The 288,358-nt window shown below is 37.7% G+C and overlaps 3 protein-coding genes and 1 long non-coding RNA gene across 5 annotated transcripts in view; 3 read left to right on the top strand and 1 right to left on the bottom strand.

Annotated features, from left to right (window-relative positions):
* The first annotated feature begins 676 nt into the window (after positions 1-676).
* Positions 677-12,034, top strand: LOC134159878 (uncharacterized). Its single transcript, XR_009963340.1, has 2 exons — positions 677-783; positions 11,703-12,034. It is a non-coding gene; the product is annotated as an uncharacterized LOC134159878 (long non-coding RNA).
* A 6,726-nt stretch (positions 12,035-18,760) lies between these two features.
* ELK3 (ETS transcription factor ELK3) lies at positions 18,761-58,899 on the top strand. Its single transcript, XM_062611325.1, has 5 exons — positions 18,761-19,229; positions 36,572-36,780; positions 46,552-47,346; positions 52,134-52,256; positions 55,955-58,899. Exons 2-5 carry the CDS (start codon positions 36,574-36,576, stop codon positions 56,051-56,053), a joined length of 1,224 nt encoding a protein of 407 aa, XP_062467309.1. The 5' UTR covers positions 18,761-19,229; positions 36,572-36,573; the 3' UTR covers positions 56,054-58,899.
* A 2,680-nt stretch (positions 58,900-61,579) lies between these two features.
* CDK17 (cyclin dependent kinase 17) lies at positions 61,580-154,071 on the bottom strand. 2 transcript variants are annotated; one of them, XM_062611327.1, is made up of 18 exons: positions 153,604-154,071; positions 117,236-117,384; positions 112,702-112,740; positions 102,972-103,136; positions 96,211-96,344; positions 80,215-80,340; positions 76,295-76,351; positions 73,945-74,059; positions 73,336-73,430; positions 72,852-72,914; positions 69,633-69,756; positions 68,550-68,670; positions 67,924-68,021; positions 67,580-67,685; positions 66,760-66,802; positions 65,472-65,562; positions 65,174-65,251; positions 61,580-64,787 (listed from the first exon to the last, which is right to left on the bottom strand). In XM_062611327.1, the coding sequence occupies exons 2-18, from the start codon at positions 117,351-117,353 to the stop codon at positions 64,750-64,752; spliced, it is 1,611 nt and encodes a 536-aa protein (XP_062467311.1). In that variant the 5' UTR covers positions 117,354-117,384; positions 153,604-154,071; the 3' UTR covers positions 61,580-64,749. The 2 variants fall into 2 exon arrangements, with proteins under 2 accessions (XP_062467311.1, XP_062467312.1); XM_062611328.1 differs by lacking the exon at positions 112,702-112,740 and having other exon boundaries at positions 153,604-154,066.
* A 23,933-nt stretch (positions 154,072-178,004) lies between these two features.
* Positions 178,005-288,358, top strand: part of CFAP54 (cilia and flagella associated protein 54) — a 114,487-nt gene continuing 4,133 nt past the window's right edge. Inside the window, exons 1-67 of the mRNA XM_062611329.1 lie at positions 178,005-178,262; positions 183,458-183,563; positions 187,840-187,986; positions 190,103-190,274; positions 192,069-192,127; positions 192,970-193,113; positions 194,875-194,988; positions 195,088-195,189; positions 201,110-201,308; positions 202,393-202,476; positions 203,640-203,752; positions 203,924-204,092; positions 204,739-204,824; positions 206,815-206,949; positions 207,959-208,109; positions 209,998-210,056; positions 211,887-212,015; positions 212,697-212,844; positions 213,538-213,615; positions 213,699-213,820; positions 215,581-215,754; positions 219,147-219,239; positions 221,641-221,826; positions 222,830-222,972; positions 225,415-225,562; positions 226,942-227,097; positions 228,683-228,805; positions 230,940-231,080; positions 232,389-232,485; positions 235,507-235,596; positions 236,692-236,818; positions 237,687-237,756; positions 238,873-238,997; positions 240,729-240,959; positions 241,360-241,493; positions 243,168-243,346; positions 244,053-244,280; positions 245,642-245,865; positions 245,963-246,098; positions 247,794-247,908; positions 248,964-249,113; positions 249,619-249,816; positions 250,771-250,858; positions 251,314-251,520; positions 252,437-252,503; positions 254,125-254,307; positions 256,485-256,571; positions 257,588-257,710; positions 260,144-260,197; positions 261,520-261,730; positions 262,074-262,180; positions 262,959-263,128; positions 267,940-268,042; positions 269,502-269,640; positions 270,599-270,756; positions 270,958-271,140; positions 272,374-272,500; positions 273,928-274,083; positions 274,638-274,746; positions 276,516-276,621; positions 277,375-277,467; positions 277,988-278,129; positions 279,752-279,952; positions 281,181-281,389; positions 284,298-284,447; positions 286,138-286,244; positions 287,033-287,222. Of these exons, the coding sequence (XP_062467313.1) occupies positions 178,102-178,262; positions 183,458-183,563; positions 187,840-187,986; positions 190,103-190,274; positions 192,069-192,127; positions 192,970-193,113; positions 194,875-194,988; positions 195,088-195,189; positions 201,110-201,308; positions 202,393-202,476; positions 203,640-203,752; positions 203,924-204,092; positions 204,739-204,824; positions 206,815-206,949; positions 207,959-208,109; positions 209,998-210,056; positions 211,887-212,015; positions 212,697-212,844; positions 213,538-213,615; positions 213,699-213,820; positions 215,581-215,754; positions 219,147-219,239; positions 221,641-221,826; positions 222,830-222,972; positions 225,415-225,562; positions 226,942-227,097; positions 228,683-228,805; positions 230,940-231,080; positions 232,389-232,485; positions 235,507-235,596; positions 236,692-236,818; positions 237,687-237,756; positions 238,873-238,997; positions 240,729-240,959; positions 241,360-241,493; positions 243,168-243,346; positions 244,053-244,280; positions 245,642-245,865; positions 245,963-246,098; positions 247,794-247,908; positions 248,964-249,113; positions 249,619-249,816; positions 250,771-250,858; positions 251,314-251,520; positions 252,437-252,503; positions 254,125-254,307; positions 256,485-256,571; positions 257,588-257,710; positions 260,144-260,197; positions 261,520-261,730; positions 262,074-262,180; positions 262,959-263,128; positions 267,940-268,042; positions 269,502-269,640; positions 270,599-270,756; positions 270,958-271,140; positions 272,374-272,500; positions 273,928-274,083; positions 274,638-274,746; positions 276,516-276,621; positions 277,375-277,467; positions 277,988-278,129; positions 279,752-279,952; positions 281,181-281,389; positions 284,298-284,447; positions 286,138-286,244; positions 287,033-287,222 (9,216 nt within the window). The 5' untranslated portion in view covers positions 178,005-178,101. The remainder of the gene's footprint in view (positions 178,263-183,457; positions 183,564-187,839; positions 187,987-190,102; positions 190,275-192,068; positions 192,128-192,969; positions 193,114-194,874; positions 194,989-195,087; positions 195,190-201,109; positions 201,309-202,392; positions 202,477-203,639; positions 203,753-203,923; positions 204,093-204,738; positions 204,825-206,814; positions 206,950-207,958; positions 208,110-209,997; positions 210,057-211,886; positions 212,016-212,696; positions 212,845-213,537; positions 213,616-213,698; positions 213,821-215,580; positions 215,755-219,146; positions 219,240-221,640; positions 221,827-222,829; positions 222,973-225,414; positions 225,563-226,941; positions 227,098-228,682; positions 228,806-230,939; positions 231,081-232,388; positions 232,486-235,506; positions 235,597-236,691; positions 236,819-237,686; positions 237,757-238,872; positions 238,998-240,728; positions 240,960-241,359; positions 241,494-243,167; positions 243,347-244,052; positions 244,281-245,641; positions 245,866-245,962; positions 246,099-247,793; positions 247,909-248,963; positions 249,114-249,618; positions 249,817-250,770; positions 250,859-251,313; positions 251,521-252,436; positions 252,504-254,124; positions 254,308-256,484; positions 256,572-257,587; positions 257,711-260,143; positions 260,198-261,519; positions 261,731-262,073; positions 262,181-262,958; positions 263,129-267,939; positions 268,043-269,501; positions 269,641-270,598; positions 270,757-270,957; positions 271,141-272,373; positions 272,501-273,927; positions 274,084-274,637; positions 274,747-276,515; positions 276,622-277,374; positions 277,468-277,987; positions 278,130-279,751; positions 279,953-281,180; positions 281,390-284,297; positions 284,448-286,137; positions 286,245-287,032; positions 287,223-288,358) is intronic.

The raw sequence follows: 288,358 nt of genomic DNA on the forward strand, positions 1-288,358 counted from the left end.
TAAAAAACTCCTGGTGCTTTCAATGGGCTTTGTTTGGGTCAGGAGCAAAGTAAGTGATGGGCATCTACGGGGTCTTTGCTCCCTGTCTACCTCTACCACAGGGGTCCCAAATGCCCCCCACCAACTAATTTATGGCTTATGCCTCAGTTTCCCTACTTCTCTGAGTCTTCTGAAGTGCCTACCCAAAGGCATAATCAGGCTTAATGGCTCATAATGTGATTGAAAAAATCTTAGAAAGTGCTATAGGACTGCAAGGTATTCCTGGTACCCAGCAAATATTTTCTTTTATGGCTGGTTAAACACTTAATGTTTAAGATATGGGGGGGTGGGGGGGTGGGGGGTGGTGAACACAAGTGTTAATAGCAGGTTCCTGTAGATTAGGTTTTCTGCTGTGGGTCTACTTTGAACTTCATTCCCATGTTTATTTAGCTGTGTGTATGTGTGCGCATGGCCCTGCATGCAGCAAAAGGCCAGGAGGCCCCAGCCCCTCCCTGAGGAAGCTCGGACAGAGGATCTGTGCAAATGTGCTTCCTCTTCCTTTCACTCCCCAGCCCTAAGGTCAAAGGATCTGGAAAATCCTCCTCCACCCTGTGACTTGATCTGACGATTGTAAGAGAACCTCGGTTCCCCCCGCGCCTTCCGCTCCCCACCCTTCCCTCTTGCAGCCCAGTAACCCTTTAAAGCCTTCTCCAGATTGATGCCTGTCAATCCTGTCCTCTGAGGATAGACACGGCGGTGCTGGTGCTTGTGTTTTTACAAGCTGAGCAGCCCTGGGTTTCCCAGGTGGTAGGCTTTCTGTGACCCTCATGGGCCAAGGCAACATGTGAAAACACTGCCTCAAAGATTTTTCAGGAGCATTGCTTCCTGCTCCCAGCCAGACAAGAGTCAAGACTGGAAAACGCATCAATTATTAACTCAGTTGAAAAGAGTTAACTGCTTTTTTATTTATTTCTTTTTTTTTTTTTTTTTTTTTTTCATTCTTAATCTCAGTTGTTTGGACTCAGGTCAGCCAAGTCAGGAATTCCTGCCTTTAGCTTCCAGCTCAGCTGCGGTGTAAGGGGCCCCCATGGCTGCTGGCGGCACCGTGGCTGGTGCTGGTGGCCAGCAGAGGCAGGACCACTGGGGCTGTGAGGAGGCTGGATCAGGGGTGCTGATTTGGATGGAGCTCTCCCACTGGGGTGCTTTCCCACAGTTGCTGGTACTACCCTGAAACAACCACTTTGAGGGCTCTTAGAAAAGCCCTCGGGGACCTCCAGGTGGAAATCACAGGGAAAGGGACAGTTGGCCAGAGGAGTGTCTCCATGCCCACAGCGTGTGTCCAAGATGGATGCCAGGCAAAACCATGAGCAGCCTCTGCACCTTTTTACCACCTGCATCTCTGTCCACTGCCCCTCTGCTGCAGTGCAAAGGGGGTGGCAGCTGCATTTCAGCTCAGGGAATCACAGAATCATAGAATAGTTAGGGTTGGAAAGGACCTTAAGATCATCAAGTTCCACCCCCCCTGCCATGGGCAGGGACACCTCACACTAAACCATGTCACCCAAGGCTCTGTGCAGCCTGGCCTTGAACACCGTCAGAGATGGAGCATTTGCCACTTCTTTGGGCAACCCATTCCAATGCCTCACCACCCTCACAGTAAAGAATTTCTGCCTTATATCTAATCTAAACTTCCTCTGTTTATGTTTGAATCCATTACCCTTTGTCTTAGCACTACAGTCCCTGGTGAAGACAAGGTGAAAGCCCTTTTGCCCCATGCTATGCAGCCACAGCATGGCCCACCCCACCTTGGAGGAATCATGCATTAGCCTTCTTTGGGCTGGAGATGTCTGAGGGAAACCCACTTCCCCCTGCCAAATCAACTGTAATTTGAGTTGTTCTCATATGCTTGCTGGCTCCTGAGCCTTTTAGTCACATTGGGATCTAGAAAGTGACTTTTTCCTTTCAATGAAAAGCACAATTTCCACAAAGAAGAGCTGAGGTGCTGGGACAGACACCCCAGCCATCAGTAGACAGTACAAGCATGGACACAAAACACGTCCCAGCCCAGAGGCCTGCACTGTGGTTCAAGATGGTGACTGCCCGCCTCAAACTGTGGCCGTAGGCTCGCTGAGGAGAGTGAGGCTGATTCACAGCCCAGCATGCCCATTCCTGCCACCCAAAGCTCTGAGTGCCATGGGGCTTTTGGACTGCAAATACCCCAGTGCTTGTCCTTGGCTGCCATTTTCAATGTAATTCCAGTAGAATAGGTTGCCCAGCTTCCTGGTGGAGGGAAACACACAGGAGCCCCACTCACACTGCAGCCTGCAGGGCCTCGCCTCCTTCCCCCTGTCCTCTGGAGATGTGGCCTCACATCCCTTCTCACAGCTGCCTGCCTGCAGGAAGAGACCTCGCAGCAGCAACATGATCACTGGCTACTGGTTAAGGTCACAGATTCACCCCTGTCACCTGGATAGCCAGGGCAGCTCTGCCTGCCCTTGAAGCAGCCAGGATTGCAGGAGGGATGCTGGAGACAGGATGGCATGGTGTGCCTCCAATGACAGCCTTTGTGCCTTCTTGGCTCCTTTCAGTGAGCAGAGGACCATACCCCTCTAGGATGTGACAAGGAAGGTGGCAGTGTCCCACCTCCTACTCGTGGGTGGACAGTTGACCCAGCATTTCCCAGTGATGCTAAATGCTCTTCCAGACTGAAAGTACACCCTCAAACCTGATTATTTCATATTAATCTAAATGATTTTTAATCCAAATGATTTTTAAGGAATCGTTTATTAACATTTGTTGCTTTTGTACACTTGGCCTCCTTAAAAGGAGCGGAAGGTACTCCCCAAAGACCAAATGCAATGTGCACCTCCATTTCTCCACTCAGTCTAGACAGAGCAAACATTTTAGGTTCTATCAGTGTTTGTGGTCTGCAATTAGAGCAGCTGAGACAGATACAGGTTAGTCTAGTTCTTCTGTAGAGTGATTTATTATGGACAGGCAGGCCAGGGGCTGCACACTGCAGCAATACATCTGACACACAGAATAAGTGTTTTCTAATATTAGCATTGACCCAGGCAAATTACACAGAGATGCCTGCATAATTATGCCTCTTTGAAAGGCCTTTCAGTAAACATATATACATATAAAGTGTCTCTCAGTTACAGAACTCAGTGTTTAGGGCCTTACTCCACTCCATTTACACTAAGGTGCTATTACTCTTCTGTGGAAGTGAAACTATACAGCAATTCAGCCCGGGGAAAACCACAGGTGTTTGTGTCCTGCAACAAACATTTCTGGGTGCTACACTGGCGTTTGTAGAGGTAAGCACAAAATGAGTTACCATGGGGCCACAAACCTAGCTATAAATATATGCACAAATTTCATGTTTCCTGAAGCAGGAACTGCTATTTATTGTGTACAGCACCTGACAGACACAATGTAGTCTTGACCTGGTTAGGGTTCCTGTGCTGTCCTGCAGTGAAGTGGTACATAAAATAGCAATCATGATATTTTCTCCTTCTGCTCAGTGTTATTCCTAGGGTATTTTTGTTTAGAGGGTCTAATTAGCTAACTTGCTACTGAATGAAGAGGCTTTAGGAGAAGGCATGGTTTTGCCATTTTGTGAATCCTATCTACTTCAAAACAGGGCATGGGTTTCTTGAAATTCTGTGAGAAACAAACCCGTGTTTTCTACAATAGTAATGAATTCTGCACAGTGTAAAAGGTCATGTAAAAAGCAGCAGGAGGACAGGATGCTGGGACAAAACACTGAGCAGATTGACTCCCTAAATTAACTTTTTTTTCTCCCTTTTTTTTTACTTTCCCTGGGACTTTGTGGAATAACAGCATCTTGTGCTAGACAAAGGAAACAAAAGAGCATTAAGCACAGGTATGCTGCAAACACAGTAGGCAAAATACTGGGACATTTCTAAAGAAACCAAAGAACCTAATGATGAATAAAGATTTAAGTGGAAACATACAATTCACCTTATCAGCAGCTTTACATTTTATTCATTGTCAAATATATTGGGAAGATATTAAGTGGGCAATTATATGTAAAAGCTGTCAAATATGGTCAACAAGAATGAAGTCACATGAGAAGCTTGTATGCGTCTATCCACGCAAGTATGAAGTAAGGTTATTATAGCTGCCTATATATTTCCGTATTCTGAAGAGACTGGATTAAATTCTTCTCTGCCACAATTTCATCACAATCTTCAGACATTTATTAAGCTCATGTTTGCCTGGAGTAAGTGCCTGAAAATTGAAGCTCCAATAACACTTCAATCCATGTATGAAAGATGTATGAAAGTTTGATTTAATAAATATAAGGGTAACAAATTCAAATGTCTGAGATGCTTGGAGAAAGTTTTAATTAAAGACAAGTTTAACTCACTGCAGCAGATAATTATTTGCACCAGGTGCTTGACTCACTAAGAAAAATCTATGGCAAGGCATAAGATGTCATGACATAGACTTTGAAAACCTTACTGAGTTTATGAGAAAGGCCTATATGCAATTTGTTGCTTTGCTTTACTAGCTGGGCACTTCTGCCTCTGCACTCAGCTGTCCCAGGCCAGAAGGAGCACTGGGACAGCTGGCAGTGAGACTTCCTCCCCAGGTCCTTGTCCGCTCAGTGGTGGGAGTAACTTACCTTACTGTCTAGCTGTACCTTCTGGCCAATGCAAGCGAGGCTCAGAGCCATTCCTTGCCTTTCCTTATCGTTCCACACACCAAGGAGATGTGTAAAGCATCCCTGATACCCCTGTCCATTCTTCTCTGTTAACCTCCTACTCCACAGGACTATTTCTAATTTCTTGCCTTGCTGTCACACTTGCTGTGCACACCCATTCATCCTCAGGTTCCTATGGGATAAAAGGAGGATTAAGTTACCTGATTTCTATTTCAGGCAAGAGTTTCAGAGCCCTTCCCTCTCCCGAGTCCCCAGAATCCTGCAGGGCTCTCCAAGGATAAGCCTTTTCAGAAGAGTGGAAGCAGAGAAGACTCCCATAGCAACAGCCCTCCTTCCTTCTATCTTTTTGTACCTCTTTGCATGAACCCTCTGGATTTTCATCTGCAGAATGGCAAAAAGATAAGCTTTGTCCCTTTCCTTTCCAACAGGCATTGGAAGGTTACCAAGAGGGCTGGGAGGCGTAAAAAGAATAAACACAAAGGAAAAAGAGAGAAAGCTGCAAGATAGAGAAATATATATAAAAGGAAGAAAATGATGAAATGATTAAGAGTGAAGAAGAAGAAGGTCCAGAAAGGAATCATGATCTTAAGTATCTGTGTATCTGAGGCTTCTACTTCCATGCTAATGTGCACTTCCTAGACTGACATAATTGTTCAGGAGCATTTAGTGCATAGAAACACTAATTCCAACCAGAACCCGTTGAAAGGATCACAGAACCCTCACCTTTTATGAAATGTGCTGAAATAGCTATATCCAAACTGTGGTTCCAGGGAACAAGGAGAAAAAGTCAGAACAGCGCGGTGGACTAGAACATGCTTCCACATTCTGCATTCTGCTTGGGATTGCTCCCCAAATACCTCCTACTGGGATAATTTAAAACTTTAAAGATCTATGACCAGTACATGCAAATCATGCCCTCCTTTGCTTTATCATCTTCCTCCCAACCTTCCTCTTAGCTCCTTGGGTCAAAAGGGCATAACTTCCTGTCTGCCTCCTAAAACCATAGTCTTATTTATTTTGAAACAAGAATGAGCTGAAAATGGATTTTATTTTTCAGATAGCTGAACATGAATTTGAATTAAACAGGAACAGAATTTGAGTGCTTTCATTAAAAAAAAAAGAAGGCAAGCAAAGTGCAGTATTCCCTCAGAATACTTGCAAAAAAGAAACAGATGTGAAGGAAATCTAAACGTGAATATAAAATAAAATCCAGACCTGTAAAACTTTTTTTTTTTTTTTGGCAAAGGAAGCCAGATTTATTGATATGTGCTCAAAATATGAAAACAACATATCTTAAAAAGTGAAAAATAAGGTGAAAATACAGCATCATAGGCATGAAAAAATCAATAAAAAGAACAAAGTGAGCAAGGATTTGCAGAAGCCATTTTTCACTGACATGACTTGAAGAGAGCAAACAAAATAATCCTAACTAGCCAAAGGAAATCTCTGAATCATATGTGAAAAAAAAACTAGAGGTGACTTCGAAAGATGACCTTTTATCTTCATCAAGAATTCGCTTGCTGAATTCTGGCCCTAACGAGGCTGTAGTATTATCTGCAGCTGATCATCATGCTGCTTAAAAGGTTGTTTGTTTATTTTTTATGAATCAGAGAATAAGGCTACTTTGAAGTTTCCAGATATTAACATCACATACACCCTACCACAGTGTGTGGGTTGTTTCCAAGCTTAAAGGTTTAGAAAATTGTACAACTGATCTGCTAAACATAAGATTCATCCCAATGAGATCTGTAAGTCAATCAATTTAACAAGTATAACATAAACTGTTTTTTTCTCACTATTTTAAGGAATAACAAAATAAAAGCCACACCTGAAAACCCACACAGAAAAAAAGTGGGGTTAGAAGCTTCATCCTTATCTGTTGAACACTTAGCACACACAGCTACAGTTCTTACTCCCAGTAGCAAATTAATCTTTATTCTCAGTGAACTTTGATGTTCAAAATACAGGCTCCCTCAAAAAATACCAAGTATGTCTCTGACTACAACCAGGGGTTTGGTTGTTACCCATTTTTCTTCTTCAGAATTTTAAGACATGTAAAATGTTACACACACAGGTACGGATTCTAATTCTTCAATGAATTTGGCACATCAGTACAGGGTCTTTCTGAAGCTTCTTAGGCAATGATGACAGGTCAAAGCAGCCATTTCTAAGTTTTTCCAGGTCCTACCTAACAGACCAATAATTCTCTGCATCCTCTAATGTTGGACCCAGTAGTGTACTGTATTCTCATACAGCAACACAATAAGTACAGAACAACCCTGTGCATAAGCATTAATGTTAGAGAACACACAATTTCTGTTGGGTGTATAAGCTCACAAACAGCTACATTTGAGGGTATAACTGCTGATTTGGGATATTAGTGTGTATATGGTGTAAGCTGTTAGATATAGCAGAACACAGTTCAAATCCTCTCCTCTCCTCTCCTCTCCTCTCCTCTCCTCTCCTCTCCTCTCCTCTCCTCTCCTCTCCTCTCCTCTCCTCACTTCTTCTTTAATGAATGTGCTCTTTGCTCTACAGCTCTTCAGTGTAGAACTTGTTCATGCTGCATACAAAAAAAAACAGAAATAACAGACTTAAATTATTTTTGCATCCTTTCCATCTTTGATATTTTCTCTTCTATACTCTGGAAGAATCCCATTCTTAGGTCACAAACAGCTGACTCTTTGTCATCTCCAGACAGTGTGAGTCTTGCTTGAAGTCACTCAAATAGCATATACCTGTTACAGTGACAGGATGATTGATATCTTACCAGCAGAGATTGCCCTACCCTTTCTAAGCAATTTAATTGAAAAGTTTAGCAGGTAATGCCAGAAGCCTGAACTTTGACACCTGAGTTTCCACTCCTTCCTCATGTAAGTACAAAAACATATTTTCCAGGCAAATGACCCCCCTTTTTCTCCGGACCTGAGAAAGGTGACAATTCAGTAATTTGCAGATCACTGAAAGATAATGTTCTCTTAAAGGTATAAAATATTCTCCTAGTTCAGCAAAGATCTTGGAACAGTTAAGTAAGTTCTCCATTCCTGAAGCAAAGAACCATTATCAATAACTGCTCATCACTTCACTTCCTGGCACCCTTGCCATGGCACCCATAACATCTCAGTTCCCTCTTTCACCCTACACAACAGTTACACAGAACTTTAAAGAAAAGTGATGAAACAACATGCATCTTGGAAAAAAGGCACAAACTTTGTTTTGATAGAGCTCCACGGAAATTAAGTTGTTTTGTGAGCAGAACAACTTATTAAAAAGGACTGAAATGCTACAATTCCAGATTTCCTTTTTGCCTAGAGGTCTCTAAGCTGGCAGACCTACCTTAAAAGAAGCTGGCAAAGCTGCAGTGAGGCAAGTCAGAGGTGATTAATGCTGGGAGAAAGACAGGCATCATAAAAGTTGCTGTTTCTTCTACTATACCACACATCCTCAAGGGCATCTGTTTCTAGATTATTAAATTAATCTTTAGCCTGTGATTCATTTTTGTTTCTTCACAAACTCCCTTGACAGCTGTTCTGCTCAACTGAGGAAAGCATTAGTCCCCAAAGGAACGTTTTTGCATGTGGGAGAGAAATGGAAGTGGGGACTGTGGAACCTGGAAAGGCAGATGCAGCCCTGTTCTAAATACAGCTTACTGCCATGTTTTAGTGATGTGGCTCTTGAGTGCATGGAGGTCTTGCAGACCATGATAATTGGGGAAGTACAGGGAAGAGAAAGGAAACCCTTTCAGCACCATGGTAAATGCCCAACTTGGTTACCTCCCACAGGAGACACAAGTCATGATCTGGCTTCACTGTTTTCAGAATTACGCAGAGCACTCATCTTTTTGCTGTGCTTTTACATCAATCAAATCCTCACAGAAACACTCATGTAGATTTTTTTTTTTTTTAATCTAATCAAATTATGAAACAGTTTTTCTGGGATGAAGAAATAATTGTTTGGAGTTGCTTGCAATGAGGTTTAAGTGAACAAAGACATCTGAAAATGAAGGCTCTGAAAGAGTTGCTAAACATTTAAGAAGTTGTTCTTTACCTTCAGTAAAAAGTCTTCCACTAGAGCATCCCCTGTTCACTGGCAGGAAGGTTGGAACTAGATGATCTTTAAGGTCCCTTCCAACCAAACCATTCTATGATTCTATGAAAAATGCACTAATGTAAGCATTAAATGAAACCAACCACCTGCATGTCTCGTATCTCTATTTTAACTAATGCTGGTTTGGGTACATAAAGGTTTCTGCTTGTCCTAGAGGAAAGTTTACAGTCCTAAAGGAGAGTTTACAGCCTTATGCATACATGTAATTGGGGAAACTAGTTCAGAAAGCCACTGGTTCAAAACTAACTGTCTGGCTGTGCAATGAGAGAACCCTCTAGAGACTGAAGCAAGCTCTTCACCAAGATGCTTGTTTATATTTTTTCCTCTATAAAACTCAGCTAAGACTGTCTTATGTAATATAGCTGATCAGAAATGTAACTGATAAATTAGGCTAAAGTACACATTTCTTTTGTTTTCATTGAGTTTTCACCTTGGTTTTAATAAATGTTGTTTTTGTTAAGATCACTAGCACACTCAATTTTACAATGATGCTCTCAAGGAGACTCCTGTAAGCTATGGGGGAAGATATTTTAAAAGTTTGCACTGCTTTTGAAGTTAATTCAGAGATCAGAACACAGTTATCTATACCTTCTGAAATGTGGTTTCATGAGGCTCTGATAGGTAAACCAAGATTATCAAGAGAACCAGGACCAAAGAAGAAAGATATAACCACACAGAAGCAGGTTGAAGACTATTATCTGTAACTGGTGTAACACTGACCTGCAAGACAGTCCAATCTTTCCTAGTAGCATCTTGTGTGTGTTGGACAAGAAGAGAAGAGTTTATATCTCTGTGAAGCTGTGGAAAATAATTTGTTCCAGAAAGGAAGAGATAATAAAGTCTGGCTTCATAATGGTTTTACATATTTTGGCTATGTTTTTTGGTGCCTGATAAGAGCAAACTCCAGTTGACTCTAATCACATAATTAAGGTATTTATCACCATGTGGACTCACTTGTGTCCATGGCTTGTGGAGCTCAATTACCCTTCCTCCTGATGTAGCACTAACATTCCAAGAGCTGATTTTCCCAGAATTTTCATAGAACCTACAATAATGTTGGTTGGACTTTTGAGAGTATTTCTGTCAATTTGGCTGAAATGGGAAAGCTGGGTTACCTGCTATCAGGGAGAACTGGCAGACACCACACAAACACATCAAAGTGTGTAAGTACATCTACAGTCGCACAGATAAAGGTTCTCTCACCTCCGCTCACATAGTGTGGGATGACAAGACTCATTTCTGTAAAAAATGGGCTAAAGATTTTTCTGCCTCTTTGAAATTGGGAAGCCAATGTTTATTTCTGAAACATCAACAAGTGTCTGAAATTGTCCATAATTAACCCAGTAAAAGTTCAGAGGAACACCAATGGTTTGACTACAGTTCTGTTAATTTAGACATGAGAGAGCCTGGTCAGAACTGGAATTGGAGTCAAATCCATTGCCACAAAAGCAAAATGCTCTAACACAATCATAAATGTTTGTTACATGCAAAAGTGTATTTACCACTGCTAACTGTGATCTTGGAATTTGCCTAAAAAAGTGCACTCTCATCTCAATTTTCAGCATCATTGTAGCAGCTTTAAACACAGGGGATTTTCTTAGGGACCATTCTTTGTCTTGCGTTAGCCTTGTGCTAAGTTACTTATTATTAAAGAAATAATTTTTATAGAATTAAAGTCAGGCAAGAACATTACAATATAAATAGGTATGATAAAATGAAAGTTAAATTGACATATAATTCTTAATAAGTTTAGTAATCAGCAAAGGCACAAATTTTAAATAATGAATTTTGCTGGCTACATCCTTATTTTGTTCTTTATGCTATTTATTTCCTACAAGTCAGAACATTTCCCCTTATTCTGTTTGTCTGTTATATTTAGCACAAGAAGAAAGATATACAAGCCAATAAAATATATACCTTGTCAGAAAAGGTGAGGGGAAAATAAAAGGCTGATAACTCTAAGAAACTTTTAACTCAGCAGATCTCACTCTCACAGAGGGAGGAGTTTTGTTCTGTAAATGTAAATTTTAAATCATCTACTTCATATTATTTGGTAAGTATTTCAACAAATTGTCTGAAACGTGCATATTTTTATGTCTCTGCATTTTTGCATTATTTCAATTTCACATCCCTGTGGATAACTTACTATTTGACATACAGAGACCTCATTTGAAATGAATAATCAGTTTGTTTTCTGACCTCCCTGTCTACCAGACTACAGAATAATGCTCTTCCGTTTTGACCACCATCATGCCTTATTGCTATTGCTGAGGAAGAACTGTTAAATGTTCTGAATGAGAAACATACATATATACGTTTGTATTTAGATGTGTGTAGGCTTCCAACATACAGAGTTAAGTACAATGGTAAAAGCTCACACTGACTTCTCAGGAGAATGGTCCATTAACATTAACTAAGCTTTTAAAGACCTGTTCCTTTATTTTATTGTAAGTATTGGCTTTTAGAATGAATTAAAGCTGGAATTCAGATCAAAGGCCCTAACCGATTTCCTTATTTATTACTGGGAGTTAAGAAATTCCCTTACAATTCCCACAAGGATGCAGACAGAGTCTGGACAGACAGACAAGTGAAAAGTGGGAGCTAATGAATATTGCTCTAGTGTCAGACAGGTAAAGCACTCCCCTTTTCCTGTTAATTCAGTCGAAACAATGAAGAGAAAAACCCAACCCACTCTTGTCTTGTTTGGCTTAGACATGAACCCTTGATAAGACTCTGGAAAACAAGAAACTTTATGGTAGATTTTAGCTACTTTGGCTGAGAAACTTGTATATCATAAAAATGTAAAAATGGTGTACTCCTGCAACCAATGTAGTCAGCTTGATATGTTGTAGATAACAGAAAATTACTGAGATAAAGAATAATATTTTAAATTGAATATTACATGCTTTTCATTTCTCTACAGAAAGGATATCCCAGCAGGAAGGAGAAAGGTGGAGCACAATCCCTGTAGCATTTCTTGTTCTGCATTGTACAAAACTTTGTAGGGACACAGGAAGAGGATACGGAAGTTTCTACAGGAAAACGGAGATAAGTTCAAACGTAAATAACATCCAAAAAATTTACCATCAGCTTATAACATTTCCTTTTAAAAAGTTTAAAGACACTTATGTTACAGCATAGTTCGCTACACATTATTATGTGTACGTAGTTTTGCATCTTCTCTAGCAATAATATCTCAAAGCCATTTTTAACATGAATTATGCAAGCTATATTACATGGAGCAATGTAAGAAATAATCTATTTGGCATAGCATCCTCCTTTTAACAGAATGAGCAAGTATCAGACTAGCAAGTTGATACTGCAATCTGTGTAGGTCTTTGATGGAACTTGCTATTTAACCAAAGACTCCCTGAAAACCAGTTCCACAATAAATCCCTGATTGAAATCCACTGAAGTCGAAAGAAACTTGTCATAACCTCAACACTTTTACATAAGGGTGTAAGATCTTGCTTCAGCAAAGCTTAGGAATGTACTTAAATCTCGTGTTGCATGCAGCTGAACTGTGGATGAGAGGGTGATAGGCCAAAACTTCTCCTCACACATGGAGCAGCCATGCCTCACTGCATGATGTCAGTGGTGCGATACAGCCATGTTAGCTATTTCTATAGGTTTGTGGTTGCTGAATTTATTTTGTGTTAAGCACAACGTAAGAGCACATTGCTAACTTTTAAGAACTTGTTTAGTAAGTATGGACTTACTTAGGCTTGTTTTCATAGTCTTTTGCTAAGTCTGGTTATCCATAACCAGAGCCTAATTCTGGTTGTGAAGGAGCCTACAGTTTGTACAAAAAAAAGCTTTCAATGTAAATATGGCATCTCTTGATAACACCCAGTCAAGAGTGAACAACAGCCAATGCAATATACATATTACTGTAGTTTTGGCTGCACATCAGCAGTCTTCTTAGAACTGTAACTGTCACTAGTATGTGATAAAAAGGTATCAGGTGGGCAAATAGGTATCAGCTTTTCAACACGTATATTTAAGGCACAGGCAGGACACCATTCCTGATGCTGATAAAGCAAACCACTATATGAAAGATGAAATGGGAATTTTTGGAGTAACAAGATCAAGTTTGCATTGCAAGCCTATGTTACTTGATTTTTTTAGAGGGATCAAATGTTGTCACTTTTAAATGACTTAGATGTATCTCCTGAAAGCTTTTCATACTTGTAGTTTAAATGTACAGTGAAAAAAAACCCCTTTCATAGACGGTTGAAAACTGATTCCCCATTTCAGCTGTACTGAAGGCAGAATATAGATCTGAGGGATATCTGTGTCTTTAACATTAAGCACATAATCTGGGCAGTTGAGTTAGCTGAGGAGGCTTTCCAGGATCCCTGCGTAGTCAGCAGAGAGAAGTGGGCACCTCTGGATCACTCATTCCAGGGTCCTAACTTACATGCTTTGAATTGTTTTCTGAAGTCTCTCTCTGCTACCATTCACCAAGAAAAATGAGTGTATGTGCACATGTAAGGCAAAGGCATTATGACATATTCATTTTTCAACTTTTTTGTGTAATGTGAAATGCGACTTAGAAAAAGGATTTTCTAGCAAGCAGAAGGCAGCTACAATTATGCTGACAGAAGTAATTTCCCATGAGAAACACATAACACATGTACTTTCTGGTCTGCACCAGTCATTGGTTAATGGGTTAGTTTTGACTTTTAAAATGTAAAGATATTTTTAAGATTTACTTGATTTTCAAAAGTGCCTTTTATATGAGGTTTATAATCAAGGCTATAGAGGGTGAGAATAGGGGGGGCTTTAAGAAAACATAATATATATATAATATATGCATAATATAATATGATTTTATTAAAAAACACACATCAAGAACATGCATAATTAATTTGCAACTACAAACATGATAATACAATCATTGGAACATCATAATCAAATACATGGTAATCAGAAGAGAAAGGAATATTGTCATTTACACTTAACTGAAAATTGTTAAGTAGAAATGTGTCCTAAAGTTTGTGTCATACTGGGAAATATAAAAGCTATAAAGTCACATGTTGAAAATAAGATCATTCATCATTCAAAAATGTGAGAATTAGTGTGGGCTGAATAGAAGTGGCAGTGAGCTGTGCTCCATTTGACCAAAAGCACTTGAGAACAGTAAAAGTCGTTTAATTACGTTCAGATGCTACAGTGATATTTCGCAGTAGAAACACCTTAGTTAAGTTATATTTAGAGATTAGGTTAGAATAAAGTAGACAGATGGGAGACAGGGCAAAAAAAAAGAGAGACCAATAAAATGTAATTAAAGTTCTAGCTCAGACCTTTAATTAATTAGCTTGGAAAAGAAATTGCAGTAAAACTGATTGATGGATTTCAGAGAAGCACAGTGACCTCTGAAATAGTTAATCTTTCCAGTTAACTTAGTCCTCACAGTTATGCAAAGGTTCTTGGAATCCTCTTTCCCTGTTTTCATGGGCTGCTCATTTAGGTGCTACAGGCTCCTTCAACACACAGCAACACAGCATTCCTTAAATGACAAAAAATCATCGGCAATTACACTGCACACAGAAGGTAATTCCTTATAAATCTTTCATTAAGAATGCAAACCTAATGAAATTGTACACACAAGTGATGCTTTTACTTCCAACATGTTGGGTCATGTGCTTTCTTCCACAACATACAGGGAAAGCAAAACATTCCGGAAAGCAAAAATGCGCCAGAGGAAGAGGAGTGCAAAAGCAGTAATTTCCCCCAAACACTCCTTCCTGATCAAACACCACAGCCTTCCGGGGGTGGGTAGGGGAGAGGAAGAAATCCTTGAGGTCTCCAAAACATCATTCCCTTAAGACTGAGGGAAGATTTCTAATTGCAGCCCAGCAGTAATTCTCATTCACAGCCTGTCACAAGGGACTGCAACATGGTCCTGGAGGAAGACAGAAGTTCCTGGGAGGATGGAAGAGGCTCCCGCTTTCTTGCCAAGGTCATACCATCTGCACAGGATACTTGTTTCATGGTGTGAAGAAACACCCTTCTCCTGCTTCTAACAGAAAATAGTTGAGGTTAAAACTTGCAGAATTTCTTTGTTCCAGAAAGTGTGGCATGAGGTTTTGAACCTTCTGATGATGACATGCAATTGTTTTACTGACTCATCTGATCCAACTTTGAACAAGAGGTTTCTCAACATCAAACACAGTTCTGTTGATGTCTTCCATCTAAAAATTTTTCTAAAGCTCACAATTTTACTCCAGATAGCTCAGCAAAAACCCCAGGAAGAAATAATGCTTGTCAGGGAACAATGCGCAGTCGAGTTTCCGTGGGCTTACAGTCAGTGCTACACCCTGGAGGTAGCACTTTACAGTACTGCAGACAGCACTTTTCTTGCCAGTGGAGCTGGCTGTGAGATGAGATAAAACTGAGGACCTGACCACTTTGTGAGCAGTATGGATCCCCTGGGATTTTTTGCAATAATGAAGTTGTTGGCTCTGAAGCCCATGTTTGTCCAGCTACAGGAAAGTGTGAAAGAGAAAAGCCAAACCTGCTAAAGGAATATTCATCAATAGTGATGCAACATTTGCAAGGCATTTAAATAGTATGTTGTGAAGGGCAACCAAGAATCCTACGTGAATTAGGCCATCATTCCTACTTCTGTAATTAGTTTCTATATACCCACTTTCCAAAATCCCCTGGAAATCCCCCTGTAGCCTGGCAGGTGGTTATTCAAGCTAGAATTAGTAGAAAATAAGAGAGAAGAATGGTTACGAGTGATTCTCCCACAGGATCCATTGTGTTGGTTGTCATAAAGGCAGACACAAATCTGAAGCCTCTTTACTGCAGCGCCTGTCGTCTAGAAAGAAATACAAAGTGTTTAGAGAGGGTGAGACAATGTATACATTCATTAAATAGATTCATAATTAAAATATTAAATAAAACAACAATTATTTCCAACTGCTTTCAACTTTGTTCTTGATAATTACACATAATTATAAACATCTATGTACGTTTAAGGAAAACTGTGTGCTACAGAGTGACATTACAATTATTTAATTTAATTTAATAACTTAATTACAGTGGGACTCAAGGCTCAGGGTGAAATTACACAAAAACCTACACCAACACAGATATGAGCCTCAGCCTGAAGAGCTTAAACAGATCTCTGGAGCACAGCAAATTTGCCTTCATTTTTTTGTTTCCTTCTTTTAGAGTGGTTAATTACAGCAGCACATGAGATTTATGAACAATTTAAAAATATGGTAGAAACAATCTGAAAGGACAGACAAAGCCTGGTTTCTTAATTGATGTAATCTAATAAAAATTAGCCAGAATTACAGTCACTAAGCTCGGGAATGCTTTAGGGTGATTTTTTTCAACAGAAGGACAGGTTTATAAATACAGGCTCTTCTACAAACTCTACTATCCTTAGATAAACAGGACACAGGGACATCCTGGGTGCATATGTTTGTTCAAGGATTGCCTGAACCCACCGGATTAGGTCTTTCAGCAGCGGTAACCTGCCTTACTTGTTGAAGGGGAGCTGTCTCTAGTTACACTTAGTCCTTCATGAGTGCAACAGCTGTTGTCTGGACCAACTCTGAGCAATGAACAACAATTTCCAAAGTTAAAACCCCAAGTCTTCACAGCTTGGGGACAGGACTAGGGCTTTAGAAATAACAGTTTTAATGATAATATGTGCTGATGAATGGATGTGAATTGAGACACAGACATTGACTCTACCAACAAAATAACTAGCATTTTTATGACTATGTTAACAAACAGGTTTTCTGAGTGAAACTGCTTTTGCAGAAGAAAAAGGCTCTTATGCAATGCAAACCTGCAGTTTTCTTTACTCATCCTTTTGTACTTTTGTGTAAAATAATCCGTAAGGATAACTGTAAGTCTACATTAAATTAGCCAGGCAGATACCGCAGATGAGAGTTTCAGTAACCATTCTGTTAAGTACAGTGCTGTTATAAAGAACATGGATGTAATTTCAAAAAGTATTTTCCCAATGACATCCATAGTGCTAGAATCAGTAGCCCTGGCCAAGAGCTCCCATTTTCTTCCACATTCATCAGAGCTTTTGGAATTCCTCAGCATATCCTGATGGCTGTATTCCATTAAACAAGTTCTGCACTTTCTTCTCCAGCATCTATAAGGTAATATGAAGAGCTCTCATCTAGTGGTCATCCAGCCTCCAGCAGCTTGGTTTAGGTTTCTACCTCACTATCTAGACAAAAGTAAGGCTGGTGCTGTCAAAGAAATTCCAGTGCTGTCAACCAAGTTACAGCATAATAAATATCAGAAACATTTCAAGCTTTAAACACCTCTTTAAAGTGTTGTTTACTTTTTGTAAAAGAAAAGAAGTTATACTGTTTTTGAGAGTTTGTTCTCAGATCTCCACACCCACCAATAACCATTCAAGGCAACTCTGGAGTATCTCTGCTTCATCTCTTGTTCACAAAATCAATGAACATTAAACGTGAAAGACCAATGCTGGTACCCCCAGCTGTCAGTCAAACGTGGTATATCAGCGCCATAAGAGCTCCTCTGTCTGCCCTAGTTTTGCAAATCTGGGTCTTCAGTTGTAGTTCACAAACAAAGATTGATTCCTGTGTCCTAACACTTCCAGCAAGGACTTTGTCCACTGTGTTTTGATCTAGGAAATACACTGTCTCAAATTAAGCATTTTAATGATTCTGTATTTGGGAAACACAAAATGAGGATTTAGCAGACCTCACATCTACATTCTAAAATTCAGAGTGACTTCTAAAAGGAATTATTTCAGGAAAGTTACAAAGTTACTGCACCAGTACCGTATTCTTGCTCCTTCATGTTAGAAAGCAAGAAGGAAGAACCCTGATGGACTTCCACAAGGGACCTGCAATTTGCTCACCACCAGCTGTTCAGATGCTACTGACTAATGCTCAGGGGCCAACTGTGACGACCTTTTTAATTCCATCAGAGCATGCTTTCATTCCCAGTGACACCGTAAGCAAAATCCCAATGGAGTGATGAAAAAAAAATCATTGCTTCTGTGCCAATGCATGTCAAGAACATCCTGAACTGCAGTTATTGGGCTGGATTGATAAATCTTGTGACTGTTAAATAGCTGTGCAGTAACGACTTTAAATCGTTATGCATTGAACATCACTGATGCATTGGTCAGAGAGAAGATAATGTCACTCACTCTGAGAATTTCCAAATGAAGTTAGAAATAGTACAATGCAGATCTATGAGACACAAGTGAAGACACAAAGGATGCAAACTCAAAATACTGGAAATGTGTGCCCTTCAATAAATCCAAACCAACACTTTTATTCTGAGGTCTACAACTTGAGGGTCAGAACCTAAATCCCAATTATCCAGCTGGCACTGCCTGGTCTGTCTCTGAGGTATGATGTGAAGCTGGATGACCTGGCTTGAATTTGATTATTTGAGAACCCCTTGACTTTCAATCTATGTTGTGCAATGGGGCACTGTTTCTGTATTTAGCCACCTGCATGAGGTGCAGCTCCGGAAGGTGGCCAGCGCATCCAGCAAGATCCCACACACCACCAGCCCTTCAACCTCCACTGACCTGAAGTGGAGGCACCCAACACCTTGCTTCACCAGCATCTGAGCCCCCAGCGTGGTGGCACAAGAACAGACACCTTTACCAAGGCCAATGCCTCCCTGAGGCCCCTCCTGATGCTCTGGGAGGACAAAGCACTGCTTGTAAGCATCTCATACCCATATCCCAGCTGTCACCTGGGGATAAAATGCGTGGTAGATGTGCCAACCCTGGAGACATCCAAGGCCAGGCTGGACGTGGTTCTGAGCAACCTGATCTAGTTGAAGACATCCCTGCTCACTGCAGGGGAGTTCGACTAGAGGACCTTTGAAGGTACCTTCTAACCCAAGCTATTCCATGATTCTACGCTTTTGGGAAAGCACTGGGACGAGCGGGAAGGCGAGACGCACCGGTGGGCCAAGCGCTGGTCTGTCGGGAAGCTCCTCCCCAGGGGTGTAGCACAGGAAGAGGTGGAGGTCGGGGGAGCCGGCGGAGCTCCCTGAGAGCCTGTGGAGTTACCGTTACCCGTTTTACTATGTGTGTGTCTTATATTACAGCCATGCTGCACATCAGTGGCCAGAGCGAGGGGAGAGGGGAGGAAAAGCCTGTTTACACAGACTGCAAACCGCCTGGGGAATAATGCAGGAAAGGAAGTGAGCCGGCTCTCTGTCTGACTGCTCTGACTTCCTGCTCGCTCTCTCACACGGGCACACACGCACACACACACACACACACACACCCGGCCGAAGGGAAAAAAAAGGAGAAAAAAAAAAAAGGAGGAAAAAAAAAGTAAAATCAGGATCTCATTACAAGAGCAACAAAGCGTTTGCAGAAGACTGTCAGCATGGAGAACCGGGGGATTTTACCCGGCTCCCTCTAAACTACCAGGAGAGAGCGGAGAAGTCCCTCAGCCGCTGGGTAGGTACAAGTGCTGCTGCGCCTGCCCCGACTCCCGCGAAGTTTCGGGGTCTGCGGGGAGGGGAGTGAAGGGGAGGCCGGCGGCTGCCGCGGGGTTCGGTGCACCCCTCGACGGCGGGGAAGCGGTGCTGGCGGTGAGCAGCGCCGAGGGGCAGCGTGGAGCCCCACACTGGGCCGGGGGTCCCGGGGGTCCTGCCCTGGGGTCGGGCCCGGCCAGCGCTGCCGTGGTGGGGGCAGGGGGTGGCGGTCAGGGAGCGGCGGGTGGAGGGCGCTGGAAGGGGGGGTTCTGCTGCCTCAGGGGGCCCCGCCAGCCCCCGGGAGCGGCGGGTGTAGGTGAGAAGACGGAGCGTGTGTTGGGGAGCAGGCACGGGAGGGGTCGGGGTGTGAGGAGAGGCTGGGGGGGGGGTGGGTGTGTGCAGCCTGACAGGGAGCAGCGAGTCGGGGGGAGCCCCGGGACCCCCGCCGCCCGCAGCTCCCTCAGCGGTGCCGGGTCGTGTCCGGCTGCCGGGGCCGCGCGGGCCTGCCCGGAGCGAGCAGCTTCGTGATAGCGGCGTTTGGGGCGGCGGGGGCCGCCCGGGTGCCGGTCAGGACTGCGGGAGCGCCGTGGGGTCCCCGGCGCCGAGTGGGGCTGGGGGGAATGGAGAAAGGGGAGGGAGGGAGGGTAATGTTCCTGCAGAAACTGCAGAAGGGGCTTTAAAAAAAAAGGGGGGGGGGGGGAGGGAAGTGTCGGGAGAGTTTCTGGCTTGTCTGGAAACAGCAAGACTAATTGCCATGCGCTTCCGGTTTGAAACTGGCAGCAGACAACATCTTGAAAATGAGTCACTGCAGCTCACAAAGAAACTCTGTGGTTTTCTCCCTCTCAGGTTTATGTATTTGCTCCTTTTTACAGTTTCCTTTGTAGTCTTCTGCATTCTGCCCGGCCCTCCCCCTCCCCGCTTTTCTTAGCCAGCCCCTGCCCCAAGACCCCTTGGCCGATGTGGAGAGTTTCCACGAATAACCGAAAAAAAACACTAAAAATGTTTGTAAGGAAAGGAAAAAAAAAAAAAGAAAAAAGAGCTAGAGAAAGGGAGAGAAAGTGGAGTTGTTTTTGGATCCAGCTTTGCTGAAGGTTAGAGGGACTCTGATGCTGCAGGGGGAAAAAGTTCCCTGAATTTTCCACTGGCTGCAGGAAGAGAGCCCATTTAGTCATGGCTAAGTAATGTCTGCACACACACCAACTAATCTCATTAGGAGTTTCCGTTCCCTAACACAGGAGGGTTTTGTGAAGCCCTGTCAGCCTTTCTAACATTGCAGTTGAAAGGGAGACAAGTTACATCTTTATTTACTTAGGGGTATAGTGCTAACATAAGTTTATGCAATGCAGCATCTTTTGGGTCATGACTCCAAAAGTCAGGTTTCATTTAATTTCAAGCAGAAAGTCGTGGTTCATCTCCTATTTTGCTCATTCAGACTTTTCAATTATTTCTGATAAGGTAGTAGTTTATGCATAAATAGAGTGAAGTGCAGAAAGGAGGTGCACAGAAAACTACTGTAAGCATATTCTGTGCATCTGTGACAGTTGCATGTAATTGCATGATTAAAAAGCTTGTCCCAAGATACAGAGGTGATGGGCATGTTTGAAAAGTATATTCACTTGTGTAACCTTCCTGTATTGGTGCTTTTGCGTATCTGATTTTCAGGTGATTTTGTAAACACCATTTTTGACTTGGTGGTTTGTGTATTATTTCGTGATGATTTATTTTCATAGTGGTCACAAAAGAAGTCTGTGTTCTGAGACAAGGAGGCACAAAAGTACAACATGTAATCAGTTCTAAGTAACGTTAAGTTTGATGGCTTTGTAACGGAAAATAACTGCGATGCTTGGAGGTAGTTGACATAGTTTCAGGGCCTCAGAGCCTCAGTACAAAATGTGTGAGAAAAGCAGAATAGAAGGACAGGACCTGGGGATGGGGAGTATCCCGGACTAGCAGATGTCCAGGATGAGAGCAGTTAAACTAACTGATAAGTAGAAGGCCAGGATGATTGCTATGTTATTAATTATTATTATTAATGTTAATTAAGCTTGTTGGGAAAAGTAAGCGACCTTTAAAGACCACCACATTTTTGTATGCATGCCGGAAACCTTTTGGAAAATGATGTAATATGCTCAGTAACCATATAAGGATGACCTGTATAGCAATTCGGGGACACACGTTAGAAGGAGCTATCCCCCGTGTCTCCCAGTGCTGCAATAAAGAATACCTGCTTGTCAACTTGAAACTGTTGGCAAGTTTGTTCCTGGAGTTTTCTCCAAACCAGTTCAGAATGAGAAAGATTTTTGTCATGCACCACTGATCTTTAAATTTAAATTAGAAGTTAACAATTTTTTGCAAACAAAAAAGTCTGGACCAAACAAAGAAAAGGGAGTCTTGCTTATTAAGTGGGTTTTATCTTAAGGAAATGTCAAAAAATGGGCATAAAATTGCATGTAATAGGAAGTAGCACTTAGCTACTTACTTGAATTATAATGTGGTAACATTAAACTAGCAAATACTATGAAGAAAAGTAGTACTTGGATGGAGAACTAATTGCAGTGTACCACGTGTATGCCTTTGAGGATCTTCAGTGTTTCCCGTACTTCGTATGTCCAAGCTGCGCAGAAAAGTTCATTAACGTCACTTTACAGAGGATGTTTACTAGTGGATCAGTGACACAATCTCCAGACACAGATACCTCTTGATTTCCTAGTTAGATGGAGAAGAATTTTTAGAACAATGCGTAAACCAGAAAATGCTTAAGTTCTGTTTCAATCAAATGCGGTCATTGGGTAGTGAGAGCCATTTTCCGGTTCTGAAGTTTTATTTCTTTTGTCAAATTCTAAATTTTAGAGAGGTTTCTAATTGGGTGTGATGTTCAGAAATGTGCTGAGTGTGTTATGGAATAGTGTGGCGTACAACACCAAAACTCTCAGTGAAGAGCCCTTCCTAGCTCATGTTATCTCTCTTAGAAATACGGACATAAATTGCCCACTTATTGCATTAAATATTGCTGGAATTTTGGTGTGCCGTCTACCGAATCACTGTAGGTGAAGCACACACTTTCACACACACAGTTATATGTATGGTCTATCTACACTACATAAATTTCATATATTGCATTCACTCAGCATAAGTAAAACCATCTTGATGTCCTCATAGAAAAAAAGATGATGTAGTAATGTACTGCTTGTGTGTTCTGTATATTCGAAAAAGTGCATGAGAAGCAATCCATAGATATGTTAAAAATGCAACATTTCTGTTTGAAACAAAAAGAAAAAAAAATCCAGATATCAAGTAGTGCATGATGTTTCCACTCAGATAATAAAAGTGTCTTAAAGGTGTTTCCACCGTAAGTATGATTTTGTTCTTTTAACTGCTTTAATTTAAAAAAATACAATAGTGTGTGAGAAGAATACATAGTATCTGCTAAGGGATGAGATATTATCATAATTGCCTCTATCTCAGTTTTCCAAATCGCTTCCGTGAGTTGTTCCTAAAAAGAAAAAACCTACAGACGTAGAGCCTTTCTGATACCACCTAGATGCAACAGCTGAAATAAGCAACACATCTCAGCTGCAGCCTACTTTGTAACTCTTTATAAACCACTCAGCATATGTATGTTTTTATATGTAGAAACACAAATCTCTTGTTTTATTCACTAGCAGTTCTTACTGCTTACTGATTCAGAGTGGTTCTTTGAGGTGAGAGCCTTGCTTTGTTTTCATGATTTAAGTTTAATGAAATAATATTAAGCAACGGGAGCAAAGACTGACGTATTCCCCTTTGTTGTGCATGAAGACCATTTATGTAAACCTTGCCTTCTCATTGTAATGCCTTTCTTGGGATAGAGGCTTCTTATGATAGAGGTATTCTCATGGGAAGTTATTACTGATCAAGTGACTTAATACAAATGAAGCTGAAAACTGCCTTAGTTAAAAAATCTGTTCTGGAGAACTTAGCAGAAAATGAAAGTAATTTTGCAGGTTCACCAAGGTGCATGGAGCTTGTTGCTTGCTCTGAGGGCTGCATATTTATATGTAGAAAGATAGGTATACATAATATGGACATGGAGATCCATCAGCTGTACAGAAAATACGAATCTTAGCCTTGGGAATGGAATTGTGTAACAACATGTTGCCAAAATAAACAGACATTTGGCTACTAAAGATAAGGAAGAGTGTGATAAGGGTGGGAGAATCAACACACAGTTATTTGGGATGCATGTATTTATAAAAAAAAATATTTTAGCAAGTGTATCTTGGTGATGTCACAGTTTGTATGGTCCTGTAGTTACCGTTATCTCTGTGAGTGGATCTCTGTCACAATGCTAAATAATCTAAGGTAGCGAAGAACTGATAAATTAGCTCATACTTCCTGCAAAGATGTGGTGGGTTGGACTATTTTTGTGCAATTCAGACAATTTATCAGTCCATGGTTTTCTTCTGGCGGTGGTGGTTCCAGTGTGCAGCATGCCTCGATACTGCTGCTGGAATCCACCTGAGAGCCATGATACTCATTACTGGATGCTGTCAGCCTAGGCCCGTTTCAAAGGGTGCTTACTGTTGGTTTTGAGCTGCTGCGTATCTTTTGTAACCACACCCAATGGTTCATGCAGCAGGCTGTCACTGATGGGCCTGTGTTGCACTGTGTATCCCTGGATTGATTCACCATGGCTTTTTCCTGGTGTTTCCCACAATAGGGAATCTCACAGTCTTGAATCATTAGACAGATGTTTACTTCATCTGTGGCTTGTTAAATGAATCAACTAATATTCTGGAGGCTGCTGAGAGCTCATGAAAGACTGAATATGTCTGTTCTCGTGTTGGAGTATTTTGTTGAATAATGAATGATGAAAGAATTAGTCACGATTTTGAGGAGAACATTAAGGTGTAGGCGCAGGAAGTCCAGCTCACTGCACTGTAAAACACAAGGCTGCATGTATGGAAGCAAAGCAGATGAAGCACAAAGTACCTCACCTGTGCACTTCACAAAACCAAAATTCATCTTTGCCCTTGAAACTTTCTTTAACTAATTGTAGGTTTATATGCCAGTAATTTATAGGCCAGGTTGGATGGGGCTTTGAGCAACCTGCTCTAGTGGGAGGTGTCCCTGCCCATGGCAGAGGTTTGGAAATGGATGATCTTTAAGGTCCCTTCCAACTCAACCCATTCTATGACTTTAGAATTATATTAGAATTCGCATTCTTAAGGGTTTGCTGTTTAGAGTGGATTTAAATTTAAAAGCTCTTTGGAGGAGAATTGCTGCTTTTCTGTAAACAAAACATAAAGAAAATACCTGCCATCAGTATTAATATGAAAATATGACTAAGGAACTACCTGCCAGCTAATTCAATGCAAATTAGTAACTGTATAGTCATTCTGCATTTTTAATTTTGTATGTATACTGTGGTAGTTTTGCAGTACCAAAAAGTACCCTGGAACTGTTGATCTGCTTAATCAGCTGATGCGGTGCTGTGTTTTTGACTTTCAGCCTGGGAACAGCGCTGATAACACTGATGTTTTTAGTTGTTGCTAAGTGATGTTTACGCCAACCAAGGACTTTTTGAGTCTCATGCTCTGTCAGGGAGGAGGGGAAGCCAGGAGGAAGCAGAGAGAGGACACTTGACCCAAATTAACCAAAGAGGTATTCCAGTACCACAGCACGTCATGCCTGGTACAGAAACTGGGGGAAGTTTCTCCTATGCTACTATTACTGTAGTAGTACTGTGGTATTTTTGCCTCTCCTTCAGGAGGAATCCACTGCCCCCTGCATGCATGGGTACATGCTGTAGTCTGCTCACCTGTATGATGACACCTATGAACTTTTAGGAAAAATATCAATTATGTAAAGAGAAGTTTGTTTCTAAAGACTGTACATGTGCTCTGTCTACATCTGAACGGTTAGGCACAGCTCAGGGTCTTCAGAGGAAGAATTTCTGTAGGAAGCCACAAACTTCCTTTGTTTTGATCTTTTCAGGCACTTAGGCATGTATTTATTTTTGTGTGTGTCGGCACTTCTGTTAATGCACTGAGACAAACTGCATGTTGCAGACATTTAAATGGTAGCTAAGGCATTGGAGTAGCTCTTGCTTGCTTTGTGCAGGTGTCCTCCTGGTCTTCCATAGCTCTCAATTTTGTAGTGTCAGGATGTGCTGAATGTGTGAAGGTTATCGCCCATTCTATGGCTTCCCTCAGATACATTTCAGAGAGTCGTTCCAGTCATGCCCATGTCTCTGCTTGCCAATTTACTAGACATTTGAAGATTCAGGGTATAGCTTGGATAATCTTTGCAAATACCAATTATTACACTAATGTATTTTGGCTCGCATGCAAACAACCCTGTCTTCATTTCTTCTGCTTTAAAGTGTACAGTTTTTTTAATCTTGTTGATCCTAACTTGAAGACCTACGGAGGTAGTAGGAGAGCAAAATTTGCATCTTACACATTGTCTTTAGTTTGAGCTGTCGTTAAATTATGTAATGGATCATTTGGTTGTAAATTGTGTGATTCTCAAGCATTCAAAATTGATAAAAGATTTCTAAGCACTAACCCAAGTATTAAGTACTGTTAATGTAATTTTACAAAATGTGTATTTCTCTGAAAGAGAGGTTTGTGTAAAATATGCTTTCACAGTTGTACCAAAAAGAGTAGGCTTGGATTATGTACTTCATCTAAAGAATCTAAATGTTTTCAATCAAATGTCCTCCTATAAGTTTCCCATCCTCATTTTGCAAAACAGCTGAGAGTTCATCTGGAAAACAGATTTCTGTTACACATCCATTTGCCTTTAATGTGGTGTCAGCACCTCTTTACTGTATCTCTGTGTATTTCTTCATGTCTTTTGTTTGTTTGTTTGTTTGTTATGTAGAAAATTGATCAGATATATTTCAGTTTAAGCTTTTTGGGAAGGATACTAATGAACGTTATTGCTTTTAAATGTTTATATTGTGGTAATGTTGAGTGGCCTCTCTATCAAGTCACAGTACAGCACAAACAAGAAGTTTATAGACTCAATTGCCACTATTATCTCTTCCCAGCAATTAAGAGTAATTCATGAGAAGAAGCAATCTTTAGAAAGCATTTAAAAAGTAGAAACAAATTCCTGTTGCAGATCTGTTAGTGAAATCTGGAGAAAGTTGACTACCTTCAGAGAATTTCTTCCATATTATGCTAATATAGCTGAGATGGGTATGTGAGTTTAGATTCTAGATATAGACCTCTCTGAAGTCTGGTGACTCAGAGCAGACTCAGAGCAGCTGGTGTGTGTGGTTAGTTTAGCAAACTGTAAGTGTGGAATAGGGCTGGTGTAGAAAGTATGACTGTAACATTCCTTCAGTACTGCTGCTTTTGATACTGAAGCTCTGCAATGCAAATGCTTCCAAAGCAGAGCAGTGTCAAGGCTGGGTTGGTTCCCTGGGAGCAGGGCACAATAAAACTGACTCTGCAGTGTCATCCAAGTTGAGGAGAGGTAGTAGATTCTTTATGTTTTATTTAAACATGAGGTTTTATCCAGGATTCAGCATACAAGTTGAAATAGTGGCTGCTGGGCATCCTGAGCAGCAGACACTAACAAACACTTAGTATACAGCAAAGTTTGCTGCAGTGATTGAAATAGTATGCCATTTGTCTCACCTTCATAATTTGCAGCAGCCACAGGAAATAGTTTAAGCACAAAAGACACACAGACAGTCCAGGAGAGTAACAACCAGATCTTCTCTTGGTTGAAATTTCATATATTATATGATACATTCTGTTGGGTATTCCAGTGTTTAATGAACAATGTTAGGGGAAACATGTAGGTGTGACCTTAAGTTCTTGTTTGTGTAATAGACAAGTGAATAATATCAGAAGATAAGAATCTTTTAATCTGGTTTCAGTTTAGTTTAGCTCATGATAAGCATGCATATCAGAACTTTGATTAGTATTGAGAAAGCAGGAGAATAGAAAAGTTTTGAGACTTTGACATGTAAGAATGACAATTTAGGTTTTTATTATGAGACAATTGCGCACAGAAATAATAGCATTTAAAGTGAAATACAGACCTCCACTAGAGTTGTGACTAGTTGCTCGTTTTTTATGACTAAGGAACTTCCACCCTGGCTCATGCTGCAAGACCTACTGTGATAGCACTAATGTTTTGGGAAGAAACTGTTGGGGTAAAACATCTCCATATGCGCATAGGTTACTACCTGCTGAATTGTGTTACACTGTTTTCCGCACAATGCTGCGACTGACTCCCTTTGCTATATGAAAATATACAGGCAAACCTGTATGTTATTTAATAGTTTAAAGGCTCATTTTGCTAATCCATCAAATTCTGAAAATTCAGCATGCACAGGGAGGTGAGCTCTGACTCTGTGTAAGCTGTGATGATCCTGCTGTGCTTTAGGTCTCGCAGAAATTACCAGCCACCTTGGTTTGCCTGAACAGAACTCCCAGGACTATGTTTCCTGCCCTTTGGCCGGGTTTCTCTCTGCTCAAAGTGTTAAAAAGACCTGCTTGTTTATCTAAGTTTGCAGTCAAGGAAAAATCAGTCAGGAGGGAAAGATTAGTTTAAAAAAATTGAATATGAAATGTATTAAAAGTAACATTTGAGGCAGTTGACGGTATTAATACACAATTTAAAATAGTAGGACCACTAGTATCAGTTACAAAGCATTTGGTCTGCTAGTTTAAGAAGGGAGTATAGATAAGGAAAAAGCATGTACATTTGGGAATAATTATTGCTTGGTATGTCAAGTAAACTTTCAGAAAAGCCACTGTTGCTGAAGACTTGATCCTCTGCCCTCCTTAGCTATCTTTTTGTTTTCATACATATTTTCTCTGAATTTATCAAAAGGACTATCAGAAATTTTAGATAGGACAGTCAATCATGATCTGTGTCCTACTGATGCTGACAAAAATGTAAGAGGAAGTCATATGGGAAAAATAAACATATAGGGCTGGCTTTGAAAGCGCAAGTCCCTGGGATTACAGTGTAGCATATTGCCAGCATGCCACAGATGTGCACCACATGAGCAGACAGAAAGCGGTGTGAGGAGTCTGCGTTCATTTTATGTCTGTCCCAAAGTGAATGGTTGGAGCCATTATGGATTTATGTAGTTTTGTTTATGGCTAGCTTGAGAAAGAGTTGAGCAGGTTATTTTTTTAAGGCTTTCTGAGGGAGGCAACTAACGATGTTCCCTCCTGCTAAAGGCTTTAACTCCAGTCAGTTTAAACCTGTTTCTTGAATTGCATCCTCTGGAGAATCTGAAAACACTGGTGTTTTAGAGGCGATGTCATCACACCTCTGCTTGGCAGACGACCAGTCCTTTATTGTATTAATTTGGAGTTTACAGAACTTTCCTCCTTGGGACACCTGCCTCTGCCTTTCTTTGACTTAGTTAAAAGAATTAAAAGCTCCAAATATTGTATTACCAAACATGCCTACTGGAGGCGTTACTGGACATGTATATTAGTGCTTTCTTTTCTGCAGTGGAACTTCATGTTATCCTATAATATTTTGCTAGATCTTGCTGCTATCTCTTTAATGTTGCTCTTAACAACGGGACTCTGTTTATTTTTTTAAATGTGCCGGGCCAGAACAGTGGGTAATCTTGCTTGAGAAGGAGACCTAAATTATTACTGTAAATAAGCTTTTAAGTTAGAATATAAAGTTAAGACTGTTATGCTCGGCCAGCAGAATAGGCATGCCTCATGTGACTCCGTTAAGGATATCAGCCAGCAAAACCCTCTGTGCTTTTTTGGCACATCCTTGAACCAGCCTGGATTTGTGTGGCAGCATTACTGTAGTTCTGCAGCAAGTCGGAACTTGTGCGCCAGGCACCCTGTAACTTTTTCTAATGTTTCCACTGGGTGGTGCTGCAGGAATTCCTATTTTTTTTTTTTTTTTTTTTTCACTTGAATCTGCATTTCCCAGAAAGACGCCTCTGAAATATAATAGGAGGAAGTCCTGATTTAGAAAGTTTTTGCAGTTTCAACACAATGGAAGAGCTTGGAGGATGCTCTGGCAGGAAATGTCCTGGTTGCTGGATGTGGAAAAATTACCAGCATTCTGTATCATACAGTTCCCTAAAGTGCCCCGAGTATGGATTGCAGCCTTAATTTGAGTTATTAACTTTACCAGAGAAAGTTCTGCGTCAAGTTAAAACAGGTATATTTACACACTTGGTTGTGAGATTAATTTTTCAAGGCCAATTAAATCAGCGGTGAGTTCTTCTGATGAGTACTTGAAAACTTTCTGAGTAAACAAACTGATATTTGATTTTCCTCCTTTCTGGCAGAATCACTAACTTCTCACCAACCACATCCTATTTATCACCCTTGAAGCATCTCTGTTGAGAAATAAAAGTGTGAGGACTGAGTCAGACTTTTGCCTTGTTCTTTGAAATGTTTCTGAGCAAGCATTGGGGCACATTTGGCAGTTGTCTGTAACCTCTCATGATATAATAACTGTTACACGGATGAATTTTCAGTGGAAAATGTTACAGCTGACTGAGGTTTTGATTATTGTAGGGAGGTTTCATTTCTGCACCAGCACCCTTTTGCTTCTGTAATCAAATATGAAACAAGTGTGCTTCAATTTTTTATAGAAAGTGAAATGTGAAAGAAAAACTGGCCTAAAGGATTTGTAAGCTGTTCAACTTTCCGTGCAGATGCTCACTTTAGAACTATGTTAAAAATTTATATAGCTAAAACAGCTAGAGACTGCCTTATTCTGTATTTTTCTCTCTTTAATGTTTGTCGTTATGGAATGGGCTTGTTTTGGTAGTTTCCAACAAAAGGTTTTAAGAACTCACATAACTGTAAGTATTAATATACTTAAAAAAAAAGTCAGTACGGTTTAGCAAAATCTCAATTTCTAGTATTGAGAAACAGTGTTTAAAAAAAGAGTAATGACAAACCAGCCATGTTCTTTCATGTGTTATTGCAGCAGTCATGTCAAGGGTTAAAATGAACCTGAGACACTTAGAAAAATAAAACCAGAGCTGCTGTTACAAACTGGGACAGATGTAGGAGGCCAGGTTTCCTGTGGCTCATTTTCCAGTTTCCTGGCTGCAACCTGCAGAAATAAAGGAAGCTGAATGCTAACGTGAATGAGAAGCTAACAATGCCCCACATCACGCTGCTCGGAGAAACGTGCTGCTGGCCAGAATTAGGATACAAAAGCAGTAAATGGATGTACAAAAAATATACACACGTTTTCCAGAGGAGTTGAAAAAGGGGGTTGGGGGTGGGGGGGTGGGGGTGTGTGTATGTGGAAAAAAAGGCATATGTTACAGGGGAGTGCTGTGTGCTTGCAGAAACACACGCTTGCCTGTAAGGGAAATGGAAGTGGAGGTGTGCGCCTGCTGTGGTGGGGCATAAGAAAAGGAGCTGAATCTTTTGCAGCTGCTTTGGCTAGAGAAGGAAACATCAGTTTCTTCATACACTAAGGGAAATGAATTTCCCTGCCCTGACTCTCCCTCTTAATCTTTTTCATGTACATGTCTGATTGCCATCTCTGTGACTACCTATAGTGCATAATGCTGGCTAACACTTTTTATGTCTTCCTGATTTAATTGATCTCCAGCTGATTTTCTCAGCTTTTAGGCTCTCCAGCCAGTCTGTCCCACTCAGCTGTCCCTCCTCTGCCCCAAGTCCCACAATAGCTCAGAGCCCCAGATGTACACCCTCTAAAACAGCAAAAGGCTGGTTTTGATTCTAATATCTGGAGGGATTCTTAGTTTTAGCCTTCAGAACTTGTTCATGTTGATTGTTCAGGATCAGCAGTATATCTCTATTTTATAAAGGGTGCTTGGGAGCTAACATGGAGTGGGGAGAAAGAATCTAGGTAGGAAACCTGGAGTATGTGGGAGAATGGAAAATAAGAACACAGCTGTAATGTAGTTGTATGAAAGCTAAGGTCCTCTGCAGAGGTCCTGAATGCTACAGAGCTGCTTTCCAGCTTTCTGCCTTTTTCTTCTAAGTTTTTCTGTGCAGAGTCCTACAAAACTTAATGCCCAAAAGAGTATCCTACTTAACTCACAGTTTATGTCATAAATCTTTCTGATGCTGAGCTTTGTATTTAGCTAGCTTTGTCTCTGAACCCCCTGGTTTTCTACTGCTTGGATTTAAAATGGCTTTCTTATTTGGTTTCTTTTCCCCAGCAGGTCAATGACTTTCTTTTGGACCTGAATACCACTTTACTGACATTTTGTCCTATGGAATTTTGTATGTATTGTCTTGATTAAAAAAAAAAAAAAAGAAGGTAATGCAGTCACCAGCATGTGTATTCATATGTCTTAACTTTTCTAGTGTAACTTACATGATGTTTTCATAATGCTTGCTCCTTCCTGTAGAAGTCAGTCTCCATACATTAGGGGGAAAGCCAGTGTTTGGCCTGTGGGCCTCTCATCTAAGTGAGGAATTCGGGCACCTCAAAATTCCAGGAATTTACAGGAAAATAACCTCTTAAATGGGATGCTTTGCGTGTGGATGTGTCTGTCCTTTTCTCTTATTCTCTTCTGGGAGAGTTTTCAGTGTTGACTTTGCTGCTCCGAGGTCAGGCATTTCCGGTAGTCCCTTGATTTGGTTGAAATGAATAGGGGCAGTATTATCAGCACAGATACTCTGTGTTGTGTCCTTCCCACATCAGTTCTGAACTTAAAATGTGATGTGTGGAGATCACATTGTACCACACTGACCATGCAGTTGGTAGGCTTTGTATGGGGGGGATGTGCTTTTGAAGGGGGCGTAAATGGGTAACACAGAGGGTGTTAGTGTAGTTACTTGTCACAGCTGCCTGAGAAATGGACTTTCAGAAAACTTGGTTCTGAAACATCCTTTTGCTGTCTAACATAGCGTTTCCAAGTATAATTCCTTCTAGCTATGCCAGTGATAATTTGTATCAGTGGTAGTGGAACTGATCACAAAGTAAAATTACTAGGCTATTTAGGTCAGGTCAACCTAGCTATTTCTATTTCATGGCTTAGAAGATATCTTTGACTCTCAAATGCATTGTATAAATGTTTAAAGAATGGTATGATGAGAAAACCACATGTGTTAAGGTTAAGGGATGAAAAAATTAATGGCCTTTTTTGTGTATATGAAATTTTGACTAGGCTTTCTGTCAGGGTCCAATTGGAGAAAACCCCAGTGTTGGACCCTGTTATGTTCGTTATCCCACAAGTGGAATTAAGACGCAAACAAGGTCAAGTACCATAATTGATCAATTGGTTTATTATGAAAAGACAGTTATTATAAAAAAGGGAAACTATTGTAATAAAAGGGATAATAATAGGACAGATTGGAAAAAAGGCAGAAAATGAAGCAAGAATTCAGGGTGCAGAGAGGGAGTCACCACCGTGGATCCAGTGGTGTCCTGAGGATCTGTTGTTTTTGGTGGTGGGAGTTCTCCAGTGTTTGTAGTTGGTATCGGAGCAGAGTGTCCCCTAAAGGTCCATAGTAGTCGTTGGAGGTGGGTGTCCTCATGAAGGTGTCCTTCTGGAGTTGTCCCCTTGAAGGTACACTGTGGACTGTGTCTCAGGGAGTTGTCCTTACGGCAATGTCTCGTGGAGGGTGTCCATCAGGGTCCGTAGTGGTCATCGGTGGAGAATGTCCTCATGGAGGTGTCCTTCTGGAGTCATCCTCATGGCAGTGGCTCCTTCTTGTGATTACTTTTTCCCCCTTTTATAATGAGTTGGAGGGAGTACCTCTGTTCTTCATGTCATGTATTACATGGTCCTGATGGACCAGTTTCCCTGGTCTTGCAGCAGTTCTTGGGATAATGGATAGCAATTCCTCACACCAATCCTCGAAGTAATGGATGGAAGAGCCTTAGCTCTTTCCTACTCATCCCTCAGGCAATGGATGGTGGAGTACCAGTTCAGCTCCTCATACCCTTCTCCCAGGCAATGGATATTGGAGTCTTATCTCAACTTCTCCCACCCATCTCTGAGAAAAAAGATAGGTGGAATTCCATCTCAGCTTCTCATACCAATCCTTGAGACAATGGACAGTGAAGTCTGATTTCAGATCAGTCTCTCACACTTTCCATGACACAGAATGCATGTTTCTTACATAGGTTGCCTGTCTCATTCTGTAACATAGATGGATGTCATTATCTAAATAAGTGATTTTTTGTCCAATCCATGTAATTTAGTATGTGGCTCCATGTATAATTTATTGTCCAGCATTCAGATCCTCTATTGAGCACAGAAGTGATGGGAATATTTATTATTTCTATTTAATATTAACAAAGAGTTGAATGAAATGTGAAATATATGCCTGGTAGGAAGTGACCATATCCTAGCATCCAATTCTGTTAAATCAAGGCAAGACACTGAATTCCCTTTGAGTCAGTAAAAATTCAAAAGAATTAGAAAAGGCATAGATGCAGTACAATCTTTTCTGAAGATTTGTGACTCCTCCCACTCATAATTCATAATAACTTTTAATACAGGTACCACATTTTTGGTTAAATTATATTTGAACCACTTTGAAAAAGGTGGCAGTAACCTTTTGTGTAATAACTTGATGGAAGTCACCTCTCCTTAGTCACTGGGGCATACAGTATGGAATGGGTACTCCTATAGGTTGTTCTCACCCAGGCTTGTACTGTTCATGCATTTTGCGTTATGCCTATGGCTGAGTCACCATGAGACCCAGTAGGTAAAAATGGAATCCAAAACTGTTTACATTTTACAAATGATAAGCATCAGAAAACAGGTTCGTAGTAGAAAATGTAGTGCAATGTTAGCTGTAGGTTACCCTGTGAGTGTTGGGCAGAGGTGAATGGGAGTGGAGGAGACTGCAGCAAAATGCACTTCACTGTGAGTTCCGTTGCAGCTGAACTCTGGGAAGAGGCATTATTGCTCTGAAGGAGAATGTAATTTAAGGTCTGATAGAATTGCATCTCTGAAGTGTTGTACTGCTTTGGCTAATGTCATGGTGGTAAACTTTATATTAGTACTTCTATGGCTCTCTTCCACCTTTAATTTCTTCAGCTGAAGTTCTACTGACAGGTCTTTTGTAGTGTGGGACACCTGTACACATTGTAAGACAATTTTAAAGGAAGATATTTAGAAGTTGCTTCTAATTTTCCAGAGCAAAAAAAGTTCTGTTTGTGATTTTTTGTTTGGAAGAGTTGTATGATACAAGCTGAAATTATGCAGAGTATTGCTGTATGTGATGAATGGAAACTAAGATTATTTTAAAGAGTATGACTGTATATACCTACACATGTTTAGTGAAATTGCAAAATTTATGAATATTAATTAAAAAGTGTGTATATATGTTGCCACTTTAATAGGGATGCTTTGTTAGCTATTATATAGATGAATAATCCATTAAAGATGTTAATACTTGCACAGTTGGTGTAGTTTAAAGGAACTTTTTAAAGACTGTAAAGCAAGTGTATAACTTTCAGATATATTTAAGTGGAAAAGAATTTGTATAAAGTAATAAAACATGCAATGAAGCAAATGTAAACTTTTGAAAGCACCAGATCGTTTATATAGGCGGTTCTGTTTCAGGGATACCTAACAGTGCTCGGAGCCTCTACCCTCTCTTGAAGGTGCTGCATAGTTCCTGTTTTACACAACTGGGTGTCAGGGATAGGTACTTTTGTCCTTGTCATTCAGACTGGATTCTCGGTTAAAGAAATGAGGCTTCTGCCGGGACAAGAAAACCATCATTAATTCTGCAAACCCTTGTTCGGCCACTGTTGAAATTATTTGGACCAAAATAGAGCTCCAAATTCTGCTTTTCTGTAATACTATTGACGACATTCTCTAGTGTCTTTTAGTTGCTTTTACACTATCTTCTGCGATTTATTTTCCTTTATACTAGTGGAGTTTATGCAGCATGATTTCCTTATTGCTAGTGACTTGAAGAGGCCAATTTTCCTTCAGCTGTCTGCTGTACTGTTCCCTGCGGAAGACAGAAATTTTGTGCCCTCTTGTGGTCAACACACCAAGGAAAGCGTCAGGCAGTAAATGGCATGTTACGGCCCTGTTATCTGCTGGGAAGCAAACAGTAAAATATTAAGGATCAAGGAAGTTAAAAAACATAAGCTTGTTTAAAGACAAAAATATCCATTGTTACACGTACAAAGATAAGTCAAATAATAACACCATTAACATCATAGTCAGGTAACTCAGTAACACTGGCATCTTTAAACCTGCATTAGTTACACATAACATGTCCTAATTAACTATCAGAAGAGGCCAGGAAAAACATTGTTTGATACAGTGGTAACATACTGAGACTTGGAATGTTTTTGAAAGTGGGGGGCAACCTCATTTTTAGCTACATCTTCATTTCATTAATAAACTGTCTTCAGTGGTAATGCTCCCAAGTTTTGTGTGTATTATGTCTTGTGCTGAATTGGAATATACTAACTCTTAAGTTTGTCTAATTATTTTGAATGCAGTGCCTGAAAAAGAGGTTTATTTAGGGAGGGTTCAGTAGCACAGCCAGTTAGCAGAGACAAAAGTATTTAAGCACCCTTTAGCAGAGACAAAAAATATATTCAATCACCCTTAGAAGTTAGACTCAGGCACTGTTAAAAATATTCCTAGTTCTCAGTCATACGTATGATAACGAGAAATCCTTGTTAGAGAAAGGTTCAGGGTAAACAACACTTACTTTTCTGTGCTTAAGTGTACTGAACTTTCAGCATTTCTGCAACATAGATAACATCTTCTGAGCTACTTGAAATGGCAAACAGAAGCAGCAAAGAGGCATTTCAGACCCTGGAAGAAACAAAATAGGCAAAGGCCATATGATACCAGCAAGGCAGGTACCTGTGGTGAGGAGGAAAGAGTTTGGTTTCTGGTCCTCTAACCAAAGGCAACTGCTCTGGTCTTTCCTTTTCCTCCCCTTCTACACAGTGACATACCTGAAAGAGTTCAGTATGCTCCTCATGACAGTAAATAGCAGTTTTTCCAGCTCATTTCACCAGATAGTTACATCAAGTACTTTCTTCTCTCCCTTCACCTCACCTCCCCCATATGTTCCTTTGAAGAGTGGTTGCATACACTGAATTGAAGATACTAACTGGAGATGACTATACCGTATGAACTATGTGGGCAGTGCTTTTCTAACTACTTACTGTTTTATGTATCCCTTCAGAAAATAGCTGTGGAAAAAAATACTGAAACGGCAGTGCGAGACCTGTAGGTCTGGAGGATGTTTGGTTGTAAATGATACAGAGGCTTCCTTTGCTCAGTTATGTAGGATGATTCTGCAAGTTCTACACAGAACTTGTTACTGAAAAAAGCATTGAGTGGACCGCCTGCTTCTGAATGTTTTTCACACTGTTGCTCTCCTTTGTCCCTTGTAGGTATGGAGAGTGCAATCACACTGTGGCAGTTCCTTTTGCAGTTGCTGCTAGACCAGAAACATGAGCACCTGATTTGCTGGACGTCTAATGATGGCGAGTTCAAGCTACTCAAGGCAGAAGAAGTGGCTAAGCTGTGGGGACTCAGAAAAAACAAAACTAATATGAATTATGACAAGCTGAGCCGGGCGCTCAGATACTATTATGACAAGGTAAATTTTGTTATTCTCGTGCAGACTAAGAAAATACAAACACTAGTATCTCACCTCTATGTGGAAACAATTCAAAACTTCCTCTAACTAGCTTTTACAACAGACAACAGTACTGAAGGCAATCACAGTGGAGGTAAGAGGGCAGCTGAAAGGTGCACAGGAAAACACTGCACATCCCACTGCCTGAGGAGGGGAGGTTTTGACCTAGGTTTACACTTACTGATGCTTTCATGTGTTTATGCGTTTGGCTACCCAATATTTTCTGTAGCTTTTGACAACAATAAAATAACTGTTGATAACAGAGAACTGTTTGATTATTACAGCCTGCTAGGATCTTCTGTAATGCAGGGAGGTGGTAGACAGCAGTAATAACTGCAGTGCAGCAGTCAGAGTGTGGCAGCTTTACCAGCGGGTATCACCCGTGTCAGAACAAGGAAAAGACAAACAACTAACTCAGCAGCATAGAGGGTGGGGTTGAGGTTTCACAGTTTTCATGGGAAACATATTTTGGAACATAGATCCTGTTGGCCAGTGTTTTAGCTAGTCTTTCGTGAGCTTTCTGATAAATCATTTTGACAACTGTATCAGATCCTAATTTATTAGCTGGAAATACAGTGCTGAAACATTCCTACAGTTATGACTGCAGTATTACCTCAGCAGGATCTCACTGTAACTATTCCTTTGTTAATGCTCAGTGTTTCCAAGAGTTTGGACATTTTCCACTATGTCATTTTAGGACAAAGTCTGTGTTAGTTTCACCAGCAGTCCAGGTTTTATGTTGCTATCACTTAATCAGCAGCGATATGTATAAGAGAGCACTAATGTCGTATCTTACTGCATGAAAGTGCAGAATAAGGGTAGCAAGCAGAGGGAAAAGAAGCAGATCAGATGGTGGGCGTCAGAGCAGGGATGTATTTGGGTCCATTTGTCAAGGCAGTAGTCTCGTGCAGAGTTCATCTTACGTGAAGACTGTATTTGCTGTCGAATTTTAAATTTACTACCACTTAGAAACTTACCCTCTGGGTATCTCAGGTTAAAATAATGAAACGTGCTTTTTTGGGGGTTTCTTCATCCAGTTTTTCTGCCCTTGCAAGACCTACTACATTTTGCTCCTTCTTCACAGGTACATCTGTTGAGCTTTGATAGAAATAATAAGACCCAAGAAATCAGCACAGTTTAGGCAGCCAACTTATATCTAACAAGCTGTGGTTATTTGTGTATTCTCAGAAGCTGGTTACAGGCAGATAGCGTAGGCATACACTTAGCACAGTAGGGCTGTTGGCTGCTGAGAGCTCCACTTTCAGCCTTTTTATTTAAAACTGAAATCTGAAATAATAACATATTGAATACAGTAATCTGTAATTTTTTTAGATCCCTCAATTTGCTTCTGATTTGCAGCCATCATGAGCATGCCCACAATCTAGAAGAGGTCAGTAGAGGTTACTTACAGGTAGCTCCTCTGGAAATAAAACTTCTGCAGTGTAGTGGGTGTACATAAGATCACTGTCACTCTCATGAAGCCATACTTCACTTTGGCATTTAGTCCTTGGTCTTATTCTTCATCAGGAAGCAAGGTGGCAACAGTACAACAGAGAATGCAAAAACAAGAACAGTGAATAACCAGGTTATGTGTTAGATTGTTGGAAGAGACAGATATTTGAAGGAAATCTTTCAGACCTGTCCAGGTGCTAGAAGGAAAAGAATGCAGAGCACACATATGGAGGTGCTAAAGATTTTGCATATTCACCTTTCTCTATTTTTGACTTCAACAGGTTCAAGGAGTTTCCAAATTGTTTTGCCACCCTTTTTTGGATTAACATTGTATTTTGTTTATTGATTAATATTAAATCTGTTCAGGATTATTTCCCCTTAATTGGAGTTTAAAAAATAACATGTCTAAATTATGTCTAAGTTTTACTATTTTCTATATTCTTGAAGATTAAATATGGAAAAGAAGGACTGTTATAGATTTTGTATACTAAAAAGGAAAACTTCATAGCCATGCTTACTGGTCTGTTCTCGGTTTCTCAGAAGAGGCAGCGAGATGAGATTATGCAGTGGGTAACACCAGTGTTTGGCATGATTATGGCATGTTTGCTGCGTGCACAAGGCAGAGGAAACTAGATACTACTGCTGAACTCAGCTTGGTGTACTGTTGTCATGTATTATTTAGTGCACTAAATGTATTAATTATTGCACTAATATATGCAATGTATTAATTATTGCACTATACTATATAGTGTATTAATTACTGTGCTGTATGCATCTTGTATTAATTAGTGCACTAATTCGGGAAGGGCAGAGTGGAGCTGGGCACTATGCAGCCAGTCTAACACAGCAGTCAAATCCCATGCTGATTGCAAATTATCCGTGCACAATTGGATGGTTAGACTTTTCACTACTCACATTGGAATTTGGAAGAGCTCCTCCTGTTAATTTCAGGTTTAAAGCGTTAAGTTTTGCAGTGAAATGTTTTTAGTATTTTGTCAATTAGAAGTCAGGTTTTCCCAGTTAACAAGTTCAAAGGAGGCCTGACTGAGAAGCACAAAAGGATTCAGGGAGGACAGTGCAATGGCTGTTCCAAGCAGTTGGTGTGATGAATTCCCCTTCACTAAGTGCTAAAAAGGCTTCTGCTCAGCATGGGGAAGCTCGCTTCATTATATGACTATAACCCCTCCGATTATAAACTTGACTGGGATCAATGGAGACAGAGTGCCTGTTGGTGAGTGAACAGCATATCCAGGCAGAGCCCAAATACACAGTGACCGGATATTGCTTAAAAACAAGGTACGAGAGATTTGTAGCACTTGTCCTTTGAGCTCTCTCTGATCTCTTCAAGCATAACAGCTCCTAGAGGCTCCCTTTCTCCTTTTATTCCTTAACCCTTACTTTCTTAACCCTTACACTGTTTTCAGTTGCCCCCCCAGCGCACAAACACCTCAGTCATCTGTGTTGTCTCTGCTCATGCAGCATCTGCCAGAGGAGTGCCTCCACAGTTTCTCTGTCACCAGGGTGACAGAGTCAGCAGGGCTCTGGCTGAGGTGATTGCTTGGTGTTCTTACACCTGCTTTCTTGGACTGTGTGCTCTCTTCTGTCTGCAGATTCCATCTAGGTCTGGCACAAGGATTTGGGCTGTTTTTCCAGGAGTTCTGCAGCCCAGTGGAGGTCATAGCTCCTGTGGAGAGAAGGATAAGCTCCTTCTTCCTTCTGTATTGTGACCCCAAGCCAAAACCATAGCTATTGCTATTTAAATTGAAGGAATAACTCCTTTAGCAGAAAACAGTGAGAGCTTCTTGCTCTCTGGGTGTGGAGTGTTGGGTCCTGTTGGCTCCCAAGCAGTGGAGAAAGGCAGATTGTTAGCAGAGTGCAGAGGGACAAAGAACTTCCAGCAGGTTTTGAAGTGTGAGAGATAGTGACATAAGATAGCAGATGATGAATCCTAGTAGTCTGGCAGGGAGTGCTCAGCAGTGCGTTCAGTCCTAAATGCTTCCTATGCCTTCAGTTCAGTCTGTGCTTCATGGCACAGAAAGGGAAGAAGGTGATGAAGGAAGGAAAGGCTACTTGGCATTCTTGTTTCTCTTCTGAGGACATAAGGGGAAGGCCTGGTGAGGTGACTTTTGTTCTCCTCTCCCCTGGACCATTCACCATTTTGTGGGGTAAACCAAGAGCAATCTAGACCTTGAGGTAGCCTTAAAGAACCTTCTGAGATCCTTGTCCCTTCCCTAGCTATTGGCAGTGATGGATGCATTGGCAGCTGGATGTGCTGGGGCAAATGGGATGCACACTGAGCAAATGGATAAACATTGTGCTGCAGGCTGGGGAGTGGCAGTGGGGAAGACAAGAGGCAGAAATCTGGAGAAGACTCCATTTGGGTCATGGAATGATCAACAGGGACTTCTTTACCTATAACCCAAATGGTGAGGCAGCATGTGAGTTTGAGGCAAGGGGCAGTGATCTTGTGGAGATCATGGTGGCGCATGGGATGGGCCTTCCTTTCTTGGGCTGCCCTCTGCTGCTGCTGCATAGAGCTGACACAGAGCTACTGCTTCACGGTTTGTCTTTGAAATTATTCACCATGGAGAAGCAGAAACTGATCACTGGATAAATGCGGGTTTATGAGCTCTGCCTTTTGCTTGGGGGGAACACTGGCTTGTTAAAATTCATCATCTGGTTCAGCTGAACTTAAAAGTAAATTAATTCCAGTACTGGGGAAGAATAACAGAATTAGGACATGTTCTTAGCCAGGCTTTGAAAGCAAGTGTGACGTGTTGTTGAGGCTGATGGCTAGATTTGTGTTAAATTAACACATAAAGCACCCCAGGAAATGTAGTGTGGCACGTCTTGATTGTAATTTGCTACCATGATTCTGGTTGCTGAAGGTTTGTAGATAATCTGAAGACTTTCCATTTCCTGTTTCGTTTGTTACGTGAATTTGTCTCCCCCCTTCTTATTTAATGCATTACCCCTGTTGCCTCAACAGAGCAGCAGAACAGCTAACAGCGCTGAGGAAAGGCACCCTCCACTCTCTACCTACAGCTCGAGTAGCATGTCACACACTTCTGCTGTTCAGAAATCTCTTGTAATGCTTTCAGGAAACACTTCACATCTATTCCCACACAGCGCACTTTAGCTTCACATGTAGAACTAAAATATAAGTAGGATTAGTAGGTTTCTTTCTGTTGGAGTTGCTTAGTTGCTTTGTTTTATGGTAGCTGTAATGACAGGTATCTTTTAGAAGCCTCTGGAGGTTTCAAGACTACTAAAGCTCTCCATGAATATTTCAAGATGACATCACAAGAGGGAAGCTGGTGAGTTTTCCCCATTAGGTTTTTAGAGGGAAGGAGGGCAAATCCAGGAAATTCCATGCCGATACAGACATTAATAGGATGTAACAGTTGTGGAATCAAGCCCTCAGAAGTTAGGAAATGCAAGAATCGCAGTTCCCTGGGTAACCTTAGTGTTTGCATGAGTTATGCTGCATCTTTAATTACACAGACACATACTGTTGCGATGAGCAGCTATTCAATATTTTTGCATCCTCTCTAGCAGTATGTGGCCCCAGGCCTTGCTCAGTGAGTGCTATTCAGTCTGTCTTCTAAAGACAGAATAAATCATTCTAGTTTTGGTTAACGGCTGCCCACTTATACAGATAGGTTGGCAGTATGATGTATAGAATATAAATAATACCAGCTTCTTTGTGCTTGTTGCAGTGCTCAGGGGACAGAGCTTCTCATGCTCTTAGGGTTCAGAGGAGCCCATGGCATTCCCTTCTTTAACAAGTCAGACCCAGTAGCTTGGTCACTTGTCCTATTTTTAATGCCCAAGTGTGGGTGGCAGTGTGGAATAATTGTTTTGGGAAGAGGGGCCTTGCTTGGTCTGCTTAGAGAACTTCAGGGTATAAATGAATAAAGAAAACTTTTATTTTACTTTTGGGAAGGTCTTCTCTTGAGTTATGTCAGGGAAAAAGAACATTACAATAAAAGAACAGGGGTATGATGGTGCTAGAGTAGCAGCTCTACATTTTGTAGTGGTACAGGTAGGAGATGTTATAAGGAGATACTTGAAGGAGCATTAGAAAATAGCTTTATTGAGAAGTGGAAGGAGCTTTGTTCAAAAACAGTGTGCGGAAGTCAAGAAAGTGCTTGTGTGAAATGGCATAGAAGTGGTTATTGAGTGCTGTCCTTATGGAAAGATGGGAGTAAAGAATCTGATACTCAGTAAGGTGATGGTAGAGGAGAAAACCCAAGAGCTTCTCTGAAAGGAGTGACAAATAGCTCATGTCTGATGTGAGAGGAAAGGGACTTACAGTGAACTGCAGCAGTGAAAGCAGGGAACCTGACCAAAGGTGCCAGCCAGAGGAATGGCCTTTGTCTTCCAGATGGAGGTGGGTAAGGAAAGACAGAAATCCAGCTAAATGAGCGCCTTGTGCTTCCAAAGCTCAGCATAGCTGCACAAGCACAGTCCTTCTCCTTCTTTCCCAAGCAGGGATGTTTGATACCTGCAGACAAGTTTATCCTGTTCTGATGAGTTTGAGTTCTCAGGTCAGTTCCTGGGAGGAGGAAAAAAGTCCCCGTCTGGTCTTCCAGCCCCTGAGGCCCCACATTAGTCTGACGTTCAACTAGGAACTGGGTCCCATTTCCCAGCTCAGTCTCCCAAGTGGCTCCTGCAGCCAGAAAACTTGCTAGCTAGCAGGTTTGAGCCAAGCCACTAAAATCCCTGTGTCACACTGGTCATATAGTTATACCTTAGCTCTAGATGGCTCAAACAGGAAGTAAGAGTCAGAGCTGATGAAAATAAAACGCAAAAAAATGATAGTGGAAATGAAGTCTGAGTTGTACCAATGCACAGGGAAACTTTGGGAGCAAAGAAAAAAGTGGAAAGAAACTCAGAGGTCATATGCTGTTGAGACGGGCAAACGGCTCCTGTGTATTTTGGGAAGGCTTCCTAAAGTAGTAGTGCTCCAACCACATTATAGCCTGGTTTAAGCTGCAGGGGGAACCAGGCCACTGAGCCTTTGGCATCTAGCTCAGCCAGCTAGTCTGTGGAGAAGGACAGGGAGAGAGCCCTATCCCTCCGATTGATTTACAGCACTTGGGTAAGGCTGGGTTTGGAGGTGCATGAACTGAGGGTCTGAAGTGATGTGGTGTGAGTAAGTCTGAGCTCCCTAACGGCTGCTGTGCTAGAGCAGACATCAGGCAGTGCTGTACTATTTGTATTGGCAGCTTTCAAACACTTAGCAGTGGCAGGTACTTACATTTGCTGTCATCAGTTTTACAGACTGGGGACAGAAGAGGGGAAGTGTAAAGCATTCAAGTGAGGACCAGTCAAGAAGCCAAGGGAAGGGTGGCATTCCCAGCTCCTGCCCTCTTTCTGGATGCCAGAGAGTTCTGTCTCTTGATAAGATTTACCCTTTTTTAAGCTGTTGGACTGGAGCCCTGCTCCTGCTGCCCAGTTCTCCTCCCCAGCAGCTGCACTGCCCCAGCAGTCACCATCCCTGCCAGCGCAGACACCAGCACTCACTGCAGGCCTGCGCACGAGGGACCTACCTAGGAAACGCAAATAACAAACAGGCTAAACGTGCACATACACTTACTGTATGTCCTGCTACCGAGCACGTGGTTTACCAGCCCTGCAAACACAGTCTTTAGACAAGGAAAACATCTTTGCCCTTTCAAACTGAGGGTGGTGGAACCCCTGCTTGTCATGATGCCTGTCACTGTCTTCTGCGGTTTGAACCATCGTCCACAGCTCAGGATGGTTCTGACAGATCACTGAGGTGATGGTAAAAATCAGCTGCTCTTTACCTTCAATTATTTGTCAAAAAATTCAGGGAAGTCAGTGGCATTTTGGAGGCACTTACTTAATTTGCGTCCTTATTTTCTCTTACATGCAGATGGAGATTCCCTCAGGCTCCACATTTAAGAGAAGCCTGCAAAGTGCTTGTGGGATCTGCACTAGAATCCTTTTAATCTCCAGGCATCATTAAGTGGGCCTTTGCTGCAGGCTTAGGGGGTCAGAGGAGCTGTACTGAGACCTTCTAAAAATACCACTATATTTAATAATAACAGAGGAAGTATAAACTCACCAGCCCGTTCAGTTGCTTTTTATAGCAATGTTTCTGTGTTTCAAGCCTGCACTGGTATAGAAGTGCCACCCTCAAATACATTTAATCTTTTGCTGCTTGATCACATTTTCCAAGTAAGATCTCTGTTGGCACTGCTTGATGTAACAATAACTCAAAGCTGCCAGGAGCAGAAGGGAGGTTTTATCTTAAATAATAATTTAAAGAAAAAGAGAGAGATAGTTAAAAAAGAAAACCAGACCCTGTTGGGATGTTTGTTTGGGTATGTGAATAGTTTGGAGGTTTTGCCTTTTTCAAGAAGAATGTAACGTTGGGTGCAGAAGAACCGTGTCCATCCAATGTTTCACCTACTTTGCATGAAAAAAATGTATCTAGGCCAAAACTGTCTAACCCCTGGGAATTACAGCTCATGCAGACAGATCCTGCAGGCTGACTGAACTTTTAGAGGGCAAAAGTAGGCATTGCAGGATCCATCAGGTGGGTAGATGTTCATTTTGGCATGGAAGAGAGCAGCTTTGTACCTTTAGTCTGAACTTGCTGTATTTGATTCTCCTCCTTGCTACAGATCCCTGTTATCAACTTGGGAAACAACTTTCTGCATTTGTGCCGTAGCTCCTGACCTGTGAAGCAAAGCTACATCCCAGGGCTCTTTGTAGCATTAGTTTCGTATTCAGGAAGGTGCCTGGATGAAATGTCAGGACATACAGATAGATGAATTACAGAGTGCAGCAGCTCGGCTGAAAGACAGAAAAGGTTCCAGTACTCAAGTGCAGACTTTTGTTTCCCAAACTGAGCCTTGCTTTTGTGACAAAGAGGTGTAGTGTGGGCACTGCAAGCACTGGGTACTACCCATATATAAATAGGGGTGATTTTGTATTGATTTTTCTTTTTATTTTCAATCAGTTTAACAAATCTTTCCTCTTCTGGTCTCAGGATCTGTGATAGAATGAAAAACAAATTAGACTTTTAGGAATCCTGTAGGTATTTACATTCCCATATGTACAGCAAAGCAGATGTCTGTTTGCAGAGTGTAACCTGGAGGTGCAGCAGATGTGCTGCACTAAAGGGAAGCTTCTTGGAAAAGGGTTTTTCACAGGTGGCTTAAAGACACGCTCTCCATCAAGACCTTCGAGAAGAGAGAAATCACTATGGAAATCTCAGGAAATACTGCCTCTTATCTGCCACAGCACTTGGCTTAGGGTGGGAAATGTTCCAGGCCCATTCTTAGGCTAAGCCAGCACCTGGTGCCATAAAGTGTCTCTCTGGAGGAGCTCACATCATGTCCTTGGGGATACCATGCATTGTGCTAGAGCAGGCAGTGTACCCAGGTTTGCAGGAAGAGAGCTAGGAGTGGGAAAAGGGCCCTCATGAGAGATTCCAATTTCAAAGAGAATCAGTTCTTTCCATAAAGGGACAGTTTTATTGTGATAAATATGAAGAAAAATTAAATAGTTCTATAAACCCTTGGGTGGTTTGGTTTTTTTTTTTGTTTAATAATTAATTTCAGTGGCCACTTTAGACTGATGAAAAGCACCTGTCTGCACCAGTGATCATCCTCACCCTCATTCAAACCTGGAGACAGCACAGGGCATACAGTACATTTCCAACCCGTGCAAGTGATTGCATTTGTCAGAGACATTGTTCTTGACTCTTGAAAGGAGGAGGTCACTGTCAGCCTAGGTCAGTCCCTCTGCATGAGGTCAGGAAGAGGGGCAAAATGACTGGAGCATGGAAGCTGAAGTGGTTTTGTCCTTTTGAGATATTTCACACTCAGGGTAGTTGGTGTCATTTCTGGGAGGCACAGATGAGGAAATTTGCCTTCATTGTGAAACTCAAATGGTGGCATGTCTTGAGCCTTCAAGGTGGCAGGATTGTTTCTATTGGAAAGAAAACATTCCCAAGCTACCTCAGCAGAAGTGGGGGGGGGGGGGGGGAAGAGCCCACCAGTAGGTCTGTATCATGCAGTAATGGTGATTTTGTTAGGCACCATGTGGAGCAGAGGTGGTTTCTCTGGCTGAGCAGAGGTATGGGAATGAGCCAAGGATGAACAGTGTTAGGAGTCCCATGGAATGACCTGCTCAGCTTGAGAAGGGAGCAGTGCCCCCCTGCTCTTGTGAGCTCCCTTATGTTTGCTGTACTTGGTGCCTCTAAAATGCTGATCTTTCTAGCATCTGCTTTTGTGTTTGCAGAACATCATCAAGAAAGTGATTGGACAAAAATTTGTGTACAAGTTTGTCTCCTTTCCTGAGATTTTAAAAATGGATCCACATGCTGTGGAAATCAGCAGAGAGAGCCTTTTGCTGCAGGACAGCGATTGTAAGATGCCTTCCGAGAGCAGGGATCAGCACAAGCACAGCTTGTCAGCACTGAAAAGCACAAGCCGTAATGAATATATCCACTCTGGCCTGTACTCCTCTTTCACTATCAACTCTCTGCAGAACCAGCCAGACCCTTACAAGCCAATCAAAACAGAAAAACTGGAGGAGAAGTCAGAAGGGAACACACCAGTGGAAGAGGTTCGGACTGTCATCAGATTTGTGACAAACAAAACAGACAAACAAGTGATGAGGTCCATGGTGTCATTGCCTTCCACTTCCGAAACAGCAGCTGCCTCTGCTTTTCTCAGCTCATCAGTATCAGCTAAAATATCTTCCTTAATGCTACCCAACAGTGCCAGCATTTCATCTCCATCGTCATCTTCCTCCCGGTCACCGTCTCTGTCTCCCACCTCACCTCTCCCGGCAGATCACAGGAGCCTCTTCCTTGATTCCAGTTGCCACGACTCAGATTCCCTTGAGCCTTTGAACCTCTCCTCAGGCTCCAAGGCAAAATCTCAATCTCTTCCCCCAAAGGCTAAAAAACCCAAAGGCTTGGAAATCTCTGCCCCACCTATGGTCCTTTCCAGCACCGACATCGGTTCCATCGCCCTCAACAGCCCTGCACTTCCTTCAGGATCCCTGACTCCAGCTTTCTTCACTGCACAGGTGAGACCTGCCTGTCTCCTGTACTCTTGCTATAGCCAGGTATTCCCTCCGTGTGGCCAGGAGTGTTACCTCTTTGCGCCTATCCACCTGGTGGGACAAAAACCAGCATACGGGGAAGAGGGCAACATGGCAGAGGTCTGAAAAAAGAGTGGAAAGTAGGTTCTTCCTGGGGTTCCTATGTGAGTGTGGGAAAAGCTGTCACAGTTCACAGACTGCCTGGAAGGATAACAAGATGGGCAGCCATTAGTGAGCATGAGTGAATCGCTTGTCAGTTCAAACCAGGTCTACAAAACAAGCAGGAAAAATCCAACAAGAAAAACACAAGGGTTTTGTAGGTCATGACTTGAGCATGTGCCCTGTGGGATGCTTGGTTGGGTTTCAGACAGTGCGACCTTTTCATTAGCTTTTGAATACAGAGTAAATTAAGTACTTTCTAAGGCAGGCTCGTAAGCCAGTTCCAATTTCCAAAGTTTTGTGCATCCACAGAGGCCTTGCCAGAGCTTCCTTTCAGCACAGGCCTGCTGAATAACCAGGAGGTTATTTTGTTCTCTTTAATCACATTTGTGCAATCACAATGGCACATTTTCAAGCAAGTCTAGGAAAAAAAATGTAGGAGGTCAGAGGAGAAGAGGAAAATCACATAGGCAATGGCCTGGTGTGTGCATTGGTGAGCTGCTACCGCTGCAAAATGAGACCAAAACACCCAAGAGTGAAATTATCCCACTGAGGAACACTCCCAGTGTCTCTCCCATCCTCCCCAATAAAAATGCAAATACTGGCATTGAATGCAACAAACTGAAAGTAAATAAATAAACACAAAGGGGTGGTGGTGGTGGTGTGTTACAAGCTGTCATTTACTTGCAGTTCACACACCTGTAAGCCACCAAGATACCAAGGTTGTGTGGCAGAGGATTCTGTGGGCCGTTATCTGTCATTTTTGACACTCTGAAGCCTTGAAGTGAAGTTATGCTTGGCAGGAAGAATGGAAGTGTGGCAAGCCAAAATTGGGGTGCATTGACAGACTCTCATGACCTCTAACTGTGGTATAACCACAGTATTTTGCTCGTAGGGAGCAAATCTGACAAATCACATCAGATGCCAACCAGACACAATGACTGACAACATGAGTTATTACAAACTGGTTTTAATTTATTGCTGCCCCCAAACTCAGTATGAACAGAGATTCATTTCCTCATTTTGTAATGATTTCTTTGAATGTTTTGTTTTCTCATTCATCTATAAACTGGTGTACTTACTACCCCTGAAAGACGTAGAAGGGAAGTAGATAGATGATTGTGGCTGTAATACCATAATGCAAAATAACTAAAGCCATAATTTAGGCTGGAAATCTGCAGTCTATCCCATTATCCTAGGAAGAGCATGCATCATTTCTTAGACGATCTCTGAGGTAGGTAGGTAGGCACCTACAAGGGCAGGGGCAGGTGCAGAACAGGATGTCAGACACCAGCTCCTGCTCCAGGAGTGATGTAGGCTCAGGAAAGGTCCTGTTGCCTCAGAGGATGTTTCAGGTGGCTTTTCATTGTACCTGCTGGTCATGAGGAATACCCTTGTGAAAGGGCACGTAATACACACAACCAATTTCAGAACAGCAAAGTGGGTTTGAAGATGTCAGTGCATACAGTACCATAGTTCGGTAGAGAAATGCCAGCTTTCTATTTGGTTAGCTTCAAAGAGAGATATTTAGACTTGGTTCAGTACTTGCTTCTTTTACAGATTACTTTTGCTTGTTACTTTGTTGGCTCTCCCTTGGCCCATGTGGATATGTAATTTTGACTTACTCTTTTTCTTCAGGCTGCTACTTTAGTGTTTGTAACTTTTACAACATGCTGTTTCCTTATGGACAAAGTAGCGTGCCTGCAGCCAGCACGTGCATGGTCTGTGTTGTATCCACATACACCATCCAGGCTCCAGCACGTGCCTAATGACCTGGGAAGTAACGTATGCGTGACAGCACTTGTCTGTTACCTGACAGCTAGAAGAAAGATTGTACTTAGGTGCATTCTTTGTCAGAGAAGTCAGGAGCCATGAGCATTGTTACTTAACGTAATCCTCTCTGTGCGATGAATTATTTCTATTTAAGCTGTTCCTTAGATTATAATGATGTTTTTTAAGCAGGAACTTCCCATTGGGTTCCACACGGAGTACCAGACGTACAGCTGCGTGAGGGCACAAAACAAAGCGACACTTCAATTTCCGTGTGTAATTTCAGGATAGCCTGTGCTCTGGTGGTGTTTACACTTACTTTTCCTGTGGTGGTTTGGATGCTTGACTGGTGGCAATACTGAGAACAAGCCTGGGAGGCTCTGTGCTCTTTTTGCATTAAATATTAAAGAGATTTGGAGACTTGCTTTGGCCAGCTCTTGGCTCTGGCAGAACTTGCAGACATTAGCACTCTGATCATCAGAGGACATGAACTCTTGCTTAGCACTGTTGTTAGGCATGTTAATGTGCTTCCAGAGGTGAATGGAGGACAGCTCAGTTTCAAACCTCCTGTCTCTCTGAAGACCTGCTCTGACTGTATCTAGGTAGGAATAAACACCTCAGGTTTTATTCATTACTTTCAGAAGACGCTCTCAAGAACTGCATTTTTAGTTGTGGATATCTGCAACTTCTCAGAGACAAATAACCGAGGCATAGCTTGCCAGAGCTCTTAATACAGTTGGCACAATACTGTGTCCTTAGTCAGCTGTTGTTGGGTCGTGCTGCTTACCTCGTCTAAGGTTAGTAGGCTCTTCTGTAAGTAGATCTCTTGAGTATTTATCCTGACCTAATTCAGTGTGTTCTTTGTCAGTCTTGTAAATCTCCATCAACAGCTGTCTGCCTGTGGAGATCGGCTTGTCATGTGGCACAGGAAGGGTGCTCTCACTGGCACTGCTCTTTTCTTGCTCCATGAAAACACAGTGGTCCTGGAAGAAGATGTTTGTGAGGGAGCTGATCACAAGGGCTTGCTTGTCAAGTATTTTGCTGAGATACCTTGAGCAGACCTGTCACTTTACGAGACCAAGACAGAAGTTTTCTCCTTGCCAGGCCACTCTTTGCCCCTTTTGATGTCATCCAAACGCAGAATCATAGAAAAGTTAGGGTTGGAAAGGACCTTAAGATCCTCTAGTTGCGGTTTCAAACCCTGACCTTATTGGTACTCCTGTGACCACCATACCTGCTGTTCTAGTGCATGGCATCTTCTGCTTTCCCAGCAATACCACATGTTTATTAATCCTTGGGACATAACTGTGGTTTCTTCCATGGGGTTTGGTGGTTCTGATCCACCTTCCTCAGCACAAGGGAGATGGCAGTGTCCTTTCCCATCACATTTCTCCGTAAACCCTGCTTCGAGATTCCTTAAGAGAAACCGTTCCCTTCAAGAGCAGCCAAGCTCTTTGTATTAAACACCCTTTCAGACACCTTATGACAGCATCACTGGAGGACCTTAATTTGCCACTCCTTGTCTTTCCCATCTCTTCTGCTGGTGTTAAATTAATTGCTTGACCCTCCAGTGAACTCCAGTGCAAGCACGTCAGAGCAGGTTTGTACTCCTGTACATTTGCATAGAGCCTCCAACACCACAGCCAGTCCTCAGGCACTGCTTTCCAAGGGATATGTCTGTCATACCTGAAAATCTCCATGACCCATGGTACCTGCCTTCCTGAGCCTGCTGACCACAGAGTCCTGGCAACGGGATGTAACAGCCCATGGTGTGAGCAGTTAACTAAGACCCCTGGTACCAATTGCTGTATGTAGGAGTTTGTATTTCTGGCCTGGTGGGAAGCTAGCAGGTACCAGGATGCACGACATGCTGGCTACTAGGGGGACATACTCCTTATCCTCCGTCTTCTAGCTTCTCGTTACGTATCTTAAGCTCTGGACAAACTGATGCCCCAGTTCAGCAGAGCACTGAGGGACTTGTCCTACACAGTGAAACACGTACTTACTTGCTAAGCATGCACTCAAATTCCATTAAGTGCTGTGCTAAATAGGACTGATTTGATAATTGGCATCAAGCTCATTGGTGAGATTAACTCATTATGCCAAATTCTTTGTTCAGAACTGTCACATCACTTTCATGTTCTTTTTTGGAAAGATAAAAGTTACTCTGGATACAGAATAATTGCTACAATTCTTCCTTTGAGTGGAGCTTTGCATGTGCTTTAACTCTTCCCCCCTCGTAGTGCTTTAGGAGTGCTGGGAGCATTCCCAGTGATCCTTGTGCACCACGGCACTGGAAGGAGGCACCTCCACATTGGGAAAAGCTTTGGATTCTTACTTCTTGCCATTTTGGTTCTTTTCAAGCAATGAGCTGTGCCCTCCGCTAGCACCCAGACCAGTTCCTTCAGACTTCTTCAGTTTGAGCAGGCGCCATCAGAGGAGGTAACTTCAAAGGCTGGCAGCAGCTCTCTTGGCTCCATGTGCAAATGCTTCAAAAGCTGCAGCCAGTTCAAGCAGCTGCTGCTCTTCAAAGGTAAAATGTGGCTCTGAAGGAGATTAGGCTGTGTTCAGAGACAGGGGGTGTTTTATATGGTCACATGAGCACGGTTCACATAAACAGTAACTGCTTCTCCTTCAGCAAATCGCAATAGAAATTAAGTCAACATGAAGGAAGATGACATGTGCAGGTATCCAGTACTGACCTCTGTGGGGACAGGATGCAGGGCTGGATGGCCGTGCTCTGTGTCTGAACTCATAGGCAAAAGAGCCAGTTGGTGAAGTGTAAGACTTTTGGGTTTGTAACTCCTGAGGTTTGCATCATAGGGTGTTCTTTTGTGTTTCAGACCCCAAATGGATTATTGCTGACCCCAAGCCCGCTGCTGTCTAGCATTCATTTCTGGAGCAGCCTCAGCCCTGTTGCTCCTCTGAGTCCTGCCAGGCTGCAGGGACCAAACACTCTGTTCCAGGTAGGTCTTGCCAATGCACAGGTTTCATTTCTGAAAGTGCATGTGTGGTAGGGACACCAGGGAAACATCTCACATCGGTCTGGAGCTTTGGAAACAGTTAAAGAAAATAGAGGAGTTAATAGGCAGTTTGAAAGAGAGGCTTTCTTACTTGTACCCCCTTTGAATGCCTTGCACCCCAGTCAGAACCTACAAGGCAATCTCCACCACAAGCACACATGTATTGTATGAAGGAAACAGAAATCAATGTTAGACCCCACTAAGAGCTCTCAGAGCTTCAGGAAGAGAGTGTAGACCAGCCAGAGATCAGCCGGGAGAGTGGTGGATCATGGACTCAGAGAAAAGCAAGACCAGTCTGGGGTCTCACACACAGTAAGGTGTGTGTAGATTAACCATTCTGCCTGAATGAGCTACCTCTCACTCAGAAAGGCAGGATTTACAGACTGCATTGACAGTAACGGCAGTCTGGACCTGAAGCCTCCATTTTCAATTCTTCTGCGAATTATCTATGAGTCCTCAACCAAGTTACTTCATACCTCTGAGCACGACCTCTCCTTATGTAATGGGAACGGCAGCACTGCCCCCTCTTGCTCATGGGTATTGGGAGAGTAAAAATGTCAAAAGTTAGATAGAGATGTAGTAAATAAAAAAGTTACGAAGTAAACCGTGGTGGCCACAGCATGCAGCTGCATTTGCTCGAGGCTTAGGAAGAGTATGGCGGGGATGGTATTAGCTCCAGCTGCTGCATAACAGCTGATTCAGTAATTCACAGGAGGAATGATGCTGATCGGCTGGTGGCCATGCAAACAGCTGAAGAATGCAGGTTCACCTCTGGAATGAACTCTCTGACCACTGCGGAGGACCAACACTAACAAAGGAGGGGGCTAGGCAGGGACCCTGGGTTGGTCTCTGAACCTTCAGGGAGTCTTGACAGCCCAGCTCTGGGGCTGGTGCTGGGCAGTCAGACTCAAGTGATCTGCTCAGGTGCGGTTCTCACTGGGGTAGTAAGTCCTCCTACCTCCATCAGGACAGAGCCATGGGGCTCTTGTTTGTGTTTCAGATGAACTTATTTATCCTGGGACCTTATTTTTACACACATGGTTATAAGCAGCCAGACATTTCATTCAGGAGGGAAGTGCCTGCGCCATGGCCTGGAATGAGCTTGTATGAACATACATTGGCCACGCCCGTGGGAACTGAAGAGTGGCCTTGGCTTTCTGCCTCCTGAGACACCCAAAGGGCCTTATCAGTGATCCTTGATTCAGGCAAAGGCCACAATCACAAGTGTGCAGAGCACAAAGCTTTGTTTTAACAGCAGGTAGGAAATGACAAACGCAGCTGAAGCATAGCCAAGCCCACAAGAGCTACTGGGTCGACCTACATAGGCATCAGGGCAGAGCTCTCTGTGTGCTGCCTGCACAAGCCAGCCCGTGCTTCATGCACCTGGTCAAGGAACAGAGGAAAGAGCTGGAGCTCAGGTCGCTTTCACATGGTCATTCGCACCAGCAGCTGAAAGAGCATTTGGTGGTTGTTGAAGGAATCAGAATCCTGCCAGGAGCTAGAGGCTGGGGCAACTCTGCAGTGCCTGCCTGCCCCTGCACCCTTGTCTGCTGGCGTGCGTGGAGCATAGGTTGGGTTCCTGCATTTCTTTTTCTTTCAGGTGCGTGCTGCTTTTCAAGGTGCTTGACACTGCCTGCTGTTCTTTAGTGCTGTAGTCTTTGTGTAGTGCAAGGACCAGGGTGGGAGCCATCCGTGTCCCGGTCCTGCTAAACCCAGACTATGCCTATGGGAAAGTACAGTTCCTCCTTTAACGAACCAGGAGGAGCCTGTTCTGTCCAACTATGTGCATACTCCCCCACAGAGCACATAGAGGCTTATTAACCAGTAAAAACTCTTCTTCAGTATTTATAAGGTGAAAGCAACTCCATAAACAAGGCCTGTGCACCCTTGCAGCCCACGTAGAGCATCACTAAAATCTGCGGTCTCCTTCCACACAGTTTACCTTGATACAATGACCTACCTGGAAGGTCTTCCCTCTGAAGCCACACTGCTGTGTAATTAAGCTTGTTTTGATGTTTTGCCATTAGTGTGAAATGACTGTATAACTGGAGTCACAAGAGTCTTGCACAGAACTGGTTAATTCAAGAAAATGCAGTCATATGTAAGGATTGCCAAGTTAGCTTAGATTAAGTGCTAACTAAATGAAGTGTATTTTCTTTGTTGCTGCTGAATAGATGGTGGCACTGAGTGGGCACAGTGAAGTCCCAGATACCGACAGAGATGTACAAATAAAAGGCATCGTCAGAGCTCCAGGGGCTCTAGCAGGAAGAAGAACAAGAGCTGGGCTGGGCTGGTAGACCAGGGGAAGGATGTTAGCATCGTTTGCATCTCAGGCCATAGTGCCAGCATGCCACCTGCCTCAACAGACACCAGATATCACACAGCCCTCTTTCTGTTAGCTTTAGAAATCACATGAAACACATTGCAATTTACATGTCTGGCTTTGGAAGCCAAGACAAGAACAGCAAGAGCTCGCAATCAAGCTCTGTGTTTTAATTAACCTTGGCAGGAGCAATGGAAACATTTCTCGAGGTTTGGCTTGGTTCAGCCAGAGGTACCAGCCAATCCTGGCCGCACCAGGAGTGTGGAGCCAGACCCCTGCGGGCCCCTGCACTGCTCAGCAGTGGTTTTCAGCTGAAGGTTGGAAGAGAGCTATCATTAACCTGGATCTTAGTGGAAGAGTAAAGCTGTTACAAGCAGATTACGTGCCCATGTAGAGGTTGATTACAACACAGTTGGCTTTTGAAGGACTGATCTGATCAGGGGTAAAACTACAGCAGACACTTGGAAGTTGAGAGCTGTTATTCCGCTCTGCCTCTCTCAAGCCAACAGAAAGCCAGCGGCAGCTCATGGAGCTGGGCCTTGAGGCCAGATCAGTATCTACTGCTGGGATAATTCCCACCTCATGCTGCAGCAGGTTTATTCTGCCTACTTGCTTTGGTGCTTCTCAGGTCAGATGTTAAGAACTAGTCAATACACATCACTGCAGGCAAGTTACAGTCAGGCTGCTGTCATGAACTGGGAGTATACAGCTTCTGTGTTGAACAAGTATTTTTTGCACAGTATTTCAGAAGCAGAAGCTTAATACTAAATGTCAATCTGTTCTGCTTCACATACTGAATGATCTGGTGTAGGTAGTTTATGGTTTCTTAGTGAATACAGGGAGAAACTGTAATTACTTGAGAGTAATTTTCTCCATGCTTTATATTCACAGGTGTGCTTTTTCTGCCCTAAATCTACACCTCGACTAACTTTTTTTTTCCTATGTAGCTTTTACTAAGGGCAGATGCAAAGGATGTATTATAATTAATATTTTGTAGACTGAAAAACATTTCTGGAAGCAGAATGGGTGGGAAAGATCTCTCTATAGTATTCACTTTCCCAGGGTGATGATAAACGTGTTGTTACGTTGCTATATAAAATATAGCCAGTAACAGATCCCTGTGCATTTACAAGTTATTCAGGTTTTGTCCTCTATTTCACATTCCTAATGGCTGATGCAGACATTTGGTACACATCTTAGCGTGTAGGACTCAGAAGTCCTGAAATCATCTGGAGTCAGTTCCTAATGCAAAATCCACGTGCTTCGGGGCTGAATGCTTTGAGATAAGGAGTAATTTTTACGTTTTGGCCTCTTGCAGTTTCCAACTCTGCTGAACGGTCACATACCAGTGCCGCTCCCCAGCCTGGACGGAGCCTCTTCTCCAGTGCTGCTTTCCCCTAACGCCCAGAAATCCTGATGACGCCTCATCTCGCCAAGGACTTATTGGTGGATTTAACACTTCATTCCTATGGGCTAGGTTTTTTATCATCTCCTGTGTCATGAGAAGGACATTGTGAAAACCCTCTATTACCTTGGTTTGCACTTTTCATTACATGGATAATCTACTTTTATTATGTTAGCATTTTAAACAGTGTTTATATATAAAAGTATATATAAATCTGTTTTGCATTAAATGAATTATAATTTTTTTATATCGTAGCTCTCAAGTGTTGAACACTTCTGTTGTTGATGAAGTACTTTTCCTAATGGACTGCAACAATGTATCTAATAAGGATGTGAAGCTTCTTTTTAATCCTTTTTCCTGCATATTATGCGTTGTGCTTGTATAAACTATAACCGGCTGTGCCTTCTTTTGCATAATGTCATGTAAATGATTTATATATTTTCTAGTATTAAGATAAAAAGATGAAAGAAAAAAAACTAGTATTGAACAGCCCTATGGTAGTATTTCAGTATTTCTCCACGGATAGGCCGTAAGAAGCAGTGTATTCATGTACCTTTGTATTAAGTGCTTTCAAATTGTATAAAAAATAGCCTTATAATTTTTCTTTGCTGAAGTGGAAAACATAACCAACATTACAGTCACGAGATGCACTGAGGAGTAACAAAGCCACACTTCCACCTTTACGCCCAAGTTCTTCTGTCGCGTTGCAACAGGGAGGAACTGGGCTGTGTATTTTCACCAGAGATTTCCAGCACTGGAGAATACTTCTGTAGAACAGGAGAATTTATTTGGCCCATACTTCTTATGAACTGTCAGCATTACAGCTGGAAAGACAAGAGGTAACCTCTCTTCTCCCAGGGAATGAGGATCATTCCTGACAGAGAATTTCCAGGTGCTTTGTTCAGTCGTGCCAAGTGCCTTCTATTTCCCTGGAAAGATTATTCTAGCTACTAGAGCTCAGAAGGTTGCATCTCCCCTTCCCCCAAAGCTGGAAAAGTTACAGGACTGTAAATGAATGCCTGGTGCTTGTAAAGAGGCATACTGTACATGTGGGATGTTTATGTATAAACATCTGAATTCTGGATTAAAAACCAGCACTGCGTTACTATATGCTCACAACTTGAATTCACTGGGTTTGTCCTCTACCTTGAGGTAATGGTTTAGTCATCTAAATGTCAGGTTAGGATTAGGCTAGACTCCCTGGCACCACAGATTCTAATCTTGGCAGGGCTGATGCAAATCTTCAGCTCTCTGAGGTGGCTAAATTGGGTTGAATGCAGCTTTACCGTGTAGGTAGGTTTTCCAGATGAGACCTTCAAAACCGAAACCAGTATCAGATCCTGTTTGCTGCAGGTCACTGGCGCTTCTACTTTGCTTTTTGGCCAAGCGGCTGGCCAGAAGTCCATTCTCTCTGGAATTTACACAGTGAGTTGTCTGCTGATTTTCTGCTTGGATGCATTTCAGTGCTGATGTGTGTAGTTAACTGTAAATTGCTTTTGGATCCTTCAACCTGAAAGGTGCTAAATAAACATTTTATTAATGCAGCTCTGATGTTGAAAAGCCATTTTTGGGGCAGAGGTTATCTGACAAAAGACAGCAGGAATTTTCCTCAGGCTACTGGGTTGCACAACCAAAAATGAGCTTCCCTCTCAGTAATTAATGGGATAAAACCCTGCTGTATCTGTATAAAGTACCAGTGCTGATAAACAGAGCAATTAGGTGCAAGACACAAGGAAAAAGAATGAAGTGCCTGGGAAGCCATTTGCTCGATTCAGCATTTTAAGAGCTCCAGGAGGTACCACCCTGAGGAGTCAAAACCAGAAGACGAACCTATGCAAAACCTATGAGTGGAGAGAAATATTTTATACAAAGTCAAATCGGAGCAGACTGGAAGAGAAGGCAGCGTGTAACTGAAGGGACTGACTAGACCAGTGGAGATAAATCACAGGGCTCACAGATCAAACATTCCTCTTTCAATGGATTCCTCCCAGGTACACGGAATGTTTTCATTGACTAAGTTGAGAGGCAATTACTCACACTCCAGAGCCGACTCTCGTCTCGTTTTAAAAAGGCATAAATGCCTACTTCAGGAGAGTCTCACCTTGTACACGCCGATACAGCTAATGGGAGAACAAGGCATACAGATGAGCTGTTTCTCTCTAGTTTAAAAAGTAAGAATAGACACTCATGAAAATTTGGTCTTTGACTTAGTAAGAATTGTTGAGTAATAACACTGCAAAACCCCCAGTTGAACACGAGAAGAGGGAGCGTGTGACAGAGAAGTGATGCTTAAAAAGCATCCCAATTCTCATGGTTTTGTTTCTTCCAAGGTTCTACTATGAGTAAGGCAGATGTTTTTCTTTTCAAGGCTCAGCACACCCACACCTCCCCTCCCACCCTCCTGCCCTGTCAGTGACTTTTAAAGATAGCAGAAAATATCAATTCTGGGACAAAAACCTATTTCAACAAACTACTGTAAAGGATTTGAAAGAATCCAGGAAAACTTCAGGGAAGACACCCAGAAACAGGAAGTAAATAGTGCTGTCTTCTCATCCTCAAGAGGGTAAAAGGCAGCAACAGAATGCATCATCTTCTGCTACCTGTTTTTTCAATTAAAAAAAAATAGGATGTCAAAATGAAATCTGCCTTCCAAGTGGTCAATAATGTGGAACAAACATTCTTCTTACTGGTAAGGATGTATATAGAGAAAGTCCAGCCTCTCAAGTCACACCCAAAACACAAGATTGTTACACCTTGTGCTTCAGAGAAAATACTCTATTGGTAATTTTCTACTGAATTTTATTAACAGGCATCTTTTAACGGTAGAGAAAAATCAAATAAATGTTTTTTAAAATAAATACTGTGAAAGCGGTGGTATTTCTGTGGCATGGAGAGCTCCAGCCAGCAGTCCTGGGGAACAAAACAGGAGTTACTCTCTCTTCTTGGTAGTATTGCAGTTTGATACTTGAGGGATTTTTGGACAAATTACACTTTATGCATGCTTCAGCAATACACAAAATGTTTTCTATACAGGCTGGGTGCACAATCAGGCTATTTCTGCCTTATCTTTACATTGCTTTCTCAGAAAAGCAGTATCCACCAGCAGGGTTACAGCAGCTACTGGGTAGCTTTGCCAAGAGATCGCACGCATCTTCTGCCCCAGCACAGGTAAGAGGCTCCAGTTCTACAGAAAACTTTCAAGGTGGGGAAACCAGTGATGGGTGGTAACAAACTTCAGAAAAGGAAAGACTTGACATGTGTCCGTTACATCAGCAGTTTGGTTTGAGTAAAACTTGGCTCCTCAGACAGGCACTTGCCAATCTGGAGGTACCTACCAAAGAAATAATGAACTGTCAACGAGATGGTAAGTGTTTAAAGGGAGATGGTCCTTTAAAACAGACCGTGGCGTTTCATTTTTACAGAGCAAGGCTGCATTAAGAGGCTGTGTGATGTTGTGCCTACAGGAAGCATCTTCAGAAGCCATCACAACCACCAAATGTGTTCAGAAAAGGCACAGCAACTACGGGTATTCTTTAACATAAGGGAATTACTGCTCCCTTCTGATCTTGAGACAGTCTCTATATCCTGTAGGATAAACAAACATGGGTCATGCAGGTTTAAGCACATCTCTACGAAGTTGTTAAAAAATCACAACTATTGAAATCCATTTTAGCCCCAAACTGTAACTGCTCCTCCTGATTAACGTGAGCGCTCTGTCTGCACAGGTGTAGTACAAACCCATTTCTTAAGGGCAAAGAGACTGACAGCATTAGTCAGGAGAAGTGTAAACTTAAATGAATAAAGGAGAACAAACCCCAGGCAAGGACTCTGGAGCAATGAGCATCACAGCCTGCCTTGAGCACAGGGGCATAGTTGTAGAAAAGCATCCCTGAGGAGAGCACTACAGGATATGTTGTGTTACTTTTCTTGAAAGATTGCCATCAGTTAGTGTTCACTCTGAAGAAGCGCAAATGAGTAAATGTAACCTTAATGATTCCTAACAGGGCTCCAGGCCAGCTGCCTCCTCTTGCAAAGCAAAGAAAGGGACATGGAATGGGGGTAAAACAAAGTCTTGGAAAAAAGAAGCCTGGGGTGTGAAAGGGGAGGAGCAGGCAGCACTGGCGCTGCCATGCAGGGCATGGAGGGAGGCTCTCTGCAAGAGTATGTTGCAGCAAGGATAGGGAAGAGCATTCTCGGTTTGCAATATGCAGTGATGGCAATTCCATCAGCAGGAAGATCCCACTGCAACAAACAGAGGAACTTCATAGCTCTCTAGGGAAAAATGTGTTTCAACGTATGGCATCTGAGCTGAACGAGACTCGTATTTCATTAGGAGGACCATAAAAGCCATCTGCTCGGGCAGGCCCACTTCTTAAGTGATTTTGGAGGATGCAGCCAGGACAATAAATTAAGCAGTTATTTACAACAGTATGTGCATATGTGTGCACTCACAATTTCAGTTGGCTCAAAAATAACAGGACTTAAATGAGTTGAGGGATTTTTGGAAACGTGAGAAGAGTGGAAAATTGTAATGTACACATTTTTCCACTGACATCAATCTTTTTCTTTCACTTAACAAGAGAGGCACAGTAGAGCCCACTGAGAACCACACACAAAAGATTAAGACAAATAGATCTGGAATAGCTAAACTCTAATCCCAGTTCTGACAACACAGATTTCCACTGTGGCCTAGAACACAAGTGTGATTTCTGTGCAGCTGAACCCCACAGATGAAAAGGCTGCATGGTACAAAGTACAAAGCCCATGTATATCAACTGGGCTTTTACACTTGTTAAAATCATCCAAACTGTACAGTCAGAGCTTATTTTACCATTTAGCAATTAGCTCAACACTTGTACAGTGCTTCCTTTAGGTTTTATTAGCTATACCTGTTATCTCTTAAATTGGTCTGACACGGATGTTGGTGAGATACTTGGATGTTGCTGACCCACACACAAGCCGAACAGTAGCATTTAATCTCTAAAAGCCCTGCCTCTAAAATGACAAACACAAACAATCTGTAGAAAAGAAGTACTCGAGTTCCTCCCTGGAATTAAGAAATTTCACAGAAAGGTTGCATTTGTTTCAAAGCCAAACTTTACTAAGGAGAAAAAGGTACCAAAATGTGGTAAGGAGGTGCACGAATTATTTCAGCTCTGCCTGTTAGTGACCAGACAAAACTATCACGTCTGTGACCACACATTCTCACAGACAAGGAAAATCCCGATATTTCTTCAGTGTCTCTATGTGCTATAGCTGTGCATTTCCATACCTTCATTTGGATTTCGTTCAAGTCTGACCTTAGTTCTGGGTAGTTCCTGGCTTTATAATACTTGGCTTGCGGATGTTTACAATATACCTTTCATACATTTGTGCTCAATAACTGAATGTATTTTTAACCTTAATTCCATTTTAACATTGCAAAACAGAAACAACGTACCTTTATTACACTGGAAAACCCATGCACAAACAACAAGCAAGCAGCCCAAAGAACGCTACCTTGCAGTGTTTTCAAATGATTTGCAAATACAAAGTATGTTGGTTCTTCAACAACTGTTTATTTTAACTTTTATTGCCCAATTCAGGGATACACTCTGGCTACTTAATGCTGTGGTAAAGCAGCACAAAAATAACACAGCTGTGTTGAGATGCATGTTCCACTAGAGCACTGCTGAGCAGCTGGTTTGCCCCTTCCATCTCCCACTCTGCCCTGTCCCACCCTCTCTCCCGTTCAACCTTCCCCTGCATGTGCTTGCAACCTCATCACCACCTGCCTCCTTCCTGTCTTCAAGCCCACCTTGCTCCTACACAAACCTATCCATGCACCTTGGCATTCCAACCCTGGGGTAGAAGGAATACACCAGGTATCTTAGAAAAATAGCTACTTAAAATCAGCAACAACTTGCAGGCCATCTCATTAACCAATCACTCATCTTCAAGCAAAGGTGTCATACCAAATCTCGGAAGTCATTCATTTTCAGCCACTATCTGCTTGGTTTTGTCATGGTTGAGGTCTTCTCCAAAAGGCCAACACTCCCTACAGTTCCTGGGGACAGTGACACCAAGTTTGCAGTGCCTGATGCTGTCAGGCAGGAGGCAGAACACTGAATCGCATGAGAAGGATGTCAAAGAGAAATGCCCAGCAATTTCATAGTCACTGACTATCGCCTCAAACAGGCAGCTGTCACAGAACTGTCTCTGCTGATGCAGGAATTTCAATTATAGACAATTAAACCAAAAGAAACTGGCTTGACCATGGATGCCAAGCTCTTATGGAAACATCCTTCTGTCAGCTGCAGCTGATCCCTTTCTAAATATATTAATGCACTTCATTTGACCAGTTAAACCTTTAAGTCCTTTACTTATTAGTGTCACATTATTACTTGTTCTTTTATAACCTATATTACTGTTCTAGAAATGCTAAACCTCACATTTATCCACAGTGAACATTTACTCTGTATCTTCACTACTTCTGTAAAAAAAAGAGGTTTTTCTGATACTTCTTCTTTCAACACCACCACACCTACAAAGTTAATCAGTATAAAATCTAGATCAGATCCATAGCAACTATAAAAAAATATATAACAACTATTTCAGGACAAAGGTTTTTCATCAGTGCCAAATCTGCCTCTGATACACACAGAACAATCCCACTGGAATCAGTGGGAGACCCACACTTGTATCCAAGACATGTATCACGCTCCTAGACCTTGGCAAGACTTCTGATACTGTGTGACATGCAGGACTCACGTGCCAATGGTTAGGCTGTGGACCATGCTGATGCTAAGATCCTGAACTGCCTCAGTCATGGATAAGCCACATTACTTTTCACTGCCACTACCTCTGCACTGCATGGATCATTAAGCAGCCAAAGTTGAAACTGGTGACTCCCACAACACACAGACCTAGCTAAATGTTTCCAACAACGGCCCAAGAACCGCAAGTTCACTTAGTCTGTATTTTTAACAACATAGGGCCTTTGTTGTTATAAATTTAAAAACAAAACCAAAGAATTCCACATAATATTTATACTTTCAAAAGTACAATATTAATACAGGTCGGTCAGTTAGAAATAACAGCAGTTTGTTAGGTCTACAAGATTTAACGTAAAACCAGTTTACAAATGCTGAAAAGCAGTAGTGGTCCAATAGTCACCATTACACATGAATTTCTCTCTTCCAGAAAATAATAATAATAATAATAAAAAAACCCAATTCAAATTTACCAGTTTCAATGAAATATTAATAAAACACCCCCAAACATGCCACAATCACTATTCACAAATAAAGTTAAAATGAAATATACAAAAATTCACTTAATACTGTTAAATAACAATAAACTACAAGATTTCCTGAACAGAAATGGTAGGACCCCTGAACGTTTTACAGTGAATGTCAGGAAAAAATTAAGTTACCTATGACTATTTTCTTGATATACCAGCCAAAGATTTACATGACCATTTCAAAATATACCAATAAAGATTTACAGTCTCTTTAAGATGCACTAAACAAATAGGTTCATAAAGGTGAACACAAATGCTTAAAAATACTGTAACCATCACCAAGGGTGTACTTATGATACTCACTGAGATGCATAAGCATAGTAGTAACATGTTTACTATCTCTGGTAAACAGATAACATCTAAGATCTGAAAAACTCTCTAAGTTCCCACTGCAAAAGCTCTGTAGTATAGTGAGTTCTTATCAAGTACAAACTTGCATCTTTCCAGTTGATTTCAAGTGAATCATGCAAAAAATGGGAGAGCAACAAGGTGGGAAAAGTGTGACATTATTTCCCATATTCTTGTAATTAGTTGTCCTGTTCCTCTGTAACAAAATTCTAAACTTCAAAAGTAAGCCAGGGTCCAACATATATGAATCACTGTTTTACTATTTGTATTTCTAAGGTAAAAACAAGGTAAAAAAGTCATTGCTTCTGCAGGCCCCACGTGCACAACAATGTGCAAATATCTTATGCTGGAGTAAGCCTGACAAAATTTATGATCCAGTCTCCATGCTCTAGTTTATCAATAACTAACGTAGGATCTGAGAGCAAATAATGGTTACTGTTCACTTGTTTGAATCAACTTTCACACCATGTGCTTTTCAAAAACATAATATGCATTATAATTTTTCAACTATTTCAACACATACTTCCAATGTTAAATAAGGAATTAAGTGCCATGAACTTAGAGCATTAAAGATGGTTCACCTATAGCCAAGCAAAGCTACGTTTACATTCCAGGAAAAACTGCAGTTTAAGAAATACAAAAAAACCCCGCAGCAGTAGAACATTTTATGAAGAGAAACAGATGCATTCACATATTATAAAGCCATTGCAACTTCTTCAGGCATGGAACTGTTGTGTTAACTATACAGACAGTAGTTATTTAGCAGCAATGATTCCGCAATAAATAATGCACTGTGTTTCTCAGTCCTGCACAAAAATTGCAGCTACAGTTACATCAACAGCTGTAACCTACTGGCTCTAGTGGCAGAGGAGACCTTAAAACCAACTGTACAAAAATTTGTCACACTGTGACAACAAATATAAAAACATAATCTGCAGGTTGGAAATAAAAAGACTCCACTGTGAAGAGGACAGTGTAGACAAACTGCGATTCCAAGTCCACCAATAGAGAGCACTGCCTTCAGATCAGAGTCCTGGACTGACAGGATAGGCTTGGGCTTGACTCTGTGTAACCCACTTTAAAAAAGCATGCTCTGCCTTCTGTTCTTTCCATGTCCTACAATAGAACAAGGACCATGGTAAGACACCAAAGCATTTGCACAACAGAATATTCAGTTATCATCTGTATTTTCTGTCTTTCTATTTCAAGGTAATTTATTTTGTGATTAAACCAGCATCAGCATCTGTTTTTTAACTGCACTTACTGGGTTTAATTTTTTGTAAAAATGGTTTGAAACTCAAAGATGTTTTCATATTAACAGCCCCTCTGCCCATCCCCAGTAAAACTCACCTCCTTCTGTGCATTCAGCTTACATGTCTCTACAGAAGTGTGGTATTTGTTTGCATACACACAGACCAACTTAAGAAAGTATTTTTCAGTTCCAAATGTCTTAGGCATAGCACTCCCTCTGCAGATGAGAGAAAATATTAAGCTTTCCATACCTGTCTCTGGGTAAGTGGAATTTCGAAAGCCAGGGTCTTTTTGCAGCTGAATCTCTTTTAGACTGAATATTGAAACACCTAGAATATAAAAAAGAAATTAATTTATATCCAAACATAATTATGCTTTACTGAACAAAGTTCTAGTCTTAATTGTACAGTTTAGATTAAAAAAATGTTTCCCATTCCCAAATATTTAAGTCAATATATACCAGACTTCTTTAGTAGATGACACTGAGCAATGTAATCAGCTTTAATGCACTATCTTAACAAGACTCTGCTACTTTATTTCTCCTCTTACTTTCAGGCAAAGTGTGTATTCTTGTTCCAAGACTTCTGAAGTATGCATGTTTCATGGCCTCCTCTGCTGAAATTCTCTTTTTTGATTCATACTATTTAACATAAAAGGAAACAAGTGTGTTAGTCTTCATCAAAAAACTCTGAATCAAATGATTTCAGCAAAGGGAGATATAAAGTTCTACTTGTTCAATATTTCTTACCAGCTCACTAGAACAAATTTGGTTTCGTTATTTTTACCTCATAGATGAAAATCTTGAAGGTCCCTTCCAATTCAAACTATTCTATTCTAACATGTTATCTAATTTGGTATTACTGACATGATACCAAGATGGCTAAAATAGTAAAAATAACTGCTGTAAATGGATGCAAGTAAAAAATATTCTTTATTTCTAAATGTAACAATGACTAGATGTCAGCCTTTTGTCTACACTGTGTTCTGATACTAAATTGCAATGAAATGCTACTACATGAGATCACAAGAGTTTTTAATTTGATGGACTATACTGCAGTGGTGTGCATAAAATGAAACTTTAGACAACTAAACATGGTCTTCAGTTTGTGATCAAACATCTCCTGCTTGGTGTATGTGCACAATTGGACAACTACATTTAAGAAGCTATACACAAGTAAGAACAAAGTCCTAACAAGGACAAGTACTGTTCTGACACAATGTGAAGACTTGGTGTAGAAATTTAAATCATAGGCTGGCAAAGCAGGGTAACTACACTCCACCTTATATACTAAGAATTTTTAGCGCTGCGAAGTTACAGCACTTCTGCAACTATTTAAAGATTTAAGAGCTGGCCTTCCATCTTGCTTCTGGCTCATTTTTAATACAGATTAAAAGATTAAAACCACTTCACACTCTGAATGCATTTTGCAAGATCAAAGAGTAATATTACATCTTAGTAACTGCTTCTCACTGTTACAGGAATTTAGTATTTGTATTTAAAAGTTCTGTTTTAACGCCGTATTTCACAAGAGATTTCTTTTTCTTTCAGAGAATCACTAACATAGGATTGATTCTACTTTTACAAAAAGTAGTAAGAACAGTTTGAGGTGGGGGCGTAGAAATGTAAAGAAATTAAACACCAGGTTTTTAATTCTTACAGTACACAGGCTTCCCAAAACTGATGTTCTTCCCAAATCTGTCATTCCCTACAGACTCAGCTGCATATTCCACTTTGAGACAGATCTAACAGACACTACAGCTTCTAACACATTTTTAAAATAATATATTAAAATTCTTAACTTGCACTTTTATGAAGTAAAAAGACAAAACATCTTACTTGAAGGAACTTTGCTATCAATTCAATGCCTTCTGTGTCTAGCCTAAAAATAAAAAGATTTTAAAAAATTAAAAGAGTTATTGGACTATATTTACAAGAACAAAACTGCAAAGGAACTGACTTCATTACAATACCTGACATCAAACCTGAAAAATAAATTTAAACATGGATATACTTTCACCTAATCAACTCCTCTGCATGTTAATGCACATACAAGTACCAACACTTCAGAACAAGACTATTTGGAAAACACTAGTGACAGACAAATTGTGAGTTTTGGACTGTGATTTACTAGATTGACCGGGATTATTTATTTCAGAAAAAAAACCTTTTACGCTTAACACCATTCATTTAGTGGAAGGCCACAATGTTACATTTTTTTCTTCAAAGTTGATAAAAAATGTTTTAGTCCTTGTTATAAAGTTTGCTTGTAATAACTGTACAGTCTCTTCAAGTTCCTCATAATGGTTTTAGCATGGTTTCAACAGACTGCTCAAGAAAACTTTGCCATTTTAACAATGGGCCTATTATATAACAGAGGAGAACTGGGGTTATTTAGGAAGTGCTGTGTGAATACGCCTAATACACAGGCACTATTAATCAGAGTTTACAGTTCTACAGGTCATTAAGGAGCTGCATGCTACTAGACAAAGTAATCACATAGTATCAAGATTATGCTTTGCTTTACTATCTGCCCACAGCAACACACTTGATGCAGTTTTCCAGCATTCCGTAGCAGACTGTACTTGGAAACATATTCACATTTACAAATATGCAAACCACTGGGATGCATACTGTCTATTAATAAAATGTAAAGTACCTTGGTGCATGGTTGATGAGGGGTTGTGGTTTATATTTAGGAAAGTTGTAGTTTCTAAATTCATCAGTGGAAGAAATGCCTGGCCATGTTTCTTGACATGGGGTTCCTGCATTTAAAAAAAGAAACAAATTCAACTTAAAAAAATGTAAAGAAACAACTTTGACAAAAATAAGCATTTAATCTTGTCAATAATTTTTCATCAAGAGTAACTCATTCACCTTAATTACAATATAAATGCAATATAAAATATCACTGTTTATACCTCAAGATCTACAGTTCTCACAGAAAAAGTGCTTAGAAGAACAAACACATAGCATTAACATTACTGCTAAAAGTATTCTTACCCAGAAGTCTGAAAATTAAATGCAGTTCATCTTCAACAGTCGAACCAGGAAAAAGAGGCCTTCCTGATGCCATTTCAAAAAAAATGCATCCGACGCCCCTTTATAAAGCACAGAGGAAAAGATAAATCAGAAACCATCTCCCAGTTGAAGCTTTCAGCTCTTGAAGACTTCCACGATTTCTCTTCAATTAAAACAAATTAAATTAGTTGTTAGCTACACACTGCTGTTTAAAATGTTGTTTTGAAAGATATGTAGTAACAAAAGGACTGTCAAAGACTAAAGAAAACCTGTCATAGCTATATCCTATCCTCTTCTTTCAGATGTCAAGGTTATCAATTCTATTAAAGCTCACAGTAAAATATCACATTATAATGTCATTAGGAGAACATGTTTGTTTTTCTCCCCCCTAACACTGTGGGCCTAATGCCTGCTTACTCTATGCAATAAAAAGACAGAAATAATAGCACCTTCCCTGGTTGCCATTCCTTTCTCTACAGATCTAACTCACTTGTAACCTTCAACAATTCCAAGGATGAGCATTTGAATGCTACTACATAATAATAAGGAGTTGACATTTTTCGTCTTGACTGAGAACAAGAATTTAAATTAGACAAAGCTATACAAACCACATGTCAATTTGAGTTGAATACTCTGAAGATCCAAGGAGAACATCAGGTGGTCTGTACCATAATGTGACAACTTCATTGGAATAGGTCTTCGTAGGAACAGACTTCGCTCTAGCCAGTCCTTGATAAAAGGGAAATAAAGTCACGTGCAGTTTGCTGAAATCTTTTTTTGCATGACAAAGAATTCAGTATGAGCTAAATCAACCTTATTGTACTTGCTAAATACCTTCCCTTAATGTTCATCAAAAAGCCCTACTAAATACCTTTCTACAACTTGTGATTTGCTCCTTAGTATTTACAGCAATCTCATGGTCTGCATTTTTAAGCACAGAAGACAGGTAAACAGATAAAATCCTCCAGTAATCCTACAGATTTCATTAAAACAACTAAACATTAGATCAATATGACACCTCCCTCCTGTGAAAACCCTTCTGCAATATTTCTGCAAAAGGCAGATGGCAATAAGCAAATAATGAAAAAGAGGAAACAGACTAAATTAGTGTTGGATCAGCAAGGGTTTTCCATCCTAACACTGTCAAAGTTTGTCAGTATTACCTTCAAGGAAATTTAGGTCTACCCTGTTAGATACAATCTAAGCAACTTTCACTCACACCCAAGGGAGAAAAAACAACAGTGGTAGCATGACTTTCAAAGGACCTTCCTAACACAGAAGGTAACAGGAATCCGTGAATGCCCCACTACCAAATATCCCAAAGGAACTTGGTGTATCAGTGATGAAGTATCACGTAACAATTTAGCACACGGACAAATCTGTTCTCTCTCCTGAGATGGTCACTCTGCTTCAGAGTGGAGTGTTAGGAAAAGCAACCTGAGCTCCACCTTAACGATTTGACTAAGTGTCAGCTCCGAATAAAGCTGTAAAACTACTTTCAAACAAGTCAAGTGACATTATTACCTATAGACATATTTGATTACTAACATCCTGTAAAAGGCTGACTTTTGTTTTCCACCTGAGAATGCACAAATGAGACCTGATGTTCTCCTCTTTCCTTTATAAGGAAAGATTCCTCTCTTTTGCTGAATGAAGGAAAACATCTGTTACAGAATATTTTCAAGCCATACCAAAGTCCGCAAGCTTCAGTTCTCCCTTCTCATTAATGAGTAGATTTTGTGGCTTCAGATCTCGATGTAATACCTTTCTTCTATGACAGTATGCCAAACCACGAAGAATCTGGTATAAAAATAGCTACAAAAGAGAACACTCATATAAATGAGACTAAAAATGTTGATGTACAGATTACATGACTGTAGCAGCCCATTTGGGTACTGCAGTTAAGCCTCTGTGCTGCAAGCAGAACAGAAATACTTCTCAAGAGTAAGTTACCTTTCTTTATGAATACAATCCAGACATTGTTTAGATTTAAAAGCCCTTTATGCTAATGCACTGCTTTAACACCACACTTTACAATGAAAATTTTAAGAGCAATTTATTCTGCTTAAGTGAACTGCAGGGCTGTAAGTAAGCATTTATCAGTGCTCTTCTCCACGCTAGTATCTGTAAGGGTAACTGTCTCTGACTATATTAAAGTTTCCTTCTGCAACAGAATCCCTTCTGAAAATGCAACTCAGCAGCCTTTCTATCCAATTGTGCTAAACTAAGTATAAACTAAACATTTTGGCATGCTGTTTGAAAAATATGCTGGGATTCACAAGCTCATGAAACATGGAGAAATGAGAAATGAGGATTACTAAAGCAGCCCCAACTGCCTCTGGCATTTATATTCATCCCCTCACCTTGACACACACAGGTTTTAGTCCTTTGGAACAGCAAGCAAAGCAAACAACTTCAGTCACGCATATTAAGGCTGCACATACATAGACATAAAAGTAGTAAGGGAAGAAGAAAGGTTTAGCAGAGGGCAGTCAAGCAAGTTACTATATCACTGCATTAAGAACTATTATGTATGTATGTATAAAAGGTCTGGTCTTGAAAATGGGACTTCTGGGTAGCCACTGCTGGCATTTACCACACAACAGTCCTCAGCCAGTATAGGTGATCAGATATACAATTAAAAAAATGCAGAGCATTACAGAAAGCAATGTTTACCACTGTGACAAATTCAGCATGTAGCACAACTTTCAGGGAGAAACACCAACATATTTTTATATGACCATTTCCTAACACATCAGTTTATTTTTGTGCCAGGTGGCACCACCAAACTCTTTTTGTAAACTGGACAAATGCACAGCAGGTGTAGTTACATCCATGTGCTCTCAGTCTGCTCAAGTGGGATTTATCTGCTCTAGAAAAAAGGAATTGGCATTGATATTTTTTCTCCCCGTTTTCTTTTTTGAAGAGCAGGATAAGAAGCAACAAGTGTTTTTCCATCTACTCATGTCCATACTGTTGCAGGGGTAGTCAGTCCCAAGTGATATTAACCACACTGCTGTGGAAATTGATAGCCATCTCTAGTGTACACTGGAACTTAGTCAAGAAGGCAAAACAGATCATTCCACACAAATTGTGGATATTCACCACAGTTGGCAGGGATCCTTTTGGAAATGCACAGGATGACATGTATTAGCTCACAATTTTGTTTGAAACAGTAATACCTGCAGAGATCACGCACATTTTTATATTACACATCTTCATTTTGCTAAAACTAAAACCTGACAATTAGCAAAGGAATACGAGGAGAGCAATGACAGGAAGGTCTCTCAAACGTAAATAATGACCCAACCCTCCCAGTTATTTTAACGTAAGCACCTACAGCTACCACAGTTAAGCAGCTGTTTTGGTTTCCCAGTGCCAAAGGTACTGACCGTACAAATCTGCTCCTAGGTCATAGCTTAAACCACAGGCAAACAAGGAAAAACAGTTCCTCTGCTTAGCTCTTATTACCACAAACAAATTCTGCTTGTTCTCTATCTGTACTTATTATAGGAGTCAGCATCCCACTTCAGCTTTTCTTAATTTTTTTTTAATCTTAAAGCCCCACTTACTAACTTGTAGTTAATTAAAAACACAAGCATAATTATGCTTTTTTATTGTCTATCTGAAGTAGATATGAATTAAAGAATTTCCCTTTACACACTTTCAAAGGAAGAAACAGAGTAGGTTAAAGGCAGATGTCTTTTCCTAAAGATACTGTAACGCGACAATAGAATAAATGGAAAAGCTAACCAAATAGTAACCAGCATCTAGACTGCATTCCATCTGTAATTCAACTACAAACGGATTTCTCAACATGCACCTAAGCAAAAACCAAGGATGACAAGTCTATTGGAATTTACACAAAGCCCGCAACATTCAGTACACTGTACTGTCAACCCTGTTTGTGCCATGTGCTACTGTATAAGAATAAATGTAGTTTTCCTACCATGCGTACAGACTGATGTGTTTTTTTTTGTTAGGACCACCAGTTAAAGTTAATTTCTTAAAGAGGAATGTAAGAATTCCTCAAACATATCTGCTATACAAATAATATCCTTATATGAATTATATATGGCTTAATGAAGAGGTTTTGAAAGTACAGTGCAGCACAGGCTGCAACACAGCAGGGTGCTACTGGTAATCCAGCCTTCTTGGGCAACTTCATTCATTTCAGTATACTATTGTTCTCCTATTTGGAATCTTGTTTATAAAGCCTTAAGTATTAAAGAACACAAAGAGTTATTCCAGTTTTCCAAACCAAAACCTGCTTGTTAGGAGAGAAGTAAAACTTGAACATGAGTTATTTTCATCAGGCTAGATTGGCAACTGAGTCATTTGACCTGAACACAGCCACAGTTAAAAGGAACACACAAACCTTAAATAATTACCATTTTATTATCAATAGAAAGATGAACATTACTCATCTTAAATACGTATTTTCAATTTCTTACTTGTGTGGTAGGCAATGACATCCAAACTTACATTCACAATTGAGGCTAGATTTTCCACAGTGTGCATATGTAAGTTTTATTTGAGGATATGCCAAACTACAGCCTTAACTTAATAAATAAGTATAAAATAATGGAAGGACAAAGAGAGGTCAAAAGAGTTATGAGACTATTATTCTTTAGGAGATTTCTAATTTTAAATATATAACTTCAAAGAGAATGTAAACATATGAAGTTATATGATCTCCTGTTTTCAGCCATCAAAAGCAAAAAGAAAGACTCCATTTGATGTCAAATGTAGCTAAGCCAGAGCCAAGGGTCAAAAAGGAATTTTTTTTCTTTTTTCTTTTTCTTTTTTTTTTTGAAAGCCCTAAACCATACAGCTCCTGACTATTAAGTTCTCAGAAATTCTCTGAACAGAGAAAGCTGAAGACAGTCACTGCTATTCAAACAACTCACCTTTACATTGTGCATACTCATGATGTTACCACAGTCATCCATGTACTGCTTCAGATCCTTGTCCTGTCAAAACACCATCATCACTAGTCAATAAAATAGTGGACAGCAGATTATGTAAGTATTTATTGTTAGAACTGAAATAATTCATCAGAAAACTGAATTTTCTGTAAAAAATGTCCAACAGTAAAAAAAAACGAAAAGCCTCAACATGCAGAAAACTCTGGCTTTTCAAATATATACATAAATGTATATAAATACCATATTTTTCCAGCAAACTGCATCATCTCAGGCAACATCATTTGATATTGACTTCTTCTCCATGTTGTGTGTGGCACAGTATGTTATGAAATTGCTATACTCTCAAATTACATTGGGAGTAAAGAGTTTTTCTTCATCCCTCTTATTATGCTCTTACTTTGTTATGTCTGTGTTACTTAGAATCAATAAATTGAATGTAAAGCTCACTAGTTGTGTAAGCACTTACCAGATATTCAAAAACAAGAGTCAAAGACTTGTCTGTGTGGACAATATCGTGTAATGTAACAATATTTGCATGCTTCAGATCTTTTAATAATGACACTGCAAAAGAGAATTGTAAGTATAAACAAATGGAAAACACAAGCAGTAAATGCATTTCTAGTAAGTTCATACATACAAGCTATTTATATTTTTTAATAATTAAAAAGCCACTTTTTAAGAACATAATACTCACAGATTTAATTAATAAGAAAGGTATTTAATCAAAACACCAGACATTTGAGTAACAAAGTGTAAATATTTCTTACATTATACATTTCAAAGAGAAGCAGCCATTTGGTAAAATGAATTCTGAATCCCTCAAAGTTACTCATTAACGATAGTATAATCCAGTACAAAATCATCCATTTAAGAACACATCCACCCCCCCAAATAAATTTGAAACACTAAATCTTCCTAAGTGTAGACTAAAATTTTCCTCATCAAAACTAATACCAATTTCATTAATCTCCCATGTAGTGTATGTATTTCCAAGTACTAACAGAACTTTGGTAAAAAAAAAGGAAAATAATCCAGAAGGAATTGAAATTCTAAGAAATAAACCCAAAGTTCTCACCTTCTCTTATAGCTGTACATGGTGCTCCCTCTTCATGTTCCAGGCGGATTTCTTTCAGAGCTACCAGGTTCTCTGTCAATTTACTTCTCCCCTTATAAACTGTTGCATAAGTACCCTACAAAACAGAAAAAGAAGGATACTTTTACATGTTGTTCCTTTATTGTAAGATCAGTTAATAAACAAAATATAAACTTCTGCTTGAGGTTCTAATAGGTTAAATTTTGGATATAAATAGTTGTTTTTACACTGTCTTCTTTAGACACATGTAAAACTACACAATTATTTTAATTATTTATATTAAGTTCAGGTCTGAACACACAAAAGACACAAGGGATGTATATGCTTAACAAGTCTGAAAATGACATGGAAAGCTATACACCATACAGCTGCCAAAGAAGCCAGATCAGGTAGCATTAAATTCACTAAGTTCACTGGTTGGATCATTTACCCTCTTGAATGTTTCTATTTGATTAAAACTAGCTCAGGTATCTCTAAACTGCACTGCCATTACGTTTCCAAAGGCTGCATACTCTTCCATTACTTTTATGAAAACACGCAACTTGTTTTGGTAGCTTCTTGACATCATGAACAGTGAGTATCATGAAGCTTATCTTTCTCAAGCTTTTTGTTTTTTTTTCTCCTTTTTTTTTTTTTAATTTGGACAGGAAGAGATCCAAAATTCTCAGGACTTGTTACATAAGGGCAAGAAATTCTGACAAAACAGCAAATGAAAGAGGACACAACAAAATTACAGAAACTGCCCTAGGTTACAGTACAATACTCTAAGGCTCTAACAGAGGGATCTGGACAGGCTGCATTTATGGGCTGTGTCCAATTGTACAAGGTTCAACAATGCAAAATGCCAGGTCCTGCACTTGGGTCACAACAACCCCATGCAACACCAAAGGCTTGTGGATGAGTGGCTGGAAAGCTGCCTACTAGAAAAGCACCTGGGGTTTTGGCAAACAGGGCTGAATATGAGCCAGCTTGTGCCCAGGTAGCCAAGAAGGCCAAGAATATCTTGGCTTTTATCAGGAATAGTGTGGCCAGCAGGACTAGGGCAGTGATTGTCCCCCTGTACTTGGCACTGGTGAGGCTACACCTCCAATAGTGTGCTCAAGTTTTTTGCCTCTCTACAAGAAAGACACTGAGGTGCTGCAGTGTGTCCAAAGAAGAGCAACAAAGCTGGTGAAAGGTCTAGAGCACAAGTCCTGTGAGGAGCAGCTGAGGGAACCGGAGTTGTTTAACCTGGAGAAGGCGCAGAGGAGACCTTATTACTCTCTACAAGTACCTGAGGGGAGGATGGAGCATGGAAGTGGCTCATCTCCCAAGGAACAAGTGATATGACAAGAGGTAATCACCACAAGCTGTGCCAGGGGAAGTTTAGACCGTATATGAGGAAAAATGTCTTCACTGAAAGGATTGTCAAGCATTGGAACAGGCTGCCCAAGTAAGTGGGCAGATATCCCCACAGATATTTAAAAGACATGTAGATGTGGCACTCAGTGACATGGTCTACTGGTAGGTTTGTCAGGGCTGGGTTAACAGTTGGACTCAATGGTCTTAAAGGTCCTTTCCAATGTAAATGATCCTATGACTCTACATACCTGGTGTTGTCCACTGAACTTTGTATGTACACCCACAACTATGACTTGATACCTACTAGGTTAACATTTCTCCAAAGATACGCAATGTTATGTCATGCATAGTGATCCACCTAACAAGTACTGGAGACAAAATAAAAAAGAAATGCTTTTGGAAATGAAAACATTTCAGATGGAGGATTGGCAGCAATATTCACAGCAAAGACACTAACCAACCCTGCTTGCTTCTGCAATCTTCAGTGTGTCCCAGTGCTCCTGTGTTCCTTATTCATTCTTGATCCCACTGGCCAACCTCAATCAAATTGGACAGGACTGACACCTGGCTCCTCCTGAATTCCACTGTTTCTCTGGAAGTCAGAGGCTGAGTGGAGGTAGAAAGTTGTATCGCTGCCCTCTCAAGAAGGGCAGGCAAGCTCAGTGTTACATACTTCACCTTGCAGCATCCAGCTGGTTGCCCAGCTCAGGTATATACTGGGTTCTCTACCAGAACACTGCTCAAGGCAGGACACCAGGCTTACCTGATTTTATTACTGTCAGAATAATTATGACTAATTTTCCTTATGATACATACATAGAACATTCGTGTGGTTGTGACACTGTTACACATGTGGACTATATCTGGTTAGCTGAAAAGATAAATCCAATGAACATTTTGAGGGATTCAGAGATTTTCTACCAACATTTATGTAGAATTTTACATAAGACATTGTCACCAAAGCACTAGTAATTTCAAAAGCTATACATACCTCTCCAAGCTTTTCTAACTTGATATAGGTTTCCATTTTTCCAAATCCAATTTCTGACTGCAACGAAAAGAAATTGAAAATTGGTCACTAAAACGGAACACTTTCTATATAACTTAATTGGCAAGCTAAACTTTGTTTCAGAAAAATACCTTACAGTACTTGATCAAGCACCACATAATTCAATTTTAAAAACAATGAAGCATATCATGATATAAATGTTCCAGCATCCAGGCCTAATCCTTAGCCTGTTGGCCAGTCCACTGTGTATCCTAGGAGGATTATGAACTGAGTTACATGTGGACCAAGAGCCTACATTAGCCTGCCTCTTACTTAGGTCTTCTCTACTATTCTGATCTGATTACGACAGATGAGGTCATCTCAACTCTTCCATCCTTTCTTTTGCTCAGCATAACCATGTGTTGCTGCTTTTTTGAAAATAACTTTACTTATTTGCTATGTTCAAGATCTCAGAGAGGTTTCCTCTCCCATTCTGATTTCCCACTGCTTTTCAGCCTAAACTCTGCCAATAAAATCCCTTAACATTATTCCTTCACATGCTTGAGCTCTGTCTCAACAATTTACATTTATTGGCTCACAACTTCATGTGATCGTATTTTACTTGGATCTACTCACCTTCTCTTTTTTTTGTCACCAACTTAGCTCTGCAATGCAAGCTGGGAGGGTCTACTTGCCTATGTAACACCTTTTTCTGAAGACTGGAAGACCATTACTCTTTTCCTGTTCAAATCCACTGCTACTCTCGTATTTAATATGGTTATCTCTTACAGTTATTTTCATGAAAGACCACTGTCAATTACACCAAAGCTTTGTACTGTTCTTATTGTGAAGAATACTGAAAGTAGACATGTAAACCACAAAATTTTAAACCAATTTAGAAAGTCCTATAGCCTGGACCCTGTCAAAACTCAAAACCAATTCAATTCATTGGGTTTTGCTTTACTGACAACTAAACATATACTAAGACAAAAAAGTCAGGTTTTCTCCCCAGCACCACCTCCTCCTTCCACTTCCAAACATAGCTCTTCACTTGCTATTTCTGTCTAAGGAACGATACTTTGACCCTAAACTGACTTCAGCACCTATGTCCACCAGTCAGAATATGCTGATTTGCTCCTAAAAATCTGATGGATATTAAAGTTGTATGTTATTTCAGGGTAACACAGTGTAACACAAACACTGCTGACTGCATTAAGATTTGACAACAATATGAAGATATACTAATAAAAGTTGGATTAATACCTAATTTTCAAAACACATGCATGAAAATATATCTGAAGTATGTTTAAGATCTTGTCTTTAAACATATCTGACATATCTAAGGTAAAAAATGGGAGCATAATTATGTTAACATAGTATTAAGAGTAAACCTGTTTTATTAAATTAGTGTTAGAATTTAAATAAAAAAACCCCACAACTGCATAAAGACACTTTAGCACAAGCATATTTAAGACCTGGTTGAGGCCATGCTGTTTATCCCAAAATACAAGCAGAGTTGTTATCTGGCAAACCTTATAACTCCAGTGAGATTTTAAATGTACCATTGATACAGGTACAATGTTAGTAAAGCAAGTATGTTTCCAAAGTGTATTTTGACCTACTTAAATATCTTGAAGTAAGTATTACATGGTATTAGAATTAAAAAGATAGGTTGCTTAGTTTACAGGAGAAACTAAAGGAGAACTCATAGCTACTGGCCTAATTACTGCAAGACAGTATGGAATATAGCTTAAAAGTCTGATTTCTAAGAAACCTCAATATTTTTCATTAAGACTAATAAATTCAGGATCTTCTTTAGACAATAAAATGATACAGTATTTCCTACATACAAAGGACAGATATTTTCCAAGACCTATCTTTCAATATGTTTAATTCTGTCATATTTTTATGGCCTACCACTCAGAAGAAAAACTAATTTTTACATTCCTTAAACTACCATAAATTTTTTTCCAAAATAATTTCTGAACTATATAATTTTTTTGCTACAACACACACCTGTCTACCTCGACTTACACAAAACATTGATGCACCCTATTTACAGTCTCTCATTTCCAATGGCTGGCGCATAAGAGTTACGCCTATGCTACTGTGCATGCAATACTGTACACGTATACACGAAATACTATAAAAGCTAATTTTTCCCTTGTATTTCAAAGAATAACACCAGGCCTGAAGTAAAACAAGTCCTCACTTGATACTTTTTATAGCCTTTTTCCTTTGATTCCTACTACACCTTGGAAAGAGACATGCCTTTGAAGCAGAGCACAGTGTTCACAGTATTGTAATTAACAGTCTGGTAGCAAGCTTTCAATGACAATCTCAGGATAATGAGTCGTTCAATTTCTCTCTTCTAAAAGTTAGTTTGAAATCATGAAAGGACAAGGCAGCAAACACATGCCTGCATACCACAGCACTGCTGGCGGGTTTCATTTTGGACCTCTTAAGCCCTGAAAGCATTTTTAAAAAGCAAACCGAAAAACCTTGTGACAGGAAGCTGATTCCATACACACACCATACTCATTAGAGGGCACTCTTTTTCTGTCTGTCTTGTAGAAGGCAAAGAGCACAGAACTTGAACTGCTCTCAGGGGCCAATGTTAAATGAGTAAGAGGATTCAGCTATACAGGAAAATTCCCCAGCCCCCAAGTACCGAAATGGTACTTCCCCAGCATCTGAAAACAATGTTTTGGGAAATCTATTCCCCAGTTCAGTGCTGCACCAGTAACTAAGTGGTTAACGAGCTACAAAATTCTGGCACAAATATTTAAGCTTGCTACATTATTATTACTTCCAGTGCTTTGATCCTATCTTTTCTTCTTTTAATATTGTTCTTGTAAAAGGCGACATGCAGATTAGAGCCTCAGTCTAGCACACTAAATTCTGTTTTTTCAGGGGAAAAATACATGATAAAATTCAACCATCACTTTGTTACCGACAATAGTAATTCACAAAGAATAGAATAAAGATAATTCACAGTTGTTAAAACTAATTCACTACAAGTACCCTAATAATTATTTTTCAGCAAATAAGCCATTAAATCAAGAAAACAAAGAACAATGTGGATTACATAAACATATCCAGTTTTTCTCTGTATAGAATTTCTCAACTATGAATTTGCTCAGAAAGTCAGTAATGGTCTTGCAACTCTTTAAGACCGCAATTAAGCAAGCTGATAGATCGAGTTATGATTAAAACACAGCAATTTTGGTAAAATAAAACAATAATGGTTTTCTTGGACTATTTCAGGGATGTGCATATTTTATATAAGAATCCAATATTTCTAGCATTTTTAATCTAATTACAGTATAGGAACCATCATTCTGCAACCTCCAAGGAAAAGGCTTATTTTTGAAAAATAACACAATCATCTAAAAAGGTGTATGCGAATTGATTCATTCATTCTCTCAGGAATTCACATATGCTTTAAAACAAATGAACAAACAAACCAACCCCCCATCATCTTAATAGCAATTTTGAGAGACAAAATTTGTTATCAAATACAAAAAGAACAGTGAGGATGATCTGCCTTCATATTATGCTGCTTCAGGGCATTCCTACTGTAGCATGTAAGAACCCTGGCCTTGACCTAAGACTACATGGCCTATTTGCTCTAACAGATCATCCCTGCTCTAAAAAGCAAAAGGATTTAAGTATACATTGTGGGAGTTGAGTTTAGGCACCAATTCCAAAGGGTCAAGACCTTCACAAAGAAATGACTGGGCCTAGTTTGAAGAAGAAAAATGGAAGTGTAAAATCCTGCAGTAGATTTTGGTGGGTGCATGCTGGTGAAGTGGAGAAGGCAAAAGCCAAGCTGAATCACACCTATGGTACACAGACATGCACATCAAATGGAACCTGAAGACCCAAGAGGTTGGTTTAGCAAGGCAGATGCATGCACTTACTAGTGATGCTCTACGAGAACGTCGACTCATTGGCTGATCAAATGGAGGGCTGTTAATCTGCAGCTTTTCAAGATAGCCATCTGGTATCCTGATGTCAGCAGGCAGGGACAAGCGCTTGTTCAAATCCTGCAGCAAATAATGTTAAAAAAGAAGGGTCAGGTATTCAGATATAATTCAGAATTTCCTAAAACACCTTCTAACACCCTTAGTGTTACTGTTTTCACAGTGTTAATATTTCAACTGCACATTTTTTTTTATTTATTTTTAGTTTGGCTCTAATCTCAAACATGCCAGAAAATGAAATACCAAATTCTCTCTTAAAGTGGCTGGTCACCACCACCACAGAGACAAAAGGGCTACATATCCAGACAGGGAAAATACGGGAAGTAATTTCTGAAACAACAGGAATTGTTTTCAATAAAGGCAGTTTTTCAGTAAAGGTATCCAAGTAAGGAAAAGCATGCTCAGCATCAAACTATACCATCCATTGCCACAGATTCTACCATGAAATTAAGAGGTCATCTCTGGAACCACCATTGTTTTCACAGTTTTCTCCAGCACAAGGGGGAAACTCCAGATTTCTGCTGGTGGACCTTAGGTTTAATAAATACTCACCTGAAGGCATTAAGTTCTTCCTGATGTTACCCTATTCTATCTTACCTATCACCTCCAGATTTGACTTCTGGGCATCCTGAGCTAACCTAAGCACTGGCAGCTACGTCCCCAGTTCGGCTCCTCTCAGGCTTGGCCATGTGTTTCTACTTGTGTCCTTGCAGCAGCTTTGAACTATTTCAGCATGCTAAATCATCGAGAAACTATCTCAGGCGAAGTACATAGCTTCCTGCCAGCTTTGTGATCTGAACCGGTTCAGTGTAAGGTCAGACAAGCTCACAGCCTGAACACAGGGCAGAGAAGCAGCAAGGCAAGCCTGAGAAGCTAGCAGCTAAATTGGCTTAGGCTGCTACAGAACTCGATCATCAGATTTTCAAGACTGGAGATCTTGGGAGACAACTTGCTAAGCTTTCAGTGCCAATAATGTATTTGAACCATGTATATGCATGATCTGTACATGTACCTGAAGCAATAACTAAGCAAAAAACATCAGTTAAAAACATATATTAAAATTAATCTAATTTGGCAAGTTGTTTAATTTCAGGTAGGACTGAAGCGCTAATATGCATCCCCTCGATGGCTGATCTGTATTATGCTATTCACTCTGGCCACTGGATACAAGCAGAAATTTTTGGAGAGATGCCAACAAAGCTTTAACTTCTGGCAGCTGATCCTCCTGTTTTCCTTTTGCCCCTCACACCTCCATGGGTGCAGAGTACAAAGTCTGGAAGCTTCCACTTTGCTGCCCAACATCAGCTTGCCTTACTAGAAAAAAACTGGTATCTGTGTTTCTTATTTTACACAGAAGTTTTAAATTATAATAGGAGCTAGGAATAATCCCTACAGTAAAACAGTATTTTCCACTAAAGAATTTTCTTCCTTTTGACACGTTCTGCTAAAGCCATTTTTGTAACAGTCAACTGAAATTCAGTGAAGGTAGAGCCATCTGAAAAGAGAAATGACTCTCCTCTACTGAAGAGAAATTCAGATTATGATTAATAAATAAATAAAGTTACTGCATTCTTCAGAAAATTCACGTAGCTCATCATAACAGATGAGTACAAAGGAAGAAGCTCCATGTTGCCTTAAAGAAAGCAACTTTGTCATATCACTGCAGTGGGAAACCACAGAACTGCTGGAATAAAACAGGGATGGAATGAAAAGGATCAGCACCAATCTGTACTCCACCTTCTTATTGTAATCTCAGATGAACAGTGGGGCAATATCCTAATTTTCTTTCTCCCATTGCTCAAGAACATAAAGCAGAAATTTGACAAATTTCAAGACATATAAGAAAATAACATTGAGCTGAGTTTTCCAGTATAATTCGTGTAGTCAGTAGATATCATTATCTTATATATCCCGTGGCAAAATAACTCCTATTCCTATCTATTAGCTCTATGGCATAGAAGCCTACTGCAGTGCTCTCTTCTTGCTGTTCCATTGTGTTTGTTTGATAGTAAGTATTTCAACAGAGTTTGTTTGTAGGAATACTGAAATCATGGACCAAAATGCAAAGGCCTTATAAAATACTGAATCGATTGTACTCCAGAGCTCTCCATCTCTTTGTTCTCTCCTCCCACAGGACTCATACTTGGGGCAGCCAAAGCAGTGCTTCACTCCTAGATCCACAGCCTCAAGCATTTCTAAGCATACTAAATTGATCAGTATGTAGGAAGAAGGAAGCGAAGGCAGCCTCTAAGCTAAACTATGCCATTAACTATGCACAGTGACTGCCACCAACAACGATATACCCTTTCAAATGAGGGGGAAGGGAAACAAGTCTGAGATGCTTTACAGCTACAAAAAATTCATTACTTTGCAGTCCAGCTACCATAAAAACTGGAGATGATAATACTTTAGGCACCAGACAATATTATAATGGGAGCTAGTTGTAATTCTGTTACAGAATTCACCTTCCTTCAATCTCAAAATCTCTCCTCATGCCATTTCTGCAATAAGCAATTGCAAACGCCCCCGTGACTTGCTTCAGAGATCCATGTGACATCTTCAGTTTTACACTGAGCTTAAGCTGCAAACTTACACTGGGTGATACGCAGTGCGCAATATAAATCTTGTTTGAATTTAAGTACTTAATGATGCAAAGGCCAAAATTTTTTCCAGTTGGGGGGGGGGGGGGAAATCACAAACAATAGTCTAAGTATGCAACAACAACAACCTTCACCCCCCTACAATGTCTGTCTTAAAAAACCCCAAACACACCACAACCTGACGGGTAAAATAGGGAGAAAATCTTTTCAGAACTGCAGTATCTGTTTTTAATACAACTTCTCCACATTTATAACTTCTCTTACATTTGTAGTATAATGGACAATACACAGCAGTTATCACTCTTTTTCCCTCAAAAGCACTTAATACTCAATAAATTAATATTTACTGTAAGTTTTTGTCATGTTGCAAATAAAACCAAACCACTATCCATTCTCCTGAACTTCACAGAGTTGAAAAAAGTCTATTTTCTGAGAGGAAAACATAATTTCATGGAAACCGCAGCAGGAACTTGATAGATTTTTCCTCCTAACTATCTACACTACTACTCTTCTTTCAAAACTCATGCATATTAGGATGTGCTGAAATGTCAACCAAGCCACAACTTCCTTTTTCAAACCATATATTAAAATTGTTAGCTACCAGTCAGAAACCTTTTATGACACCAATACTTGAAAGATGTAATGTTACACTTATATGTAAATGTTACATTTATAAAGTTACATCATCTTTGTATTATAATCATTCTTTACCAAGCTGCCTAAAATAGGCAAAATTAAAGAAAGTCATTAAGACTGTAATCCCAAATACCTGAAAGACAGAAATTACTGTATTTTGTTTGTCTGTACCACCTTAATTCCTCCTAGTTCTTGCAATTCAGAGAAGCAACCACCGCTTGGGAAAAGAAGGCAATCATAATTAAATGCAATACAGCAACATGAAACAGGATTCATTAGACCTGCATGAGATTAATAAGCATGTTTCCTACAGGCTAAATAGAAAAAGTGGAAACTAAAATTCCACCAGTTTGACATAGTTAAAAAACCAGTTAATTTAACTGGGATTATGTTAAAAAGAAAAGCAAGAACCCTAGCATACACCAAACAGTTCTGAGCCTTGAGTGTTCAAGGCCAGGCAGTCTGCTGACATTTTGGCAAACTGTTCAGCTGATGGCAGCAGAAGACTTATTCCTCCACTGTGGGCTGACCCTGGTGAACAGCCAAGCTCACACCCACCTGAGTGCTTGCTCCCTTCTCCCGTGGGATGCAGAGAAGATGAAAGGATGGTGAGGAGATTGTGGGTGGAGGCAATGACAGTTTAATAGGGAAAGCAAAAGCTGTGTGCCCAAGGAGAGTGGGAAAAGGAACCAATTCACTGCTTCCCATTGGCAGAACAGGTGTCCAGCCACTTTCGCCCCAGCATGCCTGGTGGCGGCTCGGGGAGTGGAAGACAAATGACATAGCCACAAGTGTCTCCCCTTCCTCCTTCCCCCAACTTTTATTGCCGAGCACCACATCAGATGGTAGAGAATAGCCCTTTGGCCAGTTTGGGTTGGCTGTCAAGCCCAGGGGAAGTAATCAACTTCTCCACTGGCACTGAACGGCCTCTATGGAGAAGCTGGCTTTAGCGTATGAAACCCAGAGTCATATCTCGGATGCAGTCACCATCTCCTATTCTGCATGCTGCCAGTGCAGCTACCCCACTCCAATCTTGCTATTGCTGTTTCAGCAGCAACAAAACCTGCCCTTCTGAATCCCATGGTTTGCTACGATTTTGGCATGATGCCAGCTGGAGAGCAAGCAGCAGTAGGAAAAAGTGATTTTCAAGAATTTCTAATTCTCTTAAGCCTCTGTGGAATTTCATGAAACAATGAAAAAGACACTTTCTGGACAGAGGACTTTGTCCACACTAATTTCAACGACCAGCTGAACCTAATGACAGGTTAGCATTTGTCAGAAGAAAAAAAAACACCTTAAACCAAGGAAAATGACTAAAATCAAGAAAACTTTTATAATGGAAATTATTAGCAGGCTGTTAAGAATGTAGGCTGTTGAAGGATCCTGCTACAATGCTGCTTAAAGAAGTAACAAGGAAGCACGTAAAAATAACAACAGGCCTGAATTTTCCCTTTGCTCTTTAATTTTTACTAATTAAGCTTTTGAGCTTGTCAACACAACAGAGTTAAATGTCCATTTTTAATAGTAATGCATTCCGCATGCCTTTATGAATATTTTAAATTGTTGTTTCATGTTTTAGAAGATAGTAAATTAGACTAACTCCCTATGTTATCTTACATATCCTTTTTTAAACACAGCAGGTGCGTAAGTGGTGCATACAGACCCTCAACTATGCAGAGGGAATGTGGGCACATTCCTTCGTAACTCCTTAACAAGCAAAGGTTTACTGAAGTTCAAAATCTTAGCTTTCAGGGACAATAAAGTACTTCAGATAGAACAAACTATCTTTAGGGAATTAAAATGAAAGTGATTTCTTGTAAGTCACTTAAAGATTTATTTTACCAAATGAGGTCTAACTTATGAAAAAGATTTTGTCAATTCATAACATTTTCTAGTTTGATTCTTTTATGGTGATCTTTAGGGTAAACTTGGAAAAAAAGTATTACCAGTGTTCAGTAAAGGTACTATAAAATGTTCAAATGCCTATAGGCAACTGTTATGTCACTTAACGAGTTATTTTTTGATCCAGTTCCAGAATATATTCTGCAGAACATATTCAGGCACCATTTGCTTTGCTAAGGTAACTAGAATGCTTGTGGCATTTCCCCCCCCCCCTACAACTTGAAAACACATTTTCTACCTTCATGTGCATACTTCCTCTCAGCCTTGCTTTATAACTGCTATTACTGGCAGAGAAATGCATACTATTTTTATAATATGCCTGAAATGAGAATTACATCTGTTCTACTCAGCTTCACGACAGATAAACACATAAGCACTTGCGACACTAATACCACTTTGACTGCTGCGGAGATAAACTACCTTAATTCATGCTCATCTTTACCATCTATTTCTATCACTAACTAGAGCAAATGCTCTGAGAAAAGCTACACTTTGTCAAGCCTTGTCTTTCATCTTGCTAACATCCAACCACCTTGCTGTAACTTGTAACTTGCTGTAACTGTCTACCACTGACTACTTACATACACTTGGGCACAAGAAAAGGTGTTTCAACTTAAATCCTGCAGGTCCTCTGAGCTGAGTAATATAAGTAAACAAACATGTCTAAAAGAGACAAACCAAATCCTCCCCCAAAACCAAAACACCTTTTCTTTTGCTTTTCACACATACTTGTAAGTAAAAAAAAAAAACAACAACCCACCAAATCCCAACATTTTTGATTTCTTTACTTCTGGCCCCTTTTGGATGGCTGAAAATACTGTTGCAAATACCAGCTTCTTGAGTTCGTACCCATAGTAAGCCATTCACAAAAGTTTAATACTAGAACTTTCTTACCACATTTTGTTTTTTTTTCCATCTGACTGTCAAACAACGCTATTCCTTTGCTACCTATCCTGTTCTCATCTCCTATTCCCCATAATACAAACTTGTCAGCTATTCCCAATTGCTAGACTTGGCTTTACAGCCATAGCATTACGCTTTTCAGAAAGTCTCATTCGTGGCCAACAGATCAATTTTCACTTCTCTTAAGCCCTGTCAAAAAAGTACATTTTTTCACACACAGAACCTATTTGTATTTGTGAAAGCAACACTGTTAAGTTTTCACACTTTAAATCAGATATTAAAATCAACAACTTCTGTTTTTCCTTAACTTACCATTTATTTTTTGCTAAGATGTGCTACACACTTCAGTAAATTTAACTGAAGTAAAATAAAGATGATTCTGTAACTCAGGATATAGAATGTTTGAACTCTACATATTAAAACTGCTCTAGAAAGAAGCAATTTGAAATATTAACATTTTTTAGTCTGTCTTCTGATGACCCAAGTCATTACATCTGACATGTAGCACACTTAGAGAATAAACACTAATATTTTTCGTATAATAAAATAATAATCAAAAATAAACAGAAAATTGCCCCAAGGGAAGATTTACTGAGGTCTCCCCAAGTCCAATTTTCACTATGGTACAAAAAGCAGAAAAAGAAAACTGAGACTACTTTTATTTTTATCCTTTAACAAATGTACCAATTTGCAGGCTGTTTCTTTCTTGCTGCAGTAGCAACAATAAATCTTTCTCCAGTCTACTGGGTTACAAATGCCATTGATCTTTCAACTGCTAGTCTGTTTCAAGCTGCTACTGCACTCGCAACTGCAGCAAAAGAAAAAAGGTTTGGGCTTCTGCCAATGAAGCAACAGGAAGCATAAAGAAGGAGCAATCCTGTAGTACCAAATGACTTGTCATAAAAACTTGAAGGGAAAATCATGACAGCATCAGCCTCAGTTCACTATTCCTTGAATCTTTCATTTAGCTCATCTAACAGCTGACTACCTTCAAACCTAGTATTTCATTGCCTGAGGCCAGATGTTCCCATTGCTTTTTGGAGGAGAATGAGCACTAAGATAATGATGTAGTGATGGGGTGTAAGAAGGTCAACTGGCAAAAGACTGCCCCTTCAAAACAAAGTGAGAATGCGCTGATGCAAGTTTAGGGGCCAAGAGAAGGAAGCTGGCTCTGTCAGAAGCAGGTAGTCAGCAGATGACACAAACTATATTGACAAGCTACATCAGTATAATACCAATCCTTACTGCTTTGGTTCTTCAGTTTATTGGCAAGTTACATTTCCATACTAATCATTACTTAAGGTATGTACTTACTATATGACAGCAAACAACATTCTCTCCACCTTTCCCTGGAATTGTAGCTTGTCTTTTATGAGTTAATATTGCTAAATTCCATCAATAAATTTTTGTTACAGCCTCACAAAGAAACTGTTCTTCTAAGTCTACAGACACCAGTCTGACAGCCCAAACAATCCACTACAGATCAAATGAAAATGCTTTGCTGTCTTGTGTAAGCATCAGTCTGAATTAGCCTTCTCACTAGTTCTAGCAAGCACCAGCAAGACATGTCAGCTGCAACCACAAGCTGTTCACTAAGTCATAGTGCTTTTGTTCACTAGAGAATACTTAATCAGATCTAAAATGCTATCATATAACCCTGTATGCAACACAGTTCAACTTCATGACATGCTAACTGCAAAAAAAAAACCCTCTACTCTTCATAGTATTCTTTCCTTGCCCATTTTAAATAAAAATCAATATATTGCGCTACTTCATGACACAAAGCAAATTAATCAAACCCCATTTTTTTATGCCAATAAGAATTTAAACTTTCTAATATGCAACCTTATATGCATGCACTTACTGTTCCACTTTAGTATCAAATACAGCATACATCAAATACAGGGCATTTTTGTCAAATGACAGCACAGTTGAAGCCAACTGGAACCTCTGTAGAATGATAACATACAAGACTGCTAGAGGCAAAAGCAAACAGAAAAAACCCAACCCCAAATCAGAGAATATATTTATAGAGAATTCTGTTTGGCCCAAGGTCATGAAGCAAAACCACCAGCATACACACCCACCAAAAGAAATCTATAGCATCCTTGCAGCACATTATTTCAACATCTTTATAAATAAACCTCGATTACTGTAACCAAAAAGACTACTTTAACAACTGGGATGAGTTATCTATACCAGTTTTCTTTACAGGCGTACAAAATCATTATCATTCCCCCGCTCAACTGACAAGTGTAGCTATAATTTCTCTGTGATGCAGAAAGCGCATTTTTCTGCCTTCTGCAGAATGGTTTATACCTAAATAATACTTTTCCCTTATACTTTAAAGTTGTTGTTATTACTTTACTGAAACCAAAATCATAATAATAAATTACTATTCTGTTGGATTTGAGGAAAGGGTCAAAGAACGTTTTCTTCTGTTAGAAGCAATAATGAAAACATAATCCTAAAACCCTGCTACCTCTCACTCCATAAATACATACTGTTTTTCAGCCAGTCTACTGAAATGCAACACAATTTAAGAGAGCATCAATTTTGAGCACTAAATCAGGTGGCTTGTTATGTTTGGGACCTAAACGACAGAAGTGAAAGGGAACAAAAATATGGAATTCATTCATCAACTAAATTAAGATTATTTTCAGGGACTTTATCATGAGATTAAGTTTACAGGCTATTTTAGAGCCAGAAGAAACACCAATGACCACAGATACTGTATGTTCACTGCCCCCTCCCAAACATAAACATAGTTTGGCAGATTTGATGTCGAAATGCTAGGAAAAGACAAGGAGTCAACTGTAATGAATGAAATATTGATATTATTAATAATTCTAAGGTTTAATCTCTATTTTGGGACTAAGTAATATTTTTCCAGCACATCTACTATTACCAAACAACAACACAAGGAGAACTTTACTGCCAGTAGTTCAAGAAAGTTATTGCCAGTATCTGTGGCCACTTATACATACACATTTTTTTTTTAAAGCACAGAAACCAGAATTGCAAGCAGACAGCTTTTATCTACTTTTGCACAACGAAAAACCTGTGAAATCGTGTAAGTATCTCTTCAGTAATATTTGTAACAACTGGTAATTTTGAACCCACAAAATTAGAATTACAGGTCAGTAGGATTTTTTCATTTAAGCAGTCAAAAAAAATGAATTCTGAACAACTTCTTCAACATACTTTTAACAAGAATTTTAATATCATGGATATGGTGCTGAAACTCCTGACCAGCTGAGTAAAATCTGTTCTTTCATCCTTCTTTTTTTTTCTCCAGAAAAAAACCCACAGACAGGTGTTTTTTACTTACTTCCTATCTGTTCAGCATTAATACAGTATTCAGAAACTGCATTTCAGGAGCTTCTACTCACAATCAATGAAACCAAACCAAACCAAATCTGTGTGACATAAAACCATAAGGAGGAACGAAACTCAAGTGCGAGTTATTACTTTCTTTTTATCAAGTGTATGAATACATAAGAAATTTGTGACAAATTATGCCAGAAATACTTCAAAATTATTCTTGGGTATACTTCTTATTTTGTTTTGTTATTATTTTATTACATCACTCTGTGACATTAACCTCAACATAAACCCTGCTGAAATCCAGGGTCTGGTGGCTGTTTGACTCAGTGGTAGGTGCTGGGCAGTAACAGATGCTAATAAAGTAAGTTCTGCCTAATACACCTTCCTGATTTTTAAACATAGATTTACGTATGTTTTCATCAGTTTCCATAGCAGGGCAGTAGGAGAAACTGCCCAAAAGAAAAAGATAGCTTAAGTTTATCAGATACAGAAACAATGACGTGGAGGGGAAGGGAACTGGAAAAAAACATCACGAGAAATAAAACAGAACATACCACTATAAAAACGCAAACCTGGAACCTTAGAACAGTTCTGTATAACATTAATTATTAACATGAGCTATTCACATCAACACAAAGCTGCGAGTACCAAAGGGAAAGCCCCATGAAGAAACTGGCTAACTCAAAATAAACAAACTTCTTGAATATGGAAACTGGAAATCTGACCTTCCTCGACAGGACAGTGAGGCTGGAGCGAGTGCAGGGTATGAAACCGCACCCAAGTACTGACTTCATATCTGCTGCATTCCAGTGGTTACTAGAGATGTGTTTTGGAGATGGCTGAACACATCCAATATGATACCAAAACTCTTAAATGGAACTTAAAAGGAAAATCAGGTTATGAAAAAGCAAAATAAACAAAGGTAGATATTCCATCCTTATAACAAGGGTTAAAAAGGGTTCTGCATAGTGCACTACCTTTTCTAAGAGAACTAGCATTTGCTCGTGGAATGAAAGAACTTTAGCAACAGGATTAAAAAGGTTCCTAGCAGAAGGGCAAAAAAGCATCAACTGCTGATAACAGACAGTTCCCCCTAGAAAATCTGGTAAAAGGCTGGTTAAAGAAGTCTTTCTGTTATCCAAGCTGAAGTAATTTTTATCAGTGCAGTGTCAGTTTTCTTTTGTAGAAGAAATGAAAAACCACCAATCAAACAGATCAAAAGGAAGTCCATCAGTTCCATCAAAACCATACTAGTAATTTAGAACATATGTTATTAGAAAAGGGATTTAAAAAACATCAAGCTTCAGGTGAACTTGAAAATAGGAGTTTACAAAAATAACTGCATATTTTTCTAGTGTAACCTTGCAAAAGGTTGAGGCAGCTGCCAGGCTGAATGGAGAAAACACACTGAAAACCAAAAAAGTCCTGACTGTGTTCAGTTTCAGTTCTTTTCTGTCTAGTACTGAAATCTTCTGGTAGGTGACCACGTTTAGATGCACAGAAGAGACAATCAGAAGAAAAGCTACGCGTTCTCAGGAGAAAAGAGAATTAGACAAAATCCAGTAAGTAAGGCAGAAGGAGATAAACTGCTGCCAAACACAGAAGAAAGGAGGAAGGAAGAACCTTCACTCAGAGAAGGCTCTGTGCATTGATGCCTGCGGGGTATCGAGCCTCTTGAGTGGCAAGAGACGTAGGGTTGAATGCTTAGGCTGTCTTTGATACAATGCTTCTGACTTCCAAAACTAACGACAGGAGAAAATACTGTTCTGTCCCTGACTGAAAGCCTGGGTCACTACTACCATGCAGCTAGCTGCTCAAGAATTCAGAGTGCCCTATTTACACATGTGAATGGGGACCTATGAACCACATTCTGATCTGAAACCTACAAACAGAAAATCTTAGAGCTTTATCTGTAGAAACATCAATTACTTTTTATGGGTTTTTCTCTGGAGAAAGTACACTTGCCCAGCTGGACCAACAATTGAGTTACTCAGGCTGTGTCAAAACTCCCAAAACAATCACACCCCTGGTAAAAGGTGGAGCTCACCAAAAACTTATTTGTCATCTATGTTCTTTCTTTCAGTAGTTGACCAGCTCAATGCACACATGACCACAAGATCACTTCCTAGCTTTTGTATTTCTCCCTGTTCAGCTAAAAGTACTAACCCTGCAGCTAATCCTCCCAGGGGAGAACTATATCCTATAGCAGCATGGTAGGAGCAGCCTGATCTGGAACACACTCCTGTCACTAATGTGACAGTCAGATAGATAATAACTGTTTCTCAGGATAAAATATCTGGGAAACAGGCTGGTGAACAGCGGGTTATGGCCCTCTGCCAGTTCACATGTGAAGATAGCTTACAGACCCTGGACTTTTGGGAAAGGGAAACAGATGTTTCAATTTGCACAGACGGTATGTCCCTATTTTTTATCCACCAGTCTTAATGAAGCATTCACTATCCAGTGCCTGGGCACAGGACTCCCAGTGGACACTTCTGGCTCGAAACATGAGTTTATATCAATGCATTACTGCCCATGTAATCTTTTCCAGCAAATCAAAATGAAAATGCTTTAAGCTGTAACTCTATGATATGTAGAAGCGTTTCTCATTACATGAGATGAAAGCACCTATACTCAAAATACACCCATGTATCCATTCTTTGGCTGATTTGCTACGGGTGCTTGAAAAAAACATGGTTCCATATATCTGTTTTGATAAACAGTTGTACTGATTTACCAAGTAATAACTGGTATCAACATGAGATTAGTAGACATTTTAATTAAAACCTAACAGCTGTCTGAAACCAAATTCCTACACAACAGATACCTACCATCAGCATGGCTCCTGAATGAGGGGAAGGAAGGAGGGGGAAAAAAAAAACCAAGCAACTGCTCTGTGGACCATTTGTGGCCTGTGGATTACTGACAAAATAAACGTGATCTAGGCAACACAATGAGATTCTGGTATGTTCTCTTTGTTTTCTAAGCACAAGATAACAATGAACAATCATTTAGGAAAAAAGAAAATCTAGTCTCACAAGTGCAGTGCTGTCGAATTCAGACGCAAATGCTCATCATCTCCCTGTCTGTAACAGTCATACTGGCCTAAATTTTGTCATTTGGGGGCATGACAGATTGAAAGCGGATAAATCTCTACAGCTACTACTGTGGATGGAAAGTTTTCACCCCAGCAGATTTTTCACTGCAGATCAAGGTTCTCTCTCATTGCAGTTTACCACTTCAGATCTAAAATGCTTCATATTTAGGTTACATTGCAGTCTGGTGATTTCCTATCTAAATCAGGCCAACTTAAGTTTATGAAATTTCAGCTTTCTATTGCTATGGAGATTCTGCTGCATTTAGTTGCATCTCCACTGTCTATTTTGCAGTCTCCTCTCTCTTTATATAGATACCTCTATATAAAAATTTTAGGAAGTCTTCTTATCCAACAAAATCTTCCATATACTCTAGACAAAAGAATCCGCTTTTCAGCAATGTCACAATTTTACTTGTGGCTCTGAATTATTAAATGAATACAGAGAAATAGCTTTATTATCACTGCAGCAAGGACAGACACTAAGAATCAAAATGTGTATCCTAATGTACAAAACATCCCAGGAATACTAATACCCAGTATTGGTAATTAGCATTTTGATTACAGTATCCATGTTTTTAGCAAGCATCTACCAAAGGGGGGGGGGGGGGGGGGGGGAAGGAGGAAGCCCATTTTTTGTTTGTATTTTTTTTGATGGGCTGCTAATTTTCTGAATTTTAGAGGAAGTTCAAACGAAGTATGAAAGATTTGGTTATATACACAAGCTATTACAAGAAAATTCCAAGGTTTTAGGTTTACCTGATTAGTTACCTTCAAAACGAATCAGGTCTTCTGTCAATTCATCAGGGAAACAAAGAAGTAATTTACAAAATTTTACAAATACAGTGAATATTGGCCAAACTAAACACAAAAAACCATACAGTTGTATGCTATAGTTGTATGACAGGCACATTCATCTTAACGCAGAGGAATGACAAATGTTGCTTTATTGAGTTTATCCAACTTTCTATATTTAATCAAGTACCTTCTACAATGGATTTCAAGTGTGACTGATGACTTCAGCAGACTACAGCAAAAATTTAACTGTTAAACACACACTAATTTACTCCAATCTGCATGTAGAGCATACAGCTATAACTCATCCTAAATGACTATACAGGGAATATGGCCTCAGGCTACACAATGATGTCTACAGACACCAGATCCCCACAAAACAGCAAAATAAAACTGAAATAATAGAAACTTAGTTTACAACAAAGATTGTTTTCTTCTCTTTATATAATCAAATTACTACTACTGAACCAGTCAGCTGCATGGCACAAATCACTCCAGGCATGCAGGCAAGATCTGGTATAAGAGGAAACCTTTACCTGGTTCCCTCAAAGGCCAAGGAAGCAAGCAATTACATTCCATGAAGAGCAAAAACTAGTAGAACCTGGTTTTCGATGGATGTATGTCTTGAGACTCAACTCATGTGGATACTGGCATGTTTAATAAAGGCTGCATCTTTCCTAGCAGATGCATTAGCAATCTCTCAGGATTCTGAGCTTTTTTCACAGAAATTAATAGAAAACTAGCATCTGAGATTTCTATCCATCTGTCAAATCTGACAGAAAATGACCCATGACCAAAACAGGAGGAGGAAAGGACAGGCAGACAATATAATCACTTAAGACCTTTTCACTCAGGAAATTAGAAAATCAAGCAGAAAGATTATGATTAGAAAGGTATTTTAACTGAAGCTACAAAGATTGTCACATTTTTTTCCCCTGGAATGCACAAACAGGTTAAACGTCCACCTATTCTGATACAAAGCATTTCCAAGAAATAAACTTGAATCAACAAAAAATATCTCTCAGTGACTGCATTCTTAAAATTCAGATGTAAAAGTATTTGCAGACATTAGCTTGAAACCTCAGTGGAGAAATCACCATTTCAATACTGAGGCAATTTGAGAGAAACACTGTAACTCTTGCAGAAAACACATGAATAGCTGCCAAAAATACTGTGCCCTCATTGACTAAGACAGCCAATGAGAACGAAGAAATAATGTTAACTTCAATCATCAGAAACAAGCATTTGGAATTTGGAGAAAAATGAATAAATTAGCATTAGATAAACAAAACTTAAACAAAAGCTTCCCAAAGCCTCTTAGAGAGTAAAGTTAGAATTGTTTTACAATTAAAAAGGCTAATAAATGCAGAGGAATTTCCTGAAATGTAATGACTGTTCCTGCGTTCTTCTGTGATTTTTCTTTTAGTGTCTTGAATCCTAATCTAAAAGATAATCCTTTAATGGTTCTTAGCCTTCTCTGCAACACTTCACATAGTTCCATTTGAATTTGTTAATTTCCTCATGTATCATTAATTTCCTGATTTCTTTTCCTGTTCTAAATGTGCATTTGAAAATGCAGAAGAAAAAGACAATGAACAAAAAGTAAATAATTCTTCTTAAAAACATTCCCTTGATGTTTAGTTTCTCCAGCACACATTCTGATGTGCAAATTTCACAATGACTTTTTTTTTTTAATTTAAGTATCCTGCATAAATCAATAGATCCACTTCAGTTCTCCAAAGGAAATGGTTCAACAGTCAACCTCAGATTAACATACAAATGTAGGAATCTGAAGACAACTCCCACCCCCCCAGCTGCAAGAAATGGTATAACTAATACAGCTAATTCACAAGTTCTTGGAATCATATCAGCATTACATGCTTGGAGTCTTGGAATTCCAAGCATAACAGAATGCCTCACAAATGAAAAATTTTTGGCGCATACACCCTACTGTAACTTATTCAGATCTGCTCCCCCAGTCCTGTATTTGCTATCAGGCTTTGAATAAAGATTTAAAATCTTAACGAACTATGCCTATTGGTATGTATGCTATAAACGGCAACTACAAAATTTTAAATGCTCCTGTAACAAAGGCATCATTATAACTGTAAGTTTTATACACTCAAGAAACAGGGAAGTGTTCTGTTTTTCTTCACCAAGGGAAATGACAACAAAGCAAGCACAAGGGTGGCTAGTATTCATAAGACTCATAAATAAAGGAAATTATGTGCACAGTTATTCATAAGGTACTTTTCCTCCTTTTGTTTACCATCCTGTAGAGTTCCGTTCATTAAAAAACAGGAAGAGAGGGGAAGGCTGAAGCAGTCAGGACCAATGCTGCTGTAGTAATAGTTTTACAGAGATGAGAAAGCAGTCTTAAGTAAAAAATGTCTAAATAGTATATCTTTTTTGATATACTCAGTGAATTAGACAGAAGGTAACAGAAAGATATTCAAACCATACATTTAGAAAATTATTTCCCGCCCCCAAAAGTTTCAAAACACATTCAAATTTTTGAAATTAACAGCTCATAAAGAATGCAAGATAACCATCTGATTTCTGTGTGACAAATGGAGATGGTTAATTAAGAAGACAACCACCAGTTAAAACAAACAATTCACGCAACCCCTAACTCTCTTCTCAATTTAAATGATTGTTATATGAGAAGTAAGTTACCTCCATTGAGATTCGTCTGTGTATCCGGTTTCTGAGACAAACACCAGTAGGAGATTGAACTTCATCAGATGACGTTCCAGAAGCTTGGTCACTTTCACCATCTGACCCCATTTTCAGATTTTCATGAACAATATCTTAAAAAATAATCCAAAGAATTTAAAACAGTTAACTAGTATTCCACCAAATATCTCTCTTGTACAGATGGAAAACAACTGTATCATTACTGTTCACTGTGTTATATGGCAGACACTCATCACAGTCATGGTAGTCTTGATACATGGGCTCGGGAATCACAGAATGAACAGGATTACTGTATAGGACTTCTACATAAATTTATCATTATTTTTCTTATTTAGCTTGCACCAAAACTCAGTTTTCCAAACCAAAAGACAGACAGTACAATCCCAATTTTAATTTCTATAAGCCACCTTCCCCTCATGGATTCATTTCCCAAACTGCTTCACTACCTCATCTCTTTAAGCCGCTCCTGGGTATAAAATATTACTGAGAACACATAAATTTTTCAAATAAGACTACCTGATGTTAGCCTGAGTGTATCTTCAGAAATCTTAAAAAACTTGAATTATAGGTATTATTTTCAGAAATGCCAAATATGTAAACTTTAGATAAAAAAAAAAAAAACTGGGGTGCATGTGTAGAAGGAGGGAATGTATTCTGACTGTCTAAATAGAGGCCTACAATGTACAAGTGGATTCAGCAGAGGACCTGATATTCAGAAGCAATTACATGAAATTTGTGACCTTACAGAATAATTTAAACTCAGACTGAGCTACATAATGTTGCAGGATCTTCATGACAACTTAAAATTGGTGCTTTTAACACAATCCTTTAGATTCATCCACACAAAAGAGTTTATGTATATATATATATATATATATTGCCTTTAATCACCACAGGATCTTCTAGACTTCCAAAGACAAACACAGTAATGAATGAAGATCAAGGTGATGTCTTTAATAGCCGCAAAAGTCAAACGACTTGCAAAAGGACATACAATGGGAAACTGGTCATACAACCAATTCACTATGAGTAATGATGCATCATCACCTCTGAAATATTTGAACTCCAAATTACTATAGAGATTAAACACACATATAAAGGAGGTGCTTCCCTGCCCTCTCCTCATCCTTTGTGTTAGGCAACTATTAGAAATGCTAATATTAAGAAAACATACAGACCTCAATTCAGCCTTAACCACCAACATACCTGAAAAATGTTTAACACGTACACAATTTTGCAGCAATAAAAAAAAAAAAAAAAAAGAGAGAGGAAAAAAACACAAGTATTGTTGCTATCAGCAAGCAAGAGAGCTGGACTTTCTAGACAAAAAATAGCCATTAGGCCAATGTCTTGTTATTAGCACATCTTCTAAAATGTTTGTCTAGTTTGGCTCACACAGAATCTTGTATACTTCAAAGGATCAAACTCTTCCTCAGTACAAAGAATTTCCTTTTACAGAAAACATAATGGATATAAAAAAAACCCAACAACTCGTAAAGTGTTGCACCATATATTTTAACTCGAAGTACTGAAATCAAACACACAACGTAACCATGCATCTCATGCACAAAGCAAATTTTCCAGCAGCAATGTGGATCTATACTGCATTTTGATTAAAAATCCACATTGCATCAGAATTTTTCCTTCAAATTGTGATCAAATTTGGACTGAATGAGAAAAAAAATAAGCTGCACTCCATGCATAATAAGAAGCAATCTTCTGGTTTCAAACAAAGTAACTACTTATTAATGTTAGATTGATAAGTAGATTGATAAGAGGTATGGTAGATTGAGACAGAGGAAAAGATTTTTCAGAAAGTGGTCCCTAAAGATCAGCCTTAACGTAAGCTGACAAAATGTGACCCTTTTTTGCCAAGTCTCTACGAAATCTCTCTTACTCTCTGTAGTGACTTGATAGCCGTCTTTTTAAAAATCTCTACCTGTAGGAAATTATTTTTAGTAATGTAAAAGCATTATTGAAAAGACTATTTGCAGCAAAGCTGTTATGCCAGCACTGTTGTATCTGGTAAATGGCATTCATCACATCACTTAATACAGATTCTCTTTCAAAATGCTTTTCTGAGAGGTCATGTAATCCATTTTAGCAATTACAACTCTCAAGATTCTGTTTGTAAAATTAAGTGTCATGGCTACCACCAATTGCTCCCGAATCTATTTTTCCGCATGTTAGTACAAGCTCACTTACAGGGCTCCAAAGTCTATTTTCTTCAGAGAAGCTAGACAGGAGACAGTTAGCTGGGCAACCACACAAAGTAAGACTGATGAAATTAAAGAACTATTGTATTTTAAGCCATGGAGCAATTACATCATTTCTTTTTCAGAAAGACTGACACTTCTTAAAGTAACCATGTGATTGATACTGTCATACTTTAATGTTCAATTCACAAAAGTGTACGTGTTATGAAATCACTATTAAAAAAATGACACTTTGAAATGCAATGCTCAAAATTACAGAGAGCATCCTAGTTGACAAAGATAATTCTTCTACTAAGAAGACCCCCGTAAGGACTATTTCAACACCTAGTAACACAAACCCATATATTTGGGGCAGAAAATAGCTGCAAGGAGATCTGCTCTTCGTAAATCAGGAATACGAAGTGGGTCTGTACCACTCAAGTCTAAAAATGTAGTACTTTAGACTTAAAGACAAAAGTCAGTCATTTTTGAATACTGCTGTGATATGTTTAATTATGTGGTAACTGGTAAAGCTATATACTCGTAACCTAAAGAGTTTATGCAAGATACTGGTTGTAGCATCCAAAAATCTATCATTAAGCACATGCCTGAATTTCTGATGGGCTAAATACCCAATTGCTCCTATCTATAAGGGTTTGCAGATGTTTTAATTATATTCTATAGAGGGATACTTTTAAGCATTTTTTAAAATATCTTGACTGTGTTATCATCTCATATAAATGTGTCCTTTTATGCAATTAAAGAGGTATTAGTAGAGCCTTATGTTCATTACCTTAGCAGCATAATCCTAGGAATAAGGCATTAACCTAGTTGTCTGCATCATTTTACACAGGTGTGTGATCATAATATTTGATTAAGCAATGACAAAAATGATGCAAGTATTTCATTAATTTCACCAAGCTCTTCTATACGCAGGTTCACCTGCACTAAAGCCAGCTTGCATGGTCTTCAGAGGTTTTAATGGTTCAATAATTTATTCAATTGCTTTTACTGAATACCCAACCCATTCTCTTACACAGACTTTTATTTTAAGGTACTCTTAAATATCCAGTATGGTCTTCTAATGAAAAGCTGTAGATGATTACAGTGTAACAGGAAAACTACGGAAGTACAGTGAAAGAAAAGGTCATCCTCATCTCAGCTGTGAGGGAAACACCACAGAAGAAATTCATATGGGGGACCTACAGTACACCGAATGAGAACTCCTCCAAGTGAGCTAAAATAACACCCACTAAGTAGTCAGCAGTGAGTCAGACTGCATAGTTTTTCGATCTCATTTCAAATGATCACAAAAATAATCACGTGACTTGCATGTTGGATTCCTTCCAAGGTGTGCAGTGGCTGCATCTTACAATCAGCTTTACTAATAACAATTCAAATTGGGTAAGCCCATAGTGAGCAACTGCCTTTGTTAACATTATCAAACTACGAAAGCTGTACGGAAACATCATTCTTTTCAATTCTGATATTTATGACAAAGAAACAAAACTTCTTCATAACTGCATCAACACAACTGGCAAAAGCAGGGATAAACTCTTCCCTGGCCTCTACTGAGGTTCACCAGAAGGGTCAGCTTCAGTTGGCTTTGCCCATTCTAAGCGCCTCCCCAGTGTTCCCAGTAATACAAATATGGAAGAAGGACAACTAAGTTGGCTCTGGCAGGTCAGGTCCAAAAAGGATTTTTTAGCTCTAGATCCATCACTGACTGCAGCAGTTAAATGTTTCTGGAGGTTCAAGACTTTAGAAGCTGTATAGAGATATATGAGCTAAAAAAACCTCAGCTAGACCTTCATTCCTATCAGTGGCATGGCTGATTCACAATTTGGCCTGAGAATCATCTGTAATATTTAAAATCATGATAACTGAATACTGAATTCAAAATTACTATAAAATTTTAAACAAATGCAGACTTTTCAGAGACTGGTTCAGATTTTTTGTCTTTACCGAACATTTTACAAAGCCTAGAGCCAACACAGATGTTTCCAACTAGAAATGCTTTAAAAATATTTTGGAATTTTACACATTACCACAATAGCAGGAATTCATGTTTAGTGCTCAGAAAGCAAAAAAACTCCAAAACCCTCCAGGGCTTCTCAACCAATTTTTATACTGATAATCTCTTTTAAAGGAAGCAGCATGAAGATGCACCTACGCAAGTCTCATTTTATCCTGATTTTAAGCAAACAGCCATCCTTTAACTGCCATAATTTTGTGGTGTTTCAAGGATCTCTCTCCAAAAGTATTTTTCCACCACTGGAATAGAGGAAAAAGTGGAAAGAGGATGAATGAAGAAGACAAAGAAAATAAAAAGTCTCCTGTAGTATAGCATATTTGACTGTTTCATTTCTGATGTCTTTATCCCCATGGAGAAAACCTCAGCATCCTCCTGAATAATAACCATTCTCATGTGGCTGGAACAAAAGAAGGACAGACATGAAGAAGCAGAAAAAGCGTTAGTAATTATACTTGTATATGCTTGTACTTGTGTTACCTACCACTAGATAACATGTACAGTAGGTGAAATTTTCATCAAATGAGTAAAAAAACAAGGCATCATTAACAGCATCATTACATCCAAAGCAAAAAGAGTTTTTTAACATATAAATACATACACTCAGTAAATCGTACCACTTTACTCACACCTCAGTAAACCATATCACATCAAACAAATTACAAATTCTACAGGACTCTGTCGCTATTTAAACATGTTATCATAACTTCCTACAGACTAAGACTGAAATTGAGTGCTATTTAAACACTTGATCACCTATAAGACTTGATCACCTGAGAAAAAGAAAACCAACTGCATTCTTCTGCAATACTTCCATATTACTATTGCAAAAAAGACTTTGAGAAATATCATTAAAAGAACCCAAAACCTGTTCATTAGTTCTGCTTCTGCTAATTTACTTCTGCAAAGTTCATAGTGAAATTTTGAAGAGGAATACATTATTTTAAAATACTGTAGAATGTTTTTAAAGGCAGCACACAAGAACAACAGTACAAAAGTACACATTTCTGCTGTTCCTGTACGCAGTTGGTGTACATCTGGTTTGACAAGTAATCCATAAATGAGTAAATATTCCTAATCAAAGATTTAAGTACATAATATTAAAAAAAAACCCAAAACCCAAGCTGTGAACACTAAAACCTGGTTTTTGCTGTGACAACAGCTGCTAAAAGACCATTCAAGACAGAATTCTTTTCTTCAGCTTGTATGGCAGCACTAACAGTAAAAAGGCAAAAGTTTGAACATGATGATATTACAGCAGAAGATAATGTGAGCAGTTTGACCACTATCTTGAAGACCCATACCTTAATCTTGAAGGAGATCAGTTTGTCACATACTTTAAAAGGTGGGTAGAAGATTGAAAAATTCAGAGAATTCCAATTAAACTGTGACTTGCTCTCATTTTCTAGCATCAACTAATTAAGCATAATTTAAAACAACATAAAAGCAGGGTAAAGCATTCATTGTGACTGGAGGCAGCAACATAACAAATTACTTGAAGAAAAACATTTTGCTAACTTACTTGCCCCACATAACCAAGAAAATAGCTTGGGACCACAACAATGATAATTACAGCTGAGTGCCCTTAATTTGTCACTGATTTTTATTTTTTTCCCCTCACAATAATGACAAAGATATAAGCAAGAAGTTCTTTACTGTGAAGGTGGTGAGTCAGTGGAACAGGCTGCCCAAAGAAATTGTGACTGCTCCATCCCTGGCAGTGTTCAAGGCCAGTTTGGATGTGGCTTTGAGCAACCTAGTCTAGGAGTAGGTGTCTGGGCCCATAGCACAGGGATTGGAACTAGTGATCCTTTCCAACCATAACCAGTCTATGATTTTGTTCTATGAAGTACCTGACACAGAAATAGTAGTTTGGTGAAATAACAGTATATCCTAAAATTTTAAAGAAACTGGCCTTATATAAATCAAAACATCATTTTTTACTCTTTGACATAACAGGTGGTATCAATGGGGTTTAGCATTTAAAAGGCTGAGAGACAGCATACAAGAACAGGGTTTTCCAAAGGAGGTTAAGAAAAAAAAAGATTTAAATAGCTAGTGAGAATAAATAAATAAACAAAATATCTAAATTAATTACTAAGATAACATCTGTTGCCTTTAAACTTTGTATAATAATACAAATTCTATATAAATACACCAGTTCTTTTTACATTTCACCTTTTTTTACATTTCATGGTTTTATTATATCTAATTTATTGTAGTTCCCAAAGGACACACACAGGTTTCTTGCAAAGTATTAACAAAGAATATTTTGTAACTTTTGTAACTTTGCAACTTGTCAAAAATTCATGGGTGACTTCTGTGTGTTCTTGCAATTGCTTTCTTCCTGAAAATCTTAGAGACGTTCAGTACCTTAAAAACAAGTCTCCCTATCAACTTCAGAAAAAGATTATTCCCAGAGATTTATTAAAGCATTAGAGTAAGTCCATCTCTTGCTAAGAATCAATACAGACACAGAAAAATGAACTTAAACAAACAATGTAGTAAATTACCTAATCTGCTCCCATTTCTGGGCATTGCCATGAAAGAGCCGAGGCTGCCCCCTATGACGCTATGTGGTCTCCGTAAAGGGGGCTTCTTGAAAGATCCTGTGTACTGGTGAAGAAAGGAGTGCATGCTGTGAGACGTTGGAGGCCTGCCATTCTTCACAATAGGCTCTACAATTCACAAGGGTCAAAATATTCATTCCCACAAGCAAGTAGGAGTGTCAGGAACATGCCAGAAGGAAAAAAAAAAAAAAAAAGGAAAAAAGGAAAAAACAGTTACTAAACAGGCAATCACCACTCTGATAAGATTCTTTTTCATACTAACATTAGACCACCATACTGCTGCCATTTCTCTATTAACAAATTAATACAAAACATGGCATTAAGTATTACCCAAACTTCATTTTATTAAATTCTGTCACTCTGCTGGATCGGTAAATGACCTGAATATACAGTCTAAAAATGTAAATAAAACTAGAATGTAGCTTTTAATATCAGTAAAATTATTTTCTTGTGAATTAATGATTTGCTTTACTGAATAATGTTTCATCTTCACTATAATTTAAACAGACCAGCTGTTAGATCAACTCATTTGATGAACAAATTCAACCACAAGCTTTTGGAGATACTCTTCCTCTGAAAATTCTTGGCCTTGCTACTGGAAACTGTTACACAGAAACATATGTGTCTATACCCAGCAGAGCTGTCATGCCATAATTAAGGTTAGTAACTCAAAGGATATCAGAATAATTAAGTACTCAATGTCTATTGGCTTGTATCTCAAACAGTTCACTGTTCATAGACTTAAAACCAGGATTGTAAGATTTTAAAAAGAATTATTGTTGAAAAACACCTTGCAGAAAAAAAAATAATTAAATCTTATATACAAATGTGTACAGAAATTGAGTCTTCATGTTCTCTCAGCAACCTTACTCTGCACATAAAGACTAGCACTCAAGGACTGCCATGGTACTAGAAACAGTGTAATTCTAAAAACACAGGTGTTTTTTACCACAGCAAGAAGCACAGATGTCAGCTAGTACTAACTGTCACAAAACTGGACTTATCAGAACCACTGATTAAATCATTCACAGAAGAAATTAAAGAAGAAATAGCCTCAACTACAGAAAAAAATACCCAGAGATCAGACTCACCCAGCAGCTACATACAAGCATTGTCCCCGTACTAGGAAAAAGACCAGAAGATATGTCCGAAGAACACTTCAGATTCAAGTAATTTTCTATTTCCATCATGGGATTCTTATTACCATTACAGATACACAAGCTTTGGCATTACTGGGAAAAAAGAAAAGGCAGCAGCCATGCAGTGAGCAACTGTATCATGAGTGCTACTGAATGGAGCAGCATTTCCTGAGGTGTTTCTGGGGCCACTGCCCTCAGGGTGTAACACAGCTGGGATCTGCTCAGAGCTTCATTCACACCTGCTGGGACATGGAGCAATCTGGGACCCTACTTCACCACCCTGGCTTATATCCTCACATACAGGGACACAAAAGGAAAATAGCAACAACAAATACTTAATAACTGAAGCAAAATGGGATCCTGAAGGGAACCCCCTCCCTCCCCACATGCCCAAAAACCTTTTGGATATATTATGACTGGTCTCAAGTAGACAGAAGTACACAGGCAGAACTATGCAAAGATCTGCCAGTGGCTTTAAAAGAATAATAATGCAAGGGTTTTTTGCACATAAATAATACGGTAAGACAAAGAAAAAAAGAACACTTTAACTCAGCTGCTGCAGGAAAACAATAAAACAAAAATAAAGCTTCAGGCAGAAAACAGAATGTGAAAGGACACATCAACACTGTTATGAACCTGCCTGCATCTTTCAATTGGCATCTTTCATAAAACCAGCTTCAAAGTGGGTGAACATGAGAAAAAATAAACCATATCCATGTGTAATAAATACGTCTATGTGTATGTTCATGAAGCATGATCAGTGTCTTCACCTTCAAAACTCTGGAAATCTGTCCCAAATTCTTGTTTCTGTTTCTAACACACTGCATCATCCCTTTTGATTTAAGAGTGGTATGAGCTTCCTTGTTGTGTACGTTCAATAGCAGATGATTTATCCTAGGGCAGCAGGTGGCAAATTCCTCATCAATTTCTGAATAGAATCTATTATTCCTTCCACATGACAAGAAACGGGCTGACACACAGCACAACTACTGCTTTGACTTCTTATATATTAAAATCTGCTTTTTGCTTTCTAATTTTTCCTGATCTTCGATTTGAATTTGATCTAGTTTCTAGACTAAAAACCTCACACTGAGCTTACACACACTGCTGAACAAATGAATAGTATACCTGATGATCATATAATCTGCTCTGTTGAGACAGATCTCACTGATTAAAACTATGATGCTTGGTGGGTTTTAGTGGCTCGTTTGCATAATTTTAAACTTACTACTTCATTTGTACTCCTTACATAAGCAATAAATAGTATATATATTAAGCATGAAATTCTACTTCATTTTAATTGTTTCTAAACCTAAATTTTTATGAAAAAAGAGGGCCAACTCAGATTTTTGTGGGAAACTGGGGGAAACAAAACTCTCCTCACTTTAACCAAGCCTTGACACACCAAGCAAAGCAGAAGTCCCTCAAGTTTTTTGTCTTAAAGCCCTAATATAAACCTAGGAAAAATGTTCTGATTATTATTTTTTTTGTTAGTACAGAAATCTACTGCTAAAAATCCCTCATATATTTTTTAGCTGTACCACTGGTGTCAAAAGCCTTAGACATTGGACGGTAACTTAAACTCTCAACAAAGTGCTGAGAGAGACTGACGCCTGGTAACTGAAAATGCATCTCCCATGGTTTGTCTTACACAAAAATGCAAATTACTTTTCTCATCCTAATGAGAAACCAAAGATGCCAGGATACATCTCCACGAAGGTCAAAGAAACACTAAAGGCATCACAGGAAAGGGGCAGGGCCATATGGCTGGAAGCTAAATGCCTGCCTGTGAGCATGCCAGTAAATGCCTCAGTCACCCTGGCCACCATACCAACTTCTTAGACATTTACAGTTGCTATGGGTTCTTGTACCACTAACTCCACTGGAGTCCATGCACACATATGGGCTATAGCTGCATTAAGAGAGAACAGAAGTGATAATTTACCTTACACGTTATGGCTTTTGTCTATTCATGCTAAAATGAATCTATCTTGATGACCTGTGTAGCATGTAAAAAAGGCCAGAGTTTACAAATACACTGAGACTGAGTTTTATGCTCACTACTTACATGACAGTAGGATGAACAGAGACGATTGTTAGAAAAAATTTGTTTTTCCTCATGGCACTGGTAGATTTGCACAGTTCTGAACAAAATTCCTAAAGTATCCTAACATATGAAGTTTGGTTCAAATATAAGTATAAACACAGATCACATTAATAAGCAAACAGCAAATGTATATAAAAAATTAAAGACAAATGCTTAAGAAAGTAAGATCCAATTACACAGAAATATCTTCTGCCATCGTAGGCAACTACTACCTACCCGCACTGTCGTAAGGACTGTTCTAAATTATGGAGCTCATTATGAAGTTTAGCACCAGTAATTTAGGTCATGTAGTAGGACAGCCATAATTACCAACAGACAATGAAATGAAGGTTACAAAAACTCTTGGACTACTAGTATCCTTCTGACTAAGAGAAGTTTTATTAGTACTTATGAATGTTTCTTAAATTCCTAGTACACATTGATTTACATAAACGAGGGATCATATGGCAGTTTATGATATTATAACCTATAGGTTTATGGTTTGGAAAAGTATTTTTGTTAAATACAGTTAAGTTTGCATGCTAGAAACTTTTAAAGAAACATTCACAAGAATTCTCCATTTTGTGCTACCTCCTCCCTGCAAACATGAGAATAACAGCTAAGAGCCGGAACAAATACTGAAAATTACAAGCAAACTCTTGCAGGAAATGAATTTACAAAACTGTTTATTATTGGCTTTATGCATTTATCAGATATGAGATTTAAAGAAAGTGCTTTTGAAAAACTGTTTAATTCCCTCTGCTCAAAGATCCCCGAGCACTTCTTCCAAAGTTACCACATAATGAATTCATTTTTGTTAGGTTTATTAATATGTTGAATCATTAAAGGGTAACACAGCAACTTTTTAAGTGCAACTGTTTGTCTTGAATAAAAGAAGTAAAAACTGTAAAAGTTAAATGCCTGTGCTACATACTGCTTCTTGTAATTTCAATTACAGTCTTGGCTTGTCTTTAAAAAACTGTTTCCCTATATAAAATACACATATTCCTTACGCTATTATCACTGTACTTGGAAAATATAACAAAGTAATGACTCAAAGGCCTAGCTGATGTGATAGAGGTGTTTACAGGAGGTATTTTCATGGTGCTGTTGGTTTAATATTTGGCCACAGCCAAAATGAATGATACAAATTTAGAGGGGAGCAGAAAATCACTATGCCACTCACTATGCAACTGTATGAATCTATTGCATTTTGAGTACCATGTACAGCTCTGGTCTTCCTCTCTCACAACCCACAGACTTGTAGGAGGGCTGCAGAGGGCACCTAGTGATCAGTTGCATTCACCTTCTTCAGCACAAGAGTGAGGGTCATGGAAAAAGCCAGTTGTGGCAGGTTGTATGTGGCACACACACCAAGTGTTTTTTTTACACCGTGCAGTCTGTGGAAACTCCCCACCACAGGATGTAATGACTATCAGAAGCTTACAAGACTCAAGGGGAGACTTAACAAGAAATCTGCTCAGGGCTACTAACAATACAGAGACTTGCCAATTCAGGAAGTCTCTGAATTAGGAACTGGTACGGTACTCTGGGGAAAGAGTGATATATTTTGGGCTCTAATCTTGGACTTGCCCTTAAATGTCATCCTCAGAGACTGGAGAATAGACAGGCAGAACTCCAGCTGTCCTTATAGCACAAGACTTCTGCAGCACCTGGGCTGTTTGATCAGGCTGGCTCATGCTGTCACAGCCATTCCAGCCAGAGCCTTCCTAATTATTTAGGCCTGTCTCTCTTTCCTCACTCTGATCTATAATCTGTAATTCCAAACTGATAAACCTTTAAATGGGGAAATCAAGCTGAGAAAGACACTTCCTAGTGGTTCTTTTTTTATTGTGTTTGGTCAGTTGCGACTGTATTCTTATTCTGGCTACAAAATGCCTTTGACGCATCTTTCAAGCAGTGCCATTTTAATTCTTGTATTTCTTCTCATGCAACCTACTAAGCTGCCATGCAAATCTAGTCTTTTAAATATCAAAAAAGTTAACTCAAACCTTCTGAATGAGAATATTTCTATTACACGGGTGTACAGGATGAACACATGGTTTTCCTTTCAATGTCCCTGAACATTTTTTGAAATATGAATGTGTCCTGGTTTTGGTTTTGTTTTTACTTTATATCTATATACACATACACACAAACACATGCACATATATATATATACACACATACATACACACTTATTTTTAATACATCCATGTTATCTTAAGTGCACATCTTCATCAAGGTTTAAAATTGGGCAAGGCATGGTGACTGTGACTGCTGTATTACTTGATTTTCAAGTTTGGCAAATAACGAGCTGCTGGTTTATTTCATTTGGAACATTTTCTTGTATTTCTTGCATCCTATCATTCAAGCTCTGTTATTACTGGCATAATGCAAAATAACTACAACAGCATTATTAAAAGGAAAATACTGTTTAAAATACAACCAGCCTGGCTTACAAATGCTGTATGAGTTGCTAGACCATGCTGCTGATCTGTTTTAGAACATACACATGTATTTCAAGAAAATACAGTACCCAGTAAGGTATCATTGCTTTGCAAAGTACAAAATAATGGCAACATCAATGCTAATAAACATCAAGAACAAAAAATAGCTCAAATCAGCTGCTAAAATCCTTCAACTGTAAAGTGACAAAAATTTATGCATGAATGTAAGTGGAACTGATTTTTTTATTTCATAATTATGAGAACTGCCAGAGTCAAGTAGAACAATAGTGTATATAACAAAGAAGCTTGTCTGAGGAATTAGTTAAAACTATTTTATGAGGTTATAAAGATGACGCCTCTTTTTCCTTTAACTGCAATTTAAATTAGGCACAAACTCTGACCTGAAATTACTCCCAAGTCAGGCAATTTTTAAATAAATCCCCAATGTTTCTTTCCCTTGTCCGTCTATCTTAAAGAGCCATGATACCACTTTCTTTCCTGTGCTGGATTTACTTAACTGGATTTACCTATCTGAGCTCCAGAGAGCCTGCAGAATTGCCTGTCATTTCTTTGCAAGACCTCAGCAACTGACATACTGTCATACATCAGTCAGCTGATCCACTAAAGAACATGTTTTCATTAGGAATGTAAATGCATTTTAAAATTTTATGAATATATAATGCCACATATTCAACTACCTTTTTTTTTTTATTTTTATTTTTTTAATGTCCCATGAGTATCTCTATCATACGACAAAAAGACCAAGCTGGCTTTCAGATTTCACTGCCTGAATTCTGGAATGATATTTGCTTCAGCTAGCTTTAATAAAGAATCAAAATCACCTGTCATACATGGTGACATTTTCCCTTAAATCAAGCATCTCTGACAGAGCTAAGTAAGTCTGTAAGAGAATGTGTTCTTCAGTAAACACTATCCAGGCTGATCATGGAAACCATACAAATACATAAATATTATATTGTAATTTCATACAAATAAAGTAAACAAGGCCTTTTTTTCTAATCAAAATGAAATATCAGAGAACTGATTTGGATATATAAGTGGACTGAATCCAGGCAGGCTCCATACTCTAAATAAGGATGAACTTTCGTGCAAAAGCAAGCTTGCCACAATTCACTGCTGCTACCAAAAAGGTGGATCATGGTTCTCCCCTTGGCAAGAAAAGTGTAACTTTGGTTTAGATTTCTGAAGTAAATCATCCCAGGCATGCAGAGTGCTAGTACTGACAAAACGGTGGAGGCAGAACCTCACTCACCACTTTTAGCTGCAGCTTGACTTTGGACTAGCTCAGCTGTAACAAAATCCCACTGAACGCCCTGAGAATCAGCTACTGATTTTTACAGAACAGGTCTCTACACAGTTTCTTTTCCATCCACCTTGACCTCACCCTTGCTCCGGAAAACTTCCAAGGTTGCCCAGTTTGATTTTTTTTTTTTACTTTTCTGTTTTCATATGAAATTCGGAAGTGTCAAAACTCTACGTATGTGAAACTAAGCCCTCCACAGAGCCTTCCATTCATGAAGCTTGCAATGCACCACAATAACCTTTTAAAATTATTTATATTGACTGTCTCAAATGCCACTGTGCTACAGCTTAATCATATTTTGGAATCATCTACTACGCATCCATTTAACTAATCTGAATGTATGCTCTATTAATAATTACTCAAATTTTACCTGTCTTCTGGCAAAAAAAAAAAGACTGCTTTTTTTTTTTTTTGACTTTCAGTAAAAAATATTTTGAACAAACTGCCTTACTGAAGTAGCTGTTGTCAGAAGCCTGCTATTTCTTCAGAAATCACAGAAAGCAAGTAGGTGAATTTCTGACATTTTAGAGCTGGTATGCTGCACTATACAGAATTTAATAACTTGGCTATAAGGCTGTCAGACCCACTCAGTAAAATTAGTTGACTCTAGGTGATGGCTCTCATTGAAGAAATATTGAAGTAACCCAAAGCAGCTATACATTTGCTATATCTGTACTTTCAAGGGGCTGCATGAGGAACACTGTAGAAAATACTCTATACATTATTTTATGGGCTTGCTTCCTTGGACTCCATGATACTCAGGAAAACATTAAGCCACTCTAAAAATAGAGCCAACACCACTTAAAACTGTATTTATCCATTAAATAATAAGATGAAACCTTCAAACTTTTGACTATTACAATATTAAAAACCTAGTAGAACCTCAAGGGATTCCCCTATTGCTCAAAATTAATCCATTTGAGTACAGCACTCATGTCCAGAGCAAACACTTGTCAGTTTGTCACTTGGAAGACATAGGGCAAAAAATATTGGTAGCATATTTGCAGAAATCTGCTGACAGAAACTGAAGAAACAGCCTTCAAGTTTCCCCAAGAAATGAAGTACCTCAATGATTAAAATGGCGCTCTAAACTTTTTGTTTTGTTTTGTTTTTTAATTTGGGACAGAAAGGACAGAGATTTTTCCCAAGGTGTCTGTTTAAACTGCAAACCCAAGAGATAATACACAAGGCAAAAAAAAAAAGAAAAAAAGAAAAAGAAGGAAAAAAAAAAAGAGATCAAAACATCTAAAAGACACTACAAAAAGCCTTTCAAAGTTAACTTCACATATAATGAGGTTTTGCCCCCAGCTTAGGTACGAAGGCAAAGAAAATCACAATCAAATGAAACATATTCAAAGCCTAAAAGTTGCATTTGAGATTTATGTATTTCATATTGTTTAAAAGGTAATTCTCAAGACAGTACTTCTGGTCATCAGAATATGTACTGGAACATCAATAAGGCACTCCCATACCTCCGATCATACATACATGACACACCACTGGCTACTAATCCTCCCTTTAAAAAGCATAACTCCAGAAGGCATCACACTACAACGAATCTTTCAAAATACTGTTTCAAGTACAATTCGAAACAGAGTGAGTCAGCATCACAGGCAATATACAAGTATCCCTGCATCCCCCTCATACAACTACACTGTAGCTCCCAGCGCAAGTAATTAGTAGGGTCAGACTGCCAAACACATCCAGAAACAGAATCTGCCTCCTTTATACCCTACTTTCAGAAATAACTGTGTTGACTAGCTATGTGCATTTCACTTTTCTGTACTTAACAAGTCCACTTGAATGCCATTTTGAGAGTAAAACTCTACATATCCATCAGTAAGCCTACGCTAGCAGGAATTTGGTCTATTTACTGAGTCCACTTCTGCATCTAAGCATCACGCTCTCTTGCCAAAACTGCATTCTTCTTGTGAATGAAAACATTTACGAGTGGACAACAACCCCCCTTCCCTGAGACTACTGGTCTCTGCAGCATGCTTTCAGGCACTGAATTTTCATGCTCATTTCACTTCATAAGCACTTCCACACATGAATAGAGCTTCCAGGATTTGTGGGAAGAAGCAAATTAAAACGGAAGGGAAGAAAGAACACTATGTTGAGCAGCGTACGCGGGATGGAGAAACCATACTGAACAGTAATAACAAAAACTGATGTATACCACAGCACAGAAGGGCACATCCAGACAATAATAAAAACATCACCAGTACAGTAAAAGGGACAGTACCTGATTCGATACTTAGCTGTAACAGCTACCAGTTATTTCCAGTAATCTGTAGCTCTAGAATGAGCTCTAACATTCCGGGGACTTCTTCCCCCACTGATATTTTTATAGTGATACTTTCCTCCAGTATCAACAGAGAAACGTTTCTGATTTATTACCAGCAAGTATTTTTGTGCTTATATTTTCAATTCAAGAACACCATCTTGAAAATATGTTGCAACACACTGTTTTCCTTCCATACTCAAGGAATCACACATAGCAGATGGAATGGGAGTTTCTCAGCTGTACTGAAGATGATACAAAATGACTACAACTACAAAGACATTTGGATGTTCTGAGACAGTATTGCAATGTGTCAATTTTTATAAACATTCATTCCTCTTACCAGAGTATTAACTAGTCATTAAGGCCTTAAACCTAAAAGACACTTACGCACTTTACTGTAGCTGATCCTTCCATTATTACTCACACCTGTAAAATTACAAAAAGATTATGCAAGTGTTTGTGAGACTGGATCCTATGATCACACCACTGAGCTAGAACAGACCAAACGGAAATAAATATTATTGTAGAAATTAATGAAGCCATTTCTACGAGAAGCTCACTTTTTTGGTTTAGTATATATGTGCGTATATATTATCTATATATAAAAATTAAACTTGCCATTACAGAATGGCTTTACAAGTTACTTATATATTAACATGAGATCTGTGGATGTATTTTTGAACATACCTTGTCATTATACTTAAAAGCATGCTTGGAGTTTGTGATAATGTATTTTGTAATATTAGACAATACAGTCACATTTTTCCCTTTCATTAGAGAGCATATTCATATGTATTTAAAGTATTTGCATAAATTTCACAGTTAATTGGGCTTTAAATATGCATGATTTGGATGTTACTTCTAGCCAAATTTCATTAGTATGTCATTGGCAAGGAAAAAATTCAGGAACAAATTTAGTTGTCAACTGCTACAAATTACCATTTAGTATTTTTAATATTAATCTGAATACATATCACACATATTAAGGTAGAACCTAGAATTAAAAAAGCAAGCTGGCACATTGTTAGCATGCTTGAATCGAGACAGAATGAAAAATAAACAACAAAGCCAACTAATTGCTTTTATATGTTGAAATGTTAGAGACCATGAAAAGCTTCTGTACTTATGACAAAAGACTAGCCCAAAGTATACTTCATACAGTCCACAGTTCATAAGGCTTCAGATGTGTGTTAGGCATTTCACTCTCTCTTTTTATGGTTTATGCATCTGATTTGGTGATGCTTCCTCACCCAGCAGCCAATTATGATGAACATAATTTGTAAGGCAGCTTTAATTATACACAGGTTTCTGGTCACTGAATAATTTGATGGTGCTCAAGGAAACCAAAACCAAACCCAGAACTGCTGGATATTCTACATTCAGTGCAATAGCTCTGTGCTACTGCATCAGACAGTATGTGTTGATCCCTGCTAATCCCATTTTGCTGCTGATGGATGAGTGCTGCATACTGAAATTGTACTGAGTGATGAAGGAGGTTATGTATGAAATGAGATTGCACACAAGCAGTTAGCTGATTCAGTGGTATCAATGCACTGCAAAGAAATGAAAAATTATGCATCTATTTTTATGTCCATGAACTACTAATGGGACAATCTGTTCTGCACTAGGAGTACTGTTCTTTAAAAGCAAATCTTCAAACAACCTACTCAAAGCTAGAGCTAATGACAAAGTGGGGCTCCGGACTGCAGCAGCAGTTAATTGAAATCAGAGCAACCGGTCTGAGAGAGGAAACATTACGCAGGGGGCTGAACAAGACAGGTTATTACAAAAGCATGACCTCAAGGAAAGGTCCCTGCTACTATGTGCATGTGATCTACATCTGGAATCACAGAGCTGAACTGGAACTTTATAATACAGATTTTACAGGACATGTATGTGAAAAATCAAAGAGATGAACATGGATTCTAGGTAAGCACAGATGTGGTTTTCTACCGATGTAGCTTTCACAACCTCTGCAGTTGAGTTACACAGCAATTTTCCAGGAAGGAGAAAATCTGGGTGTATCAAATTATATCCTACAGTGAACAGCCATCAGAATGGAAGAAGAGGAGACAAAGCAGGTGATTTGCTAGGAAGAAAAAAATAAAAAGCAAAATAGAACAACAGTGGAAGAAAATTCTGCCATAAAGGCCTTCAGTGTTCAGGGTCTACCTCTGTCTTGTGGAGTGAGAAGAACAGTTGATGTAATAACTGCTGAAAACAAACCACATGTGAAGAACCACCTTCTGAAGACTGTTTGTGTCCCTAACTTTGATTCTCTGTAGATCAAGATACTGGCTTGCCTTTGATTTAACTAGTGCTTTTTAAGTTCCTTCAAGATCAGATCCAAAGCCTGCAAACTGGGCACACTTCTCTGTTCCACAGGGTAAAGGAGCTGTTTATTACTCTTAAAAGCAAAACTAGGGAGATTGTTACTCCTGCCTTCTGAGATCAGCACCACTGCAGTAAAGATGCACTTTCAAGATCTTAAAACTGTTCAAGAGACTACATCCTCTCTGTGTCTTGGATGGATATTTACAACTAGTAACCAGTACTCTGATTTTACAAGGCAAACCTTTCTTATTTAAGCACTTTAAGTGCTTACACAATTAAGTAATTTTTTTAAATAATTTTTTTAAATAATGCCCACTGAAGGATGTTCCCCCCCCCCCAGTCTATCCTCTCTACCAAACCTTTCACCAAAAGAGAGAACTCATTTCCTGTTTTTTCCAGCAATTGTTTTTGCCCAAACCCCAATTCCTACAGTTTGCCTGCAAACTACTCCTTACAAAATATTTTAATCTGCAGGGAAGTTAGAGCTTCCTTTAGAAAAGCAGGATTAGCTGGTGTAGCACACATTTTCCAACCCTACTTTTTAAGAAAAGTAGAGCTGGAAAGGAAAACCAAAGGAAAGCAAAAATCCACAAAGTAGTATCCTGTTCATCTCTGCAAGATCAATGATAGAACAGGTACTAACATATGCATTCTAGAAGTATCAGAAAAAGGAAGCAAATGTCATTAAACCTTTTTTAAATGACATAAAATTATGAGTTAAGATTACACACAGCAAAAGTATAGTTTATTATTCTTCCTCTTTCAAGAGGATCAACATCACCTCAGTATCCAAAGACACTTTACTAAGGCACCAACAATATTTCGCAGCTGTAAGCATAGCATGTATTATATCACACAATATTAGCATATAAGCTTCCTTTTGGCCAATGTACTAATGTAGACAGCAAAATAAAAGGAGCACCAAAAGCTAAATAAGGAATTTTCAATCAGAAATGTTTTATCGAATTGTATTATTATCCCTTTTAGTATCTACTGAGAAGTTAAGTTTGTCAAACTTTGGCAACAAACATGCAGAAGACATCCAAGTATTGCGGTTTGAGGTACTTCTTGGATAAATATTACAAACTGCAAACAGATTCATACATGGTTGGAGGTGATGTAACTCATGCTTCTGTAAACAAGTTATTGTGTCCTCTGTCCCTTGAGCTGGCATCCAGCACATGGTCCAGTTTCAAGTAAGATCTTTTCATTCTTCCGGGATCCAGTTTTCAACTGAGTCAATTCAGCAACCAAGTTCACTACATTCACTGATACGGGTGACAATTTTTCATGCTTATTTCGCAGTGTGAAAGTAATATTCTTATTTGCATAATAAAATCAATCTGTCAGAAGTATATCCAGGTCTGAAGAAAACACGCATCAGTAAGAAGGGTAATATGACTGAAACCATGTGGGACAACTGCTTAATGTCTCAGAAAGTACTTAGTAGATACCACTGCAAAAATACTTGTAATAGTGTTTTGTATGCTGTTGCATCAGCATATAAGAAGTTGTAATAAATGTAATTTTCCAAACTACTGGCCATGGCCCATGATGATGACAGGTAAATATCAATAAATATACTAGGGGTTGAGTAAAAAAGGAAAACATGAGTATCTTTGTTTTGCCAAAAGTACATTAAGCTTTTAAAAGCGTGCTATGGAACAGATCTTGGATGGGGTTTTAAAAGCCTGCAGGGCAAATTCCATTGCCTCTGCTTCTGCTTAAATTTCTCAGCCCTGTCAGTTTTCAGTGGGAAAATTCAGAATTATTTACTGGTGTGAAGGGGGGGAGGGAAAAAAAAATAATAATCAGATCCTTTGATACTTGAGAAAATCTTAGATGTCAGCAGAGCAATAAATAACACTAATCAGCACTGAAGATGAAATATGACTTAAATGCTGCAGCCCAAGGAACAGAGCAAAGCAACAAAAATCTCTTCCAGTCATTATAATTGCAGATTGCATTCAAAAGCAGTATCATCATTAATGTGGACTTTAAAGCAGGCAGTACATTTATGGGATCAGCCAAAGACTTGCATAAGAATACACAGGCAAGCTGGTTATCTTGAATGTTTCTAGTCACCTCCATATTGCTGAAGTACTATTGAGAGACATGAAGAGGTGACAAAGTTCTCAGACTCGTACACTGCATCACCAATGATAAGGTAAACAGCTTTATTTGTAATATTTAAGCAACTACTATCGATAATATTACCAAATAATAATTTTGAGGAAAAAAACCTAAATTTGAAGCCATATGAAGTTGACGTGAGACCCACTAAATTCATACAATGTTTTGTTCACTGAAAGGGCATCTATGATCCTTGCTGCACACCACGTTAAATATCAGTGTAGGCAGCTTTTGATAAACAGCTCTATAATAGTTCAATACCAAAGCAAACTAACACGTAACAACATATCAACCTGTTAAAAGATCTAGGATATCAAATGTAAGACAAATCAAAAGAAAAGCTGAGCCAGCAAATCCATGCAATTGTGAAAACTGAAATAAAACCCAGCAATGCCCACTTGAGTAGGGCCTCACAAAATTCTTACATTTTCTGGGAAGTGAAAGATATGCTTACCGTTATCTTTACTGCTGTTTTCTTCAATTGTCATTTGTTCTGCTAGCTCAGACAGAGATTCATCAATAGTCTGGCTTCCACGCAAGGTTAAGGAAAGTCTCCTCTTAAACTTTTTCATTCTATCAGTATTAAGTCTGGCTTAAGGAAGCCTGAAAAAAAGGGGGAGAAAAAATGAGTTCAGAAAACAGCATTTAATTACCTCACATAAAAATGAAGGAAGGCTTACAGAAAATTTAATTAATATGCAAGTCATCCGTAAAACAATATCCTTAAAACAAGACTGCTCTACTGGCTGAACAAGAATGTCTTGAGAGGTAGGTGCCATAACCCCAACAAAACAAACAAACAAAACCCCCCAAACAGCTAATTTGATTACTAATTTTACAATCCAATAATAAAACACACGGTCATCTGAAAACTTGACAGTATTCTGTTGCCTTCTCTGCAGCCTCTTTCACCAAACCCACTGAGGAGGAAGAGGCTGGAACTTTCTCTCTTTTTCAGCCCATTTCTTTATGGGCCAGAAGGTACTGAATTTCTCTGTATTTTGCCCTTTTCACAAAAGGAGGAAGGGGACAATACTAAAAGCCTTAAAAACAAAAGCAATTCTCAAGCCTGATCCCACCTAGGGAAATGGATAGCCAGGGCCTGATAACAACAGCTAGAATGGATGTTTCTCCACAGTCAGGCACTAAGACTAAACTGGGTACAAAGCAGGAGGTACTTTCTCCATGGAAAGCAGTAAGCAAAAAAACAATAACAACTAGGGTCCACACCATAAACATGCTGCCACAAGTCTAAGCTGGCAAGTGAATTTTGCAGTATGCCATACATTTGCCCTTGCACGACAAGAAACACAATTCTTTCATTACTCCATATGGGCAATTCACCCTAGATGTTATTTCACAATAACTTGTTCATCTGCTCATAGCCTCCAAGAATCACATAGGCAGCGTCAAACACAAGCACGGCATACTTTTAAGCCTGAGCTGTTCATGTTTTTTTCTTGCATCAGCCTCTTTGCACTCCAAAACACACAATTCACATGCAAAATTAAAAAATGTCTTCAAAGTTCTCCTTTAAACAGAAAAATGCAAAAGGTAGTATGCTGAAGATCTATATTTAGTAACAAATTGGAATACAATTACTTTTATGTTGACATTGCCCCTTTACATATATGCATTTCATCTATGTAGCTTACTTATGCTATGTAATAAAAAGGAGAACAAATCAGTGGAACAAGTTGGAAGTGGTTGGTGGTGGTAGGAGAATGCATATATACACTCAATCATTACAAGATTATATTACATAGGACAGTGAGTAACACATAAGGATGGATAAAAGACCTTTGGAATTTGAGCCCCAAAGTCTGAGATGAACAGTACAACCCCTGGCAAAGCAGCAGCTGCATCCAAGGGGAAAGCGGTGGATCACAAAACAGGGTAACATCTTAGACAACCACAGCTACTCTAAGCCAAAGTAGTCAGGCACCAGGTAAAGATACATAGGAAAGAAAAAATTATAAATGCTGGAGACAATGTTAAGGCAGCAGTTTCTAAACTGCCCTTTTAACGCACTGCTGTGTGTGCAAGAAAGCCACACCTTAGTATGAGTAATTTTTCTCTCTCTCACTCAAAAGCAGGATATTCTCATTGTTAAGGAACTGCATTCAGAGAACGTTCCAAGGGGAACATTTCCTGCTCAGGTCCTGCTTTAAAGACCTTACTTAAAATTGGTGTATTTCTGCATTTATTTTAATTTTTCCAAATCAATGGCCTCTGTTTCTCTTAAACCCTAAGATTTTGTAAAAGAGAGAGAGGGGGAAAAAAAAAAATAAATGAGGACACATCCTTTATATGTGGTTTTACTTAATTGTCCTATAGTGGGCTTGGAAACCTGCATCCTCCTACATGTATTATTCTCAAAAAGGATACATGCAATTTTTAGCCATGTAATGCCCTAAAGCTATATGACAGCATAACAATTTCTTTCCATTTTCCACTTGGCAGTAACTGAAAAAACAGATGCCTTTATACGAAAACAGGCCTTTCCTGGCTTTTGATCTTGATTTAAGCCTACATAATTTTTTACTCAAAAAGGTATACTGATGAAAAATATTACATACAAATTAACAAACACATGGATCAGAGAACCCAAGAGACATTCTATATCTCAAGCTAATATAAAAGCAAGTATTTTGCTAACTATGGTTACAAAATTTCTCTTGTTAAAGGAAGGCTTCATAGAGTGCTGAAGCACCATTTTAACTAAGATTCTGAATGAAGTTCAGGGATTGATTTTGAAACAATTTAACAGTAAAAAGGAGTTGTGAGTGGAAATCCATGTGTTAGTGAATGCTTCTTTCTATTGAAATCTAATCAGGTTTTTTACACAAAAAGAGGCTCACTGATATGAAAACAAATTTTCCTCCTTTAAAAGCATCAGTATTCTTGCTAATTCAGATATGTAAATGATGACTATATTTAACGGAAAAAGGAAGGAAATTAAAAAAAAAAAAAGTAGGAATGACCAGTATTTAGCACTTGGAAATGTCCTAATCTCCAATCTTTTTCCCTTCTTTATTCTCACTTCCAGCCAAAGTTGCAGAACCTACTAAATGTTGGTAGTTTCAGACAAGATCTCTAGGAACAAGCTTTGCAAGTATGATCCATGCAATCCAAAGCTAGCACAGGTACTCTAAAATGACAGCAATTTCACAGAAAATTCAATTCAGTTTAACAAAATTGAAGGGAAATCGTCTGCTATTCCTTTTCACCAATTCATAACACATGTACTTCTTTTCTCCATTTAACAGTAATTTTAATGTAAATCCAAAATTGAGTTACCTGATTAGTAATATGTATCTAGTGGCTATGATTAAATGCAGTACGACTCCAGATGTTCCCTGAAGTTTTTACAATTGTGAGAAGAATATGTTGTTATTTCTGAGTTTCAGAACAGAGCCTGGGGCTTGACTATTCTATTCTGTAAATTTATTTATTCTGAGTAAGTCATACCCAAATCAAATACTTTAGATGCCACAGCAGATAGATGTGTGTACTTGAACACAACTAATGCAAATTCTAGTCTTCTGAAGACAGAATGAGGACAAGCAATCTGATACAATACTACCTGATACAACCCAGAAATAGCGACATACTTGTTCACTGGAACAGGTTGCCTGAGGAAGTTGTGAATGCTCCATCCCTGGCAGTGTTCAAGGCCGGGCTGGACAGAGCTTTGGGTGGCATGGTCTAGTGTGAGGTGTCACTGCCCATGGGAGGGGGTCTGGAACTAGATTATCTTGAGGTCATTTCCAACCCAAATCATTCTAGGATTCTGTGATTCAGTCCTTACACTGACATGAAATGTAAGAAGAGACAATGTTTTAAGGTAACTGCTGCGTCTTATAAATGACCTCCAGTCTAACCCTGAAAAGTTGGTGTCTTTGTCTTTAAAAGCAAAACCAGTTAATCCTTGAAAACTCCGCTAAAATTTACCTTTCATATACTTTTTTTTTCCTCCTTAAAACCTGCAGAAAAAGTATTTTCCAACATTCAGTCATTAACACAGTTTGTTTCAATAGTTTTAAACTGCTGCTTTGCTCTCAATGTCATTTAAAAGTGATCTTTATAACAGACTTCTGAAAACAAACTTCACAGTTCTAAATCATCCAGGTGAGATCACACTTAAACAAGTGGGTTCTGGCTCCCTTTCTCTATAGCAGGCCAATCCTCCCCACAATGCCTGTAGCAGATCACTTTGCAGCTAGCAAACACACTGCCTATGCAGAAGACAAACATTAAAGCATTTTCATTCCAAAGAAATAACTCAACTAGATTCTGCACTCATCTATTCACCAAAAATCAGAGGTGGTATAATGCCAATGGCTAACATTCTCAATAAATCCCCCAAGCTCCCAGATCCTTGGTACCTTGAAAGTGAAAACAGGGATACATAAGATCTTTATACACAATTAACATACGCAGCACACTTAATCCTTTTAAATTTAAACAAGCTCAGCCAAAAGTTTCAAAAGCAGTAAAGTTATTTAATAGGTTAAATTTCGGCCAGTTTATTTCAGGAGGGTCACAAATACCTAAAGCTCACTCAGATTTTGCTGATTCAAAGCCCTCTGAAGTCAAAGAGAACCTGTCCTTCAACTTCAGTAAGCTCTGGATCAGACTAAGTGCTGACTGTTCTTTTTCCAGAAGTTATATTGCATTAAAATGCACCTACATAGAGATTAAGCATTATAAAATTACTTTCCCACTTAGACACACACTGAAGCAGCTGACTGTTCTTACAACCTGCTTTACAACACAGTAGGTGCTTTCCAAACATCTACAGACAGTTCTTGTTCTGAAAAACTCTTTAGCTGTCACCTCAGATAAAGTGGGAGGAAACGACAGGAACAGGAACCCTATGTAACAGCAAGACATGGACAACAGTGTGAACACAGCATGGTCCTTAAGGATGGGTTAACAAACTAAAGCCACAGGCATAAGACATCAAAGAAAGCAGGCAACAGCATTCCATGTGAACTAGGTCAGGAAGAGCTGTAAACACGTGTGGGATGCTCAATCTGATTTCATAAAATCACTACAGGTGAATGTTTTGACAAGATCTGAAGATTTTGTCAAGGGATTTATGTTTTTTTAGGATCTAAGATGGAAAATAAAAGTGAGGTATTATCAACTGGAGAATAAAAACTCTACCCAACAAAAAAACAGAGTAACAAGAATCATGAAATCCTTTCTTATATGGCACTCAGCATTACAGTTGTTAATGATTCTCAGAAACCATGATGTCACTCACTGTACCATTAAAATCTAAAGGGATAATAATTCAAAATTCCAAATTTCCACATTTTAATTATATCAGTTACAGGTCTATTAAATATTTTCATGCATATCATAAACTGTAGATCATTTGTTTGTCTGATTAATAATTTTAGATGCATCTAACTTAAGAGTAAGTATTTCTGAAGGTGAAAATCCAAGCTTGTGTTAGAAAGAAGAGGTCTGAAAAGCTTGGAGGACTGCAAACAATATTAATTAAAAACAGAAACAGGAAACACTTGTAAAGGATATTGTCCCCTTAATCTACAAAGAAAACCAGAGAGTTTAGAGTTTTTTCTGAGAACAGAAAACTGTTCTCAATCTACCTGAATTAAGGAGAAAGAAAAAAAAAAGCAGCTACTGATCACATAAGCATGTTGCACATCAAATATAGAGCAATCTATTAATTACACCAATGAGAAATATATGGCTAACTTAGCTAAGATCACCAACCACCAGCTGGAGCACTCGTAAAATTCACTTCTAACACAGATGCACTTCCTTAAAATCACAATTCTACTCTACAAGAATGGATTATAAATTTGGCATCTTACTCACTACATCTGTACTTTGTCTCAACTCACATTTGTTCACATTGGTGAAGAAGTTTTCTATTGCATTTTTCCACGCTCTGTCCTTGAAAACATTATCGCTCTGGCCAACTAGACTCTTCTCAGGAACAGAACTATTTAAGGAGTTATTACCTTTTATACTGCATTAGGTCAAAAAACTGACATCGTACTGATATGACATCTGACAAACAATGCCTTTGTTATAGATGAAAGAATTGAGAAATGAAATATTACAGCCTAATTTGACCTCCCAGTGAAAAAAGGGCAAAAGAACCCTCACAGCCTTTTCCTTATGAATAAAACAATATTCAATATGGAATTGAACTTTTGGGATTAAGCCCTTTTATATGTGTTTGTAGAATTGCACCCAATTCACAACGGTTAACTTCTTATTCAAGGCCAGCTTTCCTAGTTAATACAGGCAAAGAGATTCCTCACAAAGTGACTAAGAGCATCTATATTCAGCTTCTGGTCTAGATCATCAACTGGAAGAACCTCTGCAAACAAAGGAATAGATGGAAATTGACATGTCCTAATTTAATTTAGATTGTGAATAGGTTTCCTTATCTTTACCCTCCCCCAATCCCTTTGCCTTTAAAGAGTAACAAAGGACAGTAAAATAAGTTTGGGTTTTTGTAAAATAATTTTTAACTTAAAATAAATATTTTGATCATTACTACAGGCATATTTAACTCTCTGCCAAAAAGGTCAAATCTTGCAGCCCTTTTTTCATATCTTATGCTTATCTTCTTTCTCTTGTACTCATAAAGCTTTATTTTGATAATCAGGGCAAGTCTGCATTCTTTAAAATGTACACATGTATCCTCTCCCATATAGATATAAGCAATATCAGCAAAATCAAGAGACATTCTTTTGATAGATCTCTCCAGATAAGATAGACTGTACTGATGAATAGCTCCACATTAATTATCAAAGGTTCTGTTCTTTCAACAGCCAAGTGAAAAAAACACAGTATGAGTCTTGTTACATTGGCTGACATTTAAGCTAACAAAATGAATGAGCTGAATGGCAAAGCTTCTTGCATTTGCTGTCAGACCCACAAACTGAAAAGACTTTTTTTTTCCTCTTGAAGGGGAATGCAAAAACCAGAAGGTTACATGGATGTAGCATATATACTACCAATGAGCCATGGAACTTTCCATCTCAAAAAATATGCTGAGCACTGGAAACCAAAGGCAATCTCTGTAATTTTATGAGCTTTGATTAATGAGCAGAAAGCCTTAATAAAGCTTTCAGGGGAAAAAAAAAAAGCTGTGCACACAAAGCTTGCTGCTCCCTAAAACTGAGATTATTTTAGTGACAGATATACAACACTGCAGTCACCACATCCTCCTTTTGCAAATAAGCCATTTTTTGGAAGAAAACTGAGTGGAAAACCTCTACTAGGCTCAAGCTGACATGTCAGTTAAAATGTTGATTCTAAGACTGAAAAGCATCTGCAATCTTTTGAGAGCCTGAGAAATTACAGACTTCCAAACCCTAAAGGCTTGCTTCCTCTCTGCCCCACAATTCACCCACCAAATCAAAGACTGTCATAGTGAAGAACCTTCTCTCAGCCTCCAGGAGGTCTCAGCCCAGCACTCCCTGTCCTGTAAGCATCTGAACTCCCATGAATCCTCAACATTTGCTTCTTGCTGTGCTCACATAAAAAGTATAGTTCCAATCCAAGACCTATGGCAACAAAAAGCTTTCAATTTATTTCAGTATTCTTGAATCGAGCACCAAGAGACACAATGAATACACCACAGCAATATAAACTAAGATAAAAACTGAAGACCATCCTGATTTGGATAAACAGAGGACAGTGGTACAAATTTCTAAGAAAAATTAAAAGAAGTTTTGGCCTTCTTCCCTTAAAACAGAAACTAATTACACTGGAGAAACTGTTGAGGAAACCTTATCATGGCCTGCCTGGGAATTAACAACCAAGAGCTATAACAGCTCATCCATGCAAAAAGGCTTTTTAATTATTAAAACTGCAGAAAAAACAAAGACCATAATATGTTTTCTTTTTTTCTGTGGTTAATTGGTATAACTGCTGTAAATTTACAGCACACAATTTTTCTTCCAAATGTCAAAGTTTTGTGTTCATTGCTTGTTGAACCTCAATACACATTCTGCATAGTGGGAACACAAATAAAAACCTGCCAAACAACTCATAGAAAGGCTTTACATTAAAACCTGCATGGCAAAAATAAAACCAAACCCTTCCATAATTATTACATGCATACACATCTGCACATATGAATAATATCAAAGAGTGAGGAATGGTTTAAAACCAGACTTTGGATGCATTTCTCTTACACTGCTGTGCACATGCAGAATAAAATAAATGTGGCAAGGGAAACAAAGCTGTTTCACAGTAATTGAGGAGTTTGTTGGATGTTTTTTGGAAGAAACCACAATGTAACAACACAGGAGGAATTTTCAATACACAAGCAAAAGGCTGTCCTGGGTTCAGCAGTAGCAGTCATTTTTCCCCTTCTTGGTAGCTGGTGTAGTGCAGTGTTTTGACTTTCAGCTCGGGAACAGAGCTGATAGTAATGTTTTGGTTTGGCCAAGGACTTTGTGAGCCTCATGCTCTGCCAGGGAGGAGGGGAAGCCAGGAGGAAGCAGAGACAGGACACCTGACCCAAACTGACCAAAGAGGTATTCCATACCACAGCACGTCATGTCCAGGAGGTAACTGGGAGTTAGCCGGAGGGGCTGGGGGACTGCAGGGTTGGAGGAGGTATCGGTCGGAGCTTGGTCGGGCTTGGGGGGCGAGTTATCGGTCAGCTGGTGCTGAGGTGTTGTATTCTTTTCCCTTGTTATTTCCTTTATCATTATTATGATTGGTGGTAGCAGTAGTGATATGTGTTATACCTTAGTTACTAAACTGTTCTTATCTCAACCCGTGGGAGTTGCATTCTTTTGATTCTCCTCTCCATCCCTCCGAGAGCAGGGGGAGGGCAAGAAAGTGGGGGGGGAGTGAGCGAACAAATTACCTGACTGGGTTTAAACCATGACAAAGGCTCTATAAGCAGCATGATATAGATAAATATCCTAAAGTAGTGACAACATATACGAATAATTTTTCTCAAAATAACGGGCCACATTTAAGATCTCATGCACTGAAGGCTGTGCCACAAAGACATTGAGAAAAGACTGGTATGATACAAGAGACTCTTTGGAGACTTATTTAATGCACAAGATTTATCAGTCTCTTCCACACTACATATTTTTCTGGAGATTTCTGACAATAATAGGCTGTGGCACAATTACTATGTCTGAAATAATAGAGGAATGGAACATCTTGGCTACAGCTAAGAAAGCAACTAATGATGGAAACAACAGCCAAACAAGTTTCTCATACTCAGGTCGAGCACACATACCTCCAGTGAGATATTTTACAGATAATTTCAAAGGGGCAGTAAGTAAACTTGTTCTTGCAGTAAATAATTTTTGAACTGTGGTTCAAAAATTTGCTTGAATTAATAAACATCTTTTACCTAAACTTTTAAATTCCTCTGATAAGATATTTTTTCAAAACTCACTAATTATTGTCTTTTCTTCCCTTCTCCAATGCTGTAATTGGTACAATTTCTGAGAAGCTTCCTCACTGGCAAAAAAATCTTTGAACAACAAGGCACTCACAAATTTTTCTACTGTATTATTTTTTACATAGCAGTCAAGATGTCCCAGCATGGGACCAATTTGTTCTATTACCACATTCAGACAAATGTTGCTTCATCTGTCTGAAGTGTCCATGCTGCCATTTAATGGTCAACTGGATATGCACACATGGATCATGTCAGTATTCATTGCCAAGGATACTAAACACGTAAGAAAGCCAGTATTCCTAATGCAAATTATTATCTAGCTGACAACCTGGGAAAGAAAGAAGAGCTTTGACATATGTTTGCCAAGTGGCTTCACAAATAGTTATGCTGGCAACAAAAAAATGTCCTACAAGGCAAAGAAAGCATGAGCCTGCTTAAGCCAATTTAATACCTCCACAGAAGTAGAACACTGATCACTAGTGCTCATCAAACACAAGGTAAGACTGCTCACTGGGAGCAGCGTGATATAAGTGATGTGTACCAGAAAAGTAGCCTGAAAAACTGCAGAGTTTTGCCTTGAGCTTATTTAGCCTAGCTAAAAAAAAAAAAAAAAAAAGAGATCTGGAATAAATGCAATCTGTGAACAAAATAAAGGGCAACAGCAAATGCTGTTAAGGAAAGATGACATAGAAACACAAGAACAAATGGGTATGAAATAAAGTAAAAGCATTCAGCACAAGTGCCTTCATTCTCTGAAATAGGTTCAGGCTATTATGATTCCCACTACACAATGACATGCAGATGCTTCTTTCTTTGTCTCTATACTTCTCCTGCAGCAACATCCCACTCCAAAATTAAGCTGTCCTGCCAAGCCTCACAAAAGGTATTTTTCACGCTATTTTCAAGGAGCAGGAAGGAAAAATAAAACCAACCAAACCAACCAACCAAAAAAAAAAAGAAAAAAAAAAGGTACATCTTCATTTAAACATAAAAAAATGAGGCAACTGCCAGGCATGAAGCTGTCACAACTGTCACTGTTAGCTCAAAAATAAGAACCCTACATAGAGACTAACAGATTTTGAGAATTTTTTTTTTTTGAGATTTTTTTTGCCTGTTCAGGTAATTGTTCTCTGTGTGTCTTTTTAAACACAACCTTACACATTGCTCTTCCTCAAGGTAACTGAAGACTGTCCAGACAAAGGTCCCCAAGTTCTGACACTAAGCAGAAGAACTAAATTACAAACACGTAATTTGGGTGACTTCAGTTAATAAGTTTGAGAGGCCACTCCCCTACTAGGCTGAGCAAGCAGTCAACACATCAAATGACACCACTGAAGCTTTACATTACCTTATCTTAGTATAACCAATTCTCTACCTGAAAGTATCCAAGCAAGTTTTCTGGACCTTGAACAGAGATCAGCAGACGGTTAAGAAACAACAACAACAACAACAACAACAAAGGTTAAACGGAAATGAGGCAGTGACAAGATGTCAGCCAAACTCCATGAAGAGTAGACAAATCACAACCATTAAAGGTGGAAAAATACTTATCTGTAAGTAAATGACAGATCATTAAGACAGCATTAGTATATAGGAAACCTGGGAAAGTAACAACTATTAATGTCAGTCAATAACATTAAACCAAACATGAATAATTAGCAAACAAAACCTAAAGGACAAGTAGTGAGTCGCCAGATTATTTTTTACCAGAATTAAAACAGGTAAAATAACTGTGACTAATACTAGGAAAGCAACACTGATACCATCAACAGAAGCAGGCGCACACAAAGAGCAAAGCAGACTTGCTCTAGTAAGCTACTGCTGAAAGGCAAAGTAAGAATAGCTGGGTATTACAGGAAATCCCTGTAAAGAAACAGCAGAAGTATCACACATATATACAGAGGAGCACTGTTCCCAAATACGTTTTCTTGCTCGGCAAACCTATTTGCCCTCTTGTTTCTCTGGAAGAAGAAGGAAGTGAAATTTTATGTTTGTCTGCAAAATAATTTATTCTGAATTACAAATACTATCATTCTTCTGATGTTATAGCCTAACACTTACACAGTCCCATCCTGCCTAGAACTAAGTGGGACAATAAATTTACAAAAAAAAAAAATTATCTGCATTCTAAGCAATTCTTTCTTTTTTACCACACAATTATGCTACTTTTCAATATACCCAAGTATACTGAAGAGTAACCAGCAGAATCCTCCCACTGCAGTTTATTTCCTTTTGATAACTAGGATCCATAAGCCTGAAATTAAACATTCCAAGAAGCTTCTAGCTATCACTTGTAGTACTTATAATTCAGATCTATAGTTTTGCTTGCTTTAAAATCTATCTACATTTCTCTTTAACAAAAGGGAACCCAAGAGAATGTCTTCAAAAGTACTAGTTATTTATGCCTCATTAGTAATTTGTAAAAGCATAGAATAATCAAGTACTATGATACTGAAAGTTCAAGTTGTGCATCTTGAATGCATTTTTAGCAGAACACTTGGTAGCCAGATTTGTGAATTAAATAAAAAGAGCTGTTAATTTGATTTTATTATTAAAACCAAACTATATTTGCTTCAAAAGTAGGTTTTTATAAATAACTTTAAAAAAATCCTTTGTGCTACACATGAAACCCAAGTAAGCCAATTTCAGCACCTCCAATGAGTTACTACACATACTACAATCAGGTCTTTCTTATGACTATCCCAACAACTATATTTTCCATACCTATGAATGTATTCTTATTGGGGAAACTCCAACAAAATGCAGATGAAGAGCTCAGGATATCAACTTAATTATGAAAACCTAAAGGAAGAGAATAGCATCCACCATCCACAGAACTACATGTCATAATATATTATGCTAATTAATTGTTTCAGAAATCAAGAGATCTTTGGCTCTTTACAATTTATCTCTGCTGTTGGAAGAAGTATCCAAACTGCAGTTTTTGACCCCTCCCCCCACCAAAAAAACCACCAAACCCCCTCAAAAATAATAAAATATACTCAACCCCAGATACAAACTGTTATAGGATTATGAAATATTTCCCTTCTGAATTCATCAACCTTATTGAAAGACATGCTGTAGGAGAAACTTGATGATGGCAGCAAAATGTGGTAGGCATAAAGTGCCTTCTGTCTGACTAAAACTGCAGTAGAAGCACATGCTCAAATTAATGAAAGCAAAAGTGGTTTCCAAGAATCAGGACTAAATTTGCTAAATTGAAGAGGGTTGTTACAGAAAATCAATTTCAGTTTTCAGAGAAGTAGCATGTAAAAAATGTATTATCTTAGTATATTGTTCCTACATAATAAAAACAGAGTAAAATCTCATACAGGAATTTTTGAAAGTGGCAAACAACCAAGTAAACATACAAGAACTGCATATGTTATAAAGATCAAAACACAATCCTAATTTCACTGTGATGATTACTAGTTAACAGCTTGACCTGTACTTTGCTGTCCACAATATAAAAGCTATTTCAGTTGTCTGCTCATCTGATCAGTCTTCAACTATAGCAAAGCACTTGAGCTACTGAAGAGAAATTACATTCTATCACCATGCAGACCTACGGAAAAAAAAACAAAAAGTATCAGCTATTTTCATTGCAAGTACCCTACCAGTATTTAAACGACTACTAAAAAAACCTGTTAGCAAATTATATATCAGTAGCAGTACATACAAGCTTGCTCTAGTTAGGGAACTTACTCTGGAATCTACAATTTAGAATATTAAAACAAAACCATTTTTTGAGGCTAAAATTATAGTGATGTTTCCATGAAAAAACAACTGGAGCCACTGGAAGAGGAAGTTTGAACAGAGAACTGCAATGGACAACATATGACAGAGATACAAACTATGAAATGACCAAAGAAGAGAAACTGAAGTAGAGAGGACACTCAAGGTATTGAAAAGAAAAGAAGTGAAAGCAAGGACCGGATTAAGCTGCATGCACCAAGTTCTCCCACCAGTAAAAAGGGAGAACTATGACAGAGACCTGATATACATCTCAAGACAGTAAACCAGGTATTAGGCTGCCTAATTACTACATCAAAAACTCACACATTCATGTGATGCACAGCACCACAGCAATCTGGCTTCTCTGCACAAATTACACTTTGGAAGTGTAATTCTATTCCAAACCTATGCTGAACAGAGCATCAGCTGTCCTACCAATGCTGAAAAGCAGCATTGTTAAATGTTCTGATCAAGTGAACAGAAGTGTTATTATTTGCCTACACTTGATCTGGATAAAGTTCATACTGATGGATGATCCTGCACTGAGTAATGAACAAATCCGCTATTGGCAGAGGTGAAGCTGTGATCTAAGGTAAAGGAGCTTGCATAAAACTAGCTTGTACACACAGCACTCCAAAGTAAAACAGCAACCAAAACACCCTACAGCCTCCTGAACAATCTTACTCCAGATGTCAACAAAACAAGTCTTCAAAAAGTCCAATTACACGTTAATATTCTTACTTTGTATTGTGTTTAAAGAAATCTCTTCCATCATTACTTGATACAATATTTTTATTTATTTCTATCATTGAGCTAATTACTTTCACGCTGAAGACGTTAAAACTCCCATCAACTTCCATGAGAACCAGCAGGCCAATGTAAGACAGCTCAGAGACCAACAGGCTTGCTTTAAATTTCATTACTGAATGTAAATTTTCCAAAATTTACTTCAGCTCAAGAAGGTTTATATTAAAATATGAAATTTTCTATTTTCCAAACCTTCACTTTCCCAATTCTCAAGTGCCTTCAAGAAATAAAAGTTTAAGAACCCAATCTGTTATTTCACAGGACCATTTTGAAACTAAGGCTTTGATTTGCATAGGAGCAAGAACTGAAACATTCAGTCTTCTAACTGAGTACCATTCTCCTCTTTACTCAATGCATGATTATTACTTTTTACTTGACTTTGCAAAAATTAGTCAGGTACCTACAAAGTGTCTAGTCTCAAGGGCTTGTTCCTTTAGAAAAAAATCCTAAGGACACATAAGATTAAAGGACAAAGTTGAGCTAATTTGTACTTATGAAGTCTTCCTACAAAAATAATGCAAGAAAGGCTGAAGATTGAGCATCATATTTGCTCTATCACAAAATATGCTAACGACCTGCCACATCCAGTTAGCAAACCCTTAAGTGCCTATGGCAGGTTTTAATCTTTAAAAGGGAGACACAAGATCTCCAAAGCTTCAAAAATCTCTGGTTTCCTTTACTGTACAAAGGAAGCCTTAAGTTAATGTAGCTTTACTATCCAAAAATCATTTGAACATTTAGTCAAAGGAATGATGACTAGTGATACCACAGAAATTGGTCTACTTCCTCAGAGACGCAAATACCCTTTGCAAGCTCTATTTTGGTACTCTCTTCACGTATCCCACCCTCAAAGAAAATGGAAAGACCAAATGTGTGGTAAAAGCACAAGTGAGGCCATGGAAAAATTTAAGTAAAGAATGAAGTCCAAGAACAGATTTAGCAAAAGTCCTCAAAACTCAAAACGGAATTTTGTTCTATGCAGAAATAAGGTAATATTCTGTAACAGAATTAATTGTCACTCATCCCTGCAGGTAAACCAACAATTTCTTTCCTTTTCAGAAAAAGACAAATGCTGTGATTTATGTGAGGATGCTAGCAGAAAAACAACTGACAACTCTTAAAGGCAATAAAAAACAGAGCAGTAAGCAAACTTCTTACTTACATGGTCTAGCTAACATTTTCTATGTGTGCCGCAACATAAAACTTACTATTTTTATTAGATATACCTTAAAACAAAGGCAAAATACTTGATTTATTAATTCAGTTTTAATATCACTTATTCCACTGCTCTTAAACCAGCTTGCTCTGAAAATGTTTGAATTGTTCTAGTCCCCGATTTTAAAGCTATTTACTTGCCTGTAAAATCAGAGTAGTCCTTTCAACTACTAAGTAAATCACTAGCCAGCCATTACTCTGCCATCTGTGTTCAGCCCCTTAGCCAAGATGGCCATTTAAATTTCAAGCAGCTGAAACTACTCAAGTAAAGATACTGAAGAGTGCTATTATTTCTAATTACCTTGTACCCTGCATTGCAGTTTCTTAACTTTGCAATAGCTTAAAAAAAAAAAGTTGAGAGAAATATGTGACTCAGCCAATTTGACAGGAAGGCTTGATATTTTACATAATTCACACTTCCCACAACACATATTCATATCTGGTTTTAAAGCAATTACAACTAAAGTTTCTAATACAATAAACTACTAACCCACAACATTTTTTTTAATCAATCCTCAAAATCAGACAAACACACTAACATCTGTACAATAACATCTCCTTCATACTAAATATTAATGACAGAAGTGATTTCTTGGGAGCAAAAGATTCTTATTTACTATGAAATGCAATATGCTACAGTTAAAGGCTATATGGTGATCAATGTTGACTTTTCTGTTCATTTTCTTAATGCTTAACTTCTATTTTAACCCATGAACAACAGGAAACAAAACAACTCTGACTGGGAGTAAACGTATTATTACTGAAGGTTCAGTTATTTAAAACAGTTACTGTATTTGACTATACATAAGAGCAGGCATGGCTAAACAATAAATAATAGAATAGAAAAAAATATATATCAATACAGACACATTAACCAGCTACTTGATGCTTTCACCACTGAAGATGGAGACTCACCATTTTGGCCTAAATGGATATATTTAACAAGAAAAATATTAACACTGAAAAAATTATAACTTCCTTCACTGTATTTGCACAGCTACTGTTGAAAAGTATATCATCGAGAACAGTTCTTCTGGAAAGAAAATAACGTAAACAACATGCCAACATACTAAACTTCAAAGAAGGATTTGCTCTGGACAAATGTATATAGCAATCTTCAGTTCTCTGTACGGATCATTTAAGTCATGCAGTAGAGAAACTGTAATTCAACGCTAGGGTGAAAAGTTTTCAAGGAATTGAAACGTGGAACACATTCAGAATAGTTAAGCATCAAAAAAAAAAAATAATCAAACAACAAACAGTCTAGTGGTCAATAAGTCAATACTACAGAAACATACCCATTTTTCCTGACAATTTTGAGGACAGATTTCCTTGCTACAGATTTAAGTAAAAGCCTGACACGAAAGCATAACATCTAAACGTGGTTTTAGAATCCATTTCTCCATGTTCTTCCCCATTATCTAATCTATGATTATTTTGTTTTATGTAATAGTATAATCAACTACTAATTCAGAAGCTCCCATTTTGTTGTTCTAACAATGGAAGTAAATGCATTTTACAGTTGCTTCTGGTCTGATCCAGATTCCATTATGACAGACACCACTCAGAAAAGCATTTTCAGAGTACTGAGTATGCCTTAGAGGTACTGAGATTTGTATGTGTGTTTATCTTTCTCTCTCCAAGAACAAAAAAAAATCCCAGTAAATAATCCTCAAACTTTTCAAACACTGAAAAAGAAAGAACACTGACAATAGATTTAGTGTCTCAACCCTCAGTGATCTCTACAGAATCAAAAGTCTCATGCTCAAGGTAAGACCATTTTGGTTTTTAACTGCATGTGTTTACAAAACCATATGAAAGTGCCTTTACAAAACCCACACCACTGAGCCAGCACAGAGTAAAAATATTCTCCTTATATAAATGCACTTAATATGCATTTCTGCTCTTTAGTTTACTCTTCCTTGTGTGTCCCAGCTTATTCTTGAATGCAACAGATACATGAGACATTAAGTTCTCCTGCTCTGCTGAAGGTAACATTTCTGCTATAGATACACACAGCCAAATAAGCCAACCTACCATGAAGATTTGAAATCTAAAGAACAAAATAGTAATTTGCGACCGAGGATTCTACTGAAAGCATCATAAATTACCGTACTAAAAGGCTCAAATCTTGACAAATACTTTTACTGCTCTTTTTCTCTTCTAGCATTGATTTTAAAAATTGCCACTTTCAAGCTAAGCTAGTTTGTTTAAACATTGGCTGTAATTTTTATTAGAAATTAAAATATTCAACATTGCATGCTTACAATGAGAAATTGCCAAAAAAAGAGAAAGAATTTCACAGATCTATTTTTAACATTGAGAAATGCCAAGTGAATTACGTAGGAAATCTTATGCTTTTCATGATACATAAGAAATTAAAGTATCATTTTGCTGAAGCTCCTAAACTTGACTCATGATAAATTATTGTGAAGAAAAACTGAAGAAACAAATAGGGATCACAGTAAAGATATACACTATCAAGTCCTTTGAAAAATAAAATCACATTTGCTTAGCTTTCCTGGCTAAACTCTGTAAATCTGAAACACTGAATCAATTTCTTTACCAACCATCAAAATATTCACCTCAAGTACTGATCCTCAAGAATCAATACTTGTTTGTCATATACACTGGAAATTCAACACAAATGTGTTAAGATTACAACTTGACCTTAACAATCTTAGCAGTTGTTTGAATCTAAACAAATTAACTCCATAATCTTCATCTTAAAAATGTATTCTTTTTCTTTTCCATATGAAGTTATATCTCAATCTTGCCACTGGACTTGACAATATGAAAGTCAATTAATGCTAACAGTTATCATGCTTGTGGACGCCTGTTGCCTGGAGATTAGGCAAAATAATTAAGCTGTTAAATAAGAAAAAAAGGCAAAAGAGACTTCCTGAAGCACAATTACTTGACTTTTGAGACTGAGATGCAGGTCTAAAGGCAACAAGTTGCAAGCAATTTTCTAGTTTAGTAGAATAAAGGATCAGTAATGCCACACAACCTGTTTTATAACAGAACTCTTACTGATGATTCAAACAGAGATCGTGACCACTTAAGCACAAATACTTTACTGAACACAAGGAAGTTATAAGCTGTCTACCCCCACAAGAAAAAAAGCCTACTAGCATAACAGCAGCAAAGGGAAAGGCACATTACAAGGATTGTCAAATATTATTTCCCATGAAATATTTTGTTATTGCATATTTCAGCACTGACTCTAGAATACTTCTACTTTAGCTTTGAAAACTCGGAACATAACAACAGCTGATGACTGTCCAACAGAACACATGGTTTCCAAACAAGCTCTTGCTTCATGCAGCCTCAGCAAACATCTCAACTTCAGCATGACATGGACTATTTTTATTCTGCTGCATATTTAGACTGTATTTTCAATTTGTATAGCAAATTCCTGGTGTGAAGGGGGGAAAAAAACATTCACTGATCACTTGCAATCTCAGACCAAGAAACATTAATTGCTGAAAAAGAACATTTACTCCAGTTGCAAGTTCAATGGATTCAAGTTAAATGGATTGTGGAAAAGGGAAGGTTTTTAACCTGCAGGGAATGAGAAACTTCAAGGCAGCAGGTGACTGAAAGACTTCATAGAAAGTTTCTAACACTTTTTGCAACTACTTCCAACAAACTGTTGCTGTTGGTAGCAGTATGCAAACCAATTACTTTATAGCCAGCTCAGGTATCACTGCTGCTGTGACTGTAGTGCAGACAGAAGCAGAAATGATGGAAAAGACATGCAACCCAACACATTAGAGCTGTGACAAACTATTTCCTCTTATGTTTTTGTTTGAATTGTTGCTACCTATAGTGTCCTTGCAATACACCCAGGTACAAACAGAATTCTATGCCTCCACAGTTTAGGTTTTTACCAAGTTTTAGAAGTGCCTTGGCTGCTTGCTGGGAAGCAGACAGCGTATCAAGTGCAACTGCTTCTGTATTGCAGGTAGCTTTCCACTTAGAAATGCCTTAATCAAGTGTGCAACATAGATACATGCTGGCCAGTCCAAGTACAGGCAAATGACCTACGTGGAAATATTCTCTGTTCAGCAACTCTGGTGTTGCCTGGCGCCCTAAAGACAGCAAGAAAAAAAAAATATTTGTTCCCCCCCCCCCCCCCCCTTAAAATGTAAAGCAAGGACTGCTGTCTTATAGAATTAGACGTTAACCTGGCTTGTTTCCTCTAAAATTTATTTTAATTTTAGCCTCTATCACTATCTAATTTTTGATTCCCTCTCCCTCCTCTCAGTGTAGGAGGAAATCCTAACCCCCACTGACAAAAGAGATGGTGGGAGGTAGCAATTACTAATGAACTAGCAAGACAAGCTCTTCATTATAAAGCAAGAATTTAAGAGACTGTGAACAAGGACAGAAGTACCCACATTTTCCCTTGGTGACAATAAAGATGAAAATACATTTTGAACTCCCCAAGAGTTCGAACTACATTCCCAGAACAATGCTTCTGCTGTCACATATCTCACATGCTGAAAATCTGGATAAGAAAGCATAAATGCTTGTACGTGTATTCAGAGCATGTTTTCCAGACCCATACCAATTAGTTCCTTCCCTTCTGTTTCCTATCACTTGAATAAAAACATTGGGAAAGATCCAAATAATGACATTTTGGTAGCAAAAAAGCAAAGGCATTCAAACGTTTCTGGTGCAACTCCAAAATAAACCAAACATGGAGGTACCTCTTTTCCAAACACCTGGCTCCCCATAACATGCTTCATGAAGTCTAACCAGCTCCTTAACAAAGTTCATACATATCTTAAATGCAACATGAATTCTGTAGGTACAGACCAACTACATTCCCAAGAATCAGTCTGCACCTGGAATAAGCCTAAAGAACTTCACAGTGTTATAGGGAAAAAAAAAACAACAAACCACAACACCCAAAACCAAACAACAAACCACAAAACAAATGAAACACCTGAACATACAAATACAACTATATGCATCTTACATGCATACACACATACAAGATCTTAGGAGTCATGTAGAGAACAGGAATCATGCAGATACATTTATCTTGCACCTGACAAAGTGATGCCTGAAAAGCACCTGCTTCCTTCAACAGGGAACAAACTACCATATTTGTACATTTAACGTCTGAGCTGACGCAACTAAATATACAGCTACCTGACAACCTGTGAGAAAAAGCTCCAAAGTTTGAATTCGGAAGATTTTAAAGTAGCATGAAATTTACTACTTGTCCCATGTTAGACATCAGAGGGGAAAAAAATTCAAAGTTCATATGCTGAACGTCACACACTCAGAGCAGGGGTGCCCTAGGGATGAGACTGATATCTACATGAGAGCTGTCCTTTTTCCCACGTCTGCATTTCATGCTTAGTGACCAGTCTAACAAGGCTCCATAATAAAAACTATCATCCTATTAAAGCATCTCCTATTTACAGGTTTATTAAATTAACATTGATTTGGTTTTCAAATATATATTATCATTTAATCGGTATGTTAAAAATTCAAATCTGATTTACAAAACAAAGAAAAGTTGGGACCAACACTTTTAAGCCTATTCTTGCTACACATACTCTTGCTATGTTGCACAAACTTATTACAACAGTTACATAAATGAGGTATCCTGCTTCCTTCCAGACTAGGCTAGCTCTTGCTTACGATTCAAACAGGACAGCCTAAGAGACAAAGAGGAAAGCCAAGCAGAAGAGACTTTTAGTTGATCAGAAATTCCAATATAAAGAAAATTAACCTTTTAAAGGCTCATGTGTAACCTAGCAATGATGTAAAATATCAAAATATAGTAGGTTAAACTAACTCTTTTATTTGATAGAAGCAACACAGCTTTTGAGAGAAAAACCAAACTGTAACCTAAACTAAGCTACATACATGTGGCATCCCAATCCCAATGCAACTGGTATAAGCAGAGGCCAAGTACACTTTTTAAGCCAAATCTATTGATTTTTGAGCACTGAAATATTCTCCACATCTTGTATCATCTCTTTAAAATACGTGTTATAGTTTCTTCACAGTAATACAGAGCAAAGGGAACACTGAAAAATAAGGGGAGGCAAAGAACTGAAAGACAAATACTGCCTCTTACACTAGAAAGAAGCCCTGCTAAACCTTCCGTTCTCAGGTGTAGCAAAACCACATCTGGTTGTAGTAAGTACTATGCTGAACCCCTTGTGCTCAAACCACTCAGTCTTCACAATAAAATAAAAGCAAGAGTAAGGATCAAAGTCTTTCTACTACAGTCAAAACAGTATTATTCTATCTACTGTTCAACAAACTTCTGGAGCACCACTTCTACTGTAGTTGATACTTTGCAAACCACCACCAAAAAAATCTTACTGAATTTACTGAAGCTCAAAAAGCAGCTTGTTTTGTTATGACTTACAGGATTGACGTAATTTGTTTCACAATTTATTATGATACTTGAGAAATTGTTCAAAGTGTTTTAACTATGTATTATCCTAAATGACATTTAATAAAACATGATGAGGATATGAGTGTAAGTGTAGAATAAATGTTTCTTCTTAATTAAGCTTGTAATGACCACATTTCATGCGATCACTTAATTTATAACCAGTGTCCAAGTATCCTCTGTGAGAACTACTAATTTAGTCACCAAGTCAATTGAGAGCCCTAACCATCTCCCTTCATTATGTTAACACTACATGTACTTGGCAGAGCATCCTGGAGGCGCCAAAGTAAAAATGTGCAACTTCTTGGAATGTTCATGTTTGATGAACAGCAGCTCAGCACATTAATGTTTAGGTCAACAAGCATCTACAGCAGATAGCTTCACAGCAAATAACTGATGTAAGAGAAGAGATGACTAATCACAAACTCCTCTAAGTGGCATTAAATTAAGCTACCACCCAGAGAGAGAGAGACAAGCACTCCTTATCTACCACCCTGTTTGCCGCCCTACTGTCAGAATCCTCCTGTGGTGAAGTCTGCAGGGCAGGAAAGCTGCCCTGGAGCACCAGGTAATGGAAAAAGCCATCTTTTTGCCCCATCCTCATGACCACCATATTGCATAGAAAACACAGGTTGGGGGCATACCCAAAGCAACTGGAGTTACTGTTATGCATGCCCATTTCCAGTTTATTTTTTCTGCCTAAAAAGTCTGCCTATATTTTCAACCTCATGTACAGTGCAACACAGGGGAAAAAAGAGTTTACTCAAATAGGTTCAGCTTCAGAACTGTCTGGTACTAACCACACACAAACCTCTCCAGACTTTTTATATAAAAACCAGAGCTGGCTTACAATCAGTTTTTCCGCTGGATCTGTAGAACAGCAGGGGATAATGCCAGCCACAAATCCTCAGTTCAAGACTCCTTTTTAGAGTATCAAAACTAAATTTTTGTTTCTGTTTTGTTTCACATTACAACTTTACAAACTAAAACAAATGTCAGAAGAACACACTTTTATATGAACAGGTAGAGTTAACTAAGGAAATATTTTACCACAAAAGGATCCTGTCCATATTGCCAGATAATCTAGTCAGTAATGACTTTTGGAGGTGACAGTAAATACATATTCATTTCAAAGCCTTTTTGCCCTTAAGCCACAAATTCTTTTTATCCTTAAAACAGATATGACACAAACAGGTAAAATAGCCTGCAAATGAATGTTAATGTAGCTCACAATACTCTCAACCTGATCGCTTCTCTACAGAGAGAAACCTTTACCTTGGTACCAACATCAATTTTTTATAGTGTATGCGTGCCAACTAAGACCACCAAATGACAAAGTTAGCAAGAATATAGACAGGAGTGGGAAGACAGGAATTGACCAAATATTGCTCTTGTAAAGGGGATTAACATAGCTTAATACTTTTTTGAGCTTTGAGGTAGCAAGCTAGTTTTATGATTACAGAATGCACCTGCTAGAGCCATCACAAAGGGAGCGCTGGTGTCCATGCCACTCTCCCTCGCACACCCAGGCTACCAAAAGCCCAGTCCCTGCCATGTCCTGACCCCTGCCAGCCTTACACACCTCAGGACAGGAATGCCACTTCCAGCTCCCTGTACTCCTAGAGAGGCAAAACCTTTGTAAAAAACTTTCAAACCATTGGTTTTAATTCAAATTATTTATGTTGATCTGATTGTATAAATAAAACACCTTGAAGATACTGCTATTATTATTAAACAATCCTAAATTACAGCGCATCATTTTGATAAACAGTACATCACGTGCTACAGATCATCTTAAATTTTAGTACTGTACACCATTTCATACAAAGAAAGCTTAAAATAAACATTTAACTTTGAATAACTACAAAGAGCTGTTAAAAAAGCAACTTTCTCTTTTAACCCTATTAAATGATTAACACTCTTGTTTTGAGACAGGATGTCTAAATTTGAGAGACAGTTTCACTATCAAAAAGAACAGTATTTTTAATATAATGCTTATATTAAAATTCCACTTTAGCATGACTTGAGTAGTCTTTATTCACACAGTGGATTTCAGAAAGTGGCCCCTGTATGGCCCATGCATCTGAGAATATAAACACATAGATACTGCTGATGACAGCATTTAGGTCTTAAGAGAATTCACTTACTCTCTCAAGGGCTGCTAGACAATTCTGTGTAATGAGCAGTGAAAATACTGAATGAAGTATTTATGACTTACACAATATAAATCATATTCTGATATGCCAGACATGCATTTTTAACATGCCCAATGTACATTAACTAATCATGAAATGCTCAACAAAAGTAACTGCAGAAACTGCTTAGAGAACGTGCTCTCATATGTGTAAAGAAAATGTGGTTACATTTCTTTACATCTCATTTGCTATACACAAATTTCACTCAGCCATAAAATTGTACTTTTAATCTCCTTGATATATGTGAATGTTTTACTAAAGAAATACCTGAACCTTTCAAGTAAGAATGGTTTCAAGTACTTCATAAGCAGGATTTTCTGTAGCCCAGAAAACAAACTAAATCTAAAAAACAGGTCACACATATTCAAGTTACTTACAGATCTCTTAAACAAAATATACAAAGGCCTATGGTGCAGAAAGCCTAGTAATGCTTATTATAATCCTAAATACCCTCTGTTTTTTACAAGGTCATAATGTCTTATCCATCAACTGCCTTTCTATTTTCTGAGTTTAACATTTAATATAGATTATGTTTTCTCTTTTGGTTTGCATTTAGAGTTAGGTTACACACCACTTTAAAAAAAAAAACAACAAAAAATAAATTAAAAAAATCCCTTCAATATAACAAATAGCTGTCTCTAAGTAGTGTCTCAAAATGACACAGAATTAAATATTTCTAAATACAGTTCTATTGTTTTCAAACATCACTTTTCCATTCTAGGAAATTATATAAGGTGCAAGAAATGCATATAAATGCATAATAAATGTTAAGTTTAAAATACATAATTTTCAGATGAAGACTCCAGCCTTCATCAATACTATTAAAAGCATACACATGAGCAGAGTTCCAAACAGGACCTATGAAAAGAATTAAAGCCCAAGTTATACACTGTGTTACACTGTAGGAAAACAAATACCCCTAAATACTGTATTATTGCTTAATGAAATGTCAGTATCCTTTTAAAATGAATCATTTTTAAATAAATCAAACAAAAAATTAAGCCAGCAAAGTTACATATCAGAAGCTACAAGTGCCATCTTTATCATGGCAATAAAAATTCTGATAGGTAATATCATGGAATTATTTGAGTAAATAAATTTCTGCACCACATAGGCAGGAAAGACAGAAAAGAGCAAGGAAAACCTGAGCTAAGAATAAGACATGATGAACTTTGCCACTCAGCGATCTTAGATGCTTGAAGTAACACCAAAAAACACCAGCTTTGCCATCTGATAAGCAAGTCAAATTAAAATTATTCTAAGAGATCTTACAAATAAAATAAAAAAAAAATTAATCTAACATTCAAGTAATTTCTGTTAGCATCCAAATTTCTAAAAAAGACAAGGACAGGTAAACCACAAAGATCTATGCACATAAACATACAACATAGCATGCCTCTTGTGATGTTCCTTAGTGACATGTTTTTAGGAAACCCAGTACTTCCCAGAATACTGATGACCAAAAAAGGTAACAAGATAACAAAACCATATTGCAAATCAAGGAGAATCTTGCCTTTAGGAAGCTTAACCCTTATTAATGGAATTCCCACTACTTTAAACTTTCATATGCCTAAAGCTTCAAGGTATACTTAAAAAAGAAGAGAAAGTAGTACAAGGCCTTTCCTAGCATGATTTTGATTATGGGTACAGAGGCACAGAAGTAAACAGAGTTCTGACGAACGGAAGGGCTGGTCAACTGTGTCAGAACCACGGGTAAGATTAGACTGGTATCACTACAAGATAATGCATTAGGACACATAAAACACTTTTTACCCTCAATTCAATCTCCTCAGCCAAACCACTTCTGATGCTGCAGAGTGTGGGTTTGACAGCAATGAACAGCACCATGCAGCAACCACCTCTAGTTTACCTACAACATTATTCAATCTACAGTGTTTCATGACAGGAATTTTAATTAATTAATTAGTTAAGATACTGGGATACAGCCCTATGGACTACAAAAGTTCAAAACATTTAATTATCCTTAGAATACATAATCCGTGTGTATCATGTGAATAATACTGTACACAGCATCTCTCAAAGAAAACCTGCAGTACAGGGATCTAAGAGCATATTTACATATGCTGTGTTGCACTATATAAGCACAGATGTCTGACTTTTTGGATCAAAATACTGTTGATAGCACAAACAGCAAAGCCCTAACACAACCCCTAGGCCTTCCTGTGGCTTAAGAACAGAACAAAAAAAACCCCACTAGATTCCTAGTATTTCACAAGAATGCACTCCAGTAACACCTGATTCTGGACACAGCATGCCAGAAAGCCATGCCCTGCCTGTAAAGCTCTCCTTTTGTCCCAGCTATGTACTCTTTCCCTCACTTCTAACACCTCAGGTCGTCCCCTTTGCTATCCAACAAAAACCACTAAACCACTACTTACCCTAAGGTTTAGTTCAAAAATGTAGCAGAGCTACTCATCTAAGAAGGCAGAAGGGTCATTATTAAAAATAAAAATTCAACCCTGTGCTGTAAAAGAGTGCAGCTTCTCTGTATTTCAGACAGCTTAATCAAACAGCTTCCTAGCTGCTTATGATAAAGAGGCATGATAAATCAATCTAACTGGAATAATGTTACTATCTAGCAGAAAAAGCAAGGCTTACAGACACTGTTTGAAGGAGCTTTGGCAGGAGTTAAACAAGATGAAAGGACCATTATAAATGTCTCCCACTTTTGCACAAAACAGAACATGTTATTTTTCTAAAGCCTCTTACCATCATAGAGAGGTAAGTATTCTTAAATTGGAATGCAACACAAATAATGCGGCAACTACCACCAATAACTGAAAGAATATTAACTAGGATAATTTTATTTATCCCTTTTAAACTTCTGAATATAGGGGAAAAAAAAACATTATGTCACTAGGATCCACTAACAGTTAAACATATTACCTTCAGGGTGTGGCTTTTCTCATAAAAGTGACTATACAGAAAAGGAATTTTCTCTGTCAACAATTTTGCTTCCTGTGCTTTAACAAAGGTTTGAGGTTTTTTCCCTCCTTAGTTGACAAAGACCTTTGCTTGTTGTTTTTTGTTTTGTTTTTTACTAATCTAGTACTGGAAGCTCTGTATACCCAATGTAGTTAAGAGAGAATATTCTCTGTAGCAGACAGTCAACAGGACTGTTTTCCAAGCGTATGTTTCAGGCTTGCCTGGAAGCAGAGAGGTTACCAATGATGTGTTAGTTCTGTTTGAAGCACCCTGGAAAAGGCCCTGTGCAATTAACTAGACTGATTTGTAAAGCATTAATGTAGATTACAGTCCAGGACAGATTCATTTACATTGGTCTAAAAAGACTGAGAGCAAGATACCACCTAGTCACAGAAAAGCTATCATACTGTGTTAGTAGAAAGATGGTTTACCAGTATTTTCTAAGTGTACCACCTTCTCCTTCAGTTGTTTTTTAGAAATATTTACCAGAATCTATATGACTAGGTTTTCCGACACTGTTGGGTTATTATTTCTGTTAACAGGTCTCTGTTAAGGCTGATTTTCAAAACATCCTCAGCACCGACACCCTGAAGATTAGTATCTTAAAGCCTCAAGTTAAGCAATCAAAATTTGACATCATCCATCCCTACAGACTTCTTTAACTAGTGATGCATTACCTAACACGAGAAGTGGCCAATATCACTAAACAAAAGGCAATTATATCTAAAGTAATGTCTTCAACAGGTTACCTAAACTATCATAAGACTTAGCAAATAATATTAACCAATCCAAGGAAATAATTCTCAAAAACAAAAAACAGATTTCATATCCTATCTGCCAAGCAAAACAAAAAAAAATCTCTGAATTAAGATACAATTTCAGTTACCAAGAGCAAATACAACAATCCAATCATGTAGAGATGTAAACTTCTGACTAAATGTGGTGTAATGTCATTAAAAAGTCAATAATGAATATCAACTGCAAGTGTGTATGCTCAAATCTTCACTAGGCTTATTCTGTCATGGAGAAGCAGGTTCTTATAATACAAAAAAAAACCAAACAGGTAATTTTTGTTTGTCCTCGCAACTCTAGTCTTAAATTGCCATGAAACATAAAATGAAAACAGATCATTCAGCAACTTATTCTGATATTAAAATTTACTATCATTACTACTCACATGACTGGAATTTTAATTCATGCTAAGCACCTTCAAGCAGAAGTGAAGAATAAAGAAAAATCTGCATGTTTTCTTGCTTACATAATAAAATTAGTTGCATACATTACAGCGGGGGGGTGGGATTCACACTATTCATCTTTATGCATCTGAGGCACTTAGGAGAAAGTTCTGTAACGGTTTTCGGGTCAATTAACAGTTTCCCACCACCAGTAAGAAAATGCTTGGCTCCATCCACCAGACACACTTTCTTCCTTCTTCACCATCAACCATCCAATTCCTGCAGTCTTTCTTCCCTCCACTAGTAGTGAAAACCTATTCTATTCAGTTTACTGATGCAGAAAAATTATTCTGAAGCAAACACCTAATTCAGCTCAAACTGTAATGTTGTAATACAAAAACGATGACTGTGATGGGCTCCCTCAAAGGTAGATATGGAAAGAGAACAGCTTTATATTAAGATCTTTAGATTATCCTCTGAACCTCTTTCTCACTACTGAGTATAGAAATAAGCATTTAAAAAAAAAAAAAAAAAAAAAGGCCAAACCCCGAATCAGTTAATGTGGCACAATCCATATTTTAGATGCGAATAAATTATTTGCTGAAAAAAAATTTTAAAAATCCAGGTTTCATCTACGCACTCCTGGAAACAGATGATTTCAAAAGAATGTAGGTATCATCACTGGCTATCCATCAATCCCCAAAATAACTTCTAATAATGATAAACAACTTTCAACTTGAATCCTTCAAGTAACTTTTACCTCTTTCACTATCAGAAATATTCACTAGTACAAGGGAACCAAAAGTTCTGCTATAGAAGACCATCAGAAAAAAAAAAAAAAGGTCCATTTTAGAGGAAGCAGCTTCAGAACACTTTGCTAACACTCAAGGATTTGCATTTTATACACAAACTAAAATCAAACACATTTTAAAATGCAGTAACAAAGCTTACTACCAAAGCGTATCAAATCTATTTCTTCGGAACTCATAATCTACTTCATATTGCTCCTAAATACTAAAATTGCATAATTCAAGAAGAAAAGCACATACCTACTGAGCAAACTAACTGCTACAAACCATTATGTTGTTCCTCCTCTGCTGTCCAGAAAAAAAAACCAAAAGGGTATACTTAATAACAAAAGGCTGCTTCTGCCTAAATACATTTCGAAGCCATTTCTTTGGCTTCTGGAACAAACATTTTACTTTTGAGAATTATATTGAGATATATCAAGAACAAGACACAATAAAACATTTAAGTTAACTGCATTCCCTGATAAACAACCCAGAATTACAAGCAGCAGGTTTAAAAATACTGTGACTTGTGCAAATGGGAACACTGTAAGCTGTTTATCTTGTTTAATCCTAAAGGCAAACAGCATAAGCTTTAAAATATTTTGCTTCTTTGCCTTAACCTACTGAATCCTGTTAATAAAGGTTATGAAGTACTATGGAAAATCTTAAACTTTAGGAATTGCTTTTGAAATTGTTTCACCTGAGTACTGCTCAGGACATTATTCTCAAAAACACTCAGTGTACTTTTCAGGGATTTAAATCCAAATCGTAGCTTCAATGAAGCCAAAGATCTCTAAAGGTGATTACTTCTTTAGAAGAAACAAGGACCTTGCACAACTACTTTAACAGGGCCCCTTCAAAATATGACCACTATAGTTATTAAAAAAAAAAAAAGGGCTTTTTTTTGTTGTTGCCTATTCCAAATATTTTTCAACTCCTACCACAGCCCTATTTCAGCTATGTAGTTCAGTTTTCTGATATTATTTTAAAGAAAAAAATACTATCTTCAGTTTCCTTACATTTCTTTCCTCAAACACTACCAATTTCCAGACCAAAAATCCCATTTCCTTTCAAACTCCAACCTCAAAGGCCTATCCATGTTTAAGAATGTATTTTATAAGATATATTAGTAATTATTTTACCACTGTCCCTTCTAATTCAGTACCAAAAAAAGTTTCCAAGCTCCTGTTTTACACATCATTTTTTAAAGACTTGAGTACAGCATATATGTCTGATATATTTAGCAGTTGAGGACCTCCTTTCCTCCCTGTACAACAGGAAGTTTCCACTCCCATCTGCTCAGAATACTTAAAAAAAAAAAAAAAAATTACAAACTGTTGTTTTTCCATTGATTGCACAGAAAGTGACTATTATTCGCATGTAAAAATGAAAGTAAAGTTTAACACAAATGCCCATTATAACCTCCATCAGTTCTCTGACATAGTCAAATGGTTATAAGACACCTGCTGCTATAGGGCTTTAAGCAACAGTGCCGAAGTTACACCAGTTCAAACCCTTCATGGAGCAGCAGTTATTCACAGGCAGCACCAGACCAACCTTAATCTCTCAGGGTCGTACTGGAAGATTTTAGATTTAGTTTTCAGAGCAAACATAAATAAGGTGAATTATGAAATAGTTTCTCATTTTACAAGCAGACACTTAAACAATTTAGTAAGATATTTACAATGAAGCTTTCAGACTGAACAGTAGTTAAAGAGAGAAACAAGCTCCCTGCAAATGTAAATACTCTACTGCTGTTTATGACAACCAGATCTGAGGAAGAGAGAAAGAACAGAGGAAGCAGCTCTGGCAATAAACTAAGGCCAAACTGAAAAAATGGCTTTTCATTTTCCAGAGTTTAACATATATATGGTAACAACTTTCTGGGCATACACATAATGTTTATGAATTCTACATTTAGAAATTTGCACCAAGATATACAGAAAACTGGGGGAAATATAATAAAATGTAATCTATTACTTTATAACTGACTCTCCTTCTGTATATCACTAATAAATTATTAATTATATTATATTTTTAAAATAAAAGCTATCCCTAAACCCCACATATCAAATGCAATAAACACTCGGTATCTGTTCTGTATTATAAATGAGAAACTATTCCAAAGCTTTGCAAAATAAATTCCCAAACTAAAAGCTAGTATTAACAGCTGCTTATATTTAATTACAAAATATCATTAATTATTTAAAAAGGTTAATATGCTGTATTTAATCTCGTAAAGTGTAATATAAAATGCCACATCAAAACGGCCATTTTCCCAAGCATCCACCTGCGCTAATGACCCGTCCTGCAGTATCTACTGTTTTCCTAATTTTCTGTGAGCTACAGAAATGATCAGCACCTTCCTGTGGCTTTCACTTCATTAGTGGGAATGTCACAGGTTTCACAGTGCCTCTTCATGAATGTACTTTGATGATGAGAACCCCTCATCACACCCAGTTACGTAATGGCAACTATTTATAGCTAACCACTTGATCCATATTATCTGCCAGGCTTTAAACCATTTGATGCGTAGACACTTGATCTATCATTTTAGTTCTTTAATCAAAATGTCACATAACAGCCAAGTAAAAGAGAAGGCTATCTGCAACATCATTATACCACACAATTTTTTTTTAACCTTATCAAGAGAACCCATAAGTTTGTTTCATAAGATCAGTCTTCTATAAATATATGCTGAACAACAGTTACTGCTTTCAGAGTCCTGCTCTCTCAATATCAATTTCTATGCATATTAATAACTTTCAAAACCATGGAAAAAAACCTTAAATTGTGCTAAAATTACATTATTTCTCACTGTTTAAGACATACTGAAAAACTCCATCAGCATTAACAATCCAAAAAGCACACTATTGACTTTGACAATTCCTACCATACAATTTCAGTGGCAGCTGTTTAACACCCTCAGGTTCCCTTAGGAGGAGTCTCAGGAGCATCACGGATGACTATCATCTGGTTTACTTCTGAATAGAGAAGTACTTAATGAACATTAGCCTCTTCTGAAGATCACCAAATTCCAACATTTTCTTTAACACATGTAATAGTCTAATGGCTCTGTTAGAATTCCTCCTAAAAATACGCCTTGCCTTATTGTCATAGCCTGTGACAGCATGTGTTTTCCTCAGTCTTTAGCTTCCTTTATCAATCATATTCACTTAATTTCAACTTCTTAAATTTAAAAAAAAATTGGCTTCTTTAATCCTATAGGCCACTGTAACTTTTGAACCCATTTTTTTTTCTCAATTACAGGACAATGGGTTTACTAGTAATATTCTTCAATAATTCTCAGTAATCTATATTTTCCAATGACCTTTATTTTAGTGAACACCAGTTAGCACCCATTACTGTATGCCACATTAAATGTTACCTTTAATGACTTCTGCATAAAAAAAAGTCTTACATATATTGGAACAAAATGCAAATAAATTAATATACTTCCATATAGGTAAGGTAAAAGTAAGAGGTCACAAATACTTGTAAAGAGACATTTCTGAAAGAAGACTGGAGTTTATGCCACTACATATGATCACTATCATATATCAGTACAGCTACACACTAGCAAAATGCCCTAATCCACTGAGCACAAAGTCTTGATCCTCACAACTTTAACACAAACTGAAAGCATGCAAGTACCCTCAGTGAAGCTGACAAAGCACAGATGTTAAAAATCAGAGACCATCATGCAACCCTAGCAAGCCTTTAAAACAGCAGCAGTCAGAGAAAGGAGTACAATTAAGAGGTACAGATTATAATTAAAATACAATGAGAGGGCACAGAGTAACGTTCACTTATGCAAGATACTTATAGCAAGATCAACCTAAAATACCAAGTCAGGCAAGAACTGTAGCTAGGAATGTAAATGAAAGACATGTCGTTTGTTTGTTCTCGTATAACACAGCCTTGTTCATCATAATATATGCACAACTATATGTTCCAGAAAAGAGTAAAAAAAAAGGTCCCAATCAAAACTAGGATGAAACTGTTCTTCAGCTTACTTTATTGTCAAGGTATTACAGACAAAAGCAGAAAATTGGCCTGAAATTCAAAGCCTTTGAGTGTTTATTTAAAAAGTTATGAAGTTAGCATTTTCACTGTTCTTAAAACCATTATGCCTAAATCTGCCCCCTCACACGAAAAATTAAAACATTATTTGACAGTTATTTCTTCTGCTGCTGCATTTTTTAACAATGCTACTCACACGTTTCTTTTTTCTCCGGTATTCATGCTTATATATAGCACCCCCAATAACCTGATGTTCCCTCCTGAAGGAAATTTCTAATCCTTTTAAAACAGGCACTAGACCACAAAAGCCCAAACATGCCAGTAAAACACAGTTTCAATGATTTCCAGTATCAGTGTGTCTACAGTTACTTTATAATACAGTCAGATACAGAGTATAATGATCTCCAAGGAAGTGGCAAATGCCTTATTATCCAAGGACTGATGGATGTATGAAAAGCTGGTCTGATGCAAATTACCCGATCTATGCATCTATGCTCCAAGTTTGCAAACTAGCTCAAGTTCCAGTTTTGTTCATTCCTTGTGACTATCAACATCAGTAGTTAAATGATCAAGGTTTGAATCGCTGTTTGTAGATGTTCTAATTGGCTAATTCTACTGAACTCTGAAGTTGACACTGCAACTAAAATGAATTCAGGAAACCACCAACTGTGGAAGACTTGCCAATCCATTGGGTCAGTTAAGAGTGTGCATGTGTTGGATTTGTATTCAATACAGAACTGTAAGTAGTCATTTGCCTGAGCAAGCATTAACTGCCACTTTTCAGAAAGAGGCTGTCAAGAGTGTTTCATGACTCTTCACAAAATACACACAAAAAAGAAAACATCCCACACCATTAGTGAGCATTTCTGGTCATCTAATATTTCTGGAGGAAGCAGTATCTGTTTTCCCCTGCTTCATAGGAAAAAGCATTCCTAGGCCCCAAGAGGTAACTACAGCAGGATATAAAACATTTAATACGTTTATTAAAAATGCCCCAGACTTAGGATTTTTACAGGTTTTTAAAAATTAAATGAAAATTATTGCCTAGTGATCAAAACATATAAAATGCTTTTACCTCTAACATCCAAGATAATCTCTACATCAGCATGTGAAGGGGGGGGGGGGAGGGGGAATCCAGTTCTTACATGCAGAAGGAAAAATCCATAGTGATAATTATGTGCATTGCAAAAAAGACAATGATCACTAGCAATACACTGGTTTAGTCTGGTCTTTAGCTATGAAGCATAGCTGTCAGGGAAACATTTAGAATTTTAGAAGCATTTTTACATGCTAAAGTGGTTGAGTATTATTTTATATCAAATTCTGAAGTGCCACTGATTAGACTGGTGTCCAGACGCTGTATCTGATACGTATTCAGAGCTTGCTATAAAAAATAAAAAAGCAGGTATTGAAAAGCATGCAGCTAAGAGCTGAAGATGCCCATAACTTTAGAACTATAAGCAACATTTAGTTCACAAATGGAGAGTTTATGATGAATAATAACAAAGCTTTTCTAGCTTGATTTTTAGACATGATCTAGTCCATTTTCACAGCGCACTAGATTATGCATTCAATAGAGACACACCCTTAGGCCAACAAATAAAAGCGGATCATTATGTGAAATATCAACAGCTTCCATTAAATGTGAAAAACGGGTAAAGAGCAAATTCATGGAAAGGTTTTAATGCAGACTGTTCATGGAATCAGCCTCCAACGAAGCCTCTCCTAATAGTAATTTTTAGGTGCAATTGCTCAAATATACGGTACTGAACCAAAACTTAAGACTAGTGAAACATTCTTATTTTTTTCCAACGGCACATAGGCATTTAAGAAAGAGGAAGACTTTGTATGTTAGTAAGCCATCCAAAAACATTCTGCACAGTTTTACTGTAAGAGCTCCACATTGTAAAAATAACACAGGCATAGAGAACATCTTAACATCCATGTCATAAGCTGTATCATATTTTCACACTGCAGTGTTAGACCGAAATTGAAGCCAGAGCCATTCAGGGCAAAAACACAGCCCTGTTCTAGCTTTCAGTTATTCTCAATCTACTTATATTTGGAATCATAAATCAAGTATTTCACTACACGTTAGTGGCATTTTACACATGAAAAAGATCAATTAATGTGCTACATCCTCAGCCAAGCTTAAAATAAATGACTTGCCATTTTCAAACTGTAATTTTCTTCAGACAACACAGGCTCCAATTTGCACACTCTTCAGTACAGATGCAGGCAGACCCCACCTACTGATCTGTGTAGAGCTCCAGCCCCGGTAAAGACAGGGTACACCACACAATATGCAAATGTAAAGTATGAACTTTACCGCGTTATGCTTCTTAAAGATCCTTCCTAAAGACTCATTACAGTCAAAGCAGTATTTAAATAATACCATGAAGATGCTTTCATCTTTCAAATTTAAGTGGTCCTTTTAATGCCAAGGTAACATTATAATGGTTTCTCTATGTTGGAGAAGTAAATTCAGTTTGTTCTTTCAAGTATAAATCATTTTTAAGGAAATTTTTCACTATGCATTTCAAACATATGTTTTTATGTTTTCAGGTCTGTTACTTCTGTGTTAATTACTTAAAACAAGTTTCACATCATTTACTTAAGTGCAGATATAAATAACAAGAGCTGCATATGAGGATACAGAATTTCTACAACAAAGCAATATGGCAATTTAACATCTTAAGTACTTATAATACCAGATCACCTACTTCACTTTTACCCAATTCTAACAAGAAAACAAACCGAATTTGGTACCAAGTCTAATTTCACAAATATGTTATTCTGACCCACATCTTCCAAGTATTTAACCTTTGATCATCTAGTATTCAGTTCAATTAATACAATTAAAAAAGGAGGTAGGGTGGGGGGAATGGAAGAATGTCAAACCAGACTTTCTTTTCTCATATATATGCCATGATTGCTACGAGAAAATTGCTACTGATCTGTTAAATTACAAAAAAGAAAACAAATATATATTCACCAAAATTAAAAATAATATATATATAAAAAATTAAATTGATGCTTTTAAAATTACTGAGTTTGGATTATGATATACCTCAATCCTATTTCCTTTACAACACCCCTAATACTGTTACCACCATTAGCGCAGTGCCAGAGACAGGCAATGAGTTCAGAACAACTCCAGCCAGCTACCGAAACTGTTGCAATAAAGACAAAGGGGATCAAGGTCAGCATTCCTCTAACGTAGCAGCTAATCCACTCCTCTGAACACGGTACTGGAACCGGTGGGCGTGAAAAATTCCATGAAATAGAAAATATACCCAATGCCACCTAATTCCTCCTGTCCTTTGGAGAGAAGAACCATTTTCCTCTCACTGGACTCAAGCCATTACATATCTGAGAGAGGAAGGGGAGGGAGGACAGGAGTTCACAGAAGTTCAGGGTCAGCAAATGTTCACATATCCTGTAATCTACGAACTCGAAGTTCGGGGCACAAAACCTCTTATGCCACGCACAGAAACCTACACATTTTGGGTTTGCAGGGGGGAAGACGGGAGACCTGCGATAAGAGCGAATGTGTCATACTTGCGGAGGCTGCGAGGAGAAGAGCTGTCAGGAGAAAGCAGTCTCGTTTGAAGGGGAGGAGGCAGTGGGGAAAGGACGGTTACCAACACCGGATCACCAAAAAACCCCGCGGTGCCCACCGGCTACCAGCCTCGGCTCACGGCTCAGACCTGGCTTCCCTCGGCTTCCCCCGCAGACCATGCTCAGCCTCCCGGAGCTGCTCCCAGCCGCGGCACCGGCCCGGCGGAGCCGCTCCCAGCTGCCACCGGGCAACGGAAATCCCCCATAGCCCAGCATGGAGGGGCAGAGCAGTCCAGCCAGCCCCGACCCTCTCCCTCAGAGGACTCCCCTGGTAACCCCCGGCCCTCCAGCAGGGCGCCTCCCGCCCCAGCTCCCATCACCCTCCCCCTGTCCCCGATACAGGGGTTCATCTCACACCAACGCGGAGTCCCACGCACTCGCAGGCCGAGGCCCCCCACGGCCCTGCGGGCCGAACCCGCACCCCGGGGCTGGGAGACAATGAGCAGCTATAACTCACCAGCAGCGCCGAAGCTCCGTGGGTCCGGGGGCGGTTCCTCTCCCCCTTCTCTTCCCCTCCTCCTCCGCCCAGCAGCCGTATCCGGCCGCCGGGAGCCGAGCCCCCCTTTCCCTCGCTGGCCCGAGAGCCTCCGCCGGGCCGCCGGCCGCGCTCCCTCCCGAGGAAAGTCACTTTATTCCCCGCTCCAACATGGCTGCTCCCCCCGCCGCCGCAGCCTTCGCCTTGCCGCGGCTCCCCGACGACGGAAAGCAGCCGCAGGCCGTGCTCGGGACCCGCTGGAGGTGTTGAGAGCTGTCCGGGTGGCCTCGAGTCAGCGGGGCCGGGCTGTAAAGGTGTGCGGGGCCAGACGAGGCCGAGCCGAGCCAAGCCGGGCCGCGCTGCGCGTCTCCGCCGCCGGCTGACGCCTCCGCCCGTTCGCAGCGCAAAGACTCGCACTGAGCAAGCCCCGCCGGAGCGCAGGAGGGGCCGGCGGGCAGGCCCGGGCACTGGCGACACCTAGCGGCCGCAGCGGCTCCTGCACAAGCTGAGCCTGTGGCTGCGGATACAGCGGGGTGGCCCGGCCGGGGGCGGGGGAAGTTTAAGGCGGAGCGCGGAGCCAGCGCCGTGGGGAATGTCTCGGGTGACGGCGGGGGGGCTCGTGTCACAGCCCTTCCTTGGGCTGCCCACCCTGCCGACGGGGAGCCGAGGGGGGCGCTGCTGCTCTCTTCTCAGCGGCCTCTCGCAGGAGGAAGTGGATCCGTTCAGCGGAGGCTGCTGAGGCTCGGGAGGCCGCCCGGAGGCCCTGCCCGCCGGGGGTGTCCCTGGGCGGTTTCGGGGAGAGCACTGTGGGAGGGGGCGTTTGTTCGTATCGTGTGTTCCGGCCCCTGGCAGTGGTTCCTCTTGGGTTTGCTGGTGATTTAGCTGATCTGTGAGGTAGCATGCGTCTGCTCTCCCCCACCCGCCGGCTGGCAAGTCAGTAACTGAAGCTAAGGGAAGCTGTGGCTTTTGAGGTCGATTTCTAACTCATCCCTTCCATGTTCTTGCGGTGTTTTCTTTCTTTGTCTCCTGCATTCATCCTGTGTACCGTCCCACTTCTGTGATGGCTCTGCCGGCACAACCATGCTTCCTTCCTGTGCTTAGAATCGTTTTCCTTTCACAGTGGTCTAGTTTGTGTTCTCTTGCTTCTCAGCCCCATCCACCCGTAAATTTGTTAGCTGTTCTGTGTTACTGGGGAAAAAAAAAAAAAGGCTAAAAAAAGGCTAAAAAACTAGTCTTAGGAGGCAGTTACTCTGCACTATCTTCGTTTTTGTATTTCCACCACACAAAGGGCAAAATATAACAGGAAGGCCGAATGTTAAGTGATTTTAGTGACATGAGTTTGAACTGCAGGTACCAGTCAAAAATACACTTAGGGCAGAATTTGGCAAATTGTTTTTGGTTTGGTTTTGTTTTTTGTTGGTTGTTCCACCCCCCGTCCCGTTCCCCCCCCCCCCCCCCCCCCTTTTAGACATGGCTCCTCCTGCTTGCTTTCTCTCTCAGTTATCAGCTGAAGTTCAATGTCACAAGCACCAGGACTTCCATCCACATGGGTCTCCCCATCATCGTGCAGAGCAGAGCTACTGGCTGGATATGCCAGCCTATGTCAAGGGCTCTTAAAGAGAAACTTAAACAGGTCTTTCCAGTCTTTGCTTTGCTGCACTCCTGTATTTGTGTGAGGGAGGCCAAAGCTCCACCATTCTGCAGGTGGGTCTGTGCTATGCTGTGTCTGGGTGAAGACCAGAGTGTGATTTAATTTATAGCAGCAGCAACAAGCTCCTCATCTTGAGGAACTGCATGTGCAGCTCATTCTAGCCAGTCCTTATCCATGGTAGGGCCAAGTGGGAGCTGCCTTTGCAGGAGCAGTGCCAGCTGAAAATTTCCCTTCTTTCAGCTCCATTGCACCATTCCAGCAGCACAAGCAAACAGAAAAGTAAATACAAATCACTTGTTCTTGCTTAAAAAAGGAGTGCAAGCATAAAACCACTTCTTACACACACAGAAATTAATTTTGGTCATGATAATGTAGACTTATGTTGAAATAAGTTTGGGATAAAAATGAGTAAATATGACTCAAAACCAAACATGCTGTTTATAGAGACAAAACGTGATTACTGAGGTCTTTTTGAATGTTTTTGAGATGTAGGATAGCTACATATTTTTGCAAAACTTGTGGGATTTCTAATAACACACAAAAAGAAGACACTCCAGCTTTGAACCTCCTGGTAATGCAAGGAAATCCCTTACAGATCTCCTTTATAGCTCAGGACCTCCCAGTTCTTGCTAGACCTACCAGTTCTCCTCATCTTTGAATGCTAACAAGATGATGTGTGTTTTGTTTTATCTTACTCAATTTGAAGGCTATTCTAGGTAAGTAATATCATTATAAATGATTGTGTGCAACTTTGTTATTACATACATGATTTATAAAACAAGTTCTTGAGATGATTCACTTATTGTAGTGCATCCAAGTAAATTATGATCCATAAATGAGGTATAGAGAGAAGCTGAGTTGAAAATCTATGAAGCTTCAAGTATTAAAAATACCAGTAAAATATGCTTGGTTTATACATATTCATGTCTGCCATTGATACTTCTGTTATAATAGGAAAAGTGATCATGACAAAAGAAGAAACTAAAAAATGAACCTTTAGGATGACTAACTGGCCCAAGAAATATGGGGTCAACACTGACTGCGGGGCAATAAGAGTACTTTAAGTTTTTCCATCTTTAATGGGGAGAATAGTGAGTTGTTAAGAGGGAAAACATTTGATAATACTGTAACACTTGATACCCATTTGGCCTTTGTATTTACCACATCTGGGTAAAAGACAGTGCAGAAGCAGGATAGAGTGACAGACACAAGTTTTAATTTATCCCATGAGTCTGGTTTTATTACTATAGCTATTGATTTCTTTTATTATTTAGTGGAACATGTAGCAATCAATCACACTTCCATCTAGCTAACCATGATTATTAATATTTTAAACTAGTTTTAAGATATATTGGCTGCTGAGTGCAGTAGGTTTGCTCTCTAAGCCAGCAAAAACGGAGTATACCCAGATTACATGGAATGAGTTATTGCCACTGAACAATCTGATGAAATCTACATCAGCCATGCAGTAGGAATACAGTGCTGTCAGGGGACCAAGATTTCCTGCTTTGAATATGAATACACTGGCTTTCCCTCTTCATTTATTGAACAGAAAGACATAGTTATTTTGTGACAGTAAAATTATAGAAGTTAAACCAGTGAAGTTCACATAATGGTAGATAGAAATCTTACAGGAGTGTATGCATTTTTAACACAATGCATGTGGAAAGCAGTTACTTTCCTGCCAAGATCCAAGTTCAGGATTCTGTGTCACAGCAGCCAGAGTCAGCAACCACTCAACCAGGCTGCAATGTGGGAAAGCAATGTGCCCCACTACGAAGGATGTACTCCTTTGCAGGGGAAAGACTGAAAGACTTGGCAGGTAATTAAGAGGAAGTGATTTTAAAATACAATATTTTGTTTTGAAACACAATTTTTTTTTCTATTGGATGCCAAAAATTTCTAAAGAATTCAGTATCCTTTAACTAATTGTATCTGAGCTCTGAGAGCTGAAACAGAGCTATTGTTCTGCTTACAGCATGAGCAATTTATATACTAGTCTGTATAGCACTTCTTTCTGTGATGGTCATCTACCACCTACACAAAACTCCAATCCATTTAAAATAATCAAATTAAGATACTCTCTTGCTTTCTTATACCAAGCTGGTATTCACATAAAGTATTTTCCAGGTTGCTTGGATTAAGTAAAAAGTAATTCCTGAGGCCCTTAGGCTAAAAAAAAAAATAAAAAAAAAATTCTCTTAATGTCATTGCAGGAACAAACCCCTTCCTCTTTGAATGAATGGAAGCAGGAAGTAGCAACAAGAAGGTCACTCTTGCAAGAAACAAAAAGCGATATGCTACTTCTCCTAACATGAACTGTAGCCATGTGTCGAGTAACTGATAACTGGTCATTGACTTAGTTGCGCTGTATATTTCAAATAGAAACAGGGAGAGCAACTATTTGTTCTTGGTAACCTTGCTTGTTTGGCAAGCAGAAAGAGTTCCTGAAGTGCAAATAGTGGGGTGCTCATTATCTGCACTTGAGATTTGCATTTGTGTAGTTATACTGGTGTTTAGAGATTGATTAACTGCTGGAGAAAGTACCATTACTGTGTAATCCTGTGCTTTTCCTTTCTCGCTCTGTTATTTTATAGCATATATATATTTGTTATATATCACGACATATACATATGACGTACTATTGTCACTCTTTTCTTCTTCCTATTTCTTTATGTTAACCTTTCAGTTCCCATCTGTAACTTCATAACATCAAAATGCTACTCTATTATTTCTCGCTTCCCTACACATTGTATCACTAATTTTTGAATATTCTTTTATCATTCATGTAGATAAGAATTTATGTCTTTACAGTGTCTCAGTCAATGCTTTTCTTTATATCCAGCATTTCTGAGCCTTGGACATACAAAGTGTCTACTGGTTGTGCGTATTTTCAGGATATGTGTCATTGGTTTAGTGGGAAATCTAATTTGATTGCTTCATTTCTAGTACAAATAAAGTCTCCATTGACTTCAGCAAGAGTCAGGTTAATCCTTTTAGAAGGAAGTTAATAGCATGGAGAGAGACTTTCTGTACATTTCTGCCCAGTTTTGCAAACAAATGGCTAGACACTCCTTTATTTCTCTGCTGCTGCTCTGAAAGGCAGGGCATCCTGCTTTTCAAAACCAAAGATATTAGGCCTACCCCAACCCAGTACAATTATCATAGTCAGATAGGAAATGGTGAGGTACTTTCTATAGATTGTCTAAAAATGAGCTTTCTGCAGTAGACGATAGAGTTTCACTATAAAACTCTAGCCTAGTGAAAGAAAGATTTTTTTATATTTTGTTTACATTTTGTGTTGGAGACTAAAACAGATTAAAAGAATTTGAGAGAAACAGTGAAGATCTGCAGGTAGTGAAAGCAGGTCACTTGTGTATGCATGTCTGCTGCTTCTCCTTTTCTAGTACCATTCAGGGATACACTTTTCCCTTCATGAAAGAGAGATCTGAAATGGCAGGGGAAGAGGCTCCTGTTCTTCTCTGATTCTTTCACACAGGTTCAGTGTCTTGGACAGAACAGCAAGCATCTCTTCTTCATTGCAAGTAAATTGCTGCATAGAAATTTGCAGTCATTACTCACTGAATTGATTAGAAATGCCATCAGTGAGTCTCAGAACATTTGTACGACTGCCAATTCAAAGTACTTAGTGGATTTGAAAATAAAGCACAAAATACACAGACTCCTGCAGTTACAAGATTATAGGCGTCACACTTACGGCTTTTTTTCCTTATCGTAATGGTTGCTCTCTCCAGAGAGTTTTAGGACTTAAGTGAAATTGCTTTCAATCATGACAGCTGGTTACTTTTCTGTAATCCTTTTACATAAAAATGAAATTTGTTCTAGTAAAGATGATACCTGTTCCAGCAAAGGTGAACCCAGATGATTCTCAAATTTGTGTTTTTAAGACTAGACAGGAAGGTGTGGAGAGACACGGGAATAAAATAAGTGGGACCAGAGCTAAAATCCAATTTAGAGAATACAAAGAGTGTAAGAAAGGGCACATGAAAATTGAACCAGTATACATAGTGGATGTTTGAGATTAAATGAAATATAGGAAATCTGAATGAAATGGGTTGAGGGGAACATAGGCTGCTGTAGGAAGGACTGAGTGCTTCACACATCTCTCTATGCACCACAGGTCAAGGGTGTATGACGTGTTGTTGATGTGCAGAATGTTCCTTATGTATTCTATGCTAACATCAGCTATATTTTTGAGCTTTTGTACTGGCAGCTGGCTGTCAGGATTGCTTGTAAATTTGTAATGGTAGCTTTTGAGATGTCAGTGAGAGATAGTCTATGCAAAGCAAGCACTAAGGAAAGAGAAGTGGATCAGGAGGAAAGCTGGGATGGATGAAAGAGAATGCATGAAGATCTGAAAGAAGAATGCAGGAAATTAGGTGTTATGTAGATGTAGGGCTTTACCTGGTAGTCTAGGCCAAAGGCTTTTACTATCTTGTAATCTTATCAACACTAACTATGCTAGGTAGATAGGTGGAATTAAGATGTTACTTTTTAATGCATTACTGCCCCAGCTAGTTGCCCTACCCTTCTGCTGATAGTTGTTACACCCTGAGGGAGAGGAGACAGGAATCATACCCGTTTCCCTGTATAGTGTGGCAATTAGCTTTAACCACCAGTGAGGACATCGAGGCAGGTGAGTCAGATGACTGTAGTTTCTTCTGCCACGACTCCTACCTTCTGGCAGATGGGAGGGACAAAGCGGTGTGGTCTGTAATTCCTTCTTAAATAAGCACAGTCAGATCAGTCAGACTTCTCTCAACTAATTTTTGCTGTCCTGTGAATCCTCCTGCTTTAGGCAGCCGTGTGTATATTCATATGTTGGTGCTAGATTTGGAAGACTGCAACTAAGTGAGACAGAAAAAGGGTGGCATAAAATCAGAAGGGTTTATATGGCAGCTTCTATGCTCACAGAAAAAAATGTTTCCTCTTAAGTGCCAGTGAGAAACTTCACATTTCTGCATGTGCATTTAAGGTTGAATTTTTGTCTTGGGCTGGCTTTTCTTATGAAGAACCCCAGAAAAAGGTCAATTGATTAATATTTCTGACACTGAAAATATCAAGGTGCATCTTCAGATGAGATAAATAATTTCTACAAATGTAAAGACAGGAAAAGAAGATGTCACATGTAAATTTCTACAAATGTAAAGACAGAAAAAGAAGATGTCACATGTAAATTCCAATTGGTTTAGTTGTAGAATTCCCCACTGATTTCTTTTTTTCTTTTTCTGTAGCTTCTTATTACTTACTTTGCCAAATTGTTGATTGATCAACTAAACTGTTCTCTAAGTCAAGCATGGCATTTTTCTAGGTCTGTTTCAGCACAGTATAAAGTAATTAGAGCTATAAACAAAAAAGAAGCAGGAATGCCACAAACCCCCACAAATCTATTACTTGTCATGTGTAGAGTCTAGCTGTTACCACAGAAGCATGTTAAAATTAAATGCTGAGTTCTATTTAACATACTTATTTGTTCTCTCCTTCTTTACCTTTACCATTCTTATTTCAAAGCTCTTCATTCACTTCACAACGTGGCATATTCATGGTCATGTAGATACTTATAATCTACAATAAATTGCTGTATAATTATTCTTGGCTTTTAAAAACAAACAAATATTCAGTTGGAGCTTTTGTAGCCACTGCCTAGGTGGCTGTTACAGTTAATCAGGTATTTTGCAGGACAGATATTTATTTATATCCGTTTGTAGACCATACAGAAATTAGGATAAATGTCTACTAGAAATTAAAAACGATAAAAAAGAGGGGGGAGCTATGTTCTTGAAATTCTGTATTGACGTGATTTCATAGTATTAGCATGCTAAGGCAATACTTTGTTTTAAAAATTAATTTACCTTTTTTATAATTCATCAAAACAGTTTGTTTTGCCCACCAATAAGCTTTCCATAGAAACAGTTGTATCTTAGTAACATAACAAGAATAGAGTTCAGGGAATACACTGCATCTGTATATGCTACCCTTAAAGAGACATTTGTCATTGTTAAAGGGAATGTGAGAGTTATCTTTCTGCAGTTGAGCAGGAAAATGACTGCAGTATAACATGTAAGGATTGATCTCCTTACACATGAGTTAAGGTCACTTCTATCTGCGTTATTCTTTGGCCTTCATAGGCGCATATCAGCAAAGATGCAAACTGCTGTCTGGTTTTATGTTTTGGTTTTAATTGGCTGCTAGCCAGTGAGCTACACAAGCTCTTTTTGCTTTTGGCCATTGCAAGATGGATTCAAATCTGTTTTGGCTACTGCCCCGTTTTCTTTTGGTTGTTTGTTTTTTTTTCCCCTCATTCTATCTACATAGAAAAATCTTGAAAATCTAATTGCTGGTGTCACCTCATGCAGGCCTGTAGTTGCTCTGTTGTCCACTGCTTTTCCATCATGTCCACTGCTTTTCCATCATGTCCACAGACCAGCTGGACAGTTCCAGATGACCCTAGTTTTATCAGCCCTCTTACTGCTTTGCCTCTCCTTTTTGCCCTCCTGTGGTTGCTCTAAGGCACCTCTTCGTTCTCTGGCACCTAATACTCTTATATTGTTGTCTCTCCCTCCACAGAGGCTTTTTAAGATGTCACCCAACAGAACATCTTATCCTGGGTTCTGATTAAGGGCAAGACTGGTTATCAGGTTTAGTTTCAGGCCCAGACTAACTGAGGGGATGAAGACAGAGTCAAGATACCTCTCATTGGCATGCAGTTATTAAAAGAACATGTCTGGAGGCAAAAAAGAGGCCTAGGAACCAGGAGAAACCAGGCACATTTAAAAATAAACTCTATTTCCCTCTGTGTGGGGAGAATGAGGCAGGAAGAAAGCATCTGCTGAAAAGTTTTAAAAATTCCACATTTGTCAGCATTTGCAGCACTAGAGGGTGAGCTACTTCAAAATAAGAAATTGGGACACTGGGAGGGGTCTTTTTTTTTTGTTATTTCAGGAGAACGTTGGGGTACTCTGAGCTGCCAGTGATGCTTTAGGAGGCTGAGTGAGGATGGAAGGAGGCTGAGGTGTGAAAAAAAGCAGCAAAGTTTTAGAAGCCATGGGTGTTTTTACACCCCTCTCTTACCCTAGAGACACCTTTCCCTCAGTTCTCTTTGGCTATGGCTTCATGAGGTCTCATGCAGTTGTCAGTTCTCACTCTACAGCCTGCATCATCTTTCTGCAGCTGCAGTTTGCTTCCCTTACCTTCCACATGGGTGGTAATGAGACAGGCCAGGGATATTTTCCTGGTGGTGAGAATGGACGTGGGAAAAGGGAGAAGACATAGCACTGATAGGAGAGCAGGAAGGTGTGCATTGATGCCGAAGGGTGGTCTATATGGAGGGAAGAGATGCAGCCTAAAGCGGCTGTTTTCCTCTCCTGGGCCCTAACAGAGCTGGCAGATTGCTGCCCTCAGCAGCTGTCATAGCCTGTGTCTATATTAGCAATTTCTTTCAAAGCAATAGCACAGTTTGGAAGAAAAAATCCTATTTTGTCTCCATTTACCATGTGTTGTTTCGGTTCTCAGAGTGGTTTTGGTGCATACAAACTAAATTCCTTAAGGAGGAAAGAAAGCAGAAGCTCTGCTTTGAATCTGCTCCTCATGCACCCTAGTGCTAATGGGGACAGTAGGTTCCAGAATAGCATGTGAGCTGCATCACCGCAAAGTCCTCTAGCACATACCTAACACTTCTTCTCCTCAGAAAGCTTTAAATCACATGTGTAGCAGAGGTGTTTGGTTCTGTGGACTAGGCTAAAAATAATGCAGCATAAACCCCCAAAACACATATAATGGAAAAATGGGGTGCCTCAGTATCAACTGTTTTGTTCTGCTGTTCTATTCCTAATGTGCTGAATTACTTTCTCATGAAAATACTGCTTGCTTTGGCTGTACCTTGAGCTGGCTTTGGCGTATGGCAAATCTAACATAAATATGTACACAGAACATTTATTGCATCTGATAGGGGGGATGTGCACCCAGTTTAACTATATATATTAGCTTTTAGACAGCTCATTAATCATTGTTAATGTTGCTCATCTTAACTGGAATGGAAGAGATAAAGCAAAAACCTGCCAGCAGTCACAGTAGTAGGTATGCTGGTACCATAGCTGAGGATGCAGAGAGTGCTGTGGAACTGTACCCCAGGATGGATTATACGCACATGGGCTGAAAACTGTGACAATATCATATATGCCTGCTAGAAAGGTAGAAGAAACCAAACAATGTTTAATCCAGAATGATGAGTAGATGCAACAGTCAATACTTACTAATATAGTTACAAAATTATATAAATTCTTAACTGTTGTATTGTCTTTTTTTTTTTTTTTTCCACTTTTCCTATGATTTCCATTTATTTGCATAGCTCAGTGACAGCACTGATCTAAGCTTACCCAACTATCTCTGTGCTCTGTGCTGTTATTGTCACAGTCAAGATTTGGTTACAGAGGCTCCCAGGAGTCATAACATGCCCCCATCCCTCACATATCCTACTGTGAATTGAAAACATGTTCTAACAAAATGTTATGAAAAGGCATGCAAGATTACAAAGACATTTTTTCATAGGGAAAATTCTCATGTAATTTGTATAGTTTAATCTTTTTTTCTTGCCATGTCAGATAAACCTAGACATTCTGCTCTCAGATGATAGCATGTTTGGAGATCTGAGAGAAACAAGGAGCTGCTGGAACATATTGCAGAAGCTTAAAGCACTTAGCAACAGAGGGAGTGTGGGATGCAGTGACAGAAGCCGGAATGTGGAAACAAGTAACACTGAGGCGGCTGTTTGGGAAAGAAGAGCTTTTACTTTGTTTATAATTTCAGCAATTCTAAAGAACTTCACAGTGTGGGAGGTCACTGCGGTCTCTGACTGTGCATATATTCTTCTCTGTGTGACTGTTTTTCAAACTCTTATGATAATTATTACCCAGGAGTGCTGGCTGTATTTATTTCCTTTTGTATTTCCTGTTTCTCTCAAAACCCAGAAAAGTAAAAATCAGGTATTTATTTTGCTTCAATTTATCCTGTTAAAGCATACTCATGGTGTGCTATGAGGAGATGCATATCAGGAAATAGCTTGATTGTAGAGCTTGATTCTCCACACACTAATATACTTCTCCACACACTAATATAACTCTCCTTATGCATACAGTGAAGCAGCATTCTTATTCTTTTTTGACCTATTAGGTCCAGTCTTTAAAATCGTAATGTCTTCTGGAGTGACACAAACATTCACCATAATGATTTTTAGTGCTTTGCACCAGATCTTCCTTTGCACCAGATCTTCTTCTTATTAGCGTACAGACAGTGTGCACTAATAATGATGGATGCCAAGTAACTACTAAAAAGAAGATGGCTGAGGTGCTGATCAGGATAAATGGAATTTAGATAAAGAAAAAACATCTGACTTTTTTTTTCTGACATCAAAGTGGGTTTTAGAAGGGTATTCAGAAATTGGTGTGTTTCTAAGCTCTGCAGGTTCCACTGCAGTAGAAATGACCTAGAGAACTGGAATTTTATTCACCAGTTACTGGAAACTATTTTACTGAATGCATATGCATCTGCAAATGCAAAAATCTTTCCTCTGAACAGTTATTGTGCATTTTAAATGGAGGGGCTGCACAGCTCCAGAGTTGAAACAAGGGCTATAGGCTATGCAAGATGCTTCAGGAATTTAGAAACCTTATCATAAATGTTACATTTTGTATTTAATGAGGGTTGAACTAGCCATTAGCTTATATTTTCTTTTTCCTCTCTGTAAATCTCTCTTGTGGTTTGCATTATTTAGTAGTCTAACTGTGTCCACTTTTCAGGTATTCTCTACTGAAAATAGTAGTCAAAGGAAATGACAGAGATATACTAAATTGTGGTAACAATAAAGATGCTACAGAAAAGCATAGAACAGGAAAAAAGAGATTAATAAATTCCTATATAATAATGATCATAAAATGGTTAAGGTTGGATTATGCCTGAGAAAATGTTAGTATTGAAATCTAACTAGTTTATCTACTCATTGAACAGTACACTGTAGAATAGCTTCAGGTGACTGCTGAGAGTCTTTAACTCCACATATGACCTGTCACTGGGTAAACCAGCCTTTTAAAGGCAACTGGATTCAGCCCAGCTAGTGATCAACTGTTTACTTCCAAAACACTGCAATGATTTGAGTTATTAAAATGCAGTAATCACCTTACACTAGATAACAAAATAAAATAAAATAAAAAAAAAAGTAAAATTAAATAAATAAAAGGAATCAAAATGAAGTCACCAGAGCAAAGCTGGGTAATAAATGTATTACCAAGAAAATTACTACAGTACAGAGACGTTTCTAGACTGTCAGAGAAGTGAAATGTAGACAAGGCATTATCAAATCATTCAGGATACAACAGGGTGAACCTGAAAAGTCATCCCATGACACTTGTCAACAGACATCTCTTCAAGCCTTCCAAAACACACTGGGACCTCTTACAGCTCACTAATGAAAAGATCATCTTGGCCTGAACCTCCCTAGCTCCCTGTGCTTAGAACAACCCTGAAAAAATGCTCCATCATTTGTACCCACAGGGCAAAACACTTTTCCTTGAGGAAGTTTCCCACAGCTCCCTGTCTGAAAACTTCTCAGGGACTAAGCGCCAGACTGTCTCTCTACATGTTAATGTCTGTCTTCCATATTAATAGCTACAGAGCCCCAGAGAGGAAGTATCACCTGCTGAAGAGGTTTAGAGACCTGAAATTCCAGCACCATTGCTAAAACACATGGCTTGACATATTCCCACTTCAAGGATTTCCTTTCTTCTTACTCTCATCTATTGCTCTTAGCTACTGCCTTTCTCTGCGCCTAAGGAAGACCATTATCTCAGATCTCTGCTGCACCCAGCATACATAATTGCCACCATCAACCCTGAATTCTCTGACTCAGAAAATGTAAGTCAGAGGCTTGAGGGAGCTCCACCCGCTCTGATGATCTGTCCGACCCCCTCGCCTTCCCATTCAGCACTCCCACTCTCTGTCTTGTACTGCAACTGCTTCTTTTAAAAACATCTTAGATAATGCAGATTTTAGGAGCAGTAACATTAGCCCCCCCACCTTTGCCTCTGCTGAAAATCTCAGGGTTTTTTAAATGGTGTAAAAGTTTTTCCAAAGACAAAAAAACCCTCCGACACTTTAGGATGCTAATGATGTCATATTCTTCACAATAATAAATTAAGGCTCTTTTCCCTAGAAAATGAAGCTGGAACCCCCCTTTTAATGTGTGAAAGCAGCCAGCATCACTATCGCACAGGGATCTGGAGCTAGATAACTAGTCAGTGTTGCTGTTATCAAAGGGAAGCTTGCTGTATTTTAGATATGAGAAACTGAGGCCTAGGGTCTGCCACAGCTAACTTGATCTTGTTTCTTGCCCAGAAACCCCAATCACGGCAAACATATATATGAAACTGAAAGTATATATATATTTTTAGGAAGAATTCTGAAGAAGGTATATTTTTTTTCTTTTTCATGTCTTTCCCTCTTCTGTCCAGACTGTCTTTCACTATTCTGAGCAGCCTCCATGGCTTTATTTGAGAGACATACTTCCATCAGTGTTTAAAGCCTGATTTATTTTCTCTTAAGGAAAGATTCTCCTCCTGAGACCCTACTCTTAAACATCATAGGCACTTAGGATGCTGCAGCCTGTTTTCCTTTCCACTTTTGTTCCTTGTGACTTCTCCCCTTCACTCCTTTGTTCTGTCTTTGCCTCCTTGCCCGGTGTTTTCTGTGGATTCCTATATTCTAGGTGGGCTCCCTCCTCTTCTTCCCCCAAAAGGGAATATCACTTGCATGCTCTTTTCCATCCCCTACAGCAGTGCTTGTACTATCATCTACTACACTTCCTTCTCCCTGTATGCCAGATGCCACATCTTACAGCCCTTGAGCTTTCCAAGGCAAATTAGTCTTTTACTGCATCCCACCAGCAGCACTCTCTCCATTCTGGTTATCTCCATATTTTTATGTTCCCAGATCCCTTGCTCTGTGCACCTGTGGTACTATGAATACTGGCCATTCAATGTGCACCCACACTATGCAAAGTAGCACCCTATCAGAAAATATACAACATGATCCCAGATACACTAACTTCAGAGACAGACTGTTCTGGTACATCCTTCTGCTGTAATTGCTTTGTTTTGGTATTTCCACACAGCACAGCACGATGCCAAGTGGCTAAGCCTGTTTGGAGCTGGCTCAGATGCTGCATCTGATGTCAGATCAGACTGTCAAGAGAATCATCCGACCTCTAACTGAAATTGAGATTTGGCATTATGGCACTGGTCAACCAATTTCCTTTTCTTATATTTCCCTGAAAACACACCAGTTTTCACTCTCCCTGAACTATAAGGCTCTTGCAACCATAAAGGTGCTAAAAAGTCACATAGGAGAGGCACATTCTTTGGCATGTGCTTGTTGCCGAGTGAGGGCTAAGTGGGTATTGCTGGGATATCTGAAAGAACAGCAGGAGCAGTGTTATTGTCGGACAGACATTACTCCTTAGACTTGCTTCTTCATATGTGTTTTAGGAAATTATTATAGGTTCTCTAGAGAAACCATGCATATCAGCAGCATGGATAAGGGCAGGCTCTGCAAATGATAGTAGTAAAGCAGTGTGAACAGAGCCATCACAATGAATCTTCCAGTCTGTGACTGATTTGCTGCCTACCAGCTGAGCTGCACAGACAAGTGATCTCTGGGTTAGGGACAGCATTTACATGCAGATGGATGATAGAGAGTAGCCTGAAAAAAATGGAGTTTCCTAGGAATGTACATGATGCGTTGTTTGTTATTTTAAGGAAATAAACCAAAGATCTAAAGAAAACAACCTTTTAATTCCAGAGCTGCAGAACACTTTTTGTATCACAGCTTAATGATGTGGCCCTTTTTTCTTAACTACTTCATGAGACAAGCCACAAACCAGGGGCATAGGCCATATTTGTAAACTTTAACCTTGAAACAGAGACTATACAATATGCAATGCGCTGGCATGTTTTGTTAGGTGTTTTTAATCACACTTTTGTCATTGATGCTAATATCCCTGAGGCGATACTGAAAATCTTCTCTAGCTCTTTAAGACAGCCAGAAGATACAGCTCTGTGACAAATAAGAAATGTTTAACTTGTGTCAAAGTCTGTAAGCAATTTCTTTTTTCTTCACCTTGCAAAGAAAAGTGGAGGTAGCAGTGGTGTTGTAGAAGGCTTTTTCTTCAAGTATACGTATTTTAAAAAGCAACACTCCAGAAATGGCGTAATTGCTTTTCACATTGCTTAAAAAAAATTTCTTCCTAATTAGCAAAGTAGGCTATGGCTATATTAACAAGGAATGCAGTGCAGTCAGCACAGATATGTACTGTGAAGCAGATGTTCACAAATAATGCACATTTTGAGGTTTTTACTTTGAACTTGTTCTAGTCTGTTCCTACAGACTGAATCTCCAGCACCAGCTGGAGGATGTCAGGTGTGTTCATGAAGTGCCCATTTTAGTTTAGTGCCATTCAGCAGGAGTTCAACCTTTACACTCAAGGTAATTCCATTACATGAAACAAGGCAGGAGTTGGGGAGGCAGCTTGCAGAAAGCTTCAAAGGTGCGCTCTTGATCACAACCAAACTGCTAATGTCAATGCAGCCATAATCTCAGACCTACAAATTAGCTTGTTTTATTTTTTTATTCATGTTTGATACCTAGTGATTGTTTCTCATGACTAAATTGTATTTAAGTTCCCTTCGTACTAACTCTGATGGAAGTGTAATGCTTTATTTCAGTGAGGTTGTGTCTACCTTCTCTAAGGAATCATTCTGTCAGTCTTATAATGGAATTGTGCAGGTACAACATAACAAAATTTGTGCCATTAGGGATAATTTGTTAAACAACTCTATTGCTAACAATACAGAAGAAGGAATAAGGTAAATGCCATGCTTTTGTCTAAATGTAATAGATATGCCAGAGTATATAACATAGATCCACTGAGTGAAAGCCAACCATTATAATATATCCATAACTAATAGATGAAGAGCCATATGTCCACTTGAAAGCATTTTAGCAAGATTTTCAAATCTTGCTAACAAAGTTTAATCTACATTTTTATGGCCAACGTCTACATGCATTTTATTATTGCATCAATTAAACATGGCAGAGTGCTGATAGCAATTTCTGTTTTTCCTGAAGTGCCATCATGTAGAGAAAAGGCAATAGTTTGATCTTTATAATTTGAAATTATGAGGCAGAAAAGGGTAAAGATTACAGTATTATTCAGAATATCTTTTGGATGAAAACACAAAATGTAAAAAAACAGACTGATAATATTCAGACCAGAAATATGTATAGTTGTATATATAATGTATATAATTGTCTTTTGTGTTCTTTAAAATGGCAATATGAATTGCTATGCTAAAGGAATAGATAGTAATATTGATATAATTATAAGGGGCTGCATGGGTTCAGAGTAATCTCTGGAGAATGGGAAGTAGAAGTTTTTTGTGCATGGGTACTGTAAGAGTTTTCAGCTTGGTGTTTTAAGACTTTAACAGAATGATGGAACTGCAAGAATTAATACCTATTGCCTTTTTTCTCTAAAAAACTGTAGTAGGGACATTGAAAACTGATCTGAAAAATGGCATATGTAAGATTTCAAATTAATAAAATGGTTGATTCTTCATGTACATAACTTTCCGAAAATCATATCACTGTTTGTCTAACAGGGATTCCCAACAGACTACATATATTACAGCTTATTTACTCATACTGTTTTATTAATTTTTTTCTTTGTTACACTTTGATGCTAGATAAAATTGTAAGTTAAGGCACACAAGCTAAACTTTATCAAATTACAATTAACTAAGACCTTTATTCCATTATTGGTATTTCATGTAGGTTTGTATCTTTTACTGCTTACTTTTCTCTCCATTCCTTTTTGTTCATCTCAAAAGAGAAAGCTCTCAGCCTAAAGTTTCATGAGTCCAGCTCAGCCCTAGAATACTACTCCATTCAAGCTCTCTACATTAGGGAGAAGTTCAAATGTATAGCTAATAAACTTCACTTAATTTGCCTATTATGAGAGGTATGTTTACAACTTTGTGGAGGTTTTTCAGTCTGAGGAATAAGGATTAAACTATCTCATTCTGATTGCTGAAACAGTGTTTCCAAGTTACTCTATTGACATTTAATATAATTTTAATAAAGTATTATGAAACTCTAAAGTATTTTTACAGTAGACTAAAAGTTGCTAAATATAACCCCTAGCCAAAACTTCTAGTAAAGAAACAACCTGATGATGAGGTGCAGACCAAACACCAGGAAGAGTAATTTTTTTTAATCTAATAAATGCAATCCACTCCCATTAAGCATTTGCATACTAATGATGAAAATAATGGTCTGTCCTTTAAAGTGTTTAGGAAAAAAAGGCTAAAGGAAGGCTTACTTCAACCATATTAGGCTTAATGTCTATTTCCGCTCTCCAGCTTTATTTCTGAAGGCTTACATAGCAGTGGCAATCAGTGGTTTACCACCAAAAGAAGTCAGAGTCCCTGTGGGAAACACCTGCACTTCTACCCATTCTTGTTAGCTGCTTGTTAGAAGCGAGTCTCGGATTTTAATATTACTTCTACCAACTATTTATTCTTCTTTAGTGTCATTGTACTTTTTGGTAATTGTATCTTTTCTTATAGCCCTACTAGGGATTTAATGATCCAGTGTCTGCATTTCTATAGCTATACTGTTAAACATATAATCCTGTTTCTGGACAGTTTTTATTTATTGAAATATAATCAGTCAACAGCACCAATTGCTCTAAAAATAAATTATTCTAATTTTTACTTAAACTGAAATAAAACAAACATGCCCATGTTTTACTGTTCTAGAAATTAGACATGTATGTAGAATGTGAAGGAATTACTTGTTCTTAAACATTAGTTTTCTAAAATTCTAAAGTATTGAGATAAAAGCTCACAATTACATAATTACATATGTAGTCATTAGAAATAATATATACCAAAAGCTAAGAATGTTATATATTCTATGTAACTACATAGAATTATTAAAATTATTGTTGAAAAATAAGAAACATCCAAATAACTATGTGAAGAGAAAGATTTTTTTCTACTTTCTTGAATAAGCAAGACTTAATAACTAATACCTACTCTTCCACATTCCGTAATTTCCTACTGCTGACTTCCAAACTGCTAAGTCTCCTAGTCCAAGGTCAGGTTATTGCCCAAACAATTTCTGTCAGATGCTTGAAGCAAACCTCTATCAGCAGATACTTTGAACTTGGAGTGGAAAACTCTGGCAAGTGGGTGAGAAGCTAATAAGAATGGAAAATTGAAGTAATGATTTTGGAAAGTTTCAATATTCATATTGTAATGCAATAAGAGATGGCCTGAACAGAAATGCATTGATCTAAAAATACTGGACATCATCACCTGGTTATTTTAGGTCTCCCTTTGTTTGTTGCCAGCGGTTAATTTGTAGAAGAGTCTATTTTGATCCTGTGAGCACTCCCAGACCGAATGCACCACAGAGAAAGTGTTGTGATAAGGATGCATTTGGCTACTCAGGAGTTATATATAAAAACAATAGTGTTATTTCCTCAAGCTGATTTGTATCTGCATTTGTAGCAGCTCAAAATTAAAACAGCGGATGTGCATCAGGAGAATATGAATAAAAATGCACTGTCACATTTGGCTTCATGAGAGATTTGGGAAGGTCTTCAGAACTAATTTATTTCTTGGAATAGGCTATACTTCCCCTCATTTAAAGTTTGTCTTGAGAATCTTTATGAAATGAAGAAAATGCATGAAGTTTTTTATACAAAACATGGCACTACTTTTTTTTTTTTTCAAAATCATATCCTAACTACTAGATGCGTAGCAATCAGCTCAAGCTGAATGCAGCTAAAATAGAATTCATTTCTGTGCTCCATCTCTGCTTCTTCTTTTCTCACATTTTGTAGAAAATGTAATCTGCTCAGTAAAGTGGATGTTTTTAGCTCAGGCCTCTCTCTAGGATTTTATAAATACAGCTAAGTGTTCCATATTTTTAGTGTGTTTCTAAGATGCAGCTTTCATGCACATCACTGCAAATCTTCAGACTTTCACCATTGGAAATGGTTTACAGGGCTTTTGTGCAAGATTTCTTTACTAGTTCTCTGAACTAGCCCTAGGCATAGGTTCTTCTTCATTAGAAGAACCCCTACAGCTTCCTGAGATTTGAGCCAAGTTCTTTGAGTGAGACAGGAAGGTTACCTCCGTGGTCTGTCTAGTGAACCAAGATTAGTACATCCTCTGAAGAAATATTTGCAGGTCCATGGAAATCTTTTCAAAATAAGCTACATCAATTGATGTCTAGTTGAGTAGAACACATTGTATACTGGAGTAAAGTATATTTAATCAAATAAAGAAAATAATGGAAATTTTAGGCAAACTATTTCCTTGAAGCAATAGTTTCATCTTTTGGAAAGTCACTGATGGACTTTGATGTGTCCAACTGCTACCTTAGGTACTTAAGTCCATAAAGAAGATCTCAGAATCTGTTGTGTTTCAACTTAAACCTCTTACAAACCCAGACAGCTATATAAAAAAACTACTGTATCTCCATCCCCAAAGACTAGTTAACCCACTAGTAACTAACAATACAGCCCGAGTGGGTGAATCAAATTTCACAGATTGTTCACACAAATATTACACATTCCTACCCTTTCCTTGGGTGGAAAATAAACCCCAAACAACCAAACAACTGAACAAGATCACTTCTCCCATGTAACACATTTTCTGCAAATCAACTGAAATTCATCTATATCCTTAAGAATATTTTCCTAATGGTAAACAGAATCAGGAAATCTTTCTGTAAGCATTCATACTCACATTAAAATAAAATATTACTTCTGTATGATAAACTTGAAAGCTTACACTTCATCTTTAGAATTTGGCACTGAAATCTTTCATATGATAGAATCAAAACACAGTGACAATTGTCACCCCAAACTTGAACACAGCTCTGTAAGAACCTGGCAGTTGCACAGTTCTCAGTCACTGCAATTCCTTTTCGTATGGATCACTCTTTTCCCTTCCTCTTACTACACTGGTGCACTAGATCAGAAAGGAAGCCAAGAACCATTTTCAAATAAAAACTTAGCATTTTCCTTCTCTTAGCATTCATTCTCATTAAGAATGTCCCAGATCTGCTTTCACCGTATCTTAAAAGAGCATCAATTACTTGTCAGAAAACTTAACAAGCTTCAGCTACTTTGTTAATGTATATTCCAGAGTTCAGAGACTGTTCCATTGTTTGACATATTTTGTATACTGCTCAATGACAGGAAGAGTGCTGGAATACTTTACAAATATATGTCAGCTTCTCAGTAAAGGACTCCACCTGCTGCTTTGCTTGAAAAGCTATATCTATTGTGTCCTACATAAGTCATTTCCACCACCTTTTCACATTTCCCTACCTTTGCAGTCAGGCATGTGCATTCCTAATTCGGGACATGTTTGTTAATGGTAGAGCAAAAATTACAAATGCTATCACAACATGACAGTGTATCTCTCTGATCTCCTTACTAACTTTTCCATTGAAAAGGTAGCCCTTAGATAAGGTTAGGAATCCACTAATTCTGTTTGAATATAAAGGCAGATTTAAGTAAGGCACCTGAGTCTGAAGAGACTATCAATAAGACACAAGCAGCTCTACCAAACAAGCCTAAAACACAAAGGGCAGGAGGATGGGAAGAAAATGATGACAGTATAATCCCTCATAACTACTCATAAAAGCTCTTTATTCTCATAACTGTCTCATCAGTTGTAGGTATAGACAAGTGCCACAGATTGCGATAGCTGTAAACTAAGCTGTCTGCTTCCTGTACAATTAGTTATTGGAAAAGTATATTGATTCCAGCAAGTGGCTTAACTCCTGTAAGCTTAGTACAAGTTCTTCCTTTTTCTCCTCCCACGCACTTATAGAGTCTTCTCCTGGCATTCTGCAACTTAGTTCACTTCTTCCAATTATCTGATGGCTTTCCAGGGAGCTTTATCAAACAACTTGGGGCTATCCTTTTTTATCGTATCTGATTCTCTTATGCCATGTGAATAGAAAATGGTGTACTGTCATAAAAGACATTTTGTTTCCTTGACCTTGTTTTCCTTGCCTACCTCACAAACTAAATTTATCCAGAAGAATCAGCACACAGCTGCTTCTTTCTCTAGAATTACTTTTATTTTTTAAATCCAACAATGCACTCCCACTCAAAGTTGAAGAACTGTAGATTCTCACTGGCGCTTAGAACCAGGCAAGCATACCACAAGTTGAGTAAATGCAGATCCCCGTTCTGAATACGCTAGTCCATGAATACATTAAACATTAATTTAAAGCCCCATGTCTTCATTAGCCCATCAGCCTGAAGATGCTGAAGGCCCAGATTACCTCAGTCTTTTTTCCTAAAAGAATCAAGAAAGAGATGACATAAATTCAGCTCTTTCATCCCTGGAAACTGTCAGATTCCCCTGCAGAAGTCTTGGTAATACAGCATTCACGACTGCCTCTTGTCTCTGAATATCAAGCAGTAAAATCTATAGGCACCATAATTCAGGTGTACATTTACTACACACATCCCAGGAAGGGAACCCAACATGCATCTCAGATTACTCATAGGAAACAAACCTCAGTTGATGTACTAAATAGGGCTTGACAGACGTTACCTCAGCCCCTGTACTCTGATACCACTGGACACTCTTCCTGCCCAACTCTGCTGTGATCATAGAGTGTTTCCCCTCTTTGTTTGCTCTTAGTAACTACTGATGTTCACACAAGTGGAACTGTCACATGAGAAGTAAGCAGGCAGCTTGATGAGTTGGCAGCAAAGCTTTTCCCTTTTCTGACTCAAGCCTACTCTTGGCCTTATAGCCATAAGCACAGAGACTTCCTATATGGGTTTTTACTACGTTAACTCTTTGTGGGTCATTCTATTTCTGAGTCAGCTTCCTCCCATCTGACCTGGTGGTATTAAAACCCAGGCTGCTAGGAACTCTCTGCTTGGGTCAATGGATTTACCTATATTTCATTTCTTGGGATCCTGTCTGTGCCAACTCTCCATAATCTCATCTTTATTCCTAAATTTACTGTAAATCAGATTATTATCCAAATGTTCACCTATCAATGAAGAATAAATCATTAGCCTTCCAATCAACAAATCACATTTTTTAGGGTATAAGGACATATGTAATTCAAAGAATCTCTTTAAACTTTCCAAATCATACAGGTACTGATACGTATACTCCATTTTTGAGGAAATTTTCCTATCACAGTTGCAACTTCAAGAACCATAACTCTCTGTTTTGTGTACGCCAAGCTTTTCTATGTAAACATCAGATTATGCACACTCAAGGCTCCTGAAGAATCTATTATCTTTCTGAAGTTAAAAAGTTCTATTCTTTTAACTTTTGGATCCATTAAATGTTCAATCCATTAAATGTTAAATGGACACTATCTGAACTGTAAATTTGAGTCTTATCAGTAAAATAGGAGTCAATATTGTGAGCATCCAAAATTGAAATAACACACATGCCACAGTGCTTGCTGCGGTGTAGTTCCCAGCTACGGCTCTCCATGGCTTTCTGCTCTGGGTGCTGAGAGGGTCAGAACTACTCTCCTTACACTAAGCCTCCACCTTGCAGGGAGTGCATACTTGAACCCTGCTGAGCTCTAACCCAGGAATTTTAGACTAAACACTCTTCATGAGCTGGCTGATCAGCTACGCCCTGGTTAATCTCCCAGTTGTTAAAGCTTTATCTTTACATAGTTCTGTAACCCTTCCTTTTGGAAAATGGCTATACTCCCTTTCTGTCATTGTTTTCTTTGACCCTCTTTCTGTGGCTGAAATACTAATTCAGACTGCTAATGTTACATCCCGTCCACTGTCTGCTAGCCGAATACAGAGATATGCAAAATTTCACTTAGCAGTCTCGTTTCCAGCCTCTCAAATCCCCGTTGAAGCTCGTGAAGATCAGGCCTGTGAGATACAGCACCATCTTGTGAGGCAAAATAGCTTAAATCTTCTTAGGGACTTGAAAGGGTTGCCACCAGCAGTACTCAGTGGCACAAGCTGCCTTTCACAAGAGGCCAGTGTTTATTATCCATCTGGAATCCAGCACAGGAAGCTCTTTGGTTAGCGTGGCAAAGCACTGGCAAAATCTTAAATGTAGCAGTACTTGCTATCCAACCCAAGTTCTCGTATTTCAGTTGTCTTGTAAAATTTATCTCTGTACCCAGCTATTTCTACATCCCAGCACCTTTGTGCTATGTCTCTTCAATGCAGGCTTCATTTTCTACAGCTTCCACAGAAATCTGAGGAACCTGCTCCCTCTTGTGCTCAGCCATTGGCTCTCACCTAAATGGGTAGGAATTATCTTCACACATAAAAATCACTTTCCTGCTAACCCCTATCCTAGTCCCGCAAGACCTGCTGGGTGATAGAACCACACAGCTCCCAGCAGGTAACAATACAAAAATCAGTGTGTCAGATGAGTCAGACACATTAGTCATAAATGAATTAAAATTTTTGCATATTCCCCATAGTATCTAAATGATTCCCACATCATTTCCCTGGCGTGGCTAATGCAGTTATTTTCTGATTCCCATCATTCAGCATGCCAATGTTGCATGTCTCCCGCTGTTCAAAGTATAGTTCCTTTACTATCACCTGTGAATTACGTGGATGCACTTTTCAGGTACTTCTTCACTTTACTCCTCTCTATGGATCCTTTTCCATTCAGTGTCAAGAAACTGCTTCCAACTGGCCCTGGCTGCCAGGATTCATTGCTCACTCACTGAATCTCCAAGCTTTCACTTTAATGTTTTCAATTATGCTGTTCCTTTTGCTCATCATGACAATGAACATGCCAACATAGCTAGTTTCCTTCACATCCAGTCCCAACCCCTTTATATTAATGTATATAAAGAACTTGAAAACAAATAGGTTGCTGTGGCCACTTCCTATAACATCGATAAATACAGCCTGGTTGTTTCCTAGCTTGCTGCATTGTTTTTTAATAGAATTGCAGAATCACAGAATGATTTGGGTTGGAAGGGACCTTAAAGCTCATCCAGTTCCAACCCCCTGCCATGGGCAGGAACACCTTCCACTAAACCAGGTTGCTCAAAGCCCCGTCCAACCTGGCCTTGAACACTGCCAGAGGTGGGGCATCCACAGCTTCTCTGGATAACCTGTTCCCGTGTCTCACCACCCTCGTAGTGGTACAATAGATAGAACATTTAGAGGGTTAACACACTTTATTCTTTTATCTGTAGTCACGCAGTGATGCAGTCAGTAAGTTCAAAACGGCACTCCTGGTGAACAGGTTATTGAAGAACTGTCCCTCAGGGGACCTCCTGGCCTTGTCCCAGCTGCCCGCAGCAGCCTTTGCACTGCAAACAAACTCGATACCGCAACGCCTTGTGCTAGCAACTGTCCTAGCTGCTGTGGTGGACGGTGCCCTGAAGATCCTTCACCTGCCTCGGAGAGAGAAAGCTCAAGGAAAACCTGCTGGAGAGAGGTGCGAGGACTGGCGGCTCGTACCCTTCTAGCTGTGCGAGCCCCCTCACTAGCCCCCCGGCGGCTACCCCCGAGCCGAGGATCCCCTCCCCAGGGATGAAGTCAGACTGCATCCCCCCGCTGCCCCTCCCGGAACGGGGTTTCAGCGGGGAGCTCTCAGGGGCCCAGGGGCCTCCACGGCCGCCGCCGCCTCTCGGTCCCGGCGTTGCCCGAGGCCGTTGCTTGGCGACGCTGCGCGTTCCTGACGCGGCCGGATCGGAGCATGGCGCAGCCCCCACCGGCCTCTTTCTTCGGGGCCGTGGCGCCGGGAAACCCGGTGGTGGACAGATTCGAGGCCGAGCTGCGGGATGTCCTGGGCTTCCTCCGGCGGCTGCGAGGCGCGGGCGAGGCCAAGCCGCAGCAGCACAACCTGCACCGCCACGGGTAGGGGCTGCGCCTCCGCCCCCTCGTCGCTCCCCGATCCGGGAGCCACTCTCCGGTCCCACCTGCCCCTGCCTCAAACACCCCTTCCTCTACCGCTCTCCGCCTTCAGCCCCTACCCTGCGGCCCCCCATGGGGTCCCTCCGCGCCGGCTCCCTGCAGGTCTTCCCCTCCCGTCGCGGGGACCTCCTGCCCTTTTCCTCCTTCCCAGCTCTCTCCTCAAGCCGCATCCCACAGAGTCCCTTCCCTCCCGCTCCCTCTGGCCTGGGGAGCGCTTCATCACCTGCCTCAACTTCTCCGGCAGTGTGCCAAAACACCGGCAATCCGTTTCTTTTATTTGTTTGTTTGTTTTTTAAACCCCCAACATCTGAACGCCTCCTTTTTCAGCACTTCCTAGAAGCTAATGCTTTAGGGGAAAACCACAAGGTGATGCGGAATTTGGCAGCACCACTGTTGGCTGTGTTGGAGCTGCCTGAGCTTTCCAGGAGGAAAATCCCTTCTCAGTGCTGGAGCAACTGGCAGCCCACCAACATGTGCTACTTGCTGCGTGTGAGGGTGAAAACTTGTGGGCACGTACATGCCTTTAAAAGATGCACTCCTTTCCAGTAGGGCTACGTGAGGATAACACCACACAGCTCTTCTTGTGCATATGTCTATGTCTATGTTGGTATATCTTTATACACATTGATGCAGGCAGAACATATGGCAAATATAATTGTGTGTATTTGTTTGCTCGCATACATGCATATAACTGGGTATGCATAAATCTAGATTTTGTAATGCAGTTAAGATAGAGCAACTGGCATTTGTGTATGATTCATAGTGCATGCATATGTCTTTCATAGACTGTGCATTTCTCATGTAGCTCTCCCTACTGCATTTAGGTACATTAAGAGGTAAGAGTTCAAATATTTTTTTAAGGTACGTGGTTGATTTTCTATTTTATTATCCGAGTGGTGCTCTAAATTTACAGGTCTTAAAAAAAAAAAAAATAAAGTTTCCAAGCTTATCAAAATTTCATTCAAAAACAGCACTGGAGTTAGGTTACAGCATGGTTAGCTCACTTGGATGCACCTTCTACCCTTACCTGTTTCACTCAGAGCTTTCCTAGATGTAGTTCACAAGTGTCACTTCTCTAAAGGAGCTGTACTCAGATTCTGCAGCCAAGCTTTTGTCTGTGCTGGAGATCTTTCCTTATCTAAGCAGCCTGGATTTCTAATTTGTTTATGTGGTATGTTCATCATCAGGTCTAGGCTTTTACCTCTAGTGGTTTGAATCTCAGTATGGCTTTTTATGTTGCTTCAGCAGCTTCAGTGCTTTGCTGTTTTTAAGCCTTTCTTAGCTTCAGAACTTATTTTGCTTTAGCTGATCTGTATTCTTACTTTGAAAGTTATTCTCTCTAGTCCCCTTAGAAGAAGGAACACCATCCAGCTGCTTTAGATGCCTCCAAAATTACTGATAATGAACACATCCATTCTATCTTCTACACATTCATTGTATCTTATTGTTGGAAGTTGGGCATTCTGCATCTGATATGTTTGCAATGTCATACCTAAGTTACCAGTTTCTGTGATCACGATCTCAAAGCTTTTCTTTACTATGCCCTCTGGAGTGTTTTGGCCTGAATAGGCTGTGTCTTACTCAAACTGGTATTTTGAAGATGTGACATGTCCACACATAACTTGGTTGGCATGAGAGCATTTTCTCATCCAAAGAATTCTGCAGTGTTCATCATGGAGATGAGGACTAATGCTACGTGTATCTTGATCCTAGAAGTCACTGGTAATGATGATCCATACCAAAATTACAGGGCATTGAGAACATTGCATAACATAAAGCTCCCAGTAGCTCCGCATCCTCTGGCATTCTTCATTTGTATAGGGCAGTATGGCGGTAGAGGAAGACTGGAGTTCTGATTACTAGCATGTGTTCAGGCAGCTAGGAAAGTCATGAGTATTTATTTGTGATTGTGAAATTTCAGGGTTGTTTCTCCCTTGCCTGTCATTGATAACTCAAAATTGGGGTGTGTGCTGCTTACAGAACCAGCCTTAGTTTAGTTGTTCCTATGAATTTTTGAAGGTAATGGCTATTGCAGATGCTTTCCTAAATGCTCTAAAGACCTCTTGCTGTGTCATTTGTCAAGGTACTTTTCCTGGTATGGGTTGAGATCAAAGTGTTCCTGTTATTCAAGGAGCAAGAACACCAGCTTCCACATGGCAAGTATGTTCAGTTTAGAAAAAGAAAATCGTCAGCTTTATTCCTTCAATGCTGTCAGCCTTTGGTGTTGATAAGTCAACAGTAAGGCCATAATTTAGGCACTTACAATGTTCCAATGTAAGAAAAAATACTGAGGACCTGCTCTGTACTGTAATCATGAATATTTTCAATCAGAAGAAGTAGCAATGAAAAGTATTTTTTCCTCAACTAAACAAGAAGTTGTTTTACCCTACTTTCTTTTTTTGCAATCAGACCAGCAAAGGATTACAGTGAACTAGTGATTTTGTCTCATGTTGTGTGGTTTAACCACCCTTATTTAGTAAGACTTCTTTTGATCAGTATCAGAGAATCCTTTACTACCTGTAGTAAAGACTTTTGATCCTTAAGTGTAGCCATGTGGGCCTTATCCTGTGCACACTATTATGGGTTCGCCTTAGGGGGAAAAAAAATATTCATAGAGTGGTTGGAAATAAAGAAACTTAACCTCTGAGATGCAGCAACCCAGTATTTTTTTAAGAATTCACTTGCTTAACTTGTTATGCTGGTGTCCTACAGCCTGTTTAAAGGAAAGGCTGATGAGCTGTTTGGGAAGTATCTCACTCTCCTACTTTGTGTGAAAGAAGCATTCCTGTGCGATGAAATCACTTGTAGTTGGTCATGGCATTGTAGAAGAGATGGTTTACCTTATCCTTTGCATTGCAGTTGAAAGTCTAGTCAGATTCGTCACTATTTCACTAAACTAGTTTATTACAGGTTTGTTACTTGTTTTTTACATCTAAGAATCTCAAGTGTTCAAAATAAAAAAATGAAAATGACCTTTACTGGTGACTTGCCAGCCGATCAGTCTGAAAGAAGTTTATTAGTCTCTCCTTCCAGACCTTTTCACAGTCATTCTTACCATAGTTACTTTACAGCCTTAGAACCTGATTAATTACAATTTTTTTTTTTGTTTTCTTCTTTCTCCCTCCTCCCCGCCCTGTAGTATCCATCAATCCTCTTGGACTCTGGAAGTAAGCTTCTTCCAAGTCCAAAGGAGCACTGCTCAGATGCCCGACAGATTCCTTCACTTTGGAGCCTCTTTGCAGATTTCCCCCTACTAACTAGAGTGGGATACTTCTCTCAGTATAAGAAGTCAGTGGCCACCCAGGCTGTTAATTGCTTATGGATGCGCTAGGAGGGACTCATTGCCCATTTGGAAGGTGCTCTTCATCAGACTGGGCTATGGTTTCCTTTAAAAACATAGCGCCTTAGAACGTTTTATTCAGATTGTTTCTTTTGGCCTAGTTTGTGCTGTTACTGCATTTTTCCTTTAGGATAAACCTCTAGAATATCCTACTTATTTCTTTGCTGCTTACTTTCAAGAACTAAGCATTGTGCTGAGACGATACTTCTAGAAAAAAAAAGGTTTATGACTGTTGCAGTTCTTTGGTGTAAAGATCCTTTTGGCAGGTTTCTTATACAGCCATTTGTTTCATCTTGAAATGTGAAGGTGGCTCGCAGATTTCTGTATGCAAAAAATCATGTTACTTGTTCTTTTTTTTATTGTGAGTCTTCTTATAAGCTAAAATGAAGAGCTGTCTGGAAGACTGTGAAAATGGGTTCCAAGTTCCTGAATGTTAGAAAACAGTTTAAGAAAGTGTCTTGCATTCTAGTCTACCATCACTGTCTTAAAAGGTTGAGAAGTTCCAGCTACCTCACATTAATAAGCATAAGGTTTACATGTAAGAACTCAGCTAGAATGTTATTTTCAAACATTAATTCCTCTCTCTTCAGTTGTTTTCCTTCCTTATAAACTGCTACCTATGAATAATTTAACTGTTGTGGTTTCACAAGGCACTCTTTGCTGAGGTTTCTCTACAAGTGACTTGTTAAAAGAATAAATGTAAGAGACACCTGGCACCGTGAACACTCTCAATGCTACTAATAATTCAATAAAAGGATTCTTTTCTGAAAACTCCAGTTCTGCTTGTCAGTCTGCCTGATCAATTATTGTTTGTTCAGTTTGAATATAGCTTTCTGAAAGAAGTTGAGGGTGGAAAAAGGTGTACATTGAGAGCACTAAACCAACAGTCAACAGTCAGTAAGGACTGTAATATTGCCATGATGTAGTCAGTTCCTCTACAGAGAAGGCAGACTGCTTACAGCCAGTTACCATTTATGGGAGGCTTACTGGTTCAGCCAAATAAGTAACTTGTCACACAAAGTCATCCTTTAGGACTACTGTGGCTGGAATAACAGGCAGAGGCAACAGAAGAACATTGCAACTATCGCGTTTAAATCTATGTAACAAATGTATCATTTTTTTCTCTCTGAATCCTACCCTACATGATTTAAAATTTCTGAGCATTTCATGCCAAATGCAGTTCATGCTAGAGGCTTTCTAATGACTTTCTTCTTTTTGATTCATGGTATAGGTCTATAACCATGAGCCCTATAGCTCTGTACACCATAGCTCTATATAGACCCATGGCTTATTCCATGGCTACCTGTTCCCAAGTTTGCTGTTACCTGACATGCATTGTTATTTTGTCATCTTTGTTCCTGCTCTTAACATTTGTAGTTTCCAGGCAATAATCATTGTGAGCTGCATTTCACTGAGTTTCTTCAAAATGGCAAATTGCTTCTTCAAGCAGAGCCACTCAAATACTGGCTGAAAGGTGGGACAGATTTTTTACTTGTCACCGTATTTGAACAATGCAAGGGGATTAATACTAAGACATTTTAATGAGAATTTACACAGGAGAAAATTCATCCCATTTTAAATGTGTGATAAGAACTAGTGACAGAAATGAAACCCAGAAATGTCCTTGGCTGCCTGTTAAATCCAGTTTTAATGATCACTTGTTTTGAAATATGTAGAGGTTCAAACAGATTTGGAAGAAAGGGGTTTTCACAACTTGAAGTTTTCCTGATTTGTTTACTTGTTAAGGCAGGTCTTCTGCCAGTTTAATCTGAAACCTTTTCTCCTGTATCTTTTTTAGAGCAAATACTTTGTTTAATATTTGGATCAAATATAAGCCTCTATTGCCAGAATGGTATTACAATGAAAAACTTCTGAAAGTTGGTGATTCCCTTGCTCAGATCAAAGTAAGTAATATGAAAACAGAAAAGGCTCCGTCACAGTCTTTATTTTATTATGTTTCTATGCTACTTTAATTTTTAATCATATTTTACTGGAAACTATTTAGAAAGTAGTAAAAGCTTTTACAAAATAATTCCAGTGAGAGTTGGTGGTTTGGATCTCTTTCTTATTATTGTAAAATTGCCCTGATTTTTAAATTTTTTTTTTTTATATCTGTATTTTCTATGCACCCATAGCCTTTTTAAATACCCCAGAAACCGTCTTTAATATTTGTTTGACAGAGTACAGTGTCTGTCTGTGCCTTCAGATGCTGCTTAACTACAAATTGATGGTGATAGAGCAGTGGTGGTTTGTTCTGCTGAAATGTCAACTCTATGCTCAGTTAACCAAATATGAATTGAATGCAAAGAGTTGTCAGGAGAGGAACCGAGAGCAAAACCCAGAGTGCAATTACACATCACACAGCTCATATATCAATGATGCTTGTGTACCTTGAATTCTCTGTGCTGTTCTTGTCGCCCCAGAAAAGGTAAATCACAACTGAAAAAGATTCAGGAGCTAGGCTATTGAAGACTGAGAGCATTGGGAGTGTGTTTCACTACATGATAACTCTATTTTTATACTCTTAGTCATCTGTTACTGGCTACTGTTGGGATACTGGGCTCGTGACTATTGGTCAGTAAGGCTGGGTTTGTGTTATATTCATACATAATAATTGTCCTTTGTGTCTACTGGAAAGTCAGCTCTCAAAGGTGTGCCACTTATTACCTTGGTGATATTTGTGTCAGAAGATCATGTAAAATCTGGGGCTTTCAAGGGTAATTACCAGACAACACTCAGGAGCAGGTCAAAGATGTACATTTGAAAGCTAGTTGCAAGTCATTCCTATTAAGATTGAAGAAGGGTGTGTGGTCCTAAGTGATACAGTTATGAAGCAGAAATGTTGAAGCATTACAGAATTATAGGCTATTTTATTATGAAGGTGCAGTACTTGAGAAGTTGCTTGAGAAAATACACTTAAAGTTTGTAGAGAATTAGCATAAACTAGAGTAAGGGACAGCTCCTAAATAGATGCTATCCGCTTAACGTGATTTTGTGTTTGAAATCATAGAATCGTAGAATGATACATCAGTGGCTTTTTCTACTTTTTGCCACAAAAATATTAGAAGATACTTATTTGGTCAATAATAATTTCCTAGCTTAAAACTCTGGCTATTTAGTCCGTCTGTGTTCTGAGGTAGTCAAGTATACATTTTAACCATGTCCTTTAGTCTTTCAGGCCTATTTCAGACATAGATTTTTGATATTAGTTTTATAAAAAGTTGATTATAATAGAAAAATTGTATTTATAGCACAAAATTTTCTGAAGGTCTATAATCAGTAGAATTCTTCCATGCTTTTGGAAAGGTTTCTGTAACTTCTACTTAGTTTTTGAACATAATCATAATAAAAATTAATCGGCTAGACCAAGTTCATGTTTTTTTTCAGAATAGGAATATTGAATTTTAACATGCCTCCTCCCCTGGAAAGAAAAACAGATAATTAACATTGTTTTTAAAGTTAAAATATTTTTTTAAGAGCAGTCTGTTAACTTTAGCTTTAGGAAAGCAGTTAAATGCCAATTGTCACCCGTTTTCACCCTTTTTCATTCTGTGCAGCACGTGGCACTATTAGACTCCCTCTTTTCCCTAGAAAAGAAGAGGGTATAAGTGGAAATGTATCAAGATAGTTTGAGGGACCATCCTTTTCAGGAACACATCCCGTGAAACTGTTCTTCCACTTTTATGTCCTTCATGTATGGAATACAGAAAGGACAAATGCGATTTATACTATTCATGCTATGTATGGAAAGTGTATATATGTGGCTACTAGGTGAGCTTTTCCAAAGACTATGGCGACAGTATGAGTGTCAGGCAGATGTTACAGAGTCTTATATTTCCTTCACTGCATCTGCCCTAAAGCATTCTGCAAAAGTGGCCTGCCTTCTGCATAAAGATCAGCAAGCTGAATTTCAGCAGCACTTAATACTCACTGTTAGGTTGAAGAATGCATATGGAAAAGTCCACAACATTATAACTGAAGGCGTAAGCTCATGGTGTAGGTTTAGGAATACTAACAGAGATTCTTAAGGAGGCTTGAATAACTGCATTGTTAATAGGCCCTTCATTACCTAGGCATTTTCATTCATGTTTCCTCAAGTTTTCATAGCTTCTGGGCTGTAGGAACTGCTTGGAATATGACATAAAACTTTCAGGGCCTGGGAACTTCTCTCACAGCATACTCAGGCTATTTCAAACATATCAAACTGCTCTCTGTACTTTTCGTTGGCTTCTCATAGCACAACTCGGATGTAATTTGGCACTTACATTAAAGGTGCTTAGTGACCTCACCATGGACTGCCTAAAAACAATCTAGAATGCTGAGTAAAGACTAATGCTTGCAACATCAGTCCTCTAGTGTAAGGTGGTTTTCTACAGTAAAGCTTTCAATAGAATTGAAAAAATTGTTTTGATGGCCAGCCTAAAACTTTGAAATGAGGTTTCTTTGGAACTCCCATGTTTAAGAGCATTGCTTTAACTTTACAAACCTAGTTTTCATTCCCTCAGTTTTTTCCACTGAGAAAATGAAAAAAAAAACAACTATGAGAAGGATGTTAGTTAATGTATTGCTGGAAAGATGAATGGGTTGTAACACCAAGTTCTGTGTTAGCTGGGGTAGATGCTATGCCATAAATACCCTGGTGTGGAAAAACTACTGGTGATTATTTTAAATTTTAATCAATCTTTGTTATATGGTACTTAATGATGCCTAGTCTTTAAAAATGAACTATTGAATATGAGTAGTCAATGGGTATGCAGCAACTTAACTTTCTGTCCTCTTATTTTTTAATGCCTTCTCACTTTCGATGCCTTCCTATTATATATCTGCTGGCTGGATGGACACACCTAAATTCATTATGTCATCTATCTGGAAATTAGTTAGCCCATTAGTCACCATACTGATCATTACTGACTCATTTTTTATCCCTCCTTCTCTGCCTGTATCTGCTTGTTATCTCTGATCGTATATGTTTATTTTGAACTGCTTGGGAGAGAAATTACCTCTTTTTTTTTTTTTTTTTTTTAATAATTAGTAACTAGCTTAATGGTATTCCAATCCATGACTTTGGATTCTAAGAGTTATAACAGCCTGAATCATAGTACTAGGTTACACAAGTGACTGGCTGTCCATGGCTGTCCATGGAAAGTAAAAGTTTCTGTATATGGTTGCTGCTTTCACACAGCAAAGAGGACAATAGGGCCATGTGAATTAGACTCCTCAGATGATTAAAAATTCAGGGTAAGTATTACATGGTAGTAGGAATTTATATTGAAAAAGTGAATACAAGGAAATACTTTCAAATTTTCTGTGATTAAATATGAAAGATATGTATGAATACAAATTAGTTACTTTTCCCCTCAGAATTTATCACAGCTGATGTGTGTGTGCACTAGAATTAGTGAAGTTGGTAGAGAAGCCTCCAGATAATCTTTGCTGCAGGAAGTGGAGAAGGTGATTCAGTAAATGGCACTTCCACATCTGAGTCAGAGCTGAACCATAGTCTCAGCATGATGTTAAGAGTGGCTCAATATGCTGCTGCAGAGCTCTATTTTGAATGAGACATAAAGCTCAACATCCTGTTTGTTAACAGTTCTTAAAGACCCAGTGACAATTTCTGGTCTATTAATGCTGACTTCTTGGCCATATGTAAATTCAGGTTGTCACTTGTTTCATTCTTTTTTAGTTCATTGTTTTCTTCCTTTTCTCTTCCTCTTTGCTTTTATAAAAAAAATGGCTTTGACATCAGAGAAACAGGGCAAAGAGAAGTACATATGATTTATAAAGCTCTACATTATGAAGTACTTTTCTACTTTTCTCAGAAGTATAGTATCATTATCATTACTGTTGCAAAGCTGCAGGACATTCCAGGAACCCTTTGAGTTTATTACATTAGCCCAGGATTATACTTTACAATTGTTCTATGATATGTCATCTTTATGATTAAAATAAACAGAAACTCCCAAACTACAAGGTCTTCTTTAAAGCACTTCAGCCTTTCATATGGTGAGTGTTCACGTTTGAAATTACATGGTGGAATGTTTGTATGAAACTTTAGTGTTTTACTTCCTGCTGCTCTTTTGCATTGATACTTTTTAATATAAAGATAATAGAAAATAACATGTTTTATAGAAATAGAAATGTATTATACAAGCTAGAAAAAGAACATTATTTATTCTTCAGGAGTATAAGCTGGCACTTCTACAGTGCTATGGAAGATATCTTCAACAGTTCATTTCTGTAAACCTTGATGATATGACAGATGATGTACATCAGTTTAAATCCACCTTTTTTCCAAATGGTTTCAAAGACAGAAAAGCAGCTCTTACGGTAGGTTGTTTGCTTGTTTGGGGTGGGTGGGGGATTTGGTCTAAGACATTCATAGATTCAAAATAAGTAGCCTATTTTATCTTCCACAGATACTCTATACTAATTAATATTAACTAATCTTCAGTAGTTTGTGGATATGGATTGTACTGATATTTAACAGCCATATGTATGGTATGAACATCCAGAGTTGTTGCATGTTTTTAGGGGGATTTAAGTGCTTATGCTTTGGTGGCATAAGCCAACTACTATCAACTTAATGTTAAAAAGACAACTCTTTCTAACTGTGTTGTTCTGTAACTGTTTACAGCAGTTTTTGCTCTGAAACAGTTGCTGTTAACCACTCTTAGAATCAGGATATGGGTAAAATTTTGATAGGTGTCCTGCAACTGCAGAAATTTCTGTATGGTGTGATCCAAGAACAGGACAGAGTACAAGAGAATTAAAACGTACTGCAATTTGGACCATAAATGTGCAAAAATATGGCATGTAAAAAAAGCTCATGACATAGTAAAAAGTGTCATTGCGTGACTATCAATAGCTTATTTGCTCACTGTGAACAGAGGCAGAACTATTCAGTAATAGTTTTGGCAGTACTCTAAGCTCTGTGAAGCTGAGTAACCTCAAGAGTATGTTGGCATTCTTTTGTGTTAGTTGCCTATCAAGGTATGGGCTTGCAATTTATCATTTGTTATCCATGGAGGAAAGTGTTTCTGTAGGTATAGTCTGTATGTTAGATTTTACCTTAAGCAATTCTTTGCTGAGAAGCTGTATTTTCAGTATGGGGTGGTTATTTCAAAATAAGCTAATGCAAATTATACTGTGATCCAAAACAACAAAAAGAAACTGTAGGGATCTCCTCTGTATTGAGCTAATCTAATTCATATTCCTCTAGTCAGAGTTAGATTGTAAATAGGTGTTTAGTGAGGAGAAAAAAGAAGTTTGCTTAAAAGCTAGAAGCAGATGTCATGTTAGAAGAGATGCTCTTTTTATATTATTTTTTGTTTTTCAAACATAGTTCAGCTTCCTAGAGAGAATATGATCAAAGACTATGTTAATCCATTTTATTTTTTGTATGTTTAATAAATATTTTTATATAAATTTGTATAAATATATAAATACATTTAATAAGTAAATTTGAAGTTCCAGAGATGGTTTCTCCTGTTTTCTATTTGTCTGCCTAGACCTTGAATCAGTCCTAGTGCCAGATGTTATCATCTATACTAAAATGCCTGTTCTAGCACTTGGCCTTGAGACACTGAGATACCCCTAGATTTTTTTATATGAAATCTAGTTTGACAATAATCTCTACAACTGGAAGTTGATAATGATAATATGCCAAATGATTACATTTAAAGGCAGGTTTCTATGACTATCTTTTGATTTTTAATCAAAAGGAAAAATCAAAGGAGGAAATCAAAGTTATTTCAAGACTTGAAATTTCCAGTTTCAGTGAATTTACTACAAAAAAGAATACAATTTCAAATATTATCAGGTTAGTAGTTTTCTGAGATGTTGATAGGTACTGACTGGCTGTGTCCCACTTAGATCTTTTTATCACATGTTGGTTTGCTCACATGATACTGCACTCCAGGCAAGACTGAGATCACCTCATGTTAGGTATTACAAGGAAAAGAAGGAAGAATGCATCTGTAGAAAAGAAAAGCAATGGATGAGAGTGAGAAATAAGGTATGGAGAAGTAAAGTGCAGAGAAGTTAAGACTTGCCTTAGTTTACAGCAAGCATCTACAGAGAAGCTAAGAATTAAAGTCAGATTCTTTGAATATCAGTTTAATGCCTTGCTCATAGTTTCTGCCTACGGCCCTTTCAACAGCCCTAGTGCACTAGGTTTATTTGCATCCTGTGATGCAGTGGAAACTGACTGAGGCTAATGGTACAGCAATCTTAAAGCTTTAGCACTTTCTCCGTATTTCAATGTGCCTTTCAATGTCAAGCTGTTTTTTTTGTTGTTGTTGTTGGTTTTGTTTGTTTGTTTGTTTTCCTGGATACTTGATCTTTTTGTATTCACCAATTTGTTGTACTTCACTGATGTGAAACTGATACATGCATGTATTTGAACTATGTAGATTAATGTTATGTATGTTTCCATGTATTTTAGTTCCATGCTTTGCAAGAAAGAAATGTTTGCATTTATCAGATGGTTTGCAGCAGTGACAGAAATCTCCAGAATCAAGAGTCCCTGAAGACTTGCTTCAGTGTCTTGTCCTCCATACGACTCATTATGCAAGTGGCGCTACCTCAGGAAAATTTGTGTTGGCTAATCTACAATGGTACCACAGGCTTTCCATTTACATTTCTTTGCTAAGCAAATTTGTGGAGGGAAACTTTATTCTTTAAGGTCAACCTAAAGGTCATGAATAAATCTCTAGCTACTCTTCCATCACAGTAGGGATTTTGGCAATTTTTTTTTTTTTTTAAATAAGGGATTTTTAAATTGAAGTTTTCACATTGTATGCCTTTTCCAGGTGATCTGTTGAAAAAGTAACAGCTTTTTCACCATTGCTGTGGTTAGAATGCAGTAGTAAAATGAAATCTAAGAGCATAACGAGGGCATTTTCTGAATGAACCTTGAGTAAAAATAACCCCAAACTCTCAGGATTTTGTTATCAATAAAATGTTCGTGTTAATGAGTTTGTTTTTTGTTGAAAAGAGGATTTCAGATATAAAAGTAGAAAATGATTGTCTGACATTACATCTTCGTGTTTTTTAAATGATCTTTAAGGCTAGAGTTAATAATAAAACTTTTAAAAAATACCCCATGTCATACAAGAATTTAAATCTCTGTAGATAATTTTAGTGTGCTACTTTTAAATGCTTGAATTAGATAAAAAATAAAAAGAGGAAAAATGGAGCTTTCAGGAACTAGATACACAGAGATTATTTTTTTTTTTTTTTATATTTTTCTGATACTGCTTTGAAAGGCAATGTTAGTCAAAATCTGCTGTTACTGATTTGTTGTGCTATGGTCAATTGCTGCAATGTAAGTTGGGGAGATGATGTGTTTTTAATTTAATGTTGGAAACTACTTTCTCCAAGCTATAACTGGTCAAAGTTCATATCCTTCTGTTTTGCTGAGAATGCTGTTGCCCTCAGTCCCTACTTTTGAGGTGTGGCTTTTGTTTGTCTGCTTCTATGGGAGAAGAATTAAAATGAAAACATACTCTCCTGCCATTCCTAAGTCCCACTACCTGTGTGTGGGACAGATCTCTGTACCAAGCCTAGACAATAATCTAATCTAATTAGAAGTAGTCAATAACTCAGATTTTCCCCAGTTCCTGAATATTTTTCTGTAGTTTCTGGCAATAGATTTAGTGACTTGTTACACATTTGACTGATAAAAAGAAATCTTCCTAATGCTTGCTCCATTCTTGCTTATTGGGATAATAACACTCTTCTAGCTATGGCAGTTGACATTATTGTGCCTCTTGCTGCCACCAGTGTCTCTTTCTGAGAGATTCCCCCATTACACCCCGCCTTGAACTGCAATGTCTTTTATATTTCTGGGGCTGATTTCTGAAAAGGAATGTTGTGACATAGCCTAAATTAAATATTTTTCTGACAGGATTTTATTTGTAAGTCACTTTGATGTTCTTGAAAAGTATTCACAATCAATTTTCTTCATTTGACAATCATACTTAATATCACATAATAGTGGTGGTGTCTGCCAGGACAGTGCCATGACAGACTTAAAAGAATCATGTAAGGTAAGGTCTGTGAAGAGAGGTAATAGTTTTTTTTAACAAGAGCCTGGCATTTGGATATAAAAATAAGATTTTTCTCTCTATCAGTTACTTAACAAAAACATGCTAGAGTGCATGTTTAAGATTTCATTCTTTAATCATACTACTTCATTGTGTAGGTACTTTTTAAGCTAATATCATCCAAGAATTTAATGCCTTCATCTTCTCTAATTTAAAAGTCATTATAGAAAAATAATTAGTTTATTTTTTAGCCTCTGGAAATAACAACTCAGATATTAAAAAAAAAAGTTTCAGTTTGTTAGCAGAACAGTTTCATGTAGGATTATAGAATTTACCTAGGTTTTATTAATTTTGATTTTGCAGGTACTGTTCAGATTTACACCATATGCAGACATTTGATGATGATAGGTCAGTCTGCTAAGGTATGGCAAAATAAAATGCACCTGTATTTTGCATAACACTGTACCCTTTTTCTATTTCATTGTCATTGTCAATAGTAGCACTTCATCGCCTGCAAAATGGCTGCTTTTTAAGCCCTCATGCCTTCATGACTCTGTTCCTTTCTCAGCTGTGGAATGGAGTCCAGCATAATATCTTGCTGAGATGGGATATGTTTCAGTGTTCTGCATCAAATCCCAAGAATTGGTCTTTTGTTTCTTACAATGTGGAAATGTACTGACACCTGGTGGCTAGATTTTTAGTTGTAAATACTTGATAAAAATGACCTTTCCCTTCCCCCTACCCTTTTTTTTTTTTTTTTTTAAACTGTGAGTGTAATTTTTGTTTGTCTTAGCTGTACTTTCTTCTCCTAAAACTTGAGCACAGTTTGACTAGGCCTTAATCCAGGAAATTTTCTTATCTGTTATTATATTAGTCTTTCATTGAGCAGGAAGGATGTATGTTTTTTTGTCTTTGAATGTATTATATTGAAATCAGAAGTGATTTAGCACCTCCTTTTATGTTTTCAGGCTTTTGCTATACATGAAACAGGTGGATCGATTGTAGGTATTTCAGATTCTTTAATTTAGGACAAAAAGAAAACCTGTATGTTGACTTAATTTAGGACTAAGGAGGATTGCAGGAGGAATTTTTTGTAGTCAACAAAACATGTTTAAATTAATACAATTTCTGTGATTTTTTTTTTTCTCCCTTTTAATTTGTCCCACCACGTGAGATAAGTCTTTTTATGTGTCCTTTAGTAATAGGAAGTGTATTTATATAGGTTAACATGCATTCAGTTTGAAACTGGATTTCTTCAATACAGGTCCTGGAATACTTACTGTGGGCCAGTGTATGTATGGAATCATCCATTGCGCTCTTATCTATGCATTATTTGACGTGGAGAACCACCCTATATACTGCAGTTTCTCAGTGTTATTTTGATTGTCAAGACAGCATCCATGGAGAGGTATCTTGATTTACCATATGTAGCATTTCAGATGCAATCAAATGGGAAATGAATATTCATTTAAATATTCCTGCTCTTGTCATATAATATGAATTTAGAGTTCTGCCTGTGTTCCGAAATTTAACTGCTTAGTGAAGGTGTGTTTCCACATGTAAATCATAGAATTATAGAATAGTTAGGGTTGGAAAGGACCTTAAGATCATCTAGTTCCAACCCCCCTGCCATGGGCAGGGACACCTCACACTAAACCATGTCACCCAAGGCTTTGTCCAACCTGGCCTTGAACACCGCCAGGGATGGAGCATTCACAACTTCCCTGGGCAACCCATTCCAGTGCCTCACCACCCTTACAGTAAAGAACTTCTTCCTTATATCCAGTCTATACTTCCGCTGTTTAAGTTTGAACCCATTACTCCTTGTCCTATCACTACAGTCCCTAATGAACATCCCCAGCATCCCTATATCCCCCCTTCATATACTGGAGGGCTGCTATGGGGTATCCACGCAGCCTTCTCTTCTCCAGGCTGAACAGTCCCAACTTTCTCAGCCTATCTTCACACGGGAGGTGCTCCACTCCCCTGATCATCCTCGTGGCCCTCCTCTGGACTTGTTCCAACAGTTCCATGTCCTTTTTATGTTGAGGACACCAGAACTGCACACAATACTCCAGGTGAGGTCTCACAAGAGCAGAGTAAAGGGGCAGGATCACCTCCTTGGACCTGTGGGTTACATTCCTTTTGATGCAGCCCAGGATATGGTTGGCTTTCTGGGCTTCAAGTGCACACTGAAGCTGGCTCATGTTCATTTTCTCATCAACCAACACCCCCAAGTCCTTCTCCACAGGGCTGCTCTGAATCTCTTCTCTGCCCAACCTGTAGCTGTGCCTGGGATTGCTGCGACCCAGGTGTAGGACTTTGCACTTGGCATGGTTTCACTTCATGAAGTTGGCATCAGCCCACCTCACAAGTGTGTCAAGGTCCCTCTGGATGGCATTCCTTCCCTCCAGGGTATCAACCGAACCACACAGCTTGGTGACATTGGCAAACTTGCTGAGGGCGCACTCAATCCCACTGTCCATGTCACGGACAAAGGTGTTGAACAAGACTGGTCCCAACACCGATCCCTGAGAGACACCACTCGTTAGTGGTCTCCAGCTGTACACTGAGCCATTGACCACAACTCTTTGTGTGCGGCCATCCAGCCAGTTCTTTATCCACCGAGTGGTCCATCCATCAAATTGATGTCTCTCCAATTTAGAGACAAGGATGTCATATGGGACAGCTTTGAATGCTTTGCACAAGTCCAGGTAGATGACATCAGCTGCTCTACCCCTGTCCATCAGTTCCGTAGCCCCGTCATAGAAGGCCACCAAATTGGTCAGGCAGGATTTCCCCTTAGTGAAGCAATGAGTAATCATTTCAAAGTTAAATGCAACAGCACTCTTTAATATAATCATACTCATAGATTTCTAGCATTAAGTAGTTGCCAGCCCTCATGAATACATACAAAAGGTGTTTTACAAAGGTTTTTGTTTTGTTTTGTTTTTTTTTTTTCAGTTGTTGTTCATGACCTGGCTTTCACTGCAGCAATTTTCAGCTGTCTGAATTCAAGAATGAGATGGTAGGGGGGTTGGAACTAGAGGATCTTAAGGTCTTTTCCAACCCTGACTATTCTATGATTCTATGATTCTAAAATTAAATACTGGCATACAGAATATGAAAGTAGAATTGTTTGGGTTTTTTTCCCTAACATTTTGGACAGATATTTGCTCGGCGTGGTCTCATCAAAATTGATGAACTGAAGCAACTGGAAGTTCTCAGTTCTTCGCTGGAAAATTCAGAAACAAACAAGATTTTTAGAGAGGCCACTGTAAAGGTATCATTCTTCAATTCATTATAAACAGGTAGAGTAGTTACAATCTATATGAACAGAACACATAACACAGTTATTTACTTACTTCTCCCTTTATGTCAGATGTCAGTAATGATATTCAAGAGAGCAGTATATGAACCCAGAAGAAAGCAAAAAACTGACTTTCGACCTAAGTTAAGAGTTACCCTGAAAGAAACACAAAACGTAAGTCTAACATTTTGTATAATTATCTCTGTGTTTACTATTTGCATGTGATGAATATGTGATACCATTTTGCTTAACACAAATGATGTTACTCACAAGGAGAAAGTTTTACTCTTTCAATATCATAGTTAACATAATTTATTATTAAAATTCAGAACAAACTAGAAAAAAGGGAATATGAAGTAATTACTACTTTGGAAAATACTGATTTTTCCTAGCTTTTCAACCATAATTATCAACTATTTTAGTACTAAAAATAAGAGAAATATTGTTCAAATTCTTACCAAGTGTGTGCAGTCCTAAGTTTATCCTGCTCTGCTAAATTACTGTGTAGATAAAGGGGTACTTTGAAAAAAAGTTAACCATGTTTTCAAAGTTTTCTGTGCTTACATTGGGAAGTCCCTTAAGTCTTGAGAGATTGAAGACTACTTTTCTGCAGGTTACCATGAATTAGAGAAAGGCATCGAGGATATGGAGTAGACCTTTAAGGAAGTAATGAATTTCTTCGAATTTCACTCTTTCCTTTTATTCTTTACAGCCCATATGAAAAAAAAAAAAAGCTATTGTGCTTTTTGTGAGTACATTGTCCCTTTTTTCGGTCAGCATGCAAGCTTTAGTATATCAGACTTTGGAAGTTGAGTTTATCTTTATGCCATTATGCTACTATGTGGGTTTGTAATGATTGTGCATGTTACTTTGTCGTGGTTTAAACCCAGTCAGGTAGCTTGTTCACTCACTCCCAGTGAGTGGTATATCAGACTTTGGAAGTTTCCAGCAACAAATCACCACCGCGACTATCAGCTACAACAATGATCTTTATGCCATTATGCTGGCAGAGCATATGTGGATTTGTAATGATTGTGCATGTTACTTAGATTGTATGATCCATTTTTGGTTATAGGTTTATAAGTCTTTTGGATTTAAGACCCTTCCTAGATTCAGGACTGTAAAGATGGAATAGAAAGTTTTCATTTTGATTTTATTGTGCCAAAGGGGATGCTTCTGTCTGAGCAGTTGTGCCCTTTGTGATAGGCAGAAGGTTGTTCTTCTTTCCTACTATTTGCAAATGTGATTTAAATAAATTTAATTCCTGCAGTTTTCTATAGGAAGCTGACAGAGAGAAGTGACTGAAAGTGCTAATCAGCAAGCTCCCAAACCCACATTCTTTCACTGAGTAACATTGCCTGCTGATTGGGATGCTTTGCACCCGGGCAAGCAAAAGATTGTGATCTCTTTGTGACACCATCTTGTCATAAAAAGCATTATTCTGTGTAATGCTGTTAGCTGATGGTGATTAACTATAGATAGTTTGGTTTCATGTAGTAAATTATTTTATTTTGCAAACAATATGTTATGAAGAATTACTGTTGCAGTATCATAGGTCTAAAGATATTGGCTGCATGGGACTTCTGGAAGTCATTTAGTCCAGCTTCTGATTTGAAGCATGACTTTTGCCAAGATAGATCAAACAATCTTCACAACCTTGAATGAAGGAGCTTCCCTAATCAGTCTAGATAACCTTTTCCAGTACCGCCCTACCCTCCCAATTAACACACTTTTCCCATTGCCCAATCTGTAAGACATTCCTAGTGCTTTCGGAGTAGTGAATTGAACTCATCTAGTCCAGTTGAAAGCGTGGCCATTACTACCTGTTATACTATCGCTTTCTACTCAGAAAAGAGTTTGGCTTCTTTACCAAGTCTTTTTCAAGTAGTTGTGAATAACTATTAGGTCACCCATGAGCCTTCTCTTTGCCAGCTAAGGCTTCCTCAACCTATTCTTTTACATTTTGTGCCCCTAATCATTTTGGTATCTGCATGGATTTCCATGGGACCCTGTTTCTTGACATCCCTGTTACACAGAGAAGCCTGAAAGCATACATAGTACTCTAGGTGGATCTTCATGAGTTCCAAGAAAGGGAAGAAAATAACTTCTCAGTGTGCTGTACACTTCTCCTAGTGTAACCTATGCACTTTGTGTTCTTCTTGACAAGACACTGCTGGCTCAAGTTTAACAACCAGGTCTTTTTTTCGTACTGCTGTTACTCTGAAAGTTGATTTCCAATGTGTACAGTTGCATTCCTCCCCAGATGCAGAGCTTGGCACTTCTCCCAGTAGAACTACTTCCTCAAGTGTCACAAGGTTTCCTTTGAAAGGACTTCCATTATTCTTTAATTCTTATGATGTAGATACAGATCCATTACATATGTACCTCATAATACAATGGCAAAATTGAGGAATCTCTTTGCATTTTTTTTTTAGATACAAAAGGAAATGATGCTGAAAAGTGATATATTTGCAACAGTTTATCTGATGCTAGAAAAGATTCAGACATTCAGAATGTCAGAATGAATATGTTAAATCTGGGGGAGGGTGGGGGGGTGTCTGTTCATAATTATTGAATTTGTTTATAAAATACTTTATAAAAACATGTACTGCACTAGGTACAGTAAAAGACAAATAATTTTAAATAAGAATGATGTATTTTCTGTCTTAAATAATTGTTTAATATTGGTACCGCTTTAAATAATTATTTCTTTGCCATTAGTCTATATTATGTTGTTTTTTTAAAAAGAAAATTGGCTGTATTAGAATGACTTAACAGAAGCATCTGAGATTGCTTACTTGAACTGCTTATGGTTAATAGTAAAATTATACTGAAGTTTGTTTTGGGTTCTTGATCCTTGTGAGATCAAGAGAAACAACTTTGACAGCCAATAAATCATCATTGTGACGAGTGACTATTAATCCGAAACAATGAATGCTTATCACAAATACGGTTAGACACATCTGTCGTTATCTCAACCCTTCGAGCCCCACACTGGGCACCAACAAGAACTGTCGTGGTTTAAGCCCAGGCTTTAAATCAGAACCACGCAGCTCTCTTGCTCACTCCCGTCCCTCTTCCCCCTCCCCCTGCCCCCCTCCCCCCCCCGAAGTTGTTTCTCTTGATCTCACAGTTTCAGCATACCGTACCTTACTTACAGTCGGTATTTGCTGTGTTAGTGTTTATCAAGTGGGGAGCTTGGGCTAAGGTTCTTGTCTCATTGTACTTTATCGTAATAACTTGTGATACAATAGAATCATTGATCATGAAACTGATCTGGCTTATGTTCCCAATGTGGTCACCACCTCTATGCTTTGGGAAATATATAATAGAAGTGTTTAGCAGTTATGCATCTTTTTTCTCCTTCTCAGGTGGTCAACCTGTGAAGGAGACATTCTCTCTACTCTAACAGGTAGAACAGCTGTATTTAGAGCTCAGTCCAGCATGTTGCAGAGCACATTATGCATAGACTAGCAAGGAGCTAGACAAGCTCTTCCTTGTCTTCTAGTATGTATGCAGTAGAATTTGTTTTTGTATTTAAATCACCTTGAAAAATGGAAATAAGCTAGTCTATTTAGCTTGTTTGCTTTCACTTTGAGGTTCTTCAGCATCGATATGTTTGTTTTCTAAACATGAAAGAAAATGTTTATACAAAAATATTTTTAGTAGTAAATTAATTCTGTAATTAATGTAATTAAATTCATGTAATTCTGCCTTTAACAAAGGTATTTAAACAAAACCTGCAACCTGTTTTTAGCCTGAATCATATGTGATATATATTGCTTTCTGCTTGCATACATCTGATTACTAGATTGGGCTCAGAAAATAAAAATCTGCAGTGTGGGGAAAAAGATATTTTGAATACAATGACACAAATTATTTAAAAAAAAGTATCGTTTGCATTGAAATTTTCTAGTCTGCAAACATCATTATAAGATTTATTTAGAAAAATCTTGAAAATTTGGTTTGAAGTTATTTTGCTAGGAAAATGAGCATCACAGAATGGCTGGGGTTGGAAGGGAACTCTGGAGGTCATCTGGTCCAGCCCCTCTGCTAAAGCAGGGCCACGTAGAGCCAGTTGTCCAGCACTGCACCCAGTTGACTTCTGAATATCTCCAAGGATGGAGACTTCACAAACTTTCTGGGTAACCTCTGCCAGTGCTTGGTCACCCTCAAAGTGAAAATATGTTTCCTGCTCTTTAAAAGGAACCTCAAACATTTCAGTTTTGCCCGTTGCCTCTGGCCTTGCCACTGGGCCCCACTGAAAAGAGCTTGTCTCTGTCTTCTTTGCACACTCCCTCCCGGTATTTATATACATTGAGGAAATCCCCCTGAGCCTTGTCTTCTCCAGGTTGAACAGTCCCAGCTCTCTCAGCCTTTCCTCATAGTACAGATTCTTTCTGGTTCCTTAAATATCTTCAGGGCCTTTTGCTGGACTCTCTTCAGTATGTCCAGGTCTCTCTTGTACTAGGGGCCCCAAAACTGGGCACAGTAGTTGAGGTGTGCCCTCACCAGTAGAGGTGAAGGATCCCCTGCCTTGACCTGCTATCCATACTTTGCCTAATGCAGGCCAGGGTACTGTCAGCCTTCCTTACTACAAAAGCACATTGCTGGCTTATGTTCAACCTGGTGTCCAGCAGGACTTCTAAGACTTTTTCTGCCAAGCTGCTTTCCATCTGGGTACTGGTACTCCTGCAGGTACTGGTGCATGGGTTTGTTCCTTCCCAGGTGCAGGACTTTGTGTTTCTCCTTACTGAATGACGTAAGGTTCCTATCAAGCTGTTGAGGTCTCTTTGGTTGGCAGCATGATCCTCTGGTATATCAGCCACTCCTCCCAGTTTTGTGTCATCTGTAAACTTGCTGAGGGCTATGGAGACACTGTCAAAGGCCTTACTGAAATGTAGGTAGACAACATTCACTGTTTTCCCCAGGTCTATCAGGCAGGTGATTTCCAACATGGAAGTGTATCAAGCAGGTCAAGTAAGACTTTCCCTTTGTGAATCCATGCTGCCTACTTCTGACACTTTTGTTGTCCTTCATGTGCATCAAAATGGTTTCCAGGATAAGCTGCTTCATCAGTATACGATATTAACTATCTTTTGTGTTTCATTTTACTCTCAGCAGAAATATTTCTTCCTTCTTTGGAAAAGACAGATAGTTATATAACTATATATAACTATATACATATATTTATATTAATGGTGCTCACTTATATAGAAGTTATTTGAAAACAAAAATAACCTGTTGGCTTTTATACTCTAAATGCTGTTAGATATTAAATAGACCGGTCTTTTTTCATCAGGTACACATCTGAGCTTGCCTGTAAGTATTAATTTGGAAGCCAAAGTAAGGGATGTGGAAAGAAGGAAATCGCCAAATTTTTGTTTAGTTAAATGTGCCTAGCAAACGATCTAAAGTGTTTTTATTTAGGAAAGCACCAAATGAAATGTTGATGGATTATGAGCAGCCTTTTAAAGTGCTGTATCTCTGACTTACTTATGTCTGCTACTGGTTTGATAACCATGTAAACAGAGCACTGAAATAAAATTTTAAAATATTTTCTTATATAGGTCATTGATTTCTTAGCTGTCAATAGTGCAAATATATTTTTGTGTGTTTTGCTCTGTATTTTTATATTATGCTGTTTGAAATGTGCAAGTTGGGGAATATGAGAGTGCTTTGTTTGCACTGCAGTGCTGAGCATCCTAATATTTCTCTGATTTTCTGTGTTGAATGTGGCTCTTTGTGGCCAAGTCTGTGTCATTATAAGGAGAGATCTAGGTGGCTTTATGCGACATGGCCTTAATACTCTCACTCATATTTTCTACTGAATTGTTATTGAAGTAAAATGTCATGCATCACTGCATCTGGTTGCTATGAAATTAAGGCACTTCTTAAGTACTGGACCCACTCAGCATGAGTCTTTGCTGTGCCTTTGAAGAATGAAATTCATAACAACAATATGTTTTACAGCATATTATTTTCTGTTTTAAATGTGTACTTAATTTCTGGTGGCAAACTGTTTTGAAAGAAGTCTTGCTCTATTGTAACTCAGTTGAGATATTACAAGCCTTACTTACCTTTTCTTACTTAGTTGTCATGGCCTCGCACTACAACTGAACAGCTGCTGACAGAAATGTTTGATGGTGTTGCAGCTCAGTTCCTTGCCATCCTCGAAGCTCTGTCTGATAGTAGCAGGGGTGTGTGTCACCCTGTTCCACCTCTTCCAGATGAAATTGGAATTCGTGAAGTCATTGCAGAGCTGTTTTTTGCAGGCCTGGAAATCCTCTCAGGTAATGGCATATGGTAGCTAAAAGGGTGTAAAGGATTTCGGTGAGGAGCCCAGACCTCCATTTTGTTTATTTTTTTTTTTCTTTGGTGTAAAATAAAGAGCTTGCCTAAAGGCATGTATTTCATTTTTAACCGTAGCACCTGTAAAAGCAGGCAATCTTTCTTATCCTCACAAAATTTAAGATAAAAATCTGGATTGATCTCTGTTATCTATTATAGCAGTAAAAATCTATACTATTTTTTTCCTATTTTTTCTGAATACAATGGAATTAACTTTCTTCACAGCAGCCCACACAGTGCTGTGCTTTGCATTTGTGTCTAAAACAGCACTGATAACGCACCAGGGTTTTGGCTATGCTGAGCTGTGCCTCTCAAACCCTCCTCCCCACAAAGACGAGTGCACAGGGGGTGTGCATGAGGCTGGGAAAGGACACAGCCAGTACAGCTTACCTGAATTCACCGAATGGCTATTCCATACTATATGACATTATGCTCAGCAGTAAAACCTGGGGCTAAGGGAGAGGTTGGGGGAGGACATTAGTGGTTATGGTGTTTGTCTTCCCAAGCAACTGCTAGACATCCTGAGTACGTGCTTTCCAGGAAGTGGCTGGATATTTGCCTACCTATGGGAAATAGTGAATAAATTTCTTTTTTTGCTTTGCTTGTGCAGTTTTTGCTTTACATATTAAACTGTCTGTATCTGAATCTTTTCCACCTTTTTTATCCTCCTATCCTGTTGAGGAGGGGGAGTAAGAGAGCAGCTAGGAGGGAGTCTGAAAGCCAGGCAAAATCAACATACTATGGTGTTTCATATTGTTTTTTGGTTTTTTTTTCCCCCCCAAAATCACTCAAAGTTAGATTTCAAAACTTGAGAAAAACACTGGATGCGGCGATTCCTTCTAAACTTTTTTTTACTCAGCTCTGGACTGAATATAGCCATAGGTATAGGGATATTTTGTTGATAAAAGAACATATAGAGAACTAAGTACACTTCAGAATTGTATTTTCTTGATATGATTACTGGATAATTGCAATCTAACAAATTAAATACAGTATAAACTGATTTAATGATTGTCTAAATTAAAGGTGGAGTGACCGGTACTGGTGTTCAAGGAAGTAATTTTGGTATAATTAATGCATCATCAACCCTTCTGCAGCTGATACTAACAGGTAAACCAGCTTTGAATTGTTAATGGATTCTGTACCTAATGATGCAAACACTTGGTGAGCAGAGTTAATTTTCATGTTAGTATCAGTTCTATGCATAAAGGGAATGCAAAATACTGTCCTCTTTGCATGAGATATGCCTGTTTATATGCATAATGTTAAGACATTCAAAACGGATTATGTACAGGTGTCATTATGATTTTCTTAACACAAGTATTTTTTAAGTAACGTACATTAATATATGGACATTGTAATCACATAATGCTCAGCATAACAGTTCATCTAGAAATGTTAATGCCCCTAAGCAATCATTCAAAGGCCAAATTCTGTGATGATGTCCTGGTACATTTTATGGAAAAGAAGTGGGATGCAGTAAACAGAAGGACTGTTGTAAGCTTGTTGAGATCCTTGGACTGATCATTACGTTGCTTTGGAAAATAACAGCTGCCTGTTACTAAGTTAATACTGTTAATGTCTGTTAGCCAAGTGACAATGTGCCCAGGTGATATGACAATGACTGTGGCATATTCTTAGGAATGCAGAACCCTGATGAATATATTAGCTAGGACACATGCTTAGAGTTCCAAGGATGAGGAAATCTCTTTTCTGCTTTACCATGGCTTGGATAAACCTGAAGAGTAAGAAAATAGACTTCCTATGTGCACATGCACTTTTTCTGATACAGTAATGAGAAATGCTCACCTATCTCCCAAGAAATTGTTCATTTTTCTATGCATCTTTTTAAAACTAGATTTCTGGTAAGAAGGGTCATTATGGGGTGATAGCCAAGTTTCAAGCTCTCCTGCAACAGAAAGAACTAGATCTTGATGTTCTCTCTACAGGTACATTAATATCAATAATAGTACAACCTCTTTGTAATGTAGCAGGACATTGCAGATGCATCATTAAAGCATAGGTGTTGCAGCAAAATAATAAAGCGGTTGTATCTTGTAGAGCTATTAAAACATCCTTCAAGATTATGCTGACTGTTCAAAAACATGTGGAGTTTCATCTTTGTATTTATCAATGCCCAAACTATTAAATTAAATTAAACTTAAATGAAACTCCACAGTGTGTGTATATATATACACACATATATACACATACATATATACACTTATATGTATATATAAAATCCAGATAAAATATTTTTGTCATCACTGCAGGAGAAAATGGGGTGTCTGGAGATGCTGCTGTGAAATTCATAAAACTGGCTTACAGCTATGAAAAATGGGACGTGTTTGCTTCTGCTATTGAATTTGTTGTTAATTTTCTTCAGGTAATATGGATGCTATTTAGACATTCCGTATGTAGTCTTTTCCTATCAGGGTAAGGAAGAGTATTCCAAGTACATATTTTTAAGACAAATTTCTACTGGATTTTTTTGTGTTTTTTTTTGGGGGGTGGGGGAGGCTTGTGGGTTGTTTTATTTTTTTTCCTTCTCAATTAGGCTCAAGATGATCCAACATGGAAAAAAGCTGAAATGGAGCTCAAACTTCTTACACTGATGCAATCTTTACGATTTCCAAGAAAATTTAAGCGTGGTTTTTCTGTTAGTGAAAGTAATACCAAAGAAGCTAAGATGTCTGATCATTCTGAAAAGAAGCAAACATTTACGGGTGAGTGTTGTTCAGCTGTGTTTTCATTTCAAATATTTTTGTTGCAAGAGATTTTGTTTATTATTTAATAACTATGTAATATGCTGCCTGCAGTATTCTATGACCAAAAAAAAAAAAAAAATCAATTGAGAAACTGCCACTATTGAATTCTCTCCAGTTTTCTTTTGCCAAATCATGACTTCATACCATTTCCTTCAAGTATGAAAATGCAGGATGCATGTTAAACATACATCAAGTTCTATGCAAAGATGTAAAATGAATGGATGTTTCCAGAAAGGTTTTCAGGAAAAAAAGTGAAGTAAACATTTTGACTTTCATTTCTATGTTCCTACACTTCATTTATGTAAAATTTCTTTACACTGAAGCAAGAAAAACTTTTTAAAACAACTGTAGTTTAATTTATGACGTTCCAAAAACCTGCAAATATCTCAAAATCTTTCTCTTTCCAAAAGTAGAAATGCATACTTTTCACAAAAGTGAATCAGCTTGGGAATATTTGTCCTGTTTGTATTTACTGTTTCTTAGACTACATTATCTGCTGGCATAAATTCGTAAGTCAATTCACTCATGTTTTCAAGCATAGGTTTGTAAATAGAAATAACATCTTACCTTCCTTTCTTCCTTTTTTAATAAACATTGAGTATAGGGAGTTCCTTAAAGCCTGGAGAGCCTTCTCATGATCTTATCACTTTGGCAACAACCCTATTTTCCTGTGTCTCCACATCTAAGCAGGTAATAACAGAATTAGAGACATTTCTTCTCAATGAATCACTTAATCTCTAATGGATGCACATAATCAAAGACCAAAGGAACCAGTTGCATGGTTAACAAATTGCAAGAATATGAAAAATGAAAAAAAACCCCAATTTATGAAATTCAATCTATTTGTGGTTTTGCTTTTGTTTTAAAATAGTAGTTTCAATTTTTTTTTTTTTTTTTTTTAAATCAGTGATATGTAATCAGGCTACTTTAAAAATGCTTAAGAGAGATTAAATCTCTTTGGCAGGCCATAGGGCTAATTGCACATTTCAGCTAATCAAGCAGAGATTAAATTTTTAAAAGTATATTAGATTTAGGAGGGCAAATATACTCATCTGTTGAAAACACTTCTGCAATATTTGTAGAAATGGGAGCACTTACCCTGAGGAATGATATTTTTTTCCAGAGCAGTATGCCAGCAATTTAAGGTAAATTCTCACTGCAAACAAACAAACAAGCAGTAGCAACAACCAAACCGTAGAGAGTGGGACTTTCTGTGCCGAAGTGTCCGCTAAGGAATAATCCCGTTATATATCTGATGGTTTATTCCCAGAGTAACCACTTTTAGCTTACTTGTTCAAACTGAGATTTTCCTTAATTGCTACTGTGAGGGGAAAAAAAAATATAGCACAATGTCTCCTCTAGCATTTACATAAAATTACTTTGTGACCCAAAAAACTGTTGCATTTTTTTCCTTAGAAAAAAGCCTATTCTGCTAACATGTTGTATGCCTTAACTGCAAAAATTTTTTTACGTAATTTGAATATTGCTCCAGTGTATAATTGGGGCACATACATTTTTAGCTGTAGGATATTATTTTTAGTCAAAATATCTTGCCTGTGAGGTAGTTATACCTTTAGATAGACTGATTTCTCATTAGTTTTACATGACCACTGTATCATGGTGGCAGGTTACCTGGATTTAAACTCTCCTAATTCACCTACACTTTTTCACAAATCACCTTGCTACCTAATCTGCCCAGGAAAGAAAGAGAAATTCTCCCCTGATTAACAGAGAATTCACTGATGGTGAAGTTAGATGATATAGCTGAGGGAATTAACAGCTTGCTGCCACCAAATGAGTGGCAAAAGCCATCTTGATTTACTTTTTCTTCAGTCTTTTTCTCCCCCACTTCTCAATAACAATATTGCTGAAATCTTATACGCACATTAGTGAGGATATAGCAGGCTTGAGTTTCATTCCACCTGAGATGCTAGTCCAACTCTGATATTAATGGTGTTAAAATGTGCACTGATCCTTGATCTCCCTTGATCTACAACAAAGTGTAGAAGGACACTATTGCCTTTTAAAATGTGTTGTCAGGTTAATTGAATAGAGTTTTGACTTTGTTAAATATTCTCTTCACAAGGTACAGATGTGTTTTAACATTTTTCCATTGTAACATATTGCACTCCAACCTTTTCTCTAGTTTTTTAAGTTTTTCATCACTGCTCCTTTGTTGGAGATGCACCAACCAGTCATGGAAGTACTCTGTATGTGCAAAATGAAACCTCCTAATTTAGATCTTCTTCTCCAAATATTTAAATACTGTAATAAAAGAAATACTATAATAAAAAGAACGAACCTGTTAAATTATATTACTTAGTTTCCCCAGAATGTACTGACTATTATAACATTTCACAGTTAATTTGCTTGTCTCTTCCATGTAATTTTCATCTCACTGTGTTTCTTGTCTGTGTTACTTTTAATAAAAAAAAATAGTCAAAATTATTCACTTCTAAACCCACTTGTATTGTTGGGAGAAGAAAAGCTTGGGTGGTCTACCAGAAATTACTTCTTAAAAAATATTTATTAAACTCTCAAAATGTTGTCACCCCTAATAGGAAAGTTTAATATGACAATAGTTTATTTACTTTGAAACACTTTGAAACTGTTATGTACTGTTTTGACAGTGTTTATGTGCATACTTCTTTCTACAGTTACACTGTTTTTTTCTTTCCAGAATATCCAACCTGATGAAGAAATACTTGTTCATGTAATAATGTTTTTGTGGCAGAAGTGTAAAGCAGGACTTGAGCAAATCCAGATGAGTGGAAATGACTACTTGAAATACATCTACAAATACAAAACTTACCAAGTACTCTTTTATTATAATCTATCTCTGTTACAGTAAATAGTATAATCTATTCTGTTCTAGTAAAGTGAAGATAAAATATTGGTATCCAGTCTAAATACATTTTCTCATGGTAAAATGCAGTAAATCTTCTTTACTGGAAATATAAATTGCATGTACGCTTTGAACACACTGTGTTTGCATATGCCAGTATCAAAACATCTCTTAGCCTTTTCCCAGTAAGGTCACCCATTCTCTGTCAGTGGACCATGGTGGAAAGAAGCTAAAATAGAGAAAGCATTCAGGCATGATCTAAGAAGCATTTGTTGTGTTGTGGTGAAAATACCAATGTATTTCGAGAAAGTACACTAGACTGGTTGAACAAAGTGAAAATACCTTACAGCCAAAGAGAAAGGAGATGGGGTATAGTGTGTGGCGCACTGGATAGAGCCGCAGCCTTACTTGAACTTTTCCCGAGACTGAGAGGCTCTTGGCAAAATGCAGTCTTCTGAAAGATAATTTACACAAGTTTCTTGGGGCTGCCAGTTTATGTGGTCCTGATCACTATAGTAAAATTGTTCAGAGATTCATTAGAAGGTCGCATACAGTTTCTTTCCTCTGTGTATGCAACAGGAGCATTCAGGTCTCTTTTATACAGTTTAACTAGGATGATATAAGCATAAATGAAAGGCAAATTATCAAATCTGCTAGAAGGCTTGCTACACTATGACCAGGTATAAAAGCTGTGCCTGTAGAACACAATAATAAATAATAAAAAATAATATTCTAAAATTTAAAGAGTCTGCAGAAATAGGGGCTTTGGAGCAGTATAAACTCAGCATTTTAGTCTGGTGGCATTCAAAAAAAAAAAGCCAAATCCAAGAAACGAGTTATGTTCATGTTTGTAAATCTTTTTAAACAACTTTGAATGAATGCAGAACCCTATCTACCTCTGTAATATATAAATGTTTTCCAAAAATTTGTTTTAACTCTGTCTTGCTTTTTTTTTTAATTTTGTTTCCCCCATTTTTAGTGGGTTCATATACTCTGGATAATAAATGGAGTAATTCAAAAGAGCAGCATAGCAAACAGTAATGTTGTTATGCTTGCAGAGGTAACCTTACATCTAACCGCAATATTGGAAAACATAGCTGATTCTGCAAGTAAATCTAAGACAAAACCAGGTAAAGCTTTCAATAAAAATTTTGTTGTCTCTCAAGAATGACTTTTAAGATTGGAACTTTGACAAATGCACATATTCAAAAGTTATTGTAAAGAAATTGTTGAGATGGTATAATAATTTTTTTGTATACGCAATTTCATCCATAATCAGAGCTAAAAAAAACCCTGGTTTTCAAAGGCTTTATGCCTTATTCTCTTGCATTTCCACTTCTACTGAAGTAACCCCATTTTGAATTACGTCTCTTATGAACTCACCCTCCTCAGGTTTTCTATATGTCTCTTAGTCCCTTCAGAGTAGCCTTAGATCACTCGTGTTCTTTAAAAGTTGGCTGGCTAGAAGGCAGTATGTGCTTTGGGTCATTTGGAGCATTCAAGTGCTGACTGACTGGTGGTAGGCTAAACAGAAGAGGGAACTATTGCGATCATACTAAAGCTTTGCTTTTATTGGGTCATTAATTTGCATCACTTATCCTCACCAGTCTTGATTTTTGTATAGGAATTCAATTGTCCTTGAAATTTAACTTGGCTGCCATTATTACAATTTAATGCAATCACAATCACATTAAACAAATTTCCTTCCAAAAGCTGATGAATATTGTAAAATCTGAATATTTAGACATATAAAAGTTCTATGTTGATGTAGATATAGATGAAATATGAGTAATATCTCTCATAAAAGTTTTATGGTAACTAGAAAGTAGATTTTAAGGACCCTTTTAGAGTGTATCTGGAAACAGAAGAGGATGAAAATGCCTTTTGTTTGTTTGAAAGTAAGAAAATATTAGCATGTTACTATTCTTTAAAAAGGTAGAGTAGGTATTGTTTTCTGTGATGTTATGAAAACCATTCAGTTCTGATGGAGATTGGATGAATCCTCAGTGTAGTATCACTGCAATTAAATTATTAATTAAATTCAGGGTAAATATGTCTTTTTGGAGGAAAAAAGGCTGAATAGATAGGAGCCACTGGTCAAAACAGGGTGATAAATAGCCAATCAAGCACCTATTCATGCTGAGAAGAGTCTTTTTACCAAATCACAGAATCATAGGATAGTTAGGGTTGGAAAGGATGTTAAGATCATCTAGTTCCAACCCCCAAATGAACGAATACTGACTGAATAGAAATTTTCTTATTTATGAGAAAGAGACAATGAACAAGCAGAAATAAACAGGCAAAAGTGGCACAAGGAGTGCAAGAATTGGTTGTCAGTCTGAGAGGGCAAAAATCAAGTTTATTTCAGCAAAGAAATAAAATTTTGCCAGGCTAGTGGGCTGTAACCAAGAACAAAGAAACTGCTTCCTTTGTTTGGGCTGCTCCCTCTTGTTTTGGAAAGGAAAACACAATTCTGGATGCACTCCTTATAATAAAAAATAATTTAAACAATCAAAATGAATGTTAAAAGGATGATAATACCTTTTCAAGGACTATTAAATTGAAATAGTATATCTCAGAAGAATATTACCTCATATATTTTGAAATTCTCACATAAGTTAAATTAGCATTGAAACCACTATGAAATAGATAACAATAGATTTGAATTGATTTAAAAATGGAAAGTTAGTATGAATGCTACAACAATGTGAGGAACTACAAAATGAGTCCAAGTTTCATTGGCTTGGATGTAATATTACTGTGAAATATAGGGTACATTTAAAAATATGACAATATTGGATAATCACATACTGAATTAGTATAATCGTACATACGTAGCTATCATGTTTAAACTCTGAAAAGCTTTTCATGAAACAATATCATTATCTCTCTTAGTCAAGTACTGAAGAACAGAATTATTGCTAAACTCTAAAACCAGTAGCAGTGCTAATTAAATGGTACTAATATTGTCTGAATATATTTCATTTTCACTTTTTGATTTTTCTTCCTATAAATAAGGAAAAAGAAATGCCTTTGTCTTGCAAGATGAAACCTGTGATATGTCTGAAATACTGATGGTAATGTCTAATTTATTTATATTAATACAATGTTTCTGAATAGCGTAAGAACTTATTTCTGCTCTGTATTTAGTTTTATACAGCTGAGTTTCACACCATCATGCCAGTGCAGAGGAAAAAAACAAAGATTCTTTTTTTTTCCAAATGAAATAAAATCTGAAAATTTTCCTGTAATCTTTTTTAATAATCTGTGATATGGAAAAAGTTTACTTTGAAACTTTTTGTTTACAGCATCATCATGCTGATTTCTACTGTACACTTTTTTTATACCCATGTATAGTATAAGCTTTAAATGGTTTAATTGTACATTTTTTTAAAGACCCTTGTCCTGGGTTCAGCAGTAGCAGTCATGTTTCTCCTTTGTGGTAGCTGGTGCAGTGCTGTGTTTTGACTTCCAGCCTGGGAACAGTGCTGGTGATACCGATGTTTTCGGTTGTTGCTACGTGATGTTTACCCTGACCAAGGACTTTGTGAGGCTCATGCTCTGGCAGGGAGGAGGGGAAGCCATGAGGCAGCAGAGACGGGGCGCCTGACCCAGGCTAGCCAAAGAGGTATTCCATACCACAGCACATCATGCCCAGGGTGGGGGGTAACTGGGAGTTACCCAGAAGGACACGGGCTTCCAGGTGGGACTGGTTTCTTGGCCGGTGGTACTGTATTCCCTTCCCTTGTTATTTTCTTTTATCACTGTTGTTGTTGATAGTAGCGGTGGTGATTTGTGTTGTACATTGGTTGCTGGACTGTTCTTGTCTCAACCCGTAGGAGTTGCACTCTTTCGATCCTCCTCCCCGTTCCTCCAGGAGCAGGGAAGGGGAGAGCCCTGGTGGGGGGGGGGTGGGGGTGGGCCTCGATTGCTCTCAGCCTGGCACCACTCACTGGGAGTGAGTGAACAAGCTGTCTGGCTAGGGTTTAAACCACGACAACCCTGTAAACTTTAATCCTAATGGTAATAGAAATAATACCAACAATAACAATACTGATAATAATAATAATAGAAAACAATAATAACAACCAAAAAAAAACCACTCAGAGAACACAAGTGATGCACAATACAATTGCTAACCACGCACTGACCAATACCCAGCTTGACCCAGGCAGTGATCGATCCTTTCCCTGTAACTCCCCCCAGTTTATATACTGGGCATGACAGGCTGTGGTATGGAATACCCCTTTGGCTAGTTTGGATCAGGTGTCCTGTTTCTGCTTCCTCCTGGCTTCTCATGCCCCTCCTCACCGGCAAAGCATCAGACTCAAAAGTCCTTGATCGGAGTAAGAATTATTGAGCAACAACTATAACAGTGATGTGTTACCAGCATTGTTCTCAGACTCAAGCCGAAGCACAGCACTGCACCAGCTATTGGGAGGGAGAATAATAACTGTTACAGATGAAGGCAGGACACCCTGTCTTAATGTTTACACACATGTAGAATTTTTAATTCAGCAACATTCTACTTAAATGTATTGTTTTATAAAAACCTAGTTTTTCTTAACAGCATCTAATGGAACGCTGAAAAACTGCTTGTGAAAAACAGTGTTTGTCAACTCAATTCTTGTAAGTTCAGCTTCATTCTTCTATAAGCTGACTCTTTGAGTTAGTAAATTGGTTTTGAGAGACAAAGGAAAATCAATTCTAAATTAATTAAAATAATTGAAGTTTAAAACACTGATACTGGTATATGAAAGCATGGGGAGCGGTGCTTATGGAAAGATTACTTGACAGAATTTAAACTGCAACAGTTAAAAATAATAGCACTTTACTTTTGATAGTCCACATTATAACTTTCAATGCTACTATCAAATAAAATATGTTTCTGTGTGTTTTCACATCAGAAAAGTTCTACAGAACAATTACAAATTGCTTATGAAATTCTTGAAAAAGCAATTGATGGAATGAACACATCTCACTTAATGACCCTTCTACCAGATGGGAAGTCGATATTTGACAACTGCTGTACAAAGGTAAAAAGTCTGCAAAAAATTACGCTGCAATGAGATCTATAAATAATATATTGGATTTTGATGAGACAAAACTTGTATTTTCGTCATACTTAGGAACTTTGCATTATCAAATGTACGTCATCTTTCTGCCCCATGTGAGAAAAGAATAGAAAAAAAATAAATCTATATGTAGCAGAAATAGCATTTTTCTCTTTCAGCAATAAACTATAAACTCTATTAGGGTTTCGTTGCCATTTTCTTTTGGAAATAATTATAATTTGTAGCTTTATCTAATAAAATAAAACCAGAAATCTCTTTCATGTTTATTGGTTGCAATTTTATTAAAATTAATTTTTGCTGTTGAAGGTTGTTCAGATTTTCTAAATATCACTCTACACCAACATGATCTTTATTTTTTGTAGACTGGTAACACAATAAACCAAATTTTTCTGCAGTTTCACATTGATTATTAATCCCGTTTCCTACTGATTCTCAGGTTTTGTCAAATTTTCTTTGTCCACAATTCATGCTTTCTCTGGTCATTCTCCTTCCATGCTTTCTGGAATGACTGCGTATTACACAGATATGACAAATTTCAGCATTTTGTCAATTTACTGAAATAATAATATGAATGTCAATATCAATATAGTAAGTTAAGTAAGAAAAGTTTCTGTTTGCTTAATTGCCTCTCTTATTTATCAGGTGGACTCAAATGATCAGAATTTGAATTCTATTTTGGGATGTGCTAATAATAACATGGGAACAGGTGATACTTTTGCAATGGATTTACACTTGGAGCTCATTCAGGCTCAACATCGAGTAGCTGTGAAACTTCTTAAAATGACACAAGGTACGTAAATTATTTTCATAGCTTGATTAGAGTCCTTAGTTAATATATTTTGTAATACTAAGAAATAAAGGAGTATCTTCTTTCTGTAGAGGAGCTGATGTTGGGAGCACAGAAATAATATACTGAATTTGCAGAATCTAGATTTACCACGATACTAGTCTTCAACCTCTGCTCAATCAATGCGAGTTAAACTTTGCTAACAATGACTGAATTTGGTTCCTAGACAGTTTGTTGTTTTTCTGTTATAATATTAACTATTACTGTGCCAGTATTGGAGAACTGGGGGATGCACTGCAGATTTTCTTTTTTTCTGTAATGCTAATTTTCGCTGTGGAGAATGGCTTGAATATTTTATTCTGAATTTCTACTCCTGTGAAGTTGTCCTTACCTCTTCCCAGTCAGCAGACCAAAAAGACCAAACCAACTCTACTTGGTCTCCATTCCTATGTTTCTAGCTAGTATTTGACACTACAGAGCTTCCATGTGCATTGCTCCTTGTGATCAAACACAAGATCCCTCTTTTCCTGTGGTGTTAGTGTAACTAGTGGTACAATCAGTCCAAGAAATTCTGCTTGAAACAAAGAAAAGAACATGAGATGGAGCAGAGGTTTACTACAAAATTACACATTAACCCCTCTCACTCAAATTTTCTCAAGAGAACTATAAATAACTCAGGATTTCCTTCCCACATAGATGCCCAAAAGAATGATGGAAATCATAAGTCTAGCAAGTTTCGTGTGAAGGATATTAAAGATTTACATTATTTAACAGGTAAGGCTTATTAATTAAGATTCTAGAAGTACAGTAAATTATTGCTGCTGTTTTATAAATCTCTTAAAATATCCTTCTTACAGAGGAATTTTTAATGGAAAAAATAAAAAAGAATAAGCTGTCCAGAGCAATCTTTTTGATGCAAAAGGCTGTACAGAAGTTCCCTAAAGAGTTAACCAGTTCTTCCCAAAGGCAGCTACTAGAGGTAAGAAAAAAACAACTTATGGTAAAAATTCTTTATCACAGTTTTTCATGTTTTGTGCAATTAAGACTTGGAATACTCCTTAAAAAATAAGACAAATGGAAGGAACTTGAGGGACATCGGGTGTTTTGCAACTTCTATTGTCAAATTTTCCCTGAGAAGTTGCGTTATGATGACAGAATGAAGTGACTTAAAACAATGAAAGAGCACATCCCAAAAATTTTGTGCACACATGAAGATTGCAGAAAATCTGAAAGAAGATCTGATCTTCGTTCTACACCTAATCACCTGGACTTTGCAGTTATGAACCTATGCCTTGCCAAAATGTCATGCAGTTTTTCTTCTTCCCATTGCAACCTTCAACATCCTATTTTTCAGCATATTTTAATTATATGCTCAAATAATGTCGTGGTTTAAGCCTAGCCGGCTGCCCAGAACCATGCGGCCTCTCGCTCACTCCCTCCTTTCCTCCCCTGGCTCCCGGAGGGATGGGGAGGAGAATCGAAAGAATGCAACTCCCATGGGCTAAAAGAAGAACAGTCCAGTAACTAAGGTATAACACAAAACCACTGCTGCTACCACCAATAATAATAATGATGATAAGGGGAATAACAAGGGAAGCGAATACAACCGCTCACCACCTGCTGACTGATACCCAGCCCTACCCAAGCAGGGATCTAGCCCTTCCAGGTAACTGCCCTCAGTTTATATACTGGGCATGACATGCTGTGGTATGGAATACCTCTTTGGCTAGTTTGGGTCAGGTGTCCTGTCTCTGCTTCCTCCCAGCTTCTCCTCCTCCGTGGCAGAGCATGAGACTCAGAAAGTCCTTGGTCAGAGTAAACATGACTTAGCAACAACTAAAAACATTGGTGTTATCAGCATTGTTCTCAGGCAAAAACACAGCACTGCACCAGCTACTAAGAAGGAGAAAAATGACTGCTACTGCTGAACCCAGGACAAATAATTATCCTCCTTGAGCTGAACAGTGCTCATTTCATAAAGAGCAAATCCATGCCTTTATTTTCATGCTTCTGTGTTGAGAGTTTTGCCTTTTTTATTGTAGAACATCCAAGAAGTCTGTATAGAATTACTTGTATCTTCTGGTCTTTTCTACTGTACACCTTACCATGATGAAGTTTTTAAGGAAGCAATGAAGTTTCCAGTTGCCAGTTGTAGAAGTTGAGTGGTTATGTGAGGGAAAGTCGCTCCATGTCTTGCTCTTTATCTAGTGTCTTTCCTTGAACATTTCCCACTCGGGTGGATACAACCCTAACCTAAAGCAGTGGGAGGGGAAGGAATTGGGGTGAAGTGAGGGCCTGTGCAAATGATTAGCTATGTAGTGTAATTAAGACTTTGTTAAGCCTCAGCTCCCTGTTTCATTATAAATCTGTGGCTAGTTTTTGGTCATTTTTAGACATGAGATACAAGGTTTATTCAATCTGTGATCTAGGCTGATATGGTTGTTCATATAGCCTTGTAAATGTATGAGAACAGACCAAGTTTATAGGCCTGTCCTGAATAAACTGAATGACCTGTTTATCTTTCAGACTTATGCGTCTTGAAATTAATCTGCCTATGTAAGGTTTACACAAAATACCATTAATCCTAATTTAGGATGTAAGATGATATGAAAATCCATAAAATTTTTCTACATAGCAGTGAATTTTTGTAAGATCATTTTGAATATCATTTGTATGTGTTAAATCTGTTGGATTGTTATGGTTCAATAGCTTTCTCTTTTGTTTTAATTTAAATCATAGGAAGCACTAACTTTCATTGAGCAAGTTGAAGCTGAACAAAGTGCATTGTATCACAGTCTCAAAGAAGCTAGGAGCAGCAAGAAAAAAAACAGGACTCCTCCTCCTCCTCTATTACTTTCTAGATCACATCGCTGCATGACATTTAAACCAGCCCCGTTCTCTTCAGATATTCAGGTAATGTTTTTCATTATGAGTGTGTAAGAAATAACTAAACAATACGCAAGCAAGCAAAAGTTGTTTCAACAGCACTATCTCATTACACTCTTATCTGTTGTTCTTGAACAGATTATTTTATTCTGACTTAATTAAGTATGCTCTTTTTTTTTGACCCCTGTGAGTCAATTGTGACTCATTGCTTTGATCTTCACATTTGCATGACACTTTCTTTGTCTCATGCTTCATGTTCCTTGATGCTTCTGTCATATAATATTTATTCTACTTGTTGAAAGCTCATTCTCTCATTTAGGGGCTGGCATACTCCTAGTTACCCTCTGAAGCAATACAAGGATGTTGCATCATGTGATGCAAGAAGTTACCACACTAAAGACTCTGTTAATGAAGTGCTGAAGTGCCATAGTTCAAGTAGAAAAACCTACTTTCTGTTAAACATACAGAATCATGGAACTACTCAAGTCATAAGGTATTTTAGGAGAAGTCTCTAATCCAACCTTCTGCTCAAAGTAGGGTTGGCTGTGATTCAGAGACAACTCCAGGAGCAAACTCGCCAGCAAAGTTTTCAAGTTGACAAGCAGGTATTCTTTATTGTGGCACTGGGAGACACGGGGGATAGCTCCTCCTAACGTGTATCCCCGTATTGCTACACAAGCTGTCCTTATATAGTCCCTGGGCATACATAAATATTCATGAGGCTACGTATGGATTGCATTATTTTCCAGAAAGTTCCCTGACTGCGTACAAAATTGTGGTGGTGGTCTCTGAGGGTCATTTACTTTTTCCAACAATCTTCATCACTTCTGGCAGCCTTTGAAGCACACGCAGTAGATGCTTGTACCAGCTTAATTGGTCCGTTAACACCACAGACATAATAATCCTCCTGTCCTTCTACTTATCAGTTAGCTTAGCTGCAGCCCATCCTGGACACCTGCCATTCCCAGGTACTCCTTATCATTGTGTCCTGTTCTTCTAGCCTGTTTTTCTTACACTCATTTTGTACTAAGGTCATAGGGCCTAAAACTACGTCAACTACAATGGTTTATCTTGTACAAGAATTCTCAGTATGTTCTCTAGCTATATTCTTTTTTTTTTTGTGTGTGTATCATGCACCTCAGTAATTTTCCATTGCTGTTACAAAGCAATCAAACTTAACATTACTTAAAACTAATTCTAAAGGTTTCTATATCCCATTAATTTTGTGCCATCTGTGAAATTAGAATGTGCTGCTCAGGGCTTTATCCAGTCAGTCCTGAAAACCTTCAAGGATGGAGTCTGAACAGCTTCTCTAGGCAACCTGCTCCAACAGGCCAAACTTTTTTCCTTATGCAGAGTTGGAATCTCTCTTGCTTTGATTTACATCTGCTGTTTTCCATCCTTCTACCACGTGCTACTGTGAAAAGCCTGGCTACATCTTCTTCATCACTTGCTTGCAGGCATTCAAGGCTAGGTTCCCCTACCTCTTCTCCAGCCCCGCCCCCTCAGCCTCTTCTTGCAGGGCTAGTGCTCCAGCTCCCAACCATCTTGGTGGTCCTCTGCTATAATCTCTCTAGTTCAACATTTCTTATAACGATGGGGAGCAGGAGGGAAACTGACCATGGTATCTAGATGTAATTTAATAACTTCAGAGCAGAGGGGAATAATCACATTCCTCAATCTCTTAACTGTATGCCTGTTAATACAGTACAAGATACTTTGAAGCTGCTTTGCTGCCAGACACACCACTGGCTCACATTCAGCTTGATGTCTAACATGACTCCCACATCCTTTTGTGCTGCTCTCCAGCCTACCAGCCTGTGTCCTTGCAAGGGATTCTTCCTTCCCAGGTGCAAGACTTTGTATTTGCCTTTGTTAAAATTCATGAGGTTCCTGTTGGCCCATTCCTCTGGACATTCTAGATCCCCCTGAATAGCAATCCTGCCCTCAGTTTGGCATCATCTTCAAACCTGGCGAGTGTGTGCTCATTTTTTTTCCCTCAGGTCTTTGCTAAAGATATTAAACAGGGCAGGTCCCAGGATAGTCCACTGCAGTGGTCCACTTATTGCCACCCTGCAAGTGGATTTCATGGTGATTTTGCAAGCTTCTTCAAAATAATGTGCTTAAACCCAGTAGAAACTCAAATTGTATTAAATGTGGTAAGAATGTTTCTGTGAACAGTGCTTTTATAACTTGCAGTTTTATTGCAGTTTGATTAGGAAATGCAAAATAAATTAATTAGGTAAAAGTTCTTAATTTTTATTCCTAATGAACATTAAATTTTAAAACAATAAATTCTTTAAAGAACAATAGTTCATCTGTTTCATTTCATTCAGTACAGTTGAGCTAATGTAACATATTTGGCCACTAGATAGCGCAATGCTATTATTAGTCTTGCAATTTTCTCTCAGAATTTACTAACCGGGTACTTAGGATTTAATTAGCTGCTTAGGATAAATGGATACTTAGGATTTAATTGGACAGACATAGTTCTTGTAATGGAAGTTAAAGTTGCTAAAATTTTCTCATCTTTAAATTGCTCATTTGCTGAAAATAATCTATTTCAATACCTCCTTCTGAAAAAGTCAGGATTCACTGCAAGAAAAACCATGTGTATTACAAGAAAAATATTATAGCTGTACAGAATTTTTATGTGTTGAAAAATGACTTTATCTGCCAAACCTCAGGTCTGTTTAACTGTCTACTGAAAGTAAAATAGTTAGTACATTTTTTAGCAGAAGTTTAACACAAGTGTAATATGTGTAATTTACTGAAATTCATCTTCCCAATTCTGCATAGATGAAATAAAAATTACTTTTCATGTTTGATCTTACTGGACATGACGGAGCAGTGATCCAGGACTGCATGATCACATTCTTCCTTGGTTAAAGATATTGAAAGTGTAGATGATATGCCCAATGAGAGTATCAGAAGCTCAGTGGCATTAAAAGAACCACTGATTTCAATACGAACTAAAACCATGACTTGTTTAGGAAATATTACTGCATTACATAATATCTGCATTTCTGTTGCCTGCTTTTAGGGATATGTCCTCATGTCATTTGCTGAATCAGATCTTGATGTCCTGATTGCAAGGATCAAATAATGAACCTAGATGAGTTTAAATCTACAGGATGACCTGTACAGTTTATGCTTTGGGATAGGTTTGAAGTATAGGGTAGCTCAAGTTAGGAGATAGCATAATGGAGAGTCACCTGCTTTAATTGGCATTGTGGTACATCCAGTTGTCTAGCTAAATCAATTAATTAATGTTTCTAATGCAGTTAGGCTATATGTTTTTCTACCTAAGTTTGGGATTTTTTTCAGAGGCCATTTCCACAAAATTAGTACATTCTACATAAGCAAAAGTTGGAAATACTATTATGTATCAACTCATTTTGTTCTCATTTTCTTCAAAGGTTTCGTGGTACAGTATTTTTGGCTCTGTAGCAGGAGGAAGTAATGTGAAAGTAAGGTTAAATAATGATAAACTTCAAAATGCAGGAGAACAGGTAAGACAGAGGTAAAACTCCTCTAGGTCATTCTCTCTCCCTTCAAAAAAAACCCAACTTTCTCAATGTATACTTCTGGCATCTTTTTTTAATCAAGTAACTGGCTAAGCCTTTGACAAACTTTTTGATCTTTATTTTAACCAACTGAAATTTTGCTAGGCTGAAGGCATACCAAAACGCCCCAAAAGTTCTAGGAACCTTTTTTTTGAATGGCTAATTAAATTATTCAAAAGTTTCATGTTAGACAAGTCTCTGTCCCTTGTGTTGTAACTCTGTTATTTGAGCAATGTCTAAGAATTATAAAAGGAAAACAAATTATGTGACGTATTTATAAAGTGTGCCTCAGACAGTACTTTCCAGGGATTTAAAAAAAAGGCAGAAATTCTAAACAGAGATAAAATTTAATATTTTTCTTAATTGTGTAATTTCTATCAGCTATTTCTTCTTAACAAGACCTTACTTTCCTTAATTCTGACAACATGGTACTGACAACATGGGAACTCCTTCAATAATCTTCCTGTTCAGACATGACTGAGTTCTAAGTTCATGCTCTTTCCCTTTCATGCTGTGAACATACAGTATGACAAATGATCACTCACATCTTTGATTACTTATGACTGATCATGTGACTGTCTGAATACTCTTTTATATTATTTCTCTATTACAATTTGATGTTTTATTTTCTGAATTTGTGGGTTTTGTATTGTTTGTTTATGTTTTGTGTGTTTGGTTGGTTGGTTTGTTTTCATTAGTGTAGTTTTCTTCCTTTGGTGAAAATGACCACAATCCATCCAAATACGCTGCATTTTGGGTTTTAAGAAAGGAGCTTTAAGCTTCAGTTTTAAGCTTTAGCACATCCTCTTCAGTAAAGTTTTACCATAATCTCAGACCTGAGTGATCATTTTCATATCTGGAAATCTTCTTCATGAAGAGTTCTCCTCTTTGCAGGGCAGGTCTCTGTTTTGCATTGTGACCAGAATAATGACCTCAACCTCTTTTACTCAATGTTTCAAGCTTTCCTGGTTTTATGAGCAAGCTTTATACTGACACTGATAGACTTTTCTTTGGTGATGGAGTGGAAATCTTTCCCTTTATGCCTGTTCCCCCATTTCCTCCCCCCAAAAGAAGGTTTATAAGAAGAGGTATGTGTAGCTACTGGCAATAGAGGCTTTGATGTTATTCTTTATATTGTTATCAAATCCAGAGAATCAAGCTTCCTGAGATGTTCAGTGAGCTAGTTTCGATATACTTTCCTGCTCCAGGTGGATTAAGTCTTTTATTGGAGACTTACACCTCACTGCTAGCTGTTCATACTGTGAACTTGCTGCAATCCATCCAAGCCACTGACTGTCCTAGCTCTGGCAGGCATGAGAATTGTGCAGATCTGCGGTTATTCATATGCTTTAGTAATGGAACTTCTGGTTGCTTTAGGATATGGGATATGCTTTTGCAAAATACTGATATGAAGACAAAGTTTCTGTCTGCCTGCTCTATGAAAAAGGTTTAGAATTCTTGGTGGTAGAATGATCTGTCAACCTATCAACATGAAAAAAGCTTTCTCTAAAAGGACACCTCAGACTGTGTTACACTAATTTCTGATCTGCTGGTTCATCCCCAGCAGTTGAAGGGATTTCTGTTGTTCAGAGGTCTGCTTATGAAGACCAGACAGTATTTGAGTAAGAGCACTGTGTTGATGCCACATTACAATGATCTTGTTTCTTATGTTATGCTTCAGTCACTGTGTCAGTTTTCTTGTTTCAAGACTAAAAGTTTCCTTTAAATTAAGTTGTCCTGGTTATGCAGGGGAAGGTGGAAAAGCCTGTCAAGAGTGAGCTGTGATGTTAAAATGCAGCTAGAGAATTATTTGAAGGAAAAAATGAAGAGAAGATCATGAAAATAAGTTGTTTCTTTTACAAACTCTGGAGTTATGTTAATGATGCTGAGAGGACCTGAGACATCCTCTGCCGATAGCTAACACATGCATGTGGTGTGTATGAAGGAGAGCTGTATGTTCTTTCTGTAGAAGGACAGGTCAGGGCTAGAATGTTTCCAGCTGAATGACTGCAAGCATGCACACTTGCGTTATGCATGTGCAAATGGACAGACATGTCTTAGAGAAATTCCAGGTCCTGGTACTTAACTGTTCTCTTAGGTTATGTGCTCTGTATAGTCAACTGCATTCCAGAGAAAACCAACACTTTTTTTTCCTGTCATTTGATTGTTTTCTCGTTGTCTTCAAGAACCTAATATGACGTGGAAACATGATATGTCTGTTAATGTATGTTGTACTTTGATTGTATTCATGACAATTAAATAATATATTTAACAATAAAAGTTTAGAATTTGCAATTTGTTTTTGATATGCACAGTGTATGTAACCACAAAATATTTTTATTGGTAGATACCAGCTGATGGGAAAAGCCTCTTGGAAATACAAGGCTTAGAACCCAATGAGAAATACATATTTGCAGTTGCAGCATATTCTTCTGATGGAAAACTTATTGGTGATGCTATTGGGGAAATGACTAAGCCAATCCTTGCCTATCAACCTCTTTCTGTTATTACTGTTCGAGCCTATCTAACTCAGGTAGGATTAGAGTCTTTGATAATAAACATATACTTTAATATGATTTAATTACTTGTTTTCACTGGTAGATTTAAAAATCCTTCTGATAAAAACTCAAGCCTTTCTTGACAAAAGCTTGATAGGCACAAATCACAATTTTAATGTAACAAATGGTATATTTGAGTGACTCTCTTCTTAACTGGAAATTCCAGTTTAAGGAGAAAGATGTCTCTCAGCTAGTTTTCTTATCCCTGTTCCTGTTTTTTGGTCTGCATTTAACTTCTTTCTTCATTTTTATAATTTATTTTTTCATTTTTGTCATTGAGACAAAATGCTAGTAATCATCTTATTAGTCATTACAGTATGGGATGAAAAATGTGATTGAACTTACCAGGTAGCAGATCCAGTCGTTTTCATATTGAAATCATTTTTGTAGTGTCCTGTGGAAGACCACAAAGGCTCTGTCAGACCTTTATCTTATTTTTCGCTATTCTTAATGAAAAAAATTTAAACCAGATTGTAGCATGGGGAAAAATGAAATTGTCTACCTCTATAGATCAGATCGTGGGGAACAGTTAGAAGATTTCCTAAAATTTTCCAAAGGGGGAGACATCCACGCGAGCTTTTGCCTACTTGTGCAGCTCTGTTTACATCCCATTATACAGAGCAGCAGGGCATTCTGCAGTATTAGCAAAAGTCAAATGAACGTAAATGAAATAATACGCTTTCAAAAAATACAGCACAATACCTATAAAGTATTCCACACAGGGCTGTTACATCTTTGGTTAGCAGTCAAGAAACTCCTTTGCCTTCCCTGATGTTAATTCTGAAGGCAAACTAATATTGGTAGAATCAGATTGCTACTACATGTGTTTTATTCAAATATGTCAGAATATTCTTTGAGAAATGTAAATTTACAAGTTGGTGTTTTAAAACACTTTTTTTATACTATAATCATATTTGGCTTGGTTATTTGATGAACATGGAAACTTGTTTGGTTTTCTCTTTTAAATTTTTTTTGTAGGTAGCCTATCAGACGGGCAACTACACATTAGCCAAGGAGGCATTTTCACCAATGTGGAATTATTTTGTTTCACATTCTTCTCCACTGCCTGCCAATGCAGCTGTTATTTCTGCAAGTAGTAATTTGACTATAGCTGAAAACAGGTAACAAATTTAGAAAATAGTTAATTATAGGTATGCACGTTTTATTTTAACGAGTACCAGGCTGTGAAATTTTGTTCAGACTTGCAATATGAAAAACAGTCTGGAAAAAAAAAGGGTGAGAAATGTGTTTTAAAAATCTGGTGTTTTTTAATTAGCAGAGAATTTCTGTTATTTATGGACTGCTGTTATTTATACACCTAATTTTTGATGGTGATATTTTTCTTAAGATAGTTTGGAACATTTATGAAGTGGCTATTAATTCTGTATGATTCATTTTCATATGTGAAATATATTATATGCATTGGGTTCTTGACTTGCCAACTAAGGGGGCAGTAAAATTCACAAACTCTGAAAATTTTGTCCAGAACACCACCCAAAATACATAAATAACTTGGTGATTTTGTTTTTGAATGGCTATATAAATCTGTTAATAATCTTTGAATATGCTGAAGTGCTTTGGAAGAGGTATTTCAGATTAATCCATTTGTAAATAAATTTCAAATGTTCAACCATAATATTATAGGTTTTTTGTTATGACAAATCCCAGCTAGAAATTTCGTGGTTGCATTTACTGAAATTCAGTAGATCCAAATGCAAAAATAAATCAAAACTTAATTAATTCCCTGATAAGAGAAAGACAATTGTATAAAATAGTAGACATGAAATACTGTAATAATAAATTATTGTAATGTTAGTCAACTGCTTATAATTTGATAATGAGTTAACATCCAACATAACTGAACACAAATCATCATCTTCACTTGTGTGGAATTCTTTTTATATTAATCCTTTCCTTAGGAAAGTTTTGGCAAGTTTGTTGAAGAGGGATGAGCAAGTTTTTCATCATCTTCATTTCAGTTTAACAGATTGGAATAGTCTTGCAACCATAGTGACAAGCAGGAATCTTCTTGCATGTGTATTAATAGTTCTTGAATATTTCAAGAATTAAAGAAGAAATAATATAACTATTTCAAGAAATAGATACTATGGGGATTTTCTAAAAGCTTTTTCAATATACTTTCATTTCCACTTTACAGATAGAATAATTGGTAATCAGCTATTCTGAGACATGTAATGTAGCTAGCATCTACTCTATATTGTTTTGATGTAGTTGCCTCAGAGCCCACCGTTTTCTCATGGTAATGCTGTTTGGACACAAGCAGGTTATGTAGGCTTGTGTGTGCCTTGAATCCTGTTACAGGAGAAAGTAATGTGTTTAAGCATACTTGTTATCTGGGGCTCAGCCAGGCCACTAGTGTGTATCCTCTCTGTTCTTCAAGTGCCACTATGCATCTGATACTAGGCATATAAATTTACCAGGGGTCTTGGTGTTAGATGCCATAAGAACATTTGGGACTTACAGGCAGCCTGTGGATTGCATTGATGCAGGCAGATAATCACTAGAGAATCCTATTTCGTGAGTATGTGGATGTTTTAAATCTACCCCTGGCCTAGGCAGGAAAGCAGGAATGCAAGTGTGGTCACTGTGCTTGGGGTTTTTTCCCACTTGTGTTTTATTAATCTTTTTTCCTAAGCAGTTCTTTTTTTTTTTTTTTTTAAGCACATACAGCTCAAGAGGCATTTTTTTTTTTAATAAGTTTTATGGAAGATTCTCAAAGCTGCGGTATCAGGCCTGAAATGAGGCAGTTTCAGTTTTACTGATCGATACTGAGAAATTAGATAAGGCTAGTTTGAAAGTGCATAGGACTTAAAGAGACAGTAGAGGGAGCTGGAAGGAAAGAAAACCTCTTGTTTTCAGCCGGAAGGCCTGTTGATGTCTTGGTAATGTCAAGTTATGTGAATGTGTCTATTTCATATCTTTTTTTTTTTTTTTGAGTTTCAGTCTCTTTTAGGAAATGTAGCCGATGAGAAGGAAGAACTTGTTTCTTATGCTTTAAAATTATAGGACTTTTCCTGTTACAATATTTAAAAAAAATGCAATGCCTCCCTATCCGTAGGGAAGGAAAACAAAACAAGAAAGAAAACTCACTAACAACAAAAAAGCATGCAGAAGAAAACAGATTGTTTTGAGACTTGTAATACAGGGAACCAGTGATGGAAAAGAGTCTGTTACTAATACTTAGTAATGGTCTTCACAATTGCTTGCATCATTGTTGGAGTACAGAAAAAGGCTGTATGTAAGGAGACAATTAAATAAGCTGTAGCACCGCAAGTTTTCAAACCAAGTTTTACTTACTTTGAAATTAGAAGAAACAACTAAGGAAAAGCTGTCTTAGGATTGTAGAAGGTGGACAAAAAGTTTGAAAAGGAGTCTTTATCCCTTTTATTTATATTAGAAATGTTAAGCATTTTTTTCAGGTTTATATATAAATCTTATTTCCAGAAGTAGCGACAGTAAGGCTTTTTGTCCAGTTTCAGGCATGTGATATCTGAATCATCATTAACATGCTTTTACCATTCTTTTGCTTTTTTATTTTGTAGGTTACGTTTTGAAGCTCTATCTCAGAATTCTCTTATTACCTTGAAACTCTTTCTGAGGAGTATACTTGTTGTTTGTGACATTAGTGTCATGGAACGAGCACTCTTCTGTGATTCCATCTGTTCCCATGAGATACTTTATAAGGAACAAGTATGTGTGTCTTAAAATAACATGCTGGACAGGCTGAGAAAGTTGGGGCTGTTCAGCCTGGAGAAGAGAAGGCTGTGTGGAGACCTCATAGCAGCCTTCTAAGTATTTGAAGGGGGCCTATAGGGTTGCCAGAGAGGGAGTCTTCATCAGGGATTGCAGTGTTAGGACAACGGGTAATGGGTTCAAACTTACACAAGAGAAGTTCAAGACAGATATAAGGAAGAAGTTCTTTACTGTGAGGGTGGTGAGACACTGGAATGGGTTGCCCAAAGACATAGTGAATGCTCCATCCCTGGCAGAATTCAAGGCCAGGTTGGACAGAGCCTTGGGCAACATGGTCTAGTGTGAGGTGTCCTTGCCCATGGCAAGGGGGTTGGAACTAGATGATCTTAAGGTCCTTTCCAACCCAAACCATTCCACAATTCTGTGATTTGATTTTACTTTTTGATCAGCTTTATTTCATCATTGCAGTATAAATGTTCCAATGTAGGAGTCCTGTTTACAGAATACTTAATTTTCTGTGAGTTATCTGGTCTTCCCTTTCTAAAGAATTTGAGTAGCTGTTGGTTATTTTGTATCCTGCTGGGAAGATGGTTTCTGAATCAGTTATTGTCTAATCCAAAGCCCACTGTTTCCAACTGAGGAAGGATTTTCCTTCACTTCAGTGGTGGTAGACTACAATTTAAGTATTAATTATAATAATTGTTATTTTTGTCCTCCTAAGATGTATCTTGGATTTTTAATTTTAAAAATTTCTACCATTTAATACATATATATTTTATTAATGTAGGCATTCTATCTTATATTAATTTTAAGCTACTAAGCTTCTTTTATCTTATTTCAGACTTTCTTATAGTATAATGGCATGTTAATGACAGAAAAGCTTTATTTTTTCTTTGGATAGTCAAGCTTTTCTGTAGTTTTACATTTCTATTTCACTCTTTCTTGGCTGAAATACTTGTCTTGTAAAAATCCAAGTAGGCGATTACTCAGTGACTTTACTGGGTCTGCTAACACATGCAAGAACTTCAGCAGATAGCTGGAAGGGAGAGGAAGGAGTATTTATCCTTCCCTCACCTAGTCTGACAGTTTAGTATGTGAAATTTTCTCTCCACACAGGTTGAGGTTATTAACCGGGCTTTGTAGTTTATATGGGCAAATTCAGAGGGCACAATTAGGTGATTTCCTTTAGAATCGTGTATAATGTTGGTTTTGTTCATATACTTCTAGCAGGTGTCAATGTAAATTCATTTTTAAACTTTCTTCTTACTTGCTCCTTACACTGCTTTTTAAACTGCAATAATGTGTCTTCTTTCACTCTCAAATGATTTAAACCAACATAATTTATATTTGAATCAAAATGTGTTTTTCTTCTACAGGTTGCTAGATTAGCAGAATGTGAAAGATTGACTGTGGCAATTGAACTTAGCAATTGGTTGAATGATGCAAGTTACACCCTACAGTCTGTTGTGCAATGTTATGGTCTCCTTGCTCCAATTATTTATCACAAGATTTCTTCAGTGCCAGTAGTTCAGGTGAGAGCATTTTAAGGCAAAGCACCTGGCATCCAAGTCCTGCAGTTACAGTGATTCAAATTAAACTTAAAATGGAGTGGGAGAGCTAAATATCTAGGCTTTGAGTTCTTAGTAGCTTCTGAAAAGTAGCACTTTCTGAAAGAAAACCCTTTTATGATTTTATATGTTCACAATGCACATGTGTTCCATGTAAGGTGTACAGATTCTGCTTTTAGATATGCTAAAGTAGCTGCAGAATACCAATTGTTTCTTCAGGAAGATTTGTTGGTATTTTTAAAATAACTTCTACTTGAATGCTATACACAGATGGCAATTTTGAGGAAAGAAAAGAAGCTTATGGCTTTTTTTGGAATGTTTGCTTCATATACAGTTTTTATCTTAAATAAGAAGGCTATTCAATATTTTGATAATGCAGTCTTTAGTTTTCAGTCATGTGCTCCTTTCTAGAAGCAAACAACTTCTTTTTGAAAACAGAGTACCTGAATCCTATCCTAACATTTCTGAAGCAGCAAATGTGGGGGTTTTTAGATTCAATAATGATACAGTAGAAATATGCAGATTTCCACCTATAATTATGTAGTTTTTCAGGAAGCAGCAGTAGGAGCATGTTTGCCTTATGATGTAGGATGAGATGACTGCAGTGCAGGAAGGGCACAGATTAGCAGCATTTGAACATGGCAGACAGAACAAGGTGTTGATAAGAGGATCCAGTGAGAGTTCAGAGCAAGTGAAGTTACTGGGCTGGCCTATGGTCCATCTAGGAGGAAAAAGCAGGAGCTTCAGGAGTTGGAGCTAGAGACTGGAGACAAGGCTACAACAGATCCATTGTCTGGGAGACAGGACTGAAGACCAGCACAACTATACCACAGCTGAAGCAGGGAAAGAAGGATTGTGCCTGACCTTAGCTGGGGCTCCTGGGCCCCTGGGGAGAAGGTGTGAGAGAAGCCCGAAGTGAGCCTGCTCAGGGAATTACTATTGGGGCATTCAGGGCCCTGAGAAGTTTTTAGGAAAAAAACAATAGGTCTATTTGTATACAGGGGTAGTCTCTCGCTTAAGAAGTTGTCTGAGATCACCTGCTAAAGACACAGCTGGCCACTGGAAATGGCTCATGTTTCAGATTTCCTATTTAAAGGGAAGAATAATTTAGTCAAGTGTTATTTTCATGTCTGATAGACAAAAATGGGGGAAAGAAATCTTCTATTTTTAGAACATACTGGAAACCTTTTCTTTCATTTAAAATTCTGACCAGCTCAATATATTTTTAGGCAGTCCTCTACTAGGAGGATGTCATTTCACTGAATTAAGCATTCTTTGATTTCACATTAATTAAATCAGCAAAAAAAAATATTATCTGTGATTTCGTGTGAACATGTAATTTATTCCAATGGGCTGTGGTTGAAATCTTGACACTGTTAAATTCAATGGAATTTTTATTATTGGCTTTCATAGAGCTAGCATTTCATCCTATCCGTTAGATTTCTATGTATTTTTGAAGTTCAACATCAAATACAATACATCATCCAGAGATACAAGTTTGTAAATGTGTTGCAGACTCCAAACTTCGTTTTAACCCTTGTATTTGCAGATCCTCATTAAGTGCTTGGCTGTCCTTCAAGAAATTCCAAGTGCTACTTTGCAGAGGACGCAGGCAGGATGTTATGAAAGTATGCAGCATATGATAGCTTGTACTTCGTTTTATACAGCAAAGGTATGGTGTGTGTTGTTGTGCCTATAGCTTGATTTAAGGTACAGCTCGTGTCATTTAGAGAATAAAAAAAAAAAGTATAGCACACTGCCCTACAGAGTGATATCTTAGAGAAGTGGTATTCTTAAATGGTAAGAATACAGAAATATTTGTTAGTATCTTTCAGTGCATTTTATAGAATGACATTTTGACTTTTTAATAGAATTGAGAACCTTCGTTTGTTCAGAAGATAGGCTGTAACTATTAGTCTGCGACATGAAATCTGAGTTTTATATCATTTGTTTATTTTTACATTTAAGGTACTACTATTTTCAATAAGGCCTATATGTAATATAGAAATTTACAAGTTTATTTACTCCAAATAGGCCATATTTGTAGTTCTAATCAGATTACCATATCTGTCTTACTTGCTAATTAGATACAAGAGACTTTATATTATTCAGTCCCACATGCAGCAGGTACATAAACACCTTGCCTTTTAGCAGTAACACATATCTGCAGATTAAATTTATGATTCAGATACCCAATCTGTTTAGTGAGATTAGGAGAAACACAGCAATGGTAGGATTTTTATCTCAGGTATGGAGACATGCTAGATGATAAATGTACCTGCCATGATAAATGTAGGATGCTTTTCTCCAGGTTTGAGTACACCTTGGCTATGAGCTCATACTGAAGCTGAGCTGTGCCTAATGCTTTGAGGGATCCCCCTGTGCTGGTGATCCCTCACCCTGGTTTTTATAGCAGCTGGATCTCTGTGCTCACCTCACAAGACCAAATCAGTATCAAATATCCTTAAAAGTGCACTGCAAGAAGACCCAGTTTTCATTCTTTTCATAGAGATGAGTATTTTAAGCTTCAGTGATGTCATTTTCTTTGTATCAATCAGTTATTTCATGGCTGTGAGGGCAGTGTCAGGGCATGGTGAGGGCTGGGAAGCTGGGAGCCAAGGGCAATGCTGTGGCTGGCAGAGCAGCATCTGGCAGTCAGGTTCAACTGGGGGTGTAAATCATTGGGTGAGTTCGTTGTGATGAGGCTGGTCCGAGCTGAAGCTGGGAAGTCAATACACAGGTCAGGATCAGGTCTAGTGAGGGTAGCTAGGGTCAGACACAGCCCAGCGGTCTATTTCCATAGCGATGGGAGCAGTCTGAGGTCAAGTTTAGGAGTCAGTCCATGGGTCAGATGTCCAGACCAGTGAATGCACTGCCAGGCCCAGGTGTTGCTTGGAGCATGCTGGAGACCAGCATTCCTGTCACACAGGGCCTGGCAGGGATGTTAGGCTGAAAGAGAGCTCCTGGCCTGTGGCGGGAGGGCGCAAGTGAAGGCTATCAAGGCCGATAAAGCCTATTAAAAATCTTTAAACCTTGATCTAGTGTTCATTTGTTGCTGGATTCCCCAGTGAAATGGCTGTCTGCTGGTACTGATGATTTTTTTTTCCTTGGAGATAGCATTTCAATAGGATAGCATACAGAACAGCAACCAGAATAAGTGCATTGCAAATGCTTCTGATTAACCCATGGTGTATGGTTTTCCGCTGAATTACAGTCATGCCATGTGCTACATTTATCCTGAAATAATCTATATACTTATTTTGTATCCCAGAGGCAAACAACCTAACATTAAGTTATCTTGCACATAGTAGAAGCACTTTGGCCTTTAGAGCTCTATCTAAAGAAGATAAAGCCATATAAAAACATTCCTTATGCTATTCATTTATAAATATCAGAATTTAAAAAATAAATTTCACCACTTCTTTCACTAATACAGTTGGGATTTTCAAATGTGCACTTGATACCAGAGAAGTAAATGAGGATCATTTAGTTGCCCTTTATATTCTTTGATAGCAGTACTGCCTGAGAACAGGAAGAATGTCAGTCACAGCAATAGATACTTCTGTTTAAATCTTTCTATTCTCTGAAGGATAGGTTAAGCAGAAGTAGAAACATAGATGAAATTTCTGCAATTCCAATTATTTTACAAGGCCTATAGTGCTGTTTTTTTTATGAAAAGAAACTTAAATATTGAGTAATTAATTTCTATTTATAATATTCACGCATTTTGACAATTATAAGTAGACAATAATGAAACATTACATGTTATGTAAAACAACAACATATAATGGATGATTCTTTAATAGGTACTGCGTTCATGGAAAGAATATGAACTAGCAGTAATTATTGTTAACTACGGGAAAAAGTTACTGAATTGCTCACCAACCTCACTCTGCCTGTCAGGAGCTATGAAAACTGAAGGATCACACTACGACAAAGAATTTAAAGTAATTGCTCTGATTTTTACTCTTTCTTTTAGCCAAATATTGTATTTAGGTTTTTTTGAAGAGTACATTTTTAAAGTTTTTATTTTAGAAGTGATTGTATGGAATAAGAGTTTCCTTGTAGAATTAGAGTTCCAGTTGCAGATTGCAGTGGGAACAGGGTCTCATTGTGTTGGAGAGTGGTTAGCAAATATTGCACAGCCATGAGGGTCCTGCATATATCTAGACAAGCATCCCTGACGGATTTTCACATATAGTTTCTAGGAATGCTTTATTAGATAAAAAAAAAATAATTAAGAAATTGTGTAACTAAAGAAGAGCAAAAATATCCCAAATAATGAAGAAACTTAACCTCTCAGTTTGTATAGCAGCTGCTTGAAACTGAGTCCTAATAAGAGAGTAAATTAACAATTGTGCAGACTGAATAATATTTCCCAGTGTAGGAAGTACTTTCAACCTCTAAGACCTTAATACTTAAATTACAGAGATGCAGGAGGTTGTGAGGATTTCCTGCAACTTGAAATCAGAGTAAAGTGTTGATTCTCCATGCTTTTCTGTCTGATTTTTCTTTAAATAATTTTAGAAGATGTTTTACTGGAGAGGAGATTTGAAAAAGAGAGGAAAGTAGCAATAGTGGGAGATGAAGAAAGGAAGCAATGTGAGCATGAAACTGAGATGTATTAAAGAGAGGGACAAAAAGTCAATCAGCTTACATGGAAGAGTTTCTGTAAGAAAATTTGTAGGATCCAGAATAAAATTTTCTTCCCTGTTTATTGCTGAGTTTCTTAGCTACTCAAAGGTTCATATCAAAAAATAGCAAGGAATCTAAGATCACAGGAACAATTTAATATCTTGAGCCAAGTAGGGCTGACTGAGAAATTACATTCTCACTGAAGTGAAAAAAAAAAAAAAAAGAACTTTCTTTCCAAAGGAAGATTTTAATTTCTGTAGGCAGTAAATAATCCACATAATTTTTTTTTTTTCTGGAAACCAACATATTTTGTCAAACAATCTGTTCAAATATGTTATCGTAGCATGTGGGACTTCCCTAAAAATCTGTTTGGCGGCAGAGCAACTTCACTTACTCCCTTAGAGATAAGCAAGAATGAAGCATGGCCAGTTTTTTGAAGATGTACCAAAAAATTCATGAACGTCTATTTTATTTCACTTTAAAAGAAAATAAAACAATGCTGATGAATTTATCAGATACAGATTTAGAAGACTTGGGATCCAGCCTAAACTCCACTGTTGAATCACTGGTTTTAGTTAGGTAAAAGCTAAATTTTCATAACTAAGTATTGGTTATTTCAGACCACTTCTGCAAAGACATCCCATTTAGCTGCAATGAAAAAAGCAACAGAAAATCTAAATGCTCTTGAATCACATCTCCTCAAGCTGACAAAACCAGGTGGGTGTACTATTAAAACACTTCTTACCTTTTTTTTTTCCTATGGACTTTTCTATGGTTTATTTGTAAAAGTTATTTACCTAAGAAGTACTTTTATTTCATATACCTTCCATGCTAAAGCAACCAAAATAATAATTTCAGTCATATATATGCATGGTAGCAATGTGTATAGTGACTTTTTATTAATGTTTTTCATAATTTCTTCCGAAACAGTCATTCCTTCTTAGAAAGGAATGGTCATTTTTGTTCTATTCTTCAAGTATGTACATTTTCTGAATCTGTGTAAATTGGGTTCCATGTTATTTGTGCTTGTTTTATCTTCCTAAATCAGAAGAAGTAGTGGAAAAGACCATTGCCCATTTATAGCATGTCTTACTGTCCCTATTAGTGGTAGCAGTAATGACCACTGCAGGAAATTTTAGTGGAGAAAAGGCTTACTGAGGAAAGTTAACAGAATTTTTCCTTTTTATGGAGGAATGTATATGTATTGATGCATACTAGCATTTAACTATCTTGTAATTCTCTTGAATTCTGTTAATTGAAAATCACATTGATTACTTAATAAATTATCAATAATTATCTTAATAAATATATGTAAATATATGAATATATGAAAGTTAAAATATCTTAGAGTCTGGATTAAGCACAAGTATTTTCAGGCTAAAGTTCTGCCAAGGTTAGATAACTTAAAAAGCATGACTTGTAAGGGATATTTGATTAGAACTTAGACCATAAAGCCACTGCTGATCTTTTTTCCATTATATTTACGTGATATTTTGTACTGCTTGGTGCCTGGATAGAATCACAGAATAATTTGGTTTGGAAGGCATTTCTGGGATATATTTATTCCAACCCCCAGATCAAAACAGGTACAGTAAGATCAGGTTGATCTGGGACTTGTTCAGTCAAGTTTTGAATCTCTCTGAAGAAAGGTTTTGTGATTTTTACAGGCAACTTCTGCCTTAGTTGACCACCCTTATGGTTAAAAAGTTTTTCTTTATATCTATTTCAAATTTCCTAATTTCCAGCTTGTGTCTATTGCCTCTTCTGCTATCCATGAGGACAGTCTGTCTCCATGGATATTCCTCCTATTAGGCAGGTGTAGACTCCTGTAAGCCTTCTCTACACTGAATAAATCCAGTTCTCTCAGCCACTTCTTGCTTTGTCGTAGGCTCTAGTTCCGTAGCATCTTGGTGGTCCTTCACTGGACTTACTCCAGTATGTCAGTGTCTTCTACGACAGTGCTCAAAACCAGACAGAGTAATCTAGGTGTGGTCTCACCAGTGCTGAATAGAGTGGAATAGTAGTTTCCTCTGACTGGCTGGCTATGCTGTTTTTGATACAGCTGGTCTTTGCTACAAGGAGATGCTATTGACTCATGTTCTACTTATTGTCCATCATCTCTGTAATGCATTTGTCTTAGAAGAGAAAGAAGAAAAAATCCTGTAATAAGGAGGTTTAAGAGTGACACAAAAATTCCATTCATCTGCGCATTGATCATTTTTTGCTGCTGACATTGATGCTGTCATTCCTGTAGTATAAGTTTCAGAATGAATGAATTCTGTTAGTTGAAAATTATATTGATAACTTAATAAAATGACGTTCCATTCTTACATAACAGAAACTGAAATTAACGGCTTGATCAGTTAGAGAAGAACACATTTTCAGTAAGTGGCAAATACTTGACAGTTGAAGTCTGCTCTGTTCTGAAATAGCATATTTATCGATAAGTTTTGGGATACAGATTGGAGAAGAGTCTTTTGCTGAGGCTGTGCAAAACAAAATGACAAAGCTTACAGCAGCCCTTACAAATATGTATAAGTGATTTCGGACAATGTGCAGGGCATGATGTTAAAAATATTGTGGAAAAAAAATTGTTATAGGAAATCCTTAAAAGTGGATCAACATTTAGCATTCCATTGGTGATTGTCTACAAGAAAAATGGAAAAGAGCTGCATCTGCCTCTTTCATGAGAAACTGAAAAAAAACCCCAAACTATTTTATACACAGTGCAATTTAAATTCTGAAATGTCAAATGTTTTCCCATGTAAAAAATTTTGCGAGGTATTATTGTTTGTGAAAACACTCATTTGAGGCAATATATTTTTGAACTTGTCAAATAGGACAGAGTACTAACAAAAGGTGTGACTTGTCCTAAAACAAAGATTTTAAGAAATATCTCCTTGTCCTGCTGACTGTCATGCTTAACTGTACATCATTTGCATTCAACAGACTTCAACTGACTGCTGCCACTGAAGAGTGTAGTTATTGATCCACTATCACAACTGGTTGTTTCACAGTGCATTTTTAACCTTGCTTTTTCCAGGGACTAGCTGCATTGATCTTTCCCACCCACAGAACTTGCCTAGAACAATTTTTAGGTCATGTTTCTTTATTAAGGCAAAATATCAGCTAGGACATGTAACATCATTCTGGTGCTTATCAGCTGGTAACACTGCTGTGTTTAACTCTTTGAAGCTGGAATCCAAGTTATTGTTCTCCTATATAATATATATATTATTTGTGTCTATATGTTGTATATATTATTTACATCTATATCTACTATATTATTTATAGAATAGAATTACATTTGTATACATACATTTATATAAATATTTAGGTGAAGAAAAAAAATATTCCTTTGCCTACTCATGCTATCTGTATGCCAAGCATGTATGTAAGCACTAGCCACTCATAGCATCATGTTCGGTTCATGCTGTGTAGCTTTAAATACATTTTGGACATGTCCTCACTGCACATCCTTTGTTAGACCTTTGTTAGACCCCTGGTCTAGTACCTAGTTCATCAGTCACGTCCATAAGCTCTTCATTATTTAAGTGACATGGCTCCTTATGTTAAAATTAAAAGCATTTGAATTTCTCTCTGGATGATGGTGAGATATTTAAAAGCAAAGTGTGCTAAAGAAGGATTTTCAGAGCCTTCATTTGCTATTCCAGGTAGAGCTTTCATTGCAAATTTTCACTGCTTGTCATAATGGATTTAATTTGGTTATTGATATAGCTCATGGATTGCAGCTTACAGGAAAGGAAGATCCTCTGTTACTCCACCCTGTAATTTCATGTTGGACATCAACAAGGGCTTATCAAGAAGGTAGGATAATTGGTGTATGCTTTATTTGTAAAGGCTTCTTTACTTCAGAAACTTGCCAGTAAAGCTATCTAATTCTTGCTTGGAATAAGCTCTTTGAAACTCTCTTTTGTTTTTGTTCTCAAATATACAAAATCAAGTAAAACAAAGCTTAAAAAATTCTTATGTAGTCACATTTAGAAGTATTTGAAATACTTGCAACAAATTATTTTAGATGCTGATGTTAATTATATAAAATATTAATATATTAAATAATTAGAACAACTTTAATTTTCTAATAACCTTAAGAATGAGCTCATTTTAAAAGAAGTAGCAAATTTCAAAGATTCTGTTTGTGTGGAATGTTCTTTTTAAATTGAAATGCCACAAGAAATTATGTTACTGAAAGAGGAATTCACAAAAATCCTAGTACACTTATATTTTTGAAACAGGATTTAAAATTCTGGTATGTGGACTTTGCTACTGTCTTATGTTTAATACCAGTGCTCAAAATCACAGTGGTATTTTACAGCCTAGCCTGTAATATTAGTGTAGTTTTCAGATAGCATAAATACTTGTTATTTCTTGATGGTAAAAAATTTGAAGACAGCCAAACAGTAAAAGCAGTTTCCAAACAATGACAAAGCTGCCTGAAATCTAGAAGCTCCGCTGCTGCAATGAGATCTATGTGATGCTCGAATACTAATGTGACTGTCACTGAGAAGGGCAACCTAAGTGAATAGGATGCAGTTACTTTGTTATACTTGCTTTATTTTTTTCTTCAGGGTTTCAGGCATATGTACAATTAGGCATTGTTGTATTTTTGCACTACATACTGCATGGTACAAAAGTAGTTCCCAACCTGGTTTCTCAGTTCCTAGAATTTTTGTCATTATAAGAGTGTAAATAGAATAAACTTTTGATTCTGGTTGCCCACTCACAGTAAGTATTTAACAACTACTATTGTGTATCATGACCTGATTTTAGTATCAGTATGCCTCTTCATCAGCGTGCAATGTGATATAAATGTGTGCTTTGAAACTGTAATTTTAGCTGAATTCAGAAACCTTAACAGTGTAAGTACAAAACCTGTGTTAATTATTTGTTACTTTATTGCAGTGATAAAATTCAGAAACAGTTCACGTTTTCTTGAGTTCTTTGTTCAAGTTTTGCATAAAATCCTGAACGAAGAGAAGTTTCAGTGTGTTCTGGAATGGGCAGAAGATGTGCAAGTGTACTTGAAAAGGTAGATCTCTTATAGTACTAGTGAAAACTGTTACTTAGGTTCACCAGTGTCACAGTTATAGCAGAAACTGTAAACTATACCTGGTAGAAGACCCATCTGGAGCTATTTCCATGGCTCTTAGTCTTCAGAAGGTCCATGAGCAGCAAGGATTATATACCGGCAGAAAATACTGTACTGTGACCTCATCGTACATGGAGACTTCGCCCATGGCTGTGTTTGCTTGAAAGTCTTTTCTACCACCAGTGATTTCCAGGATTTTCCTTTTCAGAGACACCAGTTAGTAATATGTCCATTTGCAATATTATTATGAGGCAGAAGGTTAAGTTAGTATGCCTGGTTAAATCAAAAGCAAACTGATCAGGGCCTACTGCAGTGTCTAAAAAAACCTTCTATACTGAAAAGATAAGTGAAACCAAATTGTAGACACTTACCTAAAAGGATCCCAAAGAAATTTAACTATAACTGTAAAAACTACACACCAGTATTTCTAAACTTTGAAAGGCAAATAATGAAAAGGAGACATAGGTAACCAGAACTGCTGTTACAGGAGACCAAAAAAAATTGGACATGAAGAAGTTCTTTGAAGAATTCCAGAGTAGATTTTGTGTAATGAAGAAAACTGTTATGTTTTACTAGGAGATGGGAAGGTGAGATAGTTGTTACTGTAAATTCAGACTTCTGAAATAAACATTGAAAATGAGCACTTCCTGTTTTCTGAAGGTGTAATAGGAAAGAAAACCTGCTGAATTTAAAACTCCCAATGAAATAGAGATTGCATGTGCCCTACCTATTCCCAAAGATAACCTGTTAACTATGAAAGGAGTTTATCATGATGGTGATGATGATCAAGATATTATTTGTTTGTCAGGAGGAACGACCAACTTCTCTGTATCAATGGAGTTTCAACACAAGGAAAAGGTTCTCCGAAAGACACTGAAGTGAGTTAGTGTTTCAGAAAGTGAGCTTTATTTTCAAGGAGTCACGTCTTTACTGAACAACAATACCATAAGCATTAAAATAAATTTTTAAACACTGTCTCATAAAAATCTCAGCAAGAGACAAAGAGTCATAGAATCATGAATGCTTTGGGTTGGAAGGGACCTTAAAGGTCATCTAGTTCCAGCCCCCCTGCCACAGTCAGGGACACCTTCCACTAGACCAGGTAGCTCCAAGCCCTGTCCAACCTGGCTTTGAATGCTTCCAGGGATGGGGCAGCCACAACTTCTGTGGCCAACCTGTGCCAGTGTCTCACTCACAGGGAAGAATTTTTTTCCTAATACCTGATCTAAATCTCCCCTTGTTCAGTTTAGTGCCATTGTACTATCCCTACTTTGTAAAAAGTCCCACATGCATAATTATTATTAAGTTGGGATACAAACTGTAATCCTCAGCTCACCTCTGCACTCCTAAAACCAGGAAGAAAATTTGGCTTGGGATTTATTTTAAAGACAACTATGAGGAATTTGAGATGTGTCAGAGTAATGCATTCCAAAAATCAATGAAAACTTGCCTTTCCTCAGCTCCCATTAAAAACTCAATGTATTAATAAGAAATGCCTTGGGTACTGTCATATTAAGAAAAGGAGGCCAGTTCAGTTTATACAATATGTTGTCCTTACACTTTCTTATGAGTAGTTGTTCATGATTAACTCTTTGTGCAGATATTCTAATTGCACAATAAAGGGTTATGTTCAGAACTATTTTAATATCTTTTGCTTTTATTGGAAAGAATAATCTTAATGGATTTGTATTGTTTAGGAGGAAGAGCTTTCTCACTTATAACCCTCTAGTAATGCTGTAATACTGCTAGCATCTGAAATAGATTAGGGAAAATGTTTTCTGTCTCATTTTTTGTATTGCAAAGTTTTACTATTTATAATAATAGAAAAAGAACTACCATTTTTGAGATGAAAAACACTGGCGTATGAAAGAAAGAACCTGGGGACCTGGTTGTCTTCTTAGTATCAGGCATTTGACATCCCCTAGAAAAATTGTAAAGTTTACTGGAATGTTAAATATTTCTTTTGCTGTCTTATTTTGGCAAATATCTCAAAGAAACCAGAAGAATCAACTTTGAAGAAACCAGGAAAAAAACCTTTGAGTCCTACTCAAAAAGGAGAGACCCTTAGACAGTATTTCATGAAACATCCAAGCATAGAGAAATCTCCAGAAGCACAAAGGTAAATGAGCATATGTTGTCAGGTTTATATACAGAACCAAAATATTTTGGCCGCGATTTAGTTTACAATCAAGTGTCTATTATGAAACTTTTTTCTATCAAAGGGATGAATTTGTGCACAGTCCATTTACTTTTCTGTTTTAATTTGGTATAAAATTGGCTTCCACTCAAGAGAACAAAATCAGTCTTATTTCTAGTTAAGAGAATAACGAAGATTTTGAAGTTTTTCTCTTCATAATCAAAGACTTTATTTCAGTTGTGTTAGTTTGAGCATGTTGATTCATCATGGTGGAAAAGCTGTGTCAATCTGTGTACTGTAATGCTTTTCAAACTGTGTTGGGGGGTCTTCTCTGTTAGATATTTTACAAAGAATGTTTATTTCTTCCTGATGCTCAGGTAATTTCAGAGTGATTTTTGCCGTGCTTTTGCTAGTCTTTTTGGTTTATCTGTTCTGTAACTTCAGAAAACTGTTTCTTGATAGAAACAAATGAAAATTCATGTCTTCTTTTGGCGGATAATTATATATATTTGGTTAACTCGCTAATAATGGTACCTTCTGACCTAAATGAATTTATCATATTCATTACCTGGTGCTTTGGTCACTTATGTTTCCAGCGTTTAACAAGTGGAAAACTAGAAATACCTGAATACATGCAATCACATAGCTGGTTCTGGAAGTGTTTGTATAAGGAACCTCAAAAAAGTCTTCCATATACTATTTTCTAAATGTAGAATCATAGAATCAACGAGGTTGGAAAGGACCTTTAAGATCATCAAGTCCAACCATTACCCCAGAACTGCCAAGACCACCACTAAACCATAACACTAAGGGATCATATCCATTCTGTGAGATATTCTGGAGCACCCCAGAATATTTAAACTGTACTGAATACTAAAGATTTACCTAAACAGTCAATTTTTCCTTGTCGACAGAAAAAAACACCTTAACATCACTTTCATGGCTTCCAGTGAAATGGGATGTTTAATTTATCCTGGGCTTTTTGTCTTTTCAGCTACTCTTTCATATCCTACATAATAACATTGCTGTATAATATATGGTATACTTTCTGCCCACATTTTAAAGGTGGAAAACAGGCAACAAAAAATAATTTAGATTGTTTAAGGTATCAGCTTACAGTTCATAAAAAACTAAAAATGAGATCTGATTTGACTTTATCATGGTATGTGTGCCAAGTAATACAGAATTGCTTGATCTAGCAATGAAACATAAAATAATCTGTCTGCAAATTAAAGCCAGGCATCCAAGTCTGAAATAAAATGTTTTCTTCACATTGAGGGTGATCAGCTGCCAAAACACAGCAATAAAAATAATGATCCAAATTTATAGCGTAATAGTAGAATGTCCATCTCCTGAATAGACTGAAACACATTGTATTTGTTATAATAATCTGTGTGGATGATTCAGGTACAAATAACTTCAAACACAGACCTGAACTTTTTCTAAGTACTAAGTCAAACATCTCATTGAAGTTGGTAAAATTTAAGATAGGATTTAGTGTGTTATAAATGCACTTACAATAGGGAAAGCACAATTTCTTTTCTTGACTGCAGAAAAAATACTTTTACTAGAAATATGTCTTATTCTTCTGAGTTAATGCAAGTCTGTGGAGATGCAGTGGGATACTTCTGTGTATGTTTACCATAATTTTCTTTTCTAGAGCTTCAAGAAAACACAGGTTCATATTTTGTTACTTCATATACTTTGGTTTAGGAAATGCAAGAAAGAGTTGCAAAAAGCAGCTCGTCACACCTTAGTGGTACTGCTGAAACCAATTGTGAGTAATTACTTAGAAAAAAAGAAGTTTCGTCACATGAGTCTTGAAGAGATGCCCTGGAGGTCTCAGATGAATATCTATCTGGCAGTTGCACACTACAGTTTATTTAAAAAAAATCTGGAAGAGCAATGCAACATTGGAATTTTTGGTTCACAGCATCTGGACAGGTATATATTGCTGCATTATCATTGATTGCTATTAATCTAGTTTATTGTGTTATTGTAATTAATGCAAACAGATCTGAATTACAGTCAGTTTGTCATATGAACAGTTCATCTTTCCAATGCAAACTGATTTAATATGTAACAAATTTTGGCCAGTGACACACACATCTTTGATTGCTCACTTGATTGGTCACCTGAGAGTTCTGAAATATAATATACGGTGCTATTTTTTGGTTACTTGTAACTTTTGACCACCGTTCATTATTTGTCACTCCTAAAGCTGCTAAAACATAATCAAAACTCACGTTTGAGAAACTGAATTTATTGTATGCATGCTGAAATTAATTTTGATATTATATCTGGGGTTTTTATTGTACTTTCTTATATTTCTCCCATTCTGCAGTTACAGTATTTTGGATCCTGAAATATTCTCATTAAATAATTGTGGCACGATAGTGGTGGGAGAAGCTGTAGAGCACAGCATAACACCAACTCCTTCTGTAATTGTAGAGTCAGGAATGACCAAAGAACAAATTGGTAAGAACTTTTAATGGGTGCATAACTGGAATTAGTTTCAACTTTCTCTTATTTTCTGTCTTAGCCCCTATCATTAATTCTCCACATCAACTTTGGAAAAATACTCATACCAATTTAAAGAGAAGATGTTTCTGAATTTCGGAAGTGCCCGTTCTATTTTCTCTTTTTGGCATACCTAACATAAACCAAGTCATAGTCACTAATGGGTCATTTATAATAACTCTGAGCATTGTTTATTGTATTATTTGCTTTTAATCTAGTGGTTATTCTTTATCCTATACTTTAGTAATGAGTTTATAACTTCTAATAAATTAATGATATTAGCTTTTGGTTTGCAGAAGCCATGCTACCTAGACCTATTAAATTGATAATATTCCAGGTTATTCTAAATGCAGTGATAATTTTTATAAGTTTCTATGGCTGTTAATTGGTCTATAGCTTCCTTTAGATTTTCTAACAGGTCAATAATTTCTTGGGTCATTCAGTCTTTCTTAAAATTATAGGCTGATGTTTATTTATTATCTCTCAAATTTTAAGTAGAATAGTTTAGGTTTTCTTCTCTACTGCTTGCTCCTTAATGTTCTGTGGTGGAGGCTACCTCAGGATCAACTTTTTGTCTTCTACCACTTGTACTTCAGTTTTCTGTCTTTCACATTTGTCTGTTCTATTATCCCAGCTATTTTCAGTAACATCCTTTGAGGTTTCAACAGGAGGCAACAGGCTCCTGTTTGTGGGAACTGTGAAATGGAAGACTTTCATTACCTTAGATGTTGGTGATGCAGGTAGTCTGCCTAGCCCCCATAAATTCAAAAAGAAATCTCAGGCCCTGGTCCTTTTAATAGCACCTCAGGGAATTCATTCTTGCCATAGTTGTAGAGAGCAAAATTCTCCTATCGTTCCTTGTAGGATTTCCTTAGGTAGGAATCAATCCTCCTCTTTGCAGTTTCCAAGGAGGCATGACAAAAACTAGCAGTTGCATTTACTTGCTCTCTTTGCAACAGCTGGCTTCTAGTTATACTCTTTTATCTTTATGGTTGCAAGTCACTGAGAAGAGTCACAGAAAGCTGCTGAAAACTACTTAAAACCCTGTGCACTACCACCTGGCTTTTGCAGCAATTCTGAATGAATTAATTTCATGAAGAGTGTAGTTTGCCATCGAGTCAAATACTTTAGTTTGTAATTAGCTTCTTTGTAAAGATATTACTGTATGCCATTACCACGAACTTTTGTGTTTCCCCTTGGAAGATATTTGGTTTGAATGAAATTATGAAGCAATTCTACACAGACCACAGAATTTGATAGAAATCTTCCTTTCTTTCTTACTTCTCCTTTTAAGAGGTCTCTGTTTCAGAAAGATTCTTGGCAGCTTGCCACATGGTGATTTCTTCCTAAAACTTAACTTCCATGAGGGTTGCGTTTTCCTTTGAGGCTGAAAATTATTTGGTACACATTATTATTTTGTTCAAAGTATTTTTTATCTCTGCTTCTCTCACTGCTTAAGTAAAAGCATCTTATATTTTAAATATCATAACCTTATAAATATGATAACCTTAACATTGGCATTTCCTAACATGTAAGTATTTAGCCACCATAGAAACATCCTAGCTGGCTGATAATATTTTCTTTTTTTGAGAACTTTAACTTGGTTTTAACCATTAAACTTTTTGCTTTCAGGTAGAGATAAATCTTTTAAGCCCAGCATTAAAATAAGTGGAACAAATACTCCTCAAACTCAAACCACAGATACAGAAACATCTGTCTCTTGTTCCCCCAGAGAATGCAACCAGTTCCTGACAAATACCATTTTATTGGAGCATTTTGCAAAAATCTTTTTGCATTTAAAAAAAGCAGTGGTAAGATGTGCTTTCTTATTAAACATTTTACTTAGTAATAAGCATTGCATTACAATACTTACTATTTTCTATGCTAAAACCCCCCACACTTCAGAAGCTTAAAAAAAGCTTCAGTGGGAAAAAGCAAGGATTTCTCATCTTCTGCAAAACATCCGAGTACAATGTGTGAAAAGTCAGGCATATCCCCTGTCATCATGTGTATTTCTATCCAACATATAATAATTCATATAAATGTTGTGGGTTTTTTTATTTATTTACTCTTTTTAACTTTCTTTCGCGTGTTTATTAAATCTTTTTGAAAGTACTTGCAGACTTACCCTTCCCTTTACAGGTTTTTTTACAGGTCCCTTTACAGTGAATGCCTCAGTAGCATATACAGGGATTGAAAGGAAATACTGACTACTCTTGCCACATACTTTTCTAAAACTGAGTAAAAACAAATGCATATGTGGTGTGAATTAATTCTAATTTTTCATTCTCATACCAAAAGCAACAATTAGATTCAGTTATAAATTAATGCTACTATGAAAAATTTCAAATTAAGGTTCTATAATGCTTTATATAAACTGAAATATTGAATGATCTGTTATTAAGGAAGATCCATAGACTGTAATTTTGAAAGATTATTTATTCCTAAACTTCTCAATAAAAGAATGAAGGTTTACATTTCTGTATTTCCAAAGTATATTTTGAATGCTACACACAGGTTCTTGCTCACCGTGGTGGCCACTGGACATTGCTTCAAAATGCTTGTCGTGAACTGTGGAACTATACTCAAGAATTACAGTTCATTGCTACCCATTTACATTCCCAAATGGATACATTTCCCATTACCAGAGATTTCCTTAGGAGCACCATCTGGTTCCCTTTTTATTTGGCATCAGACATGATCATTGATATGATAACTGAACTACAAGCAAGCACGTCTCTTAAGGTAAAAAATATTTTTATTGAGACAAGTATACTCTTTATTGTCACATCTTCAGTAGAGACATTTCTTTCTCTTGCATTATATTCTGGTATCTCCAAGTTATTCTCTGTAACAAGTTTTTAGAGGATTATAGTATTTTCTAATCTTTATAATTTGATTCTGCCCTTTTACTCTGCTGTTGTGAGACCCCACTTGGATTACTGCGTGCAATTCTGGTGTCCTGAATGTGAGAAGGACATGGAGCTGTTGGAACAATTCCAGAGGAGGGCCGCAAGGATGATCAGGGGGCTGGGGCATCTCCTATATGAAGACAGGCTGAGCAAGTTGGGGCTGTTCAGCCTGGAGAAGAGAAGCTGAGTGGAGACCTCATAGCAGCCTTCCAGTATCTGAAGGGGGCCTACAGGGATGCCAGAGAGGGAGTCTTCATCAGGGATTGTCACTGTCATGGCTTGACTTCGTGGACGAAGATTTGGGAAGGGCTTTACCCACACTTACTACAAGCACACTGATGACTAAAAAGGCCAATGTGGGATAGGCAAATCCAGCTGCAAAAAGCCAAACAGAAGGTCTCTTGGGTGGCGTAGGCAGGGCGTGATTCTTTCTACGTTGCCTTTTCTCCTTGAGACTAGTTCCGCATGTGTTCTCAAAGGAGACAACGGCATTATGTATGGTGTGTCTCCATGTCTCCCAATTGGAGGCCAAGGTGGACCACTGTTGGTAGTCAATATGGCCAAGGCTAAGGTATTGTTTCAGGGAATCCTTATATCTCTTCTTTGGGGCACTTCTCTTTCAGCAACCAGTGGCAGGTTCACCATAAAACAATCTTAGGGAGGCAGTGATCCTTCATCCTAGAGACGTGCCCTGCCCAGCACAGCTGCAATTTCAGCAATATGGCTTCGATACTGGTGACCCCTGCCTGTTTAAGCAGAGTAACATTTGATGCATAGTCAGTCCAATGAATGTTTAGAATTGTACGGAGGCAGCACTGATGAAAGCATTCGAGGAGTCGCAGGTGATAATGGTAGATAACCCATGATTCAGACCCATATAAAAGAGGTTAATGGGTTTAAACTTAAACAGGGAAAGTTCAGGTTAGATGTAAGGAAGAAGTTCTTTACTGTGGTGAGGCACTGGAATAGGTAACCCAAAGACATGGTGAATACTCCATCCCTGGCAGTGTTCAAGGCCAGGTTGAATGGGGCTTTGAGCAACCTGGTCTAGTGGAAAGTGTCCCTGCCCATGGCAGGGGGATTAGAACTAGATTGTCTTAAGGTCCTTTTCGACCCTAACTATTATACGATTCTACAATTTGTCTTAAAAACAAATTTGAAAATAACACGTAGAATAATATGTCTTTCCTGTAGATTGTGGATCCTGAAGGAGACTTCTGCATTCCCAGTTGTTTAGGAGGTATTATGGATGAAAATGGCGGTTCTGATCTCCATCCACAGTCTCCCCTGGATGATGTGAATGTGGTTGACTTGAAATGGATATGTAATCTGATTCTTAAAACAATAGAATTATTATATAAAATGAAGAAGTGGGAAGCACTGGTACACATAGCTGTACAATTCAATGTACTTACACAGTAAGTCACACCAACTCTAATAAAACCTAAGAAGAAACACTATATAGTTAAATATAACCATTTCTTTGCTTAATTACTATACTTCACTTTTTTTCAGTGAGAGATACACAGAACAAGTGAGTCCACTGCTGGTGTATGCTCAGAGGCAGCTGCTGGAAAGGATACAGCAATTCAGTGGCTTGAACAGCCATGAACCCAATTTCATAAAATATCTCTCTAATAATGCAGATAAGGTGAACCACAGATTTATTTTTTGGGTGCTGACTCAATATAAAATAAATGTGGAGAAGTACTTTCACTGATTAGATTAACATGGTTTTCATAATGTTCGCAAATAGTAAATTATAATAAATTAATGAACATAATTGATTGAAGTGCATGAAAAGGCTTATATGACATGATTCCAGCAGCAGCAAAGGTCTAGACTTGGTGACCCAGGGAACATTTCTTCATACGTAATGTACCTGTTTCGTATTATGAGCCTAAATCTAATTTTATGTTTGTTCTTAACACCACTCTTAACCTGAAAACTTTTATTTGGATATTGAGAAATCTTTGTGAGTAATTAAAATTAAATACAAAGAGATTGCTTGTGTCTGCATTGGAACATTGCTCTTAGAGACCAAAGTTAATCAACTTAACCCGAATACTGACAATACCAATAAAAAATGTGAAAAACATGATCACCAGCAGAAAACCCTGAAGCTGCTCAGCAAGTTCCTCTCATTAAAAACTATGGCTCTATGTATTTAGTAAACTGACATTGCCATTTAGAATTTTTAAATGGAATTAGCGATTAAATATTAGGATTTTTGGTTTGTGGGTGGTTTTTGTGTTTGTTTTTTTAATATATATTTTTTTTAATCCTAAGGTTTATTTCTAAAAGGTTTTGCTGAAGTCAGTTGCATGGTTGAGATTTTTAATATGTTTCTATTACTAATATAAACACAGGACTTGAAGGAGAAGGGGGAGAAAGTGGATTTGAAATTCCAAACAGGTTTGTTCTGAACATGAACATGGAGTTCAGCAGCCACTGCCTTACTTAGGGACAGCCCACTGCTGCCCAGGAACTCAGAAAGCGGTCCTGGCTTGCGAAGGGCAGCTGATGGGCTCTGTCTTGTCTCTCTTTAAGGCTGTTTCCTGATGACTTCTTTCAGGCCCTGCCATTCAGAACATAGTCACTGTCTAAAAAAAAGAGGGCAGTGTGACAAACTGCCACACACCACTGTAATCTGAGCAATGTGGTGGAAGAGTATTCAAGGTTTTGAAAGACAATTTATAAAGACTACCATTTGTTAATAGTAATAAGGATTGTTCAAAAAAGACGTCAAGTTAGAAATTCGGAGGGTAAGGCTAAATTTCCATAATGCAGTGCCATTCAGAGAGCCTAAAACTAGCTCTGAATTGGCTCTTCTGCCTCTGAAGTGATGTAGCTACATTAGCAAAATAAAATGTCTCTGCTGGATTAGCCCTTTATAGAAGTTTGCTTATCTGACAGGGTTAGTCTGCTGCTGTTACTTGCTTAAAGCTGTTTTATATATCCCTATGCAGCGTTACATTGTACTTCACAGGCAGAGTGCTCTTCAGGCATACTTACACTGGCAGGTTCCTTGCAAGCATGCATTTATCCAGACAAAGAAAGGCAGAATATTTGCTGAACATCAACGAATTGCTCATGATTATTTCAAGTACCAAATAAGATACAAGTTTAATACAGAAACATCTAAATATTTATGGATTATATCTAATGTTTAGGTGTTCTGAATGTTTCACCTCTTAGTGACAAGGGTACTAGTTATGGGTCATTGATGTCTTTGTAAATTAGTCCTCTTTTTTCATGACTGGCTATTTAGATACTTAACTTTAAGCACCAGACTTTGATTTTCCGAATGTTATTCAATTATCATGTAACAAAACTTGCTTTTTAGATGAATTGCAGAAACTACATAGGGCAGAAAATACTGCTGCCTGTTGCCAATTCTGCTAGTGAACAGATTTTTCCTGGATGCTTTTTCTACCCTGAGATGAAAAATGACTATGCAGGTCAGAGCACATTTCAGTATCATGAATTCTCTTTTCTTCTAAACTTCTAAACCCTTACTTTTTTTTTTTTCATACTGGATATTTTTGTTTTGGTTTGAGTTTGGCTTTTTTTTTTTTTTTCTCTTTATCATAGATCTTGCACTGCTCCTATAATCTGTCTCTTTTAATAGAAACTCAGTCTTCTCTTCAAATTATTATTGCTGATATTTTGGATGGGTAGTAATGTTGTTAAGGCCTTTCCAACTATATTCAGACTGTATCTGAAAACAGAGAAGAACAGTTGTCATCCAAAAGCCAGTTGACTTAGAGTATGCTGAGGGAGCTTGGTGGTCTTGGTTCAGTTTTCCACTGGTATTGTTGGCTATCCAGCAATATATCCAGAAGTTAACCGAACCTCCACTGTTATAGTAGAATCAATATAAAAACTGAAGTGAGCTGTAAGGTAGCAAAACACCTCTATTACCAACAGTTGTTGTTTACAGTCAGAATTAAGATGTTATAGTAGTTAATGGAAGTTCATAAAGTATAGTTCCTCCTATCACAGATATATCGATGCACTGAGCACAAGGGTTCGTGTCAAATTCAGCTGAGGAATATTGTGAAAAAGTAGATAATGCTGCATGTAAGAAAGTAGGTAATATTATGCAGTCAGTGGAGAGAGCATGCCAGCTCACGGGTTTGGTACATAGGAACTATGGTATTGTAGTGAATAGGATCAGCAGTTGCACTGAAAGTCTTTTTTCCAGCCTTCAGAAACCAGAATTCAAAGCGGAGAGCTGAGCTTAGGCATGCCCAGTGCAAATGGAATTCGAGGAATATAGATATCACATGACAAGTAAAATGTAACACTGAAAAACATATAAATGCTCAGAAGTGTACCTGTTACTACCTTTGCTTTAATTCATAATCCAACAGGTAACAAAGGTGACAATTATATTAATATATTTTAGGTTTTTTGAAGATCTGAAATTCTTCAAATATATGTGTTCCAGGGTGATTTCTTAAAAATTATGTTTATGTAATGCAGAGTTGTTCTCTGTATCAATTCCTTTTAGTGAGTACAGCGAAAGCCCTAGTTTCTGTACCTCTTGATGTGAACGATACACTGAAATGTTTTAGAGAAAGTCTACAAAAAGCTAACTATCACAGCAGAGCACTGAGACACAGCAGAAAACTACTTTCATTATTTCTTGCATACACACAAGGTAAGTTATTTATTGAAGTGTTTCTCACTTAATAAAGTGTATATGCAGTTCAAATAACAAAGAGTGAAAGGAATAGATTTTTTTAAATTCAAGTTTTAGTTGTTATTGACAATCAGGAAAAAACAATACAAAGTTATATATGAAGTTCTGTAAGCACACAGGCTCTAAGTCTGATTTCCTATGATTTGTGTCTAATGGCTGGATAATAAAATTTTTTCATGCAGCTATGTCATTTGTCTGTAAGAACCAAACCTCTGTCAGAGGACTGACTGGCAGATCTTACCAAGTTTATTTTCTCTAACGGAGTTCATATATTCATTTGGTTGCACTGACCAATGAGTTACATCCAGTGAGTTTAATCAGGAGACACACAGAGAGAAAAATAGCATAGGAAACCAGATAAAACCAGGATACACAGGAAATGCATATTTTTTTAAGTAATGTGGTATAGAAAATAGTATGTTCCTTTTCCTAACTTACCATAAAAATCACTTTTCTGCTCTAGAAAAACCTGGAAGAGCAATCAGCAGTCAAATCTCTTCAAGGAAAAGGCTGGAATTTGATGCAGGAGCTGAAGTGATGTATCTACCAACACCGTGTGACCTTTCTCAAGAAAAATTTCAGTTTTCCAGTAGGGTTGAGAGTAAACCAATACCACACACACATCTTTCACTAATTATCACTTCCTATGAACAAACAATTGGTAATTTTTTCCCTGAATTTCTTTTTACAGCTGAGAGGTAATATCATGCTGCCTATCTTATTCCAGTGTTATTTTCCTCTGTCACATAGCTATCTGAAAGCTGGTTTCCAAAATACACAACCTTGTTTCTGTCTATTCAGGAAACATGCATTAGATTCTAAACAAGCCACTACCTGGTTCATAACCTCTAGAGTTATCTCATTTTACGGAAAAGCATTACTTCAGTGATGTTGTACTGATTAATACCAAAATTAAAAATCTGCTGTAATGTTTACCAATTTCATTTTAATTCCATGATAGGTTTTTGGTTTTGTTGTAGTTTTGGTTTTGTTGTGGTTTTGGATTTGTTTTTTGTGGGTTTTATTTTGCTGTTTGTTTTTCTCTAGCAAACAGACCTTTCAGATTCTGTGCATTTGAATATGAGATCTAGTTGCTTGGCTTCCATCTTACATTCTAGTATGCCTTTACTCATATGGTTACAGCTCAACACTATTGCCTTTTTTGCTGTATGACAAAATAGGTGAAGTGTAGCAGGTCAATAGATGCTGTAAGTGGTTTCATTTGATGTAAGGGATCCAGGAATGAGCCAGACAGTGCTACTATGCTGTATGCAGGCAGTGTGGTTTAGCAGGGCCAGTGGTCTGCTTCCCAATTTATCTCTTGGAGATGAAGAAATTTAAGGGATCTGAAAAAAAAAACCCCAACCAAAATACAAAAGCTTAGGTAAACAGGTCCGTATACACATCCTACTCTTGCTTTTAAAGTTAGTAGAAATAAGAAATTGTATATTTGAAGGCAAATATATAAGCATAATAAACCTTTCAAAAATATTCATGCACTGAATTAAATCTGAATGCATGTCTGCTTCTCATGCAACATTTGTTCAAAATTTAGTAACTGATTTAATGATGTGATGATGTTTTTTTTTTCTAATTGGTTAAAAATAAATAACAGGCATCCTTGAAATAAACAAACAAAGAGACCTTAAGGTTCAGGCTCTACACGAACTTGGAAACCTTCACTTTTATGTTGGAAACAAAAGGTACGTATTTATTGAATCAAAAAAGAGCATAGTTTTATTATCTTTTAATTGGCCTTCATATACCCTTCAACTGTTTTGTAAGTTCTTGTGCTGTCCTTAAGTCCATATAACTTTTCTCACCTAACTCACTATTAACTATGTATTGAGAGGCTCTTTTTTTTTCTAGAATTGTTTATAATTCTTATCTACCTAATTACAATTAAGCAAATTAATTAAGCATCTCAGTGTTTTTTTAAGAAGTAATATCTGTTGCTTGACAATTTCATTTTAGTTTAAGTCCCAGTAAGTCTGCTGACCAGGAATGGTATCTCTTTGTATTGTGGAAAATATATTTCAGGTTTTGACCTAATCAGAATTAGTTATATCTCAGGCAATAAAGGTAAAATGAAGCAAATCTTATCTGCCACTTTGGAAAATGTCAGCAATATGATGAGAATGTTTTTCATATGTTACAGAGCTGCTTTTAAATATTGGTGTCAAGCCCTTGATGAAACACTCAACATTGCTGATGCTCTTAGCAACTGGCAAGAGTTATGTTTTCCAAAAAATGCTACAGACTGCTTTACAGATGGAAGATTGACTGATATTAGTCAGAAATTTCTTTCTCAGGCTGGAATTTGGGGATGTTTACATGCAGCAGTTTTAGTGGCTAAGATAGCTCAGTAAGTATTTTATCTGTATATATATTTCTTTCATATTTTAAACAAATTACTCATCTAGGACATTGTGCAACTTGAACTTAATTTAAAAACACTAAGAAGTTGCTATAAAAAAGACTTATCAAAAGCAGAGGAATTTTTCCTTTCAGGAAGAAAGTTTCTCTTTTGGATAATATTGCGTGTTCCCTTTTCTTGAATGCTCATCTTTGATCCTAATTGCAGCTGTATATTATATAGAGAGATCATTGAAATAAAACAAAATGATAAAAAGTCAGAAGTGCAAGGATTTTACAGTCATATTGATTTTCAATCAAAATATCACATCTCCCAAGTCATTGCACGTATTAAATATTAATCTATCTTGAGGGCAGATTTACTGCCTAAAGTACTCATTTTCTGGTGATTTACAACTAAATGAAATCTGAATTACTGTATTAAAGTCTACCATCCATACATATTTTTGTCCAGTACTCCTTGACTGCTGGTAAAACACTATGGATGTACAATACAGAAATGTACAAAATATAAAATTTAGAAATATCTAAGCCAGCTCTAAATGACCTTAGAAGTGTTATACCCATGAAAAGGCAGAGCTTCAACTGAGTAAACTGTCTTACCTGAGAAGCAGGTCATATTAATAACACTGTGAAATATCTGTGAGCCAAGGTAGCTTTGAAAGCATTAGCGTCTAGACAACTCCCTTTGCATAGGTATGTCTTTGGTTAGATGCTTCTTTCTTTGCATGGCATGACTGAGCACAAGTCTACAGAGCAGGCAGTTGTTTTCCAATATCAAAACCATCTAGACTGTGTTGGTATTATTATATGAGATAAAAAGGAGTTTGAATAATTTATATTGATATTTCATATTCCTTATTCATCTTTTACATTCATATTTCTTATTATTTGTTGTACTTCAGGTATATAGCAACATCAAAGATAAGCTTAAGAACCAAATACTGCTATTTTTCTGCTGTACTTTTTAAGGTAAGAATACAATTTCAGTTGATGAATTGCTTCTAAAATTTAAATCTCAGTAACACTCTATTAAAATATTTCTCTTTTCATTTTGGTTGAGAAGGAAAACTGGGGACCAGAGGTAGTTGACAATTTATGCACATTAGATGTATTTATTCTCTGTTTTTTAATATTATTCCTGTATTATAGCCTAAAGATTATCACTTCAATGAAAGGCTAGTGTCTAAGAGAAATAATAAAATACTGGAAAATGAAGATGGTTAAAATATTTGGCAGCCAAATATATTTTTGTTCTCTTGAAGCGTTCTGCTCAGGAAGAGCTGGATGGCATCCACAATAGCAGAGTGCTCTCTGTCACATCTGTAATAAATTTTCAATCAGGAGAACAGCCTCTTTAGAAAAAGAAGTTTTTAAATCTTTTTTTTAGCATTAAAAATATTGTTTTGCAATACTAAAATCTCATGTCTATTAGAAGTGTGCTCTAAAAATAGAGGATAGTCAAAATGATTCAGTTTCATTTTCAAAGAATATAAGATTATTAAAGTTGTTTGTGAGCTATCAGATGCCAAACTCTTAAAAGGAAGTTTGAAGACACCGGTATCAAAAGTGATACAGGAAAAACAACTGCAAGTATTCTGCCAGTCTTCTGCCAGTCATACTCCACTGGGATCAATGCTTACTCATCCCAGTGCAGCATCAGGAAGTTAATTGGCTTTTTCCAAAACAAACCAATGTCATTTTCTAAGCATCTTGTGCCAGCCATGGCTGTGGATGTATGACCTGTGCTAGGCCACGTTTAAAACCTTGCTAAATTCAGCAAAAGGAGAACAAGTTGAAGAAAAAAAGGTAAAGGAGAATTTTTACTAGCTTCTAGCACTGTAATTGATGGTGATATAAAGCTGAATGATTTTTATTCCTCATTTTGACAGAAATAGTAGTAAGCATTTGTTCCAGTCATGTAGCGGTAGAAATAATTGTGACTTGACTGAAGCGGGTTTGATATTAATTGGGATAGGAGCAGTTGCAGGGTGAGTGTCTTGAAAAATATAATAAATTACTGTCACTGTACCTTGCGAAGATGAAGGCCATAATTTGTTCCTTGATTTGGAAAGATTTTATAGCCTTATTTTTCCACCTCTTGTACAGGATTTAGGCTTGTTAGTATCTTAGCCCTGACTATGTAGATGCACTTTTCTCTAGCATATCATTGCTAATTACAAGCTAAACACAATAGGGAAGGAATATCCAATATCAGAGACAATGTCAGCACTCCTCCCTTTTTAAAGTAGGAACATTGAAGTTACTCCCTTAAAGTCCTGAGGAGTACTTGCTGAGGATTATTTTTCCTGGTTATTTTTCTACACCTTGATTAGTTTTTTTCTTTTGCTTGTTCTATGAAATACTGTCCTTAGCCTATTTACAGCCTGTTTTTTTCCCTCCATCAAGTTCACACATAAAGCCCTTTTTTCTAAAAAGATTTTTCACGGTTTTGTCTGCAAACAACTGGATACTTACGACATTGACAAAGTTTCATTTATGAAATAATTTGAGTCTCAAGGATTGGACTTCTATAGTGTTTCAGTAATGCCTATACATCTTTTCACAATTAGTTAATCATTATTACTTTCAGACCTTGTTTAGAGCTTCTCTTCCACATCCAACATCTGACTGTGACTTTGCACAGTATGAAACAAATATGCTTATTCCTGGTATTGACTTGTTCTCCGATCGCTACAGAGGTGATATCTCTACTGTGGTTGCAAGCCTGAATTTCCTTATGTTTGAACTACATTGTGCAAAACAAAATTTAATCGTAAGTATTGTTTTTACACTCTGGAAATGAATTTTGAAACATCAAGTCTTTTTTCTTTTTTTTTGGTGTACTTATTAGTACTTATTAGATAACTCTGAAACTCTAGCAACATAACTGTATGGTTAGGTTCTGTGGCACTGAGATAGAGGCAACAAATATCTTGCTGCCTATAGTTTTTAGAATATATGGGGTACTTTTTTATTCAGGGGATGACAATACATGGTCATCCTGTATTATACATACTTAGCTTAGGCATTTTAGAGGAAATTTCCTATTATATACAGTTTGAAGTACACTGGACTAAGAATTTCTTTAAATGCAGTATGTCCAGAATGCTTTCAATAATTTTACTTGCACATTTGATAAATAAAAGCCCCTTCTGCCTTTCTACTTCTCATGTCCTCTTATTGCTTAGTATGGTGTGTTTTTATGCTTCCCTCTTATGTTGATCATGTGCATATTTCCTCTGTTTAATGACTGACCACTTCCACGTCAACCCAACTTCTTTCAAAGGTGCAGTGCTGTACATTGGAATAAATAGACTGAATTGCTTATTAGTATTGAAAAAGTTGCAATTCTACCTCTGTTCCTGCTTGATCCTGTATGTTCTGACAGATTTTCATGTCAGGCGATTGTTATACCTGTGTAAGTGAACTCTCCTAGTTGCATAACAGAAAACTCCCCAGCAGAAAAAGTAGTTTTCTCCTGTTTTAATGAGTTGAATCCACTTATGAAAAGGTCCTGAAAGGAGCAGGGGAAAAGACTGTGTGGTTGGCAGCAGGGGAACAAGAAAAGGTTAGGGGGTATAGATAGAAGAGGGATTAGAGAGGAGTAGGAGAGGAGGAGGCAGGAAGATACTACCCCTTTTCTGTCAGCAAGCCATTTCTTGGATTGATTTCTTCTGGAACTTCAGGTTAACTGTCTGTTTTCCCTCCTGTTGTTGCTTCTTCCCATCCTGCTTTATTGGAGTTCACTTTGCTACTAAGCTTTGTCTAAATGCCCTTACTATGGGAGATCAAGTGGGATCAGGGAGTAGACAGTTACCTGGAGGCAGGGACACTTAATTTGACTGCTTGCTTCATGTGGCCATGCACAGTTTTGATTCTTTCTGCACTTGTACTAGTAGAATATAGATCCAGGTCGTAGATCAAGATCAAAGCAATTGCAGTTTCAGCAGGATGAGAGCTTCATCTCCACTGAACTCTTAATGTGTGGGAGTGTTTTGGATAGTGGGCACTAAGTTGATTTGACATTTAAATCAAAACACATCAAGATTCAAGTTTTATTAAAAATAAGATTTCAAAGACTAATTTTGTTGGACTACTTCAAATACCAGTTGGAAGCTGTATGGGTACAATTAAAACATTTGCCTCAAGCATTTGTAATCCAGATTCAGGAGCATTAAGCTACTTTATGAAAACTAAAACTGCATTTGACAAAAAAGTAGCAATGTTGTTAGCATTTTCCAGGCTTGAGGACATTTTAAAGTGAGGAAAAATGTAAAAGCTGAACAGTAATTAAATTCTGGAAGTTCTTTCATTTTCAGTACACACATATGTCTATTAGGAAGGACTCTACTGAAATATTATATAATAATAATTGCAGTATTTGTATACTATACTAGAACTCAGCTATAAAATGTTTTTGTTAGTTGCCCCTACAAAAATTTACAATTTGGAATGAATGCAAGTGAATTTGTCAATAAACCTCATCGCCATCAGTTTATTTTACCACTGGTATCGTTTCACTTAGTTGCAGAACTTCATTGTGTTTATTTTATAAAGCTTACAGAGTTCTATTATTCTGTTACTTATAATGAAAAAAATATGGCATCAAAATGCACTTTTAGAAATCCCTTATATCAAGATCTTTCTAGTAGGTTTACTCACTAATGGTGTAGTAAAAAAACCTCACCTCAAACACAGAATAATTTGGGGAAACTTTACTTTCTGCATTGTGAATCACATAAAAGATAGTTTAAGGGCTTAGCTTTAGCCAGATGAAGAACTTTACACATTCATCCTTCATAGAGCGTAACAGAAATAGTGGTGGTATGTGGCAGTGAAAGCAGTACTCCTATATTAGCTCTAGCTTTGTGATGAATAATCGCAATGTACATTTCTATAATTGTACCCTTTATGATGTTTATAGCTAGATGACCTAATATTTTCTTACAGATCTTACCATTGTTCACATTATACCAATACATTGTTTCTGAGATTTGTAAGGACCCAGTTAAATCTATTGAAGGAAGAATCTTCAAGGTAATCAAACTTTTTTTTGTTTATTGCAACATATTGCATTTCAAATAAACTTTTCATTTATTTGTTAAATGTAGTTGATTAAATATTTCTTCCTATAACACTACTATGAAAAGCAGTGCTTTAAAGTTTAGCTGTTGCTTAGTGTTTCTTAGCACAATAGATCGTAGAATAGGACTACTTTTTAAATGCAATTATTTATATTCTTAGTTTTAGTAGAATATATGGTTATTTATACAGTTTTAATGTTAATGTCTTACAGAGACTGTTAAGTACTTCCATCATTTCTTCCTACTCTCGTTTTAACAAGCATTCTCCTTAAAGATATTGCAATAAGGTTATCCCTCTTAGATCCAAACTTCGTACCTGGCATTTTTTATCTTGTTCCACCAATCTTTTAAATGTTATTTTAAGAGCAGAACATTAATGATATTTTGTTCACAATGTTCACTTCTGGATTTTTTTTTGTCAGTATCAGTGTGGAACCAGGTTGGCAGATTTCTGGGAACAGACTTTTGTCATTTCACTAATGTTTTCTTCTTGGTTTGGTTTTGTTTTGTTTTTTAAGGAATCTAACTTGTAGTAACAGTCAAAATATTATTGGGTTTAGATATTTTCAGGAAATGCTAATATGGTTAGAGAGAGTAACTGAGTACTATGAGAGTAAGATGAGTGCAATCTGTGAAACAGATTTTGATAAGGGGCTGATCTTGGACTAATACTCAAATCTCTAGCCAAATGTATGAAGTTTCCTTTGTCAGGAGCCAGTTTTTTTAAAAAAATATTTTTTTCTTTCTTTTTGCTCATTTTTGTTTTTAAAAGTGAAACACCGGTCTTTGACATTTCACTTATTAACAATAAAATGCAAAAGGTTTGTTTCCATGAAAGAATGTTCTCCATCAATGTATTGCTCTAGAAGCCAAATCTGCTTGAAAATTAATATTTGATTTTTTTTTTTTTTTGAGCAAATGGTATAACTGAAAGTTATTTAAATAAAAGGCTCTGTTATTTTTTCACAGATTAAAGTACTGACAGATATAGGATTTTTTACGGAGGCCTTTCATGAACTGTCTTTGCTTAACTGTGGAGAGAGAATTCCATGGAAAACACCTGCAGGATACAGAATAATTGAACAAATAATGGTAAACACCAGTAAAGTACAACATCAAACTATTAATATTCAGTTCTCTTCATTAAACTGTACATACTCCTGCAAGTTATTACACATTCCTGGAAAATTCCTAAATTTCTTTCAATAGGCAGGTCAAATAATAGGTATTGAAGTGACATTAATTCCTCTCATTGAACAAAAGGAACAAAAATAAATATTGAAATGGACATGCTGTCTGTTTTATACAGTGAGTAATGACAAATATACTGTTGAAAAAATAACGTGTGATTTTATATGTAGACATAAAAAGTATGGATAGATTTCTTGTCCCATTAATGGCAAAATTCCCACCACCCCAGCCAGGGGCACAGTAGCTGAGGGGCAGCTGGGGCAACCCCAGCCCAGGGCATGACTCACCTCTGTGGGGCCATGGACAGGCTGAGGCTCTGCTGGGACATCTTCCTGCAGGTGGATGTTGTGATCAGGGCTGGTGAGGAGGCTCAGCCCCAGGATGGCTGCACAAGGCCATGGGGTCTGGCTGAGGCTGGGCCAGGATCTGAGCCCATGGGTGGGCCTGGCTTCGGGGGCCTGTGGCAGGGCAGGGCTGTAGGGAGCTGGAGACCAGCGCTGTTGTGGTGTTGCTGGGCAGGGGCTGATGCCCCAGGGGCCTGAAATAGGGTCCTGAGACCTGGGCAAGGTGGGGGCAACCCCAGGAGATGCTGGGCAGTAAGAGATATTGGCAACCTCAGAGCCTTGATAGTCACATCAGCGCAGATCAATCATTTCAATCTTCTCCATACGTAAAGCCAAGCAGTAATCTCACCTTTGATCACTAATGTGCTACAAGGTTATGAAGCTATTAACAATTGACCTGGGCTTGTTTGTCTTACCTGAGAACATACCTGTGCAGGCAGATACAGTCCAGAGCTAGTGGGCAAGCCTCCCCCATAACAAGTACATAGCTTTTCTTATTTTCCAAGCACATACCAAAATAACCTAATGAGTTACTGCTGGCTGTATGCCATCAAGTTCCCAATTATGAGTGGTGCTTTTGGGTAGATGTCACTCCATGACAAAGTACATGTGCCAGCATGACAGAACAGTAGAGCACTAGTGGGATAGGTAGGGACATCCCTTTTGACAGTAGGGTTTAACTTGACTGTAAAGCCACGTTCTGTACATGCAATAGGATGATATTTCTAATCGGGTGATGATTACAGGCTGATGTTGAAAGGGGAATTCCACCTCCAGGACTTCACATTTGCTTCACTTACTCTATATTGTAGACAGTGAAGCTGGCACTACAGAGAAAATTGAGTTTAATGAGCTGATTTCCCCCCTCCTACCTCACCAAACCCTGAGAGGGAGTTTCTAGCTGCCCCAAGGCCTGACTGTCCCTACATCGCAGCCTCATAATGGCTAAAACCAGCACAGAACAGCCGCAGCATTTTTGGCAAAAGAGTTATTAGCATCCTCACTGGGGCTGATTCTGCAGAGCTTCCCTGTTCATGGCTACAACAGAATGCATTTACTCCTTACTGATGCTAGCCAGAATAAAATGCATTTTTAAGGCCTATTTTGCTCATAGAGTTAGGATGAGGTCTGGTTGATTTGTCGCTTGTCTTCTAACTGGGTTCACGTGAATAGCAGAGGAGGTGCAACATTAGGTCTCTGGTGTGACACATCTAGAAGCTAAGTGCTTGCTGAACTTTTGAATAGCTCTCAGAATAAGAAGGACTCATCTTCCAGGGAGTGACAGAGAAGACAGAGAGCTAAATCTGGAGTATAGAATTAATAAAAGACTTAATAAAAATCATGTAGAACCCAAGTGACAGTTGTATGTAGGGCTCCCAGTTATAAGAAAGGCTGGAAATTATCTTTACCTCCGGCTTTTTCCTTCTTCGCAGTTGACTGATTTTTCTCTTGATGAAAAGGTAAAGGGATTTTGAGTAAGGACCGGAATTAGGGTCAGGTTTCAGAAAATGGGAACACATATAAGTGAAGAAATAGTTTTTTTTTAAGAGCCCTCAAGGAGGCTGAGGTCTCAAGTTCCTCTTGACTTGTAGCTCTTGTTTCCATTCCATTTACAGATTTGTGCTCTGGTGAACAGCAGAGGAGGCATGTGCTAAGGCCACAATTAGAAATAAAGAACATAAAGGCAATTGATGGTTACTGTCCATAGAGCTCCTAAAATTTGGAATAGGGCTTTTGTTGGTTTATGTCTTTTTCCTGCCTTGCTTTAAGTTGAAGAATTCTACTGAGTAGTATAGAAGGTGTGAGATTAGTTTTGGGTCTCAGGTTGTGGTTCAGGTAAAGCTTGTAGAAGCCAAGTAATTGTTGGTATTTTTAGAGCCCTCAAAGTATAGTTGGAAATGCACTATGCTTGTCCACTGCTCTGCTAACTCACTTATTTTGTACTCATATTGTAACACAATACATATTTTTTGGTTTGTCCATTTTACAGGCCTTCCAGAAATTCGATTCCTCAGAACCTCTCCTGACTGTTACAAATTTACAGGTAAAAAAAATCTGAAAGAGCTAAAAAATTTATGCTAGACATATATATTTATTTATCTGACATCAGTTAGAGATTATTTAGTTCAGACAATACACCTGTTATTAGTAAAAAACAGTAAATAGAAAACATTCTCCTCAGCAGTTTACCAATTCCTAAAATTTAGATTTTATGGCTCAAGGCAGATGTGAGACCTAATATATACCAATCTATGACTTTGTGCAAAACACTCTAGTTGAATTATTCAGGTTTTGTCATGATTTGTAAGGTCTGGTGTTTATCCTGCTAAAATACTGAGAAAAATGCGTTATCTAGCCTTGTAATTCCTATCAATCAGAGCTGTCTTCATAGATTTGTCCTAATTTAGATTGGGGTTCAGCCCATTTCTGGGGAGCTAAAAAAAAACAAAAAAGTGAGTCTGTAAAGGTGAGTCATTTCTCATTTTAATTAAAATCACATATTCCTAAATGAATTCATTGAGCCAGTAGGGCTAAACTGTAATAGGATGTGGAAAAGAAACTGTACCATTAAAATAAATTGATAAAGTAAAAAAGAACCAGCATTCTTTTCTCCTCCTTTTCCTTCCCCTTTCTGCCTCTGCTTTTCTCTGTTTTGTTTACAGTAATCTTGTGTGTCTCCTACAACAGTTTATATTAGAAAACAGAAATGAGATGTCTATCTTGACAGCTTTTGATCTCACTACTTTCAGATTTATTCTGAAGTTGAGCTTTTGATTTCAACACTTCACAGTCTATATGGGGCTCTTATTGGTCTCCTTATGATTTTGCAAAGCTGTCTAGACCTTCAACTTCTAAATTCATAAATTTAAAGTGAGAATATTAAACTCAAGATGAAGCAAGGATGCTATAATAAATAACAAAAGGATCCTATGGAAAATGCTAGAGGGGTCTGATACAAGTTCTCCTTGCTTACTCTTTCAAGTTAGGGTGAATTATAACAGCAGACTTTTCTTTGAGTTGAGATTTCTGAACTATAGATTTACCTACATATTTTTGTGACCACCTTAGCTCAAAGAGTGCTATGGACACTGCAGAAAACTAGAACTCGTAGAGTAATATCTATAACTCCAAAGGTGCACCTTCTACTGGAAAACTGATCACTTGGAACTGTAGCATATTCTACTAAGGGGTGAATGAAGTTTGGAAAGGAAAACAGCAACCTATCCATTATGACTAAGAGCATATTACTAATATTCATATTAATTGTTGATAAACATAATTATTAATAGAGGCAGAATATACTTTGAACAAGAAAAGTATAAAATATGTCATTTCAGATAGTCCCAATTGTTAACTTTCTTGTAGGTACTGGAGGACATATTTAATCGGAATCTGTCTTTAACAATGGTGCCACTGTGCAACCAAAACACAATGAATAAACTAACCTTAGCCAAAATGCATTTCATTATTTGCCTTTCTGCCACAATAAATAATATACCTGAAAAAGTGGAAAAACACATCTATTTTGCTGATACCGACAAGCTGAAGGAGCCAAGCACAATTACAGCATCAAAAGGTAATTATAAGGGTGGTGGAAAAGTGCATTGCTTCTACAACTTGTTTCCACTTTTAACTGCGTATGCATGAATTTTTCATATTACAAACAATATTCATATTAAATGTTGATAGAAAAATCAGTCATTATTGAAATAATAAGCACTGAGATTTTTCAAGGTTTTGTTTTTTTTTTTAGCAAATATACCAAATATCATTAGAACTGTATTCCATTCTTCCTCATTTATTTTGATATTGAAAGTCCAAATTAGAGAGAAAAGGGCATGTTCAAATATGAAGAGTATCTGAAAACGGTTTGGCTCTGCATCTGTTATCTGAAATTTCATCTGAAATGTATTTGACAGGTGATGCTGGTAAGAATGCTGATAAGAATTCAAGACAACAGGAGCAAACCAGCACAATGATTAAGCTTCTTGACTGTAAAGATGAATTAAATATGGCCATGCTGAAGGTAATTTGTCTTTTTTTTTTTTTTTTTTATTTTATGAAAAGTGATTAAGAAACTTGAGTTTGTTCCAACTCCTTGAGTTTGGGATTTAAAGGTAAAATAATCTTTCAGACGGTGGTGTAGGAGAACATCAGAGACTTTTTGATGAACAGTGTGCTCTACAAAAAAAAAAATGGAAAACCATTGCCTATTTATGTGAAATGTCCAAGATGTTTTCATGTTTCTCTTTCTGATACTTTATTTTGGAGAAAATATAACCCCAGCTTATTAGCTTCTTTGTTTGAAGGGAGTTTGGTTGGTGCTGTTCTCAGCTTCTTACAGCTTCGTTTGTTAGACCGTAAATTACAGTTGAATTTTCAGGATACATACCTCACTCAAGGATCTATCAAAATATAGGTAGAAAAGAATATACTTACAACATCTTTAATGTTTTATTTTAATAGTGTATTGTATTGTTTATAATTACTAAGTATAGTAAGAAGTATAGTACAAAATTATCAAGTATAGCTACTAGATAAGAATGAAGAATGGAAAATTATCATGTAATATTTATAAGCCCTAAAATATGTGGTAAAGCTAAATTGTAATAGTGCAGGCACAGTTAAGATGTTGCTACTTTCAATATATTGAATCTCTAAACCTGAAAAAAAGGCAAAATTAATCCCTCCTGCTATTTATAGAAAAGGCATATTGTAAAAATTTGAATAAAATACCTTTAAAGAATTTTTTTTTATCCCTTTCATTATTTTTTTTAATCATACAATGTAGTTTTATTCTCTAGGGGATTCTATTGACAGAAGCTGAAGAAAGTCTTAGCCATCTTGTGCAGAACATACATGACAAATATGATGGGGAGGTATCTCAGTGTTCTGCTGAAGATTTAGAGGTTCTTCTGGAGGCCAAACTTGAGCTTGCTGCTATTTCTCAGCAATGGCATCAAGCAGCTTTCAGGTAAGTAATATTAAAAACAACTTTATCTTGCACACCCTTGACTACCAAAGATTAAAAAAAAAAAAAAAAAATCAGCATTTTTTCTTTGAATCCTTACGTCTGCATTAATATTCTAAATCTTAGTAACAGCCATAACAACCCCAATAGTATATCTACAAATGTAAGTTACACTGGCATTTCATTTTTTATTACTACTTTGTTTTACTTTTTAAAAGATCATCAATTATTGGTCTATGATTTCTCTGTGTGGTGGGTTTTTTTTGATATAGTATACAAAAAAACAAGAATAAGCTGCAATGTTCACTGTTTGTGTTAAAGTAAAATCTGGATATGGTAGATAATGCATTTTTTCTAATTTTAAGTGTACAGCAGAGCACTGATGATATCTCTGAACTACTGTATTCTACTTTATTCTAGAATGCCCATGTTGCTGTCCTAAAAGAACATTTCTTCTTGGTGTACTTATTGGTGTCAAATTAAAATGTAAAATGTAACTTTTAACATATTAGAAAATATTTTTTTAGGAGGCATATTGTTAGTGATAATGTCTAAAATACTGTTGTATTTACGTGATCTGCCAAATATTTTCTCCCAATTACAATTTCCAAATTCTGTGAATTTTTTGAGGTTCTGAATTCTTTCAGAGAACTTCATGAAATTACAGTTGTGCTGTTCTTTGAATATATGTGATGCACAGAAATATATTAACTGTTCATAGATGTTAAGTTCTGAACATAGTTTTGATCTTTTAGCTAGGAGGATTCTTCTGTTTAGCATATTTGTAATTTTAAATTAATTTCTGTTGGCAGGATAAAAGTCTAACAATACATAATTTTTATTTGTGTCAACCTCTTTTTATCTAGTATTTTATTAGGTTGAAAAATCTTTGAGGGTACAAGTTGTTAACTAGACGTGCAGCACACAGCCTTGGTAACACTGTCACCAGACTATGTTGTGATTAGGTAGACTGCAGTCAGTATTTGTAACTTTTGTTAGGTCTGACTAAACACACCAAAAGTGTTACATTAAATCTTACATTATAATAAGTGCCAAGCAAAAAGCAAAATTAACATTTCTTATTGTTGGAATACTGGTGAAGTTTTCTGTCGCATTCTTAAATCAAGGTATGTAGGTGATGAAGTTGTAGGTGATTCAGCAGGCCCACCTGTAGCAGTGTTTTTTTTTCCTTTTACCCAATTAAAAGATAGAAATGTTTTCTTCTATGTCAAAAGCAAACTATCTTCCTTCTCCCAGCTGTCTTAGGTGAATAAACAAACCTCCGAATCAGATAGCCTTTAAACAGCACAATCTCCTTTTAGCTGCTATGGCAGAGCTATAAAGAAGCAAAATGACAAGAGCAAGAGGTTCAAAGCGCTGTATAGACTACTGAACTGAAAATAGTACTGCAGTATTGTCTTTCACTCAGGGTTTGTTCAAGTTATTTTAAAAAGTAGAAGTTTCCCCAAAGTTCAGGTATTAGGACTGTAATAATTTCAAAGTAATGTCTTAGTGAAGATGTGAAACAAGAACTTGTAGGCTCTTTGTGGACATTTCTCATCTTGAAATATTAATCTATTTCAATGCCTTTTGAATTAGATTAATTTACTATAAATTTGGCAAAGAAAAAAACAACAAATCACTGGACAGTGACCTCATTGTGCTTTCCAGTGCCATGTGGATTTAATAAAATGATCACGTTAGTAACTAAGGGCTAGTATGCAGATTTATGAAATATCCTGTGTACAAACCCAGTTTACCTTGATACTATGCTTTTTAAAACCCATATTAGTAGAGTTCACACCAAAACTTTCTCTTCCTGCTAAATGTGTTCCAGTATGCAAGCCATCTTCAGTACAGCACCCTTCTTTTTGACATGCAGTTGCATCTAGAGTTTAGCTTCTCTTTTGGTTTATAAATTGTCTCAGATTGAAGAAACTTTCTTAGAATATCACGGGTTCCAGTGGATGTCAAGCATTTTATGGATCATTTTTGAGAACATTCAAATTTTTGATAGGTGTTTAATGGGCCTTTTATATTGAGAGTGGCAGGAAAAAAAAACACCAACAAACAAAAAAAAGGGTTGGTTGGTTGGTTTTTTTTTTAACCTATTTTACAATTTTATTGCACTGCCATCCGTGGACACTGCTGATATATCTGCCTTAGATACAAATGAAACATTCCTTCAGACAGCTGAATGTTTCCTGCCTGCCAGCCTAGAAATCAAACTTTGCATGTTATTACAGAAATTCATCATTTTTTTCCTTTGGCAAATGACTTAGTGGTGAAATTGTTATAGTCAGCTGTACTTTCCTATTTTGATCATCTTGTCACTTTCTGATTCAGCTGATAAAAGGATATGTATTTTGTCAAGGGAAATATATAGACACATCACTCTTGTTGACAGCAGAAGAGGGTCACAAAAATTTCATCAAGGGAAGCTTCTACATTACAGCTTCTGTCTTGCAAAAAAATTTGTGCCCAGAATAATTTTACATGTAGGACTAATTCTGTTGATCTCAAGGAGACTACTTGCATGGTGCCCACCTCTAAGTATATGAGCTTTCTAATTACCCAAATATGTGCTTGTTTGCTTATGTGAATACATTACTGCTTAAAGCAATACATATATGAATATTTGGGCTTGTGGTCTACATTTTATTCATGTCATTTATATGTAAGCATGTAGGTGAAAGTGGCCTAATTTTCAGAACTGCTAAATGTTGACAACAGCAGTTAACTGGAGGCAGTGGTGCTCAGGAAGTTAGGTTAATAATTCTTAAAAGGCTGTATATACTCTTGGGTGCTGCACCTTCTCCAAATTATTTGAGAAACATTAGGCCATAGCATCCCAAACAATCTTTTGAAAAATGTCAGGTTTTTCTGTAATTTTAACTTTGATGCCTGGTTTCAGGGGAAAACTCTTCTTAATAAAAAGAATGAAAATGCAGTGGGGATATTTCGTTGCATTATCCTTACTGTTGTTTTGCTTTTATAAGCAAATTCTGTTTTGTCTTTTCCACTGTTAGAGAGAAAGTTATCATCAAATTCAACATTGATTGATTCTGGTTTCATTTTGTGGAATAAAACTGAGGTAAAGGGATGATGAAGGAGATTCATAAGGATTGAATTCTGAGAGCTGAAAGGCAAGATATTAATGGTTTTGGTTCTCATTGTTACTTTGGGGTATATCTCTGTTGAATTGGTGTAATCCATCCAGGTCTACATCACAAAACAAGCAAGCAGGCTAGAATCAGAAATGACAGGAAGACTTTAACTACCCTCTTATCTCTGGAGGTTATCCATCCTGTGCTTAGATATATGTTGGCAGAATAATGTGAGTAATTTCAGAGTAGTGCAGCTCATGTTCTGACTTTGATCATGAATCAAGAACTCTGCATTTACAGCAATTAGTCTAGAACGTCTCAACAGCAGTAAATTCACAGAGACTGCATCTTTCTTGCATTAAAAACTCTTTACAGTGTTCTGTCAGGGTAAAACAGACTTAAGGTGTTCATAAATTATTTTTTCTTTGTGCTTCAGAGCAGCCAGTCTTCATGTAAAGAGAGTCTCTCCATGTAAAAGAGCAGCATAGATAGGAATATTGGTTATAGATTTTTAACAATTGACCTGAGGAAAAATCTTTTAAGAGGTGAGCTAGGGATACCCTACACTACTTCTGCATTATTAGGAACATGTTTCAGTGGGTAGAGAATAAGTAGGATTGTAAAAAACAAAACAAACCAAAAAACCAACCAAGCCCAAGCCCAAAAAATTTTTAGAGAAGAGGTAGGAAAGTAGAGATTTATAGAGGTAAGGGAAAATGTACAATTAGAGATGGAAAACAGACCTGAGACATTGGTGTTGGCAGTTCTATTTCGAGTAGTGTGTTCTTTGAGCAACGAATCCTCTTGTGAAAAGGATCTTCTCAATATGTTGGTTTTGCAAGTGTCTTCATATAATGAATATAATTGCATTCACAAAGTTTGCTGTTATAAATATACATTTTTATAAATGTCATGAAAATTTTACAGTGTATCTGAATGGTTTAAAAAGAAAAAAAACTATTAGATAATATTTTAAGAAACCTGACAATGTTTTAAGATCCCAGCTCACAGTTTTTTGAAATGTGTGGTTGAATGCTGCACCAGACCTAATAGTGTCTGTATCTTTCTAGATGCTGTTGGGAGCAAATTCCAGAAAAAGATTTATGACTGGGGGTGGGGGGCAGAGAGTCAGTGCCATATTATTTCTTACTGATGAGGTTTTGCCAGGATGGCATCTAGTTCAGTTTTTGGTTGATGGTGTTTACTAAGATCATTTGTGTACTTTATCATGTGGTTTTAACAGAAGGATTAGCATATAACCTGGAAAGGCTTTAAGGAACATGTTTTCTTACCTCTGTAGTTGTGGATTAGGTACAGAACTGTCCTAATATTTTGTCATTTGAAGTATTTTTATATATTCCAATTTCTAAAAGCCCATTCTTGAAGACAGATATACATAACTCAAAGTCATAGTAGAGTTCTAATTGCTCCAACAGGATAGGATATATTTTGGTTTATCCATTATTATCAGGTTCTGTCTGCTATTTGCAAAACTTTTTCTCTTACTGCTGTTTTCTCAGTTTCATACTGCAGTGTCTACAGATTCAGGATACAATCCAAATGCATTTTTTTTTTTTGTTCTACTGAAGCAAAAATTGGTAACTGCTGAAAGACATCTCTTAGTCAGAAATGAAGTATCTATCATAATAAAAGCACAAAATGGCAAATGTAGTTAGCATTTTTTGATAATGTCAATCTGTGTCACAGTGCTGCTTTGGCTTTTTCTGCAATTCGACTTCTTCAAGATGCGGAAATTTTTAGGACAGAAGAGGCACATTTTAAAGAAGAAAATGATGAAAAATGGTGTTTGGTATGTGTCGATATTTGTTTTAAACTGTTTCTTCTTAGTATATGAAGTGGAGTGCATGGAGTGAGTGCATGGAGTGCGGAGTGTTTTCCAGAATGCTACTAGAACATAGCAGCCATCTGCATTATGTGATTACCATTAACCTGGGGAGAAAATTATGTTTGACGTCTTTTAGATATCTGCTTGCCTATAGTATATTTAATATGTCTGTAATCATCATTTTAATTACATATGGTTTGGAATTACATTTTTTATTCGTACACTCTCAATTGGCAACAATGGGAATCTTTTAACTCTCCATAAACAAAAAGAAAGTGGAAAAAATAGCTATAAGGTGGAAATTTAGTATTCTTCAGTTAAGGTATTTTACTTTTTCTGATTGAAAACATACATAAGAGTATCCTCATTCAAAGAGGAGAGCAACCATTGCTGTTCACATCACTGCTGTGTTCCAAATTTAGCAAGATTTCAGCTGACTTCTGCTGTCTAAAACATAGGGATACCAACGTATACTTTGGAAAGCAAATATGCAATATACCATGCATTTATTCTTGAGCACACAGCAGATCAAACTGACTTACATGAACAAAGCAATTGAGCAGTGAGGCCAGATTTTATGACATGCATGAAACTAGACTTTCCTGAATGCAGCTTAATTATTTTGTCTTATTGCTTATCAAGGTCTTCTGTCTTTCTTCACTTGCTCCTACATTTTCTTGGGACTGCCATGTATCCAGTAACTGAGTTACAGCAATTATTTTTTTTTTCTCATTTGCATCAATGCAAGCAATGATTTTTTTTGTATAAGTACAACACAGCTTGTGCGCTGTCTATTTATTGCTTGGTGGAACAAATCTTTCAAACATAGACTGTAAAATTTTGGTAATAGGTCTATTTTTATATTCTGTATAAATTCTGCATTTATAATACGTGATGATGGCACAGAGAGTTGAGCATTCTTCCAAACACTCCCAGTACGATACGTTAATCATTCAAAATACTAAAAACTAGAAATAAAACATTAATTTTTTATTTCTAATCACCAGTGAGGTACCAGAACTTGGTATTGATCCTACTCTACAATTAGACATTTTATGTGCCTTAGAGTTTTGTGTAATGCTCCTGCTTGAGAGGACTAAAGTCCAAACTGCTAGAATTATTCTCCATGACACATACAGTATATGGATATATTCATGGGGTCTTTCATAAAAACTGGTTTAATTTTAATTTGCTGCAATTGATTTTTTCCTATAGGTTAAAAGTTCAATAATAAATGGCCTCCAGTTGTTAAAAAAAATATGTATCTGTCCTTCAAATAAACTTCTGGTTATAATGACGTTATTATTTGTGATATATTTGTATTAATTGAATTTATTTTGGACTGATGCTGCCCTGTTGATTTGTTTGTAGCAGAATACTTGACTTAGAAAGTAACATTTCTCTTGCTTTCGGAAATTATTAGGACTCTTACATCAAAGACATTCGACTGCCTCACAATGTAACAGCACAAGATCGTATAAATGTACATCTATGGCTAAGGTGTCGTACAACGTTAGTGACTGCACTAGTAGCACAGATACATGGTATTGGTGATATGGAAGGTATTACCATTTTTGGTTTAGACCTTTGGTAAATTTAGATCCTGGCAAATTCAGAAACAATTCTTATTCATTAAAAAATAAAATATTAACATTAATTCTGGGCTGTATTATCACTGAGCAGTGATTTGTATTAAATTAATCTAATGCAATAAGGAAAATACATTTCTGAGTGCAAACTCTCCCTAGAGCATGTAATGCAAAGCATTGCATTACTTTTCATTTAATGATCATTATCTTTCGATAAATCACTTGCGTGAAAAGTTTCAAACATTCTGATGTAATTAAGTATGCTTGTTTTAAAAAACACTGTTGCTACATGCTTCCAGTTTCAAAGGTCTCTGAAGGGTTTTTTTTTTCACTTTTTATATCTCTAATAAATGAAATGTTCCTATATGTTCTAAAAATGTTCTAGATCCCTTTTTTTTTTTTTTTTTTAGAATTTTAGTGAGATACTAAAAATGCAATATTGCAGTTTGAGTATGAATGACGTGTTTTTAATTCCTTAGTTCTATGAACTTAGTATTAACTTTGATGCTCACATAAGTATCAAAATCACAGTTTAGCTCTATAGCCAAACTCTTGTTTAATCTTTTCCGGATAATTCCTGTGAACACTGTTACTATTTTGAAATAACTGAGATCAGATTTGTGAATATGTAGAATATTTTTTATGGGTGAGAATGGCATCTGATCTACAAAATCTAATTAGTTATGCTGGTGGCTTAAATATAAAGAATGCACTTGGATGAATTTAAACCAAGTGAAGTTTAAAAACCAAGGTTTTTTTCCTTTCATTTTGAAGTAAATTTGGCACAGGATTAATGAAGTAGTAAATTTGGAATTTATAATGTCAGGTTTTCTGTAAAGTTTTAGTATGGAAGTAACTTCTTAAGCATGGTAGAAGAAACTGCCAAGTCTTTCTATTGAATTTTTACTATTCATATATTCTCTTATTTTAGAAAATTATGTGGCTGAACGCAGAGGTGTGCTAAAAGAAGTAATACTAGAGTCAGAAGCCTTTGGTGATACTGAGACTCAGGCTGAAATGATGGTGCAAGCTGCTATTCTTGACCTGCAAGAAAAACGTCCTGTGGCAGACATTAAACTTCTTGTGGAGGTTTGAGCACAAAGGAGAAATTGTTTGCTTTTCTTTGCAGTATTTTTCATGTAGTCAGAACAGCTGACGCCAGCATTAAATAAGCTTGAAATAGGGACTCTAAAATAGATGTTTTTTCTTTTTCACTTTGTGTGATTTGTCCTCATAAATAGACAGCAAAAGTAGTAACTGCTTTGGTTTATGTTGTCCATGTCCAAACAGAGTATCATCAGTTTACTCGAAGAGGATACATTAATTTCCCCTCCAGCATCTTTGACTCTTGTGAAAAGTATGCTTCTGCTGGCAGACATACTAACACTGCAAACAGAAGATACAGAACATTGCTCTTCTACAATGGAACCATTAAACTTACTAATTTTGGCACACAAGCTTACCGTTAAAGCAGTGAGTATATGTTGGTGATTTACACAGCATTTGCAAAGTCTCAATTATCTATTCCGGAAACTATTTTAGTGATTTATTAAAAAGGGCTATTCCTATTAACTGATCAGTTTTCCCTAGATTACATAGTAATTAAAGAGTAGTAATTAGAAAGAAGTAATTAATCTTGACAAATTTATTTATGCATATTCATCATGCATACTCATGTATGTAGTCTGGTATTTTCATACAAGTTGAACATAATACTTGCAAAATGTACCTCCGTATGTGATAACTGGAATACATAGTTCAACTTTTAAAGAGATGTGGAACACTCCCTTTTCCTATTTGAAATGTGGGATATATTTATACTCAGCACCTCAAGGAGGACACACATCTCATAAAATTGTATCTTAACTTAGAATAATTTGAATTAGAAAGTCTACATAAAGCAGCCTATTGTTTATGATGTTTTAGATTGACAGATTGTTGTAATCAGTATGAAGAAACTATTTCCATGTAAAAATTTATATATGCAATAAAAAAGCAAATCTAAAGACATGGAATCTGTGAGGAGACTGTATGGTAAAACCATTTACCTATTTGGTGATCCAAAAATAGACATACACTTCTGCAGTCTTTACTAGTTTTTGATACAGTTTATGAAGAAAAGCTTTTGAATCAAATTCTTTCCTTATATTTCCTAATACAGAAGTTTAATCCACTGAAATATTTGTTTACCCAGCTAATAAAGAATCATGTGAATAACCTGAATATCAGAAATCCACTTGTGAGACTTACTAGCCTTCAAGCGATTTAACATTTTACAGCATGTCCCCACCACCTTATTTCCATGAATGAAAATTTGACTGTTTCATAAATGTTTTTTTTTTCCTGGCCTTTGTTGGATGTCAGATTTCTTTGGAGAAATGACAATTTCTTTTGATGGCTCAGGTTACTTGGGAGATCTATTGTTTAAAGACTGATTTGAGGGAGTTTGATTTTAGAAACCAAAGCCTAACATGGATAAATTTGATCAAATGTTCATTGAAATTACTCATTTGTTACCAAACTCCTCTGCAAAGAAGACAAGTACAAACTGAAGTAAATGAGTTTGGGAGTTTCAAGCCCTTTTCTAATGCTCTTTTACAAGACTCATTTGAGTTCCAGGTTTTTGCCATGCCTAACTTACTTTGTTAAGCTGCTATTTGATTTGCTGTCTGCAATTTGATTTTACAAAGTATACTCTTTTCATAGATTTTTGTTTGTGGAGTACCCATTGAACAGCAAATAGATGACAGTACCTTGACTTGCCTGGTCCTACCTACAAAAAATATCTACTTGCCACACATGAACTTGTTAGCTAAAGTCAAAATGAGAATAGGTAAGAAAAATGCAAGTCATTAATTTTATTTTTTCATTACTTTTCACTCATATTTTATGCAACAGCAGGTAAACTGATCATGAAAAGTATTAAAGGATGTAATAAATAATTTTAGTTACACAACTAAAATATTTCAAAAACTAAGAATAGATGGCTGTTCAGCTCTATGCAATGTGTGTAAGCAAGGTACAATTCTTTCAGGAACTGTGATCAACAAAGGCTTAAATATGTATGTTATAGCTTGCTAAAATTAATGGTAAATTCAATTTTTAAAAAGTGAAAGTTAACAATACTTTGCCAGCTTATGTACAAAATGTTCATTCTCTGAAAACTTCCTGTATAAGTTCCATCTCTCTGGAAGCAGTTATATGGGAACTAACTAATGATTTAGTATTTACCAATCACCATGGAATAGTGGTGATAATTATTTATCCCAACAGAATAAATAGTGTCTGTTATGGTTGTTAGCCTTTAATAACTTTTCTTGCTAACGTTTCTTTATATAGAAACTTGGAAATATGCTGAATAGTAACACAAGAAAAACTTTTAAGATCTGTCTGAGATTTGTTGCTGTATAGCAAATATAGGGAAAGGGATATTGCCTCAACGTTCGTTCTGCTAAACTTAATTAGGTGTATATCTAAGTTATAATGGATTAAAAAAATCTAGAAATCACTTAACTGCCCTTTGGTTTGCATTGTGGAGCATCCTCAGAGTGCTCTGACTTTTTTCAGGAATATATGCTCTGGGAGGAGCATATTGGTGCACCCCAACCATTACTTTTTATTCAGCCCTTAGGACTAGAATAAAGGTAGTCCAAAATAAATAGTCTGAAATGAATCTGCTGTGGCTGTCTGGTCATCAGCTGGTTTGCTCTAGAGATCCTCTCATTGTGCTTTACTGCTTATCAGTGCAGGCATGGCCAGCCTTACTCATAGTATTGGCCACGTTTGACCAGTTCCTGTTTCAGAATCCACATTTTTAGAAAGATGCTGTGAATGCAGATGAATATTTGGGAGTGTGGTACAAGAGGGATACAATGCATCAAAGATGCCTTTAGAACTGGTTAGCACAGAATTTAGAAATGCTCAGAGAGGTTAGGTTTTGCCTGCAACTGCCAGGTCAAATAGAGTTGTAAAGTGGTTTATTGCTTCTCTTTCCAGATAGTTTGTGAAAGGGGTTGATTTGTGCACCCTGAGATTCTTCCAGATGTCTTAGGTAAACCTCAATGGCATCATGAAGTAGTGAAACAACATTATAGCTCTGTATTTATATCCATCAATCACTCGGATTTTTGAGAATTGGTTTGTAACAGAAAATACTTTAATAGTATTTGCTCTAAGAAAGTTGCTTCTTTTTGCATAAATTGGTTTTCTATTAAATAATTTATTGTCCCTTTTTTTTTTTTTTAAATTTCTTTTCCTTAGGACACAAATTAGCTGAAAAAGTAGCTTGTACACCTGCAAGAGGAGACCCACTGCAATGGCTAGGTGCTCTCAAACATTTAGAATCAGCATTGAAGCTTTGCAGAGCATCTGCAACTGAAAGAATAGATCTGGAAGCTGAACTTCTTTTTCAGATAGGTAAATAAAACCCTGTTTGTACATCATGATAGTCTTCCTAGGCAACGTTAATGCATGTGGCCTCTCTTAAAAAGGAGACATTTTACTGTAAAAATAGAACAGAATGGGATATTTCTCACCGTCTCTTGCTTGTGTTTAATATCACAGCAGCATAGTTCAGGATGCATTATGCAACAAATAATTGCAAACCTGCAGCAGAACTTCTCCCACCTGATGGCTATACTGTATGTGCAGCATAGTGCAGCACAGAACAGGACTGTGCCTGTACATTGACTCCTCCATGCACAGTGGTCTTCTAGTTACCGTGGTCTACTAGTTAGGATCACTACATCTTAGGAGTCATTATGATTCCAAGGGTTGATTATTTTAGCTATGAAGTGATTTGCTATTCAAGCATCATTCATTACCTTTTAACAAACCAGAAAACATTTTGCTTCTTGGGAAGAGAATAGGTAATACACTAAGCTGTTCAGCTTTTCTGGAGGTAAAAAACATGTTGGGTCTTAAAAAATATAAAAAACCCCTTGCAAATCTGCTTTCTATGTCTTTCTTAGGTAAGGTGGAACGCCAGATAGCTGAAGCAAGCAATAACAAGTCATCTCGAGCTGTTGAAACCCTGATGGAAGCTATAAAACTCAGCCAGCAACATGATCAAAAATTTGAGTAAGAAACTAGCTATATAACTTACAAAATAATTTTAATCACAAATTAATATAGGTTTTTGACCATTTTCTGAGATTTGGTGTGGGAATTCTATTATGAAGCATCTTTTATGGTCTGGACATTTTTCTTCTATGGCAGTATAGAAGAGCTACTTATTTATTCTCTTATTTAAAACAAATGCTGAGAATATTTAAAAGCACATTTTAGAGAATACAAAGTTATAGCTTTCTGTTCTATTTCCAAATTTGTGCCCTCTCTGTCAACACCAGGAACAGAGTTATCAATTAAGCAGGGATTTTATTCATCTTTCAGAAGATGAGCTGTGGTCTGCACCTTTCCAGATAATAGAAATCCAGCTTGAAAAGGTTAGCAGCCTGAAACAGAAGAACAGAGGCAGAAGGAGCATAGAAAATGTGTTTGTAACAGATAGCAGGACAGTGACTTTGGCATTAGTTATCAGTGTAGATGCCTGAAGAGCTGAGCCAAGCCAGCCAATAAATTCTGTCAAGCAGCTTTGATACAGTGGACTTCAGTTTTTTAGTTTCTTGACCAGTCTTAGTGACTGATGTGCCATGTCTGGTTACAGACAGTGTAAAGGCAGCAATTTACATTGCTTGTTTGGGTATTCTGTTACTTAAGTTAATGAACCAGAACTCTGAACGCAGAAGCAGTAGCACAGTAATAAACCTCTACAAACAGTCAGCATGATGGAAGATAGTACAGAAATGGACTGTGGTGATGTTTTGCAAGTTTAATTTGCTACACTTATTTAATTTGCTACTGTTTTCCTAAAAGAACGTGCAGCAGCATCAATGGACCTTGGCTTTCTTATTTTAGAGAACTGAACATCCTTATCTTCTCTGGTATCTATGGGATTATTTAATTAAAGTTGTTTCTTCATGTCTCAAATCCTTTATTGTTAGCAAGACTAGAAAGGTAACTAAATTGTCACCAAGTGCAGAACTCACTATCCTCCCATTTAGTTTGCTTTATTTTGAACTGTGCAGCACTCTTTAGCTTTTGCATTTTGCTTTGCACAAATCATACCAAAGCTGGAATTTATTGTACTATGTAAACAGTCAAGTTTGTGCAATATGACTCTGTCAATAATAGTAATTGCATGAGCAGGAGTTAGTTGCTACACTTAGGAAAGCTAATTCATAGGGGAGATCTGGAGAGATCTCCAAAGCCAGGAGGAACCTGCATAAAAAAGGATTTTATAAACCTATAGGGAATAGAAATGACAGAGAAGTTCTCCAGATGTAGTGTTTTTTAGCAATTTGATGAAAGTAATTCTGCCCCTCTACTCCGCTCTGGTAAGAACCCACCTGGAGTACTGCATTCAGCTCTGGAGTACTCAGTACAGGAAAGACATGGACGTGTTGGAGCAGATCACTGTATATATTTTCACTCATTCTTGAAAGAGCTTGACTGAAAACCCATATCCAATTTCAGCCACACAGGTTTCAGGGAAATGAGGACAATGGGTATATACCTTAACTTGAAGAAGGAAGAGGAACTTGTACAGATTCTGTACAGAAAGATCATTTCCCTTGCAGAATTAGTTTTCTTACTAAACATTTGCTATTTATTCATGGAATATTTGTTGCACATAATGCAACTTACATTTGACATACACTTTAAGTAGATGATGAGGGCTGAATGAATGATTTATTTGGTGAGACTGTCTAGTCTTATGCAGGAGTCTGTATCATTGCAGTGCGTACTTTGATAGTAGCAATGATTGATCTGTGTGTTGTTTCTTACAGGTTAATAAGAAGATCATACCTTGAAATAGCACTATTATATTTGCATTTTGCCGCAAACAACGAGGATGTGTCACCTACAGATAAGATGGTGCCTTCCAAATCAAACGTATGTTTTCTATCTTTTGGGTAGTTGCCTCTTCAAAGCAGGAAATATATTTCTGTTAAAACATCGTGTATCTTGCCAAACTTCTACTTATAGTGACTTATAAATCATACTGATGCTGAAAATCCTACCAGAAAAATCACACAAAGAAATCGTATAGTAGAACAGAAGAATTTTGTCTTGGTTGATGTTATTTTTCATGTTTATTGCATTGAATGATAACATTTAATATACTTTCTGTATAAAATAATAAGAAACAGAACCAACAGTGTTTTCATTTCTGATTATGTACTAATTAATTTGTACCCTTCAAAGAAAACATCATTCAGGACTGATTTTTAAGTGCCAATATTTATACTTTACCAGATTTGAAGTTTTTAGTACAAATCTATATGACAGCATGAGGAATATAAAAGCCACGCTGAAGTGGCTACAAGCTATAGATTCAAAGTATAATGTGTAACATAAGAGGTAATTAAGATTCCAGAAAATGGAAAATTATAGCAAAACTGTGTACAGTATTGAGTATAGTTTAAGCTGCTCTGAGAATATTTACAAGTAGCAGTCAAGTAATATACTATGGATAATTTTTTTCAATTTTATCAATTAATCATAGATTTACAATCAGTGCTGATTTTTATAACTTGCAAATAAAACAATAATACTGTAAGTAGAAGGATTTTTTTTTCTGTATTTAAAATATATTTTACCATAATACAGTTAGAATCCTAATTATGAACTGATGTATAATTTTAGATCTCTTCTGGAGAACTTTTTTCTCCTGAGGAGTTTCCAAAATCAGAAGGCTACAAAATACAAGCCTGGATTGCAGTAAGAGCAGCTACACAGGTTGGTATAATATTCTAAAGAGGTAATTTTTATTTTATTTGAATTTTATCTCATGCTACTTACACAAGCAAACAAGACAATGCAAACAAGAACGAGAATTAAGGTTTCCTGAATTTTCTGGCATGGGTCTTATTTGAGGAAATTAAAATTTACATGGTCTGAGTAGTACATTTAATCTCTCTTGGACAGATCTGGCTCTGTTTGATTCAGTGCAAATAAAAGAGCACCCTGCCTGATATGTCTATACATGTATTTGACATGCGGGTAGATAGCAGTGGCATCCAGATGAAGATATCTGATTTGAAATCATTTATGTAATAATTAAGCTGTCAGCAGTAATGATTTATTTAAGTATAGTATGTACTATATGTCAAAGAGAAATAGGGTATTTTCCTGACTTTTAAAAATATGGTATATGGAGTTAATTAATTTTTTGTCACCATTTTACTATTCTCAGGCTTTAAGATCTACGTAAATATTGTAATGAACTGGTTCTGAATAAAATAAGTATTATTTTTAGGTCAGTGAAGCTGTACTTGATTCTCAGCTATTAATTGGAATGAAGAGTATTAAAGAACACAGCATGAAGGATACAGTGCAACAGAAAATCCCAGAATTTGCTTCTATGGATCTTCTTGCTTCATACAGAGATTTTTTGTCTGGTATTCCTTTATATTTAGTAATATTTGAACATTAACTAATAAATTATATATGTCATGTAACTTAGCAATACCTTTAATATATAATTTTCATTTATGAAAATTTATAAGTCGAATTTAGAAAGTAAAAGCAAAGTAAGTTATCTGCCTGTATTCTAAAATTCAAAGTCTATATAATAATAATAAAAAAATCACTGTTTTTCTTATCCAATGGATTAACATCTAGAGATGCTTCCATTAGCTTGGTAGAACTTTGCCTTTGCCTAGTTTGTTTCCAACTTTTGCATTTATTTTACATCTAACGGGGTTGATGAAATGGAAGCTTTTGATTTAAAAATAAACCAGTCGAACTAGGAATTCTGGGATATTGTTTACCAGATGTTATATAAACACTAAGACACAATATCTGTGTTTAAACTGGGAACCATTAATTTGGTGATAAAATTTTGGTTTAGTGGCTTAATTTCAGTTATCCCAAGTGACTGACAAAGATTGAATTGCTCTGCAATCTGTTGCTGGCAAAGCTGAGCAATGTCAGCTTACTGTACAGTGTTCAAACATATGTGTCTTGATTGGTTTATGAGAACAAGTGTTATATGCTAAGACTTTCCATCAATCTGATTGTTTTGTACTAGCTCCATTTGCTTGTAATTACAGATCATTTTTTCTTTTAGCAAATGCAGCAGGTGTTTTTCCTGATAGTTCTGTTAGGCAATGCAAAAAAGAATAGAGAATGTAGGAAAGCAATACTAGGCCAAAATATATAAAGATAAATTGAAATGGAAATTATCAGCACAGCATGCTAAATATTTTCTGTAAAACCATTAGTGAAACACATTGTTTAAGTTTCATCTATAAACAATGTGGCCATTTTAACAAATTCTGGTTTTACAATTGACAGTTAAATATCAGGAATAATGGGGGCATTCAGATTTTGTAGAAGCACACATAATTACTTTCTGGAAGTTTGCTATTAGGAATTACTGTAACATAATGTTTGTCCGGTTTGGAATGAGAATTGTATAGGCTTTTGAGGAGCCATGTACTAATGCAGTGAAAAGAAAAATGAATAGTGATTACTACTGATATATTTTCCTCTTTTTCATAAATGTAACTTTTAGACAACACAAAAAAAAAACCCAGCAACCAAACATTAATTTTTAAAGTCCATACTTAAGAAAACATTTCATTGATAATGTGCTTAATATCTAGAAGGGGCTTGTTTGAAGCTAACAAAAAACATTGCAGAGTACGTAACTCCCTATAAATAATTAGGAAGTTCAACCGCTGTCATTGGGAAACTGTTACTACAGTTTCCATTTAGTAAATATCTGCTATTGAACAATATATAGAAATAAGGGGTTTAGTTTAAATTCAAAGAGCAAGAGAGAGCACCTTGCTCTCCACCCCTTCTAGCTTCTTAAAAAACAGCCTTGAGAAATAATTTCTTTACCAGTTCAACTAATATTAAAGCAGAATAGAAAGAATTTTCCTCTTAACTAAAACGAGGTTCACAAGCTACATTTTTAATTACAGATTAGTCAACTCCAACACAATGCAGAAATAGCTTTTGAAATGCAACCATTCTCTTAATGTCTAATGTTGAACTGTTATCGGATTTGCAGATGGATATAATGTTATTTCTGAAAGTCCCAAAGCATTTTCTACTGAAACCGAGCAAATCATAGAAGACAAGCAGAGCCAAAGTGAAGGAACAGAAAGTCTTGCCACCAAGGCCAGACAGAAGAAAGAGACTATAACATGGATTCACTTAGTTCGCTACCACAACTATTTAAAAAGACTTTATAATACAAATCTTCTATTTGGTATGATTTTTTTCTTTCTTCTAGAAAACTGCCATAGATAAGTTATTGTTCTTGGGGCCAACAAGAACAAAGGATAGTCTCATTTTGAGTTCCTTTAATTTGTATAAATGCGAAAAAATTACTGAAATCAAGATTGATTTTATGTCAGTTTACAAGTGCTGGAAGTGAAGATAATAACTTTTTTAATAATTATTTACAAGCCATCATGCTACCAGAAAAACATCTCTCAAAACTTAATTTCTTTCACTATATCTGAAGCATTAAAAAAATAATCATAATCTATATTTATTTTTAGTTCTAGGTACATCAGACTTAAGTCACATCAGAAAGAAATCTGTTCAGTTTGGAGTCCTGTTTATGAGAATTCAGTATAGTGTAAATGGGAAGTCTGAGCATTATTGAATATGTTTTGACTAAAACCCCAGATGTTATGTACATACTTGGTTTATTTCACTGTAAACAAAAGATGGTAATGGATAGGACCTTTCAAGCAGAGTAAGAATACATGGATTTCAGGGCCCTAATACTATCCATCTACATCTGATGGCCAGCTGCTGTATATACAAATGACGACCTTATAGATGAGAACAGAACTAGACTGCATACAGGTGCTGCCTAGAGAGAAAACCCGGCATCTGAAAGCAGTGATTTCAGAAAAGCTTGGCTTTTTTTCCTTGCAGCAACAAATGAAACTGAAGAATTCTACCTTACTACAGAACTATAAGTACAGTAAAGTAACTACAAGTAGGTGTCAAAATGTACATGTGTATCTCAGCTGAAGTTAACCAGTCATGGAGCCTACGGAGCAACTCAACTGATCAGCTACTAGCTGTCTAAATTAGAGGTTTAAGAGTTCTTAAAACTTCTTTTGACTGTATTGAATAAATATGCATTTATTCTAATGGGGGGTTAGACATCTAATGAATATGCTGATGATTATACATCCAAATTCAAGTATCAAAACCTCAAAACTGCACCTATCATTTTATACTTGTTTATAACACCTAGACAGAGCTTGTTTCCTAATCAGATCTCCAGTCTGAAAATGCAAATAGCATAACCTAGTAATATTTAAGAACAATCAGTATGCTTGTTGGAAATGCATTTATTTGATACTGAATAGACTTACATATTATACTACACTTTCAAAATCTGTGAATGTTGAGTAGCGGTAGAAACTTTACTTTTTAATGGCAGATGATGATGTAATAAAAATCTCTTTTCAAAGCTGCCCCTGACTCAGGACCTGGATCATTTTCTGCAAGAGATGGACACCTTAGTTCTGTTTTTGACACAGGGATTGTTCTACGCGTAGCAGAAATGCATTCCTTTCTTAAAAAACATTTGGTTCATTATTCAGTGTGTTGTCTTGAGAATTTCCCAGAAGAGTTACATGATGTAGAATTGCCACTTGATAGGCCAGCTGATTCTTCAAAGGTACTTGTTTCTTTTCTGATGTTTCAAAAATATGTATTATACTTGCATTTCACTCAGATTCTTGCTAGTTCTAATGGTGAGATTTCTGAGGACCCTATAGAAGAATGAAATTCATTATGCAAAGGATCGGTGCAAACCCAAAATCCTGAGGAAGCAGTGAGGGTCATAGCAAATGCAAATATCCTTGTGTTAAGTCATTCCTGCAAAAATTCTCTCTATCCCATTCCCAGTGTATATAGACCCTAAAAGATTAGGCAGAATGATATTTAAGAAGATTTTGTTAGTTAATTAAGTTGGCTGTGTTATTTGATAGGACTGAGGCTTTTAATCCTGTAGATTTCCATGTTTCATACCAAAAATGTCCTCCCAATGTCATTTGTATGTACAGTATCTGTATTATTAATTTGGCCTATAATGATTTTTAAAAAATAAATAATCTATATTTCCTCAAACTTGGTATGTGCCAATTTTTTTCATTGACTGTCAGCTGCCTAGAAAATTAATCTTTTCAGATCTCTGGCTTGCAAACAGCCTGTTTGAGGTTTCAAATATAGGCAGCTCACACTATATTACTCAGAGAAATCTTGATTTGGAATTCTGGAGTCTACTGTGACCCTGCAATATGTTTTGAATTTTGAATGGAATTTGTCTTTGAAGATCCAGTGTAAAAATAATTCTCTTCAAAGTTTCTCCATTCCACTTCTCACATTAATAATTATCCTAATAATAAAAAATTAAAGTGACTGGTTACTCTCTATGGTTTATCTTTTACCTGTTATGTTCAGTATTAGATAGATACAGGGGAGCCCTGAGGAGTGAGAACTTGATAGCTTATAAAAATGAATTATAATACTTTTGTGAAAGTAGCTCTTCTAGAGTTGGTGAACTTTCTGCCATGTTGGACAGCATATCATTACTCATTTCCCAACAAAGAGCTGACTGTGATGCTGAATAAATTGTAAATATATGGTATGTGACATTTATAGAAGCCATCGTATATCAAAAATTATTTTACTCTGTCTAGTCTTCTTTTGACATAATTAGTATTACACTGTCCTAGAATAATAAGCTTCAGAGCTCACTGTCATATTCATGACGGGTGCAAGCTGCATAATCATGTGTTAGCTTCACTGTTGTAGACAGCTAACAAGCATAAAGCTCTTATTTTTTTTTTATTCTAAGCTTCACTGATTTTTATCACAACATTTTTAGAAGCTTTATTCAGAAGGCTGTGTTATTTTAAAAATGTTACTGTAATTTGATACTAGGATTTTTAACAGTACAGTTACAGATACAGTTTTTGAAAGAATGATTTTTATGTAAAAGGTTGTTTCACTTGCACGTCTTTGTAATTCTATTTTTGAATCTTGAAGTATTTTTCAGCTCTGTGTGCCCTGTTGCATTTTGCATGCTTGTTTTTGTATACTACTTCATGATAGTACATAGTACTGGAAACACTTAACTAAGACAGTTTGTTGTTTTCAGGCTTTTGAGAAAGTTGAATAGATAAATATTTTTGTACTTCATTCAGCAACCCTCCAGTTTGCCAACAGGAGTTGTAATATCCTTCCTCAAAAAGATTCATTATAATGTAAATAACGAAAGATGCAGTTTAGTGAAAAAGAAAACATACTACAGGTTTTATAAAGAAATATATATCATAAAATGCACTTTTAAAAGCTCTAGTTCAGAGGCATGGAATAAATTCAATTATCCCCACCTCCATATATGTGCTTTCTCATAATTCTGTTCACATTCCATGCTAGCAGGGTAGTGGGTGATTCATTGCCAAACTAAAGATCCTGAATGTAGAAGATCCTTGTAGTGGGTGGGTGAGCCATGCATACCTCATGGCATACCACAGGTTATGGCTGCTGTTATCACTGCTTCAGTGTTTTGAGTCTGTGGCATGGATCATCCCCAGTTAATTGTCCTTTAGAAGAATATCCTTATGTTCAAATGCATGACTTCACCATTCATGACTTCAGATTTATCTTGACTTCTATATTTTGATGTGAGATGGGAACTGGCTTTACAAATAAGATTATGACACTGTGAAAAATCCACCACCTGGGTTTAGTGTCCTGTCATGAGCAGTAGTTTCTGAAAATGAAGTGGTTAAAATTCTCCAGCTTTTTTCAGCAATGAACATTCAAAATTGAACTAACTGCCCAGGCAGCCCACATTTTGGAACCAGTCATGGAGACATTAACAACGTTTTCATATACTTCAGCATTGCCCCACATTGTCACTCTGAACTTCTCTGCTCTTTGCAGAAATACTTAACACTTGAAAAAGTAGGAAAAGTATGGCACTGCTCAGCTTTTAAATCAAATATTTTATTTTTTTTAATAAAAGCTGTTATTTATGAGTAGATATTGGTTTACAATATTTCTCCATTACTTCCCTGGTAAATGACAGCCAAACAGGAACTATTTGATGAATAGTTAGGTCTCACCCTTTGTTAGTTGCACAGCTAATAAGAAAACAAATAGGTAAATATAAATAAAGCATTAGTTTAACATTCCAATTACTATTTTAATTATCATTATGTGTAGCAAAAAAAATTACTTTTTCAGCACTACATTTTGTGTGGTCAGCATGTCAAATATTGTCTTTCAGCAGAAAAAGTAATGCCATAAGGAAAATAAGTCAAAGGTAACAATTGTTCTTACTGTAGGTGTCTCTAAGTCAGCCCAGAGGTCCTTTGCGTTAGCTTTGAAATGTCTCGTGAATTTTGAAAAGCATTAACTTGCATCCTGGCACCTTTTAAAATTACCCATTTACCTAAATAAGCATGCATTTATGTGGGTGTGAAAGTCATACTGATTCTAGTAGACACTAGATTATAACAGATTTGGCATGTTACACTAGAAAAAATACAACTCAAAATCTTCTCCTGTTTCAGGTGTCTCCAGGAATATCTTCTTCAGCTTCTGTCATTGCAGAAGCAGAGCATCAGATGGAGAGTAGGGCAGCAAATGCTCCAAATAAGGAAATTAACATTCAGTGGTACATTCCTTCTCTGGCAAAGCCATCCAACGATACAGAGACTAAGGTATAACTGCACCAAAACAGTTCCTTAGGTATTGGAACAAATAAAGTCTCATTTCCAAAGAATATTTGTGTTATGACTGATCAGCTTTTTAATTGAATTATACATATGCTGATTGGCAAGCTGGACAACAGCTGTGCTGCAAACCTGGTATGCAGGACAAACAGAATGCAGGGGTTTTGGACAGTTTTTTTGGTGGCAGACCAAAGAAATACTTTGTTGACCATATAATGCTTCCAGGCCATGTTGTATTTACACCCGCTGCAGATTCATGATGTCTTTAAGACCTCCACTTTGTTAAGTCTGGTTAGAACTGACAGGTGCATTCAAACAATGTTATTTGGTGGGAAACTGTTGGAAAATTAAAGATATATTTATACAGGGAAAATGGGATCTTGTAAACTTCATTTCTCTAAAAAGTCAGACTAAACATGAAAGATGAGAGAGATCTGAGCAACAGAAAAAAGCAGCAGACTAAAACATGGAATTTATTTTAAAACAAGGGAACAGCATGTATGTAAAATTTCTGCTACTGCAGTAGAAATTCATGGTCTCCAAATTTTTGGGGAGATCAGATCAGTATCAAATTTTCTACTAGACCATTTTCTTCTCTATTAGTAAGCCTATAAAAGAGAAAGCTGCGTGGAGACCTCATAGCAGCCTTCCAGTATCTGAAGGGGGCCTGCAAGGATGCTGGGAGGGACTCTTCATCAGGGACTGTAAGTGACAGGAAAAGGGATAATGGCTTCAAACTTAAACAGGGGAGATAAAGCTTAGATATAAGGAAGAAATTCTTTACTGTGTGGGTGGTGAGGCACTGGAACAGGCTGCCCAAGGAAGTTGTGAATGCTCCATTTGTGGCAGTGTACAAGGCCAGGACCTTGAGCAGCCTGGTCTAGTGGGAGGTGTCCCTGCCCATGGCAGGGGGGGTGGAACTATATGATTGTAATATACTTTCCAACCCCAGAACCATTCTGTGATTCTGTGATTCTATGATAGAAGCCCTGTGAAATTAGTGCATATAAGATACTTCTCAATATAGTTTTGCAGGTTACTTTATCATGACCTTACAGATCCTTAGATGCAGAGAGAACTCATGAAAACATGTAATACATGAATGCTGTACTCTTGACATTCTCCATGTAGTCAAATTATTCAGAGAAGCATATTTTCAATCATAATAGAAAACTATTTCAGTGAAAGATGAGAACATTCTATTTCATTTTCTTGTGCTCTTATATCGATACAGCTTTTTTAGATTGGTGAGTTATGTGATTTAAACCTAGTATGAGGACAGCCATGCACAAGGCCATATAGCACATTTAAGTAACTACACAGGGCCTTGGGAAATTCAGCCTACCTGAAGTTAGAACTCTGGACATGAGCATAAGTGGAATTGATTGACCAGGATCAGGACAACACTGGGATTTTGATGGTGACTCTGTGGGGTATAATTAAATTTTTAACCATATAAATTTTTTACCATAATTAAATTGCTTAAAAACCTATTAAAACTGATGATATCACAAATTCATGTGAGTCCACACTCTCCAGTTTTTGGAAGGTCAGTTATCTAAGTCTTCATCAGTACACTGTATTTGATAGTTACTGTAATCTGGTATAAATGAAATAGCTCAGGTCTATGACAGATACCTTACTGCATTACAGCTCACTGATTCCATCTCTTTTACAGGTTTTGCTGCTTTATGCTTATAATACAGAGCCTGTCAAGATTAGTGACATCAAGAATTTCAGTTCAATGTCTATATTTTCAGGCCACTTGTGGATTCCATTGTCTAGGTAAACAATCACTGACTTTATCCTCTTATTTCATGCTATCTTAAAGATCAGTCAACCACTTGACTTAAAAAGCTGTGAATCCTTAAAAACATTCATTTTTGCTTTTCAGAGGTTCTTCACTATAAAAACTCTAAGGTGTTGTACACAGCATTAAACCCATCCAACATATGCCTTTTCAGTACATGATCATTTTAGTTTTGATTCTTAAAGAACTGAGTAAAATAGGCTCATTACATTACACTGGCATAGAAACTTAAGAGAACACTAGCAAATCTAAGAAGCAGCCCCAGCAGTCATTCCCACCCTCTCACTGGATCAGCTACATTCTCCATCCCATATTACAACTCTGAGCATGCAAAAATGTTTCTTAGTTTTATCCTAGACTTAGACTTTGCTTTTATATCCTGTGACATTTTCCTTTACATCTTCCTTGTCATTCATCTAGCCTCAGAACTTTTGGAAATGCTAATCAGATGGAGGGGAAGGAATAAAGGGGCAAGAAAAGTTGGAGACCCTGCCACCCTTGTGCTGGTTGGATGAGAAAATCTTTTCCTAACAAGGCATTCTGAAAATACTTCTTCTTTTAATTTTTAATGCAAAAAGTGAATGCATTACATATTTCCACTGTCTTTAATGGAAAACTTCTTTTGTAAATTTATGAGTTTAGTCTTGAAAGAAAATGTAGAACATAATATGTAATAAAAGCGAGGTCAGTTTAATTATAACCTTCAAACATCAAATATTGTTATTTTATAACAGCAACAATGAAAAATCTTCTCTTCTTTCAGAATTATTTGTTTACGGAGGGAACTATCTAATCTGAAGCAGCAAGTTGAGGTGTTGATGCAAAGTTCTAAAAGCTTGTCTTCGGCTTCAGAACCGACATGTTTCCTTGAACAAAGTGAAACTTTGGAAACAACTCCTTCAAAACCCCCCAAAATGAATTTTACAAAAGTGCGTCTTGATGAAAAAACAGAAGTAAGTGAGAACAGCTCTGTTCTTAAATATGTCTGACTTTATTCAAGATGTCTGTTTGGTGAAATAAATGATGACAGGTAAGTTAGAAGGCAAACATAAAAGATTAAAATTCCCTCACCCCTTTCAAGCACTGTTGAAGTATTTTCACTTTTCGTTTAATATTTAACTCTTTATTTTCCTTGTATATTGCTTGTCACTTTACAAAAATGTCAGGCATCTTCAACCTTCCACTTGAAAATAAAGGCTACATCTTCAAGTAGATTTGAAAATTGATGCCTAATTTAAAATAATCCCCATCTGGAAATGCTTGGCAGTGTTAAATTAGTATGGTGATCAGCCCAAAAGTGCTTTTTAAAAATCATTTGCACATCTCCAATACAAAATGGGCAGTGACGGTTTCTGAAATAAGAACCTTCTAATAGCATTATTGAGACAGGACTAAAACTGGCAGTGAATTTATTTTCATTTTCTCTATGCCACCTTCCTCTTTTCTTTTTATTAGCAAGGCTGCATATGGTCCACAACTAAATAACTTCTCCCCACATACACACACACAAAAGAGGTAATTTCAGAATTTTCCATGTGGTCTGTTTGAGATAATGTCATTGGAATAGAATGTTGCCACAGCATAACTGCTGCTTGATAAATGCCAAGGCAAAATAGACGTTTATTTTCAAAGTGGGAGACATTTATCATATGACAGGATTCTCTTTATATCTATTATATGAAATGATTAATGATGTAGAGGCTGTCATTTTGTCTGATGGATGCTGTGAACCAGTGACAATTGTGCACTGTGCCATTATTACAAGGCTGTATTTTGACCAGCTTGGAGAACAAACAATGTTTTGGCCAATCACAGTGTTTTCAGGAGGGTAGACAGAGCCATCCTTTAGTGGGTTCTTCTGATTACCTGAAGGGTTTTGCTCGAACTTTCATTAATATATGTCAGTAATTGGAAAAACAATGTTTAGAATACTAGTAAAATTCACATGCCATGCATTATGCACATATAAATATCATCATCGGAGTGTTTATTTATAACATCTTTAGTAAACACATAGCAAAAGTATGCTCACTCACTGGATTTAATACTTGCACCAGGGGCAATTTTGCCTCAGTTGAAACTGCAAGGT

Source organism: Pezoporus occidentalis, unplaced genomic scaffold, assembly GCF_034315485.1.
Source record: "Pezoporus occidentalis ecotype Australia unplaced genomic scaffold, CSIRO_AGI_Poc_V1 ctg152, whole genome shotgun sequence".
Taxonomy (NCBI): Eukaryota; Metazoa; Chordata; class Aves; order Psittaciformes; family Psittacidae; genus Pezoporus; species Pezoporus occidentalis.

Bases quoted from the DNA above. Each gene is read 5' to 3' on its own strand.
- CDK17 (XM_062611327.1), bottom strand. From the start codon at position 117,353: ATGAAAAAGTTTAAGAGGAGACTTTCCTTAACCTTGCGTGGAAGCCAG. The intron at 74,060-76,294 runs GTATGTATAGCT...TCTGTTTTGTAG, and splicing joins AGTTAGAAAAGCTTGGAGAG to GGTACTTATGCAACAGTTTA. The intron at 67,686-67,923 runs GTAAGAATACTT...TTTTAAATGCAG, and splicing joins TTTAATTTTCAGACTTCTGG to GAACCCCATGTCAAGAAACA.
- ELK3 (XM_062611325.1), top strand. From the start codon at position 36,574: ATGGAGAGTGCAATCACACTGTGGCAGTTCCTTTTGCAGTTGCTGCTA. The intron at 36,781-46,551 runs GTAAATTTTGTT...TTGTGTTTGCAG, and splicing joins TCAGATACTATTATGACAAG to AACATCATCAAGAAAGTGAT. The intron at 47,347-52,133 runs GTGAGACCTGCC...TTTGTGTTTCAG, and splicing joins CAGCTTTCTTCACTGCACAG to ACCCCAAATGGATTATTGCT.